We start from the raw sequence: 277,726 nt of genomic DNA on the forward strand, positions 1-277,726 counted from the left end.
GAGGCAATATTCAATTTTAGTGGCAGGTTACTCCAATTGTATTGGAGATGTCATGGGAATATCTTAGTTCACTACATTCACTGGATGTGTGATACCCATAATGTGCGGTATGATAACTATACTGCTAGTGATCGCACTAATAGTAATCACAGGAGGATCGCCAATGCTTTCCTCAAAAGATGCTTCCCTGATTTTATTACTCCCACTATCCTCAATGAACTTGGCATTTCTCGTTTTGAAGAAGGAACATAAAATTTATACCCTCTTGACTTCTTAGAGTATCCTATAAAATTACAGCTAATCGTTCTTGAGTTCAGTTTTCTTTCATTAGGCTTGTAAGGCTTGGCTTTGTTGGAGTGTATACTGAAAGCCTAAGCTTTTGTAAACATTTATTTTGAATAAAGAATCATATTTAGTCAAATTGTCTACATTTAGTTGTAGTTGTTCAATTAATTTATATTGTAGATAACATAGTATGTGGTGCTACATACAGAAAATGATGTTATCAGTACCTTATAAATTATAAACAGTAGCTCACGACCAAAATGGAAAGGAACAAACCATTGGAAGGTCGTAGTGAAATTAGGAATTAGTTTATCTTGACTATATAATTACACTAGTACACTTAGAGTGTATTGAGTAGGACCATTTGAGGTTGTTTCTTTTATACTGACTTTATAAAGGAACAAATACCTCAGTTATTATGGAAGTGTGTGCTCTTAATCCTAATATAATAACAAGCACATATATTTGGTATTTATTTCTTTAATTTATCAATGGGTGAGATTTAGTTCAATAAATCAATAAGCTCGATAAGTTGGAAAATGATATTACTTATAGTGTGTGTTGTTAATTATAGAAGGAAATTGTGTCCTAGTAATCTAGGTTGATAATGTCCCCAAGATGAGCTCATAAAGATTGTCATGTTAAACCCTGCAGGTGGACTTAGTCCGACATGACGATGAGGTTGAGTGGTACTATTCTTGGATAAAGATATTAATTAAATGAGTTGTCAGTAACTCACTTAATTAGTGGACATTTGACATCTTAAACACAGGGAGACTAACACACTCATAATAAGAAGGAGCCCAAAAAATGTAATTTGGGATTGGTGCGGTAGTTCAATAATAGTTCTCTAGTGGAATGAATTATTATTGATAAAATTAAGTTGTGTGTTCGGGGCGAACACGGGATGCTTAATTTTATCGGGAGACCAAAACCAATTCCTCCTCTCGGTCCCTATCGTAGTCTCTTATTTATAGAGTACTATACCCACCTATACCCACCTTCATACCCATGATAAAGGGGCCGGCCAAGCTAGCTTGTGGTTCAAGCTAGGGCCGGCCAAGCCTTAATTCATGGGTGGCCGGCCCTAGCTTGAACCCGAGCTTAGGTGGCCGGCCCCCATTAAATTAAAAGAAGTTTTAATTTTAATTTTTATTATGTGGAAGATATAATTTATTAAAGAGAATTAAAATTAAAATATCTCTTTTAAAAGGATCTACAAAAGATTAAAGAAAGAGATTAGATCTCTTTCCTTATTTGTAGATTGGAAAGATATTTTATTTTTTCTCTTTGAAAATTATTCACATGATGAAAAATTAAAATTATAGAAATTTCTTTTATCAACCATGAAGGGATTTTAAAGGGAAATTTTATTTTTTAAAATTTCCAAAGACAAATAAGGAAGTTTTAATTGTTGATTAAAAATTGTCTTATTTGCTCTCCATGAGGTGGCCGGCCATGATTAATTGATTAAGAAATTTTATTTAATTTTTCTTAATTAATTGTTGTCAAGGAAAGTTAAGGAAATTTTATTATAAATAAATTCCCTTATTTGCCAAAGCCAAGGAATATAAAAGAAGGGGTGGGGGTGCCTTCATGGGTTACAACCTCTATTATTCTCTCCCTCTTTTCCTTGGTGCTGTGGCCGGCCAACCTCTCTCCCTCTCTTCCTCTTTGTGGTGGCCGAATCCTTCCTCTTGCTTGGAGCTCTTGTGGTGGCCGGATACTACTTGGAGAAGAAGAAGAAGAAGGAGAGAAAGCTTGCATCCCTTGGAGCTTGGTTGGTAGTTTTTTTCTTCATCCTTGGTGAAGCTCTTTTGTTTTGGCCGAACCTAGCTAGGAGGAGAAGAAGGTGCATTGGTGGTTTCTCATCTCGGAAGATCGTTGCCCACACAACGTCCGAGGTTAGAAGAGGAATACGGTAGAAGATCAAGAGGTCTTTCTAGAAGGTATAACTAGTAATTTTCCTTTCCGCATCATACTAGTTATTTTTGGAAAAAATACCAAATACAAGAGGCTTACGATTCTAGTATTTCGAATTTATTTTCGATGTAGTGTTCTTATGTTTATTTCTTTTCCTTGTGATTTGATTGTTCCTTTCGGTTAACCTAAAATTATTTTAGAAAATTAAATACTAGCTTTCCATAAAAGGTTTTGTCTAGTCGGTGGTGGTTGCTCCCATATCCAAGAAGGTCATGTGCCTCGCCACGTCAGTACTGGGAACCAATTATGGAAACTAATATTTAATGGAATTAATAACTTAAGGTGATTTGGGTCGAACGTGTTAAGTTCCGCAGGAGATCCAAGTCAAAACCAAAAGAACAAATAAATTAAGTTTTGGATCAAACGTGTTAAGTTCCGCAGACGATCCAAAATTTAATTTAAAAGAACACATGGTAGCTAGGAAAAGGTTCAGACCTTTGTACAAAATTTTTGTACAGTGGAACCTCTAGGTTTTTCGAGTAGCAACCAACAGGCTTCAGCTGGACAACCCCAAACATGTAAGTGCCTAATGTTAGGCTTTTTACCCGTCCACATCTCAAATGGGGTTTTAGTTACTATCTTACTAGATACTCTATTGAGTAGGTAAACTGCAATCTTGAGCACTTTATCCCACAAGGATTCTGGTAGAGAAGTGAAAGTCATCATACTTCTTGCCATGCCTTTTAAGGTTCGATTTTGCCGCTCAGCTACACCATTCTGACTGGGTGTACCAGGCATGGTATACTGAGGCACAATTCCATACTCAGCAAGGTAATTCACTAAAGGTCATGGACGTTGTTCACTTTATCCATCATATCGACCGTAATATACACCTCCACGGTTGGATCAGACGACTTTAATTTTCTTACCTAGTTGAAGTTCAACTTCGGCTTTGAAAATTTTGAACATATCCAAAGATTGTGATTTCTCATGAATAAGGTACAGATAGTCAAATCTGGAATAGTCATCTACGAAGTTAATAAAAAATATATATCCATTCTAAAATATCTTAGGGAATGGTCCACAAATATCCCTATGCATTAGCTCCAAAACATCACTACAACGGCTAGCCCCTTATTCCTTTTGTTAGTAGTCTTCCACTTGATATACTCTATGCAAACATCAAAGCCTAACATGTCAAGGGAATCAAGAATTCCATGTGACATTAACCTTTCTAGGCGTTGTTTGGATATGTCCTATACCACAACATGAAAGAATTCTCGTCAGTCAATTTGCATTTCGTACATATAGTATGCATTATTACGTTGCCAACCGTAGAAGTAAAGGTGTTCAATTTATAAAGTTTATCAACCAGGGAACCATTGCCAACCAACACTGAATTAAAGAAAATACTAAAAATTTCATTTCTAAATGAACAAGAATAACTTGATTTGTCCAAACAAGAAATTGAAATTAAATTTCGTCGAAAAGACCGTACAATAAATGTATTTTCTAAATCCAGAAAAACATTGATTCCTAAACAAAGGCTAAAAAACCAATCAACTCGACTTTAACCTTCTTTCCATTTCCTGTATAAATGTATCTTTCACCATCAAGCGGAAGTCAGCTCTAGAGACAACCTTGCATAGTGATATTTATGTGAGTAGTAGCACCGATATCTATCCACCAAGTGTTAGTGGGGTATAATAGCTAAATTGACTTCCGAACTAACAAAGTTGAGAAGTTTACCTTTCTTTACACACTAGTTGGCGTACTTGAGACAGTTTTTCTTCATATGACCTTTCTTCTTGCAAAAGAAACAAGTAGATTCTTTATCCTGCTTGTTGTGCTCCTTATGACCATTGCCTCCAGAATCTGTAATTTATTTTCCTTTTCCTTTGTTATTGATCCTCTTTCGTTTCTTGCTCGCACTTTGAGAACCAGATGCTAAGTGAGCACTCTCAGATGTCTCAATCTTTAGTCTCCCTTCCTCTTGCACACATTGAGCTATGAACTTATTCAATGTTCACTTTTCCTTTTGAGTATTATACGATATCTTAAAAGGAGTGAACCATGCAGGCGGAGACATCAAGACGAAATGCACTAACATACCCTCATACATATCGAGTTTTAGTGCTTTCAGACTTATCGCTATATTAGACATCTTCATAATATACTCCTTTATGTTTCCTTTACCATTGTATCACATGATTACCATTTTGTAAGAAGTGTGGTAGTCTCAACATTTTCATTTGAGGTGAATCGGTCTGTCAATTGGTCTAGGAAACTCCTAACATCTCCTCCCTCTATTATTGAGCCCTTTATTGGCGCCGGTATGGAAAGCTTCATAATACTCAGACACATGCCGTTTGATTTCTCCCACAGCTGAAATTCAGTCCTCTGCTCTATAGTGCTAGCACTGGTCAAAGGTGCGGGACGATCATTCCTTAATGCATAGTCTAAGTCCATGCAGCTTAAGACTATGGTCACATATTCTTTCCATTCAGCAAAATTCGAACTAGTTAGTGTTGGAATGTTATTAATGCTGTGGTTACAGATTGCACTAAAATTATAGAAAGAAATTTATTTAAGCTCATGATTTAATTAAAGCTAAAAACATATAAGTAATATATAAAATTATGCAAATAAAATAAAATTTTAAATGCATATAAATAGGCTCTTTATGAGATATCAAGTATAACATAATGTGTTTTCTTTTGGGTTGACACATTATTTGTTAGCGATACTCTCTAATATAACTTAAATTTTAATTAACCACACAATGTGTCTTCCTTTAGGCTGACCCATTGTGCGCATAATATGATACTTTATATGAGTTATATTTTGATCCATAACTCACAACAACCTTAATTGACTACATAATATGTCTTCCTTTGGGCCGACATATTTTGTACATTATTTGAACAAAATAATATTTTGTTCGATAGTTGTAAGCTATCTTATGCATATATCTGGCACGAAAGTAACATTCATTTGGGTCGATTACTTTAAGCATAGATATACATCTACCAACACAAAATGTACTAAACCTACCAAAAGTGTCTTCCTTTAGGTCGACACGTTAGTTTAACTTAGTAGCACGTTATGTAAATAGATCCAAGAAAATATTAGGAACTTAATTCGAACAGAAACTACTTAATCAACCTTAACAATATAAAATTAAGCTTATTAATCAATTGATGTCTTATAGTAGTCGATTGGTATGATCCAAATTATATACGACTACATAATTATATATAAAACTCTTTAAAATTTCTTTTACGTTCTACAATTATAATTATAATTAAATAGAATTAAATTATTTAATACTATTTAATTTCTTAGTTATTCATGCCTTAAAAAAATTAATACATTTTTTTATAGCTAAAAAAAACTTAGAGGGCGCTTGGTTCGGGTAAGGGAATGGGAATGAGAATGAGAATGAGAATAGGAATGATTGCAAATATTAATGAAATGGGAATGATTCTCATACCCCCCCCCCCCCCCAATATTACTCAGTAATGGTCCATTCCTATATTTAGAGGAATGAATCCGTGGGTCCCACCATCATTTCCCCAAACCAAGTACCAAGTTTCATTTTATTCCCATTCCAAACCCCCCAAACAAGTAGCCCCTTAACGTTTTTTTGAAATAGTATATTATATACATATAGAGTGGTGATATGTCGCGTGCGACTGCGCGGAGCATATCAGACTTTTCTAATTTTTATTTTTTTTTAATTTTAAAAAATCAATATTTCCATGTATATAAATTCTAATCCATGAATATATCTCCTAAACATATTACAATTCTCCATAAATACTTAAATTTATTTTATTTTTAATTTTTCTTTTTACTAAATACTATAACTCAATTGGGAAATCTGAACCCTAGAGGTAAAATCTTTAAAAAAAAAAAACTTACGAATTATAACCCAATTGGGAAACATGAACCCTAGAAATAAAAATTTTAAAAAATATTTTAATTATTTTTTTAATTCAAAATAAAAAAAATAAAAAGAAAAAAAGCGCTGATATCCTGCGCGATGCGCACAGTCGTGCATATATATATATATATATATATATATATATATATATATATATATATATAATGCATTATATTATTTTAACGGAAACAGTATATAAAAAAATTATAAAACACTAATCGATTAAAATGGCATACTCGCGATTTTAAGGCCGGAAATCATTTAAGAAAAAATTCTTAATCAATTTCTATCGATTTTATTCGATGTTTTAGGCTTGGTAATCTATTGGTCGAACAAATCAATCTATTAAACCATTGTTACATAGAAGATCAAGTTTTTTTCTAGATTTTCTATACAAAAAATTTCGACGATCAAATAATTGTATTATATTAGGAAACTTAATATATCATACAAACAATAAATCGATGAAAAAACTTAAACTTTAAAGTATGAAATCGATGAAAGAGAGTCATGACTCTGATATCAATTGATGGTTCTTGTAAAAACCTAAGTCGCATGAATTCTAGATAATCAAAATAAGAATTCGAATAGGAAAACCAAGAACATATGAACATGGATCTTTGTTAATCGAGAACATGGCATAAGCAAGTAAATACTGTAATTACAAAGAACCTGAATGCAGTGGAATTGTCATTGTTCTTCGTGTAGAGTTCGTCGATCCAACAATCCCGCGGAAGAAGAAGAAGGAGAAGAAGGTTTACCTTCCGGAGGATTTAGGGTTGACGGCGCCGAATCCTCTTTGTCAATGGGGAACGAAGTGACGTCTCAAAGATGCCCTAATCCTCTGGGGACCAAACTCATTATATAGTGCACATCTAGTATCAGCCCATAAATAATCAGAGATGTGGGACTATAAGTCCATATATATACTAAATATCTATTATCAGTATATAGATGATAAAAGATGCGAGACTAAAAGTTCTACACATACATAGTTTACATCCAATAACCAAACCCAATAAGCATAATAAGCATAAGTTAGATCACTTTAAAGAGTTTAGATCATATTCATATATGGAACTTACAAATAAACCCATCTAATAAGGATAATTATATCTAACACTAAATTCTCTTGAGAAGTTTGAGTGCTTATTGTGTGTTTTTGCAGCGTCACTTCAATGGAAAATGTTCTTGAGGGCTAATTCACAAGATCTCTCTTCATTCTTGTTCTACTTTTTCCTTATCTCTTTCTCCTCTTTGTTAATGTGTATATTTGGTCAACATTGGCTGATTATGTTTAACCCATTCGTGATTAGCTGCATCTTCTTAACAATTATCGTATGTCAAGAGAGAAATAAAAGTCTACGAAAGAATTATGCAAATACTGATAAGCAAATAGGAGAATCAACCGAGGAAGAAATTCTATCACAATGTAAAGATGTTGAAACAATTATGCTAATCATGATAAGTAACCTATTTGGATGCCACGGACTCTTCATCAATGACATCTTCTAAAGAAACCAACATTAAGGTTATAAGAATGTGTAATATTTAGTAATAAATTCAATAAAATCATGCCAAAACTATATGGATGGCAAAACACAGATGAGTTAGATTCAACATTAGTATTAGACAAGACAAGATTAATTGCCAATTTGGTAAAAGATTTTTTTAGACAAACTTACAATTGGACTAAACCAAACCCCAGACTATTTTCAGAAGTGTTTTGATAGAATTTAGGTATTTTATGTAAGTTGTGGCTGCTTTGAGTGAAGTTTGTTAATTTTTTTCACAAAAATGTGTGATTTTTCATTATTTATACAAACTATTATTGTTTAACTTAATTTTGTCGAATCTTACTTTTTTGAGTATTAGGTTGCTATTGAATGATGATCTTGTCTGAAAGCGGTGAAGACAGCTGATCGAGGATGTGACTTTGTAGTTGAACGTGTGAAGACTTTGCTCCGCCCTACAAAACCAAGAACGTAAGTGCTGGGCAGGGGAAGGAGTCCTCAGCATTGACCCTCCGACGCTCAAGTCAATCACCTGCAATAGTGAAGAACAAAGAAAACTATAACAGCAACAAGTGAGGAATCACAAATAATGCATACCTCTCACATTCATTGACCCCCCTTTATATAGTGGTCCTATAGTGTACGTGCACGTTTCTCAAAATACACACGTTTCTCCATTTTTTCTATGAAAAGATAAGTCAAAAAAGTATCTTTGACATGATTCCTTAACAGGGCGTGCAAATCTCTGACATAACAGTGGAATCTTCCATCGTACGATTTACCTGCTGACCATACCTTATTGTAGTGACACCAACTCTCAGAAGGATACAATGAGTTAAGCAAAGAGTCTCACTGTTTGGTCGAGCGACAGAGCCGCTCAGCTGGGATTCCCAGGCCAAATACTCGAAACTATTCCTCTCTATGGTCACTCGGCTCGGTAGGTTATTCCTCATACGACCAAACAAGCGGTCCGGTCAGACTAACCCTTATAGGGTCGTCACAATTGCAAACATCTATCCTCCTCTCTTTAGTTGTCCTGCTATTGGTGCACTGCCTATCACCCGACCGAGCGAGCGATTTGGTCGGACGAGCCTTTGGGCGGCACCCTATTCCTGGACCCTCCTTTTGCTGAGTGGGCAGCCATGCCCGATTGGCCCGTTGCCACCCGCTTAGTCAACTTTGGTGACTCGATAATTCCATGTCATTGACCATCTTAACTTTAACCTCCATGTCGGCTGGTTTTCCCACCTTTGACTCATCCTTGGCAGGCTTTTTTTACCACCGCATCACAAGTCTTCCTCTCAAGTTTAATCGAAGGAGGCTGTAAGTCTAACTGACAAGACGAGCAATGTTTTCAGCAACTTTTTTACCCAATTGGACATTCTCAGTTCTGGAGCCACCGCTCGGCTCACATCTTCGCTAATCATGAGTTTATGGCTACTGCTCGAGCTTATAGTCACCGCTCGACTTTACTTGGATTTAGAGCCGCTGCTCGATTGTGGTAAATACTGTAGTTGCTTTCTGTCAGAGGTTTAGAGTCGCTGCTTGACTATGGTAAATACTGTAGTTACTTTCTACCATGGGTTTAGAGCCACCGCTCAGCTAGGTAAATACTATAGTTGCTTTCTGCCATAGGTTTAGAGTCACCGCTCGGCTATGATAAATACTGTAGTTGCTTTCTGCCATGGGTTTAGAGTCGCCGCTCAGCTATGAAACGGAATGATTAATCTCCAGTGAGTCACTTTATGACTATGTCTTCGCTTGGCTGTTTCTCCATCCGTATAGTCCGCTCGGGATGCTCATGAGCAACACTTAGCAATTTTTCAACTTCCCACTGCTTCCTTTGGCGAATGAATGTCTTGTAATGGTCGCTGACGTCATCCTGATTTCTTGAAAACTATGCAAATCTCTGACCATCAATGCCGAGCACGCCGCCCATACCCTTTATTAATCCTCATTAATGCTTCTCATTACAGAGCACCACGTGTCTAACTTTCTGTTACCGCACGTTTGATGTGATAGCCACCTTTTCAAATTCAACGGACAAATTGAGGTTTCATTTTCTGAAGCCCTCGATCGGACGACCCATAGAGGCCATCTCCAGGGTTTTTAAACCCTTACTCCTCTTCGTTTTTGATACTCCACAGCGTCTTTGTCCTCGTGCCCTGTCTTCTGTCGATTCTCGCTTCTTTTGCCCCTCACCAGTGATCCTTGTCCTTAGTAAGATCATTTTTCTCTTCCTGTTTCCATCTCAGTTTTTCATCGATTTTCTAGGCATGTTCTTCTCCTCCTCTTCCACCCGTCACCGAACTATGGTACACTTCCACAGAATCTAATTTTAATGGTGACTGTTGGAACATTGCGGCCGGCTAGAAGGGGGGTTGGATAACTTGTAATCACAAAAACAAAATCAACCCTTCTCGAACTCTTAAACTAATACTTGCATAAAGAATAAGCAAAAAGTAAATAGAACATTAAAAGAAGAGGCACAAGTATTTACTTGGTTACAACCGATGTGGTTGTTAGTCCAAGGAAGTTGAAGCACTAAACACTCCTTCAGGTGGAGAAGCCTCTTACAAGATTGAAGCGCAGAAAACAGAAGCTTAACTCTAAATTACAGCACACAAGCGTTGGAAGTGAATTGCTCTAAGTTCGTTGAAAAGCTTCTGAACCAAGGCTATATTTATAGCCTTGGTCGGGGTGCCTGGAAGGGTTCCGGGCGCCCTAGGGGGGGTGAGGGGATAAAATTTTATCCCCCAACATTTAGATCGCGTCAAAGGTGATCCAGTCAAATATTGACTTCCGGGCGCCCGGACCCCTAAGTCAACTCCAGTTGACTTTTGGTCCGGGCCCTCTGCTCAGGCTCTGGTCGTCTCGGTCCGGGTCTTCAACTCCGGATCCGATCGCTTGGGTAATCTCGACCATCCAGAAAAGGGCTCACCCGAACCCAACTTCCGGTCTTCTCAAGTGGGCTTCTACTCCGGCTTCTCGTCCCTAGGAATCACCGCGTGTTTCCTTCTCGTCCGCCGGCGTACTCATCCGCAGTCTTTATCCCTCAGATGCACCGCATGCCGTCCTTCTCGCTAGCTGCGTCTCTTGCTCCTCGAGCAGTCTTCTGCTCCGACTTTCGTCCCTCGGTACCACCGCACGCTTCCTTCTCGTCTGTCGGTGTACTCTTCCGCAGCGCCCCATCCCTCGGACGCACCGCGTGCCGTCCTTCTCGCTAGCTGCGTCTTCCACTCAACTACCTGTGCTCCTAAGCTCCTGCACACTTAGACACAAGGTTAGAAACACACATGACCTAACTTAACTTGTTGATCACACCAAAACAACCTTGGGGTTCCAACAATGACGAGATCACCCAAATGCAAATGACGTATGGTATCTCCGAGGATTACCAAATAGTCATCCCCACTGCGTATACATGCTCACACACATTGTCGGACAACTTCCTTACTTTTTTCAAAGACCAATTTTTAGTCGATCTACAATTCTCGATCCACTCCTTTTTTGAAGTTTATAGATATTTTCATATTCTTTTGCCCCAATTAGTTTTAAACTCCTTCAGGCTTCTGTGCGGGAGTGGTAATGCTGTTTCGCCTGTATGGCATCCTACTCATCCCTCTCATTTTCCATTACTTTTACTATCCCAAGCTCTATGAGGCGGGAACCTTTCTTATACAATCCCGAGTGAGCTCTATATTTTTTGATAAAATGCCCTTCTCCAACAAGCATTGGAAAAATATTACTTTTTTGTTTGCCTTCCTGAGCGACCATCATCCTAAACAGCTGGCAAATGGAGTTGATGAAGACACCTGCATTACGTAAGTATCATTGGGAGCCGACCGACCTCTAGGTGGCCGCTCACCTGGCTTGTTAGAAATATCACATACATAAGCTGCTACCCGAAATCATTTTATATGTTTTTGGGCTAAGTCCCCTATGCTCATGGCTGCCCGGCTCTCTAAGTAAATTTTTTTCCTTTACTTATTACCTTAAAATCTAATTGATTTTTATTTCTTTTTTGAAGTTGAAGTCATGTTGAAGTTCTTGTTGAGCAGCATGCCGACCGAGTCAGCAGGCTATGGTGAGCCGCTACTTCAGTGCTAGAAGAGAAAAAGACTCTGCTTGGAGGGTACCTCCCGCTCAGGAGCCTTAACACTGACGCCTATAGAAGTGTCTACCTCCTGACCCCGGTCTGAGCAGGGTGAGAGTTCATCTTTTTCCATCCTCGAGATGATGGTTATTTTGCCAATGCCTCCTTCATCTGACTGAACTCCATCAGTGCTCGAACTACCGGCCAGCAGGATTCTAGCTCAGCTAATTTCCATCCTATTGGAGTGTATACTAAAAGCCTAGCTTTTGTAAACATTTATTTTTGAAATAAAAGAATCACATTGGTCAAATATCTATATTTATTTGTTAAATATAGTTGTTCAATTAATTTATAAAGTAGATAACATGGTGTGTGGTGTCATACACAGAAGATCATGTTATCAGCTCTTTATAAATTATAAACAGTTGCTCACGACTAAGATGGAAAGGAACAAACCATTGGTATAGTCGTAATGTAATTAGATATTAGTTTATCTTGACTAATAAATTACACTGATACACTCTAAGTGTATTGAGTAGGACCATTTTAGGTAAGTTTTTTTTGTACTGACTTAATAAAAGAACTAGACCTTAGTTATTATGGAAGTGTGTGCTCTTAATCCTAATATAATAACAAGCACATATATTTAATATTTATTTCTTTGACTTATCAAAGGGTGAGGTTGTGCTCGATAAATCAATATGCCCGATAAGTTGGGAAATGATATTACTTATAGTGTGTGTTGTTGATTATAGAAGGAATCTGTGACCTAGTTATCTAGGTTGAGAATGTCCCCAAGAGGAGCTCATAAGGATTGTCATGTTAAACCTTGCAGGTGGACTTAGTCCGACATGACAATGAAGTTGAGTGGTACTACTCTTGGAGCTAGATATTAATTAAGTGAGTTGTCAGTAACTTAATTAGTGGACATTCGTTATCTTAAACACAGGGAGACTAACACACTCATGATAAGAAGGAGCCCATAATGTAATTTAGGATTGATGCGGTAGTGCGATAATAACTCTCTAGTGGAATGAGTTATTATCGATGAACTTGAGTTGTGTGTTCGGGGCAAACACGGGATACTCAAGCTCATCGGAAGGCTAAAACCAATTTCTCCTCTAGGTCCCTGTCGTAGCCTCAAGTCCATCCAAATATAAGCCCATCTTGGTGTCCAAGAAGGGGGCTGGTCCAATGCTTGGTGACTAAGCAAGGGTCGGCCACATCCTCTTCTATGGGGGCCGACCCTATTGTGTGGTGACCAAACAAGTAGGGGTCGGCCACATTAATCAAACAAGGAGGGTTGTTTTGAATTTTTAAAATCTTCTCTTTGTAGAAAACTATAAATTTTAAAAGAGAGATTTTAATTTTAAAAACTTTTCTTATTTGAATTATGCCACATGGTTTAACAAAGAGTTTAAAAAGTTTTAAAACTTTCCTTTTTAACCATCCTCATGGTTTTAGAAAAAAGGAAGAGAAATTTTAAAAATTAAAAATTTTCTATTCATGTTAAAAAAAGAAAACTTTTGAAGAGAAGTTTTAAATTTTAAAACATGGTTTTAATTTTTAAAACTTTCCTTTTTAACATCCACTTTAAGAAAGAGAGTTTGTAAAATTTTATAAGAGGATTTCTTTTTGTAAAATTTTATAAAAAAAATTATTTCTTTCTATAAGTGGTCAGCTACCTTTGCTTGGTGCCCAAGCAAGGGGTCGGCCAAGATTAAATCAATCCAACCATTGATTTGGTGATTGATTCAATCAAGAGGAAAGAAAAGGAAAAATAAAAGGGAAAAGGAAAAACTAGAGGAAGATTTTAATTTTTGTAAAAATTCTTCCCTTATTTGCCTTGGGCAAGTAATATAAAAGAAGGGGTGAGGAGGCTTCATGAGATACAACTCTTATTCTCTTGCTTGGAGATTTTCTTGGTGTGGCCGACCCTCTCTCTTCTCCCTTTCCCTTTGCTCTCTTCTCCTTGGTGGTGGTGGTGGCCGGATTTTAGAGGAAGAGGAAGAAAGTTTTTGGGTGGTGTTCATCTTGGAGGATCGTCGCCCACACAACGTCCAAGGCGAGGCAAGGAATACGGCAGAAGATCTTGAGGTCATTAGCATACAAAGAGAAGGTATAATTAGCAATTATTTTCTGCATCATGCTAGTTATTTCTTTTTGTAAGAATTCCAAACACAAGAGGCATTAGATCTAGTTTTTCGAATTTATTTTTTGAGTTTGTGTTTTCTTTGTTTTTCGAATTTGTGATTCGATTGTTCTTTTTGGTTAGCCTAGAGTTTTTTAAGGAAATTAAATATTAGCTTTCCTTAAAAGGCTTTGTCTAAGCGGTGGTGGTTGCTCCCATATCCAAGAAGGCCATGTGCCTCGCCATGCAGTCCTGGAAGCCAATTTTTGGAAATTAATATTTAATGGAATTAATAACATAGGTGGATTTGAATCAATAGTGTTAAGTTCCACTCGCGATTCAAATCTAAACCATTAAGAACAGATAAGTTAAATTTGGAATCAATGATGTTAAGTTCCATCTGCGATTCATAATTTAACTTCTAAAGAACATAATAGGTTATTTAAGGAAAGATTCGACACTTGTACAAAATTTTTGTACAGTGGAACCGGTACGATTTTTCTAGTACTAACCAACAATTAGTATCAGAGCTAGGGTTTGCCTCTGTGTGTTTTGGTTTTCAAATTAATTATGCACATGTCATACATAATTTAGGTAGGATAATAGTAGGATGTGCTAACTTTGTGGTTGCAGGCTCCAACTATTATGACATTTAGATATTGTGTGTGATTGAACCCTTGGACATGTCAAGGGCATTATTTTGTGTGCATGATTGTATGTATTAAATACAGTAGGAGCTGTATTATTTTTAGAATTTTATTTTTGTTCGATCTAGAATACATGTACATTCCTTTATGGAATATAGGATTGATATATGTAAAATTCTATATTTGTCGTGGATCGTATCTTTGTGAGGCGTGGTGCTTTTGGAGGACCAGAGACGCAGCGAAATAAGAAGCAAGATAGATGCGACAACTCAACCCGATGGCGGTGGCTTAAGATGGCAGCAGCTAGGGTTGGAGCATACTGAAAACAATGATGGAAAAATCCATAATAGTTGTAAAATTAATTTCCAAATTTATTGCTTTTATTTACTGTGATGTTTATGTGCATGTGATGTATGCTAGCATAGGTTAAAATCCTCAATTTTAAATAACTAAGTGGGAGAGGAATTTTAATAAATTCCACGGTCTCCATTACTAGTTTGTAAGTATGCAACAAGCTTGCGTGTTGGCTCTGAGTGTCTCCCTCCACAACGGATGGGTTTGTTGCGGATCACTAGATCAAACTTCCTTTATGGATGGTTATAGGAAATTATTTAGGAGCGTGTGATCTTCTCCAATTGAAGGGGCACAATCCTATTTAATGGACTAAGTATCAAGTAATGGTATACACTTAGACACATTCAATAGTATCCTCCCCAACGGAGTCACTGCTATTGTTTTGTGCGACCAAAAGAAAACCAACTATTAATTTTATTTGTCATAAAGTTAGGATGACAAGATAATAAAATTAATGGGTTACTCTCTCCTCTTACAAATGTTGAATTTGTATACGTCCACACTAACGTGACATGCAATATTTACGGTGTTTTGAGGTGTTGGTAAATTTAAATAGTATTGTTTGAGGAATCAATATTATTCTAAATTTAGAGTCTTGACCAAAATTTATTTTGTGATTCTTAGGATGACTTTCAACCCACTGGCCATTATACTGAAAGAGAACAAACTTATTGGTCCCAACTATATAGATTGGAAAAGGAACCTAGACATTATTCTTATTGCCAAGAGCTATAAGTTTGTACTGACTGAGACTTGCCCTGATGCACCTGACAGTGACTCTACCCCAGAGGAGATTGAGTATCATAGGAAATAGGTAAAAACATATGAGATGGTGCGGTGTTACATTTTGGCTTCAATGTCAAATGTATTGCAACATCAGTATCAAGATTTACCAACAGCTTATGATATAATGAACAATCTCAAAGAACTCTTTGGGCACCAGAGTCGGACTGCTAGGCAAGAGGCTATGTGAAAGTTAATGACAGCCATCATGTCTGAGGGGACATCCGTAAGGGATCATATCCTCAAAATGATGGCTTATCTGAATAAAATACAAGTCTTTGGAGGAGAAATCGATGGGGAAACCCATGTCGATATAATTCTCCAAACGCTACCCAGAAGTTTTGAGTAGTTCCGCCTGAACTATAACATGAACAAAAGAGAGTATACGTTGGCGGAACTTCTGATAGAATTACAGGCAGCAGAAGGTATATTTCGTCATAGTTCTCAGATTCACTGTGCTGAAAATGGCTCTACTTCTAAGTCGAAAGGCAAGAAGAAGAAGAAACAGGTCTTTTCAGCAAAAAGAGTGAATAAACCTCAGGGTACAGGACAAAAAGATGGAATGAAGAAGCCGAAGGGCAAGTGCTTCATCTGCAAGCAGTCAGGACATTGGAAGGCGGACTGTCCTCGTAGGAATCAGAATAATAAAGGTATATCTCATACTCTAGTAGTTGAAACATGTTTAGCGGTGTTATCTACCAGCACCTGGTGTGTAGATACGAGAGCCACTGATCATGTCTGCAATTCTTTACAGGGGTTTCAGGAAACCCGATGACTATTTGAAGGAGAGATAACCGTCTACATGGGCAATGCTACTAAGGTGGCGGCTGTTGCAGTGGGAGACGTCTACTTATCTTTTGATAGGAATAGAAGTTTGATTTTAAGAAATTGTCTTTATGTACCCAGTTTTAGAAAGAATTTAATTTCAGTTTCTAAACTGTATTTGGATGGATATTCTGTTTCTTTTAGTAACAATGTCGTTATAAAGAGAAATAAGGTGATTATATGTTCTGGTGCATTGATTGACAATTTATATACTTTAAATCTAATTTCTCCCATAAAGCAAAATATGGAAATTAATAACACATCTTCTAACTCTAATAAAAGAAAAAAATCTTCGGAAATGAACCAAACGTATCTTTGGCATCTAAGGCTTGGTCATATTAACTTAAGTAGGATTCAAAGGCTTGTAGCCGATGGACTCTTGGGTTCATTAGAGTTGGAAAACTTTCCAACATGTGAATCCTGCTTGGAAGGTAAAACGACCAAGAGATCTTTTAAGGCCAAGGGGTATAGAGCCAAAGATGCGTTAGAACTAGTTCATTGTGATTTATGTGGTCCTATGTCTATCTAGGCAAGAGGTGGTTATGAGTACTTCGTCTCCTTTATAGACGATTATTCAAGATACGGATACATTTACCTGATGCCGCAAGTCTGAATGCTTTGACAAGTTCAAAGAATATAGGGCTGATGTGAAGAAACGTCTTGGTAAAAGTATCGAGACACTGCGGTCTGACCGTGTCGGCGAATACCTCTTTGGAGAGTTTAGGAATTACTTATCAGAAGTCGAGATTCAATCCCAATTATCTGCACCTAGTATACCCCAACAGAATGGTGTGGCAGAACGAAGGAATAGGACTCTTATAGAAATGGTTAGATCGATGATGAGTTATTCAGAATTATCAAATTCGTTTTGGGGATATGCTCTGGAAATAGCAGTGTACATTCTGAATATGGTACCTTCTAAAACAGTTCCTTCTACTCCCATGGAATTATGGAATGGGCGTAAGCCTAGTCTGAATCATATCCGGATATGGGGTAGTCCAGCACATGTGCTAAAGGGAGATACTGACAAGTTGAAATCACGTATAGAAGTTTGTCTGTTTATAGGATATCCTAAGGGAACGAAAGGTGGTTTGTTTTATAATCCTAAAAATCAGAAGATCATTGTTAGCACCAATGCTCGATTTTTAGAAGAAGATTATGTAATGAACCATAAGCCCATGAGTGAAATAGTTCTAGAAAAAATAAGAGATGGCACGTCTACTTTAGTACCAACAGTACAAGATGAAGTTCTATAAGAAACTGCAACACGTGTCACACATGATACACAACTAGAGACAGTGCCTCATCGCAGTGGGAGGGTTGTTAGGCAACCTGAGAGATTCATGTTTTTGGGAGAGTCTTTGGACTTGATCCCGGGTAAACATGAACCTAATCACCGAACATATGACGAAGCACTTCAAGATATAGATGTAGTATCTTGGCAAAAGGCAATGAATTCTGAAATAGAATCTATGTATTCTAATAAGGTCTGGGAGCTTGTAGAACCATCAAATGGTGTAAAAGTCGTTGGATGCAAATGGATCTACAGAAAGAAAAGAGGGACAGACGGGAAGGTAGAAACCTTCAAAGCATGGCTTATTGCGAAAAGGTATACTCAGAAAGACGGGAATCGATTATGAGGAGACTTTTTCACCGGTAGCTTTGCTAAAGTCTATCCGGATACTCTTATCCATTGCTGCTCATATGGATTATGAGATTTGGCAAATGAATGTCAAGACAGCTTTCCTTAACGGAAGTCTTGAAGAAAACATCTATATGAAGCAACCAGAGGGATTCATTAAAAAAGGTAAAGAGCATCTAGTGTGCAAGCTCAATCGATCCATTTATGGACTGAAGCAAGTTTCAAGATCTTGGAACATCCAGTTTAATGAAGTAATCCAGACATATGGATTTATTCAGTGTCCGGATGAGTCTTGTGTATACAAGAAGTGTAACGAAAACGTGGTAGTATTTCTTGTACTATACGTAGATGATATTTTGTTAATTGACAACAATGTCAAGGTATTATCGGATGTAAGGGTATGGTTGTCCAAACAATTTGATATGAAAGACTTAGGAGAATGTGCACACATTCTTGGGATCAAAGTCATAAGGGATCGCAAGAAAAGAATATTGTGCCTATCTCAAGCTTCATATATAGATACGATCCTTGCTCGTTTTAGTATACAGAACTCCAAGAAAGGATTTTTACCTTTTAGGTATGGAGTAGCCTTATCTAAAGAGATGTCTCCGAAGACATCAAAGGAGATAGAGGACATGAAGGCAGTTCCTTATGCTTCGGCTGTAGGAAGCCTTATGTATGCAATGCTGTGTACGAGACCTGATATCTGTTTTGCCGTGAGCATGGTTAGCAGATATCAGAGTAACCCTGGACAAGGACATTGGACTACTGTAAAGAATATATTAAAGTACCTGAGAAGGACTAGAGATTATATGCTAGTTTACCAAGCAGACGATTTGCTCCCTGTGGGTTACACGGATTCAGACTTCCAATCAAATAGGGACAATAGTAAGTCTACGTCAGGCTATGTGTTTACTCTAGGAGGTGGAGCCATTGCATGGAGTGTTAAGCAGAAATGCGTCTCGGACTCAACCATGGAAGCTGAGTATGTGGCAGCCTCTGAGGCAGCCAAAGAAGCTGTGTGGCTCAGGAACTTTCTAATGGACTTAGATGTGATTCCTGGTTTGCCCAAAATCATCACAATTTATTGTGATAATAGCGGTGCAGTTGCAAACTCGAAGGAACCACGAGCCCATAAGGCGAGTAAACATATAGAGCGCAAGTACCACCTGATACGAGACATCGTCAAGCGAGGAGAAGTTGTCGTCACCAAGATTACATCAGCAGATAGCCTGGCCGATCCTTTCACTAAGGCCCTTCCGGCGAAAGCTTTTGATCGGCATGTGGAGGGGATGAGAATTAGATGTATGGCAGCAGATATGACAGCTTAGTCTTTTAGTATAAGTGGGAGATTGTTGGAGTGTATACTAAAAGCCTAACTTTTGCAAACATTTATTTTTGAAATAAAAGAATCACATTGGTCAAATATCTATATTTATTTGTTAAATATAGTTGTTCAATTAATTTATAAAGTAGATAACATGGTGTGTGGTGTCATACACAGAAGATCATGTTATCAGCTCTTTATAAATTATAAACAGTTGCTCACGACTAAGATGGAAAGGAACAAACCATTGGTATAGTCGTAATGTAATTAGATATTAGTTTATCTTGACTAATAAATTACACTGATACACTCTAAGTGTATTGAGTAGGACCATTTTAGGTAAGTTTTTTTGGTACTGACTTAATAAAAGAACTAGACCTTAGTTATTATGGAAGTGTGTGCTCTTAATCCCAATATAATAACAAGCACATATATTTAATATTTATTTCTTTGACTTATCAAAGGGTGAGGTTGTGCTCGATAAATCAATATGCCCGATAAGTTGGGAAATGATATTACTTATAGTGTGTGTTGTTGATTATAGAAGGAATCTGTGACCTAGTTATCTAGGTTGAGAATGTCCCCAAGAGGAGCTCATAAGGATTGTCATGTTAAACCTTGCAGGTGGACTTAGTCCGACATGACAATGAAGTTGAGTGGTACTACTCTTGGAGCTAGATATTAATTAAGTGAGTTGTCAGTAACTTAATTAGTGGACATTCGTTATCTTAAACACAGGGAGACTAACACACTCATGATAAGAAGGAGCCCATAATGTAATTTAGGATTGATGCGGTAGTGCGATAATAACTCTCTAGTGGAATGAGTTATTATCGATGAACTTGAGTTGTGTGTTCGGGGCAAACACGGGATACTCAAGCTCATCGGAAGGCTAAAACCAATTTCTCCTCTAGGTCCCTGTCGTAGCCTCATTAAAGCCTCAAGTCCATCCAAATATAAGTCCATCTTGGTGTCCAAGAAGGGGCTCGGTCCAATGCTTGGTGACCAAGCAAGGGTCGGCCACATCCTCTTCTATGGGGGTCGACCCTATTGTTTGGTGACCAAACAAGTAGGGGTCGGCCACATTAATCAAACAAGGAGGGTTGTTTTGAATTTTTAAAATCTTCTCTTTGTAGAAAACTATAAATTTTAAAAGAGAGATTTTAATTTTAAAAACTTTCCTTATTTGAATTAGGCCACATGGTTTAATAGAGAGTTTTAAAAGTTTTAAAACTTTCCTTTTTTTTAACCATCCTCATGGTTTTAGAAAAAAGTAAGAGAAATTTTAAAAATTAAAAATTTTCTATTCATGTTAAAAAAGGAAACTTTTGAAGAGAAGTTTTAAATTTTAAAACATGGTTTTAATTTTTAAAACTTTCCTTTTTAACATCCACTTTAGGAAAGAGAGTTTGTAAAATTTTATAAGAGGATTTCTTCTTGTAAAATTTTATAAAAAAAAATTATTTCTTCCTATAAGTGGTCGGCCACCTTTTCTTGGTGCCCAAGCAAGGGGTCGGCCAAGATTAAATCAATCCAACCATTGATTTGGTGATTGATTCAATCAACAGGAAAGAAAAGGAAAAATAAAAGGGAAAAGGAAAAACTAGAGGAAGATTTTAATTTTTATAAAAATTCTTCCCTTATTTGCCTTGGGCAAGTAATATAAAAGAAGGGGTGAGGAGGCTTCATGAGATACAACTCTTATTCTCTTGCTTGGAGATTTTCTTGGTGTGGCCGACCCTCTCTCTTCTCCCTTTCCCTTTGCTCTCTTCTCCTTGGTGGTTGTGGTGGCCAGATTTTAGAGGAAGAGGAAGAAAGTTTTTGGATAGTGTTCATCTTGGAGGATCATCACTCACACGACGTCCAAGGCGAGGCGAGGAATACGGCAGAAGATCTCGAGGTCATTAGCATATAAAGAGAAAGTATAATTAGCAATTGTTTTCCGCATCATGCTAGTTATTTTTTTTGTAAGAATTTCAAACACAAGAGGCATTAGATCTAGTTTTTCGAATTTATTTTTCGAGTTTGTGTTTTCTTTGTTTTTCGAATTTGTGATTCGATTAATTCTTTTTGGTTAACCTAGAGTTATTTAAGGAAATTAAATATTAGCTTTCCTTAAAAGGCTTTGTCTAGGCGGTGGCGGTTGCTCCCATATCCAAGAAGGTCATGTGCCTCGCCATGCAGTCCTGGAAGCCAATTTTGGAAATTAATATTTAATGGAATTAATAACATAGGTGGATTTGAATCAATAGTGTTAAGTTCCGCTTGCGATTCAAATCTAAACCATTAAGAACAGATAAGTTAAATTTGGAATCAATGATGTTCAGTTCCGTCTGCGATTCCTAATTTAACTTCTAAAGAACACAATAGGTTATTTAAGGAAAGGTTCGACACTTGTACAAAATTTTTATACAGTGGAACCGGTACGATTTTCCTAGTACTAACCAACACATCCTCCCACCACCGGCTGATCTGGCGGCCTTAATTTCCATGATCTGCTCCTCAAAGTCCAAATCCAAGGGTCAGGCGACTTCGGAACCCTCTGATCTAATTGGTCGTAAGAACATATCGACTCTTATCCACCTGCCCACTAATGTCTTGCGCTCTCTAGGCGATGATATGCTCTGATCGCCCGAGCACATGATATGAATCTAAAGTCCTCTGGCCCAGACTTAGGCGAATGCTAAAAGTAGGGTGATGACCATTCTGCCCGGGGAGCTGGTTGACAGCGTCACTCAAAAATCCACTACGGTAAGTTACATTCCTCAAAAGTTTTTATTTTTCTTTACTATGCCGTTCTGATTCTTTCTTCTTACAGTTCTGCGTGGAGAGTTTGACGATGTGTTAGAAGTTGGCCTTCCTCGAGCACAAAAATAGACAATTGCAGGCCTTGATCGAATCAACCAGTGTATCCCGAGCTACTGTTGAAGCGCTCACTACCGAGGTCGCTCGACTGAAGGGGGATTTAGAAAAGTCTTCCACACAGCTGGTGGGCTCTGAGCGAGCACTCTCGACAGAGAAGAATAAGAGTCATGAGCAGGCCTAGCAGTTCAAGTGGCTCAACAAGTAAGCCTAAGATTTTGACTCCAAGGTCAAATCTGCAAACATTCAGAAACTTCACACCATAGAGGACCCGGAGAAGAAAAACCTTGAGGCTTGGGCTTTAGACAAGAAGCTTAAGGAGACTGAGATAGCTTTGGCCCAAGAACAATCTAGCCGGGAACAACAAAAATCGTCGATCAAGATGCCGAGTTAGAGGCGTCTAAGGCCCTGTTGGTAAGTTTCAAGAGGATGAGCCAGCTCGGCTAAAGGACTTCTAGGTTAAATATCTCCGCTCACGACCAAGCTGCATCCCGTTGTAGAAAATAAGAACGGACGCTTGGCTCGTTCGGGTCGACTATCTCCCACACTTAGCATTTTCATGCGAAGATTCCTCTCCTCTTGAAGGACACTTGCATTTTTATTCGAAAATTTCAATGACTGCCACTAGATTTTATAGCCGTCGCTCGACTTTTGATTTTTCTTTGAACTTAGAATTTAGAATTTATAGCTGCTGCTCGGCTGTTGAACCGGGATTTATAGTCACTACTCGACTATTTATTATTTACTACTCAGGGTTTATAGCTACCACTCGATTGTTTATAGTTTACAATTTACAGTTCAAGGGTTTATAATCGTCGCTCGACTATTAATTCGCTATCGTGCTTGAGTTTATAGCTGTCATTCGGCTGTTTATAGTTTACTCTTAGCTTGTACTTGGGTTTATAGTCGTCGCTCGGTTGTATGATTATCAATGTTCAAGGGATTATAACCACCGCTCAGCTTATAAAACTTTCTCCTTGAATCCAGGGTTTATAGTCACTGTTCGATTATCGATATTTACTATTTAAGGATTTATAGTTGTTGCTCGACTGTTGATATTTTCTAACTCAGGAGTTTATAGCCGCTACTCGATTGTTGCTTTCTCGTTGGTCCTGAGTTTATAGTCACCGCTCGATTGTTGATATTTTCTAATTCAAGAGTTTATAGTCGTCGCTCGGCTGTTCACAATTGAAAAGTAAGAGTTTATAGTCGCTGCTTGGCTGTTGCTCCTTCATTGGTCCTAGGTTTATATTCACCACTCGTCTATTAATGTTTTCTAACTCAAGGATTTATAGTCGTTGCTTGATTGTCGACAAACGAAAAGCAAGAGTTTATAGCCGCTGCTCTGTTGTGGCTTCCTCATTGGTCCTGGGTTCATAGTCGCCTCTAGACTGTTGATGTTTTCTAACTCATGGATTTATAGCCACCTCTCATCTATTTACAAATGAAAAGCAAGAGTTTATAGCCGACACTCGGTAAGGCTGGAGATGGTTAGCACTCCAAGGTTGCTCTAGATTTCGCCCACTCTCATCTTGTAAATACTAGAATCTTGAGCTGAGCTTCCGAATAACCTTGTATGAGCCTCCCCATGGTGCCTCTAATTTGGAGACATCACTGACCAACTTCACTTTCTTTCACACTAGATCGCCAACCTGGAACGATCTGGGGATCACCCTCTAGCAATCATTCCCATGTCGCCCGAGTGGTATTTCTTCAATTTTTCTCTTCCCATGTATATGGACGATCCCATTTGGTGGAAACTCGGGAGGGACTTGCATCATTCTTTCGATGGGGCCGATGTTGGCATTGTACGATCGCCGGCTCGCTTCTTCCCGCTGGCCTCCCACACAGCGGTGAAGATGGTGTCGATCAGGAGAGGGTGATCGACGATGGAACCTCTGAGGCGTTAGTCGGCTTGTCCCCACCTTCAAGTCATAACAATCTCTTATATTATGTGTCGCCGAACAATGATATGAGCAGAATAGCTACGCCTATGGTTGGGACTTCGAAGCCCGTGGCCGCTCTGCTTCGACATGCTGAATGACATGCGTTCGATTTTCCTGGTACTACTAGGTAACTCCTGCCCGCGGCCCTTTTGGCAGTTGGTTGTTGTTGGTCAGCCGACGTTCAGGGGTGGCGGTAGGCTCAGTTGTCACTTCCTTCCTTTATGTTGCTTGGGCATCCTTCACGTTGATGTATTCATTGGAGAATTCGAGCAGTTGGTCTAAGTTTTTTGGCAGCTTCAGATGAGTGAGTAAAAAAATTCACCCTCTATAAGTCCTTGTGAGAAGGTACTTACCAATAGGATGTCCGTCACCATTTAGTTAAACCTTTTGATGTAGGCCCTCAACACTTCCTTGGATGTTTTATTGTGAACAAGTTAACGTCTATCTTCTGGTATTGGCGACTGCTAGCAAAATATTGTAGGAATGCTGCTCGGAAGTCTTTGAAGCTATGGATTGATCCAATCGGCGGGTGTCTAAACCAACTCTGTATTGATCCAGAGAGGGTGGTGAGGAAAATTCGACACTTGACCCCGTCGGTGTATTGATGGAGTGTGACCATGTTGTCGAACTTTATCAGATTGTCCTTTGGGTCGATTGCCCCATTGTACTCCCCTATCGTCAATGGGGCGTAACGTCATGGTAGTTGGTCATCCAGGATCCACTGAGAGAACTGACTATTTATCCGTTCAAGGGTCATCGAGTCTAGGTGGTTTACCCTTCCATTCGTCCCAGTTAGGCACGTCATCCGAGGAGGATCCTTGTGCTTTATCCGCTCAGCCTTATTCCTTTGAAGGAGTGTGGAACAACAATCGGTAAAAGGGGATCAACACATTTGGTGTATCTCCAAATGTGTCGGTCAGCTTATTGTTTGGCCTGCAAGCAGCGGTGTTTTCTGTTCAGCTTTTATGGCACGCTTGTTGGCCTATTGCTGACGTCGCGGGTTCATTTGCTTGTCGATCGGCTATTATCTACTACTGTTGCTCCAATATCTTGGTCGCTCATGCATATATCAGCATGTCCAATTCTTCTTGCATCAACGTCATGGTCGTAAGTTGTCCAACGTCCTTTATCTTCACATCTCGGATACAGGTTAAGTTCCCACATATGGCGCCAAATATGATCCTGTCTGAAAGTGGTGAAGACAGCTGGCTAAGGATGTGACTCTACAGTTGAACGTGTGAGGACTCCGCTCTACCATGCAAAACCAAGAACGTTAGTGCCAGGTCGGGAAAGGGGTCCCTGACATTGGCCCTCCGACACTCAAGTCAGTCATCGACAACAATGAAGAACAAAGAGAACTGTAGCAACAACAAGAGAAGAATCACAAATCACGCATACCTCTCCCGGTGCATGGATCCCTCTTTATATAGTGGCCCTGTAGTGTACGTGCACGCTTCTTAAAACGCATGCATGTGCCCCCATTTTTCCTATGAAAAGATAAGTTAGAAAATTATCTTTGACACCATTCCTTAACAGAGCGTGCAAATCCCTAATATGATAATAGAAGCTTCTGTCGTACGATTTGTCTGCTGACCTATTGTTAGCGGCACCAATTTCTAGAAGGATACGGTGAGCTAAGCAAGGGGTCTGACTGTTTAGCCGAGTGGGGGAGTCGCTCGGCCGGGATTCCCCGTCCGATTGCTCGAGGTTGTTCTAGTGTGTTCTTCTCCATGCTTGCTTGGCTCTGTTGGTTATTCCTTGTATGACCGGACAGGCGGTCCTGTCGGACTAGCCCTTATAGGGTCGTCATAGTTGCAAACATCTGTCCTCCTCTCTTTAGTTGTCCTACTATTAGGGTATTGCCTATCGCCCGACCGGCAACCCATCTGGTCGGACGAGCCTCCGGGCGGCACCCTGTTCTTGGGCCCTCCTTTTGCCGAGTAGGTGGCCATGCCTGATCGGCCCATTGCCACCTGCTTGGCCAACTTTGTTAACCCGATGATTCCATACCTTTGATCGCCTTAACTTTGACCTCCACGTCGGCTGCTTTTCCGACCTTTGAATTGCCCTTGGCGAAGTCCTTTTACCACCGCATCAAATGACATCATCAAGTAACAGAAGCATCGACCATATCAAATTTGAAACTATATAATGCAGGAACTACGGACTAAGAGCATTCGTGCTAGTCTCTAAATCGATCACGAACCCAATAAGGCTATATTATGGATGTAAGTAGTATGGATGGTTAAAGTGGATGAGATCTGATACTGGACTAAATAAAAACACAGTGATATACATTTTAGGATATTGCCAAGAGTGGAGTCAAGTGTAGGAAGTAAACATATTGCTTATCCGGAACATAATAAGAGAAATTGGAATGTACCGCTCATGGTTTGAATATTAATAGTGATAGTGAGCTTAATTCTTTTTGTTGTATACTTATTTTAGTTGTTAGTTTGTATGGTTAAGTAGTGCTAGTATTGTAATATGATAAAGAAATATAATTATGGATGATGTTGACATTTATTTTTTTTTATAGATGGATAAAAGTTTCATATCATTATTTTAATTAATACATTCAATCCTCGATATTATTTCAATTTTTGATTTTTGTTATCTTCGTTATTATAATTGTTGGATGGATTTAATTTTGTGGCATCCCTCTCGCGAGTAATTTTTGGATGAAAATTTATTCTATCTTTAGCAAGAGAGATTATGTTGGTAGTTAACTTTGTATGCCAACAAATGATGTCTAACATTTTTCAATGATGAGATTTGTTTCATATATGCATATGTAACAATCTCTAATAGTTGTTTTAGATGATGTCTTCTAAAGAAAGATTGAACAGAATGTCAATGCAGAAATATTAATGGAAATACTAATGGATATTACTTATCTTTCAACTATTGTTATCATATTATCTATGTAAGTATTTTATCATGTCTACTTTGCAATATAGTAAGCCAATATTGAAATGTTCGATATTAAACAGTTAACTACTAGAACTCAAAACTACAGTTCGCACCAACTACTATGATGAATTATTTATTTTAATGACCTTTTTATATTACATAAATTCACTTTTGGAAATGTTTTAATGAATAACTATATTTACTGCAATATCTGATTACCATTACTTTATATCATAAATACATCATCAAGGTTTGTTGTTTGTAAATTAAAATCTAAACATTTGAGCTGACGGATGTGAGCTTATGGTGACCTTTATGCCTACTTTTTTTTAAGTTTCAAGCAAAATAATGATAGGTAATAGCTATCGTATAATCATACCAATTATCTAAATGAATGTCTCTTAAGGGAAGATTTTAATGCAAACAAACCAAATCTAATAAAATTAAAAATAATTCCATCTTATACAAGTTTCATAGAAGACTCATTAAATAAATATTGAGATTAGAAAGTTCATAGAATGTCTCTTAGACAGACGTACAAAAGTTGTATAAAAATAGAGCATCATAATAACAGCATAAAATATGGTAACTACAAAAGTTTCCTTAATAATATTCTCATTCATCTTGAATCAATGGCATATTATAAGAGGTCGTGGGTTTTTGAACGCGTACTTTAGATGGCATCGAAGAGAGCTAAGATGAAGAAGTTCTTGGGTTAGCAGTCAATGAAGTATGTGTTTGAGTTTTGAGGAGCTTGCTTCATTACATATCTGTCTGCATTCCATTTTAGCTTGCTTCATTATCTATATTGACATCAATCACTCTTTGTGGTGTTCTTTAGTTGATGTGCATTCCATTGTAGCAACATCTACACAATTGATGTCTCTGGAGAGAGAAAAAAAAAGAGAAATAGTGTTAACAAGTATACTAATAAAATAAATCAGATCTTATGAGAAATGGTTAACAATATTAGAATGAACCTGAGACAGTTGTGTTGACAAATTGATGGAAAATGAGTTTCGGTCATACTCAAATCTTCAACACTGCTATAATTTATAGGCTAAAATAATAAAATATAGTTTTAGATAGTGATAACATAATTATTTTAGCTTAACATACTAAAATAGTCCTTAACTTGATTGATCATCCATTGACATTTTACATTGAGATAGCTTGATATACTTTCATAATGCTCTTTTATAGCCTGTTATACAAAAAAATATATATATATAATTGAATGGTTTAATTCTATATGTTTTCTCAATTGTAACCACAAAAAACAAATTCAAATATGCAACACTTTAGTAAGAATGAGGATGAAACTTTAATAATTGTTAAAGTTTAGTTGATTTCCCTCGCTGCTTTCTTTTTCCTTGAAATCTTATCTAAGCCACCTTTCAACCTCTTACTTGAAACCTTTTTCTTCTTAATTTTAATTCCTTTGACTCCAAGAGATTTTCATTCACCAATTTCAAACTCTCTTTCAATCGAGTGCTGAACAGTTGGTTCATTAATTTATTACCTCTCAACCACCATCTTAAACATATTCAACAAACTATTTTTAACAACCTTATAAGTGTCTTCCCTCTCCACTAACTTGGTAACCAATTGAACATACAACCCACTTAATTCTTTATATCGCATATTGTTAAGTATTTTTGGATCCAAACTAACTTTGTTCGCAATTGAATCAATAACTCCAAAGTATCCACCTTTTAAATATATACTCACTTGGGATATTCATGATATTTTTTATCGTAAATATTTTCAAAATCCCAGCAAATTTATATTTTCTACAACTACACTCATTTTTTTGACCCGATGAATCAAGTATAACTATATGATGGTAACTCTTTTTATGAGAAGTAATTTTATATTTTGTATATGATCACAAATTTCTACACTAGAATCATGAGATTTGTACCACTCTTGTTCAAAACACTTATATGCTTCAGGAGTATAAATAACTTACATGCTTTAAAATTTCAATTTGACACAATGAACATGGAATACTTATATTTAATCTTAAATCAACTTTTAATACCTCATATCGATGATCATCAAGCAGTCTTTGGAAGTTATTGAAAAAGTCTAAAAACTTGTGTTGATAAGTAACAAACCTTTTCACAATACTATTTATGCTCTCACTTCTTTGGGTTGTAGTTTTATCCACACAAAACATTTATCGTCTATATACTAAAGCCTAATTTTCTTTTATATGAAACAAACGTTTCAATCAATCATTGTCTTCAAGTGCATACTTAGTCAACATCATGTTCCAAGCTGTAATAAAATCTTCCTCTTCATCAATTTGAACTGAGAAAAAACTCCACTTAAATGTATTGCAACATTTTGATAAATGTGCTAAATACATAAACACTGATGTTTTCATGTTATTTAGAAGCTAAAGTCTTTGTCATTACTGTATCTTAATCTGTAAGAATAGTTGTTGGTTTTTCTCTCACGCATAGCTTTGGTAAATGTATCAACACAACCACTCAAACATCAAAGAGGTTTCATCATATAATAAAGCTGCACAAAAAATTATGGATTACTTATGATGATTAATACCTACAAACAATGCAATTGGATGCCTTTTATTGTTCTTTCGATGGGCTGTGTCAAAGCAAATAACATCTACAAAATTTCCATAATTAGCTCTCATCTTGGCATCACACCAAAAATATTAGTTATCAAATCATCTTCATCAACTTGAATAGCATAAAAAAATTAGGATCATTGAACTACATTTTCTGCAAATATTCCAATACACTTCCTATATCCCCAACTCTTATATTTCTTGTTATTTTGGATCACAAGTAGTTTTTGTAATCTTCAGGAATAAAACTTAAATTCTCCCTCCCACCTACTTGTCTCACCATAAGTGAAGGCGCTGGAATTCCATTCTGTTTAAATTTTCCTGTACAAAAATTGTACAAGTACAGAACTTTTCCTAGCAACCCGCATGTTCGATCAGACATGTGTTTGATCAATCAAGCAAATTCTTGATAGATCAAAACACACCTTGATCAAAGTACAAAATCGTTGGCCTCTTGTGTTGGTATTCCAAAAAATGATACAAAGAAAACTAACTAATTACGTAGCGGAATTAAAAACTAGTTGTACATTTTCTTTATAACTATAGACCTCTTGATCTTCTGCCGCATTCCTCTCCTCTTCTTGGACGTAGTGTGGGCAATGATTTACTAAGACAATACCACCCTCCTTCTCTTCTCAATTTCCAAACCGCTGGCTACAAAAGGAGGCTCTAGGATGGAGTACCTTCTAATCTTCTTCCTCTTCTTCAAGCCGTCGACCACCAATGGATATCTAGGAAGGGGCGCTAGCCCTAGCTAGGAGAGGAAGGGGGCACCGGCCCTAAGCAAGGGGCGGCCCTTGCAAGGTGAGGAGGGGCGCCGGCCACAAGGAGAGAAGAGGATTGTAGAGAATTAGAAAATTAGGTTTTATGAGCCACCACCTACTCCTTTTTATAGGCTTGTCGTCGGTTACAAAAACAGAAAAATAACAAAATTCTGTTTAGAAAAAATCTCTCTTTTTATAACTGAATTCTGTTTAGAAAAAATCTCTCTTTCTATAACCAAGTTAAATCAAACCAAGTTAAGTTAAACTAAACCAAATTAAGTTAAATCAAACCAAGTTAAGTTAAACTAAACTAAGTTAAATCAAACCCAGTTATGGATGGGTGGACGCGAGACTTTATATAGAGGCTACAACAGGGACCTAGAGGAGGAATTGATTTAGACCTCCTGATGGGCTTGGACTTCCTGTGTTCGGCCCGAACGCCCAACCCAAGTCCATCAATAATAACTCATACCACTAAAGGGTTATTATTGAACTACCGCACCAATCCTATATTACAATATGGACTCCTTCTTATCATGAGTGTGTTAATCTCTCCGTGTTTAAGATATCGTATGCCCGTTAATTAAATGAGTTGCTGATAACTCAATTAATTAACATTTGATTCCAAGAGTAGTACCACTCAACTTTATTATCATGTCGAACTAAGTCCACCTGTAGGGTTTATATGATAATCCTTATGAGCTCCTCAAGGGGACATTATCAACCTAAATAATTAGGACACAGTTTCCTTCTATAATCAACAACACACCATATAAACAATACTATTTTCCAACTCATCGGGCCTATCGATTTAACGAATAAATCTCACCCATTGATAAGTTAAAGAAATAAATACTAAGTATACGTGCTTGTTATTATATATGGATTAAGAGGATGCATATCAATAATAACAGAGGTTTTGTTCTTTTATGTAGTCAGTACAAATCGAACAACCTCAAATGGTCTTACTCAATATACACATAGTGTACTAGTGTAATTTTATAGTCAAGACAAAATAATACCAAATTACACTACAACCGTTCCAATGGTTTGTCTCAATCCATCTTAGTTGTGAGTTAGTATTTATAATTTATAAGGAACCGATAACATGATCTTCTATGTGGTATCATACACCATGTTATCTACAATATAAATTAAATGGACAACTGCATTGACATATATTTAAATATAAAATGCAATCATTTGACCAAAGTGATTCTCATTTCAAAATATTTTAAGACAGATATTCATACAAAAGTTAGGCTTATAGTATACATCCCAACAATCTCTCACTTATACTAAAAGACTATGTTGCCATAAATGTTGTCATACATCTGATTCTCATCCCCTCAACATGCCTATCAAAAGCTCTCGCTGGAAGGGCCTTAGTGAAAGGATCTGCCAGGTTATCTACTGATGTAATTTTGACGACAACAACCTCTCCTCGTTTTACGATGTCTCGTAACAGGTGCTACTTGCGCTCATTGTGTTTACTTGCCTTATGGGCTCGTGGTTCCTTTAAGTTTGCTACTGCACCACTGTTGTCACAATAAATTGTGATAACTTTGGGTAAACCAGGAATCACATCTAAGTCTATCAAGAAGTTTCTGAGCCACACAGCTTCTTTAGCTGCCTCAGAGGTTGCCACATACTCAGCTTCCATGATGGAGTCTGAAATGCATTTCTGCTTAACACTTCTCCATGCTATGGCTCCACCTCCCAAAGTAAACACATACCCCGAGTTGATTTACTACTATCCCTATCTGATTGAAAGTCTGAATCCATGTAACCCACAGGGAGCAAATCATCTGCCTGGTAAACTAGCATATAATCTCTAGTCCTTTTCAGGTACTTTAATATATGCTTTACGGTAGTCTAATGTCCCAGTCCTAGGTTACTTTGATATCTGCTAACCATACCCACGGTAAAACAGATATCCGGTCTCGTACATAGCATTGCATACATTAGGCTTCCTACAACCGAAGTATAAGCAACTGCTTTCATCTCCTCTATCTTCTTTGATATCTTAGAACACATCTCTTTAGATAAAGGTACCCCATGCCGAAAAGGAAGAAAACCTTTCTTGGAGTTTTGTATGCTAAAACGAGCTAGGATAGTATCGATGTATGAAGCTTGGGATAAGCACACCATCCTTTTCTTGTGATCCCTTATTACTTTGATCCCAAGAATATGTTCACATTCTCCCAAGTCCTTCATATCAAATTGCTTGGACAACCATACTCTTATGTCTGACAACACTTTGACATTATTGTCAATGAGTAAAATGTCATTTACGTATAACAACAACAACAACCAAGCCTTTTCCCACTAGGTGGGGTCGACTTTATGAATCCTTTTACGCCATTGAGCTCTATCTCCTATTATATCATCATCTATATTTAAATAAAATTTATCTTGTTTTATTGTTGCTAACCAAGTCTTTTTTGGTCTTCCTCTTCCTCGTTTGATATGTATGTTTATCATAGTTTCACATCGCCTAACTAGAGCATTTATTGGTCGTCTAAGTACAAGTTCGTACCATCTTAAACGTGTCTCTTGGAGTTTGTCCTCAATAGATGCAACTCTGACCTTCTCTCTAATGCTTTTATTCCTTATTTTGTCCATCTTCGTATATCCACACATCCACCTTAACATCCTCATCTCTGCAACTCTCATCTTATGCTAATGTGCTCGAGTCATAGCCCAACATTCAGCTCCATATAACATAGCAGGTCTAACAGCGATTTTATAGAACTTACCTTTAAGTTTAAGAGGTATTTTACGGTCACATAAAACACCTGACGCTCCCCTCCATTTCACCCATCCTACTTATATTCTTTGTAAGACGCCTCTCTCAATCCCTCAATCATTTTGTAAAAATGATCATAAATATTTAAATCTCTCGGTTCCGGGCAACTCGTCCTCTCCTATCTTAACAATTGTTTCATTACTTCTAATATTGCTAAACTTAAATTCCATATATTCTGTCTTTAATCTACTAAGCTTAAAACCTTTCCCTTCTAGTGTTTCCCTCCAAGATTCTAGCTTAGCATTTACTCCTTCACGTTGTTGGTTAGTCCTAGAAAAATGTATCGGTTCCACTGTACAAAATTTTTTTGTACAAGTGTCAAACATTTCCTTAAATAACCTATTGTGTTCTTTAGAAGTTAAATTAGGAATCGCAGACGGAACTTAACATCATTGATTCCAAATTTAACTTATCTGTTCTTAATGGTTTAGATTTGAATCGCAAGCGGAACTTAACACTATTGATTCAAATCCACCTATGTTATTAATTCCATTAAATATTAATTTCCAAAATTGGATTCCATGACTGCATGGCGAGGCACATGGCCTTCTTGGATATGGGAGCAACCACCGCCGCCTAGACAAAGCCTTTTAAGGAAAGCTAATATTTAATTTCCTTAAATAACTCTAGGTTAACCAAAAAGAACAATCGAATCACAAATTCGAAAAATAAAAGAAAAGAAACACAACTTCGAAACAAATCCGAAAGCTCTAGAATCATATGTCTCTTGTGTTTGGTATTTCCAAAAATAACTATATAAAGAAAACTAGTATGATGCGGAAAACAATTATTAGTTATACCTTTCTTTGTAAGCAAATAACCTCTTGATCTTCTACCGTATTCATCTTCTTATCCCGGATGTTGTGTGGGCAATGATCTATCGAGATGAGAATCCACCTAAGCCACCTTCTTCTCCAAGCAAGATTCCGCCACCACAATTCTCCAAGAGAAGTAGAGGTCCGGCCACCACCACCAAGCTCCAAGGGATGTAAGAAACAAAACCTCCTTTCTCTCCTTCTTCTCCTAGCTAGAACCGGCCACCATCAAGAGCTCTAAGAGGGGATAAAACCGGCCACTAAAGAAGAAGAGAAGAGGATAGGGAGAACCTCTAGGATCGGCCACACCAATGAGAAAAAGAGAGGAAGAAAATAATAGAGTTAGCACTCATGAAGGCACCTCTACCCTCTCTTTTATAATCCTTGGCCTTGACAAATAAGGAAATTTAAATAAAAACTTCCTTAATTCTTTTGTCATGAAAAGGAAAATTTATTTTAATTAAAAAATAATTTTCTTCTCATTATTATAATGGTCGGCCACAACCAAATCTCCAAGCAAATAAAATTTTAAACACAAATTAAAACTTCCTTATTTGCTTCCGGAAATTTCATAAAAAATTTCTCCAATAATTTTTCCCTTCGTGGTGGATCATAAAAAGGAAATTTTATAAATTAAAATCATTCTTTTAAACATGTGAATAATTTCCAAAAAGGAAAGTTATCTTTTAAAAATTAAAATCTCTTTTAATCTACAAATAAGGAAAGATATCAAATATTTTCTTAATCTTTTGTAGAAGTTTTATAAAAGAAATATTTAATTTTTAAACTATCTTTTAAATCATGAACATGGTTAAAAAAGGAAAGTTTTCTCAAAATTAAAATCTACCTTTCAATCTACAAATAAGGAAAGATTTCAAATCTTTTCTTAATCTTTTGTAGAAAGCTATAAAAGGAAAGATTTAAATTTCAAACTCTCTTTTAAAACCATGATATCCACATAAGAAATAATTTTAATAATAAAAAAACTCTTTTTAATATGATGTGGCCGACCACCTAAGCTTGGGCTCCAAGCAATTGGCCGGCAACCTTAAGGCTCAACCTTTAGGCTTGGTCGGCCCTAAGCTTGAACTTCAAGTTTAGCTTGGCCGACCCCTATAGGTTGGGTAAGAAGGTGGGTATAGATGGGTATAATTCTCTATATACAAGAGGCTACGATAGGGACCGAGAGGAGGAATTGGTTTTGGTCTCCTGATGAAATTAAGCTTCCCGTGTTCGCCCCGAACACACAACTTAACTTCATCAATAATAATTTATACCACTAAAGAATTATTATTGAACTACCGCACCAATCCCAAATTATATTTTGGGCTCCTTATTATGAGTGTGTTAATCTCCCTATGTTTAAGATGTCGAATGTCCACTGATTAAATGAGTTACTGACAACTCACTTAATTAATATCTTAGTTCCAAGAGTAGTACCACTCAACCTTATCGTCATGTCGGACTAAGTCCACCTGCAGGGTTTAACATGGCAATCCTTATAAGCTCCTCTTGGGGACATTATCAACCTAGATCACTAGGACACAGTTTCCTTCTATAATCAACAACACACACTATAAGTGATATCATTTCCCAACTTATCGGGCTTATTGATTTATCGAACTAAATCTCACCCATTGATAAATTAAAGAAATAAATATCAAATATATGTGCTTGTTATTATATTAGGATTAAGAGCACACACTTCCATAATAACTGAGGTCTTTGTTCCTTTATAAAGTCAGTATAAAAAGAAACGACCTCTAATGGTCCTACTCAATACACTCTAAGTGTACTTGTGTAATTATATAGTTAAGATAAACTAATACCTAATTACACTACGACCTTCTAATGGTTTGTTCCTTTCCATCTTGGTCGTGAGCTACTGTTTATAATTTATAAGGTGCTGATAACATGATCCTCTGTGTGTGACACCACACACCATGTTATCTACAATATAATTTAATTGAACAACTACATTTATCATAAATGTAGACATTTGACCAATGTGATTCTTTTATTTCTATATAAATGTTTATACAAAAGCTAGGCTTTTAGTATACACTCTAACAATCTCCCACTTATACTAAAAGACTAAATTGCCATATCTGCTGCCATACATCTGATTCTCAACCCTTCAACATGCTCATCAAAAGCTCTTGCCTTAAGGGCCTTAGTGAAAGGATCTTCTAGGTTATCACTTGATGCAATCTAAGCAGCAACAACTTCTTCTCGTTATACGATTTCTCGTATTAGGTAGTACTTGCGCTCTATTGTATTTACTTGCCTTATGGACTTATAGTTTCTTCAAGTTTGATACTGCACCAAATTATTTTGGGCAAACCAGAAATCATATCTAAGTCTATCTTGAAGTATCTGAGTCATGCCGCTTTTATGGCTACCTTAGAGGTTGCCATATACTCAGCTTTTATGGTGGAGTCTGAAAAAGCACCTATGCTTATCACTCTTCCATAGTTATGACTTCACCTCCTAAAGTAAATACAAAAGCCCGAGGTTGACTTACTATTGTCCCTATCCGATTAGAAATCAAAATTCGTACAACCCACAGGGACCAAATTATTCGCCTTGTAAGCTAGCATATAATCTCTAGTGCCTCTAAGGTACTTCAATATATGCTTTACTGCAGTCCAATGTCCTTGTCCAAGGTTACTTTGATATCTGCTGACTATGCCCTTGGTAAAATAGATTTCTGATCTCGTGCATAGCATACATTAGGCTTCCGACAATCGAAGCATAAGGAACTGCCTTCATTTCCTCTATCTCCTTTGATGTCTACCGAGACATCTCTTTAGATAAAGTTACACCATACTAAAAAAGTAAGAAACCTTTCTTGGAGTTTTGCATACTTAAAACGAGCAAGGACTGTTTCGATATATGAAGCTTGGGATAAGCATAATATTCTTTTCTTGCGATCCTTGATCGCGAGAATATGTGTGCATTCTCCCAAGTCCTTCATATCGAATTACTTGGACAACCATACCCTTACTTCTAACAACACTTTGATATTGTTTCCAACTAGCAAAAATGTTATCTACGTATAGTACAAGAAATACCACCACATTTCCATCACACTTCTTGTATACCCAAAACTCATTCAGTTATAAAATAAATCCATAGGTCTGGATTACTTTATTAAACCGGATGTACCAAAACCTTGAAGCTTTACTTCAGTCCATAGACTGATTGAGCTTACACACAAGACGCTCTTTGCTCTTTGCAATGAACCCTTCTGGTTGCTATATATGGATGTTTTCTTCAAAACTTCCATTAAGGAAAGCTGTCTTGACATCCACTTACTAAATCTCATAGCTAAAAGAATCCGGATAGACTTAAGCATGACTACCGGTGAAAAGTTTCCTTTTTCAACAAGCCTTACTTTGAACGTTTCTACCTTCCTGTCTATCTATCTTTTCCTATTGTAGACTTATTTTCACCCAATGGCTTTTACACCATTTGGTGATTTTATAAGCTCCCAAACTCTATTAGAATACATATATTCTAATTCTGTATTTATTGCTCTTTGCAAAGATGCTGCATCTTTATCTTGGAGTGCTTCGTCATATGTCCGGGGATCAGGTTCATATCCACCAGGGATCAAGTCCAAAGACTCTCCCAAAACATAAATCTTTTAGGTTGCCTAACAACCTGTTGGATCGAGACCGCGCTAGAGGGGGGGGTGAATAGCGCTCGTGGCTATTTCGTTCGATTCGTAAAACACTCGAGTAAAGACGCAACGGAATAAAGACAAATAACACAAAGACACAGGTCAATTTTACTTCGTTCGGAGCCTAAGGCGACTCCTACTCGAAGGCCCGCGATCCTTGATCGCTTCCGATGGGCAACAACTATAAGTTCGAAAGTATACAAAAGATGATTTACAAGTAATGCAATAAGTAATCTTATACCGACAATGGAAAATACTAAATTGAAGCTTCGGGTTGTCGGTGTCGAGTTGCAGCACTTCGGGATGAGTTCGTTAGCAGCTAAATGCAGAGGGAAGACTTGAATCTTGTCATTTTGAGCTGCTGGTCGAATCCTCTTTATAAACAGTGTTCAAGGCACCTTAAACAAGCTCCAAGGCGCCTTAAATGAAAATTTTATCCCGATCTGCTCCCTGGGATAATCCTTTGACTGCCGCGACCTGAAGGCGCCTTAAACCCTTTCAAGACGCCTCCAAGCTGTCTAAGGCGCCTTCAACCCATCCAAGGCGCCTTAAGCCTGCTCTTTGCGCCAGCTCAGGATTTTGAACCCGAGGTGCCTCCAAGTCCCATGGAGGCGCCTCGGACACTGTTCATCCTGTTGGTGCAATTTCCAGTAGGTCAAGGTTAACCTAGTTGACCAAGCGTAAACCTTGGTCATGGTTTCGATGTTTGACAATACAGAAAGACATGTAGACATGGACAATGCAGGTGCAGTTGTCCATGCGGAGAGATACTGATCAGGGTCTGATCAGGTTGGATGAAGAAGAGTCAAGTAGGTCAAGGTTGACCGGATACTTGACTGGGAAGTCCTAACTGGGATGTTAGGCAGTTCGGAAAGTCTTGGTGAGTGAAACCAGGCAGTTCAGAAAGTCCTGGTGAGTGAAACCAGGCAGTCTGGAAATCCTGGTGAGTGAAGCCAGGTGAAAATCCTAGTGAGTGAAGCTAGGTGAAAGTGAAAGTCCTGGTGAGTGAAGCCAGGCAGTTGGAAAGTCCTGGTGAGTGAAACCGGGCAGATTGGAAATCCTGGTGAGTGAAGCCAGGTGAAAACCCTAGTGAGTGAAGCTAGGTGAAAGTCCTGGTGAGTGAAGCCGGGCAAGGGAAAATCCAGATGGATCAAGGGTGATCGGACATCTGGTGTTGAGAAGGTCGAGTAGGTCAAGGGAGTGACCGGATACTTGACACGAAGAGAAAAGTCCAAGTGGGTCAAAGGGATTGACCGGACACTTGGTGGGGAGTCTTAGCAGGTCAAGGGATTGACCGGATGCTAAGCATGATGTACCAACAGGTCAAGGTTGACCGGATGTTGGTGTGGGAAACTTGAGACTTGGTTTTGGGAAAAATCAAGCTCTGGATCGATCTGGGGACCGATCCAGTGATACGGCTGATCGGTCTGGTGACCGATCAGTAACCACACAGTGAGCTTCTGTGTGTTATCTGATCGGACTGAAGACCGATCAGGAAACAATGATCAGAAGGCAAGAAGCTCTGGAGAAAAGGAAGGGGATCGGTCCCTGGACCGATCAGAGAAAGATCTGATCGGTCCCCAGGACCGATCAGGATGAATCTGTACCGATCAGAAGCATGCCTGATCGGTCCAGACCTTAAGGTCCAGGCTAAGCTCTGATCGGTCCCCATGACCGATCAGGAGATCTGTGGACCGATCAGGATGGAGCCTGATCGGTCCAGAACTATCCGTTGTGAGTGACAACGGCTATCTCCGTCTTCTTCGATGTCCTCTTTGCAGTGCAGGTTAAAAGGAGATCGAGGGCTTCTAGGCACTACTTCTTCTTCTTCTGGTTCGAAGCTACTGCTTCTTCTTCTTCACTGCTGTGATCTGAGCTTTGCTGAGCTCGCTTCTACTTGAAGCTTCGTGTGAGCTTCCCGGCTGGTCAGCTGCTGCTGTTCTTCCGTGAAGTTGCTGCTTCGTCAACGGAAACCAGTCGAAGGCAAGCAAGGTGTTTTACATTCATATTGCTTGTATTTCTTGCTGTATTTCTATCTTGTTGTTGCAAGTTATTGTGGCGAGGTTTCTCCATCCAGAAGGAGTTGTTATTAGCCGGTTTTTCGGGGTCTCATCCATCGACGGATTGATAGGCTTCGTCCACCTTACGGACACGCCGAGGAGTAGGAGTTTATCTCCGAACCTCGTTACATCATCGTGTTAGGTTTGATTTTCTTCTCCTTCCTAGTTTCGTTTCTTGTTTTTATTTCCGCTGCGCTAACCCTAGTTTGTAGAAAGAAACGCGAAGAATTTGGGGCGGCTATTCACACCCCCCCCTCTCTAGCCGCGTACATCGATCCTAACACATCCGAGGTAAATCTTCGTTATTTTGTACCTGCAAGATATGTTAGTCCCAAACAACATCCTGCAACACAAGGTTAGCACAAAATAACAATATGGATAATAAAGAATGTGTAAGACAGTCTCTGGACTGTCCGGGTCTGACTTCGGATTTCCGACCGGAAACCCTAGGTCTACCCGACGCTTACTGCTCCCTCTACGGGGAACGCGTCCTCACCTACTCCACTCAGGAGATTTACCTGCTGCCAGTGCGATCCTCCAGATCGCCTGGACTTTTGCTCAGCACTCGACGCTTCCGGACTTTCTGCTGGACATCCGCTTCCCGGTCAGTCCAGTCTTTCACCTGGTTCACGACACCAGGACTTTCCACCTAGGGTTACCACCCCCTAGGACTTTTACCTAAAGTCATCGACCTGCCAAGACTTTCCCATAGGGTTACCGCCCCCTATGACCTAGGGTTACCATCCCCTAGGGTTTATCCCTTTGCCTAACCGCAGTTAGGACTTTTCTGAAATCCTCAAGTAGACTTGTTAGAATACAAAACACCTTAACTTTGAATTCTTTGTCATTATCAAAATACGAGTTCGATCGTCGGATGCTTCCCGCACCAACAATCTCCCCCTTTTTGATTATGGCAACTCAAATTCAAAGTTAAGTAAACAAACGAATAGATAACCATTTAACACAGGAAAATTTGCTAATTTATAGGTGAACATATTAACCAAATCAAATTTGCTAAACTATATGCTCCCCCTTAGCTATTGCTCCCCCTTAACTGATGTTCCCCTTTTTCTTATTGAATTTTGCTACTCTCCCCCTTTGTCATATATCAAAAATAATAGACTTTTGAATAACTTAGATACTTAATATTCATTTCTTATTTATAGTTAAGTGAAAAGATGTATCTTTTTGATAGATTTTAAAGGTTAGGAGAAAAGTAATCTTTGAGGGTAAATAAAAAGAACTCTGCAGGTATTTACAATGTTAGATTTCAAAGTTAGCTAGGTTCAGCAAGGATTTGATCATTAAGTTTTTAGCTTAGATCTTTAGAAGTAGTAAACTTTAAGTTTGAACAACTTTTAAAGTTGGTTTAGGTTATTCATTAAAATTCAGTTGGTCCTTAAGTCCAAGCATGAGTTATAATCAGTAGATTAATTTACTAGGTATCAGAGCCCTAAAGATTAAAACATGCTTTAAGCAGAAAACTGAGTGTCCTTTTACCAACTGTCTAACCTTTAGCTCCTTGCTGACTGCCTATAGGGCAACAACTTTCACATGGTTAGTCAAGTCAAGTTGATTTGGTCCAGTTAGATTTGACTAGAGCAGGAAGACTCAACTTGATTAATGTACATTGCGTATTTAACGCCCAGACTCATATTGATGCACAGATATAAGCATTCTTGGGTCCAGGCTGTACCCTATGCATCTCACGCCGTTCTATATCTTTCAAACATAATCAAGGTAAACCTAGGGGAAAACTTAAGCTAATTCCAGAATTTTGAAAAATCTAGGAAATTGGGAATTTTGAAAATTATTTTTCCTAGTATCTGAAAAACGATAAGTAAATCCAGAATTTTGAAAAATCTAGGAAATTGGGAATTTTGAAAATTAGTTTTCCTAGAATTTAAAAAAAAAACAAGACAACAAAATGAGACACCTACTCTACCCAACACATTCCTATTTGCCTTCTAAGTGCACTGAACTCAAGTTCAGGTAAGGGTTTTGTAAAGATGTCAGCTAGGTTTGATTTGGACTCAACGTGGTTGAGTGCAATTTCACCTTTAGCTACATGATCCCTTACAAAGTGGTGTTTTACCTCTATGTGTTTAGTTCTGGAGTGGTGAATAGGATTCTTGGTGAGATTTATTGAGCTGATATTATCAATAAAGATTTGTGTATTTTTATACTCTAGTTGATAGTCTTTTAACGTATGCATCATCCACAACAGTTGAGATGCACATTCTCCTAGAGCTATGTATTCAGCTTCTGTGGTGGATAAAGCAACACAATGTTGCTTTCTGCTTGACCAACTTATTAGGCACTGACCTAGAATCTGGCAGCTACCACTTGTACTTTTTCTATCTAACTTGCACCCGGCATAGTCTGAATCAGAATAGCCATAAAGGTCAAAGGTGCAAGTTCTTGGATACCAAAGTCCTACATTTAGAGTTCCTTTAATATACATAAGTATTCTTTTAACGTATGATAGGTGTAACTCTTTTGCACAGGATTGGTATCTTGCGCACATACCTACTGCAAACAATATGTCGGGTCGACTTGCAGTTAGGTAAAGTAAGCTACCTATGGCACTCCTATAGTATTTTGGGTCAACTGGTTTTCCTTCAAGGTCAGAGTCAATGTTTATGTTGGTTGCCATTGGAGTATTTATAATTTTGAACTTTAAATTTTTAAAATAATTTTGAAATTTAGATTTTTAAAATTATTTTGAAATTTAGATTTTTTAAATAATTTTGAAATTTAAATTTTTAAAATAATTTTGAAATTTAAGTTTTTAAAACAGTTTTGAAATTTAGATTTTTAAAACAATTTTGAAATTTAGATTTTTAAAATAATTTTGAAATTTAAATTTTTAAAATAATTTTGAAATTTAAGTTTTTAAAATAATTTTGAAATTTAAATCTTTTTTTTTTTAAATAATTTTGAAATTTAGATTTTAAAACAATTTTGAAATTTAAGTTTTTAAAACATTTTTGAAATTTAAGTTTTTTTTTAAAACAATTTTGAAATTTAAGTTCTTAAAACAATTTTGAAATTTAAGTTTTTAAAACATTTTTGAAATTTAAGTTTTTAAAACATTTTTGAAATTTAAGTTTTTTTTTAAAACAATTTTGAAACTTAAGTTTTTAAAACATTTTTGAAATTTAAGTTTTTTAAATGTTTAATAATTTCTTAGTCATCTCACCCGATCTAGATTGTCAATTAGGGAATCCTATAATTGTTGTGAGATGAATTATTATTGAATTTAAGGGTCTGGTTTAACTTTGTGTTAGATTCAGGTTTAGCTTTGAGTTCAACAAGTAAGCATTCTTTGGATAAACTTCTGGGCTATGGTGAGTCACACGGAGCTCATTAGAGTAACCATGCCTTCGAGGTTTTCCAAATAGTCCTACCCATTGAACTTAATACTAATCCTTGGTCTAACTAGTTAGGATCCATTTAAGGGTAGCTTCGGTCAGTTCCACTTGGCCAAATGCACCAGGTCGAAGCCATATTTTCCTAGACATGCGATGCCCAAGTTTCCCTAACGTACTATCATCCAAAAACTTCACCGGTACTGTGGTTCAAGTTAAACTCAGTTCTTTTTAAACTAGCCTTAATTACCCTGCAGTGTAATCTACTCTTGTTTTACCCATTTCGGGTAAATTAGGTTCGGTTACCTGTCGGGTAGTTCAGTTGGAGGTGCCATCTAGTTTGGATCCACCATCTATTTTTGAATTTTGAGTTTAATTTTAATTAATTTTTTTTTGAATTTTGAATTTAAAATTTAATTTAAAATTTAATTTCGAATTTTTAATTTAGAATTTAAAATTTAATTTCGAATTTTTAATTTTGATTTTGAGAATTTAAAATTTAATTTCGAATTTTGAATTTAGAATTTAGAATTTAAAATTTAATTTCAAATTTTTAAAATTTTAAGATCGTTTTCCTTTTAGATTTCCCTAGATCATAGCCTCGATCTGGTCTATCGAGGTAGTGTATTTGATCCTTCGGAACCCAGTATTGGCCAAGTCCAACTTGATTGATCAATTTAGACTTGGGACCCATGCTTGGACTAATTTACTACCTTGTTTGTTTATTAAGGATAAATAAGATCTATATTTCTTTTTACTTTTATATCCCAACCCAGTTTTGTTGTAGACGGCTCTTTGTGTTCCAAGAATTAGGTCCAAGTTCTTGGATCCCAGAGAAAACTGTTCTAAAGTATTTTTTAAATCTTTTACCTGATTTTTCAAACTAGAGTTTTCTTCCTCAAGTTTTTGAACTTGAGTAGAATTTCCAGTTTGAACTTGATCAGGTAAAGAATTAGTGTTTGTCACTTCTTTAAGGACGGCTACTTCCTTTAGAAGTGATTTAATCCTAAGGTTTGATTTAGCTAGTTTGCGAAGTAAGTAATTAACTAAATTATTAAGCCTTGGAATGCTTACAGTGGAGTCTGGCCCTTCTGAAACGGATGCGGATCCGTGGCTTTGCTCGGACTCGGCTTCTGACTCGCTCTCGATGATCTGGTCCCGGGCCATCAGTGCGAGTAGACTTGTTTGATCAAGTTCATCGTCGTCGTCCTCTGAAGAAGATTCGTCCCAGGTTGCTTTTAGGGCCTTCTTTCTTCTTTGCTTTTTAGCCTCCTTTTGGTTGGGATAGTTGGCTTTGATATGCCCCTTCTGGTTGCACCCGTAAGAAGTGACTTCGAACTTTACCTTTGAGTTCGGTTGGGCCTCCCTGGACTGAACTGCCTTCTTCAGATCTTTCTTGTTGAAGCCCTTCTTCTTTTTGTAGAGCTTCTTCACAAGATTCACAAGTTCGCTGGTCAGTTCATCCTCTGAATCTTCTGGGTCGGGTTCATCTTCTGATTCCGATTCAATTTTTCGTCGTACTCTTGATTCCCGTGTTCGACTCATACCTGCAACCAAAGCAATACCCTTCTCGGATGGCTGTGCATGAGTTTGTTCATGAAGTTCAAATTCAGAAAATAACTCGTCTAACTTTAAAGAAGATAAGTCTTTGGAGACCTTGTAGGCATCTACCATTGATGCCCATAATGTACTCCTTGGAAACGAATTTAATGCGTACCTTATGACGTCCCGGTTTTCGACTCTCTGTCCAATTGCATGAAGAGAGTTAAAAATGTCCTGGATGCGTGCGTGAAGCTGGCTCGCCGTCTCACCTTCCTGTATTTTTAAATTATACAATTTATTAAATAATAAATCTCTTTTACTTACTTTTGTGTCCATGGTGCCCTCGTGGAGTTCGATCAGCTTTTCCCAGAGTTCCTTCGCGGTTGAAAAGGGACCGACTCTGTTGAGCTCCTCCTTGGTAAGACCGCATTGGTTGGTGCAGGTAGCTTTGGCGTCGGCTTCCACCTTTTTGATGAAGGCTGGCTCCCAGTTCTCACAGGATGTAGGCTTACCGTCTGTATCAGTTGGTAGTTGAAGTCCTGTCTTGACTATCATCCAGGTGTCGAACTGGATCTTTAGATATATCTCCATTCGCCCCTTCCAATATCCGAAGTCTTCTTCGGAAAATAGTGGGGGACGAACAGTGCTATATCCTTCTTGTTGAGTCATTTTAGACCTAAATAAGCAAAAACAAAAAAGATCTATTCCAAGACTGTGTCTTGGATTAGTAGTGCGGGAGGAAGAAGAAAAAAATAACGAGCTCAAGTGGTATTGACCAACTTTGAGCAACACTGATTAAAAAAAAATTAGAACTTTAGCTAATTAGTTAATTTCTAATTGACTCCGAAACAAAATACCACGAAAAATAAACTGTTTTGAATGGTGGTTGCACCAATTCAAAACAACCCCGCTCTGATACCAATTGTTGGATCGAGACCGCGCTAGAGGGGGGGTGAATAGCGCTCGCGGCTATTTCGTTCGATTCGTAAAACACTCGAGTAAAGACGCAGCGGAATAAAAACAAACAACACAAAGACACAGGTCAATTTTACTTCGTTCGGAGCCTAAGGCGACTCCTACTCGAAGGCCCGCGATCCTTGATCGCTTCCGGTGGGCAACAACTATAAGTTCGAAAGTATACAAAAGATGATTTACAAGTAATGCAATAAGTAATCTTATACCGACAATGGAAAATACTAAATTGAAGCTTCGGGTTGTCGGTGTCGAGTTGCAGCACTTCGGGATGAGTTCGTTAGCAGCTAAATGCAGAGGGAAGACTTGAATCTTGTCATTTTGAGCTGCTGGTCGAATCCTCTTTATAAACAGTGTTCAAGGCGCCTTAAACAAGCTCCAAGGCGCCTTAAATGAGAATTTTATCCCGATCTGCTCGCTGGGATAATCCTTTAACTGCCGCGACCTGAAGGCGCCTTAAACCCTTGCAAGGCGCCTCCAAGCTGTCTAAGGCGCCTTCAACCCATCCAAGGCGCCTTAAGCCTGCTCTTTGCGCCAGCTCAGGATTTTGAACCCGAGGCACCTCCAAGTCCCATGGAGGCGCCTCGGACACTGTTCATCCGAGGTAAATCTTCGTTATTTTGTACCTGCAAGATATGTTAGTCCCAAACAACATCCTGCAACACAAGGTTAGCACAAATTAACAATATGGATAATAAAGAATGTGTAAGACAGTCTCTGGACTATCCGGGTTTGACTTCGGATTTCTGACCGGAAACCCTAGGTCGACCCGACGCCTACTGCTCCCTCTACGGGGAGCGCGTCCTCACCTACTCCACTCAGGAGATTTACCTGCTGCCAGTGCGATCCTCCAGATCGCCTGGACTTTTGCTCAGCACTCGACGCTTCCGGACTTTCTGCTGGACATCCGCTTCCCGGCCAGTCCAGTCTTTCACCTGGTTCGCGACACCAGGACTTTCCACATAGGGTTACCACCCCCTAGGACTTTTGCCTGAAGCCATCGACCTGCCAAGACTTTCCCATAGGGTTACCGCCCCCTATGACCTAGGGTTACCATCCCCTAGGGTTTATCCCTTTGCCTAACCGCAGCTAGGACTTTCCTGAAATCCTCAAGTAGACTTGTTAGAATACAAAACACCTTAACTTTGAATTCTTTGCCATTATCAAAATACGAGTTCGATCGTCGGATGCTTCCCGCACCAACACAACCCTCCCACTAGACGAGACACTTTCTACAATTGTGTATCATTTGTGATACGTGTTGTAGTTTCTTGTGATATTTCATCTTGTACAGTTGGTACTAGATTAGACGTGTCTTTTAATTTCCTTAAGAATAATTTTTACTCATGGGCTTGTAGTTCATAGTCCTTATCTAAAATCGGTCATTGGTACCAACAATGACCTTCCGATTTTAAAGACTATAAACCTCTTTTCGTTTTTCTAGGATAACTCACAAACAAGTGAACTCGTGTCTAACTTATCAGTGTCTCTCATATGCTAGTCCACCCAAATCCGACTATGCTTAGACTAGGCTTACACCCATTCTGCAATTCTATGGGAGTAGAGAGTTCTGACTTAGAAGGTACTATGTTCACTTCCGTTTCCAGTGTATATCCTTAAAACAAATTTGGTAATTTACTGAATAACTCATCATCGATCTAATTATTCCATAAGAGCATTACACATTCTTTCTACTACACCATTATGTTGGGGTGTATCAAGTACAGTAAGTTGGGATTGAATCTCTGACTTCTGATAAGTGACTCTTAAACTCTCCTAAGAGGTATTTGTTACTACGATTTCACCGTAGTGTCTTGATACTTTTACATTGACATTACTCCACATCAGCCTAGTATTCTCTGAACTAATCAAACACTTTAGACTTGTGGTGTGTCAAGTAAATGTATCCTTATTTTGAATAGTCATCTATAAAAGAGACGAAATATTCGAAAACAGCATCTTGCCTAGATAGTCAAATGTCTACACAAATCAGAATGAACCAATTCTAACACATCTTTAGCTTTATACCCCTTATACTTAAAAGCTTCTTGGTTATTTTTCCTTCCAAGTAAGACTCGCAGGTTGGAAAGATTTCCACTACCAATGAACCCAAGAGTTCATTGGTTATTATCCTTTGAATCCTACTCAAGTTAATATAACCTAGCCTTAGACTGCCAAAGATGTGATTGGTTCATTTCCGAAGGTTGCTTTCTCTTATTAAATTTAGAAGATGTGTTATTAATTTCCATTTATTGCATTGTGGGAGTTATTGGATTTATAAATTGTCAACCAACGTACCAGAACAAATATCTTCCTATTTTCTTGATAACAAGTTTGTTATCAAAATAGCTAGAATATATATTCTTCGATAGTTTAGAAACCAAAATCAAATTCTTTCTAAACTTGGTACGTAAAGATAATTTCTTAAAATCCATATTTTATTCCTATCAGAGGATAAGCATCTCCTACTGCAACAGCTACCACTTTTGCAGCACTGCTCATGTAAACGGTGACTTCCCCTTCATATAGTTATCGGGTTTCCTGGAACCTCTGCAATGAATTACAAACATGATCAGTGGCTCCCGTATCTACATACCAGGTACCGGTAGATAACACCACTAATCATGTATTAACTAATGAATGAAATACACCTATTTTGTTCTTAGTTCTAAGAGGACAGTATACCTTAATGTCCAAGTCCTATTTCCAATCATTACGATTGGGACTACTAAGTCTATTTTATAGTATAACAACTAGGGATTGACAAACATTTTAAATCCTAAGAATCACAAAAATATTTGGTCAAGACCAAATCCCCATGAATTTTGTATGCCACGATAGTGTAGACGTATACAAAATCAAAGAGGAGATTTTATCCATTAATTTTATTATCTCGTCATCTTTACTTTATGACGAATAAAATTAATAGTTGATCTGTCTTTGATCAAATATTTGGTCAAAACTTTGAATTTTAAAATAATATTGATTCCTCAAAACAATATCATTTAAATTCACCAACAACTCAAACACCGTGAATTTTGCATACCACAATAGTGTGGACGTATACAAAATTGAACATTTGTAAGAGGAGGGTTTTACCCATTAATTATCTTGTCAATAAAACTTTATGACAAATAAAATTACCTCAAACACCGTGAATTTTGTATGCCACGATAGTGTAGACGTATACAAAACCAAACATTTATAAGAGGAGTTTTTCCCATTAATTTTATTTTCTTGTCATCCTGACAAATAAAATTACCTCATACACCGAGAATTTTGTATGCCACGATAGTGTGGACATATACAAAAACTCGACATTTGTAAGAGGGGGTTTTAATTTTATTATCTTGTCAACTTATCTTTTTGATAAATTAATAGTTGGTTTTCCTTTGGTCACACAAATAATAGCAGTGACTCCGATGGGGAGGATACTATTAGACGTGCCTAAGTGTATACCATTACTTGACACTAAATCTATTAATAAGATTATGCCCCTTCCGATGGGGAAGATCACATGCTCTTAATTAATTTCCTATAGTCATCCTAAATGGAAGTTTGATCTGGTGATCCGCAAACAAACTCATCCGATATGGAGGAAAGCACTCAGAGCCAACGCGCAAGTTTGTTTGCATCACTTACAAACCAGTAATGGAGACCGTGGAATTTATTAAAATAAATCCCTCCCCCACTTAGTTATTTAAAGTGAGGAATTTTAAGTTATCCTAGCATACATCACATGCATACACACACATCACAGTAAATAAAGCAATAAATATGGAAATTATTTTCTAACTATTATGGTCTTTTCCTGTTACTGCCCTCCATGTGCTCCAACCCTAGCTGCTGCCATCTTTAGCCACCGCCATCGGGTCAAGTTGTCGCATCAATCTTGCTTCTTATTCTGCTACGCCTCTGATGCTCCAAAAGTACCACGTCTTGCAAGAATCCGATCCGCGACAAAAATAGAATTTTACATATATCGATCCTATATTCCACGAGGGAATGTACATGTAATCTAGATCGAAAATAAAATTCTAAAATCCTAGGGCTAATACAGCTCCTGCTGTATTAGTTACATACAATCATGCACACATAAAATAATGCCCTTGACATGTCCAAGGGTCCAATCACACACAACATCTATAAGCCATAATAGTTAGAGCCTACAACCACAAAGTTAGCACATCCTACTATTATCCTGCCTAAATTATGTATGACATGTGCATAACCTAATTTAAAAACCAAACACACAGAGGCAAACCCTAGCTCTGATACCAATTGTTGGTTAGTCCTAGGAAAACGTATCGGTTCCACTGTACAAAAATTTTTTGTACAAGTGTCGAACCTTTCCTTAAATAATCTATTGTGTTCTTTAGAAGTTAAATTAGGAATTATAGACGGAACTTAACATCATTGATTCCAAATTTAACTTATCTGTTCTTAATGGTTTAGATTTGAATCGCAAGCGAAACTTAACACTATTGATTCAAATCCACCTATTTTATTAATTCCATTAAATATTAATTTCTAAAATTGGCTTCCAGGACTGCATGGCGAGGCACATGACCTTCTTGGATATGGGAGCAACCACCACCGCCTAGACAAAGCCTTTTAAGAAAAGCTAATATTTAATTTCCTTAAATAACTCTAGGTTAACCAAAAAGAACAATCGAATCACAAATTCAAAAAATAAAAGAAAAGAAACACAACTTCGAAACAAATCCGAAAACTCTAGAATCATATGCCTCTTGTGTTTGGTATTTCCAAAAATAACTATACAAAGAAAACTAGTATGATGAGGAAAACAATTATTAGTTATACCTTTCTTTGTAAGCAAATAACCTCTTGATCTTCTACCGTATTTCTCTTCTTATCTCGGACGTTGTGTGGGCAACGATCTACCGAGATGAGAATCCACCTAAGCCACCTTCTTCTCCAAGCAAGATTCCGCCACCACAATTCTCCAAGAGAAGTAGAGGTCCGGCCACCACCACCAAGCTCCAAGGGATGTAAGAAACAAAACCTCCTTTCTCTCCTTCTTCTCCTAGCTAGAACCGGCCACCATCAAGAGCTCCAAGAGGGGATAAAACTGACCACTAAAGAAGAAGAGAAGAGGATAGGGAGAACCTCTAGGGTCGGCCACACCAATGAGAAAAAGAGAGGAAGAAAATAATAGAGTTAGCACCCATGAAGGCACCTCTACCCTCTCTTTTATAATCCTTGGTCTTGGCAAATAAGGAAATTTAAATAAAAACTTCCTTAATTCTTTTTCCATGAAAAGGAAAATTTATTTTAATTAAAAAATAATTTTCTTCTCATTATTATAATGGCCGGCCACAACCAAATCTCCAAGCAAATAAAATTTTAAACACAAATTAAAACTTCCTTATTTGCTTCCGGAATTTCATAAAAAATTTCTCCAATAATTTTTCCCTTCATGGTGGATTATAAAAAAGAAATTTTATAAATTAAAATCATTCTTTTAAACATGTGAATAATTTCCAAAAAGGAAAGTTATCTTTTAAAAATTAAAATCTCTTTTAATCTATAAATAAGGAAAGATATCAAATCTTTTCTTAATCTTTTGTAGAAGTTTTATAAAATAAATATTTAATTTTTAAACTCTCTTTTAAATCATGAACATGGTTAAAAAAGGAAAGTTTTCTCAAAATTAAAATCTACCTTTCAATCTACAAATAAGGAAAGATTTCAAATCTTTTCTTAATCTTTTGTAGAAAGCTATAAAAGGAAAGATTTAAATTTCAAACTCTCTTTTAAAACCATGATATCCACATAAGAAATAATTTTAATAATTAAAAAACCCTTTTTAATATGATGTGGCTGACCACCTAAGCTTGGGCTCCAAGCAATTGGTCGGCCACCTTTAGGCTTGGCCGGCCCTAAGCTTGAACTTCAAGCTTAGCTTGGCCGGCCCCTATAGGTTGGGTAAGAAGGTGGGTATAGATGTGTATAATTCTCTATATACAAGATGCTACAATAGGGACCGAGAGGAGGAATTAGTTTTGGTCTCCCGATGAAATTAAGCTTTCTGTGTTCGCCCCGAACACACAACTTAACTTCATCAATAATAATTCATACCACTAAAAAATTATTATTGAACTATCGCACCAATCCCAAATTATATTTTGGGCTCCTTCTTATTATGAGTGTGTTAATCTCCCTGTGTTTAAGATGTCGAATGTCCACTAATTAAATGAGTTACTGACAACTCACTTAATTAATATCTTAGTTCCAAGAGTAGTACCACTCAACCTTATCGTCATGTCGGACTAAGTCCACCTGCAGGGTTTAACATGACAATCCTTATAAGCTCCTCTTGGGGACATTATCAACCTAGATCACTAGGACACAGTTTCCTTCTATAATCAACAACACACACTATAAGTGATATCATTTCCCAACTTATCGGACTTATTGATTTATCGAACTAAATCTCACCCATTGATAAATTAAAGAAATAAATATCAAATATATGTGCTTGTTATTATATTAGGATTAAGAGCACACACTTCCATAATAACTGAGGTCTTTGTTCCTTTATAAAGTCAGTATAAAAAGAAACGACCTCTAATGGTCCTACTCAATACACTCTAAGTGTACTTGTGTAATTATATAGTTAAGATAAACTAATACCTAATTACACTACGACCTTCCAATGGTTTGTTCCTTTCCATCTTGGTCGTGAGCTACTGTTTATAATTTATAAGGTGCTGATAACATGATCCTCTATGTGTGACACCACACACTATGTTATCTACAATATAAATTAATTGAACAACTACATTTATCATAAATATAGACATTTGACCAATGTGATTCTTTTATTTCTATATAAATGTTTATACAAAAGCTAGACTTTTAGTATACACTCTAACACACGTGTCTCATCTACCAAAATAATATCATCTGCAAACAACATGCACCACGGTATTGTGTCTTGAATGTGCGCAGTGAGTTCGTCCATAATTAGTGTAAAAAGATAGGGACTTAGGGCTGATCCTTGATGTAACCCTATCTTTATTGGAAATGCTTCAGTTACTCCGCCTGAAGTCTTTACTATGGTCGTTACATCCTCATACATATCCTTAATTAGTTCAATATATGTTACGGTAACACCTCTCTTTTCTAAAATTCTCCATATAATTTCTCCATACGTAAAATGTCATTTACGTATAGTACAAGAAATACCACCACGTTTCTGTCACATTTCTTGTATACATAAGACTCATCCGGGAACTGAATAAATCCATAAGACTGGATCACTTCATCAAACCGGATGTTCCAAGATCTTGAAGCTTGCTTCAGTCCATAAATGGACCGATTGTGCTTACATACAAGATGCTCTTTGCCCTTCGCAATGAATCCCTCTGGTTGCTTCATATAGATGTTTTCTTTAAGACTTTCGTTAAAGAAAGCTGTCTTGACATCCATTTGCCAAACCTCATAATCCATATGAGCAGCAATAGATAAAAGAATCCGGATAGACTTAAGCATGACTACTGGCGAAAAGATTTCCTCATAATCGATTCCCTCTTTCTGAATATACCCCTTCACAACAAGCCTCGCTTTAAAGGTTTTCACCTTCCTGTCTATTCCTCTTTTCCTTTTGTAGACTCATTTATATCCAATGACTTTTACATCATTTGGTGGTTCTACAAGCTCCCAAACTTGATTAGAATACATAGATTCTATTTCAGAGTTCATTGCACTTTGCCAAGATGCTGCATCTTTATCTTGGAGTGATTCATCATATATCCAGGGATCAGCTTCATGTTCACCAGGGATCAAGTCTGAAAACTCTCCCAAAAACATAAATCTATCAGGTTGCCTAACAACCCTCCCACTAAGACAAGACACTACATGTAATTGTGCATCATTTGTCACATGTGTTGTAGTTACTTGTGGTATCTCATCTTGTACCGTTGGTACTAAAGTAGAAGTGTCTTCTCTTATTTCCTTAAGAACAATTTTATCGTTGGGAGTTTCAAGGCATATTGGTTGATTTATATTGATTCACATGCATTGATGATGTGAACAAATGCATAGGGAGAGACTCTCTCTCATGCATGAGTGTGCAGGGGGGTGCAAATCTAGGGTCCATATTATACAGAACCAAATTGACTCATGTATGAGCATAATCTATGTGCATCGAATGTCAGACCAGTCGGAGCAAAATTTGCCCAAATGGACCAACCAATATTTTGCTACATAAACTTTTTGCTCCGTATTTAAGGGTGTAATGAATACTGTTCCTGTCGGGAAGCTGAGAAGACGAACCTGCCGGCGTGACATGTCTGGAAGGTTGACTGCATCCCCATGACCCGGCTGATGAGTTGTCTCCTGTGTTGACCAAGTCGTTCGATATCTTCTGGTCAACAACACCTGCAACCAATGATCGGGTTGCCCCGATCCTTGGTATCTCGATGCTCGAGGTGGGTCCCGCGAACATATAAGCATCCACACAATAACAGGACAATAAATGCACGAATAAGAAGTACGAGAACGTACCCTAGCCTTGGGGGACGCCCTCGGATGGATGGGTGAACTGATCGCAGTGTTGATTGAGTCGCCGCGACAAAGGTCCACCAGATGAGTAGCTGGCTCTGGCGGCTCGAGCCCAAACGTGATATGGACCCGCAAGACGACGCGCGATCCAACTGAGCATTTGGACGGCGGTCGGAATACAACAATGGCATAAAGGTCGGACACTCTATTGGCTCACAGGCCAAAATACAATAGCGGCTCGAAGGTCGGACACCATATCGGCTCGCAGGCCGGAATAGACAAATAGTACGATACCTGAGCACTCGAACGGCAACTGCCCGGAGGGCGATGGAGGAGGTTGTCCGGAGGCGTCGGCAGCGGCCCTCGCAGCCACTATAGGCTGCGGTGGTTGCAGGAAGGAGCGGCGGCAGTCGCTGTGGACTGCAACGAGCGCCGGAGGGAGCGGTGGCAGGCGCTGTGAGCTGCAGCAAGCTCCAGAGGGAGTGATGGCATGCGCCAGAAGAGGCGATGGTGATCGCTAGCAACGGAGACCCGCTGGAGACGGAGACCCACCGGCGGCGACGCCGCAGGAGGCTGCCACGATGCACACTCGGGGAAGCGACTCCGACAGTGGTAGTGGCCGCCGGAGGTGGCTGCGGCAACGGCTGGAGGCGACGGGATGCTCCTCGGCGGTGTTTGAGCCGGAGGGAGGAGAAGGATACGGCTGTGCCATGCATCGGGTGAGGGAGGAGGACGCGGCGCGCCTACCCAACAGTGACGATGAGCCTCAGCTGATGGCGCCGGCCTGGATTGAAGAGGAAGAGAAGGGTGAGAAGAGCAGGGATACTCTCTGCTAGCCGGAGGTGATCGGCACCGGAGAGGATGGGGAGAAGCCTACGCTGGTGGCGGCGGCAGAACCCTCAAAACCAATCCCCTCTACTTGGCAGCGGCTCCAGCCCGAAAATCCTTCCTCCTGATGATAGTGAACAGTCTCCCCCTCTATAACCAAAAACCCTATAAATGCCAAATGACAATAATGCCCCTCCCTTCTTCACTAATTATTCCTATGTCCTAATGTTACATCCGGATCACGAGTCTCCCCTTCAAGTCTAGTCAAAGGAGGCGCGAGTCCGACTGACTGGACAGTCTATCACAAGGGCTGAATCAACCTCCATAATCAAGTCAACTCACAGAACTCATCGTACATGCCATGCGAACGGTTGCTATAACATGTCGAATGAGATGGCAACGATGCCGACCGAATCAAGTCGTCAACCGGCCCAATGCCGGGCGAGCGATAGAACGTCAAGCGAGCGACGAGTAAAATGATAGTAGACCGAGCGACACGCGAGATGCTGAGTGGTCCGGGCGAACGGGTAAGCGGTGCTGAATGGGTGACTAAGAAGATGTCCACCAATGGATTGTAAAATGCTAACCGAACCATCTAGCGAATGTCGAGCGTTCGATTGAGAAGTTCAAGTGTCTGGCCGAACGGACGACTAAGCGATACCGGTCGGATGACTATGAGAGTGTTGTATGAGCGACCTAGAGAATGTCGACCGGGTGATCATAAAATGTCGATCGGATTGCCGTAAAATGTGACCAAGAGACCGAAGCTGGTCCAAGACCAGTGAAGACCACTCGACCCCGAACGAGGGAGATAGATGTCACTCAACCCCGAATGAGGGAGATAGAATATCCGAATCTAGTCCGAGACCAATGACGCACGCTCGACCCCGAACGAGGGAGATAAAATATCTGGAGCTGGTCCGAGACTAGTGACGCATGCTCGACCCCGAACGGGGGAGATAAAATATCTGGAGCTGGTCCTAGACCAATGACGAACGCTCGACCCCGAACGGGGGAGATAAAATATCTGGAGCTAGTCCTAGACCAGTGACGAACGCTCGACCCCGAACGGGAGAGATAAAATATCTGAAGCTGGTCCGAGACCAGTGACGAACGCTCGACCCCGAATGGAGGAGATCAAATATCTGGAGCTGGTCCTAGACCAGTGACGAACGCTCGACCCCGAACAGGGGAGATAGAAGATCTGATAAGCTGGTCTGAGACCAGTGACGACCGCTCGACCTTGAACGGGGGAGATAGAAGATCCGATAAGTTGGTCCGAGACCAGTGAAGACACTCAACCCCGAACGGGGGAGATAAAATATCTAAAACTGGTATGATATCAATGATAATCACTCGACCCCGAATGGGGGAGATAAAATCTGATAAGCCAGTCACTCAACCCCGAACGGGGGAGATACACACTCTGATAAGCTCGACCCTGAACCGGGGAGAAAGGACATCCGAGGAATTAGTCTATGAAGTGGTCTTCAAGCCGGGGCTTTTATAGTCGTCGGTCCGACTCTGGGGTTTAACGTCACCGCTCGACGATCTTCGGGCAGGGGGGTTTATAATCGTCGGTCCGACTCTGGGATTTAACGTCGCCGCTTGATAGTCTTTGGGCCGGGGGGTTTATAGTCGACAGTCTGACTCTGGGATTTAACGTCGCCGCTCGACGGTCTTCGGGCCGAGGGGTTTATAGTCGCCGGTCCGACTTTGGGATTTAACGTCGCCGCTCGACGATCTTCAATCCGAGGTTTTTATAGTCGTCAGTTTGACTCTAGATTTTAACGTCGCTGCTCGACAGTCTTTGACAATGAGCTCGCAGCTCAGAATAATATACGTCCGGCCGATCGGCACGAGGTCCTCGACATCGAGCCAGTGGCTCAGATAATATACACCCGGCCGATCGGCACGGGGTCTTCGATATCGAGCCAGTGGCTCAGATAATATACACCCGGCCGATCGACACGGGGTCTTCGACATCGAGCCGGTGGCTCGGCTAATATACGCCCGGCCGATCGGCACAGGGTCTTCGACATCTAGCCGGTGGCACGACTAATATACGCCCGGCAGATCAGTACGAGGTCTTCGACATCAAGCCGGTGGATCGGCTAATATACGCCCGGTCGATCGGCACGGGGTCTTCGACATCGAGCTGGTGGCTCAGGTAATATACGCCCGGCCGATCGACACAGGGTCTTCGACATCGAGCATATGGCTCGGATAATGTACGCCCGGTCGATCGGTACAGGGTCTTCGACATCGAGCCTGTGGATCGGCTAATATACGCCCAGCCGATCGGCACGGGGTCTTCGACATCGAGCCTGTGGCTCGGATAATGTACGCCCGGCCGATCGCCACGAGGTCTTCGACATCGAGCCTATGGCTCGGATAATGTACGGCCAACAGATCGGCACGAGGTCTTCGACATCGAGCCCGTGGCTCGGATATAATACGCACCCGGTCAATCGGCTCAGGGGCCTTTGGCATCGAGCCGGTGGCTCGGATATGATGGAAACCCGACCGATCGGGACGGGAGTCCTCGCTCGAGAAACTATGATAAATTTTATGACCGAAAGAGAATATAACTGAAAAATTGACCTGCCGACCAACAGGGGATCTGACTCAATTTCTCGATTCTTGAATACCCATGGAGTGAGGAGGATACGATATACTCGTCGAAACTCATCAAGGCCATGAGGATGGCGGAACTTCCCGGGTCGTCCGTCTTCACGTTCCAGACCAGGTGTGATCCCACAGAAGGTGCCAATTTGTTCCTGTCAGGAGGCTGAGAAGACGGACCTGCCGGCGTGACGTGTCTAGAAGGTTGACTGCATCCCCATGACCCGGCTGATGAGCTGTCTCCTGTGTTGACCAAGTCGTCCGATATCCTCTGGTCAACAACACCTGCAACCAGTGATCGGGTTGCCCCGATCCCTGGTACCTCGATGCTCGAGGTGGGTCCCGTGAACATATAAGCATCCACATAATAATAGGATAATAAATGCACGAATAAGAAGTACGAGAACGTACCCTGGCCCCGAGGGGGGGGGAGCGCCCTTGAATGGATGGGTGAACTGATCGTAGTGCTGATTGAGTCATCGCGACAAAGGTCCACCAGATGAGTAGCTGGCTCTGGCAGCTCGAGCCTAAATATGATATGGACCCGCAAGACGATGCGCGATCCAACTGAGCACTCGGACGGCGGTCGGAATACAACAGTGGCATGAAGGTCAGACACTCTATTGGCTCACAGGCCAAAATACAATAGCGGCTCGAAGGTCGGACACCATATCGGCACGCAGGCCGGAATAGACAAATAATACGATACCTGAGCACTCGAACGGCAACTGCCCGGAGGGCGATGGAGGAGGTTGTCCGGAGGCGTCGGCAGCGACCCTCGCAGCCACTATAGGCTGCGGTGGGTGCCGGAAGGAGCGGCGACAGTCGCTGTGGACTGCAGCGAGCGCCAGAGGGAGCGGTGGCAGGCGCTGTGAGCTGCGGCAAGCTCCAGAGGGAGTGGTGGTAGGCGCCGGAAGAGGCGATGGCGATCGCTAGCAACGGAGGCTCGCTGGAGACGGAGACCCGCTGGCGGCGACGCCGCAGGAGGCTGCCACGATGTACACTCGGGGAAGCGGCTCCGACAGTGGTAGTGGCCGCCAGAGGTGACTGCGGCAATGGCTGGAGGCGACAGGATGCTCCTCGGCGGTGTTTGCGCCGGAGGGAGGAGAAGGATACGGTTGTGCCATGCATCGGGTGAGGGAGGAGGACACGGCGCGCCTACCCAACAGCAGCGACGAGCCTCAGCTGACGGCGCCGGCCTGGATTGAAGAGGAAGAGAAGGGCGAGAAGAGCAGGGATACTCTCTGCTAGCCGGCGGTGATCGGCACCGGAGAGGATGGGGAGAAGCCTGCGCTGGTGGCGGCGGCAGAACCCTCAAAACCAGTCCCCTCTACTTGGCGGTAGCTCCAGCCCGAAAAAACCTTCCTCCTTATGATCGTGAACAGTCTCCCCCTCTATAACCAAAACCCCTATAAATGCCAAATGACAACAATGCCCCTCCCTTCTTCACTAATTATTCCTATGTCCTAATGTTACATCCGGATCAAATACATTAAATTAAAGATTAATGCAGCCGAGTGAAATGTTGGTATTTCACATCTAGCAAATAATGATCATTAAACGATCATTAACGTCACTCATTGGTCTGAGCTCCTATATAAGGAGGCTGCGACCACAAGCAAAAGGTTACACACTCAAAAAGTTAAGGCTCTCCACCTACGTTCCCCTTCTCTTCTGTCATGCATCTCTTGCTCGGCAGAGTGCTCATGATAGCAGTCGGGTACCTCTCAGTTCGTCGTAACCATCAATACTTGGTGGGAATCATGGTTCACCATTGTATCCTAGGAAACAAACGACCTAAAGAAACCTCGAAGCAGAACCGAAGGTGGGGCGGATCTATTTCAAGGAAACCATGACCCTCGCAAGCCTCGGTCCATCCACCTGCTCGAATTCTGTGTTCGCTCAACCACTAACTCAGTCGGCCTTTACGTCCGATCGACTGCATGCCCGTCCGGTCGCTCGACCGCTCGCTAAGTTTGCTCAGTCACTTGCTTAGTTCGCTTGGCTGGTAGCTCAGTTTGCTCGGTCCCTCGCTCAGTTTGCTCGACCGTTCGCTCAGTTTTCTCAGTTGCTAGCTCAGTTTGCTAGGTTGTTTGCTCAATCCGCTCGACTGGACACTCATTCGTTCGGTCGTTTACTCACTCGGCCTCATTGTCCACTCGGCCACAAGCTCGTCCGGTTGCACACTCGCTCGGCCACTTACTCGCCCAGCTGCTTGCTCGGTCTGCTCGGTCGGTCTCTTACCTAGCCGCTCCCTCAGTTTACTCGGTCGGTCACTCGCTCAGTCGCTCGCTCAATCCACTCGACTACTCGACTACTCGACCCTCTGCCTGGTCTGACATTTGGCCGATCTGCTCGCTCGGTCGCTATGGCCACTCGGCACTGTGTAGTCTGCCTTCAGCACTTGGCAGCAAACCAACCCCTATTAGCAACCTGAGATTATCTGCTTAGGTTATCTCAACAGATAAGTTAAATTTAATTTGGTGTATTTAAATTCAGCTAATTCTCAAAATCTTCGGCAATAGATTATTTTGTTGAACAATCTTGAAACAGACTTCGATTCTATTGAGATGACCACAGAACAGAAGTTGAGGTGCAACAGACTCAACACATGAAAACCCCCCTCCACTTCAATTGAAACTATGTCAATCAATCACGAGGAAAACCCAGAGAAATTCAGTGGGCTGAACTTTAAGAGGTGGCAGCAGAAGATGCTCTTCTACTTGACCATGCTCAATCTGGCTCGGTTCGTGACTGAGGACGCTCCCTAGTGTGCTAAGGATGTTGATGTACAGACCATCAGTGCAGTGGAGGCATGGACTCATTCTGAGTTCCCTTACCGAAAATACATCCTCAGCTGCCTTATCGACTAGTTGTACGCTGCGTATAGCATAAAGAGAACGGCTAAGGAGCTATGGGAGTCCCTGAATAAGAAATACAAGATAGAAGATGCAGGGGCCAGGAAGTTCATCATGGGCTGATTCCTGGACTATAAGATGGTTGACTCCAAGACGGTGATCTGCCAAGTCCAGGAGCTTCAGGTGATCTTGCAAAAGATTCACTAAGAAGAGATCGTTTTGAGTGAAACCTTATAGGGGATGCTATCATTGAGAAGCTACCTTTAGGCTGGAAGGACTTCAAGAACTACCTAAAGCACAAGAAGAATGAGATAAATGTGGAGGAACTCATTGTTAGACTTTGCATCGAAGAAGACAACAAGAGTTCAGAGAGAAAGCTATTCTCTCAGGCTACTGTGAAAGCCAACATGGTCAAGCACGGTTAAAACTCGAAATGAAAAAACACCAAGTCTTCTAAGATGGGATCCAAAGGAGGCATCAGCAAGAAGAAGTTCTTTGGGAAGTGCTTCAACTAAGACCAAGTCTGTCACAAATCTTCGGAGTGCAAAAAGTCGAAGAATAAGTAAGAGGCCAACTTGAACGAGGGACCATAAATGGATGACCTTTGTGTTGTGGTCTCTGAATTGAACCTGGTGGGTTCAAATCCGCGACAATGGTGGATCAATACTAGAGCCACCAGATATGTCTGCTACAATAAGGATCTGCTCCAAAACTTCAAAGAAGTTAAAGGAGATAAATTGTTCATGGGGAACTCAGAAACCTTGGACATCATAGGCCAAGAAAAAGTTGTGTTGAAGATGACCACGAGCAAGGACCTTACTCTGAACAATGTGTTGTATGTTTCGGAGATTCGTAAGAATCTAGTGTCCAGATCTCTGTTAAGCAAACATGACTTTCGCATTATTTTTGAGTTAGACAGAGTTGTACTGTCAAAGAATGGAATTTTATAGGAAGGGGTTATGTATTTGATATGCTATTCAAGCTCAACGTAATGGTCATTAGGCCTAAGATAAATAAAAATAAAAGCTCTTTCACTTATATGCTTGAGTCTTCATGTTTGTGGCATAGTAGACTAGGACATGTTAACTACGATGTATTGCATAGATTAATAAACATGCAAAGGATACCTACATTCAACCTTGACTTAAACACACAAGTGTGATATTTGTGTTGAAGTAAAAATGATAAGGTCATCCTTTCAACATATTGAAAGAAGCAACAAAACGCTCGGGCTAATTTACACCGACGTGTGCATCCCCAAAGGTATACCAACACGTGGTGGGAATAAATACTGTTGGTGCGGTTAGCACTAACAGTCTAACTCAAGTTTTGTTGAATGACAAATTAGGTTAAGTTAGGTTTGTCGTTATCTAATACTCTGACCGAGTGTGCAGGCGAAGTCCAGACAGGTCGACGGGCTGACCGGATATCTGGCACAAAGTCCAAGCGGGTCGACGGGCTAACCGGACGCTTGGCACGAAGTCCAAATGGGTCGACAGGCTGACCGGACATTTGGCACGAAGTCCAAGCGGGTCGACAGGATGACCGGACACTTGGCACGAAGTCCAACTAGGTCGATGGGCTAACCGGATAGCTGGCGAGAAGTCCAGACGGGTCGAAGGGCTGATCGGGCGTCTGGCAAGTAAGTAAAGGTAAGTCACTGGAGGGGAGTGACTGTGAGGACGCGTTCCCGGGAAGGGAACATTAGGCGTCAATCCGGCTTAGATCCATTTCGGATATCTAAGTCGAAATCGTGACTAGATTTCGGTCTCGGAAAGACGGAATCTAAGTCATACTCTTTATGTTGAACTTATAAACTGTGCTAACACTTTGTTTTGCAGGATACATATTATATATTTGCCTCGAACTAACCTTGTCATGTAGGAGAAGGACTTTTTGGAGAAAGGAGGTTCGGGCACCCGGAGGCAAACTTTATCTAAGACGCGACATCGACACGTGGAGCTCGCTGGTTGGGGCTGCTACGTCACACCAGGGCACCCGGAAGGGATCCGGGGCGCCCCGAGCCTCCTACATAAGGAGGGTCAAAGGCGGAGCTCAAAACAACAACTCTGAATTGACGATCTGCTCTCCTGCGCTCCTACGACATTGCGACGCCACTCCGACAAAGCTCTGATTTCTTTCTTATTGCTCTATTGTCGGTATTTTATTTCTATCAATTCTTGTACTTAACTCTTTTGTAATTATTATTCGAATTGAGAGTGATTGCCCAACGAAAGTACTCAACAAGTACGGGCCTTGGAGTAAGAGTCGACATAGGCTCCGAACCAAGTAAAAAGGTTCTGTGTTAGCATTGTTTTACTTTTCCGCTGCGCTTACTCTCGACGAATTTTTGTAATCGATATTCAGCTCCCCTCTATCGAACGATCACGATCCAACAAATACTTCATCACTTTTGTAGTTGATAACATAAAATACTACTATGTATATCTTCTCAAAAGTAAGGATGAAGGTATAAAGAAATTTACACTATATAAGAATGAGGTTAAAAACTAGCTTAATATAAAGATTAAGGTGGTTCGAAGTGATTGAGGCAGTGAATATGTATCATCGTTCACAGAGTTGTGTGCTGAACATGGGATCAGACACGAAATTACATCTCCTTATACTCCTCAGTAAAATGGAGTTACTGAGTGAAAGAATCGAATTATAAAGAAGATGATGAATGCTCTTCTATTGAGCTCTGGACTGTCAGAATTTATGTGGGGAATGCTGTGTTAACAGCTAATTACCTTTTAAATAAGGTGCTCCGAAAGAAAATAGATAAGAGCCCTTATAAGTTATGGAATGGAAGACAACCGTTGTATAAATATTTACGAATGTAGGGATGTCTTGCCAAAGTGTTGGTGTCTGATTCAAAAAGAATTAAGATAGGACCAAAGACTGTTGATTGCATATTTATTGAATATGCACAGAACAACAGTGCGTATCGATATTCTATGTATGAGTCATAAATACCAGAGATACACAAGAACTCAATAATATAATCGAAAAATGTCTCATTCTTCAAGCATGCGTTTCCATATAAGACCTGAGAGGATACTAGCTCCTCAAAGCGGGCATATAAAACACAAAGTGAAGATGATGATGAGAAACTAGTGGACGTTGAGCTTAGACGGAGCAAACAAGCTCGGGTAGAAAAATCCTATGGATTAGATTTTATCACTTTCATATTAGAAAGTGAGCCCCGAAGTTCCTCAGAAGTTGTAGGCTCTTTGAATGAACCTCACTAGAGAGAGGCAATTACATCTGAGACAGACTCTATCTTGTAAAATTATACTTGGGAATTTGTGGATCTTCCTTCTAGAAATAAACCACTAGGTTGCAAGTGGATCTTCAAGAAAAAAATGAAGTCAAATGGCATAATTGATAAGTATAAGACCAGATTAGTAATCAAAGGATACTAACAAAAAGAAGACCTCGATTACTGATAACTATCATTTTGTCATGACATTTTGATTCATATAGGCAAACTTTTTAATCTTCTCATGTGTTAATTTCATGTTTACTTCATATTTCATGAGTTAGAATCATTTTTGGACTTAGTTGCAAATTATCTCATGATTATGATGTTTGATGCTAATATTTGAATATGATCTTTGTAAGCATCAAAGGGCAAGGACTCGAGTCTGATCGATCCAAATTGGGCTCAATTCAGAAATTAATTGGAGAGATCAAGCTTTAAAGAAATCTAGGCCAATCATCCATCAAACATATGTTCCATCCATGTCAAAAAGAGGGTAGATCAGGACCATAGATCAAGATCTGAAGCCTTTAAACCAGATATGAACTGATCCGACCATTGATCAAGATGCGGGAGAATCATAGCCATCCATTCAGATCTGGGATCAAGTTTAAAAGGATGAGAAGCTACAGTGCTCATGTCAATTTCTCTGGCATCAAAACAGAGAGGTGGGGCGCGATCCTCTCCGGCGCTCCCGATCCACTTCCACCGTCGACGAGCAATGGAGGTCAAGGGTGTTTCCCTTCCTTCGGTCATCATCTTATCTATTGTCGATGATGCCACTTCATCCCTCTGATCTAGATCTAGAAGTTAATTCTGTCGTGATTCTTGAGCGAAGAAGAAGAAGCTGAGAAGTGGAGTGATCTGGAGGTTTGATCCTGATTCCCTCCACTTCTAGCTGGCGATCTTCCTGTGAAGCTCCGACCACAACCAAATGGTGAGAGGTAATTCTTTCTGTTTCCTCTTATGATTCTGGATCTTTGTTTCATTTTACTATGTCTGCATAGTTCTAAGTTGATTGGTTCTTCACCGATTGCAAGATCTTGACATCTTTGTCAAGATCAATGAGTGATTGGGATTACCCCAGCTCACTAGCATTCATTTCTTCTTCCTTGTTTTTGATTTCTGTATTGTTGTTTTCTCTGTTTCTAGTTTTCTTTTAAGTATGTTGGCTGCTTAGTTTTATAGATATGCATTGTTAGATATAGATTGTGTTTTAGATCTAGTTTCTTGTTCTTTTTAATTCAACTGAATGCTTGTTAGCTCCATTGATGGAGATTTGAATCTGGTTCTATTTTGATGCTATCTGATTGCTTAGATCTGAATTGCTAGGGTAGACGAAGTTGTCAATCTATTTCTTATCTGCTCATCTTCACCGATCTTAGTGGATTTCCTACCATCTGATAAACAATTGGTTTGATCCATTGAATATCCAATCCTTTGAGTTTGTTTTGTTCTTCTTTAGTCCCAATCTGTTTGAATCTATTAATGATATAATCCATAGCATAGAGTGACAATATGTTGTGGATTCATTGTTGATGATTAGTTAGAGTTTCCTTCTTATGCATTAGGTTTAGTTTCATACTTGTCTTGCTATTTCATTCCTTAGGTTAAGAACTCAACAAATCCAAAACCCCAATTTCTTATCAAAAATTCAAAAGCAATGACAAATCAATCCTAAGATACCATCATTGTTACATTCATTGGGAGACGACCCGAGTCATCTCTATGCTACATTAGTGTAGAATGAATTCAGTTACTTAATTCTTTTGATACCCATTTCACGACAAAAATTAGGGTTTATCAATTACTTTGATACATATTCTCCAGTATCGAGAATAACTTCCATTAGAGTATTATTGGCTATTGTCGTTCTATGGAATCTCGAAATACATTAAATGGATGTAAAGATAACCTTTTTAAATGGGGATTTAGAAGAGAAAATCTACATGGAGTAACTGGAAGAGTTTTCTTTGCCAGGATAGAAAAATAAGATTTGTAGATTGGTGAAGTCATTATATGGCTTGAAACAAGCACCAAAGCAATGACATGAAAAATTTGATAATGTCATGAAGGAATGTGAATACAAGATTAATGAATGTGATAAATGTGTCTATATGAAAGTCATAGAGAATGACTATGTCATCTTATGCCTATATGTAAATGACATATTTATCATTGGGAGTAATGATAAGATAATTAAATCCACTAAAGATATGTCGAACTCCAGATTTGACATAAAAGACATGGGTCTAACTAATATGATTCTAGGAATCAAAATTCTTAGAACAACAGAAGGACTTGTTCTTAGTCAGTCCCATTATTGAATAAAATTCTTGAGAAATTCACCAAGGGTGATACTGTATTAGTATGAATGTCGATAGATACAAGTCAACATCTATCGACAAATTGAAATGAAAGAGTCTCTCAAATAGAGTACTCTCAAGTGATTGGAAGTCTGATGTACCTGATGAGTTATACACAACCAGACTTAGCTTACGCAGTAAGTAAATTGAGTAGATATAGGAGTAATCCCGGTGTTGAGCACTAGAAAGGGATAATAAGAGAACTGAGGTACTTGAGGTATACTCATGAATATAGACGACATTATATCAAATATCTTATTGTGATCGAATGATACAACAATGCGAGTTGGATATCTAACATAAAAGACTCTAAATCTACGAGTGGATATGTATGCACTCTTGGAGGTACAGTCATATCCAGGAAATCTTCTAAGCAAACAGTAATAACCAGATCCACAATAGAATCTGAGTTTGTGGCTATTGATAAATGTGGTGAAGAGGGTAAATGGCTACGATAATTCTTATAAGATATTCTGAGATGGTCAAAACATGTACCGATAATTTACATACATTGCGATAGTCAATCAGCAATCTATCAGGCACGGAGTCATTTGTATAATGGTAAGTTTAGACATATATGTTGTAGGCATAATACCATTAGGTAACTACTCTCAACAGGAGTTATCTCTGTTGACTATGTGAAGTCCAAGAATAACCTTGTAGATTCGTTAATCAAGGGGTTAAACAGAGAGTTAATTGCAAGCTCATCGTGAGAGATGAGTTTGATGCCAATGAGAAATGTTGGTGCAAAGGAAACCCAACCTATACTAACTTGAGATCCCAAGAACTAGGTTCAAAGAGACAACCTAATTATACCGACAAAATTGCTCACTGTGGGGGAATGACCAAATCAATCAATGAAGGATGGAGATTAAGCACACGACTTTTAATTATCCAAGAAGAGTAACGTGGAATACTCTTAAGAGATCACCTATGCGAGAAAGAAGTGGGACCGCTTCGAAGAGAATTGGAGGCACAATTCTTAGAACTTCTCACAGAACCATGCATGTTCATAACCAAGAACGAACACACTCATAAGAACTGAGTTGTATTAGGTAGAGTCTTGGGTGAAATATGTCAATTCTTACACAGACGACAAAATAGTTCAAGGACATTGTGTCTACTGTCAGCCAGTAAATAAACAGATCTTTACAAGGAAAGGTTCAAAGGGTAAAACATATTTGTCCTATACTTTATTCAACTGTTGAATACAATCACATACTCTATCTCCATTCATGTGGGGGATTTTTGGACATATGTAAATGGAGAAGAGGTGAAAAAGATATGAAGCTCCATTGTGTATGGGACTTTAGTCCCACATTGGAAGTTTCAAGGCATATTGATTGGTTTATATTAATTCACATACATTGATGATGTGAACAAATACATGGGAAGAGACTCTCTCTCTCACGCGTGGATAAGCAAGTGGGTGCAAATCCAGGGCCTGAATTGCACTGAACCAAGTTGACTTGTGTGCGAACATGACCTTCATGCGCCGAATGTTGGACCGGTCGAGGCAAAATTTGCTCAACTAGAACAACCAACATTTTGTTGCTTATTTAAGGGTGTAATAGATGCATTAAATTAAAGATTAATACAGTCGAGCGAAACATTGGCGTTTCACAGCTGGTGAATAATAATGTCTTTGAGCTCCTATATAAGGAGGTTGCGGCCACAGGGAAAAGGTTACACATTCAAAAAGTTAGCTCTCCACTAACATTCTCCTTCTCTTTTATCGTGCATCTCTTGCTCGGCGGAGTGCCCGTGATAGCAGTCGGGTACCTCTCAATTCGCCATGACTATCAGTGTTTGGTGGGAATCATGATTCACCATTATATTCTGGGCAACAGACGACCAGAGGAAAATTCGAAGCACAGTCGGAGGTGGGCAAATCTATTTTAAGGAAATTGTGACTCTCGCAGGCCTCGGTCTATCAGCTTGCTCAAATTCTGCGTTCGCTCGACCGCTAACTTGGTCGGCATTTTCGTTCAGTCGACTGCATGCGCGTCCGATCACTTGGTCGCTCGCTCAGTTTGCTCAGCTGCTCGCTCAGTTCGCTCGGCCGCTCATTCAGTTCGCTCAACCGCTCGCTCAGTTCGTTCAGCCGCTCGCTCGGTTGCTCACCCAGTTCCCTTGGCCGCTTGCCCAGTTTGCCTGGCAACTCACTCAGTCCGCTCGGCTGGACACTTATTCGTTCGGTCGTTTGCTCACTCGACCTCTTTGTCTGCACGACCGCAAGCCCGTTCGATCGCATGCTCGCTCAGTCGTTTGCTCAAGCGACCTCTTTGTCCGCTCGACCGCAAGCCCATCCGACCGCACGCTCGCTCGGTCGCTCACTGGCCCGGCTGCTTGCTCAGTCTGTTGTTCAGTCACTCACCTAGCCACTCACTCGGTTTGCTCGGTCGGTCACTCGCTCAGCCGCTCGCTCGATCCACTCAACTGCTTGGCCCTCTGCTCGGTCAAACATTTGGTCAATCTGCCCACTTTGCACTGTGCAGTCTGCCTTAGTCTGCCTTCAGCACTTAGCAGAAAACCAACCTCTGCTGGCGGTCTGAGATTATCTACTCATGTCATCTCAACAAATAAGTTGAATTTAATTTGGTGTATTTAAATTCATCTAATTCCTAAAATCTCAGACAACATATTGTTTTGTCTAACAGTATGTAGTCTTGACAATGTAAGTCCAAGTATGACTTGGCAAGGTTAAAGTCCCGGAGTAAGTAGCTCTTAGCAATAGAAGACCCGATAACAAAGGACAAGGCCGAAGGAAGCTTTTGAAGACAAGTCATGAAGGATGGGGAAGCATTCAGGAGACACAAGGCTGATGGAGGAGGTTAGAAGACAAAGTCGAGGATGTGCGGGTGAGAACAAGTGCATAAAAGATTGTACTCGAAGTAAAACCCTAGGTTTAGAGTTTACCAGTCGATTGGTGACTTTACCAGTCAACTAATGGGAGCAAACAGAATTACAGAATGTTTTTGTAGTTGAGAAGTGGACCAGTCGATTGGTATCGAGTCGTTGGGGTGTAACGATCGATTTTCCATAGAGGCCAGTTGACTGATGATTTTACCAATCGACCAGTAGCGAGAAAATAGCTTGAATGTTTTCTCCCAAGCTCTATATAATGAAGTTTGGGATGACTAACTTGGGTGATGACAATAGACTTGGTTAAACACTATTAGAGTCTCCAAAACTCTCAATATGATCCTTGTGTGTGATCAAGAGATCGTGGCAAGATTTCTCCATCGAGAAGGAGAATCGAGCTAGCTGGAATTCTGAGGATTAATCCACCAACGAGTTAAAGGATCGTTAACCTTTTGGACAGCTGTAGAATTGTAGCCTTAATCTCTAAAACACGTTAAATTAACGTGTTAGATTTACTTTCTTATTTTAGTTTAACTTTTCGTATTTATATTTTCACTATGTATATGCTAACGAATGTAGGAAGCAAACGAATGATTTAAATTGAATTGTCTATTCACCCTTCTCTAACCGATATCTAAGATCCCAACAGACCCAATTAAAAAAAAATAAAAAATATAGATTCAATAATCTAATTGATTAACATTAAGATTGTTAATAGATTATGAATTTTACGGCGGATGGTCACAGAATCGGCTCGGGGTATAAAAGAAAAAACTGATTTCAATTTGGCATCTTACTCAAATTCTTCTCTCCTCTCTATGGAGGACTATCCTAGTAGAAATTCCTCCCGCAATAAGTAAGGAAAACTGACTATTGTGATAGATTTAGAGTAGTCCTTTTTATAGATGATGATAACCGCATTCTTTAGTTTATTTTCGACTATTGCAATGCTTTCAAACGGAAAAAAAAAACATAAATAAACTTAATTTGGAAACACGAACTCTCAGTCAGTCATTACTCTTCTTCTCGGGTAGTGATCATGTACTGTTCTGGTCTCCCCCTCAAGTCTTTGAGCCGACTGCATGACCAAACTTTGATTGATTCATAGATGACTACCCCACGCGCTAAACCATGTTCCAATGTTACCAGCGGCGCGTTAAAAGGAGCTGCTTCATGTCGGAAAATATTGTAGACCCAGTGTTGAAGGTTCTCCAGGCTTTGGGTTATAATATCAAAGTTATTTTTTTTTAGATTTTACCTCTAGGATTCAGAAAATGTGAAACCGCCACATCAGCGGCCCCCCTAGAGCCGGTCCCACGGATATGGATTCAGGCTTTGGGTTATAGTATCAAAGCTATTTAAGGTTCAGGCTTTGGGTTATAGTATCAAAGATATTTTTTTTTTAGATTTTACCTCTAAGATTCAGGCTTTAGGTTATAGTATCAAAGCTATTTTTTTTTTAGATTTTATCTCTAGGGTTCAAATTTTGGGTTATAGTATCAAAACTATTTTTTTTTTAGATTTTACCTCTAGAGTTCAGGTTTCCCAATTAGGTTATAGTGTTTGATTTTTTAAAAAAAATAAATTAAATTAATTTAAGTATTTATTGAGTATTGTAATATGTTGAGGGGATATATTAATGTATTAGAAATTTATATAAGGAAATATTAATTTTTTTAATTAATTTTCTTAATTTAAAATATTAAAAAATTAAAAAAAATAAAACTATTAATTGATCTTCTGTGCGACGCGCACAGTCGCGCACTGTGCATGTCGTGCAGGAGATCAATACTATATATATATATATATATATATATATATATATATATATATATATATATATATATTTATGTTGCTAATTTTAATATATTTTTTTGAATGATAATAATTGGATAGGAAAAAAATTATAATTATAGAAGATATCTGATCATTTAATAGATATGAGGTATACCCATTGAAAATTCTATATCCGAAAAATATGAAGATAAAAAATATAAAATCTGACTTGAACCCGATCCATTATCATTCCTAAACCAAATGCAGACATCGGCTAGCCATCCTCGCCTATCCCCTCTTTTGAAAGTTATAACAAAGAATCACAAGCGACGATTTTTACATATATATATATATATATATATATATATATATATATATATATATATATATATATATATATATATAAAAATAATCTACTTGTCTCTTCCCTTTTCCCATCTGTTCGTTTTTCAATGCACCAGCTCAAAATTTTGAGCATGTTCGGTGTGCGAGCTAGCTACCAAGTACTTTCGTAAGGATTTTTAAATTTATAATCGTGTTTAAAAAAATTAAATTCATCATGAGGTTTGGTGTTAAATATATCGTCTGTTTTGTTTATCAGCATGGCAGTGTAATAGTTATTTGCCACCGTCGAGTAAATAAATCTGTGACGGAATGTAAAAGTCGATGAACACACGCACGCGATAGTTACTTTGCTGCTATTGACTGATTTCCATACGGTTCTTGTTGTAGACAGGAGTGTTGTTGTATTTTTTGATTGAGGTGTCAGGTTTGAGTATTTTTCTGCATAGGCTTTTATCAATTAAATGGTACTGTTCATCCAAAAATCTTTTCGGGGGTTCGACGATGGTGTCGGTCACTATAAAAAGTTTACCTATAGAATTTTCGTCCCCTCAGGACGGTGCGATGGTTAAAACATGGGATGTTGTCACATAAGATCTTGGGATCGAAACTCGTCGTGATCGAGCATAACCTCCCTCATGTCTTGGTCATTTACACTAATGGCTAGTAGCCATCCGTGATTTACTTTCTCTGTTTAGTCTAGGGATGGATTATTGGAGATGTTGGAGGTGAATGAATCACCTTTTTGTCACATTGTTATAGACGAATATTCCGAAGCGAAGTATTTTGTTTTGGCAATTCAAATCAATCTATAATTTCTAAAAATTTGAGAAGAGAAATGTTTTTATTTTATCACCTACCTATCAAATAAAAAAAAAACATTAGCGAGTTATCAATATAACCCAACAAGCTGAGTAAAATGAGTGGGATACTTGTGTTGAACAAACCAAAAAAAATTGACAAATTAGGTAGTTTGGCAAATTATATATAATAAATTGGGCTAATCCAAGTGTTGAATAGACTGGATAAGCAAGTCCAGTCATCTAATCAAATTGAATTAAGCTGAACAAATCATATTGATATAGGTCATTCGAGTTGACAAGACAAGTGCTACGCGGGCCCAATGGACTAAGCGAGTCATTTGGTAAAAGTTGACTACCAAGTCAATCAAACTAGACAAAATGGATAATTAATGCGTTGAATCAGTCAGAGTAATGAATTAATTGAGTTAGACAAGTCGAATTGAAATTTAACTAAATCAGCTAAAATTACATTATATATCTTTTTTGAAAAAAATAAACGTGTAAAATATTGAGTAAGAGAAGTGTCCCATCTAAAGAGACATTCTTCAGTCATCTTTCATTCGCATGAGTTACTCATGGACTCCACAACCGTTCGTGTTTGACTCATGGACTTCGTACTCACTCAGCTCACTAGCTCAGTTTTCGCTCTCGTTTGTGTTAAACTCATGGGCTTTGCTCCTGTTCGTTACTTAGCTCAACACGGGGCTAGCTCAGCACTTTGTTCGTAGCGCAACTCGACACTCCATTCGCTGGTTAACGCGGCACTCCGTTTGCCGCTCAACTTGGCACTCCATTGGTTGCTCAACTCAGCACTCCATTGGTTGCTCAACATGGCACTCCATTCATCGCTCAGCGTGACACTTCGTTCGCCGCTCAATGCAGCACTCCGTTCATTGCTCAACACGACATTCCGTTTGTCGCTCAGCGCGACACTTCTTTCGCCGCTCAATGCGACACTCTGTTCGCCGCTCAGTGCGACACTCCGTTTGCCGCTCAGTGCGACACTCCGTTCGTCGCTCAACTCGACACTCCGTTTGACGTTCAGCTCGGCACTTCGTTCACCGCTCAACTTGGCCCTATGTTCGTCCCTCAACACGACACTCTGTGTGCTACTTAGCACGGCATTTCATTCGCCACTCAGCTCGGCACTCCGTTCACCGCTTTGCTCAGCACTCCATTCATCATTCAGCTTGGCAGTCCATTCGTCATTTAGCCCGGCACTCTATTTGTCACTTTGCGAGGCATACTCGCCGCTCTACTCAACACATATAGCACTTCCCTCACTTGTTGGTCATCGCTCAGTCAACACTTTGTTCGCTGCTCAGCTCGGCACTCCATTCGCTGCTCAACGTAGTACTCTTTTCACCGCTCAGCGCGGCACTCCGTTCGCCGCTCAGTGCGGCACTCCGTTCGTCGCTCAGTGCGGCACTCCGTTCGCCGATCAGCACGGCACTCCGTTCCCCGCTCAGCTCGGCACTCCGTTCGTCGCTCAGCGCAACACTCCGTTTGCTGCTCAGCCCGACACTCCGTTCGCCGCTCAGTGCGGTACTCTATTCGCCGCTCAGCTCGGCACTCCGTTCACCGCTCAGCACGACACTCCGTTCGCCGCTCAACATGACACTTCGTTCGTCGCTCAACTCGGCACTCTGTTCATCCCTCAGTGCGACACTCTGTATGCCGCTTAGCGCAACATTTCATTCAGCACTCAGCTCGACACTTCGTTCGCCGCTTTGCTCAGCACTCCATTTGTCATTCAGCTCGGCACTCCATTCGTCGTTCAACTCGGCACTCCATTTGTCGCTTTTCCCGACATACTCGCGGCTCTGCTTAACACATATTCGCTTTGCCCGGCATAATCGCCGCTCTGCTCAACACATATTCGCTTTGCCTGGCATACTTGCTTTACTACTTGATTGACACTCATCTCGCTCACCGCTTCGTCGGTACTCGCCTCGCTTGCCCCTCGACACTTGCCTCACTTGTTGCTTATTAGTCGGCCGACACTTGCCTCACTCGTCACATGCCTGAAGCTATTCTCGCCACTTGCACAACCCTGTTCTCGCCTCCCGTGACCAGGCCACCGCTAGTGGGCACTCACTGCTTCCATCATCGCTCATCGGATGCCTCACCGCCGCCGCCGCCTCCTTGCACACGTGCAACCGCCCCCATTGCCGGACAGGCCTTCGAATGCCGATGGCAGTGCTGCCTCCATCATCCTACGACACACGATGTTGCTCCATTATGCAGATGCCGCCTCTTATACCCTGTCTCCAACCGATCGACAACACCACCTCTCCCTCTCTTCTTTCCAATATCTATAATCGCCCGTCAACAGCCTTCTCTCCGCCATCCACAGCCACCGACGCCACTCCACAACCCCTAGCGAGCAACCCCCCGGCCATCGACGCTACTCAATAGCCCCCAACGACCAACCCTGGCCATCGCTGCTACTCCACAATCCCTGGCGAGTAGCCCCAGGCATCAACGTCGCTGCCAGTGTCATTGTCGACGCCCCCGCGGCCAGATCTTGTAGGACCCTTGGTGGTCTGCTAGAGAGGGGTGAATAGCCCTGCAAAGAAAAACAAACCTTCCTCGAACTTTACAGCTTAATGATAATCAACACTTGTATAAACAAAATAAAAGACCGAAAAAGAAAAGGCACGAAAGGGTTATTTGGTTACAACTGAGGAGATTGTTAATCCAATGAAGTTAGAGTTCACTAAATAATCTTCTTCAGGTGAAGAATCCTGTTAGAGTAGTTGAAGCACTCAATTACAGAATCAAACTCAAGAAGAATCAATTACAAGTATTCTTCTAATCTTCTGGGACTAGGGTTATATTTATAGCCTTGGTCGAGGCGCCTAGAAGGGTTCCAGCCGCCTCTAAGGACAAAAATTTATCCCCGTCATAACACAACGTGCCACATCGAAGTTTGGATAAAATTTGGTTTTGGACGCCCAGAGTCCAGGCGCCCCGGACAAGTCCAGGTGCCTCGGACAAGTCCAGGTGCCCCTTACTACTTCAGGGCGCCTCGGACTGAAAAGTCAGCATTTTGTTGACTTTCAATCCTGGTCTTCCACTCCGATTTCGCTTGCATTGTTCTGGATCTTTCACTCCGGCTCCGCTCACTTGGGTGATCTCGACCATTCGGAATAGAACTCACTCAAACCCAACTTTCGGCCTTCCAGCAATCTTCCGCTTCGGCTTCTCGTCTCTCAGAAACGTCGCGTGCCTCCTTCTCGTCTGCCCGCATACTCTTCCGCAACACCTCGTCCCTCAGACGCACCGAGCCCATTAGCTCTCTTCCCTGCCATCTTTCTCGCTAGCTGCATCCTTCGTTCGACTTCCTATGCTCCTAAGTTCCTGCACACTTAGACACAGGGATTAAATACCAACATGACCTAACATGATTGGGTTGATCACATCAAAACTACCTTGGGGTACTTACAATCTTCCCCTTTTTGATGTGAGCAAACCCAAGTTAAGTTAGGTAAACCACAAAAAAATAACAATTATAATTTTTGCAAGTACAAAAAAATAAAAGTTTGTATTAACTACGCTCCTCCTACACTTAATCTTTGCTACTCCACCTAGAGCCGTCAATTTGGGTTGGCCCGTCGGGTTGGCCCGCCCCGCCAAACAATTTAAGCGGATTGGGTTAGAATTTTATCAACCCAAGCCCGCCACGGCCAACCCGCCTAGGCCCACGACCCGCGCAGGTCGGCCCGCGATGGGCTTGGGTTGGCCCGCGGGTTGAGAAACACATGTAAGCTAAGTTTTTTTCCCAATTTATTATCTTTCTTTTTATAATTTTAAAATAAAAATAATATTTTTTATCCCACATAACTACTCGTTTATGTTCATTTATATGTAAAATACATGTTTATGGATACATTTGGTTAATGAAATATTTCTGAAGTAAAACGTAGAAAATATAAAATATTTTTTAATTTTTTTTTAAAAAAAATGATAGGCCCGCGGGTTGGTCCGCCAAACTCGCAACCCGCCTTAGATTGGGTTGGATTGGAAATTTCCCAACCCGCCAAATTGACGGGTCAGCCCGCCCCGCCCCGCCAAATGGTCGGCCCGCCACGGGCCGACCCGCCCGCCATGGGTTGGCCCGTTTGACCGTTCTAACTCCACCCCTTTGATTACATTAAAAATAGGATACTTTTCAAATGACTATGGAAAAGCAAAATTTAAAGTCTAAGGGGAAATAAATGAAAGGTTAAGTTTCAAAAACTTTGGTTTTATAAACATTTTTTTTAAAAAAAAATCCTTTAATTGTTAAAAAATTTAACAAGGGTTGATCAAAAAAAATTTTACAAAAAGTTGCATTTTAGGCAAAATTTTAAAAATACATTTTGATAACTAGTTCATAGAAAATTTTATAACGGAAAAAAAATTAAAAAAATTGTTTAGATTAAATTTTTCACAAAAAAAAATAACTTAAATAAATTTTAATTATCAGATTTTTTCTAATAGAAATTTTGACAAGCAATTTAAAGCATTAGTTAAATGTTTCACATTAAGTCAATTAAATATTTATTTCAATAATTAACTTTCAGGCTGTGCGGAGGCGCTAAGCCTTCTTGGTTATTGGAATAACAATCACTTTCTAGACAAAGTCATTTAAAGAAATTGAATATTTAATTTTCTATCTGAAGACCCTTAGTTCAAAAATAATCAATCTAAATATGATTTTGGAATCCAAAATAGATTCCTTCCTACAAGATTAATAAAAAAATTTTTTAGAAATATATGTCTATGATATTTTCCTAGTTTGACTCTTATGATATTTGAGATACTAGTTAAGTTCTAAAAATTTTCTAAAATTAGAAGGAATAAAAGTTGAGCATACACGACTTTTCAAATTTCTATTTCCTTTTTCAATTTTTCATTTCATGTTTTAAATTTGTCGATTTTTTCTAATCGACAAGAACTAGCTAAGGTTGATTTTAACTCTTTATTTTCTTTTTTCTAACTTACAACAATTTTTCAATAACATTTTTAAAAATGAAAATAACTTGTCAAGAGGAAGAGATCGTACCTGACTTACCTGTCGATCCCGTAATCTGAAACTCCCCCTGAAGTACTGCTTACTTCCAATGTCGCTCCCCCTTTATCGATGCTCATTTCGAACAAGCTTGCTTCGTCTTCATCTTCTTGGTGACTTGCCTCTAACACAAATCTGGCGAGGGCTTCTATCTCCAATTTAGATGATGTGTCATCCCGCATTGCCTTTAAATTATACTTGGGTCAGGCTGGCTTCTTATTCTTTTCCTTGTCCTTGCCCTTGTCCTTTAATTTTGGGCAGTTATTTTTAGCATGCCCTTCTTCATTGCAGTGGTAGCATCTTACTTTCGTTTTTCTTTTCGTACCCTGCACTTTATTAAATTTTTAGTTTTAAATAATTTTTAAATTTTCTTACCATGAGTGTCATTTCGTCGTCATCGAGACAAGATTTAGAATCTCGTTCGTCCATCTTTGCTTTTAAAGCAATGTTATGCTTTGGCTCCTTCTTCAGATCTGCACATCTCGTTTCATGGATTTCAAAAGTTGAAAATATTTCTTCTAAAGTACTTGATTCTAGATCTTTAGATATATAATAAGTATCTACTAATGATGCCCATTATGTAGTCCTAGGAAATGTGTTAAGTGTGTACCTTAGTGAATCTCGGTTGCTTACCTTTTCTCTGAGATTCGTCAGTCCGGTGATGAGCTTCTTGATTTTTGAGTGGAGGTGTGTGACAGCATCACCTTCTTCTAACCGAAGGTTGCTGATCTGGTTCCGGAGCAGGTCCCTTCTCGCAAGTTTTGCCTCCGAGGTCCTTTCGTGTAGTTCCAGTAATTTCTCCCAGAGCTCTTTGGCTAACTCGTAGGCTTGGATACAGTTGACTTCTTGAGGTGTAAAACACCAAGCAAATGAAATTCTGCTTTGCCATTTGCCACAAAATTGGCTTGCTCATTCTTCGTCAACTGATATTCTTCTTTGTCTTTCGAAGCTACAAAATTATATTTTATAATGATTAAAAATTTAAAATATGTTTTAAAAAATACCTCCATCTTTTTCTTCTAGCTCACGAATTCCCCCTCGAACTCAGTAGGCAAATGCTCGATTCGACCATCTCGTGTGCTTCGTTTGGCGGTTAGTCCTCCTAAAGTGACCTCGTTCTGATACCAATTATAGGACCCTTAGTGGCCGGCTAGAGGGGGGTGAATGACCCTACAAAGAAAAATGAACTTTCCTCGAACTTTACAACTTAATGACAATCAACACTTGCATAAACAAAATAAAAGACTGAAAAAGAAGAGGCACGAAAGAATTACTTGGTTACAACTGGAGAGGTTATTAATCCAAGGAAGTTAGAGCTCACTAAATAATCTTCTTCTGGCGGAGGAGCCTCTAATGGCGGTTGAAGCACGCAATTACAAAATCAATCACAAGTGTTGTTCTGACTTTCTGGGACCACGGGGGGCGCCTGTAAGGGTTCCAGGCGCCTCTAGGGGGATAAAATTTTATCCCCCTCGCAACCCAATGAGCCACGTCGAACTTTAGCTAAAATTCGGTTCTGAGCACCCGGAGTTTGGGCTCCCCAGACTAACTCAGGGCACCCCAGACTGAAAAGTCAGTATTTTGTTAACTTTCAGTCTGGGTCTTCCACTCCGGTTCCACTCACATTGGTTCGGGTCTTCCTCTCTGACTCCACTCACTAGGATAATCTCGGCCATTCGGAATAGGGCTCACCCGAATCTAACTTTCGACGTTCGAGCAATCTTCCTCTCCGGTTTCTCATCCCTCAGAAACATCGCTCGCCTCCTTCTCGTCCGCCTGTGTACTCTTCCGTAGCACCTCGTCCCTCAGAGGCACCGAGTCGTCGGCTCTCTTGCGTGTCGTCCTTCTCGCTAGTTGCTTCTTTCACTCGGCTTTCTATGCTCCTAAGTTCTTGCACACTTAGAGACAGGAGTTAAATATCAATAGGACATAACCTGACTTGGTTGATTACATCAAAACTACCTTGGGGTACCTACAGATCCGACCGACCGACACCCCCATCGATGAATCCAACTTACAGTGCCCTTGCCTTCAGATTTGATGCCAATCCATGTTTAGCATAGCCCGATGTTTGTTCTGACGATCTAGCATTCCGCTCAGCCCCTCTGATCTAGCCAATCTTTGGCCTTTGAGCCGCTGTTATGTTTCTGGCCTTTACGCTACTATTGTATTCTGGCCTATGAGCCGCCATTATGTTTTGGCCTACGTTTCTTATTTCCGCCTGTGTGCCGACGTTGAATTTTGGCATGCGTGCCACTGTTGTATTCCGGTTCCATGTTATCCTCCGGCTTTGTACCACCCTCTGGCTCTATGCCATCGCCTCCGACTTTGTGTTGTCCTCTAACTCCATGCCACCCTCAGGCTTTGTGTCATTGCCTTTGGCTCTGTGCCGCTTCCAGTCCCCTCTTACGGACCTAAATACTTTATATTCAATCAATTCATTATAGTACTATTTATTTTTTTCATTTCTATCATTGGAGGCTGACTTGAGCATCGGAATGTCAGACTGGGGTAGCCCCCGGTCTGTTTCTAACAACCTTGCAGGTATTATTGACCGAAGACTTTTTGACACATTCGGTCTTCTCTTTTTTGTAGGTCCTAACATAGAAGATAGCTCATCATCCCTCCTCCCTCTCGATCATGATGACTTGGTCCACATTATAACCACATCATCTGTAGAATCGTACCTGTGTTTGACGGAGCCTGAAGCGAATAATAAAAAATGACCCTTTTGCTGTGGTAAATAATGATAAAGTTTGGTTTGCAAATAACATATATACTAAATACATAAATAAACCAAAAATAATACATTATATTAATAAATATTTAAAATAATTATATAAACACTACTCGTCTAAACATTTTAAAGGTAAAAAATATTTATCCAATTTATATAATCCAGTTGTCAGACTATTTCTATCTCGATCGATAACATTGCTAACCTATTTAATGTATCTTGTGGCACTTAGATCAATGTGATGGCTGCAGGCCGTGGCAAAGCGACAAGCAGTAGCCACCATGCAATTAGGTCACAAGTTGCACAAGTGACTAGCGTAGCTAGCGACAACCACCACGCCATGCAATTAGGTCACACGAGCAAAGACCAATCACCATCTTGCGTCGCATGAGACAACTATCGTGAGAATCGGCGCGATTAGATCGCACAAATGGCCACTGTTGCACCGTTAGGATACAATTGGTGTTGCATGTTGCAAGATGAAGAAGATTCAAATTACATCTTGTTGAGTGGTTCCGTGCCTTGGTAGATATAACGTTAGAGAATAAATCACTTGCAAAGAAGAGTAATAGTTGAGAAGAAATTATATGTCAAAAAGAGTCATGCATCGGTATATGTCTTATAGTCATGAGAATAGGATTTAGCAGTCGTTTATGGTCCATGGTTTTTTTTTTAAGGTATAATTAAAAAAAAAAAAATCGCCCTTAATCTGGCCGTGTCCCAAGTCCATTGTCTCTGTGGCCACGTGAAAATTACGGCTTTGATCATCAGCCATCCATCTTTTCAATTTCCGAATGGGATCAATGAACCTTCAAAACGGCAGCGATCATGCGCCAGTGACGCTTTAAAAGGAGCTTCGTGGTGGAAATATGGCGGAGCTTTGAAGGTGATCCCCTTCGCAGATGGGGAAGGTTTGCTGCAACGAACCAGATGGATACAACTTCAACTTTCTGGGACTCCTCGCGGCACTTGTCATCGCCTTGGTGCTGATGCTCATCTGCAGCTCCCCTCCGCCTCGCCGGCGCGGCGTCATCGTCTTTCGCCGCTTCTGAAAGGTAACAAAGAATCACAGGCGACGTACGATCTTTACCTGTCTGCTAGCTCCCTTTTCTCATCTGTAATTAGTACTTTTTTTCTGTATTTTCAATGTACCAGCTCACAAAATTTGAACGTATTCGGTGTGCGAGCTACTATGTCGTACTTTGTAAGGGTTTTTAAATTTATAGTCGTGTTTAAAACGATTGAATAAGCATGGCGGTGTAATAGTTACTCGCCACCAGTCGAGTATCATGACGATTCAATTCGACGAACATCATCTTTAAGAAGAAGATATTCGTAAAAGGGCACCTAATTTGTATTGCATACAATGGATATATGCTGGAATTCTAGGAATTTGAACACAGATTTATTTCGTTTTGAATAGTTATTATATTGTTTTTCTTAACGGAGTGGGATAGAATCACCTTTAATTTGGTGGGTTGGAGGGGACGATCAATCAATTTCAATTCGGTCTAGGTCTTGTTCATCATTACTAGTTGAGATTATATTTGTGGTTGACTGAAGAAGGGTCAAGGAAAAAATTAAAAAAAAAAAAAAAAAAAATCCTTTGGATGAGCGTTTCCATAATTTGAGTTTAAAAATTGATCGTTCCGTAAGAAATTTAGTATGCGACTAGGAGGAAGGACCAAGAGTCAAAATTGGAGTTGGAATGATCGTTTATTTTCCTTATAATTTCATTCATGTATTAGAAAATGTTTGACGATCTGTCAGTTTAAGAATGAGTTAGAATTGAAATTATACTAAATTAAATTTAATTTATCTATCGAGACGATCTGAATAGATGATATCAAGTTATCAATGGAGGTTGATTTCTATCAAGTGCTAAATAAAGATTGGCCGAGTGTAGAGTATAAAGCTCGAGTGATAGTGTGACTGAGCAGCCGAGCGACCGAGTGATAGAACAACCAAACAACCGAGCAAAAGAGCGGACGAGCGGTAGAGCAACAGAGTGGACGAGAGGCAGAATAGCCAAGCGGCAGAACGATAGAGCAGTAGAGCGACAGAGCAGCCGAGCCGCAAGGGTTTCCAAGGCCTGCGATGGGTGCAATTTCCTTGAAATAGATTCGTCCTCCTTCAATTGTGCTTTCAGGTTATGATAAATGTTTATTTCCCAAGATACAACGATAAAACCACGGACACAATCAAACACTGATCGTTCGTCGTGAATTGAGAAAGTATCCAATTGCTATCATGGGCAAACCATTTAGCAAAAATGCACTGCAGATAAAAAGTTTTGGGGAACGAAGGTAGATGGAGATTATTTCGCTTCTACATTTTTTATATAGGAGTACCATCCCTTATCAAGATTGAATACCGAGTAATGACCATCAATAATCGACCATTATTATCCGAGAAATTAAGAAATCAAGATCAACAATGGTTAATATTTTTTTATCAACAAGTATCATTTTCCATTCACATGTATCCCACCGAAAGAATATTATGAAATGAAATATTTTATTTTAACTATTCAAATCTATCTGTAATTTCGAAAATTTCAAAAGGAAAATATTTTTATTAGTAAGTTCTCAATTTATAACATAACAAGCTGAGTAGCTAGATTGAGTGGGATAATTGTCCAAACTAATAAAACTTGTCAAATTGGATAGGTTGGCAGATTATACATAGCTAGTAAATTGGGCTAATTCAATGGGTTAGGGAGACTGAATATAAGTTAGTTCGGTCATTTAAGCAAATCGAATTAAGCTGAACAAGTCAAATAGGCCATTCGAGTCGGACAAAACAAGTGCTAGGTGGGCCGAATTGACTAAGCGAGTCAGTTGGGAAAAATTGACCAGTTAAGTCAATTCAAGTCGACAAACTTGATAATTAATGGGTTGAATCAGTCAAACCGATTGAATTAATTGAGCAAGACAAGTCCAATGAATTGAAAGAGTTGAAATTTAATTAAACCAGTCAAAATTACATTATATGTATTGTCTAACAGAAATATAGTCGCAGGCAATGATAATCAATGTTGTATATATTTTGTTGGTTTTAGGGCATCTAATGTAAGATTTTTAAGAGGGTTAGAATAATTTTAAAAAATATATATTTAAAAGAGAGGTGGTTTGAAGTTTTTTAATTTAAGAGCAGCGGTGAACAAATAAATCTATTTCTTTTCTTTAGAAGTTAGAGTCCGTAATTAATGATTTCAAAGCAACTTTTAAAAATAAATTATTTTTGAATAAAATTCTTAGTATTGATAAAATTGTATTCTTTCTTTCTTTTATATAAATATAAAATTTCAATAAAATGATTAGCAAATTATTATTTTGAAAATAAATGCACTAAAAATATATAAATGCCTATAATTAAATTAAAATTTTGATCCGGCGGTAAGAACAGGGGACCAGGTCAACGCCACGTGGAAGTCAAAGAGCCGGACGGTTCATCGAAGAAGGTCGGACCAACTAGGCCGACCGGAGAAAGTGGTCTGACCGACCGGGCGGCCGGTCGGTGTTTAGCCGATGGCAAAAGGCACCCCTATGGAAGTTGGGGTTCCGGCGCTCATTGAGCAAGATCGTAGGGCCGAGCGGACGGCACGCTCGGCTGAAGGCATGAAGCATACTGCTAACAGTCGCCACAAAACACATTACCGATAATTTCCCAAGTGGACCATCATATACGACCGGTCGGACGGAAGGCGGACGTGGACCGGTCGGATGCCCGGCATATGTTCGGGGAAAAAGACAAGGGACATCTTCTGACAGCTGGAATGCTTCGTGATATGGTCATACTCCAAATCACGCGACAGGGGGGTTCCGCTGTCCCATCGAGGACATGCCTGGATTGTAGCAGTATGGCGTCAGATAAGCCTTCTGACAGACACATACCGAGGTATGGGTTGCGGACACGTATGCGTCTCGAAGAACGTGCAGGAGCTCTTTCACCGCCCTATATAAAGAGCCTCATACTTCGACGGAGGTACGCGATAGACAACCTTAGAGCCACTTTTTTCACCACCTGCTTGCCTGACTTGAGCGCCGGAGGGTCGCCGCCGGGAATCCCTTCCCGGCTCGACTTCTGTGCAGGTTCGCCGGAGCTTCATGAGACTAGCCGGAGATCTACATCGGCGACCCGGAGAGCGCCACGTGCCCAGCGTCCGTTGATTCAGCATTCGGACAGGATCAAATTTATAAGTTAATTAAATATTAAATAAAAATCATAAATTTAATTAAAATAAAAAATCATAAGTTAATTAATATATTAATTATAAATAAATTAAATTAAAGATCATAATAAATTAAAATATTAAATAAAAATTATATAAAGATATTAAATAAAAAATAAAAAATAAAAAATATATAATTTATAACGTATGGCCCACAAAACAATTGTAAGGAGATTTTTTAATGATGGAGATAATAATAATTTTTATATTTCTAATATGATATTGACATAACATATAGGAGATTATGAAAAAATTTATTTAAAATTTTAATCATGAAATGTCCTTGTTTAAAGTCGATGCCAAGGAATTTATATAATTTTAGATAGATTTAAAAAAGGCAAAAATTATATGAGAGCCTCTCATTTTTTGAATTCATCAAAATAGAATCCTATTTTGATTTTTTTTTATCCAAAGAGCATCTTATCCTTCTATAAAATAACACAAATAAACTCTAACATATGCATGTATCTAAGACAAGCAATACTATCTTTTTCCCACCTAAATCTCGTTATGTTGTAGCAGCTACGTGTAAGGAATTATAACGCTAAACACGTAGAAAATGCAACGAAAAAATAATAAATAAATATATATAATTTACAACGTATGGCCTACAAAACAATTGTAAGGAGATTTTTTAATGATGGAGATAATAATAATTTTTATATTTCTAATATGATATTGACATAACATATAGGAGATTATGAAAAAATTTATTTAAAATTTTAATCATTGGATGTCCTTGTTTAAAGTCGATGCCAAGGAATTTATATAATTTTAGATAGATTTAAAAAAGGCAAAAATTATATGAGAGCCTCTCATTTTTTGAATTCATCAAAATAGAATCCTATTTTGATATCCTTCTATAAAATAACACAAATAAGCTCTAACATATGCATGTATCTAAGACAAGCAATACTATCTTTTTCCCACCTAAATCTCGTTATGTTGTAGCAACTACGTGTAAGGAATTATAATGCTAAACACGTAGAAAATGCAACGGAAAAATAAGTTTCTTTCTAGAAGATCCATGCGAAGGAAAATCATATACTAAGTATTTGTTAAGAGGAGTTAGCTTTGTTGCGTAAACATGAACTCCTGACTACACAGATCTAAGCACGATCAAATGTTCGTGCCTCTTTCGATATCCACATGAACAATCCTTCTATTCATCTCATAAACTTACGAAATGGAGAAAAAAAACAATTAAAGGTTGTGCTAGCAACCTCTTTTAAAGTTTTGGCTAAGAGTGGAAGAAGGAAGGAAAGGAGCAAGAACACAAAAGTCTCTTGATGAAAATGAATCAAAACTCCTTTTGTTCTTATTCATGAAATTATTTTAATGTCAATTGTCTTAATTGATATTAATATTTGTCTTCATCCATTACATCCAATACATGAACAATTCAAATTGGTTACTCTTCATCCAATGCATGATCAATTCTAAATTGAACACTCTTCTTCCTTCATGACTTCAAATTTATCAAATCACTCAATGAGTCTGACTCATTAATCATCAATCTAAATTGACTCAATGAGTCTAATTTGAATTGAACTTAATCCAATAGTGAGACTAACTCAATGAGTCCAATTTAAATTAGACTTAATCCAATGATCCATCATATGAACCTATCTCGAAATCAACTTGTTCTTTGTGTGTGACCCAATAGGTTCTGGTAACGTTGGCAATATCTCTAAAACTATTTTAGATATATAAACAATGAGTGACATCTAGCAAGGCATCATTGCTACCTAAGTGGTGAGAATCTCGAGATCTGACTTAACCTTTCTTTATCCATTATCTTGTATGACTCAATCCTTCTATCCTTGATATTTAGATCGATCAATGAGGCATAAATCGTGTTATCCTCTTATTAATCTTTGTGTTTCTTGATCTTTAACTAGACACACTCAATCAAATAAGCTCAATATCGTATATTGACTCATTTGAGCATGATTATGCATTCTTGTGTCCTACTAATCAAGGGGTCGACAAATATTTTTTCCGTCATATGGAAGGGATAGATACCATCTACATCATTCACATCCCTCCGTATAACTTATTGTATACTAGTGATAAACTTTATAGTCCACCTTATTAGAAGTGACGTTTGTCGATACCAAAGTACATAACTCCTTGTGTAGGGAATCGTAGTGACTTCAGGTCTAAGGACTATTCATAGTAATAGTCACTATGAGAATGTTTATGAAACTTATATAATGATCCATAAAACATCTCATGGCAGGTCAATTCAGTACATATTCTCTAATATATACTCATGTGTCAACCTAATATCGCACATCAATGATTTATGAGATTAAGTCATCCGTTGACCTATATGTTAGTCTCAACGCATTAATATTGTTCCTTGTATATTAATGCTTGACTAGGAATAATTAAGTGTAACATTCTATATATTCACAATATCCTACTATCAATTCAACTAATTGATATATTGTAGACTAGAACCTTTTACTCTAGGATATTATTATACTTATTCATTTGGCACTGAACTGAAGTAAATATAATAACCAACTTTATCTTTTATTAATAAGTGAAATATGATACAAAAAAATATCTTTGTCAATTATCTCATAATTGGTACTAGGGCTAATACTAACACTAGGCCATCATAGTTGTTACAATGTTGTAGTTGTAGTACTTATGAAATTGTATTCACTACAACTACATTGTTGTAATAGCTATGACCCTGTAGCTGTTACAACTATAATTTACATACGAGAGGAATCATGAATTATTTTTTTAATCGGCAGAAAGTGATAATTCCATGGATAAATTGCTTACTCATAAACCCTAAAGTCTAAACTTATAAACCCTAAAATAAACTAGTGATGAACTTTTATTGTGTGTATGCTACATGCTCCAAGTGATTCAACAATTAATTAAATAATTATGATATATCACATTCACCACTCTCAATTGTAATAGCTACCACCATAGTTGCTACATCACAGTTTGTTACTCGGTTGTAACAGTGACAATTTTATAACTGCTACAATGTGACCATATTTAAGCGAGAAAATAGGCGGGGTGCGTGTGCAACGCATGAAAGGACAACTATGTTATTTTATTGGCGATGAGATGCCTTTTCAATTAAAAAAATTAAAATGGAACAGCCATTTAACATTCCAAAGAAAAAACATAGGAGACTCTCCTTATTTTTGCTCTTTAAAAATGTTCAATTTAAAAAATTGCCCCAAATAATAGGTTTTAAAGTGAGCAAATTACCCTAAATTTCCCATGTAAAGTTTCAATTTTGTCATCAATCTCTATGTCAGAGAATATTTATTTCAACTCTCTAATTCACACCAATTCACCTAATTACCTGTACACATATTTTGAGGGATTGTTACAAAATATAGGTGCAAAAAATCTAAAAGAATGTATCATTCGTCCAAAAGGAGGTATAATTCCTCCTAAATTCAGCATCATTTAAACTCAAATCTAATATACTATCTGATCCGGTGATAAGGAGGGGCCTCGGTCAGTAGTGTGGTCAATGACATGGTGGAGGTCAAAGTCAAGCTGGTCAACGTCCTGATATTATCGTCTGATCGGGCCACCCCCTTTTCCGATTGGGAGGAAGAACTGTCGAGCCTACATGAAGCAGACGTTGTGAATTGAGAAAGTATCCAATTGCTATCATGGGCAAACCATTTAGCGAAAATGCATCACGGATAAAAAATTTTGGGGAACGAAGATGGATGGAGATTATTTCGCTTCTACATTTTTTTTATATAGGAGCACCATCCCTTGTCAAGATTGAATGCTGAGTAATGACCCTCAATAATCGACCATTATTATCCGAGAAATTAGGAAATCATGATCAACAATGGTTAATATTTTTTTTATCAACAAGTATCATTTTCCATTCACATGTATCCCACCGAAAGAACATTATGAAATGAAATATTTTATTTTAACTATTCAAATCTATATGTAATTTCGAAAATTTCAAAAGGAAAATATTTTTATTAGTAAGTTCTCAATTTTTAACTTAACAAGCTGAGTAGCTAGATTGAGTGGGATAATTGTCCAAACTAATAAAACTTGTCAAGTTGGGTAGGTTGGCAGATTATACATAGCTACTAAATTGGGCTAATTCAATGGGTTAGGGAGACCTGTTCAAATTTTTTGTCCTCCAATTTTTCTGTCCCCGTGTCCCCTGTTGATCGGACGGGCCAGATTACATTTCAATGTATCATGATATCCTTAAGATGTATACAGTATCCTCGTGATGTGTAAGATATTCTTAAGATGTAATTTGATCCGTCCGATCGATAAGGAGACACGGAGATAAAAAAATTTGAGGACAGAGAATTTGAACTCTAGGAAGACTGAATATAAGTTAGTTCGGTCATTTAAGCAAATCGAATTAAGCTGAACAAGCCAAATATGCCATTCGAATCGGACAAAACAAGTGCCAGGTGGGCCGAATTGACTAAGCGAGTCAGTTGGGAAAAATTGACCAGTTAAGTCAATTCAAGTCGACAAACTTGATAATTAATGGGTTGAATCAGTCAAACCGATTGAATTAATTGAGCAAGACAAGTCCAATGAATTGAAAGAGTTGAAATTTAATTAAACCAGTCAAAATTACATTATATGTATTGTCTAACAGAAATATAGTCCCAGGCTATGATAATCAATGTTGTATATATGTTGTTGGTTTTAGGGCATCTCTAATGTAAGATTTCTATGAGGGTTATAATAATTTTAAAAATATATATATTTAAATCATTGTAGAGAGGTGGTTTGAAGTTTTTTAATTTAAGAGCACCGGTGAACAAATAAATCTATGTTTTTTTCTTTAGAAGTTAGAGTCCGTAATTAATGATTTCAAAGCAACTTTAAAAATAAATTATTAGTATTGATAAAATTGTATTCTGCCTTTCTTTTATATAAATATAAAATTTCAATAAAATGGTTAGCAAATTATTATTTTGAAAATAAATGCACTAAAAATATATAAATGCCTATAATTAAATTAAAGATCATAATTAATTAAAATATTAAATAAAATTTTTATAAAGATATTAAATAAAAAATTATATATATATATATATATATATATATATATATATATATATATATATATATATATATATATATATATATATATATATATATATATATATATATATATATAATATGGCCCACAAAACAATTGTAAGGAGATTTTTGATTATGGAGACGATAGTAATTTTTGTACTTTTATATGATATTGATATAACACATTGGAGATTATGAAAAAATTCATTTAAAATTTTAACCATTGGACATGTCCTTATATTATTTAGAGTTGATGCCAAGGAATTTATATAATTTTAGATAGATTTAAAAAGGGCAAAAATTATAGGAGAGCCTCTCTTTTTTTGAATCATCAAGATAGAATCCTATCTTGATTTTTTTTTTTTTTTTATCAAAAGAGCACCTTATCCTTCTATAAAATAACACAACTACCCTCTATCATACGCATGTATCTAATACAAGCAATATTGCCTTTTTTCCACCTAAATCTCATCATGTTGTAGCAGCTATGTGTAAGGAATTATAGCGCTAAACACATAGAAAGCGCAGCGGAAAAATAAGTTCCTTTCCAGAATATTCATACAAAGAAAAACCATATACTAAGTGTCTGTTAAGAGGAGTTAGTTTTGTTGCGTAAACATGAACTCTCGATTACACAGATCTCAACACGATCAAGTGTTCGCGTCTCTTTCAGTATTCACACGAACAAGCCTTCCATCCATCTCATAAACTCACGAAATGGAGAAAAAAAACAACCAAAGGTTATGCTAGCAACCTCTTTTAAAGTTTCGGCTAAGAGTAGAAGAAGGAAGAAAAGGAGCAAGAACACAACAGTTTCTTGATAAAAATGAATCAAACCCCCTTTTATACTCCTTCATGAAATTACTTTAATGTCAATTGCCTTAATTGACATTAATATTTATTTTCATCCAATGCATCCAATACATGAGCAATTCAAAATTGACCACTCTTCATCCAATGCATGATCAATTCTAAATTGAACACTCCTCTTCCTTCATGAATTCAAATTTATCAAATCACTCAATGAGTCTGACTCATTAATCATCAATTTAAATTAACTCAATGAGTCTAATTTGAATTGAACTTAATCTAATAGTGAGGCTGACTCAATGAGTCCAATTTAAATTAGACTTAATCCAAAGATCCATCGTATGAACCTATCTCCAAATCAACTTGTTATTTGTATATGACCCAATAGGTTCTCGTAACGTTGGCAATGTCTCTAAGATTATTTTAGATACATAAACAATGAGTGACATCTAGCAAGGCATCATTATTATCTAAGTGGTGAGAATGTCAAGATTCGACTTAACCTTTCCTTGTCCATTATCTTGTATGACTCCATCCTTCTATCCTTGATATCTAGATCGATCAATGAGGCATAAACCGGATCATCCTCTTATCAATCTTTATGTTTCTTGATCTCTAAGTAAACATACTCAATCAAATAAACTCAATATCGTATATTGACTCATTTGAACATGGTCATGCATTCTTGTGTTCTACTAATCAAGGGGGTTGCAGATATTGCTTCCGCCATATGGAAGGGATAGATATCATTTACATTACTCACATCCTTCCGCATAACTTATTGTATACCCAGTGATCGACTTTATAGTCCACCTTGTTATAAGTGACGTTTGTCGATACTAAAGTACACAACTCCTTATGTAAGGAACCATAGTGACTTCAGGTCTAAGGATTATTCATACTAATAGTTACTATGAGAATATTTATGAAACTCATATAATGATCCATAAAACATCTCATGGCGGGTTAATCCAGTACATATCCTCTAATATAAACTCATGTGTCAACCTAATATCACATATCCATGACTTGTGAGATTAAGTCATCCGTTTACCTATATGCTAATCTCAACGCATTAATATTGTCCTTATATATTAATGTTTGACTAGAAATAATTAAGTATAGCATTCTATATATCCACAATATTCTACTATCAATTCAACCAATTGATATATTGTATACTAGAACTTTCTACTCTAGGATATTATTATACTTATTCATTCAACACTGAACTGAAGTAAATATAATAACCAACTTTACCTTTTATTAATAAGTGAAATATGATACAAAAAAGTGTCATTGTCAATTATCTCATAATTGATACTAGGACTAATAATAACACTACGCGATCATAGTTGCTACAACATTGTAGTTATAGCAGTTATGAAATTGTAGTCACTATAATTACATTGTTGTAATAGCTATGACTATGTAGCTGTTACAGCTATAATTTACACACAAGAGGAATCATGAATTCTTTTTTTAATCGGCAGAAAGTGATAATTCCATGGATAAATTGCTTACTCATAAACCCTAAAATAAACTAGTGATGAACTTTTATTATGTGTATGCTACATGCTCCAAGTGATTCAACAATTAATTAAATAATTATGATATATCACATTCACCGTTCTCAATTGTAACAGCTATCAAACTATAGTTGCTACATCACAGTTTGTTACTCAGTTGTAATAGCGATAATTTTATAACTGCTACAATGTGACCAGATTTAAGCGAGAAAATAGGCGGGGGTGTGCGTGTAACACTTCAAAGGACATCTATGTTATTTTATCGATGATGGGATGCCTTTTCAATAAAAAAAAATAAAATGGAACACCCATTTAACATTCCAAAGAAAAAACATAGAAGACTCCCCTTATTTTTGCTCCTTAAAAAAGTTCAATTTAAAAAATTGCCCCAAAAACATAGGTTTTAAAGTGAACAAATTACCCTAAATTTCCCATGTAAAGTTTCAATTTTGTCGTCAATCTCTATATCAAAGAATATTTATTTCAACTTCCTAATTCACATCAATTCACCTAATTCACTATTTACGCACATATTTTGAGGAATTGTTACAAAATAAAGATACAAAAAATCTAAAAGGATGTATCATTCGTCCAAAAAGAGGTATAATTCCTCCTAAATTCAGCATCATTTAAACTCAAATCTAGTATACTACCTATACACAATTTCTAGGTACACGGTAAAATATAGGTACAAGAAATTTATAATGATATATAATTCTTTATAAATTCAATATTATTTCTATGTACATAATTTTTTAGATACATGATAAAATTAGGTAAAAAAAGTCTGAGAACCTCATTTAAATTAAATCTAACATACTTTTGATCTAATTAAACACTATATATATGATCCTGTCCGTGCACTGAGTCGATAGAAACTGGGGACGTGGCGCTCTTTACTGCTCCCAGGTGATCTTCACGGCGACGTAAGCCTCCGATGAACCTGCAACCAAGTCGGGCCGGGAAGGGGTTCCCGACGACGATCCTCCGACGCTCAAGTCAGACGACGGCGAGAAGAGACGCAAGTAAAACAGAGACTGTGGCTACAGTAGAATAGGAGAGAAATCATACCTCCGTCAAAGTCCGGGGCCTTTATATAGGACCTCGGAGAGACGCATGTACGCTTCCCGAGGCATGCACACTCCTCAAATCATACCTTGGAATGACTATGTCAGAAAGCATGTCTGACACCATACCTCAATTATCCGAGAATATCTCTATCATGGCAGCCGAAACTTCCTCCGTACGATCCTTGGTACGGCCCGGTCGCCGACCATGCTGCTTGTCGGCGGCAGACGTCTCGAGAATGATATCACTAGCTACCCTTTTTGTCCTCTTCTAAGCCCTTTGTTTTTAACCGGGCCGGTCGAGCTGATCGCTCGGCCTCCCAGACGCCCGGGTATACACGTGCTTCGGACCGGGTGAGCCAGCCGATCGGTCATATACTCGGATGGGGGCACCAGCTAGTTGTTCTATCGTTCGGCCTAGTAGCCCAGCTACTCGGCATAGCGGTTCCTCTATAAAGGAGCTGGTGAACGTCGGAAGCTCGACCCGAGGTCGAGCTGTCTTCGTGCCGGTCCGGGGTCTATCCAGGCCGGTCGGCCCAGAGATTCCTCCCTGCACGGCCGAACCTTTCACTTCCTCCCTGCTTGGCCGGACCTTTGACTCTTTCGTACCATTGTCCCCTTCCTCTGTGGGCCCCCGCTCCTTACCACCGGATCACATGCCTTCCCTTCAAGTCTAGTCGAAGGAGGCAGCAAGTCCGACTGACTGGACTGTTGGCTTGGTGGCGTGTCTGCCACTCATCCACCGAGATTAATGTCCATCCGTTCGAGGACTATGCAAGTAGGTAATGCCGATCGGCGCGTCACTAGTTGGTACTTGGAAAGTTTTATCTGCCTGCCGTTGTCCCGTCGCTCCGACAGCGGTTGCACTGATTATCCCTAGAAAACTCCTCGGCATTTGTGTAAATCACCGCCATTAAAGCTGAGCACGCGGCCATGCCCGCATGATGGTGCTCATTAAATGCGACCCGTGGGCGAGTGTCACGTGGTCGCGCATTCGTCACCGTTCACTCGAGTCGTCAGGTCTGATGTGACTTTTGGCTTTTCAAATTCGACGGTCAGATCCCCTCCTCGGATCCTATGACCTAGATCGGACGGCTCCGGTCGATCGAGCCTAACGTTTATAAGGATATCTCCCCTTCCCCTGCTGCTTCGTGATATCGCGTGCGCATCCGAAGGCTTCCACTTCCTCTCGTTCAGCGTTCTGGCGAACTCATTGCTTTGATTCCCGATGATCCGTCGCCTCCTTTTTTGGTCCTATCTCTCGTAAGGCCCCTTCGCCCTTTTCCTTTCAGTTCTTTTGTGTTTTTCTTCACCCTTCTCGCTGTATTCGTGCCCCTTTGGACACTGTTCCGGCCATTCTGCTCGTCAAACTTAAGACTTCCTCTGTGTTGGTCCTTGTTCTGATAATGGCTAGTTCTTCTCGCCCATCCGACCTAGCCCCCAACCTCTGGTATACCACCACAGAGAGCCGGTTCGATGAGCGGGATGCGTTGAGCCTCACCCGAACCTTTGAACTTCCATCTGACCACGAACTAATATTAGCCACACCCTCCGATCGGCCACACGACCCTCCGACCGGCAGTATTTGCTTTTTTCGAGACCAGTTCGTGGCCGGTCTACGCTTTCCTATTCATTCATTCATCCTTGAGGTGTGCAACTATTTCCGCCTCCCACTCGGCCAACTCGTCCCTAACTCCTTTAGGTTGCTGTGCCGGGTGGTTGTCCTCTTTAGGTTGCACGACATCCCCTTAGTCCCTAAGACTTTCCACTACTTCTACTATCTCAAACAGTCCGAGTAGGGTACTTTTCTCTTCCAATCGCGGATCGGTCTTGTTTTCTTCGACAAGATGCCGACCTCGAGCAAACATTGGAAGGAAAACTATTTCTATCTTCGTTTTCCCGAGCAGCCGTCCTTCCACACTAAATGGCAAACCACTGTGCCGAGCCCGCCGGACCTCGGTAAATATAAGAGTCAGCCAGATTACCTTCATGCAGCCAATTTGCTAGCCAGGCAAAGATTTAACATCAACAAGCTGCTCCACGAGGGGGTGCTATATATATTTGGACTGAGCCCGAACAGAACGAAGCTTCCGAGCAACATGGGTAAGCATTTTCCTTATCCCCCTTCCTTTTGGTCTAACTGATTTATTCTTCTTTTATTCAGCCGATATCATGTGGCGTGCCAAGGTTGCTGATCGGATGAAGCTGAAAGCTGCCGAGGTGGAGGTGGCGGCCGCGAAGGAGATGGCCGATCTAGGCATCGAACCGGTCGGCTCACACGAGGGTGAAAGTGAAGAAGCTTCACCTGCGGTTGGAGAGTCGGCCATTCGGATCCCTGCAACTGCACCGGTCGGTGATGCTATCTCGTCTGCCGGACAACCAGCATCGGAAGAAGCGGGGCACTCAACCGAGGACTCCCCACTGATAATACGCAAATGGCGCCGGACGGATCTCCACACCCAATCAGCTACATTTGTAGAACCGGTGACTGAGCTGGTCGGCACCCCTTCTGTAGCCATCACCCCGGCCCCTGCTCCAGTCGAGTTCATTTCTTCGGATCGAACTCCTTCCCAGCTTGATCTGCCTGTGGCTTCCCTTGGGGCGCCGCCCGTCAGTTCCCAGCCACGAGCTCATCTTCGGCCTAGGCGTTCTGGTATAATCTCCGCCCCGCTTGGTGAGTCATCCGGGCGCGCAACCTCAACTCAATCTGATCCGAGCGGTCGTCGAGTGGTTAAGGTCATCCTCCACCTCCCTACAGAAGAATTTCTTCTGGCGGCTGATCGGTCGGTTGCCCCGGAGCATCAGATCACCATCCGTGGGCCGCTCGCCAAGATATGGGAGGATGCGAGGGCTAGCGTCGCATTGATGACTCCTGGCCAGCTCAGAGTCAGTCATTTGCAGCAAGCTACCGGGGTATGCCTCTTAACACAATACATGACTATTTACCTTGGTTCTTGATATTATTCCATCTGAGTGCAGAACTGGGTAGAGAACATCGCGGTCAGCAACCGCCTGGCCGCGCTGGAGGAAGAGTTGAAGAAGATCTAAATTTCTAGAGGGGCGCCGGCTCAGGGGCCTTCATACGCCACACTTCGGTCTGAGCTGACCAAAGCAGAGAAACTGCTTGCGGCCGAACGGCACAAGTCTTCTGGCTTGGAAACCAGTGTAGCTGGGCTCGAAGCCCAAGTTAAGTCTCACGACTAGGAGATCAATCTGGCCACCAACAGAAAGAATAGGGACATCACCGATCTAGAAGCAAAGAATGTGCATGCCCGAGCGTTGGAGCAGCGCGTTAAGGAGTTGGCCGACCTGCTATCTGCCAAGCAGGAGGGTCGATCGGTCGTCGAAGCTAAACTTCAAGGAGACAAGAAAGATCTCCAAGACGCTCTTGACGCTTCCCGAGCTGTGCTAAAGGAATATCAAGACGGTGAATCAGACTGCTTTGAGGTGATGAAACAAAACTATCTCCGCTCGGACAAATTTGGCGAGAAGTTTAGCGATCGGCTAGTTCTAGCCTTTGAGGAAGCCATCCGGGCGACGACGGATTATCTGAAGGCTAAGGGCCAACTTCCAGAGACGGTCTCCATCCCTCCTAAAGACTTCGCCGGTCTGCTAGAAACCATCCCCGAGCCCATTTTTGAAGCCTTGGAGTGAGGAGCGTTTTCAGCTGTCTTTGTTTTTGTGTTTTGAAGTGTATCTGTATGCTCGTCGTTCTGCGAGTTACAATTATCCGCTTTAATCTGACTTTCCACTTACTTGACTGTGTTATTTTTGTACGATGTGTTAATATAAAATTTCGTCTCTGCTAATGTTACTTCTTCGCACGCATTTTTCCCAAGTGGTATTCAGTAGTCCTTGGGCCGAGGGGTTTATAGTCGTCGGTCGACTATGGGATTTAACGTCGTCACTCGACGGTCTTCAAGCCGGGGTTTTTATAGTCGCCGGTCCGACTTTGGGTTTTAACGTCGCCGCTCGACAGTCTTCACACCGGGGTTTTTATAGTGGCATGTCCGACTCGGTGATTTAATATCGCCGCTCGACGGTCTTCACGCCGGGGTTTTTATAGTCGTCGGTCCGACTCAGGGATTGAACGTCGCCGCTCGACGGTGTTCGCGTCGGGGTTTTTATAGTCGCCAGTTCGACTCAGGGATTTAAAGTCGCCGCTCGACAGTTTTCGCGCCGGGGTTTTTATAGTCTCGGTCCAACTCTGGGATTTAACGTCGTCGCTCGACGGTTTTCGCGCCGGGGTTTTTATAGTCGCCCGTCTGACTCTGGGATTTAACGTCGCCGCTCGACGGTCTTCGCGCTGGATTTTTATAGTCGTCGGTTCGACTCAGGGATTTAACGTCGTCGCTCGATGGTCTTCGCGCCGGGATTTTTATAGTCGCCGGTTCGACTCAGGGATTTAACGTCGCCGCTCGACGGTCTTTGCGTCGGGGTTTTTATAGTCATCGGTTCGACTCAGGGATTTAACGTCGTCATTCGACGGTCTTCGGACCGGAGGGTTTATAGTCATCGGTCCAACTCAGGGATTTAACGTCGTCATTCGACGGTCTTCGGACCGGAGGGTTTATAGTCGTCGGTCCAACTCAGGGATTTAACGTCGCCGCTCGACGGTCTTCACGCCGGGGTTTTTATAGTCCCCGGTCCGACTCTGGGATTTAACGTCGCCGCTCGACGATCTTCGGGCCGGAGGGTTTATAGTCGCCGGTCCGACTCGAGGATTTAACGTCGCCGCTCGACGGTTTTCGGGCCGGATGGTTTATAGTCGCAAGTCTGACTCGGGGATTTAACATCGCCGCTCGACGGTCTTCACGCCGGGATTTTTATAGTCGCCGGTCCGACTCGGGGATTTAACGTCGTCGCTCGACGGTCTTCACGCCGGGGTTTTTATAGTCGCCGGTCTGACTCTGGGATTTAACGTCGCCGTTCGACGGTCTTCGGCCTGGAGGGTTTATAGCCGTCGGTCCGACTCAGGGATTTAACGTCGCCGCTCGACGGTCTTCGGGCCGGAGGGTTTATAATCGCCGGTCCGACTCAGGGATTTAACGTCGTCGCTCGACGGTCTTCATGCCGGGGTTTTTATAGTCCCCGGTCCGACTCGGGGATTTAACGTCATCACTCGACGGTCTTCGGGCCGGAGGGTTTAGAGTCGCCGGTCCGACTCAGGGATTTAACGTCGTCGCTCGACGGTCTTCACGCCGGGATTTTTATAGTCGCCGGTCCGACTCTAGGATTTAACGTCACCGCTCGACGGTTTTCGGGTCGGAGGGTTTATAGTCGCCAGTCCGACTCTGGGTTTTAACGTCGCCGTTCGACGATCTTCACATCGGGGTTTTTATAGTCGCCGGTCCGACTCTGAGTTTTAACATCGTCGCTCGACGATCTTCACGCCGGGGTTTTTATAGTCGCCGGTCTGACTCGGGGATTTAACGTCGCCGCTCGACGGTCTTCGCGCCGGGGTTTTTATAGTCGTCGGTTCGACTCAGGGATTTAGCGTCGCCGCTCAACGGTCTTCGGGTCGGAGGGTTTATAGTCGCTGGCCCAACTCTGGGTTTTAACGTCGCCTCTCGACGGTCTTTACGACGGGATTTTTATAGTCGCCGGTCCGATTCTGGGATTTAACGTTGCCGCTCGACGGTCTTCACACCGGGATTTTTATAGTCGCCGGTCCGACTCAGGGATTTAACGTCGCCGCTCGACGGTCTTCGGGCCGGAGGGTTTATAGTCACCGGTTCGACTCTGGGTTTTAACGTCGCCGCTCGACGGTCTTCACGCCGGGGTTTTTATAGTCGCCGGTCCGACTCTGGGATTTAACGTCTCCGCTTGACGGTCTTCGGGCCGGAGGGTTTATAGTCACCGGTCCGACTCTGGGTTTTAACGTCGTCGTTCGACGGTCTTCACGTCAGGATTTTATAGTCGCCGGTCCGACTCAGGGATTTAACGTCGCCGCTCGACGGTCTTCAGGTTGGAGGGTTTATAGTCGTCGGTCCGACTCAGGGATTTAACGTCGCCGCTCGACGATCTTCACGCCGGGGTTTTTATAGTCGTCGGTCCGACTCTGGGATTTAACGTCGCCGCTCGATGGTCTTCGGGCCGGAGGTTTTATAGTTGTCGGTCCGACTCAGGGATTTAACGTCGCCGCTCGACGGTCTTCATTCGGCAAAAATTGTTCCTTTGACTTTACTCCTGTGGTCAAAAGATACAATAGAATTGAACATTATGAGTTACAATGACACATCTTTCACCCAGCTCGGTATGGCTGGAGGTGATTTGCGCTCTACGGTCGCTCTAGCTTCCCTCCATCTTCATCTTCGAGGTAATAGGCGCCCGAACGGAGCTTTTCTACAATCTTGAACGGCCTGGCCCAAGGAGCTCCCAGCTTGGTCACGTCGCCTACCGGCTTGACTTTCTTCCAAACGAGATCGCTGACCTGAAAAGATCTGGGAATTACCCTTCTGTTGTAGTTTTGCTTCATCCTCTGCCGATACACCATCAACCGAACGGCGGCTTTGGCTCGCATCTCGTCCACCAAGTCCAGCTCCAAATGCCTTCGTTCAGCATTATTTTCGTCGTAGACTTTGATCCGGTCGGATTCTACCCCGACTTCTACCGGGACGATGACTTCCCCACCGTACACCAGGTGAAAGGGAGTCACTCCTGTTCTCTCCTTGGGCGTCGTTCGGAGCACCCATAATACCCCGGACAGCTCGTCGACCCAACTGCCACCTTCATGGTCGAGCCGAGCCCGGAGAATTCGTAAGATCTCCCGATTGGTGACTTCGGCTTGCCCGTTACTTTGGAGATATGCTACAGAGGTGAAGGCTTGTTGAATGTCATACCCCTCGTACCATTCCTTGAGCTGCTGACCCGCGAACTGCCTTCCGTTATCGGAGATGAGCCGTCGCGGGATGTCGAACTGACAAATGATATGCTGCCATATAAATTTCTTGACCATTTCCTCGGTTATTTTAGCTAACGGCTCAGCTTCAATCCACCTGAAAAAATAGTCCACTGCTACTAGCAAGAACTTTCGCTGTCCGGTTGTCATTGGAAATGGTCCCACAATGTCCATGCCTCATTGATCGAACGGGCAGGACACTGTGGAAGTTTTTAATTCTTCCGCGGGGCGGTGTGAGAAACTGTGGTACCGTTGGTAGGATAAGCATGTGGCGACTGTCCGAGCGGCGTCCTTCTGTAAAGTCGGCCAAAAATAGCCGGTCAAAAGAATCTTCCTTTCCAACGAACGACCGCCCGGATGCCCGCCGCATGAGCGTTGATGTACTTCTTGCAAAATGTAGTCCACATCCTCCGGGCCGACGCATTTAAGCAGAGGCCTGGAGAACGCCTTTTTGTAGAGCTGGTCACCAATGAGGACGAACCGACCAGCTCTTCTTCTGAGTAGGTGTGCCTCCGACCGATCGGAAGGCGTTGTTCCGGACTTCAGAAACTCTGTTACAGTCGTTCATCAGTCACTTGGGAATGTGAGTCTCTCCATTCGGTCAATGTGGGCGACCAGGGACACTTGCTCGACTGGTTGCTCAATGACGATAGGTGTTATTAAACTGGCCAGATTGGCCAGTTCATCTGCAGCTTGATTGGCCGAGCGGGGGATCTTCTGTACCACCACCTCTCGGAAACCGGCCCTTAGTTTGACGAAGGCTTCCGCATAAAGCTTTAGCCTAATGTTGCTTATCTCAAACGCTCCCGCAAGTTGCTGAGCGGCCAACTGTGAGTCTGAATGAATTAACACATTGCTAGCTCCCACATGCTGAGCAACCTGCAGACCTGTTATAAGCGCCTCATACTCAGCTTTATTGTTGGTTGCTTTGTAGTCCAGCCATACGGATAGGTGCATCCATTCTCTGTGGGGGGAGACCAGCAGCACGCCTACTCCACTTCCTTGCCAAGTGGACGATCCATCTACATACACCTTCAAGGTAGCTTCGGGCTCGGGATTTTGTACCTCGGTGATGAAGTCTGTCAACGCCCGCACTTTGATTGCCGTTCGGGGCTGATATTGTATGTCAAACTCGCTAACCTCTGTCTTCCATTTGATCAGCCGCTCGGACGCCTCAGGGTTCAGTATAACTCGGCTTAAGGGGCTATTCATCATGACGATGATCGTATGCCCCAAGAAATATGGCCGGAGCCTTCAAGCGGCCAAAACAAGTGCGAAGGCAAGCTTCTCAAGACCAGTGTAGTGAGACTCAGCATCCTTTAAGATATGGCTAAGGAAATACACCGGCTATTCTTCGCCATTCTACCTGACTAGCGCTGAACCAACTGCATGCTCAGTTGAAGACAGATAAATGCGGAGAGGCTCGCCGACAGATGACTTAGCTAATACAGGTAATGAGTTTAGGTAGGCCTTCAATTCTTCGAATGCTCGGTCACATTCCTCATCCCATTGGAATTTGGTCGCCCGACGTAGGATTTTGAAAAAGGGCATGCTCCGATCGACCATCCGGGAGATGAACCGGGATATCGCTGTTATGCGACCCGTAAGACGCTGGACTTCCTTTAAGTTTCTAGGCAACGACATATCCTGTAGCGCTTTGACCTTGTTAGGGTTGGCCTCAATGCCTCGCTCGGTGACTTTGTAGCCTAGGAAACGACCACCTTTTGCTCCGAACAGACATTTCTGCGGGTTCAACTTGATCCCGTACGCCCGTAGTGTCTGGAAAGTTTCCTCCATATCTGCATAGAGGTCCGCCGCTCGGAATGATTTAATGAGTATATCATCAACGTATACCTCTAGATTTCGTCCGATCTATTTCCGGAACACCCTGTTCATGAGTCGTTGGTAAGTAGCCCCTGCGTTCTTCAACCCAAACGGCATGACGTTGTAGCAATAAGTGTCGTCCGCCGTGATGAAACTAACCTTCTCTTGATCCTCCCGGGCGAACGACACTTGATGGTAACACTGATATGCATCCAGCATGCATATCAGTTCACACCCGGTGGTCGAATCCACCATTTGGTCAATCCGGGGCAATGGGCAAAAATCCTTCGGACACGCCCTGTTCAGGTTGCGGAAGTCGATGCAGACTCTCCATTTGTTGTCGGGCTTGGAGACTAGCACCACATTTGCGAGCCAGCTTGGGAACTGCACCTCGAGTACGTGGTCGGCCTCTAGAAGCTTCCCGACTTCCGCCCATATGATGACGTTCTGCTCGGCACTATAGTCCCGCTTCCTCTGCTTGACGGGACGAGCGTCCGGCCGGACATGTAACTCGTGCTTCGCGACGCTCGGTGAGATTCCTGGCAGCTCATGTGTCGACCAAGCGAAGACATCGTGGTTTTGCTAGTGACACCTGGTCAGCTCCTCCTTCTGGCTTGCCTCCAGGTCGGAGGCTATGAACGTTGTGGCCTCCGGTCGAGCCGGATGAATCTGTACCTCCTCCTTTTCTTCATAAACAAAAGTAGGCAGCTTCTCGATTAAAGTATATACCTCGATACGGGGGGCCTTCCGAGCGGATCTCGCCTCTGCTCGCACCATCTCTACATAGCAACGGCGCGCTGCCAACTGATCGCCTTTAACTTCTCCCACTCGGTCTTCCACGAGGAATTTAATCTTCTGGTGGAAAGTTGAGACGACCGCCCGAAATTCGTTGAGAGTCGGTCGGCCCAAAATGACGTTGTATACAGAGGGAGCGTTTACAACGATGAAGTTAGCAGTCCGCGTCCTTCTGAGTGGCTCTTCCCCGAGCGAGATGACCAACTTAATCTGACCGACTGGCTGAACCTCGTTCCCCGTGAATCTGAACAAGGGAGTGGTCATCGGTAGTAGCTCCGCCTATCGATTTGGAGCTGGTTGAACGCCTTCTTGAAAATTATGTTGATCGAACTCCCTGTATCAATAAAGATGCGGTGAATAATGTAGTTTGCTATTACCGCTCGGATGATGAGGGCATCATCGTGCGACACTTCGAATCCCTCGAGGTCGTCAGGTCCAAAGTTGATCGCCGGCCCGCTCGCCTTCTCTTGGCTGCATCCCACAGCATGTATTTCCAATCGTCGGGCGTACGACTTGCTGGCTCGGTTGGAGTCCCCACTTGTTGGCCCACCGGCGATGATATTGATTTCCCCCCGAGCGGAATTACTTCTATTTTCTTCCTCCCGAGAAGATGATCTGGCTTGCTCGTGGGAGACTCGAGGGTTGGCCCCTAGCTGGTGATGTTGCTGCTGATGATGGTGCCGCTCCGGTGAACGCCGAACTATTCGCCGCTTGGCGTGTTGATGCTGAGTTCGCCTATCCGGTGAAGGAGACCGGCGATGATTTCTCCTCGGCTTAGGCTGGCTGACCGGGGGGAGACTTTAGCAATCTCGAGTATTATGGGTGGTTGATTGATGGATTTTGCAAAACATGGGCGTCCATACCTTGCCCTTTTGCCGGGGTCGCTCGACCGCAATGTGCTGAACGACGGGCAATCTGAAATCTTGAGGCGGCCTCATCCCCTCGGCACGTGGCCCTTTTGGCGGTTGCGGGTTGATATGTGTTCTCCGTTCGGTTTGGGACGGGGGGTCGCCTGGCGCTTCCTTCTTTCAGGTCGCTTGTGCTTCCTCCGCGTTAATGTACTCACTCGCCTTTTTCAGCATGTGGTCGTAGTCGCGAGGCGGCTTCCTGATGAGCGAGCGGAAGAAGTCCCCATCGACTAAGCCTTGTGTAAAAGCATGCATCATTGTCTCAGACGAGACTGTGGGGATGCCCATAGCCGCTTGGTTGAATCGCTGGATGTAGGCTCGGAGGGTTTCTTTCGGGCCTTGCTTCATGGAAAAGAGGCTGACGCTAGTCTTCTGACAGCGTCGGCTGCTGGCAAAGTGATGGAGGAACGCCGTTCGGAAATCTCTGAATCTCTTAATTGATCCATCCAGCAACCTCCGGAACCAACGTTGGGCTGAGCCGGATAATGTAGTGAGGAAGACTCTGCATTTAACTCCGTCGGTGTATTGATGAAGAGTAGCAGTGTTATCAAATTTACCGAGATGGTCGTCTGGATCAGTTACACCATTATACTCCCCGATCGATATTGGAGCGTAATGCTTCGGGAGCGGGTCTTGTAAAATCGCTTCAGAGAACTGGTGATTGACCCGCTCCGGAGATGACTCTGTACGCGGTGCTTTCCCCTTTCTGACGTCCCGCACGGGCGCTTCATCGGACGATCCCTGGTTGGCTAGGGCCAGCTCCGACGGGGTCTGGAACAGTGCCCGATGAAATGGAATAGGGGCGGCCGGCGCATCTCCTGGCGTGCCGGTCTGCCCTTTGTTCTGAGCCCACGTAGAATACTATTCCGGTCGGTCCTCCATGGCCACTCGGCCTCTAGAGACCGAAGCGGCCTGTTGCGCTATCCTTTCTGCTTAGGCCTTCTGCTGTTGCTCAACCATTTTTTGCGGCTCGCGCTTGAATGAGTGCTTCGAGCTCCTCAGGAGAGAGCGTTACCATGAGTTGGCGTCCAGCTTCTTCCATCTTCTCGGCTCGGATTCAGGTGCGTTCCCACAGACGGCGCCAATTTGATCCTATCCGTGCACTGAGTCGATGGAAACTGGGGACGTGGCGCTCTTTGCTGCTCCCAGGTGATCTTCACGACGACGTAAGCCTCCGATGAACCTGCAACCAAGTCGGACCGGGAAGGGGTTCCCGGCGACGACCCTCCAACGCTCAAGTCAGACGACGGCGAGAAGAGACGCAAGTAAAACAGAGACTGTGGCTACAGTAGAATAGGAGAGAAATTATACCTCCGTCGAAGTCCGGGAGCCTTTATATAGGACCCCGGAGAGACGCGTACACGCTTCCCGAGGCGTGCACGCTCCTCAAATCATACCTTGGAATGACTATGTCAGAAAGCATGTCTGACACCATACCTCAATTATCTGAGCATATCTCTATCATGGCAGCGGAAACTTCCTCCGTACGATCCTTGGTACGGCCCGACCGCCGACCATGCCGCTGCTTGTCGCCTGTCGGCGGCAGACGTCTCGAGAATGATATCACTAGCTGCCCCTTTTGTCCTCTTCTAAACCCTTTGTTTTTAACCGGGTCGATCGGGCTGATCACTCGGCCTCCCGGACGCCCGGGTATATACACGTGCTTCGAACCGGGTGAGCCGGTCGATCGGTCATATACTCGGATGGGGGCACCATCTAGTTGTTCTACCGTTTGGCCTAGTAGCCCAGCTACTCGGCATAGCGGTTCCTCTATAAAGGAGCTGGTGAGCGTCGGAAGCTCGACCCAAGGTCGAGCTGTCTTCGTGCCGGTCCAGGGTCTACCCAGGCCGGTCGGCCGAGAGATTCCTCCCTGCTCGGTCAAACCTTACACTTCCTCCCTGCTTGGTCGGACCTTTGATTCTTTCGTATCATTGTCCCCTTCCTCTGTAGGCCCCCATTCTTTGTCACTGGATCCATATATATATATAATTTAATTAGATATAATTATATAACATGGTGCAAAGATAATAAATTAAATGAATTGATGTGGGTTAAGAGTTGAAATAAATATTTTTTTATATAGGGACGGTAAAGTTGAAATTTTGCCTGGGAATTTAGTACGATTTACCGTTTTAAAGTTCTCAGACTAATAATAGAATTAAGGGAGAGGTGTAAAAGAAATAGATTTTTGTTTGGGTAAAAAAATTAACGTCGGAGTGCAATAAACGCAATGTTATTTTGGCAAATAACATGGAGGCGTGTTTGTTTTTTTATTTGAGCAATTTCGAGGAACCGAGAAAATGGCGAATTCGTGCGTACGTTCCACGCGTCGAGCCGTCCCGTGCCGTCCGCTCTTGGTCAAATAGGTGCATTATCCTCTGCTTCATCGTTCCCAAATCCCTAATCCACTTCCTCTCTACCCGAAGTCCGAACTCCAAACCCTAATTAACCTCTTCTTACATGGCGTACCGGCCGCTCGAAATCACTCTGATCTCCGCCAAGGGCCTCAAGGATGTCAACCTTATCACCAAGATGGCCGTTTACGCCATCGTCTCCCTCTCCTCCGACTCCCGCGCGCGGCTGCGCACTCCGCCGGACCGCGAGGGCGGCCGCAACCCCACCTGGAACTCCACTCTCCGCTTCACCGTCCCCGCTGACGCCGATCTCGCCCGCACGCACTTCTTCCGCATCCTCCTGCGCACCGAGCGCGCCCTCGGCGACCGCGACGTCGGCGAGGTCCGCGTCCCTCTCTCGGAGCTGCTCTCGGGCGCTGGCGACGGCCCGCGGCCAGTCCAGTTCCTCAGCTACCAGGTCCGGAAGACGACCTCTGGAAAACCCAAGGGCGTCCTCAACTTCTCCTATAAGCTCGGCGAGCGCATCGGGGCGCCGGCGGCCCCCGCACCGCCGACCGGATATCCACCGCAGACCACCACCTATCCGAATCCTCCTCAGCCCGCACCGAAGGCTGATGAGCCCGTGATGGCGTACCCTGTAGGGACGAGCTACGGAGCGTATCCGCCCCCGTATCCACCGCCCGTGGGGTACCAGCAGCCGCATCCGTACGGGCAGCAGCGGCCGTACGGGCAGCAGCGGCCGTACGGGCAACCGCCGGCGGGGTACGGGTATGGGACGGCGCAGCCTCAACCGCCGAGGAAGAACAGGATGGGGTTGGGATTGGGGGCGGGGTTGCTGGGAGGCGCACTCGGAGGGCTTCTGATCGGAGACATGGTCTCCGATGCTGCGGCCTACGACACCGGCTACGACGCGGGATTTGACGACGGCGGTAGCTTTGATTTCTAGAACTGTCTGCTGCGATGTTTCTTTCTACGCTTTATTAGCAGACGCGTCCAGCGGCTGCAGTTGAAATATCTGTGAAAATTATAATTATGTTGTTTCTATATTGTAAATTTTATTATGCATGCAGTATGCTTTAGTGGTAATTATTAAAATCTTTCCTTTTTATATGAAATAAATATTTTATTAGGAAGAAATAAAATAAAAAATTTAGTTCTAGATAAAGGTACTCTAATAACAAAATAAATTTTTTAAAGTGAATTTTGTTGTTAATTAAAATTTGGAAGTTCTTAAAAGAGCTAGTAAATGTTAGAGGGGTCTTGCAGCCTTGATAAAAAATAAATACATTGCTCAAAAACTATTTCCAAGATCTGATCTTAATTAATGTGAGAACAAGAAGAAAACAATTATTTAAAGCATTTGTGCGGCAAGTTTTCCTTCCATGATTAAAGGCAATAAGTTCTGTTTTGAACATAAATATATAATATCTTTAAAATTTAGATTAAATTATTAATTTTATTAAATTTTAAAAAAAATATTTTTAATTATACATTACATTATCTATTTTAAAATTTTTATTATCTTGTATTTTTTTTATTGCTTTCTTCCCTCACTTTATATAATATCTATTTTTTATTATTCAATTTGTTTTCTTTATTTTTTCTCTCTTTAAAATTAAATAATATTTTAATATTTCTCAAATGAATTTCATTCCTGGATAGAAGTATTAATGTTATCAAATATTTTTTATTTAAAATATAAGATTTAAGATAAATTTTATGGTATGGGAAGTTGACGCGGATGCAGTAGATATTTTTAAACTGTGTATCTCTATATTAATAAATGCCAATTTTTATTAAAGGATGCGTTATTAGGGCCGGCCCTGAGGCATGTCACCGGGGGTGATGGCCAAGGGCTCCCAATTTTAGGGGGCCCCAAATTTGACATACATATATAATATATATTATATATAATTAGATTGTTTTAATAAAAACCCTTCAAAAAAAATTTATTGGATTAATAGAAAAAAAGAAGGAAGGTAAATGATCAATTTTTTCTCTTTCTAAGATTTTATTATTTGTACAACTCTTTCTTTATTAATTTATTTACAGAATCATAAATTTTTAAAGAGTAAAGTATGAATCATGAACGCTAATTTTCTCCTTTCTTCTCCTTTGAATCTCTTTAAATTAAATTAGAAAAAGTTATTCTCTAATTGAAATTTTAGTTTCATCAATATTATCATTCATCAATATATAAACTTACAATGTAAGTTTCTTATTGTCAATATTCAATATTGATTTTTAATATTATATTGGAGCCAATGTTTTATGATTTTTCTTATAGATGTGAAAGAGTTAAAATAAATCATCCCAATTTTAATCATCATAGAATATATTATATCGATTGCTTTAAGTATAAACCAAGTTTTATTGTTCTTCAACTATTATTTTCACTACTTGTGTTTATTTCATTGTTAGCTTTGTTGCTGGTTTTATGTGTTTTATTTTTACACTTGAAATTAGTAGTACAAATATGTTTTCAAAGAAATATCAACCTTGGAGTCAGAAAATAAACAAAAAAAAAAAAGAGTGGAATAGATTATTAAAACTCACAAATGTATTCTTTGTAAGTTTTTTAAAGCTAGCTCTTCAATTGAAGATTCAATTGATGAATTACAAGAAAAAAGTCATGAAGAACTAAATGATCATACAACAAAATGAGCAGCAATTGAGTAATTAAGAAGAACTAAATGATAATACAATCAATGAACGAGAAGAATTGAGAGAAAATGATGATCATAATCATGCAACGAATGAGCAGGAAGAATTGAGAGAAGATGATAATGATTTGCATATAAATAACTTGACAATTTTATATATAAAAAATGAGGCGCTAAAAAAATTTGATTTTGAAAATCTTATTGATGATTTTACTTCTCAAAATACTAGAAGATATAGATTTTTTTCAATGATTATTTCATATTTATTTTTTTTGTATTCATAGGTATTACACTTTTTGAAGAAATTTAAGAAATATATTTTGTACGATGTTGTACTTTTTAAAAAATCTTGAGAAATATATTTTGTATAGAATTTATCATATTTTAAATGAAATATATTAATTTTCAAGTTTTCTTATTAAACTTATTCAGATTGTATGTTAGTATTTTTTTTTCCTATAGAGGTCCCTTTTTTCTTTTCGCCCAAGGGCCCCGAAAAGTCAGGGCCGGCCCTGGCGTTATATTTTTATATTTATTAAAGAAGGTATTTCCTTTAATACTTTTTTATTTAAAATAAAAGTACATATATAAAAAATTCATCCGCAGTAGGATCCGTTTTACAGTGAGTCTATCAGGTGCCTTGGTGGCTCAATCTCACCCTCAACCGCTCGATTTGATCATGCGATGTCCCTAGCCATTTGACTAGGGCGGCCATGGGGTCTGACTACGTGTCCAAACTATCGCATGGCCAAATTGAATGATGAAGTTGTTACACTCGTCCCCAAAAAGGATGACGGATTGTAAGGTGATTTTTTTTTAATGTATATATATATCATTCTTGTTCGAAAATAACGAAGATAGTTGATTGAAGATATGACTCAGTAGTTGATCTCATGACAAATTTGTTTTGCTTTAATGTCAATGTCGGATTAGAGGAGGAGTTTCAGTGTTGACCCATAGTAATAACAGGAGCTCAAGTATAAATAACGCATATCTCTATCGGTGCATGGACTTCCTTTTATATAGTGCTCTAGTAACAAACGTACATACTTCTCAATGCGCATATAAGTTTTACCAATTGTCATATGAAAAGATATGTTATAAAAGTATCTCTGACACTATTCTTTTATAGGGTGTGGAAATCCCTGATATGATAGTAGAAGATTCCGTCGTACAATTGTCTATAGTTCATGCCTCCTGTCAGCGACACTGACTCCTAGAAGGATATGATGAGCTACGCTAGGAATCACATTGTTTAGCCGAGCGGAGGAGCCGAGTGCCAGTATTTCCCGCTTGATCGCTCAAGACTGCTCTTCTCTATGGTCGCTCGACTCAGTAGGTCATTCCTCGCCAGGTCAGACAAGCGGTCTAGTTGGACTAGCTTTCATTTGGTCACAGTTGTGAGCATCTGATGACCTCTCTATAGTCGTCCCGATCAAATGATCGATCTGCTTAGATGAGTCTTCCGGTCGATCGGACCCTTCAGGCCTAGTTCAAATTTTCTGTCTCTAGATCCCGTGTCCTCGTGTCCCCATATCCCCATGTCGATCGGACGTCTGTGGTAACCTCATGATGTGCACCACATCCTTAAAATGTGATATGACTCATCCGATCAATGAGTAGGATAGAGAAGATACGAGATTCGGGGAGAAAAGATTTGAATTACTTCAGGCCTGTTATGCTCGTTGCCACTCGTTCAGCCAACTTTAGTGAATCAACAATTTTTGACTTTTGACTTTCTTAATTTTGATCTCCACATTAACTATTATTCCTATCTTTACCTCATATCTAATGGATTCTCTTTACCACCACATCAATATATATTATAGGACATAATAATTTTTTTAACTAACATTAAACTTATCAAAAAAAAAATTGATTTATTTACTTCTCACCGTGTTGTTTAGAGGACGAAGAGGGATCGATTCCAAGTCAAGGGCCTGTCAATATTCTCATTTATTTGCTGCCCATTGTGTCTTTTCTATATATATATTTTTTAATAATCCATGTATTCAATGAACCGGCGACTGATTCAATTCACAGAAATTTTTATCGGTTATCATAAATCCGGAAAATATCAAATGACTTGACAATTGCAATGGAAGGGGAGCCTATTGATTAGGGAGGTGAATTTGGATAGATTGGACTTGGATCGATTGAAAAAACATGTATAAAAAATCTCAATTCGAATTTCAATTTGATCTGCACTTAATACAATTCAAAATTTTTAAATTCAAATCCGTTTAATCCGACTCGAATAACTTAAATAATCCAATTATATTTTTTAACTATTTTTTTATAATTTTTAATTTTTAATTTCCTCGAGACGATCTAATGACTAACACATAAGGTACAACCATCATAAGATCTGGAGTTCAAATTTTAACATAACCAAAATAAATACCTTCTTTATATATCAGTCATTATTTCAAAGATTAATAATCATTCATGATTTATCTGATAAATAGGATAAATCATTATTATATATATATATATCTTTCTATTATATTAAAAATCTCCCCCTTTACTAACTAATTTTGGTGAGCCTAAAATGAATTTACATTAATATATTTTTTTTATTCACACTAAAAATAATTCCAAGGTTTATTAGTAATTCAACAAGCGAAACAATTAGTGATCTAGAGTTTGAGACTCAATCGCGGCATATTATTATAAATTGTTCTCATCATTAATTTTCTCTGGTTGTTTTATATAAAAAAAATATAGTTATCTTTAGTCCCACATATTAGAATTAACAACACTATAATTAAAAAAACTTATATAAATATTTAAGGTCGACAATATTAAAAAATATACTTTTCTTATTTTGTTTTACTAAGATAAATATAATATTAAATTAAATTAATTTTTTTCATAAGAAAGTGTAAGGGTAATTCTACTTTAGTATTTTAATACTAAAATACTTTAATTAATATAATTTCATTATAAACTATCAATGTGACAATGTATTAGTGTGTGTGTATATATATATATATATATATATATATATATATATATATATATATATATATATATATATCCTGTTCGGGTGCTGAGTCGACATACGCTGGGACGTGGCGCTCTCGTTGATGGCGTATGAACCTCCGACTGGCGTGAGCTTCTGGTGAGAACCTGCAAGCACAAAATCGAGCGGGGAAGGGGTTCCCGACGACATCCCTTCGACGCTCAAGTCAGCTCCGGCGAGAAGAGATCGAGGCAGGGTAACAAGAATGAAGACTGTAGCTACAGTAGATGAGAATGCATACCTCCGTCGAAAGTTGGGGGCCCTTATATAGGGCTCCCCGGCCCCCGGGGGCGCGTGCACACTTTCCGAGGCATGCACGCTCCTCAAAACATATCCAAAAATAGTCGTGTAAAAAAAGTGCGTCTGACGTCATACCTCAATTATCCGATCATATCCCTGACGTGACAGTAGAAGCTTCCACCGTACGATTCTCTGTCTGGTCCGGTCGCCGCCCATGCCGTCTGTCGGTGGGTGTTGTCTCGAGGAAGATATAGCCAGATGTTATTTTTATCGGTATCGAGCCGAGTGGAAGGGACGCTCGGCCCATCAGTCACCCGGTCGTTCGATGGGCATCACGGCTGAGTCGATCGGGTCATCCGCTCGACCGAGGACGACTGGCGCGGTCCTCTGAACAAAAGGAGTCCTGCTTAGCTTGTGAGCGTTGGAAGCTCGGCATAACGGTCGAGCTGTCAAAGCGCAGGCTCGGGCGCTGTCCAAGCCGATTGCTCAGGTAGGTTGACTTTGACTACGATCGCCACAGGGTCGTTGACCATTATCCAGGCGGACTCCCCCTTTCTTACCACCGGATCAGAGATATATATATATATATATATATATCCTGTCCGGGTGCTGAGTCGACAGACGCTGGGACGTGGCGCTCTCGTTAACGGCGTATGAACCTCCGACTGGCGTGAGCTTCCGGTGAGAACCTGCAAGCACAAAATCGAGCAGGGAAGGGGTTCCCGGCGACAGCCTGAACCTGCAAGCACAAAATCTGAACCATAGAGGTAAAATCTAAAAAAAAAATAGCTTTGATACTATAATCCAAAGCCTGAACCTTAGAAATAAAAATTTTAAAAATATTTTAATTACTTTTTTAATTCAAAAATAAAAAAAAAATTAAAACCAGTGATATCCTCTGCGCGCGCACAGTCGCGCACTGTGCGAGCGCGCATGATATCAATTCTTTAGATATATATATATAAATACAGAAGAGATATCCTGCGCGACTTAAGTTGCGCGACTGTGCGCGGCTGCCTCGTTGGCACATCGCGACGTGGACGCGCTGACTGCCCGCTTGCTTACTGCCTGCGCGCTTGGCTGAGTTGCCTTTTGCGTTTTGCGTTTTTTCCTTTTGCTTTTTTCATCCGCAGCACCGCAACGCAAAAACTAGGGCACCCAAATCCCCAAATCTTCCAGATCTCTCTGACATCTCTCTCAGCCTTGGCGAGGAAGTTGGATCTGCGCAGTGGTTCCGCCGAAGCTCCAGATCCTTCTTCACCGCCATCTCTCTCGACTAACCTTCGACGAGGAGCTGTCTTTGCCCCTCGCCGTCGCGACCCTGGACAGAAGAGCCGTGGTTCCGCCGAAGCTTCCAGATTCTTCTTCACCACCATCCGTTCGACGAGAAGCTGTCTCGCCGCCATCTCTCTGCGCTGTTGTTCCGCCGAAGCCACTGACCTCACGCCACGAAACTTTTGATCTCGCTGCCGACCTATCGCCGCATCTCTGTAAGAATTCTTCTTGCACGTTCCTGTAGGGCTACTGTCCATCTAGTGTCATCTGTAGTATTCATAGTTTTTGTTCAAACAATTTATGACAGTCTTTACTTGGAGTTACTACTAGCAAATAAGTTAGATTGGTCAGATTCTAAGGTGAATATGGTGATCTTCTGTGTTACTTGATTGAGCAGTGCAGTGCTGCATTTTTGGACCCATTTGGTAGAGCAGTGCAGTGTTGCATTTTGCTACATTCTGTGTTCGACTATCTATATTCTTTATTTGGAACAACTGCTCAATCTAATAACCCCCCTTTGTAAGAATGTTTGCTCCCTCCTCTACTTCATTTTTGAAATTAACAAATGTTGGAACATTGCGATATTACAACTGTGCTACTTGATAGAGCAGTGCAGTGCTACATTTTCGATTCTCATGTTTGCCTTTTGCTAGTTGCTGCATGAGCTTCTTCGGTTAAATGTTCAGGACAAAGTAATCTATAAAAAATCATATTTGTTATGTCATTGCGATTTCTATTTCCATGAGTCTTTAGTGTTGGTGCGGGAAGCATCTAACGATCGAACCTAAGTTTTGATAATGACAAAGGATTCAAAGTTAAGGTGTGTTGTGATCTAACATGTTGAATGAGTATTTCAAGAAAAGTCCTAACTGCGGTTAGGCAGGTGAAAAACCCTAGGAGTGGTAACCCTAGGTCCTAGGGGGTGGTAACCCTAGGTGGAGAAAAGTCCTAGCTGCGGTTAGGCAAAGGGAAAAACCCTAGGGGGTGGTAACCCTAGGTCATAGGGGGTGGTAACTCTATGCGGAAAGTCTTGGCAGGTCGATGGCTTCAGGCAAAAGTCCTAGGGGGTGGTAACCCTAGGTGGAAAGCCCTGGTGTCGCGAACCAGGTGAAAGTCTGAACTGGCCGGTGAAGCGGATGTTCAGCAGAAAGTCCGGAAGCATCGAGTGCCGAGCAAAAGTCCAGTCGATCTGGATCGTACTGGCAACAGGTAAATCTCCTGAGTGGAGTAGGTGAGGGCGCGTTCCCCGTAGAGGGAACAGTAGGCGTCGGGTCGACCTAGGGTTTCCGGTAGGAAACCTGAAGTCAGACTCGGACAGTCAAGAGACTGTTAAATATTTCAATAGTTATATCATTGTTTTGTGCTAACTTTGTGCTGCAGGGTATTTTTGGGATTAACATATCTTGCAGGGACCAAAGTACAAAAGACCTCTGAGTAGATGGCGCCTCCATGGAGCTTGAGGCGCCTCGGGTGCAGAAAGGCCAGCGCAGCAGACTGGAGGCGCCTTGAATGGAGTTCAAGGCGCCTTGGACCGGAGGTTGAAGGCGCCTTGGATAGGCTGAAGGCGCCTTAAACCAGATAGAGTTCGACTAGGTCAGTGCTGATCCACGCGGGTGACTCGGCTCGTTCAAGGCGCCTTGGTGAACAGTATAAGGCACCTTGAACCCCCTTTATAAGGGGTCTCGACCAGCAGCTTCAAATATCTTCTTCCAAGTGATTCAAGTGCTACGTGCTGCTCTAAACGACGTTCCGAAGTGCTGCTACTTGTGCCCGACGACCAGGAGCTCCGAATCTTCATTTCTTTGTCGTTGGTATAATTATTTACTGTCGTTTATTGTACTTCAACTTGTAATCTTTTATCGAGCTTATAGTTGTTGCCCACCGGAAGCGATCAAGGATCGCGGGCCTTCGAGTAGGAGTCGCCTTAGGCTCCGAACGAAGTAAACGACCGTGTCTCTGTGTTTGTGTTTATTTACATTTTCCGCTGCGTATTTTACTCCGATAGTTTTACGAATCGAACGAAATAGCCGCGAGTGCTATTCACCCCCCCTCTAGCACGTCTCGATCCAACATTTAGTGGATGCATTCTTTTTGTCCGTTCCACATGATAATAATGTGTTAGATTACTGGCAACATTTTTTTTATGTATATTTGATTTAGAATCTTTTTTCTGGCTATATGATGATGATATGCAGAGTGTCATTTTAGTTGAATCTGAAATTTCCTAGCATTGGATGAAACTACGGTGAAGATCAGTTATACATTTCTCAAGTTGTAGATGACCGAAAGCCAAAATATGGGATGGAATTCTCATCAATAGATGAAGCATTTGCATTCTATAACTAATATGCACGTGAATCTGGATTTAGTGTCAGGATAAATAGTAGCAATAAAAATAAAATGACAAATGAAGTCGTGTGGAAAACATTTGTATGCTTTAAAGAAGGACATACGGATGATCAACGGACAAGGGAAAGAGCACGTGGCGAAGTTATAACTGGTTGTAAGTCAAAGATTTCACTTGTCAAGAAACAAACTGGCCATTCATGGGTTGTCACTAAGTTTATAGAAGGTCATAACCATCCACTCTCGACACCTTCAAAGGTGCATTTGTTGCGCTCACATCGCAATGTTTCAGAAGCAAAAAAAGCATTGACTCAACGATTTTCAGAGGCTAATATGCCAACTTGTCAACAAATGCGATTACTAGAGATAGAGTATGGAGGGCCCGAGCAAGTAGGTTGCACAGAAAGAGATATTAGAAACTTTGAAAAAGAGTTAAGGGATCAACAAAAGGGTATCGATGCCGAAACACTAATTGAGCTATTTGCATCTGAGAAAGAGAAAAATTCAGCTTTTTTCTTTGAATATGAAACTGATTCAGATAACAGACTCAGTAGGTGTTTTTGGGCTGATCATGTTTCAAGAACTGCATACAGTGTATTTGGTGATGTAGTTGTATTTGATATAACATATAACACCAACAAATATGGGTTGATTTTTGCACCATTTGTAGGAGTTAATCATCATCACCAAATAATTATTTTTGGTTGTGGCTTTTTAAGTGATGAGAAAACTGAATCTTTTGTTTGGTTGTTCAACAAGTTTATAGAAGTCATGCCTAAAGGTGCACCAAATGTGATCATCACTAATCAGGATCCTGCTATGACAAAAGTTATTGCCCAAGTTTTCTCTCAAATAGTTCATCGATATTGTTTATGGCATATACTGAACAAATTTCCAGAAAAACGGCATCCTTTTGTTGGTTGCTACTCGGAAAGCCTAGAGGTTCCACTGTACAAAAATTTTGTACAAAGGTCTGAACCTTTTCCTAGCTACCATGTGTTCTTTTAAATTAAATTTTGGATCGCCTGCTGAACTTAACACGTTTGATCCAAAACTTAATCTATTTGTTCTTTTAGGTTTTGACTTGGATCTCCTGCGAAACTTATCACGTTCGACCCAAATCACCTTAAGTTATTAATTCCATTAAATATTAATTTCCATAATTGGTTCCCAGTACTGACGTGGCGAGGCACATGGCCTTCTTGGATATGGGAGCAACCACCACCGACTAGACAAAACCTTTTATAGAAATCTAATATTTAATTTCCTAAAATAACTTTAGGTTAACCGAAAAGAACAATCAAATCACAAGGAAAAATAAAACAAAAAAAAACACAACTCCGAAAAACATATTCGAAATACTAGAACGTAAGCCTCTTGTATTTGGTATTATTTCCATAAATAACTAGTATGATGCGGAAAAGGAAAAACTACTAGTTATACCTTCTAAAAAAACCTCTTGATCTTCTACCGTATTCCTCTTCTAACCTCGGACGTTGTGTGGGTAACGATCTTCCGAGATGAGAAACCACCAACCACCTTCTTCTCCTCCAAGCTAGGTTCGGCCACAATAAGGAAGCTTCACCAAGGAAGAAGATCAAAACACCAACCAAGCTCCAAGAGATGCTAGCTTTCTCTCCTTCTTCTTCTTCTTCTCCAAGTAGTATCCGGCCACCACAAGAGCTCCAAGGGGAGAGAGAGGTTCGGCCACCACAAGAGGAAGAGAGGGAGAGGATGATGATGGCCGACCAAGGAACAAAAGAGGGAGAGAAATAATAAAGGTTGTCACTCATGAAGGCACCCCCACCCCTTCTTTATATTCCTTGGCCTAGGCAAATTAGGAAATTTAATTACAATAAAATTTCCTTAATTTCCTTGACATGATTTAATTGAGAAAAATAAAATAAAATTTCCAATTAAAACAATATTGGCCGGCCACATCAAAAGAAATAAATTAGACAAGTTTTAATCAACAAATTAAAACTTCCTAATTTGTTTCCGAAAATTTTAAAAATAAAATTTTTCTTCAAAAATCTCTTCATGGTTGATAAAAAGAAATTTCTATAATTTTAATTTAACAACATGTGAATAATTTTTAAAGAGAAAATAAAATATCTCACCAATCTACAAATAAGGAAAGAGATCTAATCTTTTTCTTTAATCTTTTGTAGATCTTTTACAAGAGAGATATTTTAATTTTAATTCTCTTTAATAAATTATATTTTCCACATAATAAAAATTAAAATTAAAATCCTTTTTAATTTAATATGGTCGACCCCTCTAGCTTGGGTTCAAGCTAGGGCCGGCCACACCAATTTATGCTTAGGCCGGCCCTAGCTTGGCCGACCCCTATTTGGTGGGTATAGAAAGTGGGTATAGGTGGGTATAGAACTCTATAAATAAGAGGCTACGATAGGGACCGAGAGGAGGAATTGGTTTTGGTCTCCCGATAAAATTAAGCATCCCGTGTTCGCCCCGAACACACAACTTAATTTTATCAATAATAATTCATTCCACTAGAGAACTATTATTGAACTACCGCACCAATCCCAAATTACATTTTTGGGCTCCTTCTTATTATGAGTGTGTTAGTCTCCCTGTGTTTAAGATATCGAATGTCCACTAATTAAGTGAGTTACTGACAACTCATTTAATTAATATCTTAGTCCAAGAGTAGTACCACTCAACCTTATCATCATGTCGGACTAAGTCCACCTGCAGGATTTAACATGACAATCCTTATGAGCTCCTCTTGAGGACATTATCAACCTAGTATCTCTAGGACACAGTTTCCTTCTATAATCAACAACACACACTATAAGTGATACCATTTCCCAACTTATCGGGTTTATTGATTCATCGAACTAAATCTCACCCATTGATAAATTAAAGAAATAAATATCAAATATATGTGCTTGTTATTATATTAGGATTAAGAGCACACACTTCCATAATAACCGAGATCTTTGTTTCTTTATAAAGTCAGTATAAAATAAACGACCTTAAATGGTCCTACTCATTACACTCTAAGTGTACTAGTGTAATTATACAGTCAAGATAAACTGATACCTAATTACACTACGACCTTCTAATGATTTGTTCCTTTTTATTTTGGTCATGAGCTACTGTTTATAATTTATAAGGTACTGATAACATCATCTTCTGCATGTGGCACCACATACTATGTTATCTACAGTATAAATTAATTGAACAACTACAACTAAATGTAGACAATTTGACCAAATGTGATTCTTTATTCATAATGAATGTTTACAAAGCTTAGACTTTCAGTATACACTCCAACACCTTTGACTTTTCGTGACTACTATCAAAGTATAAACAATGTAATTAGAAATTCTACAACACCTGATGAATTTGAGAATTCATGGGAAGAGGTTATCAAGTGTGCTAACTTGGAGAATAATGATTGGTTGTCTTTGATATATGAATTGCGACACAAGTAGGTGCCAGCTTATTTTAGTCATGTATTTTGTGCTAGAATGTTTAGTAGTCAGAGGTCTGAAGGCTCACATGCATTTTTCAAGAGATATGTCTCAAATAAAAATTCATTGATGGACTTTATCACCCGTTTCAATAGGGCACTGAGACATCAAAGACACAATGAGTTAGTTGCAGATCATATTGATTTGAATGAGCACCCCAGGGTTAAGACAAACTGGCCAATGGAAACTCAAATGGTTAAGTTATACACATAAAAAAAAATGGATGGAGTTTCAAAGTGAAATGAATGAGAGTCATGGTTATTATGTGTAACAAGTATCTATGGAAGTTGACTCAGTAGTTTACCATGTGATGAAGTTTCAAAATTGTTCTTCCTCCAAACCAAGGGTGCTTACGCATGATAAACAAAGGGACAACATATTCTGTAGCTGTAGGAAATTTGAGTTTGATGACATTCCATGCAGGCATATGTTAGTTTTTTTCCGTATCAACCAAGTATTTCATTTGCCTGATAAGTATATACTCAAACGATGGACAAGAGATGTAAAGGTTGGAGCAATATATGCTTTGAGGGTACAAAATTTCATTGATGATCCAGCTAGGGTTTTGATGTCAAGGCACTCAAGGTTATCCTATAAAGCTTCACTATTAATTGATGATGCATCTTTGACTGATGAGGGAACAAACTTCTTGGATGAACAATTGGATTGTATCTACAGTAAAATTCAAGAGATGATCATTAGCAGAACATGTGACAATAGAGGTCAAAGGAAGAAATCAATGGATGAGTCCCCTAATATTATGGATCCTTCTTTAGTAAGAACAAAAGAATGCGGGAAGAGATTGAAATCATCAAAGGAGAAGTCAACCTCAAAGTCTCGGTTATGTCATGGATGTGGGCATCGAGGTGTATCACATGATAAGCGCAATTGTCCAAATTTACAACAAGGGTATGTGTCAATTAATTCTCTATTTGTATGTTACTTTTATTTGCAAAGTAATTACCTTTATTAAATTGTATAAATATGACAATGTGCTGATTGACAGATCAACTTTGGATAATCATCATAACAACGATGACAACCCATACGAAGAAGAATTGGCATCAATAGCAGGCAAGGACTGTCAAAGTTTAATTTAAATTTACTGGTTGATTGATTAAAGACAATTATTACAAATAATAATTGTCTTTATTATTGTATGTTCTAACAATATGCGCTAGCAAATTCTAAAGGTTGGTCAATATAGGAAAATTTGTATTGAAGGTTTCTTTTTTTACTTTTGTTAATTATGTCTACTTAGTTCCATAGATGCTTGTACAGTTTATTTTTAATTTGTTAGCTATTACACTTATGTTAGCTTTAGTTGTGCTTATAGATGCTCATGGAGTAGTTGCAAAGAGAAGCACCTAAATCTAAAGCTGTTCTAAAGGTGGAGAAGATGATGTATGCTGCATCATGGAGTAGTTGCAAAGACCAACACCTAAATCTAAAGTAGTTGCTTCTTTATGTAACTTTGTTTTTATCAAACATTCATATGTAGCTACTTCTTGTGGACATCTATGCAATGATGTTACTGAGGCCCATCTATGCAATGATACTGTCAAGGTCAATCTCTTAAGCATGTTTTTGCGTGTGACATAGAGAACTTTACTTCCCTCAGTATTGATATGTTATCATGTTTGTAATTGTCTGCAATTCCTCGGCCTAGACATAGAGAAGAATTTATGGTGTACAATGGAAAATTTTGACTTGTGCTGGAATGTTTTTCATATATCTACAACATTGATGTCTATTTCTTTTTTTAGATTGTTAGCATCTTACACGGATTTTGTTTTAACACTTGGCATTTGTTTTGGTTTAATGATTTCCTATTGAGAATTTGTATCATCGAGATCTACAACAGGATTTGGGTTCCTGAATCCAAATAATAAAAGAACACTGTAGTCAACGATCCTTTTTTCTATTGTTTTATTTTTTTTTGATATACTCATCAAACTTCTTAGTGATCTTTCTTCTTATTTGATTTATATAATCTGCTAATTTGAAAAAAAAAATCCGAAAAGTTGTCTTAGATAATTTTTATGAAGTTCTGCTTACGTATAATTGTATCTGCCAAGAAGCCAGCAAGATTATATTTGCATGCTCAAATATAATGAAGTATCGCAAAAAAATAAATAGGTGAATGGATCAGAGTGATGGAAATTCCCATAATGAAGGTTTGGTGAAACTAATGTTTGACATGGGCCACAAGTGATGAAAAGAGCAAATGTGTATCATAGTAGGTGGCATAACCCATTTGTGTACTTGTGCCAACAATTATGTACCATGAATTTTAAACTAGTAATTAAAAAATAATAATTTCATTTTTTTGAGTTTTTAGATGTGTCATTCATGAAAAAACATATAACAGAAAATAATTAAAGGTTTGGGACCAAAGGCGAACAATGTCAGAGACCTCAAATCAAATCGCCTAATCCAGGCTCTTGGAATAAAAGAGAGCAAAACTCCTCTTTTTGAATAAGATTTTGGAGCACATCGCATGTTAGTGCAGTTGTAATATGTTTTTGAAGCACATCCCATGAAGTAAATCGGCAACTTAATCACATTACTTATAACAACGTAGATAAAGCAATTTAGATTACATCATCGTTTTAATTTCGATACAAGACTTAAAACAATTCAAACTAAAATCAGTGTTTGAACTCCAAGTCATATAACGACTTCAAACAACATGCCTAATCATCATCATTATCATCACTGATCATAAGAGAATCTAACTGATGCTCTATCTCTTTTAATGCATCTTTCAACTTAATAATTTTTTCAATTTTTGAAAGTTTTCTCTCCAAATCTGAACTTGACCTTGAACTTGAAGTTGCACATGATATTTTATTTGGATTAGATGCAAAGGAAGTTGATGCAGATCTTTTTTCGAAGTATTCATCAAAAGCATTTTGTGCCTCCTCTCTAGTTTTGAAAGATTTGTGTATGGCGCCCTTAAAGCCATTAACATGATTAAAAGCTTCTACCCACGTTTCATAAATTCTCGGTTCACGTCCAACAAATACAACATATGTTTTCCCCTGCATTTTAAAGAAAACATTCAGAATCTTATATAAAGAAAATATTAAAACTTAAATCAAATCATTTACCATAGATTGTATATAGAGTCCAAGTTTTGCAAGTTTCCTGTAAATTGTAGAACCAAAAGAATATAAGTTATCAATAGTTTCTTATACAAAATGCAGCAACTAGCAAGAGGCAAACATGAGAATCCAAAATGCAGCACTGCACTGCTCTATCAAGTAGCACAATTGTAATATCGCAATGTTCCAACATTTGTTAATTTCAAAAATGAAGTAGAGGAGGGAGCAAACATTCTTACAAAGGGGGGTTATTAGATTGAGCAGTTGTTCCAAATAAAGAATATAGATAGTCGAACATAGAATGTAGCAAAATGCAGCACTGCACTGCTCTACCAAATGGGACCAAAAATGCAGCACTGCACTGCTCAATCAAGTAACACAGAAGATCACCATATTCACCTTAGAATCTGACCAATCTAACTTATTTGCTAGTAGTAACTCCAAGTAAATAATGCCATAAATTGTTTGAACAAAAACTATGAAAACTACATATGACATTAGATGGACAGTAGCCCTACAGGAACGTGCAAGAGGAATTCTTACAGAGATGCGGCGATAGGTCGGCAGCGAGATCAAAAGTTTCGTGGCGTGAGGTTAGTGGCTTCGGCGGAACAACAGCGCAGAGAGATGGCGGCGAGACAGCTTCTCGTCGAACAAATGGCAGTGAAGAAGAATCTGGAAGCTTCGGCAGAACCACAGCTCTTTTGTCCAGCGTCGCTACGGCGAGGGGCAAGGACAGCTCCTCGTCGAAGGTTAGTCGAGAGAGATGGCGATGAAGAAGGATCTGGAGCTTCGGCGGAACCACTGCGCAGATCCAACTTCCTCGCCAAGGCTGAGAGAGATGGCAGAGAGATCTGGAAGATTTGGGGATTTGGGTGCCCTAGTTTTTGCGCTGCGGCGCTGTGGATGAAAAAAGCAAAAGGAAAAAACGCAAAAGGCAACTCAGCCAAGCGCGCAGGCAATAAGCAAGCGGGCAGTCAGCGCGTCCACGTCGCGATGTGCCAACGAGGTAGTCGCGCACAGTCGCGCAACTTAAGTCGCGCAGGATATCTCTTCTGTGTATATATATATATATATATATATATATATATATTGCACATAGAACTTATTAAATTTTAAAATAAAATTTAATTTAATATAATAAAATCTACTAAAATATAACTTCAGATCAACCCGATCAATCAGAACCCCCCATCTAAAAATCTCAAATCTAAACATTTTCAATCCGAACCTTAAAACCGTCAGTCTGATTTCTTCAGATTACATCGGATCCATTTTAACAAGCCTACTATTGACCGGTTTACACACGGTTCTTTTTATACGAATAAAGTGGAATTTGGAGTTGGAATGTTCATTGAACGAATATTCTAAGGTGAAATATTTTATTCTGACCATTCAAATCAGTGTAAATTTTTTATAATTTCTAAAATTTGAGAAGAAAAATCTCATCACCTATCAAATAAAATTTTTATTAGCAAGTTATCAATTTAACCCAACAAGGCGAGTAAATTGAATGGGATAGTTGTGTTAAACAAACTAATAAAACTTGTCAAATTGGACTAGTTCAGTCATTTAAGCAAATTGAATTAAGCTAAACGATTCATATAGGTCATTCGGGTTGACAAGAAAGGGCAGATGGCCCGAATTGACTAAGCGAGTAAGTCGGTCAAAATTGACTAGTTAAGTCAATCAAATTAGACAAAATAGATAATTAATGGGTTGAACAGTCAAACCAATTGAATTAATTGAGTTAGACAGGTCCAACGAATCGAACGAGTTCAAATTTAACCAAACCAGCTGAAATTACATGAACATCGTAAAATTTGATTCGACTCTACAATCCTATGATATGTAAAAGAAAACCTAATTTTTATTGCATAAAATCGATGCTGGAATTCATGAAGTCTAGGATAGTAATTTAAGTTTAGAAAGTAATCATTCTGTCAGAAATCTAGGACATGACTAGGTGGAAGAAATAAGAGTCAATTTCGATTTAAGCCGAGTTAAATTTTATATTATTTTTAAAAATTCGATAATTGATTGAGTGACTTTTAAATTAAATTGTTGAAATAGTTATTTAAGTTTATTTTGATTTATTTATAAATTTGAGTTTATTTAAATATGATTTGAATTTTATTATTTAATATTTATATATTAAAATTATTTAATTGATTAGTAATTAAATAATTAATTTTGAATTTTAATTTATTTACTTATAAAGTTTGATAATAATTTTATTAATAAATATACTCCATATATATATATATATATATTAATGAATTGAATAATTTTTTTTTATTTTGTTAAACTTCATTTTTTTTTAATACAGATATTCGTACCCAATGGATTTTCAATGGGGGAGGGAGTGATTTTTGGAAATTTTAAACTAATAGATTTATGTTCACAATATAAAAGTCTAAATTTTGTATTTAAGAATTGAAAATAAGTTTAAATTTTAAAAATTTGACTTCAATTCTTAGGACGGTTTAAATCATCATGTATAATTTTAATTATATAATTAACTAATAATTACATAATCAAAATTATAAGAAATAAAATATAACTAAATATTATAGTTCAACATAATAATGTAATAAAAATTTATTTATTTAAATATTTTAATATATAATTTAGTTTAATATTTTATTATATTATTCTTCGTTACAAAATCAAATATTATTATTATTCTTTTAAAAATTTATGTTTTCCCTCTTTTTAAATATTACATATTTTTTTTATTTTTTTTTTTCACTTTTTATGCATTACATTGTTTGCGTAGTTTACATTTTTTTTTTCTTTTTGAATCTTACTTGTTTTTTAACTTTACGTTTTTTTTTTTGCTTTTTTTTTTTTTCCTTTACATATTCGGTTTTTATTAAACTTTATATACCTGCGCGCAGGAGTTGCATTTTTTTTTTTAATATTTTAAATTTTAAAAATCAATTAAAAAAATTAACATTTCCTTATATATATTTCTAATACATTAATATATCCCCTCAACATATTACAATACTCAATAAATACTTAAAATAATTTTATTTTATTTTTTTAAAAAAACTAAACACTATAACCTAATTGGAAAGTCTGAACCCTAGAGGTAAAATCTAAAAAAAAAATAGTTTTGATACTATAACCCAAAGCCTGAACTCTAGAGGTAAAATCTAAAAAAAAATAGCTTTGATACTATAACCCAACGTCTGAACCCTAAATAGCTTTGATACTATAACCCAAAGTCTAAACCCTAGAGGTAAAATTAAAAAAAAATAGTTTTGATACTATAACCCAAAACCTGAACCCTAGAAATAAAATTTTTAAAAAATATTTTAATTATTTTTTTTTTTAATTAAAACCTGTGATATCCTCTGCGCATGCACAGTTGTGCAGGCGCGCAGGATATCAATTATATATATATATATATATATATATATATATATATATATATATATATATATATATATATATATATATATATATATTAGTGGCGGATCCAAGAATTCAACCATGGAGGGACGATTTTTACACGGAATAAGGGGTGTATCCTCTATCTTCACCGGTGTAACCCTATAATACTAGGGGTTTCACTGTCGACAAGGAGGGGCGACCGCCGATGTCGCCCCCCTCTCGATCCGCCCCTATATATATATATATATAAATACAAATTTATTTTTAAAATAAAATATCATATATTTTTATTTTTTATTTAGTTTTTTTAGGAGAGGGTCGTTTTAGATAGAACCTAGGGTCAGCAAGCCGGTGTGCCAAATCAAAAGCTAGAAATCAACCCCTCTCCTGATTGACCTTGTCGATTAGATGACTTTTTAATGAGCCTCATTCTCGGTTCGAACTGAATTTGCTCGGGGCTTTGCTCCGTTCTCTCCGAAGCTCATTTTTTGTCATTAATAATGCACGAGGGTCTATTAGCGAATCATATCTGTGTATAGATACTTAAACATACGCAATACACTTCTCTATACCAATATGATTGATGGGATGCAACATAAGCATACAGATGGGATAGATTGATTGATCACAGGATAATGTCTCATTAATGTGGAGATTATAAGATGCAAAAGGCGAAATTGCTCGCCCCCCCCCTCCTCCGTCGCACCCGACCCCAGGGCATCACGAGGGAGGTAAATCACGAGCAGACAAGTAGTGGGTGGAGTGAGGTGCATAGGGTCCAGAGATTTACGTCCCGACAGTCCTGCAGTTCGACCCCGGACATTATAAAGGGGGTTCTTCTTCGTTGACACAGGTACACACTGTTAGATATTGGGGCCTAAATGGACCAATACGATTTTGAGGAGGAAAAATTGGAAGCCATCAATTGTTGAAAGTCGTAATTGACTTCAAAATTGAAATCTACATTTCGCGTAGATAGATTTAGACTATTAATTTGCTCAAAACCGATTAAGGGTGAATGAGAAATTAATGTTCAAAGTCGGCCCAAAATAACGTTGGTTATTCATTAAGGAAATGCAAGGGAGAATAGTCCCACATCGAAAATTTCCGATGTGCATTCCTTACTTATTAATGATGTTGAGTTATTGGAGTTAACTCAGAAAAGTACCAGGTACTCTCTGCTCAGGGGCGAGCAGGTGCTCGCACCTGTGAGCCCGCCACCCGCCACGTGCGCAATGGGCGCAATGGGCGCAATGTAGGCGCACTTTGCACTTCGCATCGTCGCGAGGAGCTTAAATTTATGCTCCAGGTGACATTGCAGTGCCTACATGGCACTCGGGTGACGTGTCAGGCTAGTACCTGACATGGCAGTGCCTATGTGGCATCCTCGTGGGCAAAGGGAGATGACTGGACAGTTGGTTGGGCGAACGGATGGCAGCCGTTGATCAACGTTGATCAAAGAAGTATGGTGGATCGCTTGTGATGCGATCTAGAGCGTTGGATCACAATGAGTCACGATCTGACGGCTTGGGATGAGACATAATCTGAAGCATCGGATCAATGGATCCAGATCCGATGGCTGATAGATCTGAGGGTCACAACTCTTAGATCTGATGGATGAGATTAAAGGGGCTATGTGAAGGGTTATAACTCTTCAGATCGGACGACCCAGATTAATCCACCCAAAGGTCACACCCCTCCCTAAAGCTTCTTCCTTCTGTATAAATAGAACCCTCCAGATTGGAATCAAATCACTCAACTTAATCTTCTCTTCCTCAAGTATTCACTCACTCATCTTGTGCATTCAAGAGTCCAAGAAGCCTACGAGAAGGTTCGCTGGTCTCGGAAGTCGGAGTGCTACGATTCCGAGACGATTGTCGTCGTTGTATCTTGGGAACGAATTGCAACAATCCGTTAAGCACCGTAGCGGAGCAATATCGTTTACGGAGATAGTGTCGAACACTAGCCTCGACGATCAGTTTGCATACTCCGGAATTTACCGGAACCAACAGTCGTAAACGATATTCCGTACAAACTGATATGGATACCAACGACGTTCCAACCGCCATTCCGACCGCTGTTCCGACGGCCGTTCCGACATCCATTCCGCACGGAGAAAAGCCGGAGAAATTCACCGGAGCCGACTTCAAAAGATGGCAGTAGAAGATGCTGTTCTACTTAACAACGCTAAACCTTGTACGGTTTTTGCGTGAAGACCCGCCAGTCGCTACGGACGGTAGCAAGGCTGCTTGCGATACGTGGACGCACGGAGATTTTCTGTGTCGCAACTACATTCTCAACGCCTTGGACAACACGTTGTATAACGTGTATTGTTCATTGGAGACAGCGAAATCTTTGTGGGAATCGCTTGAGAAGAAATACTGTTGATACAGTCTGACCTGGATGTTGTTTTGCTGTTGACACTGATTTAAGTTTGTATCAGATATTTAACTCAGATTAATTACTAATCTAGGTTGACTTGGTTGACCTGATTCGGGAAAAAGTCCAAGTATGGAGACTTGGCACTGGAGAAGTCCAAGTAGCACGAGTGGAAAGTCCTAACTGGGATGTTAGGCAGTTGGAAAGTCCTGGTGAGTGAAACCAGGTGAAAACCCTAGTGAGTGAAGCTAGGTGCAAGTCCTGGTGAGTGAAGCCAGGCAAGGAAAAATCCAGATGGATCAAGGGTGATCGGACATCTGGTGTTGAAAAGTCCAAGAAGGAAGCTTGGCATGCGAAGTCAGAGAGGGCTCGGTAGCTCGTTCTCTAGGACCAGATGAAGTCGGAGAGAGCTAGGGAGCTCGTTTCTCCGGACTAGGTCAGAGAGGGCTCGACCCGGACTGAGTCAAGAAGCTGGATCGGTCGGCAGACCGATCCATTGAAACCTTGGACACCTGATCGGTGCGGACCGATCCGGTGGCTCTTATACGATCGGTGCCGACCGATCGGTGTCGATGGCTCTTGAGCGTTCTTGATCGGTTTGCAAACCGATCGAAATCGATTAGTAGCCCATTGTGATTTTACTTGATCGGTCTGCGGACCAATCAGAAATCAATCGATAGCCTACTGATTTCATTGATCGATGCGGAGACCGATCAGAGGTTTCTGGATCGGCGACATCGATCGGTGCGGGGACCGATCAGTTATCTGATCGGTCGCGACCGATCAAAGCTGCGCACCGCCGGAAAGCGGCGCTGATCGGTGCGGGACCGATCAGATAGTTCTGATCGGTCCGGACCGATCAGCGATGATCGAGCGTGGTTGATGCGACCACGATATTATTCGCTTTGCATGCACTTTTTCTGATTGCCGTATTTGTATTCACCTATCTGTTTTTAACCATTCGCTGTGAGTCTTTCTAGCTTGCAGGTTGCAGGTCACATTCTCATGTCTGGATTCAAATTAAGCTTCATTAAGAGAAGGAGACAAGTACCCTTTTCACTGTAATTTGCTGCAACAAATACATTTGGGGCATCAACGTTCACTGGCGAAATCCGATTACGATTGGGCTGCTCAGTTTGACTTCTTCCCATTGGTTGGTATCCAGAGACGCCAGTGATTTCCATTGGCATGTGTTCAGAGAATCAGAAGAGGAGGAGAGGTGATTGGCTACGCCTGGCTGGCAGCAGCGATTCTGCAGACGGCGGTGATTCGAGCCAGTGAAGCAGAGAGACATAAGAAGGAAGAAGAGGAGTTCAGAAAGGAAGGATTCTGAATTCTCTGTCTTTTGTGATCAAGTCTTCGAGAGAGCAAGTTGGTGAAGCTGTGAGCTCCTTGCTGAGAAGGTTGATTGTGCGCTCTCTGCTCTGTTCTCTTCTCCGCGTGGCTGTAAGCTCATCTTAATATCTTTCTCAGCCACTGTAAGTCTTGTGCTTAAATCTATAATCATCTGAGACTTTGTTGAGAGGTTGCTCCACCGAGAAGGAGACATCTTTAGCCGGATCTTGTCCGGGGTGTGATCTACCGAAAGATCAAGGAGTCGTCCTCCTTACGGACACGCCGAGGAGTAGGGGCAAGTTATCCCCGAACCTCATATATCCTTGTGTCTGCTGTGTGTTTGTTTTCTTTCGTTTTAGTTTTTCTACTTCCGCTGTGCTGTGCTAACAAAGTTCTTGAAGAAATTTCTGTTTAGTGTTTTCCAAAGAGGCTATTCACCCCCCTCTAGTCATCTAAGATCCCAACAAATACAAGACCGAAAATGCCGGACTGAAGAAATTCATCGTCGGCCGGTTTCTGGATTTCAAGATGGTGGACTCAAAGAGCGTCTCATCTCAAGTCCAAGATATGCAATTAATACTGCATGATCTGGACGCCGAAGGAATGAAGCTGAACGAGTCATTCGCAGTTGCTGCGGTAATTGAGAAGCTCCCTCCGTCATGGAAGGATTTCAAGAATTACCTAAAGCACAAGCAAAAGGAGATAGGGCTGCAAGACCTGATCCTGAGGCTATGAATAGAGGAGGATAATCGAAAGTTATCCGACTGCAGAGGAACCAAGCGGACTATAGACGATATGTCCAACCTGGTCGAGCCGAACGCTAAAAAGCCGAAACAATTCAAGAAGAAGGCACTGGCGAAGAAGTTCAAGGGATCCTGCTACATCTTGGAAAGGCAGGAACTGTCCCAGGAGAAGCCAAGAAGGGACGAAGTTTGCAACCTGCGAACCACGTCAACCTCTCTTGAGGACTTGGATCTCACTGCGGTTGTATTTGAAGCCAACTTGGTGGATACCAACCCGAAGCAGTGGTTCATTGATACTGGAGCAACTCGTCATATCTGTTCCGATAAGGCGATGTTCTCCAAGTATACTCCGATAAATGGCAGGAAGCTTTATATGGGTAATTCCACGACGTCGCCAATTGTTGGACTCGAAAAGGTTGTTCTGAAGATGACGTCCGGAAAGGAGCTAACACTCATTGATGTACTCCATGTTCCCGACATCAGTAAGAACCTAGTTTCTGGAGCGGCATTGGTCAAGGCCGGATTTAGGCTAGTGTTCCAGTCAGACAACTTTGTACTTACGAAGAATGGTGTCTTCGTAGGAAAGGGGTACCTAGAAAAGGGTCTATTCAAAATGGTTGTAATGCCTGTACTCCGAAATTTTGATGGTAATAAAATAAATGCTTCCAGCTATGTTGTTGAGTGTTTTAATTTATGGCATGATCGACTCGGACATGTGCATAATAATACTCTTAAACGTCTCGTCAAATTAAATTTATTACCAAACGTCAATGTTGACGGAACACACAAATGTGAAGTGTGCGTGGAAGCAAAAATGACGAAACTACCTTTTCATTCGGTGGAAAGGTCAACGACTCCTCTAGAGTTAATACATAGTGATCTATGCGACTTGAAATTTGTGCAAACTAGAGGAGGTAAAAAGTATTTTATTACTTTTATCGATGACTGCACAAAGTTCTGTTATGTCTTTCTTTTAAGAAGTAAAGACGAATCCCTAGAGGCATTTAGAACTTATAAAACAGAAGTTGAAAATCAACTCGACAAACGAATTAAAATAATTCGTAGCGATAGAGGTGGAGAATATGGTGCACCGTTTAATGAATTTTGTTCAGAATCTGGCATTATTCATCAAACAACGGCACCTTACTCACCTCAATCGAACGGTGTTGCCGAACGTAAAAATCGGACACTAAAAGAGATGATGAATGCCTTGTTGATAAATTCAGGCTTACCTCAAAACTTGTGGGGGGAAGCAATATTATCGGCAAATCACATTCTCAACAAAATCCCTCATAAGAAAAGTGATAAAACTCCTTATGAACTATGGAAAGGCCGCTAGCCATCGTACAAATACCTGAAAGTGTGGGGGTGCTTGGCAAAGGTCGAAGTACCTAAACCAAAGCAAGTAAAGATCGGACCTAAAACGTTCGATGCGGTATTTGTCGGATATGCCCATAATAGTAGTGCATATCGTTTCCTAGTTCACAAATCAGACATTCCTGATATTCATGTGGGAACAACCATAGAATCTCGGAATGCAATATTCTTTGAAAACATATTCCCAAATAAAAAGGGAAATGTTGAAAATGATAACAACGGAAGTTCAAACGAGAATGTCGTTACCGAACTTAGCTGTTATAAAAGAACTATTAACGATCAAAACAAAGAGCCACGTCGTAGCAAACGGGCTAGAGTTGAGAAATCGTTCGGGCCAGATTACATGACTTTTATGTCAGAAATGGAACCAAGAACATTAAGTGAGGCTCTCTCTAGTCCCGATGCTCCAATGTGGAAAGAAGCTGTCAATAGTGAGATTGAGTCTATCATGAATAATCATACTTGGGAATTAGTAGACCTTCCTTCTGGTAATAAACCATTAGGTTGTAAGTGGATACTAAAACGTAAGTATAAAGCTGATGGATCAATTGACAAGTATAAGGCCAGACTTGTAGCCAAAGGGTACAAGCAAGAGGAAGGCCTTAATTACTTCGACACCTACTCACCAGTGACAAGGATTACGTCCATACGAGTGCTAATAGCCATTGCAGCACTGTATGACCTTGAAATACATCAAATGGATGTTAAGACTGCGTTCTTAAATGGTGAGTTGGAAGAAGAAATTTATATGGAGCAACCCGAAGGGTTCATAGCTCCAAGAAATGAGAAAAAGGTGTGTCGACTTGTTAAGTCGTTATACGGACTTAAGCAAGCGCCTAAACAATGGCACGAAAAATTTGACAAAGTAATGCTGTCAAACGAATTCAGAATAAATGAATGTGACAAATGCATTTATGTCAAAAACACACCCAAAGGCTATATAATCGTCTGTCTGTACGTAGACGACATGCTAATAATGGGTAGTAATCATGATGTAATCATGACTACAAAGAAAATGTTGACCAAAAATTTCGATATGAAAGATATGGGTCAAGCAGATGTTATATTGGGAATTAAAATTCTCAGGACATCAGAGGGGATAGTTCTAACACAATCCCATTATGTAGAATCAGTATTGAAAAGATTCAATGCGTACGATCTTTCTACTGTAAAAACACCTATGGATCTAAGTCAACACTTAGCGAAAAACCATGGTGAGACCATATCGCAGTTGGAATACTCTCGGATAATAGGCAGTTTGATGTATCTTACAAACTGCACACGTCCGGATATTGCCTGTACGGTCAACAAGCTGAATCGTTTCACCAGTAATCCAAACGACGCCCATTGGAAGGCATTGATGCGAGTTCTTAGATATTTGAAATATACTATGAACTATGGATTACATTATGGAAAATATCCCGCTGTGTTGGAGGGATATTGTGATGCTAATTGGATATCAGATACAAAAGACTCCAAATCCACTAGTGGATATGTATTCACGATCGGTGGGGGAGCAGTATCTTGGAAATCCACTAAGCAGACGTGCATTGCTCGGTCAACTATGGAATCCGAGTTTATAGCACTAGACAAAGCAGCTGAGGAAGCTGAATGGCTGCGGAACTTCTTGGAAGATATTCCGAGCTGGGAAAAACCTGTACCTGCCGTACTGATCCACTGTGATAGTCAATCGGCGATTGGAATGGCACAGAGTAGTATGTATAATGGGAAGTCAAGACATATACGTCGTAGACATAATACCATTAGGCAGTTGATCTCGAATGGAGTGATTGCAATCGACTATGTTAAGTCCAAAGATAATTTGGCAGATCCTCTTACGAAAGGGTTGAGTCGAGATCAAGTATACTGCTCATCAAGAGGAATGGGATTAAAAATTTACAAAAAACGACTGAAGGGAAAACCCAACCTTGTTGACTGGAGATCCCAAGATCTTGGTTCAATGGGACAACAAAGTTTCAGAAGTTGTGGTTCAGCACAGGAGATAGTTTATCTCTATCCCAATCCTAGGATGAATTTGTGCTGTCCTACCTCATGTAGTGAGGTTAAGCTTATGCTTTTAGTGACTTCTATACCTTATAAGGTGGAGTATGGTAGGATACTCTTGATAGAAGTGTTACCTATGTGAGTGTGAAGACAGGCCGCTTCAATGAAACACTCATGAATCCAAGATGGTGTCCATGGCCAAAACGGAACCAACCATGAGAACCTAAAGTAGGTGAGATTTGTCTCTGTGTGGGTGTTATTGTCTTAGTATACACAAACAGCTGAGCAGTTCAAGACATCACGTTCACTGCGCAGCCTAGTATACTCGATAGCATTCCATTACGGAAGGTTCAAAGCCACAAGCTACCTCTCCCGATGCAGTGACTTATCGATTGGACTCTTGTAAAGTGTCAGCATGCATACACGCATTACATTAATTTCCATTCATGTGGGGGATTGTTAGATATTGGGGCCTAAATGGACCAATACGATTTTGAGGAGGAAAAATCGGAAGCCATCAATTGTTGAAAGTCGTAATTGACTTCAAAATTGAAATCTACATTTCGCGTAGATAGATTTAGACTATTAATTTGCTTAAAACCGATTAAGGGTGAATGAGAAATTAATGTTCAAAGTCGGCCCAAAATAACGTTGGTTATTCATTAAGGAAATGCAAGGGAGAATAGTCCCACATCGGAAATTTCCGATGTGCATTCCTTACTTATTAATGATGTTGAGTTATTGGAGTTAACTCAGAAAAGTACCAGGTACTCTCTGCTCAGGGGCGAGCAGGTGCTCGCACCTGTGAGCCCGCCACGTGCGCACGTGCGCAATGGGCGCTTTGTAGGCGCACTTTGCATCGTCGCGAGGAGCATTGAGGAGCATAAATTTATGCTCCAGGTGACATTGCAGTGCCTACATGGCACTCGGGTGACGTGTCAGGCTAGTACCTGACATGGCAGTGCCTATGTGGCATCCTCGTGGGCAAAGGGAGATGACTGGACAGTTGGTTGGGCGAACGGATGGCAGCCGTTGATCAAAGAAGTATGGTGGATCGCTTGTGATGCGATCTAGAGCGTTGGATCACAATGAGTCACGATCTGACGGCTTGGGATGAGACATGATCTGAAGCATCGGATCAATGGATCCAGATCCGATGGCTGATAGATCTGAGGGTCACAACTCTTAGATCTGATGGATGAGATTAAAGGGGCTATGTGAAGGGTTATAACTCTTCAGTCCGGACGGCCCAGATTAATCCACCCAAAGGTCACACCCCTCCCTAAAGCCTCTTCCTTTTGTATAAATAGAACCCTCCAGATTGGAATCAAATCACTCAACTTAATCTTCTCTTCCTCAAGTATTCACTCACTCATCTTGTGCATTCAAGAGTCCAAGAAGCCTACGAGAAGGTTCGCTGGTCTCGGAAGTCGGAGTGCTACGATTCCGAGACGATTGTCGTCGTTGTATCTTGGGAACGAATTGCAACAATCCGTTAAGCACCGTAGCGGAGCAATATCGTTTACGGAGATAGTGTCGAACACTAGCCTCGACGATCAGTTTGCATACTCCGAAATTTACCGGAACCAACACACACACATATACACATCTTCTACTTTATGTTTTTTTCCCACCCTCACATTTTGTTAACTTGATCGTTGGAGTGAGCCAAGGACCCTTGCCCTGCTTATTGCCAGTTTATTTCCCTCTATGTTGCTTCTTTGCAAGGGATCATCGACACTTCATGACGAGGCATTCCTTGAAGTTCTTTAAGCAAGTCAACACCAACGTCTTATGATCGACGGATCACCCTCCATCGCTTCCATACAAGATCAGAGCTAGTAAATGTAGGTCAAAGCTAAGATTTGTGATATTCAAGTTTGTTTGATAATATAACCAAACTAAGTTAAGTCGTACTTAACATAAAATAAGGTGTTGAAATGATTGTTTAAGTTTGATTTGATTTAAGATTTATGAGTTTGAACTTAGTTCATACTTAGTTTGAGTTTGGTTCATTTAGATATTATTGAATTCTTAATTCAAATTTGTTTGATTATTTAAAATTTTTATATTTTAAATTTGTTTGATTAATTATTGAACTTAATAATATAAAATTATTTTCTAATTTGATTTATTTATTTATTTGGCACGTTGATAAATTTTTTATCAAAGAATATCAAATATTATTCATTTGTTATAAATATTATTTATGAATATTAACAAGTTGAACACGTATTAAAATTTATTTATTTAATTTAATAAATTATTTAAATCTGTTTATTTAAATAAATCTATACCAAATTTATTTGTGAACATTTTGATCATTCATTGGGCTACGTAAATGGTAGAGGGGCCTTTAAAAAGCATCCTTAATAAAGTTGTAAACTATAAATACATTATAAAAAAATATTTCCAAAATCTGATCGTAATTAATGTAAGAACGAAGAAAAAAAATATTCATAGCATGCTGATTAAAAGCAATAAGTTCTGAACACAAATATCCTAGATATTTTGAAAAAGTTTATCTTTAAATTAATAAATGCCAATTTTTAATATTATGAATGAAATATATATTTTAGATAAGACGTATATGGATATTAATTAATATTTAAGTTCTGACCAATAAGATTTATTCTAATATTTAAAGGATGTTTAAATTTTTAAATAAAATTGTAACAAAGAAGAAACAACGATTTGATAAGATCGATTAATATCTTTTTATTGGAAATTGTCTAATTGATTTTTATAAACTAGTATAACAAATCAAGATTCATATTTGAAAGCGCTGATTCAAAAATAACTACTTAACTCGATTGATAAAATAGTTTTTCTCTAAATATATATTTTTAATCCTATGTAATACGTAGGATCATAATTATTTCTAAAAAGAAATCTTTTATTATAAAAAAATTCGATTTGAATCATTCAAATCATCAGAATCATTATTTCCATCCTTAATTATTAGATTTACTTTTATAAACTTCTATAAAAATAGTTTCACGGGGAATCCGTGTAAAAAATAAAAAAATAATAAATTTATTAAAAATTGACAGGTTCGGTTGCTTAAACCCTAAAGTTGACAGGTTCAGGCGGTAAGTGTGCGGCGGAAACCCTAATAAGTATATTTGGCTATCTATCTATCCTTTTTATCTATAAATATATCCATCAATAATTGAATGTCATTGTGTTGATTTGCCTACTTGTATCTTTAAGATTTATTTTTACCAGGTATACGATCAATATTTCTCGATTCTTCTTCTTCTTCGAAGTGGAGATTGCCGTGACGACTACGGATATTCAAGCTCAACAGACCGGATCACAGATCTCTCTTCGTGGGATTTGTATGTCGACCACCCCGCTGACCTGAGCAATCTCCATTAGATGTATCTTTTTGTCGTATATGATTTCTGATTTTTTTTCTTTCGATTTTGGGTTACCGGTCTCTTCCCTCGATGTCGTATTCTTCACTTCATTGATCAACCGGTGCCTTTTTTTTTCTTCATCATTGCCAAAAAAGTTTTTATATTCTTCAGTTCATTGATCAGCCGGTGCCTTTTTTTTTTCACAAATATATATTCTTCATCATTGCCAAAAAAGTTTATACAGTGTTTAGTTGATCTTTTCCTTTAATCTGTATCTATGAAATTGGAGAATGATGGGATGAGGATAAGAGAGCTCCCTCTTCTGAAATACACATTGAGGATGCTCGCTGGCAGAATCGAACCATTAACAAATATGCCACCACTGAGCCTTTGTTCTTCTTGTATTGTTTTCTTTCTTGTTTTTTTTGTCAAAATTTTTATATGTTTTACAAGTCCATTATAAGGACGAAGTAAAATCTCGAATTATTCAACCTTTGATCTGAGTATCTATGATCCAAATGATGCTTTCTCTTTATTTCTGAATCGTAATCTGTTTGTAAATTCAATTCAATTTTTAAACTACGGTCTTGTTTGCCAATTTTTAATTGCAATTTTGTTATTTGATGAAAGCATACATTTTTTCTTAGGACACTTTACTACACAGCCTAGTTTTAGGTTGTGGATGAGAATAATACTCTCATGCTGATGAATGTGCCTCTCTATTTATTGTTTGTTAGTCATTTTACTAAAATTTTTTGATTTTTTTCTTACTAATTAGCTTATGATGATTGCTATTTGTGTTGGAATTACCGACTGATGTGGTTAAAACCATCATGAAGCATATCATCTGGCTTTCTGAAGCTTTTATTTTTCCATCTTTTTGTATTGATATTTTTTTTTCATTAAAGCAAATTGTTGTTTTGTTGAATTTATAATTCTATCTGCATTGAATTTCTTTATGTTTGAAATCCTGATGAGGATGACGAAGCCTCTTGATAGGAAGTACCGTATGACACTTTAAACAACATTTGTGCCAACCAGTTTCTTGCACTTTTCTCTTCATTTGCTCCACTCAAGTTCTGAAAGAATTGAGCTGTAGTGTATGTTAAATGATTAGTGTAAATTTACTGGAACTGGTCATGATTGTGTGTGTGAGAGATCTTAAACGGGTCTTTGAGGGTTCCACGGCTTTAATGTTGTTTGACTATTATCCTCTAGACCTGTTGCACGTGTTCAGTAGCTTATGCAGCGATTGATGCTGCTATTGTCAGGCCAATCAAAGTCCTTTATTGGCTTTTCGTTTGCTGATAGGAATCTGTCAAAAAGTTTTAATTTATCCATGGTGCCGTCATATGCTCCATATTACCTGAAGCATAGATTTCATGTTTAATATTTTAGTTGTTTAGATACTACTGCATATTTCAGTTTCACTATATCATTCTTGTTTTTTTTATTGTTACTAAATTGTGTTTATTTTGGTTTAAGTTATGCAAGTGATGAGAAACATAGACAGGGACATCTGCACTCTTCAAGAGGTTGATGACTAGTTCTATGGTAAATGGGAATCTCTCTGATGCAATATTTTTTTTTTTTTAAATTTGACTTCGTAATTTTCATAATTAATTTATTCTTAGATAACAATGCTTTTCTTGTCACTGCCATTTAAGTCCTTATGTCATGCTCTGAGACTTTTCTTTGCACAGAAATTTGTATTTTGATATTTTTGTTTTGGTATGTTAATTCATTTTCTATTATTCTGACTCCTATGATGATTAAATAAAAATTTTAGTTCTTCCTAGGTGGCAAACCATGCGGAATAAACATGGAGACCTGAACTGAGGAGTATTTTTAAATTTTAATTTCCTCTTTAATTTGTGACAGATTATTTCTCTGGTTTACTATGTGGGATGGTTCGTTCTAAAGGTTTGTAATTGGAGGATTTTTTTGTCTTTATTTGATGGTGTCAATGATTCATGGAATGCCATTGTGTTGTTTTACCTATTTGTTATTTAGATCTATTAGATTTATTTTGACCAGGTAGACAATCAATACTTTTTGATTCTTCTCCAAATTGGAAATTGCCATGACGGCTATGGAAATTCAAGCACAACAGACTGGATAAGAGATCTCTCAACAAGGGATTTGCATTTCGACCACCCTGCTTGCGTGAGCAATCTCCATTAGAATCTTTTAGTCATATTTAATTTCTGATTTTTTGTTTTCTGATATTGGGTTACTGATCTCTTCACTCATATCATATTCTTCACTTCATTGATCAAAAGGTGCCTATTTTTATATCTCTAGATCCCTGTGTGTTTGTTTGCAATATGTCATCTTGTGGAGAATCGCTTATCATCATTGCCAAAAAAGTTTATACAATGTCTCGTTGATCATTTCCTTTAATCTGTATCTATGTCATTGGACAGTAATGGGATGAGGATAACAGAGCTCCCTCTTCTGAAGTACACATTGAAAATGCTCGCTGGCAGAATTGAACCATTAACAGTTACTCCAACGCTGACTCTTTATTCTCCATGTAATTTTCTCTTTCTTTCCTTTCTTTTTTAAAATTTTTTATGTTTGCCACCGTAAATATCTTGAATTTTTTATGTTTGCTGCCGCTTTAATTCTGAATAGTATATTCTATTTGTAATTTATATTTTTAAATTTTGGTTCTGTTTTCCATTTTATTAATATTTGCAAATTTGTCATGATGAAAGCATGAATATTATCTCAGGACACCTTCCTACACAGCCTAGTTTTAGCCTGTGGATGAGAATATTACGTTCATGCTGATGAATGGCTCTATGTATTGTTTATTTTTTTTCTTCATATTAGCTTATGCCGATGGCTATCTGTTTATTAGTCACCTGGCTTTCTGAACTTGTATTTCTATCTTCTCTTTGATTTGTTATTTTTTTTTTTAAAACTCTATCTGCATTTCTTAACTCAATCTTCATTGAAATTCATTATGTTTGAAATCCCAATGAGGATGATAAGACCTTGATAGGAAGTGCCGTATGACACTTTAAACAGCAGCTGTGCCAACCAGTTACCTGCAGTTTTCTCTGCATTTGCTCCACTCAAATTCTGTAAGAACTGAGCTGTAGCGTATGTCAAATGATTTAGTGTAGATCAACTGGAACTGGTCATAGTTGTTTGCGTGATTTTAAATGGGTCTCTGAGGGTTCCACGAGTTAAAGTTTTTCAACTATTATTCTCTAGATTTGATGTCATGCCTTCAATAGCTTTTTCATTGATTGATGGTGCTATTGTCAGGCCAATAAAAAGTTCTTTATTGGCTTTTCGTTGGCTGATTGGAATCGTTGGAAAAGTTTTTATCTATTCATCGTGCTGTTTACGTCAATTACATTTGCTCCATTTTACTTAAGTTATGCAAGTGATGAGAAACATAGACAGGGACATCTGCACTCTTCCAAGAGGTTGATGACTAGTTCTATGGTAAATGGGAATCTCTCTGATGCAATATTTTTTATAATTGTATTTTGATACTTTTTTTTGATGACTAGTTCTTCCTAGGTGGCAAACAATGCGGAATAAACACAGATACCTCAACTGAGGTGTATTTTTAAATTTTAATTTCCGCTCTAATTTCTTACAGATTATTTCTCTGGTTTACTAAGTTGAATGGTTCTTTCTAAAGGTTTGGAATTATAAGTATTTTTTTGTCTTTATTTGATGTTGTCTATGATTCATGCGATGCCATTGTGTTGTTTTGCCTATTGGTTCTTTAGATCTGTTAGATTTATTTTGTCCAGGTACAATCAATATTTCTTAATTCGTCTTCAAAGTGGAGATTGCCATGACGGCTATGGAAATTCAAGCAAACTCTCATTGAGGATTTGTATGTCACTACGTCCTGCTGACCTGAGCAATCTCCATTAGAAGTATCTTTTTGTCATATTTAATTTCTTATTTTTTGTTTACATCTCTTCACTTATATCATATTCGTCACTTCATTGATCAAAAGGTACCATTTTTATTTCTCTTGATCCCTTGTCATCATTGCCAAAAAAGAGTATATATTGTATTGTTGATCTTTTCTTTTAATTTGTATCTATGTCATTGGACAGTGATGGGATGAGGATAACAAAGATCCCTCTTCTGTAGTACACATTGAGAATGAACCATTAACAATTACACCAGCACTGGCCCTTTATTCTCCATGTAATTCTCTCTTTCTTGCCTTTTTTTTGGTTCAAAATTTGTATGTTAGCCACATCCATGTAATTTTCAATCATGCTTAAATTCTGAATCATATTCCATTTGTAATTTCTTTTTTTAAATTACGGTTTTATTTTCTATTTTATTAATATTTGCAAATTTTCATATGATGAAAGCATGAATATTATCTTAGGACACCTTCCGACACTGCCTTGTTGTAGGCTGTGGATGAGAATAATACGTTCATGGTGATGGATGCCTCTATTTATTGTTTATTAGTCATTTACTTAGTGCCGTATGACACTTTAAACAGCAGCTGTACCAGCCAGTCACTTGCATTTTTCTCTGCATTTACTTGTGTGTGATTTTAAACGGGTCTCTGAGGGTTCGGCGGCTTTAATGTTTTTCGACTATTATTCTCTAGACCTGATGCTACGTCTTTGGTAGCTTATGCATTGTTTTAACTGTTTTGGCTTTTCCTTTGCTGCTATAGGAATCTGTGGACAAGTTTTAAATAATCCACGGAGCCGTTTATGGCGATTACAATTGCTTCATTTGATCGAAAGCATAGATTTTATGTTTTGCAGTGCTAAGTTAAAGTGCTTGCATGTTTCAGTTTCACTTGTTTTTTTTTTTTGTTATGAAAGAGATGATAAACATCAACAGGGACATTGAAGAGGTTGATGGCTAGTTCTAAGTTAAATGGGAATATCTTTGATGCAATGTTTTAATCTTTTTTTTTTAATCCCAGAGTTAATTCTTGTGACTAATTTGCCTGTGATGCATAAATATGCACGTATTTTCAGATATTAGATGATGATTCTTTTGTTGTCACTGACTCCGGTGGCGATTCACCGAAAACTTTCATTCTTCCTAAGTGGCATACGCTGCGGAATAAATATATAGAGCTAAACTGAGGAGTGATTTTTTAAATTTAATTTTCACTTTGATTTGTTATAGTTTCGACTGGTTTACTATGTTGGACGATTCGTTCGAAAGGTTTGGATTTTTTTTTCTTTGTTTGATGGTGCCAATGATTCTTATAAATATACTTTGAGGAATCCCTATGAAAAGTTCTTAATCTGAGGCACTATTAAACTAGTTTTATTGTATATTAAAGTTGTTAATGTCAAATCCTATTTTATATAATTACTTGTAATTGATATTTCATTTAGGATTCTTTCTAGTGCCTTAATAACAAGATGTTTTCCCTAATAAACTTTTTTTCGTAAGAATTCTAATATAAAATATTTTAATTAATCTTGTAATGTGCTGGAACAGATAATTAAAACCAACAGAAAATATGAATTTTCAAATTTTGTTTTTCATTGAAATTTTTTTATTATTTTTTCATACTATCTAAGAGATTTTGATAACTTGCTCTCTTGATCTTAATTATACAAGCTTTTGAAAGATTATTTATCATTGGTATCAATAGTGGAAAGAATTCCTTGATGCCAGACGGAGATTTGGATGAATTCAAAGCTCAGTGGTCAGCGGATGAGGGCTCAAAGGAGCGGACATGCGCCGTCAGTCAAGTCGTGGACTGGAGGGTTGCCTATGGAAAGCCCACGAATCGCTTTATCCCAAGTTAGTAGGCAAAGGCCACAGTTAGGTCGTGGATGGAGGAATCAGATCCGAGGTAGGAGTCTTGATGCTGTTGAGACAGGCTATGGCCGAGTTCCAGGAAAAGCAAAAGTGTTATTGAGTGAAGGGTGAAGGGCGCACTCACCTTTCTGAACCAGGGACTCAAATCCAACTAACTGCATCTGCCGGACAACTTTGATAGTGCAAAGGGCAAGACGCCAGATCTTTCATGCTCATTGCTCTCGCTTTCTGGAAAAGAAAAGGAAGAGCTAGAGCTCGAAGAAGAATCCGCGAGTGATAACGACACCTTTCCACCTGAACTCATACCGTTGATCTCATCTCTAAGCCCGATGACTCTCTTGCCTATTATATCTCACTCATCGTTGTAGTCCAGAAAGGCGATGGAATATTCCGCTCGCTATCTCGGCGGTTCCTCTTCCCATCGTAGCTAGAGTGATAGAACCACGGCTAATGCTCCAGTTGGACCAGTCGACTTCCCAGTCCAAGATTAACCAATCCGGGTGTTCTGGCTAAGCATCTTGCAAATAGAAAAGAAATAGATTAAGAACTGAACAATTGAACTGAAAGCGAGAGATTGATAATTGATAGATAGATTATATATTAGAAAGACATAAGTCAGGAATGATATGCACTTAACTGAGTTTCAGATCCAGAGCAGCTCTTTATCGGCCCACTACCTGCCTCTACTTGAAGACCACTCCACTCTAGGGATGAGAGGAAGCGCGTAATTCCCATTAGTTCACATTTCTCAACTCTCTCTCATATAATATAAGTAGAGCCTAAATTCCCATTCATGAAAGAGGGCGTGCTATTTGAAAGAAGAGGAGAACTATAGAAGCAGACTTGTAAGTCAGGGAATTCACAAGACTAAGACTTATTTATAAGTAGATTTCTCTTTCGCAGCTGATATGCGACAGCGGATCAGCGGCATCAACTATCAACTAATAACAGCGGATACGCGACATAGCTAGATTCTGGAAGAGCAGATGTACTTAGGATTGCTTTTCTGTCAGACCAGTACGGGTTGGCTGGCTGGCTGGAAGGACTCTTTTGCTTGAAAAGTCTTTCATTCCTGGTAAACAAACAACCTAAAGCCTTAATTCGGTAGGGAATCAATCTGGTATCATCCACTCAGCTAGACTGAATTCATTTGTTAAAGTGCCCTTCTTTTGAACTTGATCCCCGAGCCGAACCCGAACAAAGGAGTGATTGGATAGAAATACCTTAATTTAATTCAATCTTTCTTTGGGGTTGTCATATAATTGTGGTTTCAAATAATGCTTTTTTAACCTTATAAAGAGTTTCTATGAAAAAAATAGAAAAACATTACATACAAGTGGAATAAAGTGAGGGAAAAATATTATATAGAAGTGGAATAAAATAATGTTATCATGTATTAAAATAAAAAACCTATACCATTATCATAAATTACAATAAAAAATTATCAACAATAAACATTATTAGAAATAAGGGAAAATTTTTAAAATAGACATAAATAGTAAAGTTATTACAAAAATAGGTAAAAATAAATTTTTTTACAAATCTAGGTGAGATGAATTCATATCTGGGATTTAAATCCCGGTAATTATTATTTTTTATTTATTTTCTTATATTCCGGGATTTAAATCCTGGTACCTTATAATTACCGGGATTTAAATCCCGGATATGATTTTTTTTTAAATTTTTTTTACAAATTATTTTATTTTTCATTTGCTTCAGTTTTATTTTTTTTATTGATTTTCTATTGAGCCGCATGTGCTATGGTCCCATTAATTATTATTACAAAACTAAAGTTTTCTCCACGCGGTTCCATGCAGTGGAAATTTCGCTTACATGCAAAGCAGAAATCACGTTGACATGCAAACATGTCATGGGAATCCTGTTGATATATAATGGGCAGGAATCCCGCTAACATGTCGGATTCATTAATTGAGCAACAATCATTAATTAACATGCATAGCGACATCAATTCTCTATATAAATGTGTAATGAATTAATTGTGAGAAGCAAGACTGTGAAGGGAAAGCTTTCAAAGCAATTGAGGCTGCGAACAAGCTAGGAAGAGCAAAATTGTGATAAAATAGGGATTTTTTTTTTTTATCTCAACAACATTTCTACAAGTAGATTAAAGATTTATTTATCTTCCGGTATCAGTTGCTTAAATTTCAAATAAATAAATTAAACAATTCAAATAGATATGATCAAGTTTCTTTCAAGTTAGTTTTATTTTTTTTAAAAATAATTATAATTATTGATTTTGTGACAGCAAAAATCAAAATTTTTTCTTATTTTAATTAGAAAAATTACTCTGTATTATTCCTCTGACATGATTACAATCTAAACATTCAACTTACTTTTGCCGTTTGAAAGTAGAATTAACAGTGATTAAAAAAAATTAATTAGTAAGTAAATTTTTTAATTTTATTATTATGCAGCTAGTAAGTGAAATGAATTTATTAGTATTTAATATTAATTAAGAAAATTTTAGTATGTAATTTTAAACTTGAGATTTTCCATGAGAGATTTTTTAATTTAGTAATATTAAATATTATATTTGAGGTATGTGAAAATATATAGTGTTTGTATCCTATGTAGTTTTTATATTAGATTTGTATTATAACTCGTTAGTAATTTAGTTGTATAGGTTTTTGCTTTTTTTTTTTAAGTATTATTAAGCATAATGTAATTAGTACATTTAGTTTAATATTAAATAAAATTTTGATGTGTTTAAAATAACCTTATCTAGACAATAAATTTGAATTTTAAACTAATGAAAACTATTAATTTAAGAGATGTGAAAATAAAAAATAATTTATTTCATTTGTTTAATTAAAAAAATGTGTTATGAGATTTTGTTTGTTGAGAATTTCTTTATGTTTACAAATTATAGTTTATTTAAAATTTGGTGTATCATTACTTATTTATTGTAGAATGATTTCAAGAATAAAGGTCCTTGTTAGCTATGGAGGTAGGATCGTTGAGGGTGAGTACGGTGCAGATTATGAAGGAGGGTCGCATCAGGTAGTGTTTTTACAAGAGAGCTTTGAGTATAGTGACCTTGTTGAGTCCATAAGCTAGAAATTGGAGCTCCGATCAGATGATGTTATATCCGATATAATATATAGATTGTCTTGTATGTCAAATGGAGAAATTCATTATTATTGTATGGAGATCAAAGATGGTGATGATATACGTGCCCTTGTTGATAGTATTGCTGTTGTTGAAAGTACAAGTTATCCTCAGCTATATGTGAAAACTAGAAAATATCGAGTTAAGGGTAGGAGAAGTGTATGTACTCGGGAGGCAGAGCTGGGTGGTAGACGAAGTTTTTGTGATTGTAGTTTGGGTCTTTTGCATGAACCTGTTATGCAAAGTGGTAGGCATAGTGTATATGCTCCTACTTCAGAGCTAATTGGCGATCCATTTATACTGCCTAGTCATCACAGTGTATGTGCTCCAAGTTCTCAACCGTTTGGTGATTCAACTCTACAATGTGACCAACGAAGTGTGTATGTTCCGAATCAGGCATTGTCTGAAGCTCCATTCGAACCAAGTCTCGGCGCAAGTATTTATGATGAGACTGGTCCATCACATGAAGTTATGTAGTCTTTTCGTGTATTGAGCCATTCAGATGTCCCACTACCTGAGAGCATTGACATACCGATAGCAACAAATGACTGTCAGTCCAACCCTTCAGAAGAGGAAGATAGTGATGGGCTACTCGGTCAAGACGATTGTTAGGAAGAGGTAATGATCGAAGTGCCCGAAGCATTTCAGTTTACTATAGGAGCCAACTACCCTGCTTCAGATCAGATCAGTGGGTAACGCAGTTGGAATGATAGTTGGTACAGAATTTGATACAACATTGGAGTTTCAAGAGAAGGAAGATGTAATTAATGCAGTTAAACAATATTCCTTGAATTGCAGTCGAGAATATGAAGTTGATGAGTCAAGTTCGCGTGTTTGGTCAGTCGTATGTAGGAACACTAAATATGGGTGTAGTTGGCAGTTACGTGCAGCAAGGCTAAAGAAACTTGGTAAAGGATGGGACATAACACGATATAAAGGTCCACACACATGTGTTGCGAGGGCTATATCACTTGATCACAGGCAATTGGACTTAAATTTTATATTCAACTGCATATTGGAAGGGGTGAAGAAAGATCCATTCAAGTCAGTTGGAAGTATTATCGTTGAAATTCACAATTGGTTGCATTTCAAACCCTCCTATAGGAAAGCATGGGAGGCTAAACAGAAGGCTATTGTCAGAATTTGGGGTGATTGGGATGAATCATACCAACGTCTACCACATTTCTTTGCAGCTCTGCAACAGACAAATCCTGGAAGTGTTGTATGGTGGGCATTCGATGATCACACTCATGTCAGGCATCGTGCAGTTGAATTCAACAAAAAAATTTTGCGTCGACAATTTTGGTCATTCAAACCGGCTATCGACAGTATCGAGTTCACAAAGCCAGTGATCCAAATTGATGGAACTTTCCTTTATGGTAAGTATAAACATTCACTCCTAATTGCAACAACCATTGATGGAGATAACTCTGTAATTCCACTGGCTTATGCGCTAGTAGAGTCCGAGAATGTGGACAGTTGGGGATGGTTCATGGCACTCCTTCGAACGCATGTAGTAAGGTGTGATGGTATATGTATCATTTCCGATAAACATATTGGAATTATGCAGACAATGAATAACCAATATCTCGGTTGGGATGAAACTCATGCAAAACATCTCTATTGCCTCCGTCATGTGGCCAACAATTTTAACACACGCTTAAAAAATGTTGGACTAAAGAATTTACTCATAAAGGCGGGTACAGTTACCAAACCTCGCAATGCTATTAATACATATGCATACATGTTTTATATACAACATCTAACCGATGTCACATTATAAGAAGGACGTATCAAGTAAAAAAGTGTGAATGAGTTTTGGAGTGGGTAAAAGAGAGGAATGATGAGGCATGGAACTTGATTACATCGCTCCCAATAGAAAAATGATCAATGTCCCATGATGGGGGTCACATATATGGGCATGCGAATACAAATGTAGATGAGTGTGTCAATTCAGTTTTGAAAGATGCACGTCGTTTACCTGTTGCTGCCCTTATCGATCACACATTTTATAACATGATCAAGTACTTTGATAACAAAAGAAATGTATACTCTGATCAGATGGCCAATGACAAAGTGTACACTTCACAGTGCCTCAAATTGCTTGATAGACGTTTGAAAGTTGCGTACACCCATCAGGTAATCTCTTTCAATCGTGAAGATGGAGTTTTTGAAGTGAAAACTGGATACTCCCGTGAAATGCGAAAAGGAGGTAATAAGCTGTTGGAACCCCAAGGTGTTTTGATGTGATCAAACAAGCTAAGTTAGGTCCTGCGTTTGTTTAACCCTTGTGTCTAAATGTGCAGGAGCTTAGGAACACAGGAAGTCGAGCGGAAGACGCGGCTAACGAGAAGGACGGCACGGGGAGAGAGCCGATGGGCTCGGTGCGTCTGAGGGACGAGGTGACCGCGGAAGAGTACACCGGCGAACGAGAAGAACGTGCACGACGTTCGAGGGACGAGAAACCCGGAAGGAAGGCTGCTCGAGGAGAAGGCCGGAACATGGGTTTGGGTGAGCCCTATTCCGGAAGGCCGAGATCACCCAAGCAAACGGAGCCGGAGCGAACAGACCCGGACCGAGATGAGCTGGATCGAGACGAGCTGAACCGGAGTCGAAAAGTCAACTTATGTTGACCTTAGGGCTCCGGGCGCCCGGAACCATTCTGGGCGCCCGGAACCGACCGGGGCGCCCGGAACCCTTCCGGGCGCCCGGAATCGACTTTTCAACAGGATCGAGTTTTGACTCGATCCGACCGTTGGGGGATAAAATTTATCCCCCCAGGGCGCCCGGAACCCTTCCAGGCGCCCGGACCAAGACTATAAATATAGCCTTGGTCCAGAAGCTTAAAGACAACTACTTGTAATCCAGTGCTTTCATTTGTGTTATTTCTTTCTGTGCTTTCATTTGTGTTATTTCTTTCTGTGCTTTCAACGCTGTAAGAGGCTACTCCGCCCAGAGGAGAATCAATTAGTGCGTCTTCTTTGCCTTGGATTAGCAATCCTCTGATTGCAAACCAAGTAATTCCTCTGTGTCTACTTTCTGTTTTAATTAGTCTCTGCCCTTTTTAATTACAAGTTCTTTTAAGTTAGTTGAATATCCGAGAAGGGTTTCTAGTTTTATTTTGTAGGGCAATTCACCCCTCCCCTCTTGCCGGCCTCCAAAGGGACCTACATAAGCAAATGGTACATCTTCACCTTCAACATTGCAGTTGTGGAAAATTTCAGGGGACGAAGATACCTTGTTCTCATGCAATAGCAACATGTATGACAACTGGAAGAGATTATTTTATCTATATAGATGCTGTGTATTTATTGTCAATTACGATCAAATGCTATAGAAGTAGTTTTCATTCCTTGGGTAATGAGACCTATTGGCCAATAATGAAAGGTGATGATGGTCGATGCATAATACCTGACCCAGACATGAAGAGAAAAAAGGGTAAGCCAGCGGGAAGAAGGAGATGTTGGTTCAACGGAGACCGGCAAGAGGGAGGTGAATTGTTGAAAACAAAAATGAAACTATCCTCCTCGGATTTCAACTCAGAATAAATGCAGTAGTAAAATAATAAAGACAGAAAATAAAAGCAGAAACAGAAGTTTAACCTAGTTACAACCAAGAGGGTTGTTAATCCAGGGCAGTGAAAAGCGCACTAAGAAATTCTCCTTCTTTGAAGGCGGAGAAGCCTTTTACACTCTAATTGCTCAGAACTACTGCTAGGAATTGCTTACAGAACAAGGTTCAAGGCGCCTTCAGCTCGGTCAGCGGATAAAACTTTATCCGCAGCATAAACGGTCAAATTTGACCTGTTGAAGGCGCCTTCATGATGGAGGCGCCTCCAAGCCTGCTGGAGGTGTCTCCAAGCTGGCAGCACAGTTTCCAGCTTGGTTTTTCCAGCTTCTGACGCTCCGTTCTATTGGGTGATTATGGCCAACCGGAATAGGGTTCACCCGAACCCAATTCCCGGCCATTTCTTCGAACAGCCTTCCATCCCGGCTTCACGTCCCTTGAACGCCGCACACACTCTTCACGCCCACTGGAGTATTCTTCCGCAGCTCTCTCGTCCTTCGGACGCACCAAGCCCGTCGGCTCCCTTCCCGTGCCGTCTTTCTCGCTAGCTGCGTCTTCTGCTCGACTTCCTGTGTTCCTAAGCTCCTGCACACTCAGACATAGGGATCAAACACCGCAGGACCTAACCAACTTGGTTGATCACATCAAAACTACCACAGGGTCCAACAATCTCCCCCTTTTTGATGTACATCAACCCAAGTTCAAGTTAGGGTTAAAATAGACATAAATAGTAATTTTAAAGGAAATTACTAAACTAACATTTGTAAGCATAGTTTTGCAATAAATAAAAGTGCAATACACTTTAAAAAAAAATAGGTAAAATTTTAATTTTCCTAACTCCCCCTAAACTTGTACCTTTCTCTCCCCCGTTGATCACAGCAAAAATGGGGTCCTAATTAGAGGGAACTTAAAAAAACAATTCTAAGTTAAAAGACTTTTTGAATTTAAAAAAAATTCCAAGTAAATGAACTTTTAGTATTTTCCAGAAGGATATTTCCAAAAATGAATTTATAACCAAAATTTTCAAATATGTTTGATTAAACTTTCAAAGCATTATTTAATTCTAATTTTTAAATGTTTTTCCAGAAAGTTAATTAAACCTTTCATTTCAATATTTCAGCTTCCAGGTCGTGGCGAGGCACTCGGCCTTCTTGGTTATTGGAGCAACAACCACTTCCTTGACAAAGCTTTATAAAGAAATTTACTGTTTAATTTTTTTTCTCTAAAAGCGCTAAGTCTAATATTTCAACTAAAATCAAATATTATGATTTTTAAATTTCAATTTTAACTTCTCATAAGTTCTTAATTCACAGTTTTTTAGAATTATGGCAAAAAATATTGAGCATGCAAAAACTTGTACATTTTCTATTGTTAGTTTGTCAAAATCTTTTAATTGACAAATTGTGTCTTTTAACTCCATATTCTTTAATAGTTTTTCAGTTTTTAATTTAAAATATTCTTTCGATGAGATAATTTGTAATTCACGAAAACCTTTCGGTAATGTTTCAATTGAAACAATTAATTTGCCAAGAGGTGGAGACCATACATGACTTACCTTGTCGGCGGTTGATTCTCCCCCTGTTGAGTTGTTTTCATCTTCTGATGTTTCTCTCCCTTTATCGATGCTCATTTGTGATGAGCATTCTAGGTCTTCAAGTTGGAGTTTGGTTACTAGTTCTGTCTCAGCACTTACCTCAGTTTCGGACTTTTCTGATGTCGGATCAGTGTCCATTGAGGAGTCAGATTCAACTTCAATTTGTTCTTCGTGGAGTTTTAAGAACTTTTCCCAAAGTTCTTTTGCGCTATCGTACTCTCCAACTTTGTCGAGATCTTCATTTGGTATTGTGATTAGAAGATGAAATTCAGCCCGCGCATTTGCCATAAACTTTTCACGTTGCTTCTCGTTCCAGAGGTATTTCTCGAGCTCTTCTCCGTTTGCTTTCTTTGGTGCTTCATAACCAGATTTCATTATTAAATAAATAGAAAAATCAGAGTTAAGGTATACCTCCATCTTTTGCTTCCATGAAGCAAACTCCCCCTCGAATGCAGGTGGGTAGTGACTGTCTCCGACCATTATTTTGATCGTTGTGCGTCAGTTGGCAGTTAGTCCTTCTGAGCGGTTTGGTTCTGATACCACTTGTTGGTTCAGCGGAGACCAGCAAGAGGGGGGTGAATTGCTGAAAACAAAAATGAAACTACCCTCCTTGGATTTCAACTCAGAATAAATGCAGTAGTAAAATAATAAAGACAGAAAATAAAAGCAGAAACAGAAGTTTAACCTGGTTACAACCAAGAGGGTTGTTAATCCAGGGCAGTGAAAAGCGCACTAAGAAAATTCTCCTTCTCTGAAGGCGGAGAAGCCTTTTACACTCTAATTGCTCAGAACTATTGCTAGGAATTACTTACAGATTGATTGCTTGAGTTGTTGTTAAATTCCTAGCTCTAGGGGCCTTTATATAGCTCCTGGAAAGTCTATCCCGAGGGTCCAAGGCGCCTCCAACAAGGTTCAAAGCGCCTCCAGCTCGGTAACGGATAAAACTTTATCCGCAGCATAAACAGTCAAATTTGACCTGTTGAACGCACCTTCAACAGGGTTGAAGGCGCCTTCATGATGGAGGCGCCTCCAAGCCTGCTGGAGGTGCCTCCAAGCTGGCAACACAGTTTCCAGCTTGGTTTTTCCAGCTTTCGACGCTCCGTTCTTTTGGGTGATTGCGGCAAACCGGAATATGGCTCACCCGAACTCAATTCCCGGCCTTTTCCTCGAGCAGCCTTCCGTCCCGGCTTCACGTCTCTCGAACGCTGCACATGCTCTTCACGCCCACCGGAGTACTCTTCCGCAGCTCTCTCGTCCTTCGGACGCACCGAACCCGTCGGCTCCCTTCCCGTGCCGTCCTTCTCGCTAGCTGCGTCTTCCGCTCGACTTCCTGTGTTCCTAAGCTCCTGCACACTCAGACATAGGGATCAAACACCGCAGGACCTAACCAACTTGGTTGATCATATCAAAACTACCACGGGGTCCAACAGGAGAAATGAGATGGACGTTGGACTATCCACAAGCGGAGTGCAACATTGTCGACGGTATGAGCAACCTGGACATAATAGAAAAACTTGTCCACATGTTTAATTCTTTTTGTTCGCGTGTAACTTCAAATATTTTGTAACTTTCTAAGACATGTGTTTTTTAATTAACTTTATAAGACATTATTGATATTATGTATGACGTACTTATATTGACAAAGATTATGTGTGTAATATGATATAAAATTTGATATACATATATTCATTTGTATCTGTGTATAAATATGGACCGCAGGCCTGGACATGCCGATTACCTTAGACATCCAGGTCCAGTTGATGGCGAGTTATTACATCTGCAGACGTCACATAGATCTGAAACAGTATGAGATAATGTAGTAATAAAATAAATTATGTCGTTAATTTCTTTGCCATTGTATTTGTGCACATATGTTATGGTCATGATAAAATTAATTTGTTGTACAATGTTTCTTCAGGTTAGAGCAAGTCGCGGTGAGTCATATGACGCCAGTTACCTTGAACCTTTACTTGTGAAGCGAACCAGTCTACATCAAAATGAGTATAATATTCAAAATGATCATTTTATTTATTGGATGAGTGTAGCAGAATTCTTAGGGGTTTTCCAGGTTGGATATCATCGTATTGATGGAGCACTTATTACTGCTCTTCTTGAGAGATGGAGGCCGGAAACACATTCATTTCACATGTCCGAAGGAGAGATGACAGTAACTTTACAAGATGTTGCAGTTCTGTTGGGTCTACCTATTCATGGGTCAGCGATATCTAGCAGAGTGAATGTTGACATATATGACTATTGTTTAAGGTTCCTTGATCAAGTTCTACACCCCTCTAATATGAAGCCGAGACGTCTTTCAATTGGGTGGCTGGCTAAAACCTTTGATCTAACAAAACTTCCCACCAATGCAACCGACGAAACTATACAGTGTTATGTTCGTGCCACTATATTGTGATGATAGGTGGTGATCTGATGGGCTCTAAAACAGAGGGTTATGTGCACGACATGTTCTTTCAATTTGTTGAGGATTTACATCGTATGCAAGAGTATAGTTGGGGTAGCGCATGCCTTGCATACTTATACCACAATTTGTGTAATGTTGTTGACCCATATATTAGTCAGATATCGGGTCCTTTATTACTTCTGTAGCTATGGGCATGGGAGCGATTCACTCAATGTCGTCCTATTATTAGGGGTGGGATAGAACACACACCCATGCTTCCTCTCTGGACTAGGTGCAATAGTTATTTGTTCATATTATTTCAGATTAAAGTATTATATGCTCATTCACTTGATAAAATTATGAAAAAGAAGCGCGACAATCATCGCGATTCACTTTGCAGGGATGGAGATATGAATTCGACGTTCAAACACACCACCAAGTAAGATATTTGTTATTTTAACTTTTTTTCGTTTACAATGTTAGCTATATTAATATAAAGACTAATTGTTATGACCTTATGTAGATCTCTTGGGAGCCATATGCTCAATTTATTCACCAGTTAGATCCGATTTGTCTATCCAGGCAGGACATTTGGACGGCTCAAGTACCCTTGATATGCTTCAATGTTGTCGAATGGTATTATCCAGATAGGGTACGACGACAATTCGGCTGGCTCCAATTTATTCTTGTTCCTCCTTTTCGTCATTGCGGTTATCATTCAATCAGTCAAAAGGAAAGTACGAGGTTGATTGGAGAGTTGAATGGGCAAAAGAGATTAACATCTGGAATAACCACCAATAATTTGTGGTTCACAATAATATTAGTTTATTGATCCAACACTATCATAGTCAATATGAAGATTGGTACAGGCGTGTAACGCGAAGATTTATGATAATCGAGGGGGTCACTCATGTAGGAAGTGTAAGATATCACCAAATTCTCTAATTGTTTCACAAATTAATATTCAATTGCACTTTAACAACCATTATATTTATTTTTTCTTTTTTCTGCTAGATTGATACTCACGAGAGAGCATGGATCTCATCATGCTTAGATAATGCTCCGATCGCACAACAACATAATTGGATGGCTGGGGCTATTCTTGGAGCTTTTGGAGAGCAGCGAAGATACATGGACTACCCAAGTGAATATATCATTCAGGACGATATGCATATTCCTGATTATGGGTTCACTCCTACCGGTAATGCACCATCAGGTAGAGGTCCGAGAACTCGTCAACCAAGGCAAAGGTATGTCGATCCTCCTTGTATGAGCTGTGATACTATTTTTGAACCGCTAGTCTGAAGAGATCTATCAATGCAAGCTGGCTCATCTTCATTCACACAAGCCCGAACAAGTTTTGGTGGTTATCCCACATCAGGTGGGTTTGACCACTACTTCGATCCCCAATTATCTTCAGAGCCATTTCTGGGACCATCATTGTTGCCAACCGATAGAGATTTTGGTCACCCGACCACTTTAGAATTTTCAATGTTTGAATCAGGCTCTCATTTTCGGGGTAGTTTGGGACCTGATTATTTTACTCTTTCTACAAATATTTTTGCTCTATTTCAAATGGAATGCATGTCCACAATGTCTAACCTCCCATCAGTAGATATATCTAGTATGCGTTTCCATTTATCTGAAGTTAATGATGATGATCCACAAGAGGACAATCATGGGGATGACGAAGAGGCTGGAAATGATGCACATAACGATGCTATAGTCCAACAATCACATGAGCGGAATACGGGTGGTAGAATTCTTTTTCTCAGACGATTCCTTCCACATCGAAATCGTCGACGTTCGAGATGTGGTACCGATTGAATATAATTTGTAGCATATTTGATAAATGTTTTTATATTTAGACGTGACAAACTTTCTACCAATAATATAAATGTCGATTTTCCTTATATTAAATGTGATAATCTTAAATAAATTTGCTAAATCTGTCTTTTATTTTCAGTTTATTGAAATTATTTGCTAATATAATTTATATTATATTTAATAAATATAAATATAATTTATTATTATTATTATTATTTAAACATATGTTAATAAAAATAATTTAGCTTTGTAAAAGAAATTATAAAAATTATTACGAATTTGAATTTTTTTTAAAAAATAAAACTTAAGCAAATGAAAAATGAAACAATTTATAAAAAAAGTTAAAAAAAATTCATATCCGGGATTTAAATCCCGGTAATTAGAATCTACCGGGATTTAAATCCCGGAATATAAGGAAATAAATAAAAAATAATAATTACTGGGATTTAAATCCCGGATATGAATTCATCTCACCTAAATTTGTAAAAAGTTTTATTTTTACCTATTTTTGTAATAGCTTCACTATTTATGCTTATTTTAAAAATTTTCCCTAGAAATAACCCATAACTATTACAATTATGACCAACTAAAATATTAAATTGACTTTCATATGCTAATAATTACTAATAAGTTTATATAATCCTATACTTTGAATATCTATTCAAATCTTGTAAATTGCAATTACTCAAAACATCATAATTCAAAATTAAAAAGAAAACATCTTCTTCTTTGGAAGAACAAGTATCTTCTCCTAGGAGTAGATAGCCATAAGCATCAATGCTGTAATTTTTTTTCTCTCCAGGTGGACTAATCCGCCTACTCGACTTCTTGTATTTAAAGTGAGTTGTATATCTACTCCAATGATATTAATGAAGATCTAGGTAAAATATGAACTTTTTCGAGAATAAAAAAAACGATCTACTTTCATTTAGTATTTCGAAATAAATTCTTTTGATCCTCTATACTCAATCAAATCCTCTTTTTTGATAATTGAATTGACCTCTACGGTTCCATATTTAGTAATTCTCGAATTATTTCTTTTGTATCGTGGATCACCCAAAAAAGGAAGAATACTATTTCTACGTAAAATACCTTGTTTTGGTATTTCAATTGAAATACCAAAACAGGGTATTAGTTCATTCTCTCGTTTTTGATGATATTGTAATGGGATGATGATCCCTCAATAAATGGTGAACTATCAAAGTATATTTTAGAACTCACATGTGCATTATCCCTTTATTTTTCCTCTTGAATAATTTTAACATTTTTTTTAACGGCAGTGCAAGCTCCTTGACCATTCGCTCTAAGCAAATAACTCAAATAACTTCTCATAATGATGTATAGGGATATATCTCTACTTCTTAATTGATAGATTAATCACAAACATAATATTTATATAAACTGACAAAATATAAAATGAAATATCTACCATCAATATTTACATCAATAAGTTACTTCCAAACTTCTTTCTCAACCTCAAATCTCCTACTCTTAGCATGCCATTGAACTCACGGCAAATGACAACCATTTCTTTGTATGTAGTAGATGTGAAAGTTCTACCTACTCGGTTGTCATTAACTTATTGATTTAACATATCATTTATAAAAATTTTATCCATTTCATTAGTACACTTAATCATATCCTTTTTGACTTGTTCGATCGTAGAACTCATTTTTACTTAATACCTACATCAAATTCACATTTGACCATGAAAAAAAAATCAAATCTTATTCATAGTTATAAACAAGTAACATTCAACTGTATAATATTGGATTAACAAACATAATCAATGCATAAAAATAATATTTAATCATAGAACATCCAGTATTAAGATTTACCAATAGCATGTTCAAAACATTACGTTGTTCAAATTAAGCATTATTAATTAGTATGCTACATCAAACCGTTCAATGTCATTGATCTTGTCCGAAAGTCGATGAGATGGATGCTGGGCATGTGGCGCTCCCGCTAACCTCCTGTGGACTTTACTCCCGCCTACAACACAAGCAGCGTCAGTGCCGAGCCAGGAAAAGGGTCCCTGGCGATGACCCTCCGACCCTCAAGTCAGTCTCCGGCGAAGAAGAAGAAGCAGTAAGCAAAGCAATAAGAACTGTAGCGCAACAGTAAGATATCACATATCTTCACTGAAGCTTGGACCCCTCTTTATATAGAGTTTCGTTAGTGTGCGCGTATGCTTCCCAAGGCAGACACATCTCAAAGCTTCCCTAAAAAGACGTAACAGTAAAGTGTGTTGGGGTTGCAAGGTTGCAAACATAGTCCCACATTGAAACACACATGGGAAAGATCATTGGTTTATAAGAGAAAGATATCTCCATTAGCATGAGTCATTTTGGGTAGAGCCCGAGAGCAAAACCATAAGGGCTTAGGCCTAAAGTGGATAATATCATGCAATTATGGAGTTATCTAAATTCTTTTCGATCCTACAAAGTGTCCCTGACACAGTACCTTAACGGGCCGAGCATATCTCTGAAGTGACAGTGGAAGTTTCCGTCGTACGATCCTTTGTCTGACCATGCCGCCTATTAGCGGCACTAGCTCCCAAAAGGATATCAAAAGATAGTCTGTTGTGTTTGTTGCTTGCCCGAGCAGGATAGTCGCTCGAATGGAATTCTGTTGTCCACATGTTGTCTGCTGTCGGGCAGAGCAGGATAACCGCTCGGCCATAAGTCCAGTGTCCAAGTGTTGTCTGTTGCCAGGTCGAGCGAGAAAGCCGCTCGGCCAGAAGTTCACTGCCGCATTCTCTGTTGTTGGACCGAGCGGGATAGTTGCTCGGTCGGAAGTCCATTGTCCGCGCGCTCAGCTGGTGTCGATTCTGTAGTCAGGTCGAGCAGAGGAGCCGCTCGGCCAAAGTCGAACTCTGTCGATGCCATGCCTCGCTGTCTAGCCGAGCGGGGTAGCCGCTCGGCTTGGCTTCGTCACATCGTTCTCACTTGAGCATTGGGTGTTTAAATGCTCCCCGTGTTGAGGTCGACGACGGGTCGGGGCTCTTTCCCCGGTCAGAGCATGATTCGCCCGACCGACCAACTGATTCACTATGCGGGTTGACCGCCTTGGCTTTGACCTCCTTTGACCTCCACTGTGGCAGCAGGGTAAGACCCCTCATCATTATCGCATCAGTCATCTTTAGTTATTATTGTAATCTGACCACATAATATTAGCTATGTTATCTCTGATCATATTCCCTTGACTCCAGTCATCATCTTGTCTCCCATTGCAACTCACTTCATTGTTATAATTTGCACTCAATCCATTATCCACTTTACTAATCAACCTCTTATCTAAATCCACCCCCATTAAGAAACTACGAAGAATACAACATGCTAAGATAACGTCTGTACGAATGTTAATTTCATAGTAAGGTTTTGTTCTGCTAGCAATAATGGGAAATCTCTTCTTTAGAATCCCAAAAGCTCTCTCAATTGCATTGCGAAGAGATACATTGAAAAACTCTTTTGCATTTGTAGGGCCACATCTTGAGTATTCCTTTAAGTGATAACGAATTCCTCGATAAGGGACAATTATACCCCTCTTAAGCATAAATCCGGAGTCAACTAAATAGTATTTACCTACAACCAGCAAAGGATATAGGTTAATCATATTTACTTCCAAACATTGTCCACAAATAAACATTAATTGTAAACTAAATATCATGAGGAATTAATAATTTATCACATCTAGATAGAGTATTTTTGTCGATTCGAGAATCAGATGCAGTTCCTTTCCACCCAAATAAGATATATGTGAACTTCAGGTTGAAGGAGCATGCTGCCAATACATTCGTAGTTGGCCAATCCTTTCTTCCTCGATATCTAGGTGCGTCTACATCAGATATCTTAACACATATATGAGTTTCATCTAATGTACCAACATAATCCTACAATTAGGAGACAATGAGCATATTTAGCTATAAAGTACCTTACAAACCTTCTAAAATTCCAAATGATCAAAATGAATATTGTCTTGAAGTAAGGGTAGAATCTACTGTTCCTCTGTATAAACAGAGGGATTTCAAAACCATCTGGTTGCTTTATAAATTCAGTAATAATGACTTTTTAAGACTTCATGAAAATGATTATTAATAGTCCTTGTACTTCAACGAAAGAAAAACTCAACTCTCGATACTTAACATCATGACCAAGCAAATATAAAACTTAGCAACCTTCTCTTTAACACTTGAATTCTTATTGGTTTTTACACTTGTGTTGTGCTTTAATAGTTCACACAAGTGAACAAAGCCATCCACACTTACCCTAAGAATGCTACGACATGCCTCATTAGATGTCATAAGTGTAGGACCGTTGCGGCCGGCTAGAAGGGGGGGTTGAATAGCTTGAAAAAAAAACAACAAAGACCCTTCTCGAACTTTCAACAGAACACTTGCATAAAGTAAATTATCAGTAAATAAAAAGAAGAAAGAAGAGGCTCACAACTTGACTTGGTTACAACCAAGGAGGTTGTTAATCCAAGGAATGAACGTGCACTCAAATATCTCCTTCAGACGGAGAAACCTCTTACAGCAGTGAAAGCATAAAAGACAGAAGCTAAACTAGAAAAGAAGCTCACAAGTGTTTGGAATGTAAATTTCTGAGTTAATTCAAAGCTTCTGGACCAAGGCTATATTTATAGCCTTGGTCGGGGCACCTGGAAGGGTTCCGGACACCCTGGGGGGGGATAAATTTTATCCCCCAACGTTTAGATCGAGTCAAAGCTCGATCCGGTCAAAAACTGACTCCCGGGAGCCCGGAAGGGTTTCGGGCGCCCCGGACAGTTCCGAGCGCCTCGGATGCTGAGTCAACTCTGGTTGACTTTCGTCCGGGTCCTCTGCTCCGGATCCGCTTGATTGGGTGATCTCTGGTATCCAGAATAGGGCTCACCCGAACTCAAGTTCCGGTCTTCTCGAGCGGGCTTCCCTCTGGCTTCTCGTCCCTCGGAATCGCTGCGTGTTTCCTTCTCGTCCGCCGGCGTACTCATCCGCAGTCTTCGTCCCTTGGACGCACCTCGTGCCGTCCTTTTCGCTAGCTGCGTCTCTTGCTCCCTGAGCAATCTTCCGCTCTGGCTTTCGTCCCTCGGAACCACCGCACGCTTCCTTCTCGTCCACCGGTGTACTCTTCCGCAGCACCTCGTCCCTCGGACTGCCGTCCTTCACGCTAGCTGCGTCTTCCACTCGACTACCTGTGCTCCTAAGTTCCTGCACACTTAGACACAAGGTTAGAAATATACATGACATAACTTAAATAGTTGATCACACCAAAACAATCTTGGGGTTCCAACAATCTCCCCCTTTTTGGTGTGATCAACCCAAGTTAAGCTAGGGTTAAAATAGATATTAAATAAAATTAAGTAAATTAACTTAATTTGTAATTTAAGTACAAAAATAAAATAAGTTAATATTTTGGTCTACCTCCCCCTAGACTTATACTAATCCTTCTCCCCCTTTGATCACAAAAAAAAATGGGGTTCCAAGAAAAAAAATCTAAGGGTTGAAGACTTAGAAAATTTTTTTTTCTAAGTTAACAAAAAAAGAATATTTTTGAGAAAAAAGTTTTAAGTCTTTACAAAAATTATTTTTAAAAAAATCCTAACTTAAGGTTTTATGAGTAAGAATTTTAGGTAAAAGTATTTTTCTAAGCATAAAAATATTTTGAAAAAAATGTTTGAAAAAACTTTGAAAGCATTAAGTAATTCTAATTTTAATGCTTTGACAGAAAGTTAATTAAACATTTATTTTAATATTTTGGCTTCCAGGTCGAGGCGAGGCATTATGCCTTCTTAGTTATTGGAACAACAACCACTTCATTAGACAAAACCTCATAGAGAAATTTATTGTTTAATTTTCTCACTAAAAAGCGCTAATTTTAATTTTAAAATTTAGACTAAGCAAAATTTCGGAACCCAATAAAGGTTCCAGCCTACTGGATTGGTTAAAAATTTCTTAGGGACATATTTTCTAGAGATATTCTAATTTATCCCGGGTGATATCTATAATACCAATTTAAATTTTTAAATTTTCTAGAATTAGATGAGCATGCATTGTTTTTCAAATTATCTACTTGAATTTTCAGATCTTTATTTTCTAATTTCAATTTCTCATTTTCTAATTTTGATTTATCTAATTCTTCTAACGGGCAAGATCTAGCTAAAATTATTTTTAAATTTTTTATTTCTTTTTCTAATTTACAGCAGTCTTTGGTTAATAACTTAACAAACTTAAAAAGTTTGTCAAGAGGAAGAGAACGTACCTGACTTACCTTGTCGAGTTCGTTGTCCGTGTCTCCCCCTGAATTGCAGCTTTCTTCTTCGACGAAGCTCCCCCTTCATCGGTGCTCTCGATGCTCATCTCGGAAGAGCTTGAATCGCAGTCGTCGTCTTGATGACTTGCCATCAGTGCGAGTCCGGAGAATGCCTCGACTTCCGATTCGGATGACGTATCGCCCCACGTCGCCTTTAGGTCCTTTCGCTTTTGGATAGGCTTCTTACCTTTCTGCTTGTCTTTGTTCTTTAACTTGGGGCAATTGTCCTTGACGTGCCCTTCTTCGTTGCAGTGGTAACAGCGGATTGTCCTTTTCTTCTTCCCCTACGGATGGTTAGTAGATTTGGATTTACAAAGTTTCTTAAATCTTCTTACCATCATTACCATTTCCTCGTCGTCGAGAGAAGATTCCGACTTGGGTTCGTCTCTCGAGGCTTTGAGGGCGACGTTGTTCTTGGGCTCTTTCATACCTGCACATCTTGATTCGTGCACTTCAAAAGTCGAGAAAAATTCTTCTAATGAATTTTTTTCTAAATCTTTTGAAATGTAAAAGACATCTACTAGTGATGCCCATTTCGAATTTCTTGGAAACGAATTTAACACGTACTTGAGCGAATCTCGGTTACTTACCTTTTCTCCGAGATTCGTGAGTCCAGTGATTATTTCTTTTATTCTGGAGTGCAGATGTGCGAATGTCTCGTCTTCCCCAAGTCGCAGGCTGGTGAGCTGATTGCGAAGCAGATCTCGTCTAGCGAGCTTGGCTTCGCACGTACCTTCGTGCAGCTCGAGGAACTTCTCCCAAAGTTCCTTTGCCGAGTCGTAGCGCCCGATCCTGTTGACTTCTTGAGGTGGAAGAACGCTTAGCAAATGGTATTCTGCTTTGCCGTTCGCCACGAATTCAGCCTGCTCCTTTTTTGTCCATTGACATTTTTCCTTACCTTCTGGAGCTACATAGCCAGATTCCATTGTTAAGGTTAATTCAAAGTCTGTAGTAAAAAAAATACCTGCATCAGATTCTTCCAGGAGGCGAAATCCCCTTTGTATTATTTCGGCGGGTGGATGCTTGGTCCGACCATCTCGTTGCTTCATTCGGTGGTTAGTCCTCCTGAAACGCCTCGACTCTGATACCACTTGTAGGACCGTTGCGGCCGGCTAGAAGAGGGGTTGAATAGCCTGAAAAAAAAACAACAAAGACCCTTCTCGAACTTTCAACAGAACACTTGCATAAAGTAAATTAGCAGTAAATAAAAAGCAGAAAGAAGAGGCTTACAACTTGACTTGGTTACAACCAAGGATGTTGTTAATCTAAGGAATGAACGTGCACTAAAATATCTCCTTCAGGCGGAGAAATCTCTTGCAGCAGTGAAAGCATAAAAGACAGAAGCTAAACTAGAAAAGAAGCGCACAAGTGTTTGGAATGTAAATTTCTGAGTTAATTCAAAGCTTCTAGACCAAGGCTATATTTATAGCCTTAGTCGGGGCGCCTGGAAGGGTTTCGGACGCCCTTAGGGGGGGGGGATAAATTTTATCCCCTAACGTTCAGATTGAGTTAAAGCTCGATCCGGTCAAAAACTGACTCCCGGGCGCCCGGAAGGGTTCCGGGCGCCCCGGGCTTGTTCGGGCGCCCCGGACTGGTCCGGGTGCCCCAGGCTGGTCCGTGCGCCCTGGACAGTTCCGGGCGCCCCTGATGCTGAGTCAGCTCTGGTTGACTTTCGTCCGGGTCCTCTGCTCCGGATCCGCTTGATGGGGTGATCTATGGTATCCGGAATAGGGCTCACCCGAACCCAAGTTCCGGTCTTCTCGAGCGGGCTTCGCTCCGACTTCTCATCCCTCGGAATCGCTGCGTGTTTCCTTCTCGTGCGCTGGCGCACTCATCCGCAGTCTTCGCCCCTCGGACGCACCTCGTGCCATCCTTCTCGCTAGCTGCGTCTCTTGCTCCCCGAGCAATCTTCGCTCCGGCTTTCGTCCCTCGGAACCACCGCACGCTTCCTTCTCGTCCACCGGTGTACTCTTCCGCAACACCTCGTCCCTCGGACTGCCGTCCTTCACGCTAGCTGCGTCTTCCACTCGACTACCTGTGCTCCTAAGTTCCTGCACACTTAGACACAAGGTTAAAAACACACAGGACCTAACTTAACTTGTTGATCACACCAAAACAACCTTGGGGTTCCAACAATAAGGTCGTGGAACAAAATATGTCGTGCATCATCTTTTTGCTCATTATTCTCCATTAGACCTTTATCTACATACTTATGCATATCCTTCAACATCATCCCAAGAATAACTACATAATATCTATTTATGAAAACTTCGTCATCTGAACTCTCATCCAGGCTATTATTATTCTCCTCAACAATCATTAACATTTGGATAATTTCCTTCACCTTTATCCCACTTCATCTTATCCAATCTGTTGAAAGATAAATAATAAAAATAGACTATTATAATAAATAAAATAATGTTGCTATCAAAAACTAATATTTCATTTAATCAGAGTTATATTTCATCTAAAAGATAGAAATCAGTAAAATGAAGATAGAAATTAGTGAGAGAAAGAAATTAAAATGAAGATAGAAATTAAAATGAAGATCGAAAAAAAGAATTATATTTCATCTAATCAGAGTTATAGAAATAAGGATAATTATATTTCATCTAATTAGTTATACTTCATCTAATCAAAGTTGTATAATCAGTATTTTTTCACTGTTGAAAATTAAAATGAAGATAAAAATCAATAAGATCCAAACTTATTGTAATCACAGAGAAGGAAAGCTCAACATGAAGCAGTTGGTAAACAATCATAGAAGAAGAGCAGTAACTTACAATAGTTGTGAATCAATCGTGAAAGCAACAATGTTGGAACAACTATAGCAGTCTTGGAAGAGAAAAAATTGGTGGAGGAGTCGACGGGTGAGAAGGAAGAAGAAGAGTCCACATGTGAGAAAAAGAAGAAACCTGTGGTTTAGCAGAGACGTCGTTGGGTGTGAAGGTAGAAATCACCGATTTAGCAGAGGTGTTGTTGGGTGCGGAGATAGAAATCACCGATTTGACCGAAGAATTTATGTGATTTCATTTATTAATTTTCCTTCCTTTGTCTTTCCGTCCGACTTGGATGAGATAAATTTTCCTCGAAAATATATCGATCGAAGGAATATAATTTCCACCGGCTTTAAATTTTTTTCAAGTAGATAATAAAAGAATTTTTACAACGAAAACTTTTCTGTTTACTTACCTCTGAGTAAACATAGGCTTAAAGTTTTTTTTTAAAGCTTTTTAGGTGAAATTTGTTGTTAAATAAATATAATGCCCTAAACGCTAAACCACATCAGCACTTACTTATTGCCAATGATTTTAAATTATAAGCTGTTTTCATTAATAAATTTGAGTTTTTAAACATCATTATTAAAGGATTACATCAAACGAAAATCGTATTTATTTTAATGTGAAATTTTGTGATAAAATGATAAATGATGAATACTCTATATAATAAAAGTGGAATTCGTCCCAACAATCTCGCATGATCGGCCCCACCAGATGAGATCCTCTGTCTCGAAAATGTCGTGTCTTCGTGTCCCAGCGTCGATCGGATGATTATGACATTTTCATGATGTACACGGGGATCCTTGAGATGATCGACGTTGGAATACGGGGACACGATATTTTCGAGACAGAGGATCTCATCTCCAACCCCACGATGGTCAGGAATTCTCCCAAAATTGAACTCTTATCTTATCATAATCAACTCAATCTTACCCGGAGCAATGATGAATGCTCTATTGGTGACAAAAGACGAATACGTTTGCTCCTAGCGCCCCCGCCAACCCATTCCAGGGCTAACACGAAGGAAGTAAATCACGGACGATTATTAATCTTTAGAATAATGACTAATAAATAAAAGAAATAATTATCTTAATTTTTATCGAGATTCGAACCAGAGACCCCATCGCTCTATTGCCCTTTAGCCAAATGACCTCCCACCACACAAATTCTACTCCGATAAATTAACCCCGACTCTCGGCCACCGCCCGCAAGAAAGGACACCGGCATTCTCTATCCAAATGCGACTTTCTATCGCTCGATCATGTCGGTCGTCTCCTCCCCGCTCCGCCACCACTGTTACTACCACCCACGCCGTCCTCTGTTCCAAAAGTATGCCCTGGACCATCGGCTCCTCATCCTCCCCTTCCCTTCCTCTCCCCTCCGCGACCTCGCTGTGCGGATCTCGTTCTCCTCATCTATCTCTTCTTCTGACGGCCCTTCTTCTCCGAGCAATCCTCCTATGGTCGAGCAGCCTGGTGGAAAGATGGTGGTGGAGCTGGTGGGTGCCTTCAACGACTTGACCGGTAGGATGGGCGGAGCTCTCTCCACCACTTCATCTTCTTGGTTGCTCTTCAAGGCCCTAAAGTTGTCCATTCCCTTGCTCCAGTCTCTTCCAATAGCGTCTGATGGTCGCCCGCCGTTGTCCCGCGCTCTTTCTGTTGCTTGCCTCCTCGCTGATCTTCAGGTGCGTCAGTGATGAAATACTCAATTGGAGATGTTAAAAGAATAGAAAGATACTAAAGAGGGTAAATTTAACGAACGATTTATAAAGAGAGTCAAATAATCTGTTGTTTTCGAAAATTAAAAGATGCTTCTGGTATCGTTAGCAGTTATCATGGAATTCTGTGTTGATCACGTCGCTAAACTTTACCTATCTACGTTACCAATCAGTGCCTAGTGAGGCATTTCTTCTCATCGAATTTGGCATACAATTTGGTTAAAAGCTTAAATTAGTGAAAAAAATTTGCTGTTTGTCATTGCAATGCTATGTTTTTTTTTTAAAAAAAAAATTTGGAAACCTGTTATTTATTCTGGTGTTCTAAATCAACTAATAACTGTTGTTGGACTGCAGATGGACGCAGAAGTTATTTCTGCTGGCATGCTTAGAGAAGCTTTAGAGGCAGGTGCTATTACACTATATGAAGTGAAAAGTCAAATAAGCACCAGCATTTCCCATCTTTTGCATGAGACCATGCGCTTAAGCCGTATTCCTTCTAAATTTGAGATTTCAGATGATGAAAGTGCCAATGCTTTGAGGAGATACTGTTTATCCTTCTATGACATCCGGGCAGTGGTTCTAGAGCTTGTTGGCAAACTTGATATGATGAGGCATCTTGATCATCTTCCAAGATATCTCCAGCAGATAAAGTCTTTGGAGGTTTTGAAGATTTATGCTCCTCTTGCCCATGCAGTGGGAATCGGTGCATTGTCCACTGAGCTTGAGGATCTCTCCTTCCGATATTTGTTTCCCTACTCTTACCTATACTTGGATACTTGGCTGAGAAGTTACGAGACAGATGTTGGGCCCTTGTTAGATGCATACAAGGAACAGCTACTTGAAGTACTTGAAGTTGATACTGAGTTACAATTGATGGTCAATGGCATCTCAGTTAATGGTAGATACAAAAGCCGTTTCAGCACCATGAAGAAACTATTGAGAGACGGACGCAGACTGGAAGAAGTGAATGATCTTTTGGGTTTGCGGGTAATCTTGAATCCTCGACCAGGGGATGACATGCTTGAGAGGGGTGAAGGAGCTTGTTACAGGACACATGAAATAATCCAATCTCTGTGGAAAGAAGTACCCAGCAGGACCAAGAATTATATAGCTAGGCCCAAGAAGAATGGATACAGAAGCTTACATGTGGCTGTTGATGTTAGTGAAAAAGGAAGGGTCCGACCGCTGCTAGAGATACAGATTCGGACAAAACAGATGGATTCTTTGGCTTCTGGAGGAGCTGCTTCTCATTCATTATACAAAGCAGGTGTTACAGATCCCGATGAGGTGAGATAGTAAAGCCAACTAGTAATTCCTGAGAGTTAACAATTGATGAAAAATTGAATGAAAAGCATGTCTTCTACAATTGTTAGATTAACTTGTGTATTTCCTAGACAGCTGTGACAATAATTTTCTAGACAAGATACAACAATAACAGAGCTGTAGAAAGTTGTCAGATCCAATTGTCTTCTTGTTTCTCATTTAAAGCCATGATGTTTGTTGACCTGTTCTGGTGTGCTTTTTGTATACTTTGTCAACTAAACTCACCAGATTCACCTCTAGACATGAAAGCCCTTTTTAGTTAATTAGCGACTTTGAGGTGTCATGATGTTAGATAATATGGAACATGTAGTTGAGACATAGGATTGTTTCCAAATAATTATAAGCATGGAGTTGCAATCCAACATTTTTGGCTGCCATCTTTTTTCTCCTTTTTTGCAAGTGAACAACAACCTTATTTAATCTTTAGCTAGGGATTTGAGGACAGTGTAATGTACCATCATCATCTTTCTAGCCACACATGGTGCACAATCACTCCGAAATATAAATGGCCTTCATATTAGTTATATGAATATAGTTACCCAAAGCTTCCTAGTTAACCCAGAATATATATGGATTCAATTTTTTATTTTTTTTTGAAAAATGCCACTTAATGTGTTTCTCAGTGTTGCTACGAGAATTATCTGGTTCCATGTCTCTGCATTTTAGCATAATCAGAATCATCACCGAATCACACTATTATCCTATTCTCTTTGGTGTAGATTATCCATTCTCATTTCCCCCCCAAATTCTTTATCTTTTTATCAATATAATTTGGACACCTTATCCTGTGTTGATGATTCTAATTATGTCCAGGCAAAACGGCTAAAGGCAATTATGATGACTGCAGCTGAACTTGCAGCTCTTCGTCTCAAAGATCTACCATCCACAAATCATAAAGGACTTGAGATTGACCACAGAAACCGAATCTTTCACCTTCTTGATAAAAATGGTGACGGTAGAATCAGCATTGAGGAGCTTACGGAAGTGATGGAAGAACTTGGAGCAGGAAGTAAAGATGCTCAGGAACTCATGCAACTTCTTGATTCAAATTGTGATGGTTCCCTGAGCTCTGAAGAATTCAATTTGTTTCAAAGACAGGTGAGCTTTTCCAAATATAGGTTACATACACTTTTGGGCAATTGGTTTTCTCTAACACTCATTGCTCATGGGCCAGGCTGAGTTCTTGCTAAATTAGGGCCTAAGTTAAGTACCTTTTTCCAACCCAAACTCAGAATTATTCAAACATTCTGAGAGAGAATACGATCCTACTACTTTTTGGTTGGATTGACTATCAAAGTTGGTTCCAACTAAATCCCCTCAAACAATATCTCAATGTGGCAGTTCAAATCAATTAAATTAAGAAATATCAGATAAGAAAACAAATGCAACTACATTGAGTCTTATCAGATCTGATTGGGTTGGTGAAATTTAGGTCTGAATATCTAAATTTTGGGTTGTTTAGATTGGAGGAAAGAATTGGATCCCCGCCCAAGACAAAAAAAAGTTCAATGTTCTCCTTTTTTCATGTGTTTTCAAGCTTTTGGATTTCAGAACTTGCCAACAAAAGATTTGGAACAAACAAAAGTCCATTTGAAACTGAGAGGCAGTGCCAATGGCTTGAAGTGCAAATAATATCAATGATGATATGGAAAATTTTAGCATTCAATCCATGGTGCAACTTCAATGTTGTCCTATTATATTTGATGTAATCTATGAGACACTCATAATTTGCTTCAGACTGAGTTTGCTTGTGGAAAGATAGGAGGGGAGGGGGAGAGTGAGGAAAATGCTTACAAATATCACTTTTCCTCTCCCTCCTTTTTTTCCCAGCCAAGGAAACCCAACAAAAAAATCATATTTCTGTAGTGCATTTAGAGATATTGTAATTATGCACCAAATAGATAATACCCTTGTATAATTTTATAAATAATTTCATCTAATCCTCATTCCTCAAATATACTTTATCCTAAAAATTAATTTTATATGGTGTGTTACGAAATTAATATCTTAATGAACTTATGAACCACCTGCAATTAACATAGGTTGAATTTATGAGGAATATGGAGGAAAAAGACGATCAGTACAGAGCCATTTTGGGAAAGAAGCTTCAAATGAGTGACAGTACTGGCTTAATGCAAGTGTACCGCAAGGAACTGGGGAGCAAGTTAGCACTGAGCTGAAGCTAATTTGAATTTAACTAAGTGATCAAACTCCCCATATGAATGTAAGTAATTTGACAATTGTTGTTCTACAAGTTCATAGAAATAGTTGAATATTTCAGACTTTTTTGCATCCTCTGATATAAGAATGTACTGTTGTTTTTTCCCCCCTGAAATGTACCCAGTTAGTGAAATGTTTTGTATAATTTGGAAAAAATAACTTTCATTCTAACCAATGCGTTCATTGAGAACACTTATACCTACAAATTAGTATCAAGTTGTAATATACGTAGGCTTCCAATTCACTTTCAACACTTGGAAGACAAAAATCGTCTTCAAAGATACTCTGGATACGAGTGTTCCTGTTGGAATTGCAATAACTGAAGTCTTCCAAGTCAGGTTGGCTAGCTAGCATTCTAGCTACCATACTATATCATTGCCATTTGTCTAGATTGGGAAAGAAGATTTCTTATTTGGATGTGCAAATTCTGTCGTAAACATATTGCTTAAGCCATTGCTCTAAAAACATTAAATATTCGTATAAGTTCTTTTACCAGTTGAAAACATTAAGGGGTGAAAAAAATAGCCTGAAGAAACAGAAATAATATAAAGAAAGGGGTAAATGATTGTAGGTACTCATGTTCGATCACCATTCTCGTCTGTCTTTTTTTTTAAAAAAATTTAATGATGGTGCAATTCACTTGCAGAATAATTATGCTGGGATAGATCACAAGAAAGCCTTATTTGCCTTGTCTTGTTACACAAAATGCAGAGACATGGTACAACAAAAGGCCCTAAGTTTCTGAACTGAAATATATATATATATATATAACCCAAACATTCTTTTATTCTCTCTCAAAGATTGTAAAGCTTTTATTACCACTTGCCAAAAGCGAAGTTTTAGGTAAATCATATCAAAAGAGAAAAAAAACAAGTAAAGTCAAAAAAGCATCTAGATAAGAGGATCTCCATGTTGCCTAGCCTATTGCTACAAGGGCATCAAAGTTTTGAAACCTTTTCATCAGTATGGGCTTCTATTCTAATTTGTTATATGCTTTTTTAGTTCGAATATCTATGTGATGAACTTGAAATGGAATTCTATGGATCTGAACCTCCATTTTTACTACAAGTTACTTGTGGACCAATATGACTCTCTGCAGAGATTGGCTGAGGTCTTACAGAGACAGCAGAAGAGTGTGATCCATCATGATAGTGAGCTTCAGAAATCAAAAGCAATGCAAGAGCAACCATGATGGCTGATAGAACCGCCATAGTGGTTGATGTCAAGTGAGCATTATCCTTCAATGGTTTGCAATTCTCAACAAGAATCTTGGAGAATGCATCCCTAACCAACTGACAATTTGCGAGTCTTTCCATGCGGGGAAATCCATCGAGTATATTCTGCATTGAGCTTGCGTAGACCTGCACTCTTGTGTACGCGATGGATGATAAAAAGTTACCATGGCTGCAAGTTCCACTATCATCTGAGCATCTATGTTCCTTCAAGACCTTTGCAACAGTAAAAATCATGTAGCTTTGATCAGTAATGAGCCACATTTTAAGAACACTTGGGGATTACTCTAGAGAAAAAAAATTACCTGAGGAACATCTCCTATTTTGATTGTGTTGGAAGAACAATTTCCTGGCTGGTAAGAATACTCCGGTGGTCCAGAAAAAGGGTTACAGACTAGAGACAGTGATTTCACTGCTGATATGTTTGCACTTACCTGCACATTTTGCAAGTGTAGTTATTAAGGATTCGATAAATCATATTTGCCATAGTTACTAATTGCCGATTAATTGTTATCCAATTTGCATTGTTTCGATACCCAAATGTTTTAGTTGCTTAATTTAATTTGCCTTACATTAAAGACTCCTGCGAAGAAGGAACATTCACAAAAGACAGCCTTTGGAACCATTTTACTAGTGCTGAAAGCAATTATGAAGGTAACAACATGTTAATCATTCATACCTGGTCAATTGTATCGTGGATTCTTTGCCGGATATCATGTAGAAAAATATTAGCTGAGAGTTGCTCACTGCATTGTAGGATTGAGCTTAAGGTGCTATTTTGAGGATTTTGTTGATACTCCTCAAAAGCTGCACAGGTATCACCAGAGAACCTGTAAATTTTGCGAATTAACTTGGTGGTAAGTGTGAAAACGGAAAAATATTCATCGAAGCAACATTTCATACTCGAATAGGAAGAAGTATAACCCAAAGAATATCCACAAAATAAATGCAAGTAGCCAGCAAATGATGATAACCATGTCAAGGTAGAAAGTTAGATACATTGTATTTATATTAAAAACAAGAATTGGATGAATTAGGAGCTTTGTTTGATCTAACTCTTAACAGAGTTGACAACTAGGTATCTTTACGTACTTACAGGTAAAATGTCTGGTGAAGTCTTAGTCTTAGTCTTAGAGATCTCAAGACTGCAACAAGGAAAGAACAAAAAACTTACATACTAAATTAATGTGGTGAAGCTGTAATAGCAGATTGTTAATGCACAAATTTGCTTTACCAAGCACTGTAAGAATAACTACAAGATTCAGCACAATGATGAAGATAGTCACCATTCTCCTGCAACAATGCACCATTTCAGATCAGATAACAGTTTGGTTCACATTGTAAACATTTCAATTTCTTCTTTGTGTAGTGTTTCAGTTCTTACAATATGTTGATTGCCCTGTTAACCATCCCCATGCTCTTCTCAGCTTTTCGCGGCATGTTCACAGCTTCATCATTAAGATTTTGCAATGTGGAATTCAGATAGCTGGATCCTCCAAGACTGCCATATTGCGGCGTAACACTTTCCATGTCATCGACAGCTTTGATCACATCAAATATGGTTTGTGAAGCCTCTTCTGATGTTTCTACAATGATGTTCTTGATTGATTGCACCCTCGAATGAAATTTAGAGCATCCATCAAGTACTATTCCAGATGCTACTCTGCATATTAACATTTTTCAGTATTTTTACTTTTAGGCAAACTTTCTTGTATCATAACAACAGGCTTACATGGCTAGGCATGTATATAGGATCCCAAGTAATGTTACCCAGACAAGATGTCTCTCAGAGCGAGGAAGTATCTTTTGTTTCCTTTCCTTTTTGAGCAAACAAGTCCTCCGTGCCACCGCGAGAATGCAAGCATACACAAAGCCACTGAGAAGCCATATTGTGCCAATTATGTACCCATATCTCCCTGTATAAATTGTAGACTGCAAAAGGAAAATGATCATATTTCTTACTATATGTTCAAGTTTATAAAGTGACTTGTATGATCATATTACTGACTAATTGTCCAAAATATTCCCTGTTTGTTGAATGCTAAAGCTAAATCATTAAAGATTTTCGATTTGAAAGCCATATTTAGTGCATGAACGTGATTATTAATACTTAGGGGACAGAGAGTTTACACTCCAGTAATGCTTGCTTGTGATGTTATAGCCACCCTTATACTTTTTGAAGCTATCCAAAGGATCAATTCTTAGTGTCCTCATCGACAATCCTTTTTCAACTTCCGTATAGTTACCGTCTTCTTCGACGAAAGCTCTTTCTTTTGAGAATTGATGAGAGAAAAGGTCGATTAATGACCAGTGATATAAAATCTGAAAAGATTCAAATTCAAATGAAAACTAAAAGATTGTTTAGCTCACCTGCTTCAATGACAGAAAACCCATCTGCTTCCTTCGTGCCGATAGAAATGGCCGTAGCTGCTGCTCCACATCTTAAGATTGAAGCCAAGGAAAACACAAGCATTGCAAACTGGCACATCTTTAGAAATACTGAATACTTTAAATGAGATAAACAGTTACGAAAAAGATTATATAAAAAAAAATCTTGATGTACAAACCAACAGATAAAACAACAATACAACATGGCTCAGCACCTTTGAATCTGTCTCCCTGCAGAATTCTCATCTCCAAGAGCTCTCCTGAAGCTCGAATGCCCAAGAGCTGAGACCTTGTGCCGGTCTTTATGGAGCAGCAAGAGTCCTGCCTTTCTTGTGGACTGGGGCAATGCATCAACTCATCGTAGCTCACACGATCGAACGAACCTTATGAACTAAGAAACTCGCAAAAAGTCCAAACTAGTGAAAAGGAGGAGATTGGAGTGACTGCAAAGTTTTTCCCATTTCTTTTTCTATGTATAATAGATGTTATTCTTTGCTTCTCTGCAGTGTGTGAATTCTGATGCAAAAAGAAGACCCTTTTCTTTCGGCTAGGCGTCCCTTCTTGACCACTTCACTAGTAATGAGCTTCTTTTTTTTATTTACAACCGGAAAAAGAATCCGGTACGTGTTTCACGTATAATCAATAGCTTTGTCATACAAGTTGCAGATTTGATGGAAAAATACCAGGTCACTTTGGAGAAGAAGACTTTGAGCAGATTGGAGGAAAGATAGTGTTGAAGTCAAAAAGTGTATGACTTTTAACTTTTGGGGTCAACCTTTCTCACTACGATGACTTGTACCTGAACACTATGTTAATTTATTTTAGTATTGTGTTTGTTTGAAGACAGATAATTAAGAAAGAAAAGGAGAGAAGATGAAACAAAATCTTTATTTTTCTCTTATTTACTTGAAAGAACATAAAAAAGTGGGGAAAAAAAACTTTTGTTTTATTTCTGTGCGATATCTCTGCTTTAAAGGAGCAAAACTTGACGGATGTAAAGTTTATTAAGATTAAAAGTTAGATTATCAAAGGTAAAGATTATATGTCGGCATGTATAAGAACAAGAAAACGCGAAGCTTTTACAAAAGAGCATTTTGACCTTCATTGGAACCCGTTGATTACTTTAGAGTTTAGAGAGAATATTAATAGGAACCTTATCATCTCTACTATCAAAATGCTTATGATATCTTAATATATATTCCCTACTACTAATTTGGTAAAATATTTTGTAGAAGAGATCCTATCAGATTGCTTTATAGGTTATTTATGCAAATCAAGCAGAAATTATATGTTCAATTTTAGGTAGATGTATTCATGTCTTGTTGGTGCATCATATCCAAACTTACAAAATTTTTACGTTAATTATTCTGGACTATGAACTCAGAACTATCACATAGATTACAAGTTGATTGCCACAAGGCAAAAAAGTGATGATGACATACATGATGAGCTATATCAAATGAGTGGATAAATCTAAAGCTGAGCTTCCTGAACTACAACAACAGCAACAGTTTGGCCAGAAAATCTAAAAGACAGTTTAAGAGCTTTTCACAGCTGAATAAGCTCACATAAACTTGTGCCTTGGGTTCTTACACTTGGGGTTCCGTCGTATTACCATAAGAGTTTAAAGACCAAAGTGGTAAGTTTTACCTAAAGTTGATAGCTTCAATAACACGAGGAACAGCAGTCAAAAGTGGTAAGTTTTACATAAACTTGTGCCTTGGGTTCTTACACTTGGGGTTCCGTCGTATTACCATCAGAGTTTAAAGACCAAAGTGGTAAGTTTTACCTAAAGTTGATAGCTTCAATAACACGAGGAACAGCAGTCAAAACTGATCAGATGACAATCAGATACAAAATTCAATCCATGTCCATATCATTCTTCTTTTCGTTGCTTCTGCTGGACCAAATTTTGATAGTGCGATCATGCGATACAGTTGCTATCTGTTGCCCATCTGAGTAACAAGAAAAATCAACGATTGTTATATAATATGACAAAAAAGTAGGCATGGAAAAACAAAGTTGTCGATTTGGAAAAGTGATATTTATGATATATCAGCAAGAGTAACAAAAAAAGAAGAAACTGATGAACTACTATGCCCATATAGATGGGCAGAGAGATCTCTATTTATACTAAGGGCACCTGAGTAATCTGGCAGAACTAAAATTTATTGACGGGTGCATGCATCTAAACTTTGTATACTCCTTGGACTCAAATTTGTCAATTTCATGTTTGAAGACAAACATCCGAGTAATCTTGTCAACTGATGGAGGTACTTTATGGCAATGTTTCATGTAACAAAACGTAATGACTTGTATCATGCTGCTGTATTTGCAAAGAAGGCATAAATATATAGATTCTGTAGTAAGCAATTGATAAATATTATTGACAGTAATCACCTAGGATGATGTAGAGTAACATAATGGATGGTTAACAATTTAACTTATGCAAAGATGCACAGCAGAGCAAAACAGACTGAGTTACAATAAAAAAAAAATTGGCATCAGCAAAATACTACACTAACACTCTTTATAGTTGGCACCTAGCACCTATACTAGCAAACTAAGACTAGGATGCATTTAAAATAAATAAAAAAACTTTCACTGCAGTAGAGGTACCTGGAACTGAGTTACAAAAAACAAAATTCTCTACACATCAAAGGTGAAAGTATAGCAACAAGTGAAACTAAGCCATGCGAATGATTTGATTATATGCTGCATTTTTGAAGATCAGATAGAACCAGTTATACATACACTAGGCTAATTGTTTGTTGTAAATATAAGAATTATATAGGCAAAAAATTATTTCTAGACTTCATCTACAGTTATGTCAATTTATAATGCAACAATATGCCTACATAAGAATTGGTTTAAGTAGTACATTCAATATACTAAACATCAAACCTTGTCATAAGACATTGTCACTTACCACTGGTGATATCCAAACTCGTAACCTTGGCTTCATGACCAGATAAAGTTTTAATAGGCTTGAAATCTTGAGCTGACCAAACCTAATACCAAACAAGAATTTCAAATTAGACATGCAAAGAAGTGAAACAGAGTTTGCACACATTATTTATGCATACCATTGCTTTGGTATCATATGAAGCAGTAGCCAGAAAGTACCCATCCTGTTGTTCGAATTTTACTTGTGAAATAAGATGCGAATGAGCTGGTATAGTATATACACACTTTCTTTTTCTCAGGTCCCATATGCGGCAAGTGTTATCCTCACTACCAGTGGCTAAGCGATAACCATTTGGAGAAAAGCTAAGTCCAAGGACCTACAAAAATAAACCAACATATTAGACAATTCTGAAGTTTTCAAAACTACAAATGAAGATGTCATGAATCTAAACCCAGTATTGAACCATTAAAGATGAGAGGCGAACCAAAAGAAACATATTTTTACTTACCGACTTAACATGGCCTTCAAATGCAAGAATGCTTCTCCCAGTACGAAGATCCCATACACGAGCAAGTGCATCAAGGCCACAAGATGCTGCTAAAGATCCATCAGGATGGAAACAAACCCCATACACACTTCGACTATGACCCTCTTGAAGTAGTAATTCTGTCCCAGTATTGACATCCCAGAGTCTCCATGTCTTGTCAAAACTAGCAGTACCAATGTACTTACCCGATGGATGGAATGCAACACGTCCAAGACGATCTAGGTGTCCATTAAATGACTTTAAAAGAGACCCATCACTCTTCCATAGTTTTGCAGTCTTATCAGCGGATGCAGTTGCTACCAGATTATCTTCCGTGGGAGAGAATGTCACGTCAGTTAAACGCTCAGTGTGACCCTTTAAAGTTGAAACCTTTGTTACTTGAGGCATACTCCATATTTTGGCAACTCCACTAAATGAGCTGAGCAAAGGGAAATGAAGCAGTAAGTAAAACTCACAATCAATAGCCAATCTAGGTAAACATTAATGCTGAAATTTGAGACACATGGTATGCTTGCCAGCATAGTTTGCAAAATCGCGATCCGGATCATAGAATCGTACGATTCTACGATCCAAAAACCTAAAATCGATCCAGGATCGTGCAAAATCGCTTTTTGCAATAGGATCGCAACAGGATCAGTAGGATCGAAACAGAATCGGTAAGATCGGAGCAGGATCGGTGGAAGCTTTGAAAGGTCATAACTTTTGACTCGGATTGAACTACGAGACCTATAATATATCAAATCAAAGCTCGTTCGGAGATCTTTAATAAATTTCAAAGTTTATCCTTAACCGCCCTATTTCAAACTCAAAAAATATCATTTAAATCCTTTTCGGATGTCTAGAAGATTTTATTTTATTATTATTATTTTTTTTCATCTTATTACGGTTTTAAATTATTTAAATATATGTTTAATTATTTTTGAGTTAGTTTTTTATCAATAATATTCTATAATTTATTTTCCCCAAAATAATGAGTTTTTGGATGTCTATTGTCTAGTATTGTGTGGCATCAACCAGTCTTTAAAAGATTATTTCTGGCGTTCATATTTGAATCAAAGGATTCAATAGCTTTTGTTATATACGTTAGGTGCTTTGTTAGCCTTTAAATTGAATTATCTTATAAACCAAAGAAATATTTTTGACATTAAATGTGTTATTATTATTGTGTTAATAGAAATTTTATATTCTTTCATTTTATGATATGAAAATATAAATATTATTACTATGCGAGAATGATAGTTAAATTACAAGTTAATTTAAATTTGTACATGTAGTAATGTAATTTGAGGTATTGAGTATAAATGATTGCATATATATACAAAATTAGTTATTTATTTATATGTAAATAAATTTTTTAAGTATTTTTTCTAATTATTAATCATGTATGATAAGATTTTAAAGGTTTTTGGTAGGATCGTACGATTCTACGATTTGATCCTGACTGATCCGATCCTGACCATAAATCGATTCTACGTAGGATCGCGATTCTACAAACTATGCTTGCCAGCCAAGACCTATATGACAAACATATAATCAATCTACAAACTCGATGAATGTTTGTGGAAATGCTGCTACAACGGCCAATATCATTTAATAACAAACGCTTGTGATAGTCAATCATGGGCTACTTGATAGGAAGAACTTCAGTTCAGGCTGAATTGTAAAGTTGAGAATTCTGGCTTAAGTTGGCCGGACAGAAGGAAGGAAGACCTAACTACCTTAGTGTGTTAGCATACGATGAAGAAACTGACAGAATGAAACAAGATAACAGCGGAAATTGTTGGAGCCAACCTTTTCCTGACTGTTAGGTAGGGCTCCACAGGAAGATCTATAGTCCATCCATTCTCATTTCCCCAGAAAGGATGAATGAAATAAAGGTAATCTCCTTTCAGCTACTCAACACAGGGAAAGGAGTAAATATAATTACTAGTTGAATCATCACAAAAATGGATTGCAAACACAACGGATTGCCTTCTGACTTTTGAACTAATACGTCCGGCAGAGAAACCCAATGCAATCAATTTCTTTTCTTTTCCAAGATATGTATTTTCTAAAGATAAATCCCTAAACCAGCTAAGTAAGAAGGTTGTACCTTGTGGCGAGCATCGTGCAATCATGAGAGAAGGAACACCCAGAGAGTGGACGGTCATCCCCGATCTCACTACATTCAAGGATGAAGCCACCTGCTTGATCCACTGCATACTCAGCCTCAACCTCTTCGTCCTCGTCAGGGTCGTCCCTCCTCCTCCTCGCCCTCGCGATTCTTGCCTTCGCCCTGGCGACTGAGAACTTGGCAATATCTACCCTGGCTTCAAGAAGCTCATTCGGTCCCTCCGTGTAAAAGGGGTACTGCTGTGGACCCTCGTCCTCAGCAGGGGCACCGGCAGCCGCTGCCGCAGCCTGCTCATCTTCGTGGACCTTCAGGAGGCGATCGAGTTGACCCTCCAAGTCGAGCCGGACCATGATGGAACGGAGTCGATCCCGGCGCTCCATTTCGCGCTCACCGAAGAGAGTGATGGGCTCCCCGAGTCGGCGGAGACGGGCGCGGACAGCGGCGTCATTGGTGGGGACGGCCATGGCATAAGCGCGGCGTTTCATGAGGAGCTCCTGGACGAGCTTTTCCTGCCGCTCCCTGGCGAGGCGGCTCTCCTCAGAGACCTCGTAGTCGTCGGCCGAGGGCCGGGAGAGCGAGCCCTCACGGTCGGAGTCGGATCCGACAGATGGGGCCCGGGTGGCGCGAGGGACAGGGATGGGCGCGATGGCAGGCGGCGGGGGTAGGGCGGCGATGGCGACGACGGTTGGGACGTGCAGCGGGGCGACATGGTCCGGCGGTAGGGAAGGAAGGGTTGGGGTTAGGGTTCGGGACGAATCCTCTTCCATGGCTGCTCCTTGTCTGGCTAATTAATTAAGCTAAGCGAACCGACTCAGCGGTGGCGAGCGAGGAAGCGCACCCCAATCGCCTCGAGACGACGCTATAAATAGGCACGGAACGAACGCTTACTGTAGGGAGGGAGGAGCCCCATCTCACCCGTTAGATCAAAACGGAACTAATTCTGTCCTTTATTAACAGCCAGGATCAGATTTATCTGGATCGGAAGGCTGTAAATAGCATCTTAATAAAGTATACCTTCTTATTCAAATATTTATAAAAATTTCTGCTAATAATATTGTCAATAAAATATGGAACTAACAAAAACTTTAAATTTTTAATTGATTAACATAAAAAATTTTAAATAAATCATAACTAAATCTCGAATTCTTGATTTTGAGAACACGAATCCTCTGATCCATATAATACGGATCAAAAGATGGATCACTCTCTCTTATTGATGAAGAATGATGACTCTTATTTATTTTACACATGAAACCATCACTCTCTACCAGTAGTAGAGAATGATTTATTCTTTGATCCACATTTTATGGTCCAGAAGATTCTAAGCTACGATCTTGATTAATTAATGGAGAATGGTCTATCCTCTAATCCACATTTTATGATCTAGAGGATCAATCTTGATTAATTAATAAGAAATTTTTTTAGTAATGCGCACAATTAAATCTCGAACACAACTTTAAATAACTAATTAATTAATAAAAAAAATCTCGAACCCTACATTCCTGAATAATAAATGTATGAAAATTATTAATAAATTTTGAAATTATTTTTTATATAAATGTGATAATTTTTTCCTAGTTTAAATTGAACGAATCAAATTATATATTATTAATAACAAAATGTATTTTATATGATTGTTGATCTAAAACACAAATTAATTTACAAAACAAGATCTAGTGAATAATTAATTAATTAACTAACGAAATTAATGTTAGGTCTTGAAGGAGCTCATGCTTATAGTCACTTTACGACTATCGACACTGTCAGAGATTATCGTCAGGAGGATGTAAATTGATATTAGATATCATCGAGACTAGTATTCAACACTATCTCCATAAAATGATATTGCTCCGCTACATGTGCTTACGGATAATAACAATTCATTTCCCAAGGAGACTAGTATTCAACACTATTTCCGTAAAATGATATTGCTCCGCTATATGTGCTTACGGATAGCAGCAATTCGTTTCCCAAGATATAACGACGTTATCTCGAAATAGCAGCACTTCAAATTTTGAGACCGACGAACTTTCTCTCGAGTAAATTGATTTGCTTTTCTTTTATACTATTTTTTTGTGTATTTTTTTATAGAAAAGAAGAGGTGAGGTACCTTTTGGTGAGGATTCATCTGAGCCGTTTAATTTAAAAGGTTGTATCTTTTCAGCTAACCCTTGATCTGAGCCTTCAGATCGTCTTTTAATCTCAGCCGTCGATTAACTCATTCAATCTGACACTTCAGATCAGGTCTTGTGCACGTACGTGTGCACCTGCTCGCCCATGGGAAGAAAGCACCTGTGCTTTTTGTGTTAACTCCATTAACACGATAGTACTTATAAGGAAGCAATCACTCTTGAAATTTTCAGATGTGGGACTACTCCCCCATCTACTTTCTTAACGCAATTTTGGGCTTAACTTTAAATAATTAAGTTCTCATTCGCCCGTAATCAGTTTTAAGGAAATTAATAGTCTAGATTCATCTACGCGAAATGTAAATTTCGATTTAGAAGTCAAATCTGACTTTCAACGATTGATGGCACCTCGATTTTTTCTTACAAAATCGTATTGGCCGTTTTAAGATCCAATATCCAACAATCTCTCACATGAATGGAAATTAATGGATGTATGCATGCTGACACTTTACAAGAGTCCAATCGATAAGTCAATGCATCAAGAGAGGTAACTTGTGGCTTTAAGCTTTCCGTAGTGGAATGCTATCAAACATACTAGGCTGCACAGTGAACGTGATGTCTTGAATTGCTCAGCTGTTTGTGTATACTCAGACAATAACACTCACACAGAGACTTATCTCACTTACTTTTGATTCTCATGGTTGGTTCCGTTTTGGCATGGACACCATCTTGGATTCATAAGTGTTTCATCGAAGCAGTCTGTCTTCACACTCACAAAGGTGACACTTCTATCAAGAGTTTCATACCATACTCCACCTTATAAAGGTATAGAAGTCATTAAAAGCATACGCTTAACCTCACTAGATATGGTAGGATAGCACAAGTTCATCCTAAGATTGGGATAGAGATAATATATCTCATGTGTTGTAACACAACTTCTGTAACTTCGTTGTCCCATTGAATCAAGATCTTGAGATCTCCAGTCAATAAAGTTGGGTTACCGCTACAGTCGTTTTAGTTGTAGATTTTTAATCTCATTCATCTCGTTGAGTAGTATACTTGATCTCGACTTAGCTCTTTCGTAAGAGGGTCTGCTACATTATCTTTTGACTTGACATAGTTGATTGCAATCACTCCGTTCGAGATCAACTGACTAATGGTATTGTGTTTACGACGTATATGTCGTGACTTATCATTATACATATTACTCTGTGTACTTCCAATTGCCGATTGACTATCACAGTGTATAAGTATGACGAGCACAGGTTTCATCCAACTCAGAATATCTTCCAAAAAAATTCCTCAGTCATTCAGCTTCTTCTGTTGCTTTGTCTATTATTATAAACTCGGATTCCATAGTTGACCGCAATGCATGTCTGTTTTGTGGATTTCCAAGATACCGCTCCTCCATTGATTGTGAATACATACCTACTAGTGGATTTAGAATCTTTTGTATCTGATATACAATTAGCATCACAATATCCTTCTAAGACAGCGGGATACGCTCCGTAATGTAATCTGTAATTCATAGTATATTTCAAATAGCTAAGAACTCGTATCAGTGCTTTCCAATAGATGTCGTTTGGATTACTCGTAAAACGACTCAGCTTGTTTATCACACAACCAATATCTGAACGTGTGTAGTTTGCGAGATACATCAAGCTGCCTATTAACCGAGAATATTCCAATTGCGATATGAGCTTACCATGATTTTTCGCTAAGTGTTGACTTAGATCCAAAGATGTTTTTACTGTAGAGAAATCGTACGCATTAAACCTTTTCAACACTGACTCTACATAATGGAATTGTGTCAAAACTATCTCATCGGATGCCCTGAGAATTTTAATTCCCAATATAATATTTGATATACCCATATCTTTCATATCAAAATTCTTGGTTAACATTTTCTTTATACTCATGTTTACCTTATGATTACTGCCCATTTAAGCATGTCGTCTACATATAGATAAACGATTACATGACCTTCAGTTGTGTGTTTGACATAAATACATTTGTCACATTCATTTATTTTGAATTCGTTTGACAACATTATTTTGTCAAATTTTTCGTGTCATTGTTTAGCCGCTTGTTTAAGTCCGTACAATGACTTAACAAGTCGACACACCTTTTTCTCTTTTTCTGGAGTTATAAACCTCTTGGGTTGCTCCATATAGATTTCTTCTTCGAACTCACCATTTAAGAACACAGTCTTAACATCCATTTGGTGTATTTCAAGGTCTGCGATGACTATTAGCACTCGTATGGACATAATCCTTGTCACTAGTGAGTAGGTATTGAAGTAATTAAGATCTTCCTTTTGCTTGTATCCTTTGGCTACAAGTCTGATCTTATACTTGTCAATCGATCCATCAACTTTATACTTGCGTTTTAGTATCCACTTATAACTTAATGGTTTAGTACCAAAAGGAAGGTCCACTAATTTTCAAGTATGGTTATTCATGATGGACTTGATTTTATTATTGACATATTCTTTCTACAATGGGATGTCGGGACTAGATAGAGCTTCACTTAATGTTCTTGAGTCCATTTCTGACATAAAAGTCATAAAGTTAGACCCGAACGATTTCTCAACTCTAGCACGTTTGCTCCGATGTGACTCTTCGCTTTGATTGTCAATAGTCCTTTTATGACAACTAAGTTCAGAAATATCATTTTCGTTAGAACTTCCGTTGTTATCATTTTGAATGTTTCTCTTCTTATTCGGAAATATGTTTTCAAAGAATATCGCATTCCAAGATTCTATGGTTGTTCCCACATGAATATCAAGAATGTCTGATTACGATATGCACTACTATTATAGGCATATATTACAAATATCGCATCGAATGTTTTAGGTCCGATCTTTACTTGCTTTGGCTGGGTACTTCAACCTTTGTTAAGTACTCCCACATTTTCAGGTATTTGTACGATGGTTCGCGACCCTTCCATAGTTCATATGATGCTTTATCGTTTTTCTTGTGAGGGATTTTGTTGAGAATATGATTTACCGATAATATAGTTTCCCCCCACAAGTTCTGGGGTAAGCCTAAATTTATTAACAATGCATTCATCATTTCCTTTAGTGTCCAATTTTTACGTTTAGCAACACCATTCGATTAAGGCGAGTAAGGTGCCGTTTTTTGATGGATAATGTCAGATTCTGAACAAAACTCATCAAACGGTGCACAATATTCTCTACCTCTATCGTTACGAATTATTTTAATTTGTTTATCAAGTTGATTCTCAATTTTTTGTTTTATAAGTTCTGAAAGCTTCTAAAGCTTCGTCGTTACTTCTTAAAAAAAAGACATAACAGAACCTCGTGCAGTCATCGATAAAAGTAATAAAATTTTTTTTACCTCCTCTAGTTTGTACGAATTTTAAGTCACATATATCACTATGTATTAACTCTAGAGGAGTCATTGACCTTTCCACTGAATAAAAAGATAGTCTCGTCATTTTTGCTTCCACGCACGCTTCACATTTGTGTGTTTTCGTCCACATTGACATTTGGTAATAAATTTAACTTGTTATTGACATGCCTAAGTCAATCATGTCATAAATTAAAACACTCAACAACGTAGCTAGAAGCTTTTATTCAAGTGTTGATCCAAAAACTAGGTTTTTCTTTATGTTGGAAACATGGAGCACATCAATAAGCGTTAGCTCTTTCCCATACGTCATTTTGATTCACAACATTTTTCTGAGCATGTATGGGCAACAGGCTCCCACTCGCCCATGGGAAGAGAGCACCTGTGCTTTTTGTGTTAACTTCATTAACACAGTAGTACTTATAAGAAAGCAATCACTCTTGGAATTTTTAAATGTGGGACTATTCCCCATCTACTTCCTTAACGCTATTTTGAACTTAACTTTAAACAATTAATTTTTTATTTATCCATAATCGATTTTGAACAAATTAATAATCTAGATTCATTTACGCGAAACATAAATTTTGATTTAGAAATCAATTCTAACTTTCATCGATTGATGGTACCTCAATTTTTTCTTGTAAAATCGTATTAGTCATTTTAAGACCCAATATTCAACAATTAATTAATTACTTATTTAACTATAATTGGGCATCGTCTTGCTTGAGTATGTTCTCGAAGTTATCGTTGGATTTGTCGATGGGATGACTGTGCACTCCCTCGTTCGTCGTCACCACTAAGCAAGTGCAGAGGCCCATCTCCATGACCTAGGAAATTCTGTGAATTATAAATTTATGTCAATAATCACTGATTGGAACTATCTATGAAATACTAGGGTTCTAGCTGATGCCAAGTTCAAAAGCCATTTGGTCTGGAATGAGAATGATCACATGGAAATGAGATTGAAGACGACTGTTGCAAGCCAGTGCATGAAAGGACAGAAGAACATTTGAGGAAAAATATGTGTACAACTCATAGATCACTTTCAGCAAAGCTTCCATGTGCAACGTGCCAGGCTCACAAACAACGAAGAACTTTGTTCCCGCGATTCATTTTATAATAAATCAGTTAGATGCATATGTTCTCCAGCAAATGAGGAAATGTCATATTGATGCATCATGGTGTCAAAAGCAAACAAGAGTTTAAAATAGTCTACTACTGACACATAAAACTCTTCCTTGCAGAGACTTCATGTTAATCAACTCGAGTATCCCATCACTTCTCAAGTTAGAGACTATGTTTCAGATATCAAGTTTCAGTAAAACTACCTTCCAATAAAAGAGAAATTTAGTTACCTTTGTTATCCCGTGTAGACCTAACTTAACTGATACCATGGGAGGTGCATTCATAATATTTCAGATGTTTTAATTTAGGTCTGTGACAAGCTTGCTGAACCTACTACCCTTTTATTTAAAACACTATTGGGTTGCTGCAACAATAATTCAAGAAAATAGTGGAATGAAAAAATAAGGTCAATGAACTTGCACAAGATCTTTATGTAATCTCCATCATGCTATACTCTCCTAGCACCCATTGCATAGATTGCCACTGATCTACAACGTATATGGACAACTTATGCTGTGTGGTGAATCATAATCCACTAACCCCAAACTCCCTTCCATTACATTCTTCAAGTCTTCGGAGTTTTCAACATATTCAAATCAAATCACTGTATGTTGCATCTGAATAGTTCTCATTTTTCACTATTGCTTCTTGTAATTGAACTTAACATGTTGGTGTCAACTTCTTGACCAAGAATTTGACAATTTTACTATATGCACATATACCACAATTTCCAACACATTCCATAATATTGTGGACATTGTACTCTGTAATAGTGTCTAAATAAAGTAATCTGGAGCCAAAAGTCAGTTGTTCATGTATGAGAAATTGAAAAAGCTATCACTGCAAATATGAAGAGGTTAAGAGTTAAGGTACATCTATTCTTACCACAACACTGCCTATCAATTTCCAACACATTCCATAATATTGTGGACATTGTACTCTGTAATAGTGTCTAAATAAAGTAATCTGGAGCCAAAAGTCAGTTGTTCATGTATGAGAAATTGAAAAAGCTATCACTGCAAATATGAAGAGGTTAAGAGTTAAGATACATCTATTCTTACCACAACAGTGCCTATAATGCTCAAATCAATGACAATTTAGCTGTGACTCAAAGCACAATGGGATAATATAATGATTATCCACGAGTTATATTTGGTCTATATGGCATTTATCTGCCACTCTGCTCTATGTAAAAAATATGTAGCTAGTCAGATAGATACAAATACTTTAAGTAAACGTTAATTAGGTTGCAAAGAGTTTTCTTGGATCTTGCTCCGTCCCTCCTGACTTGAACTTATCCAATTCAAATTATCCTACTATAGGATCCATACATGCCAAACATCATCTTAAGATGTTTTTTCCCATTTCACCATCTCTTGAAATTACTCAAAATATAGTCAGAATTTAGAGAAAACAGAGAATCAGGGGGAAGTTATTTAAGGTAGTTAGGAAACATCTGAAATAGAAAAAAACACATACTGAATCGAGAAAGTGAATTAATCATGATCAGTTGTTTGAGAAAAGGTTGGGCAAGATCTGAGAAAACGTTGTTGTGAAGCACCATAGACTTACAAGCACAAAGTTGATCTACTATTTGATCCACATCAGCAAAAGTAAAAGAACATATCCATGTAGCAAACACTATATAGTTAGGGCATTATCTCATGCTAATGTAGTTTCTAAAGACAAAACTGTCATGGAAACACAATTTTTGGTTTATGTGCTATAATTATTAGATGAGAAATTATATCATTTTTAAGGGGTACCTAAGATAATCATCTGTTCATTCAGGGCACGTGCGACAATCATCTATCCATTCACATATCAAACTATCTAGATGATTCTCTTTGATATTTCCTTGACACAGCATGATAAAAAGACTCAAGATGCCATCATCATTATCCCATAAGAACAGATTTAAGGAATGTTTTTGCGCCCAACTTCTGATCTTGTGGTTAATCTGTGGCCAACTTCTGATCTTGTGGTTTGTTCTCTACTCAATCACCACGATTGTTTTATCATAGAACCTCAATAATAGGCGGACTTTCCCTATAGTGTTTGAACATATAAATTATGTCATTACCAACAAACACATTGAAGTTTCAATAGAACAACATTTATACCAATACTAAGATGCATGTACAAATTCCATAAGGACAGCACAAACAGCGTACACCGTCACAAAAGTTTTCTAGAGATGAAGGTCAAATGCAACAAGAGATGAACAAAAAATTAAAAAGGCTGGCATATTTAGAAGGCAAATTTGACAGATATGGCGAGTGATAGTACCAGTGAGGGACTGAGAGCAGTGTAGGTCAAATGTGTCGGCTTGCAGAAGGTCAATGCCGGCGCAACCGGTGGTGGGCGAAAGCTGCAGCGAGATGGCGTGCATCGAGTGCCACAAGCTCGCCAGCCGGAGGCTATCATTCGTGTCCATACGCCCCGCCGATCCGTAATCCTATCGACAGAAGCGAACCAACAAATAGTTCATTTTCAAGAGGAACGAACGTATCCTTTAAGTCAAAGAGAAGGGCGGATCCTCGTGGATCTAGGGCTCCCACCCATAGACCTTGTAGAAGATGAGACCGCCAGATTTGTTGATATGAAGAGGCTATGGATCGCCGCCATGGGGTTTGTATTGGATACAAGTTCTACGAATAGAGGAGGGAACGAGAGCGGCGAAGCTCGTCGGCGACGATGGTGACGAAACGACGATCCAGAGACTAGACATCGTCATGGACGCAACGTGTTTGTTAATGGCGTAAGGAAGCGGGTTTGCCTCTAGGTCGGATCAAAACACAGGCAGCCTGGCCATTTTGGCGGTCCGTTTATGGATCGGATACTCCGATTCAGGTGCTTTCAGGTTGGAGAAAATATTGAGAATAATTAGGAATATGGGACACATTAACCCTGACAGATGCTGTAACATGTCTGGGTTCCACAATACTACCAATACGAAACCAGGTAGCTAATAGGGTTTAACACACGAGGATGTGTAAATTCTCTGTCTAGAAATTGTGCTATAAATTACATTCGGCTACTCGGGTTCTGTCTCTTTCGTCGTTAGGGTTTCGGTGCGGCTGCTCCAGTGCCAGTGCTGTTGAGATGGCGATCTCCTTCACAGATCTGCACACCGAAACGGGTCTCAGAACTCTCGAGGAATTCCTCTCTGGGAAAACATTTATCTCTGGGTGAATTCCCAATCACTAATTCAGTTCTATGATTATTTTCTTTGGCACCTATAGTAATCGCGTTCTCCATTTGTAGATACAGGAACGAAAAAAGAATTGATTTTTTTTTTTACTTCTGTGTTGCTGTTAATTCAGGGATGAAATCAGCAAAGATGATGTTAAAGTGTTTGCTGCCGTCGCGAAGCCTGGAGATGTGTTTCCCAATGTCAGCCGCTGGTATTCTAGCGTTTCTGGAGTTCTTTCACCAAGGTTTGTTTGATCGGAGCCTTCGTGCCTGGGATTGTGATCAGTTGTTGACTTGAACTTTTTCGTTTCCTCATTTTCATTTTCTTTCCACTATAAATTTGAAGTTTGAGATGTTATTATTATTATTTTTTCAACATGTAAGTTTTGGTTTATCAAATTTGTCTTGATTTTGCACTATGTATGTTTTGTTAAAGATCTGTTTGTTATAGTTCAATTTGATTGAGATTTGTACGAGGTATGTACTCATCTAGTTTATTTGAGTTTCAGTCAACTATTTTTCATTTTAAATTTCTTTTTGTCTATGTTAGTCCCTATGCCTTGCTTTTGTAAACATTTTTTTTTGTTTTAAAGTAATGCTTTAATTGGTAACTGGTCTTGCCCCAATTCAGGAAGCCATAAAATAGTTAATCTGTATTTACTGTATTGATCTCCGTTATTGCCTTATAATTTCACAAATATTGTATTTTGTATAATTAGTTAAACTTGTCTATCTGAATGGTTTGTATATTTAATAGACTTACAAGTTCTAAATTAGAATGGGAAAATGCTTGATCTTGTCTATAAGCTCGAGGGGATAAATGAGATTCATAAAGACCATCTATAGATTTGAGGGTAATTTTTGGCATGAGTAGCATTTGTAATAAAGTTATGATCAATGAAGTCAACGAAGGTGGCAACCTCAGTCTATCATCGACTTACTGGATATTAGGCAACTTTAGCTGTATCATACAGAAGAATTGTGCTCTCTCTATCTTTGTTGAATGTTCAGTTTATCTAGTTTTTTCTATTATTTTCACCTTATGCTCCTTTTAGCAGTGTTCTAATGACCATCATGTATTTGTTTCCAGATTTCCGGGTGAAGCTCTTGGAGTTAAAATTGGAAGTCAAGCTGCAGTCTCAGCTGCTGCACCTTCTGCTGATGTCTCAAAGGTATGCTACTTCTAGTCCCGTCTTCAAGCAGGGCAACTACCCTAGATCATTATGGAATTTACTTATTTCAACCATTTTCTTGCTTCATTTAGCACTAGCAATTAATTTAACAAACTGAGCTAGCTAGTAGTGCTTTTTTAATCTAATTAGAGTGACTGGTCCAAAATAAGTTTAGGTACTATGTTTTCCAGGTTTTCTTATTAAGACACACAAAAAATTTGTTCATTATTAATATTTTTAGTATCGACATATCTTCATCAGCTGGGGTACCTTCTTTAAAGATTGTTTTGCTGTACAAGTGTATTTGACAAAGTCAATTTTTTTTTATAGCAGTAGTTTTTTATCTGTCATGTATGGATTGCAATGCTCTATGGGCATGTTCTTAACAATTGTTCCCTATTCTTTCAATTATCTTATAATTTTCTTTCTCTCATATTCTTTGTAAGCTCTGTTGATATGTTGATTCATTAGACCTTCCTGAACAAAAATTCTTGCAAAAATCCATCTAGTGCAAGTAAATTGTGTTGATCAATTTTCTATATCTGCTGCCTTTGGAACTGGTTATCCCAGTTCACTATTAAAAATTACATTGGAAACATGTTGTTGGAGCATATTGTTTCAAGTTATTTGGAGCTATACATTTCTTCTATCACCTTCATGAATATGATCGTATTTTTGTATTTAGTTGATCTTCTGTATTTCAGGAGGCTGCAGACGGCGATGATGATGATCTAGATCTCTTTGGCGATGAGACAGAGGAAGACAAGAAAGCAGCAGAGGAGCGTGAGGTGGCTGTTAAAGCCTCTTCCAAGAAGAAAGAAAGTAAGCCTTTCCTTCACCTTTCGGATTCTTACATTTTCCATTCCGATTCCTTCTTTAGTGTTTCTTATTAAATGTTCACTGAAATCTCAAGCTACTTTGTTTCATTTTTAGGTGGAAAGTCATCCGTTCTCTTGGATGTGAAGCCGTGGGATGATGAGACGGATATGAAGAAGTTGGAGGAAGCTGTTCGAAGTGTAGAGATGCCGGGCCTCTTATGGGGAGCATGTAAGCATCATTGCTCTTTGTTTTTTTTGGTTGATTATAATCCTTATCAAATACTACTTCCACATCACCCCCTCCCCCTCCCCCTCCCCCTCCCTCCCTATTGATCCTATGGCTTTGCTTACAGCTAAGCTTGTTGCTGTGGGATATGGCATCAAGAAGCTGCAAATCATGATGACTATTGTTGATGATCTTGTCTCAGTTGACAGTCTCATTGAAGAGACTCTGACTCAGGAGCCCCGCAATGAGTATATCCAAAGTTGTGATATCGTTGCTTTCAACAAGATTTAATATAATCTGCGAGGGCCAGAACTCTTGTTCTTGCATTTATGTTTTATATTTTAGGTATTTAACGTTTGCCATTTTAAAGATTTCACTGTCTTCAACTTCAGTTTCTCATCTCATGTGATGCGATCGGAGGGAATTTGTGTCTTGCATTTCAGTGTGTTTGAGGCATTTAATGTAGGATAATTTATAAGATACTTAAATTGATAGTAATTGTCTTTTTTGGTAATGTGGTTGATGCGAGGTTCTTGTGTTTCAGATCTTTCATGAGGTAGTATGTTTTCCTGGAGATGCAAATTGTAATGATTCATTTGATTATTTTTTTTTTTTTTGCCCTTTTGTTCAAGTAGATCAAATTAGGTTAGGAAGACGATAAGGATGGACTAGCGAGGTCAAGAGTCTAGCTGTTCCTTCATTTTCATCCCTGTATTTTTTTAATATTTTAAATTTGGTTCCATGGTTCGAATTCCAACTGATAGCATATTGTAGGGTATTTTTCTATAGAGGTGTGAAAATTAGGCGGCGATTTTGCTACTCAATTATTGGTCTAATTCTCATAAACTTCTGTCAATAAATCTACTTAAAAGTAACAAGTGCACGCACGTAATGAGCGGACTCACATGGAAACCCCTTTCTTTTAGCCCAAAACAATTCGATCCGCAACCACCACATGCTATCTATCTATCTATCTAGCTGCTTATTTCATCCACTTCAGACTGCTTATTTCAGCCACTTCAGATCATGAAGCAACGTGGGATAATAAAATAGATACCCAACAACACGAGCATAACCTACTAATGGTGGCAAAAGGCTCCGTCAATCCGTCCTAGGAGTCAATACGGAAGAGATAAATTACGGATAACTACTAATCTTTGAAATAATGACTAACACATAAGGAAGATATTTATCTCGACTTTATAAAAATTTAAATTCAAGATCTCATGATGATAATTTTTTATGTACTAACCACTATATCATATCGAAAAGATCGAGCATAACCCACTAAGAACCCAGAGAGGATGTTGCCCACCACCATGTTCTGTTTTGTTTCCAACTTTGAGATATAAATAACTCCATTTATTTTCGGAAGCTATTCCAATCTGCAATCGTGCCATGTGGGTGGGTTGGTGGGTGGGTGTTAGAAGAATCAAGGCTTCTACGTTTCTTTAATTTATGCGCACAGGCACGGCACATGGTGGAAGGGCCTGTCCTCGTGGCCCACCGGTGCCGCATTGAAGGGCTTGACCTCATCCATCGGCGATCGCCCTTTCAAAATTTTGAAAATTGAATTTTTTTTTCTCAGTTACTTCGAAATAAATAAACGGGCAATGCACTCAAAGCTCTTGTTCTTCTACCCTTCTCTCTCTCTCTCTCTCTCTCTCTCTCGTCCTTCTTTAGGTCTGGAGGAGTCCACACCCGACGTCGGCTCCTGTTCTTGATCTGCGTATTTGGGTTTGGATCGTTTGCTGTGAGGAATGGGTGGGATGTAATGGGAGCTGAGGAAATCTGGAAGTTGGGATGGGGAAGGTGGGAAAGAACCAGTCGGAATCGGCGTTTCCGCCAGCGTCGACAGCGGAGGATGATGCGGGAGACGGATGTACCAGGCTCCGTCGGACCGTACGGCTCCGTTGCGTCGTCGCGTTGGTTCTCGGCATCGCGATGCTGCTCTCCGTAATCTTCTGGCTGCCTCCGTTTGTGAGGCATTACGGCGGTCACAAGGGTCATAGTGGAGATCCGACCTTCACAGGTGAGACCGAAAGAATTTGTTTCACCAATTTTGTGATCCGATTACTGGATATTCGTTATGGTTCTTCTTAGCTTTTGGATGATTAGCTGGCGTCTTGCTTGTGAAGGTAGTAAGATTTTTTTTTTTTTGCTAATTCATTATCTGCAGATCCTGCAAGCTATATGTATGTGCTGAAAGACAATTTGGTCGTGGATGTGTGTGTTCTTAGATTACTTCTTTTGGCAGCTAAAGCTTAAATATCTTGTTATTATCTTCTCTAGTCTAAATTTGCCTATTCAAAAAAGAATCAAAAGTTGATAAGAAATGAATCAAGAATCATAAAGTAGACTGTTCGATTGACTGCCTGGTTCGATGGCATTTGCTGGCTTATTGGTGTCTCTCTAATTTTGCTATTTATTTAAAAGGCGCACTAGTTTTTAAAAACTACGTTATTCCCATTTCCCTTATCCTTTTCTCTGTTTGATAAATGTCAAACAGCCGTTGAACTGCATTTTCTAACCAAACAAAACCTTTATTGATTAGAAACCCGATTTTTATTATTCTTTGTTAAATTATGCATCGTATACAAATTTTAGTGGTCAGATTCCTCAACATTCACTGGCCATAGTATGTATGTTTCCTCAGATTAATGCCATTAATTTATCAAATAAAATGACTGGATACTACTCTGCTTTATATGAACTGATTAAATAAATTCTTCCAGCTGATATTATTGCAAGCTTCAAACTCCAAAAGTCGCTCTCCATGCTAAATACCAATCTTCCAAGGCTTCAACTCGACATTTTTGAAGAAATTGGTGTTCCAAATTCTTGGGTACCTTTCATGTTTCTCTTATTTCAATTTTCTATAAGACGAACTGTTCTGATATCTTGCTTTACTTTGATTAGGTATCTATTATTTCTTTGGAACCAATTAGCGATACAAATTGGACGACTGTGGTTTTTGGAGTTTTGCCCTACCCCAGTACTGCTATGATATCCTCAACTGCGCTAAGCATTCTCAGGTCCTCGTTTATGTCATTAGTTGTACGTCAGTCAACTTTTCACTTAACCACATCCTTGTTCGGGAACTCATCATCCTTTGAGGTGCTAAAGTTTCCTGAAGGAATTACAATTATCCCTCCACAAAATATTTTCCTTCTGCAAAAAGTACATACATTTTTCACTTTCAAGTTGAATTTCCCCATCAATCAAGTAGAGGATAAAATTGGAGAATTGAGAGACCAGATGAAGGTTGGGCTTCTTCTCACTTCCAATGAGGTTTGCCTCCTTGTTCCTTTTCTTAACCTTTTCAAGTTCATTTAATATGTTTTCTTTGGTAAATAAAGAATACAAATTAATGTGGCAATATTATGATATATTTAGTATTCATCCAAGCGTCATGAAATGCACCATCTACTAGTTTCAGTGTTGTGTTTTTGGATATGAGTAGCTAGGTAGGTGGCTAGGGGCTCGCTTAATGCCTCTCATGATTCCCACCTATCCAAGTACAAAATGTGGGGCTTATGGCTTTATATTAACAATGCTTTATTCCGATTCGTCAACAATGCTTTATATTAGTCCTTTTCACTTGAGGAATCCGTTGACCATATTTTAGAAACAGGAATTGAAGCTAGTTCATGTTTTCTTTCTAATGTTCACAATTGAGGCGTTTTCTTGGGTTCCTTCAAAGGTTTAAATTTCATTTCTTCTTCACTAACTTTCTCTTTTTTCTGGCTACAAACAGAATCTATACATTAAATTGACAAATTTGGAAGGGTCAACTGTTGCTCCACCAACAAGAGTTCAGATATCTATTATGCTTGCAGTGGGGAATCATCAGCCTTCTCTGAGAAGGTTAAAGCAGTTGGCTAAGAACATCCGGGATTCTTCTGAAGGGAACCTTGGTTTGAACCACACTGTATTTGGTAAAGTAAAGCAGGTCCGTCTGTCTTCTTTTATTCGATATTCTCTCACCAAGAGAGGCAGTGAAATACCAAGTCCAGCTCCACAACCAAATATAAACCATATTCACCGGTTCCATCACCATTGGCAACATCATGTTCATCATCGTCACACAGATGTAGCTCCTGTCCTTGCTCCTTCACATAACAATCATGAAAGTCAAGCTTCTAGTTCTTTCCAATATGGATTTCCAAGCAAATCAAAAACTAGAGATCATTTAACTCCAGCTAGTCTGCCTTTGGCTCCTCAGACTAAATCTGCTGCACATGAAGCAGCCTCAAAACATGTTTCTGCACATGCAGGAGCACCAGCAAGCTCTGCTTTACCTTCGAGTGCGCAATTACTTGCTCCACATGGTAATCAAGATCCTCTACTTCCATCTCCTTGTGTTCTTCCTGTATCACCTTCACCTGCTGTTCCTTTTCACAATGCACCCACAGGCAGAGGTGGAGAGAATACTGATTTGTGTGATCGTGCACTATCTACTTTACTAGATACTTGTGAGTGGTTCACCAATTAAGTTAGAATGGCATTTTCAGTATAATCCAATGAAATTGCAAGTTTTTTCTTGAACAGAAAAATCAGATCATTTGGAAATGTAATTGACATCTGAGGGCTTATAGAAGCATCAATTTAGTGTCATATTATACCTGTTAAAACCTAAGAGAGAGCCCAATCTAACATAAAATGTAATGCATTCATTTAGGTGGGGAACTTGACTAAAAGGGTAGAGTTTCTACCTCTCATCTTCCTATTTACCTCTTTTTAACATGCCTTTAGCAGGCACTCTCAGAACCAAAATCATTAGTGGGGACTAATTCTGATACTATGTTAAAGTAAAACAGGAATCTCAATCTTACTAGCTCCAAATCCCAATGTAATTAGGAGGAGAACCTCTGTGAATACACAATCTTAATAGATTGTCTGTGTCAATCATAAATTGTATATAGTGTGTGTGTGTGCACGCACGCGCGCGTCCATAAAAATCGTACGGGAAGTTCCTCGAGTTATAATTAATATGTTTTCAATGTTGCTGGAAATCTATGTTAGATCCATATAACCATTGTCTCAAATGCTAGCAACTAACTATTTTTTGGTAGGGGACGTTCTTTTGTACACTTTGTAACCATCTTAGCTGCATTAGACTCGCGTTTCCTTTTACAATATTTAGTCTTATTGATTCTAAATCTATTCATAATTTAAGTTTTCTCAAACTTGAAATTTTACTGGCATTGCTTATGCATGTGCAGCTGCTGCTTCTACCAGTTATTCTCCAACGTGGGTTCTTGCACTGCTCATAGCTTTGGTGAGTTTGTAGGAAGCAGGGAGGTCCTTTTATTTATTTTTTTAGTTTTTCCTTTTTGGTTATAGATTAAACGTATCGTCCAAAGCGGGACAAACTGAGCCCTGTTGTATGATACGAGAACTGGAGTTCGAATCCAAATAGTGCACTTTGTTGAGTGTGGTTAAAATACCACCTGTATATATTAATTGAAGGTAATCAGCAATTAAATTTCTAGTCAAGCCACAAAAGTGGCAGGCCATGGTTACGAACTGCTTATGCTGGGTGCCGAACTCCTGGAAAAGAATTAGAAAAAATAAGGGCAGAACTTTGCCATAAGATATGGAAAAAAATATTATATGTTCTTACCCTTTTAATGCGTTAGTTGGTGTCACTTTGATTATCTTATTTAGATATTATCTCTTTTTTATTTGAGTATGCAGTGGCATACGACTTGCGTCAGGATACACTTACATTTGGATCATTAATTGATATGGATCATTAATTGAAGATTGGTGCCAATATTAATCGTTGAATACAATAAATCTGGTGAAGTTGTGTTTTGAGGTTTTGACAATCCATACGTAGGCACAACTCAAATTGGCAGCTTATCGTTTTGAAAGTTTCCATTATTTGTCCTATGTTGATTCTTACACACTTACCAGTAGTACCAGTCTAAACTATTTTGTTTAATACATTAATAACATTCCTTTACCATAGGGAAAATTTTGTTTTACTAGTCTTACTTTTAGATTATATTCGTGGCAGTAGTTTAACAAGTGTGTCATATAGATTCATTTGTCTAATTGATTAATCCTAGACATGATTAGTTTAGTTTTACGAAAATTTTTTATCGATTGTCAGAGTTAATTCGGGAAGCGTAGATAGATCATAATTGACGACTCATGAGTGATTCGAGCGCCTCATTGTATGAGAGCTCATCCTATCTCTTATCATTGTACTGTATCACGAGGGACATGTCAGATCCATTTGTCAAAGTGAGGCATCATGGTTTACATAATATTAAATATTTTAATAGAATGAGAATAAATTCCTAAACCCTGATTTATTTAGAATACAATGACCAAAGCCTTCAAGTTTACTTTGTTTACAAAGTAATTATTGATATTTTGTTGTTGGTTATATGATAGGTAATTTAATTACACTGACATAATTCATCAAATTTAATAAATAGGAGGGGTTAAACTTTGTAGAGTAACGCCCAGATTCTCGCTGCAACTCATTCTAGCGCCATAAACGGATGTATAGATTGCGAAATGGCCTCAGGTTACATTTCTATCGTATAACTCAGATAAGGGAATTGTAGAGATTTTAATGATGGTTACAGTGAGATACATTCTATGATTGAAATATCAATCAGTCCAAAACTAAAATAGCTTCTAAGTGAACCAATTAGAGCAAAAACAATTACATCCAAGTCATTTATTCCACTCCTGGAGTTTGTCTTTTCCTTTGCAAGGACGCCCCCAATGCAAGAATGGGAATGCTCCAAAGACCCTATAACTTGTTGGATCATGGATCATGGATCATGGATCATGGATCCATGATCCATGGATCAAGATACCAACTATGACCGTGAATTATCCAGGGCGCTGCAAGACGAAAGTGAAAATAGCACTCAGGCTTCACGGTAATGGCACCAGGACCTCACCGGCAAGTGGAATGGATGCAAACAGGCTGGGGAAAGTAACTGAGACTTACGTCAATTGGTCTTCCTAGTCAGGTCCTGATTATCAGAAGAAAAGTTGCATCAGCCACCCCAAACAAGCTTGAAGATATTCCGGCGGGCTGAAGAGCTCACGGATTTACTGTTGTTCTTCAGCAACTCCTCCCGACCGCGATGGTCTCCCTCCTAAACAATGAGACGGTGAAGTATTTGAATGCTTTCGTCTTTAAGAAAACAAAAATATAGACTGACCAAACAAATCTATCCTGAACTTAATTTAATAAAACTAATGAAAAACAAGACAGCTGCTCATATTTTACAGAAGTCTGCAAACAAGGTGCGTCTGCATTATCAATCATGGGAAGAATTCTTGTCAGCGACGGATCCAAACAGAAATATGGCAGAGTACTTACCAGCTGAAAGTATGCCTGTGCCAGGGAAAAAACAGTTGGATATCAGCCCACAACAGCAAGAGCAATATCTTCTGTTACCTGAGGAACCTGAAATACCACAGAGCAACTTGAAATGGAAATGGCACCAAGTGTGCATATAATTTTAAAAAAGAAGAAGAAGAAGAAGAATATATCACCTGCATGAGTTGAAGAGCAAAAACATCATTAACAGTCATCTTGTCAAGATCTTGACATTTATTGACAAATTCCTCATATGAGAGGCAAACCCTAGAGTACCTGACCTTGCCAATGCAGAACTGCTCACTGTAGTAGTCCATTATAGATTTTGTGAGAGAGCCATATTTTCTCACGGTATCAGCAAAACCACTCGTCCTTTGTACATCAAACCCTTCCAGTATTTCTGTTGTGAAACATCTGAAAATACATGTTTTTCTTCAGCTGTTAGATTCTTGTCACAAGTGGGAAAAGTAGAAATCTATGGGAACATACAAAAATACTATGGTGCAGAATGCTATATACAAGGTGTTGTCCGAAACAACCCTGGGTCAGTGTCATTGAGACACCACCTAATAAGGCAATTAGTCATCAAACCTTCACAATTGCACTATTCGTAGAAAAACTGCATTTGTGTTTTTGTTTTATATAAAAAGTGATCTTTGCAACCACGCAAGTATATAGACTGGAAGACAAAATTGAGCACTCTTTTTGTGGTCAAAATGTGCAGTAATACTCAGTATGCTACTGCATAATCAATGTGCAAGCTAAGTAGATTACAGAAAAAATAAAATCAATGTAGCAAAGCATGATAATGTAAGCATTCACGTTGGAAAAACCAAGATGGCAGTATCTTAGGTTACTCACATTTCATAGAATACAGGGAGTTCCCCATATGAATAAAGGCATCATAAGTTTCACTTGATCGTTAATCCTTAGATGTACAAAAATACACTTAAGCTTCTTTTTGACTCGATCTTCAGTAATGATGAACTTGCTTCCTTTTGCACTTGTATTGGTCTGCAACAAGTCTATTTTCCAAGTGAACACATGAATATTGTTGATGCAATAAATATTTTCTTGTCTTTTTTTATTAGATGATATATATAATCTGCTATACACAAGTCCAACAACCTAGCTGGTGCACTCATAATCCTGTCATTATATAAAACTAAAGCAAATTAGGTTGAGGTTTAATGAACTTACTATGAGAACATGATCAATCAAATCTAATATCTCTTTTATTTAGTATTAAATAAAATGAATCACCAAAATGAGAATGAAAGAGATCTTTTAAACAAAAAGCAAGACAATTGTAAATAATCATTCCTTTATTATCTTGGAATTAATGGCATCACACAACTCTTACTAAATGTGGAGATTGAGAAGCAAAACTTCAAAAGCTAATAAGCTAAAGAAGCGCGAGATTCACTTCATGATAGAGACTAATGCATCACAATTTAGTTATATGAAAGAGCCAGGAATATGATACATGGAACCAAAGATAAACTATTCTTCTCTAGATGCTAGTGAAATTTGCATATGATTTTTCAAAGTGTTATGAGGTAGATTGAAAATACTTTTACAGATTATTTTATTATATTCTTCAAGAATCATCAATTTATACTTTTATGAACACGATAAATAATAACTTAGAAAGACAACATCACGGTATAAAATCTCATCACATGTTGGGATTTTAGTACATGTCGAGGAGCTGGTGATGGTGTTGCTAGTGTGCTGATACATGGCATCAATCAGCAAATATTAGGAGGAACTGAGAAAGAAGCTTAGCTATTCCAATGTTAGATTTGGTGTCTCAACATGTCCCATATTCCAGTTTGATCAATGTAAAGATAAGTTGGTCGCGCCAACCAGCATGAGATGCTATTTCAAATCAGGGACAACTTATGCATTTGCATATACACCTTAATACTACAAACTAATCTATAAGTCACAATTAGTACCCAAAGATAATATTAAAAATAAAAATGACACATTATTCCAATTTAGGCTTCTATTTAATTAGTAATAGACAACATTAATTGAACTGGTATAGCAGATGTTGTGCACAAAAAATGCAAATGGAAAATAACATAAAATGGAAGTAGCAGTAAACATACGCAGTTTTGATGCTTTCAGCAGCCTCCAAGCTATTTACGTCACCCTCCACCAAATATATTAGTTTTTGGAGTCCACATCTCTACATAGAATAAATGAACATTGTCTATGCCATAAAGGAAGTTTTATCAAGTTTATTAAAGTCCAATCTCTAGAAAAATGCTAATATAAGAAATAGAATGAACATAGTATAATGACAAATTATTTTGAAAAAAAATAAACATACATGACACAATATAACTAACCTTTTAACATAAATCAAACCAATAAAACAAGCAGGATGATGATCCTATTTTTAGTCTTGCTTTAATTCTAGAGCATAATTGTATTGATTCTACTTTTTGCTGTTCCTAGCAAACCTACTCTAGCTGGCCTATTCTTATGAGACTGAATTATTGTAGTGACTATAAAGAGATCCCATCTGATTGTTATAGTCGATCAATAATACATTAGTTTTTAGAGATTATCTCATAACTCACAAGAACACCAATTCAGGCTTGGACCCCCATGAAATTATTGATTAAGGCACACAGATCTACTGACACAGTGTCAAGTCTTACAACATCACAGAATGAGGCACACAAATCTTATTGGAATATTTCAGAATTTTAGAAATTTTCGAAATTTTCGAGCTCGTATGACGAGTTTAAGGAGATCAATTATTGGGCCAAGAGAAAGCCTGTTTGGGATACCCAAAAGTGGAAGTTGATTGAGGAATTCAACCTTAGGTTTAATTAAAAATAACTAAGTTTAATTTCCAAACAAATTTGTTTTATTTTTTTTATTTCCTCTCTTCTCCCGATCCCGTGTCCTAGCCTTCCTCTGCGCCGAACTCCCCTTCTCCCCTTCCTGCGATGCCGAGCCCACCAACATCGTCTCCTCCTCTCCTCCTCGCTGCCGCCGAACCCTTCCCCTCTGCCCCAGCTTCGACGCTGCCTCCTTTTCCCTTCTCCTTCCCCGATTTCCTCCTCGCCGCCCGATCTCGTCCCCTCCTCTGCGTCACCGGCACAGATCCGAACCCGATCGCCTCTCCCTCACTCAGCGTGGAGCTTCGACCCCCTTCTCATCTTCCTCTCGTCCGCTCGAGCGTCGTTGATTCCTCCCATGTGACGCCGACAACCCTTCTCCCCTTCCTGCGATGCCGAGCCCACCAACATCGTCTCCTCCTCTCCTCCGCGCTGCCGCCGAACCCTTCCCCTCTGCCCTAGCTTCGACGTCGCCTCCTTTTCCCCTCTCCTTCCCCGATTTCCTCCTCGCCGCCCGATCTCATCCCCTCCTCTACGTCACCGGCGCGGATCCGAACCCGATCGCCTCTCCCTCACTCGGCGTGGAGCGCCGACCCCCTTCTCATCTTCCTCTCGTCCGCTCGAGCACCGCCGATTCCTCCCATGCGACGCCGACAACCCTTCCTTTCCTCTTCCCCAAATCGACGCTGATCCTCTTCCTTGCTGTTGATTGAGGTCGCGGTTGAAGGTAAGATTTGGTTGGAATTTGGTTGTTGCTTGATTTGTTATCTCCACTTCTTGATCTCGACTTGATCCGACCAGTGGGAAAGATTCCAGGGAGATTGTGCTCTGTGGGGTGTTTTTGGTTCCGACATCAATTCCATCCAGCAGCTCACCTTGTTCCAGCAACAACAGCAGCTGTGAATTGAGATAAAGGTGTAGGAATTTGATACAAATTGGTTAAGTATGATTTAGGTTTTATGGTAATTAGGTGAAGCGTGAATTGTTACTAGAATTGATTTAGGTTTAGATTTAAATCTAATTAACTGGTGGATTGATTAGGGTTAAGGCAACTAACCCTAGTTAACCATTGGATTAAATATAGTTAGAGTTAATGTCTATGATCGATTAGGATTTTCCCTAATTAGGTTTGGGTATTTTATTTAGCTGTTTAATTCATATGAATTTAGCTAAATAGAATATATGTATTGATTGATGCAGGACTCTGATTCGAGTCGAGCGTCTCAACGACGGATTGGTTGATACGATCTTTTTTTTGAGACGGGTACTTCTGACTTATCTCTTAATATAGTCATGTTAGATATGCATAATAGTTTATTTCTAACGGTAATGATTATGGTTGCATCTGCTTGATATGGCCACTATCTAGTTCTTGTTGTCTGCCTATATTCCTATCTGTTATGCATTCCTACTTATATTTTCTTTGATTGCCGCCATGTGTATCCCTGTTCATAGAAATAGTGACTTACATTGCCTACTGTGTAGTAGTCTTGTTGTTCGTCATATCTGATTTGTGTACCTAGGTTGTTGATACCTAGACCATCGTATGATTTATTTCCTTTTAGTGCATTTTATATGGAGGGTATACGGTCTGTATCTACATGTTTAGTGGCATGCACCATCTTGCATGATTGCATGCTAGCGATGGTCAGCTCCATTATTGTTGAGCGCATCGCCAGTTACATGGTCTGCATAAACAACCACTCATGAGTTAGTGGTACATCAATCAGGATGTGTGCAACTTGCTCTGTCAAGGCTTCGCTGGTCCGCTCCTAGGTCCCCTTACTATGATACAGGGAGATGAGAGCATTGAGCTCCCCCACTCTGTTGGGGTAGGAGGATAGGTGTATTCCGATAACATCCTGTCCACTCAGTCACTCAGGAGCAGTGATGGCAGAGTGCACAGTTGTCATAGCTCTACCCACTCAGTCTCACCATCGCGTGTGAGATGGTTGACTGGCGTCAGAGATGACACATGTCAGTTTTGCACCATATGCATAAATTACATTTATTGTTTGTGATTGCTGCATTTTGGATGTTGCATTTATTTGGGTTGCATATGTTTGACATGCATACAGGTGACATTTTGTATCTGGTCTAACGACCCTTATATTCAGATAAGAAGTCCTAGTGAGTATAGTTTTCTTCAACCTTTTTAGTTTGCATTTCCTACTTTTGTTCAGAAAACCATGATGATTACTGCTAGTCATATCTTATTATGCATATCTATCAGGTATCCGCTGAGTTATTGAACTCACCTCGTTGATTATTCTTATTTCAGGTTGAAGTCGTCGGGAGGTTCAAGGATTTTCGCTTTGGTCTTTTGGTTTTTGTTTATTTGTTTAGAACTATGTTTCAGACTTGTTCTGGTTTTGGTACTCTGGATTTTGTGTGGCTTGTCTTTGAGTAATGTACTGGTTGGGTTTTGTTTGCTTGGTGCATTGTATTTGGTATGTTTTGCTACGCGCCTGCCGGAAGGGCAGAAGAGGTAAGTTTAGATGATATTTTCGTTTTCTTTTGCATTGTGTGGATAGTCGGAGGCTGTTTTATTAAAACTGCGTGGATGGTTTTATTTTTGTTTGATATATATACCAATCGTGTTGGCTAATGAGTGTGATCCCTGAGGGCTATGTATATAAGTCTCAGATTGTTACCCGTATAGGGGAGATGCTGTCGAAATTTCTTCTGACAGAGACTACCTGGGACGTGACAATTTATAAAGCATGAGCACTAAATATCTTTGTACTGAAAGGGTTGTCAACCTTGTGACTGTTCATGCATGATGTCAACCTGGTGACTTTTCATGCATGATCTTAATGTAAGTTGTCAAGGACTAAGTAATAAAGAGATCTCCCAATCTGTAACTACTAGCATAGGTCACACAATGGATCCACTGTAAAACATAAATGTTTAAGTTACCCTATAATAATTAATCTTCTTGCTGTTAACTAAAATTTAGGAACAAGAGAAAAAAGTAATGCAGTTGATAACAAATAAGTTTTAGAATACAAGGAAATATATAAAAGTACATATTCATTTGTTGTGCACTTATAAATATAATATAAAAATCAAGAACCCGTTTCAGTTCTAGAAACCATCATGTAAGATTTCCATATCAACAGAATAATAATCCGCTTATCACGTTACAGGCAAAACACATGTGATCTTATTTTCCCATGTTGATGATTATCCTTGACCAGTTGATTATTCCTCTCTTGACTCAGTCAACAATGCCTCATCAACATTGCAAACAAATAGTTTTTCCTTGATCCCATGACTTGTTTGCAAGGGGCAATCCAGTAAAGGCGAGATGGTTTGCAGATCAGCATGTAGAGGTCTGAATTTTCCACCTCAAGTTTCATTTAGATCAATTGAACAATTTCTCAAGAAACAACCAAAAGCAAGCTTTCCATTATTATTTATTTGAAATAATATGAATAGTTATATCAAGAGAAATAAATTTCTGATGGTCCTTAAGTAATATTTTTAACCTCACTAACCACAAGTTGAAATGATATAATAGCGTCGATATATATATATATATATATAAAGCATAATCCATTCATCCTAAAACATACAAGCAAGTACCTGTTAATCTATTATACCACTGGCAGAAAATAAAAGAAACAATTGAACTCAACAATTAATACATCAAAGATAAGACTGACCTTACCCTCCATGATAATGGTTTTTCTCACTTGCAGAGTTCACATCCTGAACAATACCACTTATGACCTCTTCAGCTATGCCACTTGAGGTACCATTTGGAGAGCCAATCTCACGTGTTTCTTCAACCTTCTTATCTGCAACTAATTGTCTTCTTTAGCAGCAAATGGGAAGGGTAGCATAGAAGATATAATCCGTTTAGATTAGTTTAAATTGTCCAAATGTTAAAATTCTATAAAAGTTGGTAGAAAATACCCCCATCACTTAAAATCTCAGCCCAAGACTGATCTTTTCACTAATTATGGTCCAGCACAATGATGAGGACCAATCGCATCAACAATGGTGCAGAAAGAGGAAGAAGAGAAGATAGGCATTGCCACAATCACTATTCATAGAAAGATGAGATAAAGGATCGAGATCCTCAACTAATAGGCTAATTGGTTTGGTCTAATAAGTTAATGGTATCGAAGGTGTTCTTGATTATTGATTAAGACAGATAGTAGTGATTGAGACAATTACTATTTATCTACTCCAAGAGTTTTGCACTCGAGCTTGAAGCAGAAGTGTGAGTGCATGGCCTAATGAAGCAATCATGCAACCAATGATGCAAGCTGAACCATCCGCCTCATGGTCAAGGGTAGAGGTGATTTCCTCATCAGTCTCATTTAGTGAAAGTTAAAATAAAAAGGAAATAGATGATTGCCTAGGGTTAGGCATCATGATGTACAAAACAAACCCTAACAATAGAGTAAGAACTTAAATGGGGTAACCATTAAACTTTGACCAAGATGTTGACCATTCAATAATTGTAATAAGGTGATAATGATAACAATGTTACCCAAACACAAGTAGGAGTATCTACTACAGGCATGAGACCCATGTGTTAGCCATGAAATTTTTCAAAGCGAGGATGTGGGTAGCTGTGAGAAGTAGTTTAATTTTTTTTACAATACAGGAACACAAGAATTTGTTAACATATTCTGACTTCTGTATTATTTACATAGCATATTTAGTAAATTCTTAAGAGCTAAAACATTAAATTAATATACCCTAACTTAATAAACCTGCATCATTTAATATAATAATCAAACCCTAATTTATATATCATCCCTAAAACCCACCTAATCCTACTCCACCACAGCACCACAAAATCCTCTATCCTCACAGCACAAGCAGGCCCCTCTCCTCACTCAACACTGTCATTTCACATTCTTCATCAAGACAAACAGAGGACTCTACTCAGAACTATTTCCTCTTTCTCTTTTGCTAATGTTCCTCCCACTCTTCCTATTTATTTACCTTCTGCTCCTCTGCACTTCATTTGCTTGATTTGTGTGAAGAACGAGATCACACTGTCTTCAAGCCCCCAAGGACAGGAGGGAGTTCACCAAATTCCAGTATCCCAAATGATAACCTTGGTTTAAGTATTATAGACCTCAATAGTGTGTTATCTTGTGATTCTTATCCATGCTTCCACACCAATCTAAATCAGCAAAAAGCTTATGAATGAATAGAGGGAATGAGAACTCATTGATTTTAGGGAAGCAATTGAACTAAGTAATTAAAACTATAGATTGAATGATTATGCAGAGAAACAGAAGACTAAAATATTGAAGGTAACTGTTAGACTGATGTGAAAATTAAGGTTTCATATCCACGGTATTCCTATTCCCCTCTACCTATTGATACTATTCATTAATATATAATTACAATTTCAACTTATAATACATGATATAGACAACTAGACCACAAGTATTTGTGCTTATCTATAGGGCTTCAGAAACATATTTTTACGACGGAATTAAAATCTATTTCAAATTTTATTAAATTAGAGGCAAATTTGTTGCAGAATTATTAATCCGCTTCACTTTAATAAAATATAATATTTGAAAAAAAAAATTGAGACAAAATTTGAAACAAATTTGAGACAAAATTACAAATAAATGTGTATAAACAAAAATAAATACAGATTACAAACGTAATTTAAAACTGTAAATAAAATTAAAATGTATTTCAGATTTAGATAAATTAGAGATGAATTGGCTATAAAATTACTAATCTGTTTCACTTTAAAAAAAAACATAATATTTAGAAAAAAAATTTGATACGGAATTTGAAACAAATTTACAAATAAATTTTTATAAAAAAAAATAAATGCAAATTACAAACAGAATTTGAAACTATATAATTTCTACCACAAAATTCATTTAAAATTTAATGAAAAATTGAGACAAACAATAAACAGTTTCAAATTTATAAAAACATTGATAAAAAAAATTAAAACGGAATTAAAATATGTTTCAAATTTAGATAAATTAAAGACGGATTTGCTACAGAATTACTAATCTGTTTCAATTTAATAAAATATAATATTTAGAAAAAAATGAGAGAATTCTAAACGAATTTGAGACGAAGTTATAAATAAATGTTTAAACAAACATAAATATAGATTACAAATAGAATTTGAAACCGTATAATTTTGGTCACAAAATTTGTTTCAATTTTAATGAAAAATTGAGATAGAAAATAATTCTTTTCAAATTTATATAAATAATGATAAATTTTTTTAAAACAGAAAAGAAATCTATTTCGGATTTACATAAATTAGAGAAACATTTGCTATGGAATTACTAATCCATTTCACTTTAATAAAATATAATATTGAAAAATTTTGAGACTAAATTTAAAATAAATTAGAAACAATTTTACAAATAAATTTTTATTAACAAAAATAAATACATATTAAAAATGAAATCTAAAACAAAATTATATTTGTCAAAAAAAATCTATTTAAAAAATAAAAGGGAAAAATTCTATTTTAAATTTTAAAAAATTAAAAAAAAAAAATTGATGCTGATCTAAAGCAATCTGTCCTAAGTTTTTTATCCTTTCTTCTTTATCTCGACACTTCATTCTCTACCTCCCGATCGCACATCTCAAGTCCACACCCAAACCTCCCTCCTTCCTCCTCCATCCATAGTCCACTAAGGTCGACGGGCCACCACCCTCATCACAGTCGGCCTCCCCAACATCCTATCTCACCTTACCCTCTCTCGATTGGGAGAAGCTCCTACCGTCGACAACCCTTCTTCATCTCCTCTACCTCTCCCAATTGGGAGAGGAGCCATCTCGTCCTCCCCAATCCTCATCCCGACGCTGCCACCACATCCTTCCTCACCAGCGGCCACCACTCCATCTTCTTCCTCTCCCGATTGGGAGAGGAAGCGTCACCTTGGGAACTCTTGAATCCGAGGCTCTTCCATTCATCCATTCTCATCCACAACCCTCTATTCAATTGGGAGAGATTTTGACAGCCCACCTTCATCCGTCGGCGAGTTTATATAAGACAGCTTCGGGATTCCAATCTCTTCTGCACCATACACCTTTCCGAATATGGAGGGGGCAACATGATTCATTTATGGCACTCGTCACACGCCATCCATTCCAATCGAGGGAGAAACTTCATCCACAACCATCGTCCATCCGCAACATTCTTTCAATGTGTTAGTTGATTTTTTTTTTGTGTTGGATTGTTTACTTTGATTATTGAATTGTAATGACATTAGCTTCCCATGTTAAGATTGCATGCACTTCTGTTTAACTTGATTAATGCTCACATGGTGTTTGATGAAATGTTTCTTCCATTAGTTGGACTCTGGTTGATGCATTTAAGTTGTTTACTTTCTTGCAATGGTTATTTCGTTCGAATATTTAAATTTGTGTTCTTTATTTGGATGCAATTATGTTAGATTAGATTAGGTTTGGTTGCATGTTAGTTTCGTTAGACGCTTACTTTATGTTATTTCTAATTCTCCGCAATTGTACTTAATTAGGTTAGTTTTCATTACTTACATTGCCTTTCATTTTATAGTCTTAGCAACTCAACCAAAAACTCCATTGCGTTTCATTCTTAGTCTTCGCGATTAGTAACAAATCCATGATGTTGGCTAGGAATTCTAAATTCTACAATGTTAATAATGAATTATGTGTTGTTATAGATCTATGATATATAGTTTCAGTTAGCTAAAATTACGTGAGTTTATAAGTTTAAGATGTTTCAATTTGTTTCAGATTCCAATATAGTGATTTTAGTTTTAGTTACTTCTGACAAATATGTTTCATATTGTATGAGTATCAGCAATTTGAGTTTTGTCGGCTAGGAATTCTAAAGTTTTCGATGTTGATTCTTTAGATCTGTGTTATATAGTTTCAGTTTGCTGAAACTATATGAGTTTATAAGTTTCTGATGCTGACAAGTGCTATTAGCTTCAGTTTGTTTCAGATTCTATAGTGATTTCAATTATTTCCGACAAATACTTTTCAGATTGTATGAGTATCAGCAATTTGAGTTTTGTTGGTTAGGAATTTTAAAGTCTTTAATGTTGATTCTGAATTTTATGTTCTTATTGATTTGTGTTGTTAGTTTCAGTTTGCTGAAACTATGAGTTCATAAGTTTCTAATGCTGAAGAGTCAAACATCATTTTGCCTTTTAACTCATCTCAATTCTCACCTTTGATTTAACTGCACCAGGAGTTTTAGGTTTTACTGTGACGGAAGAAGAGACTACATCTTCAATGTTAATTTTGTTACTATGGTCAAGTTGCAGGCAAGTAGAGGTATGCATTATACAGGTGCATGACGAACCTACCGTGCATATATATTTTTGCTTTAAAGAAAATTTCTTGCTGCATGATGAACCTGCCACACATATATAGGTCACATTAAGTATGACAAGGGGTGAATGCATTATTGGTTATTAAATTCTCTGTAGGTTGCATTTATTTTTTGTATTTATGACAAGAGGTATCCATTTATTTTTTTATTTATGTGATGCAGGATGTAAGTAGAGGGAAGGATATCAGTATCAACAAAGGAAGATCAAGGGGGAGAGGACGCGGAGATGATAATTTGCTATAATATAAGAGAAGTATATATATTTAATTCTTATTAATGGTATACAAATTGAAGAAATCATCGAGTTACATAATATTTACTTTGATGATGAATGTATGCAACATGATACTATGTCTGAATTTGACAACATACCAAATGAAATATAAGTGTGTGAATTTTATCTCAATATTGTATTTATTAAATGACATACATTATATGTATTTATTTGTTATAGGATGAGGTGGGAAGACAAACTTCAGAAATTATTGAAAGCTAAAAAAAATTGGAACTCGTTATCACAAAAAAATAAGCTTATCGAGGAAGTAAGGCAAAAGAGAAGAAAATCTGAAGGAGATGGTTCGATTCAAAAGGTGCATATACAAATCATTTGTATGATGATCTAATCCCTGTGAACTCGTGATAGATGAAATAAAAGTTAAAGGATTTGTGTTAGAATTTAAAAATTTATCAATTACTTGCTAAATTTAGTTGAATAATGTGAATATTTATGTATCTTTAATTGTATGATATTTTTAGATTATAAACTGTTGTTTAATATTTATAGTTTATTTGAAATGTGTGATTTTTCTTATAAAGTAATATGCCGATGAAAAATATAGAAATAAAATATAATAAAATTTTAGTGATAAATTTTAATATAAATTTATATACGGATTTATAAATAAAATTGTAAACAAATTTATAAATAAATTAAAATTATATTTGAGATTTAAAATAAAATTAGATATGGAATTTATAAATAAAATTGTAAACGAATTTACAAACACAATAACATTATATTTATTATGTAATTTGAAACAGATTAATGACAGATTCAAAATAAAATTAAAAATAAAATCTGTATTTGAAATTAATTCCATTGATTAAATAAAAATCAAATGTATAAACGGTTTTTCGATCCGTTTTTGAAATTAGAAAAGGAAAATTACCATCTCAAAATTAGTCACGGGGCTTTCACTAATGGATTTTTGAGACGGAATATTTCATCTCTTATTTGAGACGGAAAAATGACTTTCAGAAACGGAATTTTTCGTCTCTAAAGCCTTATTTTCTTGTAGTAATTAGGTATCCTCCACTCTTCCTAAGTTGGCGTAAAGGTATAATGAAATCCCAGCTTGCTACAAATATACGCAATCCTAATAGGAGAGTTGGTTAATAAATTGACTGCAAATGATTTGAAATGACAAATTATAACAATTTCATTAGGTTGCACCAATGTAGGACTAAAAAAATCAATTTTAGTCCAGCTCATCCTCACCAGCTATCAAATTATGATGCAAAGGAATGAAATCTTCACATACTATCAGAAAAATAAATATGATAATATAACAGTAAAAAAAATCCTGAAATGTATCATGCACCCTACTATAGATTCTTATGAGGGAAGTAAAAAAACAAAGTCAACTACATACTTTGATCAACGGAATGACAACCATGTAGAATGTCATCAATTGAAATACTTCCTATATCTTTTCTCACGAGTGATGGACTGGCTTTTTGCAGCATCACCTCAGATATGGTAGTGGTTACAGCAATGCATCTGCAAGTTATGTGAGGATTCTTAGTATCGAAGAATGGCACTTCAGAACCATAATGGCAGAAAGGTCATCAATGTGATCATGGATTTAAGAACGGCTACTATGAATTTATTGGTCTAGGCCTTTAGTTAACCCTAGTTTAATTAAGTATTTGAAATTCCAATTAATTGGGTTTAGTTTGAGTTTAAAGAACCTCAAATAAGTTTCATACAGTCTGAGTTCGTCTCGCTTGATACAGGACAAACCCAATCTTCGTACCTTCCAGTGGGTCACACAAATGGCAAAGATGAACCTATAATTTTTGCTCTTACATATTGGCTTTTTGGTTTTGGTGCATTAGCGAAATAATGCATATTGCTTGTGTTATCAACTTGGAACGAAATTTTAAACTATGAATATAATGCACCATAAAAATTCAACTAGAATATAAAAAATGTTTAAAATATTAAAACAAAAATAAAAAATGATAAACATATATTATCAGCATGAAAAAACTAACTGAAATGCACATGTTATAGATTTATTGAGCAAAAATGACAAATTTGTTATCATTTGCATGTTGTTTATATTGGAGGACATTTTATCTCAGGTCAGACTTTGACAAAATCGCATTGGTTTCTGAGAGCCAGTTCCAATTTTGGATCCACCAGTTCGGTCTGGTTTTTTTCCTTGATGCAAATTTCAATCCATAAGAAGACTCCAGCTACTAGAGTGTCCTGGATCTAAATATTCTGATCCAATCATTGATCTGAGTCAATAATTGATCCACCAGTTCGGTCTGGTTTTTTTCCTTGATGCAAATTTCAATCCATAAGATGACTCCAGCTACTAGAGTGTCCTGGATCTAAATATTCTGATCCAATCATTGATCTGAGTCAATAATTATACCCAACGTTTACAATTTCGACCCGTGCTGAGGTTGCGGTCCTGGACCGGAACGACATGATTTCAATACCGTATCGTACCGTGTCAATATAGTTTCAGTAATTTTAAATATAAAATATTTACATAAATATTTAAAAAATAAACAATATAACAAATAATCTTAAAAAAAAGGAAAAAATATGGCAATAGATAAATAAATAAATAAATAATTTATTATAATTTTTAAATTAAAATAAATAAAATATAAAATTAATTAGATAATTTTATTAGGATTTAATAAAGCCTCTTTAGATTATCTCCATCATAGCTAGGAGTTGATTAAAATAATTAAGCTAAGTTTAATTTTAAAAAATCTAAAATCTGACACCACTCGTAAGATCGCGCAACTTCGAGATTGCGTGACTCCTCCGGCGTGATCGCGGTGGTCGTGCGAACCCTTGCGGCCGTAGGGTCGCTCGACGTCTCCGCAACGACAACAGAAGAGTTATGCGACCCCTCCGCTGCTGTTGTGGAGTCGAGCGACCACTCTGCTGTGGCCACAAGGTCGCGCAACACGTCACAGCTGTAGTGGATCTGGTGCCGAGGTCGTGTCGGTGCCGAGGTCATGTCGGTACCGGTCGCCGGGTGGAACAAAATGTTTTGCCAGTTTCGACCGTCTCAGCACAGCACTTTAAATCATGTTTATACCTATGCAAAAAAAGGCTAGATTCCTAGGAGCTTTTAAGAAAAACAAAGGTGATTAGTGAAAAACAAAAAGAGGACGCAAAGGTAAAAAAAGAAATTGTACTTACAGAAGATATAAGTGGACTAATAAGAGGTCGTTCTTGAAGTTGCAAACATATTTTATTGAGTGATCTCCCCTTTATCTTTCTATTTCAAGTTGAAGTGCAAGATTCTTCATTTATCATCATTTTTTCTTTTTACTTTTTTTTCATCTTATGATACATTATATACATGACAAGGATGAGATTAGATGTTTATCTCTTCCAATATCTTTTATCAAAGCCATGTCAAATTTTATTCTCTCGTGACATCTCTCTCTCAATGTTTGATGAGAAATTATCTCCTTACAGTGTTTCTCCCATCTCAGAGTAGATTGTCAGCACCCTAATCTTATCTTTCCTTTGCAACACATTAGCCAATTTCTTTTTGGAATGCAATGGATTAGTTATTGTATATCTCCAACATTCTCTCCTTTTCACAAATAGATGTCAGAACATTGTTCAATCTCTTATAGGAGATTTATTCCTCCTCTTCAAAGAACATTATTCAAATGATAGCTCTAGTTTAGAGTCAGTTAAAGAAAAAGATTGTATCAACTATTTTTACGATCAGATTCAGTTAAAGACTTTTTTGAAGAAGTTTAGCCAAGAATGTTACATTGTCAAATTTTCTCAATTGTTACATCAGTTTTACGTCTTCATCCACTTTGTCAAATGTCTTTCTAATGCTTTTTTATATTTGGAACATCTTCCATTTTATGAAATAAGCTAGACATCAACAAATGTCTATGCTCGAACTTGAGGTAGAGTTAGAGTTAATAGTTATACAATGGATACTTAAGTTAAAGTATGATTAAAACCCATACTCCTAATGTTTATAAATTTGAATTGGATGACTAATTATCCAAAAATCTTAGATTGTCGAGAATGGTGTCAGTCTATGCATTTGTGTCCTTAGCTGATTGCAGGAGTCTATAACATCAGCATTTACACACACATACTAAACTTGGTTATGGAACTACAAAATGTGATTCTCCCGTTAACTACCAATCATTAATGTATAATTTACTGACTTAATAACAGAAATGTAATAAATCATATAACTACATTTTTTGAAAAATAAAAATAAAGGAGACTTTTTTAATTTGAGGAATGTGGTAAGGCAAAATTTAGACAACCTAGACACGTATATTGTCCGATAAAGGGGAGACGCTGTTCATAATGGTGAGCACAAGGACCACTTTCTTGTAGATGTTAATTACAAGGACAAAAAGATGTACAAGGTCCCTTTATTTGTGTAACGACTAATAAACTTGTGGTTTCATTGACCAACATGATTTCTAGGAGCTTTCTTCCTCTTCTTCTTATAGGACATGCAAAATATAAGATACAAACTGAATTTGCATAAGGAACTTCAAAATTTTAACTGAACAACTTTCATCGTTTTTGTTAGGAAGAAACTGATGCACTAACCAATTGCAATTTATAATGGTTAGCAAGAAAGATAGTAGTAAATCAAATTGTACCTCATTTTTGCAGCTTTTGCAGCTTCAACTCCAGCTAGAGCACTTTCAATTGCTATACACTGAATAACTTTCTCAGTTATAAAACAATAGCATGCTTGTAGGAAATATAAACTTCATGAAACAGTGAAATATTGCAAAAATTCCATGCTTCTCAGATATTTACTGAATTTTGAAATCACATTGAAAGAATTAGGACAAAAGCAAGTAATAATTTAGGGAGAAAATAATATTTAAACAGATTGCAGAAAATTTTTAGATACACCATATACCTGGGACTGAGGTATGTCTAAGCTTTTAGAAGCTGCTAAAAATATATCTGGGGCTGGTTTTGGTTTTTTAAATGCATCAGCAGATATAATCACATCAAACCTGATATGCATAAAACAGCAAAATCTCTAAGAATCCAGCAATTGTTGGAAAGAAGATTAGATGAGAATGGTTTATGTACCTGAGGTTTATTTGAACTAAGACGAGAAAATAGAATACCATAGCTAAATATTGTCAAATTAATTGCATCTGAGATGTTGATACTACATGAAATATTCAGGTACACAGTGCATAGCCTTACTTGGGAAGAGCTAATTTTATATAATATTAAAAGTCAGGTTTTATTCTTTCAAAATGAAATTTATTGTTTCAAGGTCTATTGTCTTAACTAATGGTACATTTCTATTTTTTTTCTTTCAGTCCATTGCTTCAGTGTTTGATTTATTACAATTTATTAATCATATTATGGTGTTAAATAGGATATATTTAAAAAATTTAGTAAGGTTGAATTTTTTTTCAACATTCATCTTTTAACATGAACCTTCTAACCCACAATTTGATACAATTCAGAATTACCAAAATCACCAAAACAATTCATGATTGGAACCTCAATTCGATAACCTTGCCAATGACATGTTACAGCATATGTCCTTATATGTAGAAACATATTAACCCATCCTTGTTAGCATATAAAAGATGCCATGAAGGGAAATAAAACTGAACTTCAGAAATTACAAATGATCAGTGAGAGTAAATCCTGACTAACAGAGAAACAGGCAAATTGGCAGCAGCAAGATTAGCATCCACCTTGGTCCTATCGGCACTAGATGTGATGGCAACCTTTAGCCCCCTTCTTTTACACTAAAATGGTGGCATCAACCCATTACTTATTTTACTTGTTTAGAAGATAATAGGAAAAAAAGTACTAGTTTAAGGGGAATATACCTCAATGATAAACTCAAGGGCTCCAGGATATCCAATTCCCAAGTTTGGCTTTGCATACTAAAATGACGCAAACAAAATTTGATTTTGGATGCATAAACACTAAGGAACATAACAATCAATCTTCTCAAAGCAATAATAATATGTTTTACCTTATTAACATAAATTTCAAGAAACTGCTTCTTTGCTTCTTGTGGATCAAAATCTTTCACTCCCTTCATTGAGGCAACACCTCCAAGAAAATTAGCCTCGCCTACATGACTCAATGTATATACTTATCGTTACACAAGTACCATTTGTAAATATACATAAACTCATGAAGCAGATTCCCAATTTTTCCATTCAACCCAGAATCATCATCGATTATAGGGCATTGATCCACACTTGCCTATCAATCTCTTTATTGATTGGAAAGTGCCAATAATTCTGGAACCAGTCACTTAAAAGGGTTCTGGCTCAATTAGTATCAATACTTTTGGGCATACTTGCATGGTGGGTATGGTGAGCAATGAACAAATGCCTATGAATCAAATAATGTTGCCCTGACTCTTTGGTAAATTTATGCTTAATAAGTTTTCTTCTTAATCCTTTAGTATTATTTCTTGGCGCCAAGACTCTGGAAGATGCAAGAGCGTCACCATCAAAGTGAGAGACAACGGTATGTGGATGATTATGGCTCTACAAATAATGATAGAATACGGCAGAGCCAGAAACAGCGGTCGGATCTAAGCCAAAAAAAGTTTTATTTAGAACTCAGAAGTTACATTTAAGTTTGAATACACTACTCATTAATCAGCAACAGTTATCTTCCATATGTCCTAACTGCTTCGATATTGCCCTACTTTTTTCAAATAGGGTTTACGTTGAGAAAACCTAAGCCAAGCGCCATTACCAACCAAGAACCTATTTGAGTACTACTCACAAGAAAGATAAGAGGGAAAGGAGAAAAGAAGAGCACCAGTCCCTGTGAATGGGATGAAATCGTCAGCTGTGACAGAAACACCCATATCGGCGAAGAGGTCGACGGCCGCCATCCTCGAAAGCTCTACGCTGTTACACAGAACTCCGTCCATATCGAAGAGGACGGCCGAGACCTTATCCCATGGCGCGCTCTCCTCTCCTCCCCTAACCTCCTCTGCTTCCACCTGCTGTTGCTCCGGCGGTGTAGCGCTAGTAGTGGCGCCGCTGAGCCGGCGGAGGGCGATAAGAGATACGGCGATGGAATGGGCATGGCCGGGGCGAAGGCAGAGGAGCGCAGGCGACGGGAGAGTAGGGCGGCATTGGGAGGTTCGATGGGGGAACCGGAAATAAAGAGGCGATCGAGACGAAATAGCCGTTGAGCCCTGCGCCATGTTTCTGCAAGGATTGGGCACCCAGCGCATTGATTAAATGGGTGCGCTCTGACTGAGTCTGCCACTCAACTGGATTAGGAAATAGTGGTTTTGCTTTCTCACCGAGAAATTGTGGCTCAGCGCCAAGGCCCAATTAATCGAGTAAGGAAACGGACACGGAGAGCATCAATTTTCCACGTGTCCATTCCATTTCTACGCACTTCGCAGACCGTGACGTCAGCAAAAAAACACGAGGAGCCACCAGATCCGCTGTGGATTGGAAGATGGATATAATTATGATCAGATTCTGATCATAATTCGATGATAATTAATTATAATTCTTCTCTAAATTCATCATTTCTAAATTACAGTTTAAGTCAACACAGATAGTCAGAAGTTAGTCTGAAGACCATCAACAATGGATAAATGGCTAAGGGACAGGTCTTAAGTTATTCATCCGATCTGAATTATAATTTGAAAGGATAATAAATTTAGAAAAATTATAATTAATTATGATCAAATTATCATTTAATTTATGACTGTGATCAAATTATAATTACAAGTTGCCCAGTCCACTTCGTTTTTTTTAATTAGGGACTCGACGAAGAAGGGAGGAAAATGACGAGGAAGGAGGGAAAAGAAAACAGCGAGTCAGCAATGGACTCTTTACTATTTAAGATTATGAAAAGTGAGGAAAACAGGATTAACATGCCGTCCCGTTCACGCTTATTCACGTGTCACACGAATTTTATATTAAATTTGTGTGTGAATTTATTTTTTCTAATTTTTAAGGCTAAGAAATAAGGAAAAATGGTACAAAAGTCGTAATAAATTTTTTTTTTTTCCTTTTACTCCTATGTAAAAAAAAAAAAAATCTCATTTTTGTATATATGTAAATTTTTCTTATATACAACTCTATATTAATTTATGAGTAATAATATGTACAAGCAAAAAATCTCACGAAAAATTTTAAAAATAGATATATAAATTAATAGTCTATTATTTTCATTTTTTATAGATATGTATCTATTTTTTAGTATTTCCCTGAGATTCTATCGTGTGTATATCATTTTTCTTAATTTATTTAATTATTTTTAATTTTAATAGATATAAAAATATAAAAAAAAAATATTTCCTCCTAAATTCAATATCATTTTTAAAAAATTAATATATTTTCTATAAATTGAGCACGATTCTTTTTCTGTCTAACTAATTGATTAGGAGACGACTGGTGGAGGAGACAACTGGTGGGAGGTGATGGCGACGGTCACGGTGAACTAAAGGTATATTCGACATTTAAATTTTAGTTAAACGACGACCTCGTAATGTAATCGGATTACATAGTATATTAGTATTTATTTTGTAATCCAGACTACAAAATTTTCCTATTTTTTATAATCCAGATTACATTATATACAAAATAAACAACCTTATAATGTATAAAATAAATTATACCCTATTAAATATAGCCTCAAAAGTAAATTTTAAGTTGTGGTCAGAAATGTTTCTCTACTTTACTCCCCAAATAATTTTAATTACATCTTTCATTTATCAATGTGTTTTAACTGGTTTGGATATTTACTCAGAGGGGTTCGTAATTTGAAAAAATCTGTAAAATTTTAAGGGTATAGTATGGAAAAAATATATATACACCTTCTTTTATATTTTTATTTTATAAACAATCACTCGCCACAAGTAAATTGTAATAGTAAAGGCCTATTTTTTAATGTGTATAAATTATATTTTAAAGGATGAAAATCAAATTAGTCCGATAAAATTAGACATCTAAATTATTTCAAAAATTAAAGATGACTAATTAAAATAATTATTTATGTTGTTTTCTCCCATATCAAATACTATATTTAAATAATTACTCAGCAGGAGCTATGATTTTTTAAAATATTATAAATTGTATTTTATAATTTTGTCAATTATAAAATTAATATTTACTTTCCCAGCACGCGAGTTGCCGAATGCGAAAGATACTTTTCGAACAAAGAGTGGGCAACTAGGGAATGATGAGGTGAAGGTGATGAAGACGTTCATGACATGACATCACAGATAATTAAGGATGGTTTGGTTTAAGTATTTTTTTATTTTTTAAAAAAAAAATTGGTTTGTATTTTTTATAAAAAATAAATAGTATATTTTAAAAAAATAAAAATGAAAAATATACAAACAAAACGTACCCTAAAGATTTTTCACCGTCAGTCAATCCAACCACATATAGGATTGATTATCGGATAGGCTGCCCCTCGAATAGGTAACAAGATGGAGACCATTTCATCATAACTAATTTAAAAGGGCCTGGACGTTTAAGAAAACCCATCAGTGAAAAAACGACAAGTGTATAGGTTAATTGGTAACTTGTGGATTTGTACTCTCCATTACGAGCATGGGCGATTTAATATGCCAACGTGACTAATGTGTGCGATTAACAGCTTGAGGAAGTAGGGTCTGCGTTGAAGAGAACGTCCATTTACTGTCAATATTGCGACCGCTTTGTACTGCTAAAAACTATTATAAATCAAAGTAAAATTGGTTGGTCCAAATGTGTAATTTAGAATTGTAGATAAGAATCAATCGAGTGAAACTTTTGTCGGAATTTAAAATTAGCAAATGGGTAAATTTTTGTCCTTACTTGTAGCTAATTTTAGTGTTCTAAAATGGTAGGCCGGCGGCCATCGTAGCCTAGCACTAATTTATTCAATGTACAATAAAATTAATAAAATAATACAAAATAACTCATATAATTTTATATTCCTAATTATTCTTTAATTCATCTATATATTTTTTCAATATTTTCTCCGATTCAAACTAAAAATCTATAGTACTTTCCTCTTTTGTATCCAATATAAATTTTTTATGAAGTTCTCTTACCTTCTTAATATTTATCTCAATATTTTCATCTCCACCATCCATAATTCATCTTTGTATCATAGTTATAGTAAAAGATAATTATGATCATCTCAAATACTTTTCACAGTCTGTCCCTATGTTATGTAAATAGAGATAATCATAAGGTCAGCTTATACCTAACTGCTAAGTGGAGAAAGTTTTTCCACGAGTGCATGCATCAATCATGATTTGATTTTGTTGCTCCAATATTGTAATAAATTTATCACCCTCTAACTAACTGAGCATCCCATGAAAACATCCTTGTGTCATAGTTGTTTCACTAGTAAGTAGCACATCAACTACTTTTTTTTTTTTTTTTTTATTATCTTGACATTGAATTGAACATAGATTAAATTGTTCAATCTTCTAGTATCTAGTCTATTTCTTTTCTTTATATGGATCTACATTATACAAAAAAACTAATATTAAATATATATTTAGACATTTAGTAATAATTAGTACACTATACACAATAAGTAATTAAATACTTACCCTCTCAAAAGTATTCAAATTTCTCTCATAATCGGAAGAACTTATAGTTAAAGAAAAGATTTTTTTAGTCATCTTTTACAATTTAGGTACATCATTTTCAAAAAGATGTCACCATGGAACTAAATAAAAAATAAATTAAATCAAATAATAACAAAAAGAAAAATAAAAAATTAAACAATAAAAATTATAATATAAAGTAAGTGGTTATTACTTTATTTTAAGTTCTAACCTCAATCATATTTCTCATTATTTTGTCTATCCCACCATAGCCAATACTCTTCCAAATCCCCCCCTACTTTATTGATATACTTCAATAATTTTATATTTACTATCTCACTTTGGCTAATATCATTAGACAATAATGTCTCAACACAAGTGAAAAATTCATTTCTGGCAATTTCTTCTCTTCCTATGCTCTTCATTTGTGGCAACTTGTTCTCTTTCTATGCTCTGGTCATTAAAGGAGCAATAAGCTTACAAGAGGTAGGCCACCAAATATAGTGGACTATCAAATTGATTATGACTTTTATTATTAATAATATCAATAAGTGAGCAATAATGAAGCTCTTGATTTTTTAATGTTATATTAATCTCCTCTCTCACTCTAAGTATTCTCCGTATACAAAATCCATAAATAACTTTTTATATTGGTGCAATCTGCACTAACGGTCTAACTAAGGTTTTGATGAATAATAAACGAGTTAAGTTAGGTGTTTTTATGATCTAATATATTTACAGAGTGTGCATGGATTGACGGGTCTAGGGGATCAAATACCAAGTTAAAACCCAACTAGGTTTGAGGACCCGATAGTTGGTGTTAAACCAAGATAGACAACAAACTAAACTATCAAACTTTAGGACTTTCCTGCAATTTTATTCAATTTTATTAGACAACAAATAATCTTAACTTTGAACCATTTGTCATCATTAAAACTCAGGTTCGATCATCTGATACTTCCCGCACCAACACTTTCATGATTATCTATGGGTGGAACCATCAGGGGTTTTGGACTTAGCCCCTGTCCCATGTGTGGGACGATTTAACCCTAAAGCATATGAGATGATAAAATATCTTCAGAACATTTCATGAGCAGGTGAAACTACCAATTCTGGATAGCAATACCAAGTATAAAACTTGGATTGGCAGTCATCGTCGTCAGATACTTTTTAAGATTAGAGATTTTGTTTGACTATTTTAACTTGTGATCATTTTCCTATTAACGAGTACAATAAACTGAAGAATCGAAAGATTGGACCTTGTGAGAAACTACAAAAGATCAACGACAATGCCTACAGATTGTGTCTTCCTTGTTATCTGAAGACGTTTAATGTCTTTAATGTGAAGTACAATTGACTCCTTATTTAGTGGATGCTGATAAGACTACAATGAACTTAAGGACGAGTTCTTTTCAACACAAAGAGACTAATGTAGGATCAATCCAACATGACCACTTGAACTTTAAACAGTTATAACTTTTGACTCAGGACTCGAAATCAGACTCTGTTTATGGCAAAATATGCAGAATTTGAAAATCTATATTTGTTGTGGGGCACCCATAACCAGCAATTTTCAAGCCCAACATCCACTATTTAGACTTTCATTAGAACCTTCAAAGATTTTACAATTATTTTTAGTAATTTTTTATGGTATTTAAGATATTTTTTTACATCCCTAGTAATTGTGGGTTATAGTTAGTCTAAAATAGTGTTTTGTTTTATTAATTTTAATTTTTATCTAGAGATTTTCTTTTTTGAAAAAATTTGTTTTCTTTTTGTACAAAATTGGAATTGAAATTCTATATTAGAATTTCTTTCCTTTCTTTATCTTAGGGTTTAAAGTTTATATAAACACTTATCTAGTTGTATAAAAATTTATCCCTCAATTAATAATAAAATTTCTTTTTTTAGCAAATAACGAATTTTTCTCCTTATTTTCTTTAGATTCTCTTCTTGTTTTCTCCTCAATTGTTTTTCTTATCAGTCCGCAAGATAACTACTATCACGTCCGACGTCAAATGTCAAAGGCCCTAAAATTAAAAATTAACCTTAACACACATAATTAGTCAATCATACACATATGAAATTTCAAACAAAATACACTTGAGTCATAGCCCCCAAACGTAACACAAATCTTAAATTTGAGCCAAACAATTAACAAATTTGAACCCTAATAAAAATTATCATAAAAATCTAAAATAAATAAATAATATACAATTTCACTCCTTCGATTTAAAAATTTAAATCTACAAGGACAACTCACCACTTGACCCTTGCACTGGAGGGCGCCACCGGGCATAGAGGCGACGATAGCAGAGAGGCAGCGATCCAGCGACAGAGAAACAAATGGAAGAGCCGAACTGTCGAAGAGGTGTCATGGAGTACTGTTTTTGTTTGAAATTGAAATTTCATCCTCTCACATTTTTAAAAATTTTTATTTAAAAAAAAAATTAAAAATAGAAGTAGAATAAATAAACTTAATCGGTCGCTTTTGCCTAGGCGGACGGTTAATGTGGTGACGACTAGAGGGCATCGTCTTTAAAAAAGCGAGACGGCGGACTGACACCCATCACTTAGGCGATTCTAAATGGTACCTTTTAATCATGTGCTGCAATGTTACCGTCGTCTTCCCACTTATACACTAAATATTTCCCGTTGTTACTGTAATAGATATATTTGTATATGGTGTTACTCTATTATGAGATTCATTTTCAATGTGTACTAAATAGGGTCATTGTAGCTGACTAAGCAAACAATTCTGAAAGGACCTCGAGGTGTTGTGCTATCATGCAACGTTGCCATCGTTTTTTTCTCTTTACTTTTAAAACATATGATCATTTTTAAATATATATATATAAATAGACTAATGTATAGTTTATGTGAAAAAAATATACATATATAATTGAGTTGTTCAGATTCGCTTTTCAGTGGTAAACGAATTTTTAATGAAATTTTAAATTCGAAAAAAAGGTCAAACGGAGTTTCTTGAATTTTGAAATTTATGGAATCCAAACAAAAAGAAAAAAAAACACATTCCTAAATCTACCTCTCCACAGTGATAGATCCGGACAAAAAAAAAATATACAAAGAAAAGAGTTGGAATTTATCTTTCTTCTCGTTGTACCTCAAATTGTAATATATTGATGGAATTTTTCGAAAACAAAGATGCTGAAGTACACCCTCGCTCTCCCTAGATCCACCATTGCCTCTCCGGTTCCACCATTCTAATCAATACATTCGATCTAAGATATATTTAATTTAATGGTTTTAGTGGATATATTTAAAATAAAGATTGGAGTATAAATTTATATATATATCAGGATTTAACCTTCAGCAAAAATTAAAACAAAAAAATTGCTCTGTTTTTTTTTCTTTGCAGCAATCAAAATTACAAATTTGATAAATACTATTTTTTGTTTTTTCTTCCCGAAAACAGAGGGGCACTACCACAGCTGTTCCTGCGCCCAAATGTCTTCTACGCTCCATAGATTCTCCGTCCACATGCTCTGGTCAAAGTCGGGCAACACCAGGTCATCATACGCCGACTCCAACCAGCCGCTGTCGTCCCCTGCCACCGTAGCAACCCCGGCGTCCTCGCAGCCGTCGGAGACCGGAGGCGGAGACAGCTCCATCCCGAACGAGTCCGACGGACTCGTCGGCTTCCCGGGGCCAAGCCCCGGTTCCTTAGAGGCGCCGGTGGCGGCGCCGGCTCGGATGCGCTCGACGAGGCGGGGCACCCACAGGTAGCGCATCACGTCCCTGAACTTCTTGCTGTCGACGTCGCACTTGAGCTGCTTCGCGTGCTTCAGCACGCGCGTCCGCCAGTAGTTCTTGATCTCGTTGTCAGTCCGCCCGGGCAGGTGCTGCGCGATCTTGGACCACCGGTTCCCCCAGCGGCAGTGGAGCTCGAGGATGAGCAGCTGCTCCTCTGGGGTGATGTTTCCGCGGCGGACGTCGGGGCGGAGATAGTTCAGCCATCGGAGGCGGCAGCTCTTTCCCGTTCGCCTCAGCCCTGTAGTCAGTCAGTTAGCTAGTTCACAACGGATCGATTAGAATCGATCTACTGAGGTAAGGCACGTGTACGGGCAGCGAATTAATTACCTGCGCAACGAGCCAGGGAATTCCACCGGCCTTCGCCGTGAGCAGTGATATAATTCATGAGGACAAGGTCTTCCTCCACCGTCCACGGTCCTCTCCTCAAGTCCATCTCCTCGCTCTGTAGCCCCGTGGAACTGATGCCCTCTTGGAACTCCATAAATGAGTAACTGGGAAGAAACTGGGTGTGGATGGGAGAACGAGTTTGGATTGGGGATATTTTGTAGCAGGGGGGAAGGGGAATGCGCTTCTATATATATATATATATATATGTATATTTGAGACACGGCATTAAGGACAGTCGGTGCCCTTGACGAAAGCCAAGTGGTGGCCTAGCTAGCTAGCTAGCTAACGTGTAAAACATTTGACTGTTTTCCCTCATATTTCCCCGCTCGCAACAACGGACGGTTCATTTGTCTATTCTTAGATAAGAAAATTTGATCTTTTTTTTTAATTAGTCTTTTTATTTAACCAGTAAATAAAATTTCAAAATACTTAAATCATATATCATTATTTTAAAATTATCAAATTACATATTTATTTTTCATTTTACCATCATTACTGAGAAAATAAATCAGTTAAAGCGATTTCATTCTATTTAAAATATTCATAAGAATAATGAATCTAAAAATCTCGAAATTATATGAAATTAATTTTTATATGTTCGTCTAATCCTACTGATTATATAAATACTATCAAATATGAATTTTACTCAATATATTTAGAATATTAATTTTTTGAACATAAAATAATTTTTCGGATATATTTAGGGGTGTCAATTCGAGTGAGTCGGGTCGGGTTGAGTCGGATTGAGTTTTTTTTTTAACCCAACCCAAACCCGAGTTCAACCCAAAACACCTAAACCCGAACCCGAACTTGATCAACCCGAATCCGACCCATATAACCCGAAAATCTGATTCAAAACGATTTTTTTGGGCTATTTTCCCTATAATTCTTCACTTTTATCTCAATACTCTATCATTATCATACAAACATGATATTAATATACATAAAAACATCTAAAATTTTAAAATAAAATTTAATTTAACAAAAAAAAAACCCACAAAACCCTATATTTAAGTCAACCAGGGTCAACCCGAACCCGACCCGAAAATTTTTAACTTTCCAACCCTCTAACCCGAACCCGAAAATGCCCAACCCGAACCTGATTTTTTTCGGGTCGACTCGAGTTGGGTTGTCGGGCCGGGTTCATTTTTGACACCCCTAGATATATTCGTGTTCAAAAAATCACTGTTCTCACTATATTATTTGATAATATTTTTATAATCAGGAGAGCCAGATGAACATATAGAAATTGGGTTCATGTCATTTCAAGGCTGAAACTGGCTAATGGACCTAGAGACCTTGAAATAATATGAAACCAGTTTTCATGTGTTCATCTAGTTCTTCTGATTGTAAAATTATTATCAAATATCAATTTGTCCCAATATATTAAGAGCAATGATTTTTTGAACACGAATGTATCTGAAAAACTAATTTATGTTAAAAAAATGCTACTATCAATGTATTGGATCAAATTGATGTTTGATGGCATTTTTACAATTAGTAGACTCAAACGTATAGGAATTGATTTCATATCATTCCGAGATCTCTGATCCATGAGTCGATTTCAACCGAAACCGACTGATGGATCTAGAAACCTTGAAATAACATGAATGTGTTTGTCTAGTTCTCCTTATTGTAAAAATATTATCAAATATCAATTTATCGCAATATATTGAGAGTCGTTTTTTAACATGAATATATCTGAAAAACTAATTTATGTTCAAAAAATCGCTACTCTCAATATATTAGGTCAAATTAATGTTTGATAACATTTTTATAGTTAGGAGAACTAGAAGAACATACATGAATTGATTTCATATTATTCCTACGTCTTTAAGTCCATCAGTCGATTTTTGCCGAAACTGGCTGATGGACCTAAAGACCTTGAAATGACATGAAACAAGTTTCTATGTATTCGTCTAATTCTCCCGATTATAAAAATACTATAAAATATCAATTTGATGCAATATATTGAGAACAGTGAATTTTTTTTAACTACGGCCGAATAAACCTAAATAAAATCAATGACCTACAAAAATCGTTTGATGGAGAGAGATCGGAATGAAGGGAAAGCAGATCTTACGAGTTATTCTAGTTCTTATGATTATATCAATTATCTCAAACATCAATTTAACAAAAATATATTGAAAGCAATAATTTTTTTAACACGAATTAATTTTTTAAATATATTCATAGTTAAAAAATCACTGCTCTTAATATATTTGATCAAATTGATGTTTGATAGTATTTTTACAATTAGAAAAACTAGACGAATACATAGAAACTGGTTTCATGTCATTTGAGGTCTCTAAGTCCATCAGCTGGTTTCAACTAAAATCGACCGATGGACATAGAGACCTCGAAATGATATGAAACAAGTTACTATGTGTTTGTCTAGTTCTCCTAATTGTAAAAATGCTATCAAACATCAATTTTACTAAATATATTGAGAGCAGTAATTTTTTAAACTTGAATTGTTTTTTTTAATATATTTATATTTAAAAAATCATTACTTTTAATATATTGGGTAAAATTAATGTTTGATGACATTTTTACAATCAGAAGAAATAGATGAATACATAGGAACTGATTTCATATCATTTCGAGATCTTTAGTTCTATCAGTCAATTTTAGCTAAAACTAATTGATGAATTTTTTCAAACACATAAAAATATTCAATTCAACTAGAAAATATTTTAGTCGAATTGATTTGGGGATGAGGGTAAAATGAAAAGTGGGTATATATGATTTGGATATTTTAAAAATTTATTTACTAGATTTGATAAAAAAAAAACTGTTTTTTATTTGATAATTACAAAACATTTACTACTGGTGATGTAATTGTTCATAGAATGTAATCGAACTTGTTCTGTACATTCAGTCCAAACTCAATAACCAACACGCATGCCACACTTGTTAGGACCAAAATCATATCTCAGTCATTTCACCGGCCATCGTAGCACAGCTAATGGAGTCGGCGATTTCTTCCAAGTGGACACGCGACCGCCTGTCTAATCCATCGAATGCGCATCCTCAAAACACTAGACGATAAGAGACTCACTGCGGTAAATAAAGGGGATTACGTGGATCCAATTCCTCAGCTTCTCTTTCTGACCGTTATGACTCACTGCATCGACCACATTCTTCAGTCTCCCTCATTCCGTGCTCAGACCACGATTATCCAAGAATCTGGAACGTAACTGTCAGACCACGTCTATCCACTCAGGTAGCTGTTACAGGCTTCTCCGCCCTTGTCTATATTAATTTTTTTTCCTCTACCATTCTTCCTTCCTCATTTAATCTGCCCCTTCAGGCCACGGATGTCAAACTTAGAGAAGATGATTTCTCACCGACGTCGGTTCTGGGCCAACCGACGCAGATAAATGTACGAGATTTGAGAAATACAGCATATGTACAAACGAATCAGAGTCTTTTGGTTCACATTTCCGACACTGTTGGTGATTTGGTGATTTAAAAAGTAAGTGCGTGGTTTAGTAAATTATCAAAACATCAAATAATTGACAGTGAAGCGCGTGAGCTTTTCCCAGAAGTGGCTACTAATTTACAAGTTTAATTAAGAATGCTTCATGATTAGGAGATAAGGCATACAAAAGGGAGGATGATGCTTGCTTCTTTTTTGTGAGTAATGGTGGCGGAAGATAATGCGTACAAAAGGGATGATGATGCTTAACTAGGATTTGCAAATTATTTTTTTTCAAAATAAAGTTGCATGTGATTTTGCAATGGTAATTGTTGGATAAAAATAATATGTTATCGGAGATTTACGGATATTAGTTGAATTTAAGTTACACTGAATTAAATTTAATTTACAGTCGAAATGACCTGAGCGGATAATCTCAGACTGTCAGCAGAGACTAGTTTCTGTAACGTGCAGAAGATCAGACTAATTCACCGAGCGAGCAGACCAGATCGACAAGGCAAGTTTGCAGAGCGGCAGTCCAGATCGACAAGACAGGTCTGCAGAGCGACAGACCAGATCGACGGACCAAAGCGGCAGGGCAGGTCTACAAAGCGGTAGACCAGATCAACAGGACAGGTCTGCAGAGCTGTAGACCAGAGCGACATATCAGAGTGGCAGGGTAGGTCTGCAGGACGGTAGACCAAAGCGACAGACCAGAGTGACATGACAGTAGACCAGAGCGACAGACCAGAGCGACAGGGCAAGTCTGCATGACAATAGACCAGAGTGACAAACCAGAGCGGCAGGGCAGGTCAGTAGACCAGAGCGGCAGGACAGGTTTGTAGGGCAGTAGACCAGAGCGACAGGGCAGATCTGTAGGGCAGTAGACCAGAGCGAGTAGACTGGTCGACCGGGCGGACAAAAAGATCGCGAGAGTCGCAGTTTCCTTGAAACAGATTCGCTCACCTCCGGCTGTGCTTTGAGGCTTACAAGGGTCGTCTGTTTCCCAAGATACAACAATCGATCGTGAATCCGACCAAGCACTGACGACCACGGTGAACTGAGTCGCACCCGATTGCTATCACAGGCACTCCGCCGAGCAGGAGTTGCACGACAGAGGAGGAGGGAAAAAAAAAATGAAAAGCCTTTGCTTGCTTTTTTTATATCCTATTTCTACCTATGATCGGAGCCTCATTATATAGGAGCTCGGATAAATGGTCAGAGTTAATGATCTACGTGACAAAATATTGATTGTTTCACTTGAGCAAATTTTATCCCGACCGATCCAACATTCGTGTGCGCAAGTCACACTCACACACGAGTCAACTTAATTCAGTATAATCCGAACCTCTTTGCACATCCACGCGTGAAAGAGAGTATCTTCCTATATATTTGTACATATTCTTAATGTTTATGAATCAATATAAACTAATAAAAATATCTTAAAATTTTTAATGTGAAACTAAAATCCTAATTCTCCATTCCCTTATTCAACAAAAACGTCAATACAACAATAGTGGATGCTTGAAAGCCAACGAAAACGTTGTGTATTAGCGTATATTGGACATATTACTCAGCAATGGTGCAAAACGCTGTATGAATTACTAATGCGGGCTACCTACCAATCTCATCGACACTACATATGCGTTTATGTGGTCAACCCAAGCCACTTGCAAGTTGTTTAAGTGCCCGTATCAAGGGCATGTTCATACTTAAGTTTGGTTTCAAAGTTATGTACTTGTGTCGAAATAGGAAGCTACATGGATGCTTCTCGGAGTACGGGTCGCAGTGAGCTCGCGTAGTATGGTCAATCCATCGTGTCTGGATTGTCAACTGCATGAGTGCAAGTTGTGATCCCATGGAGTGCGTGGAAGCCTCATGCGCTAGAACCGTGGTCCCACTCGACTGTGGCTTTTCGATGAAAAACAACACGTGGAAAGATTTGCTTCGGATTGTGCCGCGGCACGCAATGGATTCTCTGCGTTTTCAAACCTAGGCCAGGGGTTACTTTTTGGCCGTCAATCCGAGTCGTGGCCATTGAATTGATTAAAAAACTGATGATTAAAATAGTGTTTATGGATCCAATCAACAGTTAGAGGCATGTTTTAGAAGGTATTTCGTCTTTGGAATAATTGACGCCGACTAGCCGAGTGACAAAGCTATCAAAGTCATTGAGTGGAGCAGCAATACAGCTTAGAAAAATAAAATGGTGCTCCGAGCCTCTTAAACCAAGGACCATATCATAAAATGTATCCATGTGTACGATAATAATAAAATTCTTCTTCAATAAAATGACTTATTTATAGTAATAAAATTATGCTATTTGTTTATCAGTACATAATTAAGGAGAAGAGTTTGACAGATGAAATTTTAAATTCATGAATATTATAGAGATAAAACGAGAAAGTGATAACCTTCTGTCAAAAATCGAACGGCTTTTTATCGAATAAAAGTTTTCAAAATATTTAAATCATGTATTTTAGTTTCAAAATGACTAAATCATGTGTTAAATTTCAATTTTACCTTTATTCATTTTTCCAGTCGATTATTACCATTGTAGCAGTTAAATCGATTAATTTTATAATTTAAAAATAAATAATTCATATTTAAAAAATTATTACTCTTAATATAATAGATTAAATTGATATTTAAGAATACTTATATAATAAAAAAATTAGATGAATACATAAAAACTGATTCATAGCTCTCTAGATTTATTAACTCCTAAAAAATTCAAAATGACATATAGAAATCGGTTGATAAATCTAGAAAGCTCGGAATAACATGAAATCAGTTCGTATGTATTCACCTAATTCTCTTAATTATATAAATTTACTCAAACATCAATTTGATTCACTATATTAAGAGTGATGATTTTTTAAATATGAATTAATTATTTTTTCGACTTAACTTTAGCAGAGAACAATAATAGGTGTAAAAATAAAATTGGGTATATGCCTTAGTATTTTTAAAATTAAAATACGTGATTTAGATATTTTAAAAATGTTTTTATGTGATTCGATAAAAAAATTAAAAATACAAACACAAATATATATTCTCTGATAAATGAAGGACGTCTTAATTTTGGTTTAATGGCTAAAAATATGTGGGATGATGAGGCATGCAACGTGTGGATTGCTGGCAATTGCCTTTTCCTTATTTGAGCAGTTGTACTACAGTTTATTGATGGAGAAGCCTCAATCTGACATATATGCGCTTGCTTGTTGAACTTTCTGTCAAACTATGGTGAAGTCCTAAACTAAAAAGAAGAGAAAAAGGGGCACATGATTCTTGCTTAAGGTCAATGGAGTGTGAGATGGAACAAGAATTTAAGAAGAAATTAACGAGTGTCAGCTTCTTTTGTTGACACAGAGCAAAAAGAATAAACAAAAAGGTCAGAAGGAAAGAAGAAAAAGAGAGAAAATTATTGCAGCGAGGAGATAGTGGAGGAGAAGCTATTACCTTTTATTTGTAAATCATGTCCTTTTCATTTTCTTTTTGGAAACGGAACCTTTTTCTAGTAATGTCAACATTTTATAACAGAATTTAAGCTCAAACAGAGCAAATTATTTGCGCTGTTTAAGATCAATATTTTATAACAAAATTTGAGATCAAAATGGAACCTTTTTTCTAGTAAGACATTCGCTTGGTTTATGGTTCAGAATAGTTCCATTTGAAAGAAAGTCAAGAAGTATCTGACGAGTATCACAAGAGCATTACGCTCTGTAAAAGCTCAAGTTAACTTCCTTAGGTGATATAGGCAACATAGCAATCTGACCAGAAAATCCAGAAAGATATCATGATTATACTACCATAGTACTTGCAATAATAAATTAGTAACATGGTATGAGAGTAAAGATCTCAGGACCTCACTTCATATTCTCCAGATCGAGTGAGGGCTCGAAAACCTTTATAAGGTTCACTTGGTGTATTTTTAACATCTAGTCTGTGTATTTGCAAGCCTGAGGAAGCAACCCCCATGATCCTAAATCCAACTCGAAACACTGGGAACACATGCAATTTCTCCAGATCTGCCTCAAGAACTAAATTGCCCGACAGAGACGGGGATTTGCCTTTGGGCACTTGCCCGATTGACCAGCAGCAAGTCTGTAAGAATGAAAGAAAAACACCATGATGTGAGCAAAGATAAGAAAATGCCCAGACAAGGGAACTCGTGGGAAGATTTTGAAATGTGGCATCAGTGCTAGTGCATCCACGGGAAAATTTTTGAAAAAGAAAATCTGAAAAGTTCATATAACCGAACATCATGATAAAATTACTAATGGTACCAATTTCATCCAGTGTTCCAACTATTCTGACTAAACTGATCATTCTTTTTGGGCACCGATCACGTACTCACCTTGTCTGCTAGAATGTTCACCGTGCCATGATTTGGGGTGAAGTTTGCTGATGAGACACAAAGTGGCAGCTGAAATTGCACTGTTATCGAATCAATTGTTTTCCCAGGATCATTGTGTATTCCAACCAAAACACTAATACGGGAATGCCCTGCATTGGATGTCAAATGTGGCTTCACATAGATTGGCGTGCTCTTGAGTTTTTTAACTCTGACCAAAGATATACAAAGCACCAGAATTGTTATACAAACTCATGTTGAAGCATACACAAGGACGAAAGTTTATTTAATGCATCTACAAAACAAAATAAGAACCTGTAACTCATCAGCCTAAATTCCCCATCAGGAGGCACAAAAGAAAGGATTTGATCAGCTTCCCAAGGGCGAAATCGAACACATGGATGGAATCTTACATCATTTAAGATTGAAGGGTTTGAAAATGACAAAGTCAAATCAGGAAGACCAGGGAGATGAGAATTTACTTGAACTTCACCATATATCTCACATTTTACTAGAATCCCATCCCTGAAGATGCAAATCAAACAATCAAAATATGCTCCATTATCATATGCCAAATGAAAGAGTTCAAAATTTTATCTTTGAATTCCAAATATGGAATATCATTCACAACATTTTTGAGATTTATCAAAACCTAAAATTATGCGATAACAGTGATTCTGTAAACGTCGCTACAAGAACATGCAAATATATTAAGGTGCCATGGATATGGTGAGTTGCTGAGCATGCTAAGTAAAACACAAACAAATGGCACAATGTCCTATCAGTACAAACACCAGTGCCTAGTAAAAGAGAAGGAAAAAAAGGTTATGGGAAAGATAAAGATCACAAGTTAGAGAAAAAATCATAGGCAACAATTTGTGAATCTCTAAGGATTAAAAAGAACATCTTCATCATCCAAAAAAACAAAAAAAAAAGAAAGAAGGAAAGTACATAAGTAAATGGATTGAGAAAGTAAAAGACTATAAGTCTATAACTCAGTTTGAAGTTGCTATCGAGTGTGTCTCATATCCTAAACAAGCTCCAGTTAAATATCTAGATTCCAGAACAATTCACCTGACAAAATAAGGCAGCAACAATAAGCTATGCTGGCCCTCAAATATACAAATATACTTTTATGATCTACTTAAGCAGCTCAACATGAACAAAACAGTCCTTGACCTATGAGTTGCACAAAACTATAGTAGTAAGATTCACGTCACCACCCGATTATAAAGAAAAGGAAAAGAGATGTAAGTAACTTAAGAAAGAAAAAAGGCAAGTAAAGACTTAATTTACATGGATTCTGCATAACAAAGGTTTATGAATAAATAAAAGTCTTGATGTGAGAAATTAGCAATTGCTAGCAACGTATTGACAAAATGACAAGCCCAAAACATTGATATGAAGAAGAATACTACAGAGAGGGATTCTGCACCAGAACCTGTTAAAGATTGCATCCATCTCCTCAACAAGGTTCACATAAACTTCATTGCTAGAATGCTTTGTGTTAATTTTTCTCCATGGGATAGAAGATGCTGTGGCATCAGGAAGTTTAGTGCTGACATTGGAATTTTTACCAGTCACAACGCTTAACATTTTGCTAACAATATTTGGTGGGGCTAGCATTTCCCTCAAGATATTTGGTTCTGTTGTAAGAGGAACACCATTATCCATCATTTCATCCAGAAGCTGAAATAATAGCAAATACCTCATTATTTTATTTAAAAAATAATTGTTATTTACCAAGAAGAAACCCAACTAGAGACGAAAATTTGTTCAATAAGTCTGAAATAGCTATAGGTCACAGAAACCAATCAATACCAAAGTGCAAAATTTCTGTTGCATTATTTGAGATTGATGCACTTGATTAAATTTCAGATCTTCAAAAACCTTACAAATATACAATTGCTAGCTTTGTGATATGTAGAAACAAAATAAACCACCCTAAGAAATTAGGGGAACCAACTTGAAAGCTGATTGACTTTTGAAAAAGTTGTTAAGAAATTCTAGCCTGGCCTGGAAATTGTATTGAGATGAAACAAATCTAGATATCTAGTAGTCTCTTAATTGGTATTAAATTTAACAATCGGAAGATTGAAGATACTCTTTTTCACTTATGTAAGTTAATCTCAAATTCAGTACATCCACACCTACTTAACTTGAGAACACATGACACCTGAATCTATTTAAAGATATATTTTCTAGAATTTGTTAGTGTGCCACTGTGTTGACATTCGAAGTCTCCCAAGTTCTTGTTCATTCTAGAGTTACCTCCCAAAAGTTCCCCACCTAGATCATGCCACAATCAATATGACAAGTGATTCCATACCCATCCATCAACTGAATCACGCAAGAAACTAGACTGTTAACTCCCACAAGCTTTCTACCAATGAATACATGAACCTAATGAGCTTATCACCCATGCTCAAAGAAAAAAGAACCATTCAGGAGAGTACAAGTATATATGCATTCAATTTTCTTTAATGCTTGGAGCGCTTGAATTCCTAGATAAATAGGTCAGTTTAAGTTGCAAGCATGTAAGCCTTCCCTAGTCTGAGTATAGCCGAATTTCAGCCTTCTAATGATAATCAAGTGAAGGATTAAAGTCAAGGACAAAAAAGCTTAAAGTATCAATTGGCACAATTGACTTTGTAACACAAATGTTACCTCAAAAAAAAAACAACTTTGGAAAGTAAGCTTAATGAGCCAAACAAGTTCTCTTGATGATATATCATTTCTTAAGCTAGCAAATAATTTGAGAATTCAGAGAAATATTCAGGATAAAAAAATTCAACTATAAGCTACAGAAATACCTCAAAGAACATTCAAAAATATACATTAATTCAGGTTCCATGATTTTCAGAGAGTCTACAAAAGTATATATCCATTGGAACACAAAAACATTTGGTTGAGTGGTTAGTTTCAACCAAAACTCAAAATAATGTTCGAGTTGTTGTTTCAGTCAATAGCCGGAATAGTATAATTTTAGTATCATTCTATCATGTTGTGTCTATACTTGGCATACTTTGGTACACTTCAATGTGTGCCAAGATCAACTCGTGAGCTATAATCCTATAATATTCTCTATTCAACTTTGTTTATGTCCAAAAATAAATGTAGAAGTAGAAAGTTATTGAATAAAAAATTTGAAAGGACCAAGTTAGAATAGTAACATCCATCTCGACTAATAATTATGGCCAAAATAACTGTCGTGTATTGGATAAGAGCTTTGGTTCTACTAGTATGCTAGTGAGATCATCAATATAATTTTCCAAGACTCAAATTAAATACTTCTTTTGGATATCTAGAATTAGAACTAGTTCTTTTATATAGCTAAAAATATATATCAGGGTTTAACAACACGACTAAAATTGGAAAATACAGGTGAAATATATGAATCATCTTGATTCCTTTAACTTTGATGCCATTCTTCTTTTCTATTGCTAGTGCTTTAATAGGTGCATACCTCTTCCCTCCTTTTTTAGAGTATCTCATCTCCTCCCCGTTACCTACAAGTGAAATTGAAGCATAAGTTAAAGGAAAGAAGATGCTTCTGTCGCAATCCAAGACAAACCCACTCTTAGTCGGTGTCACCAAAACTATGTTGGCATGGGTGCCAAAATGACATTTATCCTACCTAAATAGGTCAATGTCTATAATGATACATTTTGAGCATTCTGAATCATGCCCACCAACACTTGAAAACAAATGGTCAAACTTTAACTTGCTCAATAAAGTAAGCAATTTTGATGCTAAATCATCAATCAGTCAACTGCCATTAGCACAAAGTATTCCATGTTTATGTTACAACAAAAGAGTTTTTTTTGCATGAACTACAATGAAAATATGGGATTGAAAACCATAGTTATTTATAAAAGGAACTAGGCAACATACCTCATATACAATTACAAAATTATCCTTGATCACATCCTCATTTAATCCTCCTAGATAATCAGTCAAAACATCTGCCACTCTACAAAGGAACTGCAAAAGTGAAATAAAGAAAGGTTACCAAACAACTGTTCTCAAATATAAAACATTACTTAGTACACAATATGAAGCACTGTGAACAAAATTAGACAGAAATATTTAATGATGAATTTACTACATGAATCAGACTCAGTGATCTAGGAATGGTTATAACAAATAACTTTTCAGAATAAAAAAGTTTATATAGAAGATTTTGGTGCTTGTGATTGAAATACAATTCATAATTCTTTTTTCCTACAGATGTTCTACAACTATCAGATTTGCAGATGGAACTTGGAAGCTTATTTTACTTGATAAAATCTCAAGGAACAATTTGGGCACCTAAAATTAACATGCAGCTGGGCTACAATGCACATCTCACAGATTTAATCATCTCATACTCAATAGAAAAACACCAAAGTGAACTCTTAATGTTGCCAAGATCCATCCCATGCTTTTAAGATTAACACCCCGCGATGAAACAAGGTCATGTTGTCAAAGAGGAAGTTTGAGCCTCAAAATTTCATACACAACCTTCATAAGCTACCTGCAGTCTTGAAAATGTCTTTTGATAGAATTGTCTTCCATGAGAATAACATAGTTAAGTGTGCTAGGAGTGGAGCAATTCTGAGATTGGATGACCTCCACGGGAATTCCTTACCTTGAAGTCCTACTCCACTGGAGGACAAAACCATGAGGCTTATAGTAATGAATGTTGGTCAAAGCGGATAAACTTTAATGTTACCAAGTACATGGTGTATTACAAATGCGCGATTAGGAGGAGGACAATCTCTTTTCAGAAATATCTCTCTTAAGGTAAGAGCAATGCCTTAACTCATTTTAGCCACCAGTCCAACCTAACTTAATCGACACAACTGAAGGAAGATTGACAACTGACAGTATAGCAGAATGAACAACAACTTTCCTTTGAGGAAATACTTAGCCTCTCCAAATATTAAATCCTGCTCATAGTTCAAAGCGGGGAAACAACCTATGAAATTCGTGAGAATTTGAATTCCTGCTCATAGATCCATATAGTCAGAAGAGGTGATTAAACACGCACCTCGATACCCATTAGTGGAGGCATTTCGACCTGAGTACACGCCAAAAAGATGATCCCATCTCGAAAGACTTGAAAGAGGTAATGCGTTGGAGATGCAATCACAGGCAAAATCTAATTCATCACGGGACAAACATGTGGATTAAGCAATAAGGAAATCATAATAAAAAACAACCGTCTGGATTGCGGTAACCAAAGTGCTTAATCCAATCATAATTAAACTTATGCAGAGTTAACCAATTTTTAACTGATGTTTATAACGATTCAGATTTTTCTTTACCATGGAGGGATCACCGCCTTGGGAGAGGACGTAATCCCAGAACCAAGAGCAAATGGAGCGATCCACGTGGTGCCCGGTCATCTGCTTCTCGAGCATGACCTCCCTGCAGCAATCCAACAGCGCGAAATTAGTTTGCAATTCAACGCCAAGATGAAATCGGAACAATAGACAAGCAGCCACCATGTGGAAACATGGTTAGGCCATCCTGATCAGAGGTGAATAGCAGAGATAAGGGGAAGATTACCCGGCGTCCGAAAGGAAGAATATACACTGAAGCATCTTCAAGCTATCAATCCTGATCCCCAAAACTCGATATGAAACAGTCAAGATCGCCGTCGCTTTGCAGCGGCCACGCCGGGGGAAATCGATGGTCAGAAAGCGGCTGATTCACATCGAAGGCGAAAAAAGGTCGAAACTAATGGGCCGTTCAACGGACCGGCCGAGGTAGATAGACCTGGTAGAATGTTCAAATAATTTTTATAATAATATATATATTTTTAACTTTTGAATATTTATATAATAATTTTAAATTTTAAATTTAATATGGACGAATATCTATAATATAGATGACCGTCTATTTATTTATGCATATCTCATTAAAATCTTCCTATGCCAACCAAGCCGACTTCATCTAGTACAGCAATAATTGCAGGCACCATAGCTGGAAAGCAACCCAAACAAAGTAGCCTCCACGTACGACCGCGCGATCCGACGTCCTCATCTCATCAATCGTTCCTTTGATCTCTTCGCCAATCCCTCGGTACCCCTCTCTCTCTCTCTCTTCCAGAGGAAGCCGCTTTCCACGTCGTCTCCATCCCTCCGTCCGGGGAAGCTCAATTTGTACAGACAATCAAGTTCATTCCTTTTGTGTTCTTGCGGTCAAAGGTGAGAACTTTAATTCAGTGGTTCAGTGGTTGATTGTCTGTGCTCAAAATTGGGGAAGTTGATTCTATGTTATGCTCTAAACTCGTGTTCTGTGATACCCTAATTCTTCGTGGCCTTTGATGATTGCTTTCATATGTTGTCCTTCTGTATTCTGAATTTATAAATTATCATAACTTTTTTTCTTCGAATGGAAAGGCTATTTTGCTAACTTCTTTTGTCAGTTTTTTCTATTAGATTCTTTTTGTGCAAGTGCAACCAACCTCTTCTTTTCTTAGTTGGTTGGTTTTATTGGTAAGTAAATAGTTGATAACCTCGATTTCTTATATTATACTAGCAATAACATATGAAAGCATGAGCGGTTGATTTTTTTGTTCCCTCTTTCTTTCCATACCTGTTTTCCTCATAGTATATACCGGTGAAGAAAACATACATCTTTCAAAACTAGGGATTTAACTGAGGGCTTTTGCTAGCAAATCTACCTCTGTTGATAGAGTTTTTCTTGTTTTGGGTACTTCGGATTTTTTTCTTCTTCTTAGTTATCACTTGTCATAACTCCTATGGTTGCAAATTTTTGCTCTGTTTCTGCATTTCCTTGTATAAAGTAGTGCTCCGTTATTGTCAAGAGATGACTAGGTTGTTTGTCTATCTGTTTATTGTTCATAAAATTATGTGATTGGTTCTTTAGGGCATATTCAATTTATCTTTTCACAACTTGTTTAAATATACTTCTCAAGTTAACTTCAAATTTCTCTTGATTTCATTTGCTTTCTCTCTGCGTTGTTATTAGTTTGTATTAGCTAGTAAATTTCTTCGTAGAAGAGTGTTGGGATATTGTTTCTAGATATGAAATTTGTAGAAGGAATATGTTGAATCAAAGTGAAATGTTGCTTGGTTCACATTATCTATAGTCTGATCTTGTAGGTAGTCTCGATCACTTCAAACAAATATTTGCATATACTGGCAGAAGAATAAAGACTTCATCAATCAACCTCAGCCAAGAGATTACTGGAAATGGGTTCTGAAGGGCCTTCAGTAGTAGTTGTTCACGTCACTGGATTTAAGAAATTTCATGGTGTGTCTGAGAACCCCACCGAAACAATTGTCAGAAACCTGAAAGGGTTCATGCAAAAGAAAGAATTGCCTGAAGGTCTTATTCTTGGTAGCTGTAATGTTCTTGAAACAGCAGGAGAGGGCGCACTTCCTCAACTTCTGGAATTTTTCCAGCATGCTGTCTCTGAGAAAGTTAATGAAAGTTTGAACGGGAAGCAAACCATCTTGGTAATTGGAATCACCTTTGTCTTTTTAGAAATCTAAGGCAGAATAAATTTCACATTTCTCTGCTACTTCTTAAACTGAAGTTCTTGCATTATTTTTATTCCAAAATGAGATTTTGATTTTTTTTAATAACTTTATGTCTGATTAAGGAACATAATATACATGTGATATGTTTTTTTAGATTCAAAATTTTTACCAAATAGCAGTGACAAAGTTATTCATCTCTGTTATGTTTGTTACCTATTACCTATTGTTACTACCAAAATTATCAAAAAAATCGACTCTGTCCATTTGTGTTGGAATTGTCCAAAAATATGACGCATGGTCACCTTTAGCACTAGGTCAGTTATGAAGCATGGCCATTTTTGGCATTAGATCAATTTTACATTTTTTTAGTTTGAAAAACAATTTTGGTTAGTGGGATAGCTACTTACAGATTGCTAGTTCTCTGTCCTTGGATCGTACAATTGCACATTGTAAATCAGCATATATTTTAAAATCAAAGACATTATCTGGACAAGAAAATCAAGATTTAGAGGATAGTCGAGATCTAAATTTTACCCCTTTATGATTTCTCTGTCCATCTATATCTATTTATTTGATAATTGATGTGCTTTATTACCTTATTTATAACCCAACACCTAATCTGCTTGATATATAAAGAAACCAGTGGTTGTTCACTATGTATGTAATTTTCTTTATTATAAAGCAAATCAGCCAAGTTATGGAACTTAGATGTTGGCTACTGCATGACAAAGTTGAACCTGGATGCAAAAGGAGACTCCTCTTTTCTTTTTCAGATTACTCTCTTTCTACAAGTTAATATGCATATGGTATGTAATTGTGTATTGTGACGCATAACAACTCAAACATAGAATTTTGCTTCTAAATTACATGGTTAAGCTGGATGAAATTGGAATTCATTTGTCTTGTTCGGACTGTCTCTCACTGTCTCAATATGTAATCTATTCATTTTTATGATTTGGTATCTATTTCTATATGCCGAACCCACCTAGTAGGATAAGACTTTGGTTGTTGTTGTGGTATCTATTTTTGTATGCATTATCGTTTGTATCAGCTTCATCTTGGAGTTAATAGCGGTGCTATGGGGTTTGCTATTGAGAATCAAGCAGTAAATGAAGCTACTTTTTGCTGCCAAGATGAGAAGGGATGGAAGCCTCAGGTTAATGTACCATTCTTCTTTGTATGCTTTCTATTATGTTTTGAGGACTCTTCCATAAATAGAAAGTATGTCCTTTATCATTAATTTTGCAGAGAGTCCCAGTTGTATCTTCTGATGGTAGCATTTCAACTGTTCGAGAGGTATACAATGACTTTCGCTCTTAGAACGATTACTTTTGAGTAGCTATTTAAGTAGTGAATATTCGTAATTTATATTTCCTTTTCCCTAAAGAAACATTATTAAGTCACTTTGTTTTAGATTAATATTTATGAAAATTTCAAGCCCTGACATAAATATTCATTTATTTGTATTATTTTATCCAATAGTCAGAAATCATGAGTGCTGCTAGGGTACTAATGCATTCAATTTGAAATATTTTTCAGTTGATACCAGACGAAATGGCTTTATACAACTGTGCATGAGTGATAAGTCAAATTAAACCATCAGTCATTTGATTGTTTAAAACCATCATCAATGTAATAGTTTCTCTTTGTGAATGTACCTACATCAATATATTTGATCTTCATAGGCACATGTTTCAACTAGTTGGGGATAAACCAAGTTGATATTGAATTAGTGTTTCAACAATTTCATGATTGATTGGATGGATAATGCACTTCTGAATGAATTGAAGTGGGAAAATTTATTTGCATTATTCCCTCAAGTAGTCCCCTCTACCTATGTATATTAGCTTATTGTAACTTTTAGATATACTATCTTTTCTTTTTGCCTCTTTACAAAGAAGTTTATGACACTGCTCCTCCAACTAGTTTAACAATATTTTAAAACGCTAGATTATTACAAATGTATTGGATTCTCTGATTTATTAAGGACTTGGTCAGCAAATGTTACAAACTATTTTTTTTGAACTAACGAATGTGTTGACATCTTGGGATTGCACCTCCCCCTAGTCCATGTTTATATGTTTTCATGCTTCTGTAAAATATCAAATTGGCAATGATCTGCATGACATCTTTATTGTCACAATATATCTCTGTTGACTTAGTAGGAAGATTGCACATTTCTGTTATCTGTGTTTGATCTGTATAAGCTCCCATGTATCTAGTGTTTCTGCCTCTGTACTTGACCTTGCCACTGAACATTAGAATTTGTTTTTAGCTCTTCTATGATATCAAACTGCCTCTTGGTAGAATGCAAAATCCAGACGTATATCACCATTTTATAAGAAAATGTCTATTCTATATTTGCTCAGTTTACATATTAAAGATGACTACAATCACTGTAATAGATCCTTTCCTAGAGCATTCTTGACTTATGATAGAATCCTTAGAGCTGCCTCCCAATGACCATGACAATAAGGTAGCTTGACTTTTCAACTAATCTTCAGTTCTTTACTAATTCATATTACCCTTGCATTAGTTGGAAATTTTATTCATGTGTGTGTTAAGTGACTTAGCTCATATCATGCCAACTTTCTTCAAAGCATCAAGTACATATTCTTGATGCTATACTAAAAAAATTTCAGATTGCCTAAATCCTTGGTTCAAAGTGTCAGTGAATGTATTCTTTCACCCTTGTGATACTCCAGAATTATCACTGATAACAATGATATCATCCCTATAAGCAATGAGAACGACATTTGTTCCAGGTTGTTCTATGTATATCTCTTTATCCAGGTCATGCAATTATACCAACTCTGATACATTTGCAATATGATTACTCGACATCCTTCGCCATAGAGATCATATGACCTAATTTTCAATCTGTGCCACATGTTATCGTGTTAATTTTTCAAGTTGTATAAGGTACGTGCAAATTTTTCTAATAGTGGGTAGGATATTGTCATACTTTTTTGTAAGAGTAGGTCTGGTGGAGCATAAAACTGATAAGGTTGGGTTATACAGAAAAGCAAGGAGAGGGAAATAATGCTTACAACTTAAAATTGAGATGTTAGAAAACTTGAGAAATGAAAATATTAAGCTAAAGGTTAAACATGGAAGAATGGAGCTTCTAGGAAGATAAAATAGTAATCATACAAGTAATAGTCTACTGTAGAGTTAGTAGAAGATAGAAGATTAAGGAGGTGTTTGGTTAAATGACTAGAATGACTATGGGTATGAGTTTGATAATAAGGTGGAATGGGAATGGAAATTGAAATGAAATCCATCTAGTTATATAGGTTTGGCTGATTCCCATAAATCTAGAAATCATTTCCAAATTGTCATTCCCAAACTCACAATCTAAACACTATTTTTTACTATCATTCCATTCCCTCATTCCCAAATCCATCAACCAAACACCCTCTAAATAAGCTAAAGAGGTAAAGGCAACTTCAAAGAAGAGCTACAGATGCTCTAGTTGGAAGAGTTGAATCATTTAAGATTGAATATGGCTAAAGGACAATATAATATTGAATATGGCTAAAGGACAATATAATATTAAGGGGACTGAAATTTAAATGGCCACAGTATAATTTCAGCTATGAGCACTAGACTTGGTTGAATGGCAAGAAAAACTCATGTAATCAACAAGTAGTTCTAGCACTCAACTTTCTATTATCCTCTTCCCTTGCCTGCACAATATAGCGCACCCAACTTATTCCTTATATTTGGTTATAGTCCATTATGTACAGTTTATAGTTCTCATAGTCGGACTTCTCAAGAAAACAGAGGTGTCAGCTAGCTTACTGGAAGGCCTATGTAAACTATCTATATGGTCTTGGGCTGCCTTCCTGCCTCACCATGATGCCTATCCCTCCAGTATATACACAAAAGATAAGAACTGCAAAAAAGCTCTACTTTTATTTTACTCAGGCTTATATAGAAATTAGCATGTTTATTCAATAAATGACTTACTTAGGTAAGTGCGACCTGCATACTTTATCTGAATATCAAATTTCGAACTCAACTTTTTTTAATGTGAAAATGTAATGTGTTTCTGGAGTAATTTTTCAAGACATTTTTTAATCAGTATGTTTGAATATAAAGCATTATCTGATCCTTCGTAACTGCTTTTTTTTCTAATCCTACTTGGAAACCAAATACCAACTCATACTTTGATTTTCCTTAACCAAAGAATGGAGCAAACTTTATCTGTTAACCAACATCATGATAGTGATGGACATTCATGATTAACTTAAAATTTCCATTTCCTTCACTTGTTCTCGTCTTTTTCTTTTTAATCATGATTAATTTTTACTAGGGAATAAAATTAACTTTTAATGTCTTCCCTTTTGTTTGTTCACAGACTTCTCTTCCTGTCAATGAAATTGTTAAGGCATTGTCAAACATGGGATACGATGTTATGCCTTCTTATGATGCTGGCCGATTCGTGTGCAATTTTGTGTACTATCATTCTCTCAGGTTTGCAGAACAAAATAGAATGAAGTCACTGTTTGTCCATGTTCCTCTCTTCTTGTCAATAGATGAGGAAACCCAGATGGAGTTTGTTGCTTCCCTCTTGAAAGTGCTTGCCTCCCTGAACTAGTGTCACCACTATTTGAACTTTTTGGCATGTCAAACTGATTTGAAAGTAATCTCAAATGGCAGTGCCAAATAAATAAAAATAGACCCAAAAGGAGGTTAAGGGATTTGATTTGCTGGGGTTGTTTGTCTGTGCATACCAAAAATTCAAAGATGAAATCCATAAGCGCTTGATAGGTATATAAGGTTATGGTTGTATGTTCATATGGTATGATCTTGCTGTTAAGACATGCACCATACATTCCCTGCAATAAATCTTAAAAGAGTTTGTTCAAGCAGTTGAAAAATCTTTCGATTTGATCCCAAGTGGTTATATTTTTAGTCTCTTTCAAACTAATAGAAGGAAATGTAATGTGGGCTTGCAATGAGATTCTTATTTGTTTGAAGTTAGGGCAAAGTAGACTCCAGTCAGAATGCTATTAAGCAATTATGGAACATTCAAATAGACGTAGGAGGTATAACACTTCGCAGAATTAGAATGTGAAGATGGAGCCACCGGATAGGGTACCATAGTTAGGTCCTCTGGTGGTAGATTAGGTATTTAAAATTTGAAACTCAGCTACGACATATTATGGAAGATTGGCCGGCGGGAAATTTCTGTGAGATTGAGTTGGCTAATACCTGGTGCAATCTTATTGCAAACAATTATAACAGTTTGTTTGGTTAGAAGAATTAATGCAAACGTGGCTAAATAAGGTGCAATCTTAATTTAACCAAAAGCACCTGACCTTTATACCACCACTTTTTTAATTCGACGTATCAGCAGTTGATAGACTTTATATGATAACTACGTGACCAAATCAATGTTGATCAATTTCTAACAACAAACAATTGTGGAATTGGGACTGAAACAACTCACCTCAATTACAATTATACACGACACAAATACAATTTTGGAACTACAATATCTAACATAGTAAATTAAAAAAAAAATAGAGTACAATGTAATCCCAAGTCCAGCTGCATGCATCCATGTTGTTCAAATGACCTTCATCAGTAAGAAGTTGCAAATCCATCAGGTCACAGTTTTCATTCCATACAAATAGGCAAGTCTTCAATGGCTGTATCTGAGTCTCAGATGATGCTCTTGCTGAATCGTTAGTGTTGAATAAAAGTGAATGGAGAAGAGGTGGAAGCAAAAAGAGATTTCATTGTGAATTGGATTTTAGTTCCACATTGGAAACTTCATGGTATGATGGTTGGTTTATATTGGTTCACATGTATTGAGGATGTAAACAAATGCATGGGGAGAGAGTCTCTCTCACGCATGGGTAGGCCCGGATTGTATTTAACCATGTTAACTCGTGTGTGGGCATGACTTGTAACGGATGCATTAAGCAATCATAGGCAGAGAATACAACAACACAAGCTTCTCTCCACCTTCATTCCATCCTCTGTCATCTGGAATCATGGTCAACCGTTGTATCCAAGGAAACTAACGACCCGAGTAAACCTTGAAGTACTGCCGGAGGTGGGGCCTATTTAGATCGATCTGTCCGCGCTCGGCTTGTTTGCCTGACGCGAGGAGAGAGAGGGTTGAAGTGGAGGATGCCACGAAGGCTGCCAACCGGGTCGCGATGCTTTGTCGCGATAAAATGTCGTTGCCCATATCATTCCTCTATATTAGATGTCATGACTACAACAATTTCAACCCGTCATATATTTATAGAAATAATTTTAAACTAGCTAAACCAAGACCACACAATTAATTTAGGTATCTATTATATGCATCACTTACCTTCTTCCGGGCCTTTGCAATTGATTTCTTCACAATTTGTTCAATCTTTGATTGTTTCCTCTTTATGGGTGGACGACCTCGAGATCTTACTTTTAATGGAAAGTGTATCGTTTTTATACCGAATGTAGATACTTTTTTCAATTGTTCAACCCTTGAATGCACAAGATCACCTACAATCAGTTTTTTCTTCATGTCTTTCAAGATTTCCACCAAAGCAGAAAAATTGTCGTCATTTTTTGCACCAAGTTATTGAACCTCTTGTATCAATGGAGTGAGAATATTATACCGATATCTTTCTCCACCACAACCATAATCATCATAGATGTTACTGATACTTTGATACCCACGCTTAATATCTTTACATCATCGATCAATAATGTAATTCTTAGGAACCTCAATCACCTTCATTCTTATCAATATTTGATCACATGCCTACATAAAATTTCCCGAAACTCAAATAGACGACACACACTTCAATTGGCAATCTAACTCTGTATAATGAACCCTAAAGGAAACTTCTCTTACAGATTCTCCATTTTTTTCCCAACATAATTTCTATTACTTCAAATATCAAAGTTATCCCTTCTTCTTTCAACAAAGAGGCATTGCAAAACATCAACCCTCTTATTTCATATTGGAACAACTTAAATAAGTTGTTAGTGTAGGCATTTTGAAATTGTCTTTCAATAGGATGATCAAGAATAACTGGCATGATAGAATTAAAAGAAACAAAATCCAAATGTTTTTCATTCTTAATTTTTTTTTCTTCAAAGCACTATCATACTGCTCAACAAATTGCCTCAAGGATATTTTATAATGGGCGTAGTCATCAAAAAATGCATTCATACTTTCACTTCTTTGAGATGTAGACATACCTGCCCAAAACTGATCTTTAACATATACAGGTATCCATATATTCCGTTCTTTATACAAAGATTTCAACCAATCATTGTTCTCTAAATTAAACTCCTTAATCATTTTCAACCAATTCTTATCACACTCATCAATTGTAAGCGAGTTATAAACAATGTTCTTCAATTGTTTCTTTATCATTTTGTATTGAGCATGGCCACCTAATTTTGCTGAAAGTTTCTTCATGATATGCCAAAGACACAGACGATGATGAGAATTCGGAAATACCTCTTCAATTGTAATTGTCATGGCACGACATTGGTCTGTAATTATAGCCTTTGGAGCACGTCCAAGCATACATGTCAACCAAGATTTGAACAACCATATGAAAGTTGTTGAGTCTTCGCTTTATAATAATCCACATCCCAACAAAATTGATTGACCATGGTAATTCACCCCAACAAATGGAGCAAATGACATGTCATAACTATTAGTCAAATAGGTTGTATCAAAAGTCACGACATCAGAAAAGTAATCATATGCAACTCTACATCTTGCATCTGTCCAAAAACTATTTTTTATTCGAGATTCACAATCTAAATCAAGCACATAAAAAAAGTTTGAGTCCCTACTTTGCATGCGACAAAAATAATTACTCAAAGCTTCGGCATCTCTATTCCCTAACCTCAACCTTCTAGCTTCTGAAACATAATTTCTACACTTTCTCTCATCAAATGCCAAATTCTCATAGCCTCCAGCCTCAACTACAAAAGATTGAAAACTTTTGCTTAAGGTTATTCCAACTTGATCATTTAATACCAATTTTCTCTTTGTAGCTGAATCCAATACTTTATTACATCTAAAATGTCGTGACTTTCCAGGACTTAAGATATGATTATGATCAAGGCATACACTAGTTATCACAAAGTTCTAATCATTTCGGATAGCAACATTAATCTTAGCTTTGCAATTCGTCTTAGTAGAAGGTCGAGGGTATAAAATATTTTTTGCTTGAGATACTTTCCTACCATTTTTGGCACACCCAATAGAGAAATATTTTTGCATTCCATCATCTCCATTTCTACCACCTAATTTGCAAATACCGAAACCAACATTCTGAGCATAGGAATTATAAAAGATACGAACTTCTTCTTCAGATGAAAATGTCATTCCAATTTCAGGAAGCTTGACTTCATTTACACTATATATATATGGGTCTTGATCAACATGGTCATTCTTATCCTTTATCTCATTTGAATCAATTTTTTCTTCTTTCATTATACTTTCTTCACCTACATTTATTAAAAATCGACCAAAAGAACAAGTGAATTTTCCATGCCTATACGAACAAATAGGGGAATGGCACGAGATTAAACATGACATAAGCTATAATTTAGAATATCATGCTAGATGTTGAGCCAAGCTCTATGAAAAAACATGAACTGGAAGCAGAAATCATAGCTCAATATATATATTGGTCTACTAGTGTATAGGAGGTTTGCAAATATTTGTATTTTCTAAAATGGATTGGGTTAGATATAGATTGATTGGTTAGATACTAAAATGGAAGTCTAGTACTAACCACATCCTCTAATTTGAGTTCAAATCTAACTACTTAGAAAGTCTGCAGCCATTAAGATTCCAAACAACTTAGAAAACAATAGTATACAGATTGATTGGTTAGATAGACATAAGATTGGATACAAAAGACAAGTTCTTCAAGAAACATTTTAATCCCACCTAAAACTCGAACATTAAAGAAGAAGAAGAAGAAGAAGAAATTGATTACCTTAAAGAGTACTTAAACTCAAAGTCACTTCTCCTTGCTACTATAACTTGATGTGCTTCTTCGATTCCTTGGAAGGGAGAGGGAAGAAGAAGAAGGAGGCAGTTAGGGTTGGGTTAGCGCAAATGAACCAAAAACGTGAATGAAGCAAAAAAAAAAAAACTCACTGCTGATGGACAGCTTCGCTCCTTTGTTCAAGAACGCGAGGGGGAGAACGACTTGTTGCTTCGCTCCTTGTTCGAGAACGCGATGGGGGAGAACTGGCTTGCTTCTTCACTCCTCTCTTTGATAACCCGGGGAGAAAGGGTTGCTGCTTCGCTCCTCTCTTCGAGAATGCGAGTCGTCCGCTTGCTCGACTTGCAGGGAAGACGATGTGCCACGGAAGTTAGGGCTTCGCGCCTCTCTTCGAGGACGCGAGGGTGGAGAACGGAAGGGTGAACGCGAGGCTGGAGACTCTGCGGTCGAAGGAGGGAGTTAGGGCACGAAGGGGATGCGGCCGAAGGAGAACGCGAGGCTGGAGATGTTGGTGCGGTTGGCACTAACGGTGTAACTCAAGTTTTGATGAATGACAAAAATAGGTTAAGTTAGTTTCATTGTTATCTAACACTCTGATCGAGTGTGCAGGAGAAGCTCAGACAGGTCAACGGGTTGACCTGATGTCTGGCACGAAGCCCAGCTAGGTCGACGGGCTGACCGGATAGTTGGCACGAAGTCTAAACGGGTCAACGGGCTGACCGGATGTTTGGCACAAAGTCCAGCTAGATCGACGAGCTGACCAGATAGCTGGCACGAAGTCCAGACAGGTCGAAGGGCTGATCGGGCGTCTGGCAGGTAAGTGAAGGTAAGTCACTGGAGGGGAGTGACTGTGAGGACGCATTCCCGGGAAGGGAACTTAGGCGCCGATCCGACTTAGAACCATTTCGGAACTCTAAGTCGAGATCTTGACTAGATTCCAGTCTCAGAGAGATGGAATCTAATTAATATTTTGTTTAAATTTAAACTGTACTAATACTCTGTGTTGCAGGATATATATATTTGCCTCCGGACTAACGTTTTCTTGCAGGAAGGAATCTGTTGGAAAATAAGGGTCCGGGCGCCCAGAGGTCCGGGAGCCTGGGAGGGATCCGGGCTCCCGGGAGGTGAAATTTTATCCCAACGTCGCCTCACCAAGTGGAGCTCACTGATTGGCTCGCCTACGTCACATCTAGGTGCCCTGAAGGTTCCGGGTACCCCGAACCTCCTATATAAGGAGGGTCAAGGCTGGAGTCATAAACACAACTCACGATTCGCTCTTTGGTGCTCCTGCGACGCTGCAAAAACAGTCTAACAAACGCTCTGCTCTTTTCATTCTTTCTTTTTCTTGTCAGTATTGTTTTTCTTCTTTGCTTTTCATGTAATTTAAGTTGTATACACTTATTTCGAATTGCTAGTGAATTGCCCATCAAAAGCACCCTTGCGTGCGGGTTTTGGAGTAGGAGTCGACACAAGCTCCGAACCAAGTAAAAAATTACTTGTGTCATTTCTTTTTGCTTTACTCTTTCCACTGCGAATTCTCGATAATATTTTTTAATCGATATTCACCCCCCCTTCTATCGAACGCTTAGGATCCAACAAGTGGTATCAGAGTGGGTACCACTCTGATTAGTGCAACCACCAATCAGACAGGGGGTGAAACTAGTTTTTTTTCCTTTTTTTTCCTTTCTTTCTTTGGTTTTCAGATTTTCGTAATTTTCCAAACTGGTACTATTATATTTTTGGAAACTTTTTTCGTCGCAATCAATCTGAATTGGTGCAACACTAATTCAGTTTTTAAATTATTTCTGTTTTATCCCGCACTACTAATCCAAGAACTAGTCTTGGGACTTTTTTGTCTTTTTCTTTACTTGTGTGCAGTATGTCCCAAATTGAAGGCTCAGCACAGTACGTCCTCCCCTGTTCAACGGGGATGATTTTCCATACTGGAAGAAGCGGATGGAAGTCTACCTGAAGACGGACTTCGACCAATGGTTCAGCGTCACAAGAGGCTACAAGACGTCGGTCGACAACTCCGGAATCCCACTGGACCCAGAACAGTGGACTCCGGATATGAAGAAGAAAGATTCAACGGAATTCAAAGCACTCAACACACTCCAGTGCAGACTGACGAAGGAAGAATTGAATCGGGTAGGACTGCACTAGAACGCAAAGGAATTGTGGGACAAACTGATCGAACTACATGAAGGGACAAGCGACGTCAAGGTAACGAAGCGCGATCTATTATTAAATAGATTATTTAATATTAAAATACAGGAAGGAGAAACGGCGAGTCAGCTTCACGCGAGGATTAAAAATATCCTCAACGGACTCCACGCGATAGGACACCAAATGGAAACCCGAGATCTAATCAGATACGCGTTAAACGCTTTTCCACGCAACACTTTGTGGGCATCTATCGTGGATGCTTACAAAATTTAGAAAATTTTATCCAAATTAAAATTAGATGAATTATTTTGTGAGTTAGAGTTACATGAGCATACTAACACTGGATTCGAGAAAGGTGTTGCCTTATTTGCAGGTTCCTCCAAGGAGAGATCTAAAAACAAGTCTGAACCCGAAGAAGAGTCTGATCAGGAGACTAAAGATAAAGAGTACCTGGTGAACCTGGTAAGGAAAATGTTCACCAGGAGAAAGAAGAGCTTCAGCAAGAAGGACCTGCAGAAGATCAACTCCCCCGAACCAAAGAACGTAACGTGCTTCAGGTGCAACAAGAAGGGACACTACAAGAACGAGTGTCCGAAACTGAAGAGCGACAAGACAAAGGCATCCAAGAAGAAGACTCTCAAAGCAACTTGGGACGACTCCTCCTCGGACGAATCGGAAGCCGAAGATCAGAAGCACCAGAGCCACCTCGCGTTGATGGCCCTCGAAAAAGAATCGGACGAAGAATCGGAAGACGGGTCCGAACCCGAATCGAGCCACGAGTCCGTACTCGTTTCCGAAGGTCCCGACGAGGTAAATCTTAATTTAAATAGAAAATTCTTTAAATTATTTCGTGCTTGAATAAGAAATTGACAATACTAGAAAATGAAAATAAAACGCTCCTTGAGGAGAATCAAAACCTCAAGGAACAAATCAAAAATTCAAATCCAACTCAAGATCTAACACTTGAGGAGGAGAATTTATCACTAAAAATAGCAATTAAGAAATTAAAATAAATGTTAAAAAAATTTACAACTAGATCTAAGAATTTAGATCTAATATTAAATAATCAAAAAAATAATTTACAGCAAAACTGGACTTGACTACAAGTCAAGTTCGAATAAAACATTTAAATTGTTAATAACTCAACACAAACAATCAGGTAAAACTTGGGTTCCGAAAGCGTGCTTAACCACGCAAGTAGGACTTAACCAATACTATATACCCAAAGAAAAAATATATTATGTAAAATCAAATAAATCAACTCAAAAACCAAAATACAAACCTAGACCAACAAATTTAAAATCTAAATATTTTAAACCCTACCATGACTTAGAATATCACCAAGTCAATTATAACTATAAAAAGAACAAACATAAACCAAAAACTAAAAATAAAAAATAAAGGCCAATAATTCAAGGGGAGGCTCCAGAATAGCTGGCACCTCCAAAACTAACCTACCCGACAAGGTAACCCAAACTAACCTACCCGGCAGGGTAATTAGGACTAATTAAAAAAGATCAAGTTTAACTTGACCTATGATACTGGTGAAGTTTTGGATGATAGTACGTTAGAGAAACTTAGTATATGCATGTCTAGGAAGATATGGCTTCAACCTAATGCATTTGGCTAAGTGGAACTGACCGAAGCTACTCTTTATGGATCCTAACCAGTTAGACCAAGGTTTTGTATTAAGTTTAGTGGATAAGATTATTTGGAAAACCTCGAAGACATGGTTACTCTAATGATGTCCAAGTGACTCACCATATCCCAGAAGTTTATCCAAAAAATACCTATTTGTTGAACCCAAAACTAAACCGGAATCTAACACAAAGTTAAACCAAACCCTAAAACTGAACCAAATTTATCTTACAAAATTATAGAATTCCCTGATTGAAAACGTAGATCGGGTGAAATGACTAAGGACTAAAATTAAAATTAAATTAAATTAAACTTAAATTAAATTAAATTAACATTAAATTAAAATTAAATTAAATTAAATTAAATTAAAATTAAATCAAATTAAATTAAAATCCTTTTAAAAATACTTTAAAAATTATTTTAAAAAAATCTTTTAAAAATTAGTTTTAAAAATTCTTTTAAAAACTTTTAAAAATACTTTAAAAATTCTTTTAAAAAATTCTTTTAAAAAATTTTTAAAAAAAATTATTTTAAAAATTATTTTAAAAGTTCTTTTAAAAATACTTTTTAAATTATTTTAAAAACTTTTAAAAACACTTTTAAAAATTTTTAAAAAAAAATTCTTTAAAAATTATTTTAAAAATTCTTTAACAATGAACAATGCTCCACCTCCACCGAGTCGTTGTGGGAGTGTAATGGCCTGCAGTCTAAATTTACCTATTTAGTCTTTTTCGAGTTTTCAGGTTAGGGAGATTATACTTGTGGTAGATAATTAATTTTACATTTCCTAGTACAAAAAATGGAAAGGGCCTACAAAACTTCATAAATTTCTTCATACTTCTTTCGTGAATTTTGTCATTAAGTTAAATCTCTATTGTCAGCAATTATTTAGTTTATTAATAAGCAAATTAGATTTGAAGGACCTAAAGATTGTCAATGGTTTTCCGTTCTAGTTCCCTTGAATTGAAAATTTTGCGATTACAGTTTTATACAGCAATACAAGAAAGCTAAAAAGAATGTGATATTTTCAAGAGCATTGCACCAGATTTTCACACGGCTCTTGAAAATGCACGAACCCAAAGAAGGAAACAGGTTACAAACACAAACTCAGACAGTAAACATGAAATGGAATACACAAACAAATCAAGCCCAATTGGCTTCTCGCCTAAGCATGTACAAAATGGTTGAAGATATTGCATCCCGAAAGAATTGATGGGAAAACATTCACACTCACAGCAAGAATGATCCAATATTCTGCTCTAATCAATCACAATACAACATTACAAGAGAGAACCGTGTCAGGAAATCTGCCAAGCAAATGGCAGATTACCTCTATAAAAATAAACAATCTAGGAACCATATTTATGACAACAAGAGCATAACGAGAACATCATATACAAGATATAAAAGAATTATCACACGGCATTCATGACACTTAAGTTTCTCCGTCTTCGTCATTCTTTAGACATGGTAACCCAAACATCTCCTGATCACAAAAGATACTGACGGAAATTAAGCAGACAGTAATTTCCTTCCTGTTGGAGCTGGAGGCGCTAATCCAGGTATATCAGGAATGCTCTTGTTGTTCGGACGCACAATCTATCAGTAACCAAAAAAAAAGGTAAAAGATTGTTAAGGCCACTGCTATCCGATAAGTAAATCTAGGTAACCATAGAAACTTTGTTCATGCCAAGCCCCTTCCATTAACGATACTGAAACCCCTAAAAATCACAATGCAAACAACAACAGCAACAACCAAATCTTTTCCCACTAGGTGGGGTCGGCTGTATGAATCCTTTTGCGCCATTGAGCTCTATCTCCTATTATATCATCATCTATATTTAAATAAATTTTATCTTGTTTTATTGTTGCTAACCTAAGTATTTTTTGGTCTTCCTCTTCCTCGTTTGATATGTATGTTTATCATAGTTTCACATCGTCTAACTGGAGCATTTATTGGTCGTCTAAGTACATGTCCGTACCATCTTAAATGTGTTTCTCGGAGTTTTTCCTCAATAGATGTAACTCCGATTTTCTCTCTAATACTCTCATTTCTTATTTTGTCCATCCTCGTATGTCCACACATCCACCTTAACATCCTCATCTCTGCAACTCTCATCTTCTGCTCATGTGCTCAAGTCATAGTCCAACATTCAGCTCCATATAACATAGCATGTCTAATTGCGATTTTATAGAATTTACCTCTAAGTTTAAGAGGTACTTTACGGTCACATAAAACACTCGATGCTCCCCTCCATTTCACACATCCTGCTTGTATTCTATGTAAGACATCTCTCTCAATCCCTCCATCGTCCTTTCCTATCTTAACAATTGTTTTATTACTTCTAATATTGCTAAACTTAAATTCCATATATTCTGTCTTTAATCTACTAAGCTTCAAACTTTTCCCTTCTAGTGTTTCCCTCCAAGATTCTAGTTTAGCATTTACTCCTTCACATGTCTCATCTATCAAAATAATATCATCTGCAAATAACATGCACCACGGTACTGTCTTGAATGTGTGCAGTGAGTTCGTCCATAATTAGTGTAAAAGATAGGGACTTAGAGTTGATCCTTGATGTAACTCTATCTTTATTGGAAATGTTTTAGTTACTCCGCCTGAAATCTTTACTCTGATCGTTACATCCTCATACATATCCTTAATTAGTTCAATATATGTTACGCTAACACCTCTCTTTACTAAAATTCTCCATATAATTTCTCTTGGGACTTTATCATAAGCTTTTTCTAAGTCAATGAATACCATGTGTAGATCTTGTTTTTGCTCCCGATATTTTTCAATTCATGGTTTAAGAAGATATATAACTTCTATTATCAACCTTTCAGACATGAACCCAAATTAATTTTCTGTCACCGTGGTCTCCTTTCTTAATCTTTTTTCTATTACTTTTTCCCAAAATTTCATAGTATGACTCATTAGTTTAATACCCCTATAGTTTGCATAATTTTGTACGTCTCCTTTCTTCTTATATAAGGGAACTAGAGTACTTATCCTCCATTGATCAGACATTTTTTTTTCATTTTCAATATCATGTTAAATAACTTTATAAACTATTCAATACCTTGTTTCCCTAAACACTTCTATACCTCTATCGGAATATCATCTGGTCCAACGACTTTTCCATTGTGTATCTCATTTAAAGTTTGTTTTACTTTTGAAGTTTGAATTCTATGATAAAAATTAAAATTTCTATGCTCATTTGACCTACTTAAATTACCTAAGTTAAGTTTGTCACCTAAACCTTCATTAAAAAGTTAATGAAAATACCTCTTCCACCGCTCTTTTATTTCTCCATCGTTTACTAATACTTTATTACATTCATCTTTAATACATTTTATTTGGCTAAGATCTCTTGTTTTCCTTTCTCTCACTTTAGTTATTCTATAAATGTCTCTTTCCCCTTCTTTTGTATCCAATTTTTTATATAACCGTTCAAAAGTTTTATTTTTTGCTTCACTCACTACTTTCTTAGCTTCTTTCTTGGCTATTGTATATTTTTTAAAATTTTTCTCGTTCTTACAAATATATAATTCCTTATAAACTATTTGTTTTTCCTTCACTTTCTCTTATACTTTCTCATTCCACCACCAAGATTCTTTACTTAGTGGTACATGTCCCTTTGACTCACCGAGTACACTCTTAGCTACTATTTTCAACATTGATATCATCTTATCCCATGTTGTATTAAAGTCATCATATATTTCACCTAATGATTGTACATCTACCTTCTCCTTAAATAGATTTTGCTTCCCATTCTTTAACTTCCACCACTTAATTCTAGGAATTGTATATATTTTCTTTCTATTGATATTATGTTTGAGGCGTATATCAAACACTACTACCCTATGTTGGGTAGTTAAACTTTCTCCAGGGATGACTTTGCAATCTTTACAAATCTTTCTATCCTTCTTCCTAACCATAAGAAAGTCAATTTGCGATTTATTATTCCCACTTTTGAATGTGACTAAGTATTATTCTCTTTTCTTAAAAAAACGTATTAGCTAATATAAGGTCATATGCTATCGCAAAATCTAATATAGTTTTCCCTTCCTCATTCCTCGTTCCAAACCCATAACTCTCATGTACTCTCTCATATTCCTCATTTTTCACTCCGACATGCCCATTTAGATCACCTCTTATTAAAATCATTTCATTTGGTGGAATATTTTGTAATATTTCATCTAAGTCCTCCCAAAACCTTGATTTGGTAGCTCCATCTAATCCTACTTGTGGTGCATATACGCTAATTATGTTCATAGTTTCTTTCGCCACTATTATCTTAAGGGCTATAATTCTATCTCCTTTTCTAACTACTCCTACAACTTCATCTTTTAACAAACTATCGACAATAATACCTACTCCATTTCTTGCTTTACTCTTTCCAGTATACCATAACTTAAAACTCGAGTTCTCTATCATCTTTGTCTTCTCGCATGTTCATTCTGTCTCTTGTACACACAAAATACTAATTCTTCTCCTAATCATCATATCTACTACCTCCATTGATTTACCAGTAAGAGTTTCTATGTTCCATGTTCCAAATCTTAGATTATTAGTTTTCCTATCATGTTTGTTCTTATCCAACCTATGGCGTGAGAACTCTTGCCTATTTAACACTACACCCAAGTTCTTATGGAGATGTAGCGGTCCTTGCTGAGACGTTACAGTCAAACCCTGTAACACGAACTCTTGCATATTTAGCACTACATCTGAATTCTGGAGATATAGCGGTCATATTTATTCTTAGCCAACCACAATGCAAACAGCAATATTAAAATGTTCGGAGTTTTTTTTAGAATAATTTATGTCTGATTTTGGTGCTATTAAAACTTTGAACTGCACAATTGACATATGTTTCAGTAGAGCATATATGAAGTCCTCCCATGCCTGGATGGAAATGTAGAGAATTATGTAGGGCTTGACAGCCATAGTCAAAGTGTCGATCTTAACTGAATATGTTGTAAGGCTGGATCATAACCACAAGTGATTTGAGAGGTGAGGTATATCCACTACCCAAGTGCCACAATATGCATGCACACTAGAAGATCAGCCAAAAATCACGCATCACATAGATATTATTAGTAATAAGCTTGCATAGTATTCAATAGAAGGATAAAATTTATGTAGCCAACCATAAAATATTTGAGACTGACATGGCTTGATGATGACAAAGTTAATATGGTGAGTGTTAACTTGAACTAGTTAGCAGATGTACAATGCTTCTGTTTAATTAAAAAAATACACTAAAGGACAGCCCGATGTACGAAGCTCCCATCAATACAGAATCCCAGGAAAGGATCTATATATACACAAACTTGCATTGCAAGAGGTTATTTTCGCGACTTGAACTCGTGATCTGTCATACGACAACAACTTTATCGTTGCGCCAAGGCCCCCTTCAATTGAAAAAAAATGCACTGATCTAATTCAATTGTTAATCACAATTTTCTATTAAATTTCATAACTACATTAATATACTTAAAAGAGAAATGATCCCGTCCCAAAATAAATGAAAATATGGTCCAGAAGATGCTTGAGAATGCTAAAAGAAAAAGTGAGAAGTACCTTCACGATGATCACTGCAATTACACCACAAACTATAAGAAATAGGAAGAGCATGATGCACTTATCTGTAGCAACCTGAAAATAAAAGAATTTACAATCAAGATAGACAAGATGAATTACGTTGAAATATTGTTAAGAAAATTTAGAATTGGCAAGCAGAAAACAAATGAAAGTCTAGAGAAGGGGAAATCTAGAAAAAAACAGAAACTTAAAAACAAACCTGCCTACCAATCTCTTTTACCAACTGAGAAGCCTTCTTGATTGAGAATTGGATAGTGTCCAGCTCATTAGCAATTCGACCCATTTGCTCTGTCTACAAAATCACAGGATTAAATGCACAGCGTACAAGTTAAAAAGAGAGATTTCTACATGCTCCAACTTTTAAATCCTGTGCTCCCAAGTCCTAAGAGTTAAAGACCCCACTCTCGCTTGTGCTTAAAGTCACATCATGTAATCACCTTCATGATTCCCATATGTAAAACCCTAGGCTAAATTAATCATTTGTAGAACATGTATTTATAGGTGGAGACAAGTTCATTAACTAAGGCATAATTACTAGCCTTTTAAAACTTATGGTCGTATAGAAGGCCCATGCTATCTTGCATTCAAAAGCAGCTTCAAAGAAACTATTTTCTAGATATCTTCAATGCTATACTGCAAATTTGATTCAAAACTAAATTTTAATCAATTTGGTCCAGAAAAAGGAGTCAAGAAAGAATAACGGAGTAGAGAAATGTTAGAAACAAATAAAATAACAAATCTCATTTCACATCAAGCACACAAAATTAATGAGGGAAGGTGAGACAGAAGCTAATAGAATCTCAACTTGAGATCTGAAAAGAAGATAAAATTTTAAAGGTTGTGAAAATAGATTCATCACTTATTTCTCTTCAAATATGTATTTTTTTTAATTACCATTCTCACCTCGTTTTTCAATCCAACCCTTTTTTTTTGGTTTAGCACTCCTTTTTTGTCCTTTTTAATTCTTTCGGCCAAGATTATAAAATTCGCTAGACGCTAGTCAAGCGCCAGACCAACACCTAGCGCCTAGGAAGGACTAGGTGCCACTAGACGGAGTTCACGATATCAACATAAATTACATAATAAATCACATTCTATAACTTCAACACGATAACATCAAATTTTAAATGAATTTGAAATTACACAACTAATAAAATATCACAAATTTATTCTACTTCTACTCTATAATTTTCGACAGCTTGTTCTTTATTGGACAAACTCAATATCATCATTGTGATCCTCCTCTTCTTCTTCGGATGCAAAATCATCTTCGTGAAGTTCTCACTCTAGAGCTTCTTCGAGGGTGTAGATTTTCATCTGCTCCAATTGCTTCATCAAACATTGACCTAGTTCAACTTCATCATTTTCCCCACCATGCATCCACAATCCAACCTTGTGCATTTGAAGCATCTTTTGCAAGAAGGACATTGACATTCTTTCTTTCTCACTTTTTTTGTTTGTTCAATAATCTAGCATTAAATTGGATAAATACTAGATTGTTCAACCGGTTGACATTCAACCTATTTCTTTTCTTTTAGGGCTTATAAAACTTAAGCCCAACACAAAAAAAGGTTACATTTTTCAATTTTTTTTAATTGAGCTTTAAATTTAAAAGCCTAAACTAAAAAAAATGAAAACTTGCACTATTTTCGCGACGTCTAGATGATTAGACCGATTAGTCAGCGCCTACGGCCACCTAATCCTGCTTAGGCGTCAAGGGCGCCTAGGCTGGCCGACTAGCATGTTTTCGATGCGGTTGGCTGGTGCCTAGTGCCTAGGCCGATTTTTAGAACACTGCTTTAGCACATCTACTCTTTGTCCTTTCTTCTTAAAAACAAATGACCTTTTTTTTAGAAAAAAAAAATGAGATGATGAGAAGGTGCCGATGGGGTGCACCAAAGCTGGATGGAAAAGGTGGCAATGACTATCGATCTATGGATCTTCAAGTACATGAATGGGGTGCACATTGGGAAGGAGTAAAGTACCGAGCAAACCCCCCCCCATTTGAGAGGGTATTGATGAGCATTAGGCTTGACAGACTAATTGCTGCCTTCACAACTGAGAGTCGCCAAGGGGCTACACAAATGGTTCGGTGAAAGCCAACCCACACAATAAGGAACCATGAGGGGCGATCTAGGGAGTCAGAGAGTCATTGTTGCTGGCGTGAAGGCGCAGTCTAGGTGTTGGGTGTTGCAAATTTCAATGAGAAGCACGGATTGCAACAAGGGGTGAGAAACTGGTTCATGTCAGTCATGGTCGAGTGCATAACAAACCACTAAAGAAAAAGAGCTATAGATGAGAGGCACAAAATATATTCTTAAACTAAACCAAAAAGAAATCCCTATCATCCAAATGATACCTTCAACAAAATATTTTCTTTAAAAAAGCAAGGACTAGAGCCAACAATTTATACATGCTAAATTCATACAGAGATAAATGAGTAGGGGACTTCTGTAGGAATGTTAATCTTAGGTAAATTACCTGGCCCTTAAGATTAGCAGCAGTTTGAGTACCTACTTCGATGGTTTGCTCTACAACCTGTGAGAACATCCCATATATCAAAAATGATTCCAAAAGATAAGAAAAGTTATGTGAAGTTTAGGGTTTCACCATCTTTGATCGTTCAATAGCTTGATCAGTCTCATCCATCTGCTGCCTTCCAGCATATATGAGCTCTTGATTAGACATCTCTGCAAGAACCAATATATCACATAGTAATAGGAAAAAGTATCAAAGACTGAAATAGGAAACCATAATATTTGAGAAAACCATTCAAGTAATATAGTGTATCAACCCCAATTTTGTAGTCCATTTAAAAAACAACAATATAGATACAAATATAGTTCTTTCTCGCCTGAACCATGCAAGTGCCAAGATGTGAAATGCAGTTGAAACACTTGCCCAACCCAAGACACCACTGGAGGCTCACCACAGGATAACAGTAGGCCATGATCTGTTCAGAAAAGGGTTGATCAAAGCTCAACATCCAAGCTTGGTGGCCAGAAGCAGAAGGTATCCATCCAACTAAACAGTAAGATGGATGGAGAATTTTTAAAAATCTATCTTTCCACTCATCCATGCAACCTTTTTTGGTCTAAATACACAAAACCTAAGAGTCACCTTTGTTTCTATAAATAAGAAAAGATACATGATTTGTATCAAGTTAGTGAATGGGCAAATGATTCTCCATAATCCTCTCTTCAGTGCCGGTCTAGTCTGGTCGAACGCGAGAGGTTCTTTCAGTAATAAATAAATGATTCCTGCATCCATCCCATCGAGTTCAGCAATGGACTTGGTTCTGTAGCCAGGGAAGTAGCATCACATTAGAACCCCTTCAATTTATTTTTGCCAACAATTCAGCGACAGATAGGACAGCCACATGGGGTGGGGTAATAATTTGAAGACAATACTGGATCAGAAATAATTCGAAGATACTAAAAACAAAACTCTAGAAATACTATGTTGATGTGCCCCTGATGCTTGAGAGGAAGAAACTGATTACCTGATGCCATCTTAATGTTGTCCTCAGCTACAGGGTCACTGGTTCCAGCACCCATATCAAAGAGTTCAACTCTTTTATTACCGAGGCTACTTTGGTACCTAATATTCATTAGCAATAGATTTAGATGAAGAAACAATGGGAACCATTTTTCATTCAAGAGATGTTTTACTGATTACTATGTAATAATATTTTGGGCAGGGCATTTCTGAAATTGGATATGCAAAAAAGTAAAAGACGTGTTTCACAAAAAAGCTTTGACAGTAATGGCTGAGTTTTATTTTATCTGAGGATTTTAGATGAGTAGAAAAGAGAAATCAAATGGGTTAGAGAAGTCAGTAGCTAAACCATACATATATAAGTCTCTCACAAAGTAACAAAGTATTATAAGGAATGAGAGACTATCTATGTAATGATCCAAATAATCAAGCCTGTTCCTACATAGGATCAGATGAGGATCATGCATTAAGATTGTAGAATCGGATCAAAAGCTCTTAACGTTCTACTAATAAAATCTAATATTGTTCCATGCAAAAAAAAATGAAAAATTGATACTAGTATCTTATTGTTGGAGTTCATCTCAATTTCAACACACAATAAAAACCAATTAACAGTTAAAAGACACTGTACCTTGAATTTACAGTTAAGAAATCTAACAAATGATTCCTTATCTACATAAAGATTCTTAATAATGTACTTAAATGCCAGTTTAAATAAATTGGGATTAAATATTCATAATAACCTAAATATATCAATGATCTCTGTTCATTATCGATTAGCAAAATAATATACTTATGGAGCATCATGATCCCTCTCCTCATGAACATTTCCCCAAATCCCTGATGAATAGGGATGACCTTCTCTCGTAACCAGAGGCAGCCACCATCTTCAACGTCTACATCGAGCACCAGGCAAGAAGCAGACCTCATTGACTCATCCTCCTCATCCTCACATGTTAGGATATTGCTGACTGTCCATGTCAACAAAACCCATCGTCCCACCCCTCCATCACAGTCTCTTTCTTCTGCTTCACATTTGTTGTTCTGTGTAACCTAGTTTCCTCTTGCTTCCTTTGTCTACAAGCAGAGTCACGACCCTTTCTTCTTTCTTTTCACTTGCGGGATGTGGGTTCTCTCATCCCTCATGCCGCAAATGGAGATATGAGAACTTCGGCATAACCAGCAACCCTCGCATGAGCCACAACCTTTCAATTGTTTCAGGTATGACCAAGATTGAATTCTACAATTTGCAAGCTTTCAGCTCTGCCTTCAAACTTTCCTGTTCCCTCAACTTTCAGCAGTAATTTGTGTTCCATCAACAATGAACAACATTTGTCTCATTAACTCACCGCCTCGTTGCCTGCCTTTCATTTTGGTAATATGATCTTTTGAGAGGAGGAGCTTACCAATACACCCTATATTGCCTACAAAGACATAAAAGGTGTTCATGGTTTTATCTTGGTTTTCAGAACTTACACAGACCAGGTGGCAGGTGCTTTTTAGATCTTTGCCCTATGAGTACCTCAGGCAAATTCTGCACTATTTTGGATCTCTACTCAAATCAAGTGAATCTCAAGGAAAAGAATCCAACCACCACAAGACAATGGGAGAAGGATGATTGTACCCTCTGTATCAATTACAGACCCCTCCCTTGCTGGGGATTGAAGAAAAAAATCAAGAAAAGAATGGTGACTCTTACTATATTGAGAAGGAAAAAAGTAATGAACAGTACAGTGAAAACTATATATAAGACTAGAAAAAACTAGAAATTATGTAATTTTAAAACATATGTTTTTTCCTCAAGGCTACAATGTTGAGAGAACATTGAAGACCGGAAATTATGAAATTTAGGAGGAAAGTAACATTAACGAGGACAGCATTGCAAGCATACGTTTTCCTCAAGGCCACATATGAGTTGAGTTCCTTGATCTGGAATAACCAAGTTCGATTAGTTATAATTAGCAAAAAGAACATAAAAGGGAAAATAAAAAACAAGAAATAGATTACCCACCATGGTCTGCTTCTTCTCATTGAGTTTTTTATTAACCTCTGGAGGATTTTGATTCTCTTGATTCTTAAGTTCTTGATCATATTCTTTAATTAACCTGTAAAAATTAATATTTTAAATTCAGGAAAGTTCCTACTGGTGATAAAAACAGAATATGTATGCAAGAATCTAGGTCAATAAGCATAAGTCATGAACATAACAAGTTATAGGACACTAACATTTAAACCATATATATATATATATATATATATATATATATATATATATATATAAGATTTTAACATGCTGCCCACCTTCTCTTGCACACCCGTGCACACCTAGTGTAATTTTTTTTTAAAGCTTAGGGTTTAAGGTTTAGGCCTTAGAGTTTAAGGTTTAGGATATAGTATTTAGGGTTTAGGAAATGAAAAACAAAATACATTAGGTGTGCACAGGATATGCAGCATAAGTGGGCAGCATATCATCTCTCTCTCTCTCTCTCTCTCTCTCTCTCTCTCTCTCTATATATATATATATATATATATATATCAAGTCTATGAGATCTTAAAGTAGAAGAAAGGTCAAGTCACTTACCGCTTGCATTCCCTCATCTTCCCTGTAAGCTCCTCCAACTGTTTAGACTGTCTGTTAGAATCTTTAATATTATCCAATTTCTGGAATCCGTTCCTGCAAAACATAAAATCAAGAAGAAAGTAAATTGTTGGTGTGGTGAGATTAAAGAAGCTATAAAGAAAACAGAGCACGTAAAAATGTAGGTTTATATGATATTCCTATTGAAGTTTGGAAGAGTTTAGGAAATCAAACTTTAATTTGGTAAATAAAGTTATCAAATAAAAATTTGACAATTAAGAAAATTCCTGAAGAATGAAGGGGGAAAAGGTACTTATCTCTAAGATTAAAAGTAATGTGCAATGTTATTCTAGTTAGAGAGGTATCAAGAAGATGAGTCATACTATGAATCCTTAGGAAAGAACTACTGAGAGGAGAATAAGGGATGAGACAATCATTTCTAAAAATCAATTAGGTTTCACATTTGAAAGATCAACTACAGATGTAATTTATTTGATAAGACAACCAATGGAAAATAATAGAGAAAAGAGCATGAATTTGCACATAATTTATATTGATTTAGAAAAACTTCATGATAGAGTCCTTAGACAACTATCTGGTGGGTTTAGAAAAAGAAAGAAATATCTTGTAATTATATTGATATGATAAAAAAATTTATTAAAATGTTGTTATTATTGTTAGAGCTGCCCTCAAGTGTGACAAATGATTTTCCTATTGTTGTAAGTTTACATCAAAGAATCAATTCTAAGTTTTTACCTTTCATATTAGTTTTAGATGATTTGCAAAATCATGTTTAATGCAAACTTCTTTGGAGTACACCATTCGCAGAAAATGAAAATGTAATTAGATTAAATTAAAGCTTAATTTTGGAGAAAATCTTTAAAAATTAAAGGCTTTAAGATAAATTGAGCAAAATCTTAATATATGAAATGTCAGTACCAAGAATTTTTTTTTATGAGACAGTTAAGATGGGATAAAGGCTTGGTTGTTGTTGTTGTAGTATAGTTAAGATGGAAAGACATCAAATTGAGATAGTTAAGATGGAAAGACATGAAATCCTTATGAGCAAGAATTTTAGGAATCTTGAATATGTTATTCATTAAGAATAGGATATTATTGAATACATTATTCAGTAACTCTAAAAAGTATATATATAGTAATGTCATCATGTCAACGATCCCAAATGGTCAAGACAAAGACAGCTTGATGGATTCAGTATAATCCTGCCATTCATGTAAGGAAATAATTTACATGGAAAAATGAATCAAAATCTCAAAGCAATACCAGTAAAAATGTGGGGCAAGCAAAGGAAAATATTTGTACCCTTAAGAAGAAGATAAAATTACAATAACAACAAGAATAATCAAGCCTTATCCCACTAGGTGGGGTCGGCTATATGGATTCTTCTACGCTGGACTATATTCCTCACTATATCATTAATTATATTTAAATAAATTTTATTTTATTTTATTGTTACTAACCAACTCTTTTTTGTTCTTCCTCTTCCTCATTTGATATGGACATTTGTCATAATTTTACATCGACTAACGAGAACATTTATTGGTTGTCTAAGTATATGTATGTACCATCTTAAACATGTCTCTCGAAGTTTTCCCTCAATAGGCGAAACCCAACTTTCTTTCTAATATTTTCATTTCTTATCTTGTCCATACTTGTATATCCGCAGATCCATCTTAACATCCTCATCTCTGCAACTATCCGCTCGTGTCATAACCTAACATTCAGTGTCATATAACATAGCATGTCTAACCGTCGTTTTGAAAAACTTATTTTTAAGTCTTTGATGAAAATACTTATTCCATTGCTCTTTTACATCATTTACTAGTATCTTATTGCATTTATCTTTAACATATATTATTTGGATAATATCTCGTCTTCCTCATCTAGCTTTAGCTATTTTGTAAATGTCTCTTTCCCCTTCTTTTGTATCCAATTTTCGATATAAACATTCAAAAGTTTCATTTTTAGCTTCATTCACTTTCTTGACCTCTGTATATTTTTTTTTAAGTTTTTCTCATTCCTAAAAGTATATAATTCCTTATAGGCTGTTCGTTTTTCCTTTACTTTCTCATGTACTTTATCATTTCACCACCAAGATTCTTTATTTGATAATGCACATCTTTTGACTCACCGGGTATACTATTGGCTACTATTTTCAATTTTGATACAATGTTATCCCATGTCGTATTCGAGTCGTCATATATTTCTCCTAATACTTGTAATCCTACCATGTTCTTAAATATATCTTACTTCCCATGCTTTTACTTCCACCATTTAATTCTATGAGTCATGCATGTTTTCCTTTTATTGATACTATACTTGAAGCGTATATCCAACACTACTAACCTATGTTGGGTAGTAAAATTTTCTCCAAGAATGACCTTGCAATTTTTACAAATCTTTCTATCATTTTTCCTAACCATAAGAAGTCAATTTGTGATTTATTTTTCTCACTTTTGAACGTGACCAAATGTTTTCTTTTCTTAAAAAATGTATTAGCTAGTATAAAGTCATATACTGATGCAAAATCCAATATAATTTTTCCTTCTTTATTTTTTGTTCCAAACCCATAACCCTCGTGTACCCTATCATATTCCTCATTTTTTACTCCTACATATCGATTTAGATCTCCTCCTATTAAAATCATTTCCGTTGATGGAATATTTTATAATACCTTATCTATTTCGTCCTAAAATCTAGATTTGATGTGTTCATCTAATCCTATTTGAGGTGCATATATGTTAATTACATTAATCATTTCTTTCACTGCTATTATCTTGAGAGCTATAATCTTATCCCCCTTTCTAACTACTCGTACTATTTTGTCCTTTACCAAACTATCGACAATAATACATACTCCATTTCTTGTTTGCTCCTTCTGTATCATAACTTGAAACTTGAATTCTCTATCATCTTTGTCTTCTCTCCTACCCATTTTTTCTCTTGTATAAATAAAATATTAATTCTTCTCCTAATCATCGTATCGACTACATCCATTGTTTTACTAATGAGCGCTCCTATGTTCCATGTTCTAAATCTTAGACCATTATTTTTCCTATAATATTTGTTCTTATCCAACCTATATTGTAAGAACTCTTGCATATTTAATACTACATCCAAACTCTCATAGAGATGTAGTGATGTTTGCCAATACGTTAACCCTATAACGCTTAGCACTACATCCGAGTTCTCATGAAGATGTAGCGGTTCTTGTCAAGATGTTACAGTCGGACCTTGCAACGCGTTCCTTCCGGGGAACATCCTAGCATTAGTACAATAGTTTTGATCGATTTATTCATTGAACATTTGCTTGAAAGTTCTAGCAACCTAACTGTGCAACCTTACCCTTTCTTAATCAGGCTTGAAGATAAAATTACAGATGAAAAAAATATCATACAAACATATATATTAAAGTTGATTGGCTAATTAACTTATCCTAAAATCTTGAACACTTAGAATTACATTTATTTTGAAGCGTTAAGGAGACAATTTCTGGTTTAACAACACACTATCACAATAAGAAAAATACCGAATAGAAGAGCATGTGATGATTCCTTTTCAGTGAAAACTTTGATCTAATTCCTACAAAGAGTGCGACAAATAGATTAATTGTGGAATGCATATTCCAAAGTTATGCATGAACTTATATATTCTTGCAATTTGTTTACTTTATACATTGATCCACTGCCACTATATTATTTTACTCTTTTGATATTTTTTTAAAAAAATTATCTCAAATAAATTTTCTGCAATTGCACCAACAATAAGTCTTCTCCAAACAAATTTTACTAGTTTAGTTACATTTCATTAGATATTTTACATGTATGTAACATGGTTCACATAATTTCAACCAACTTCTACTAGACTGTGAACATATTTTAACAAAATTGAATTTAGATTATTAGTCATCTGAAATAGCATTATGCTTTTCTTTGTTATGTTACCATAGTGTGTCAGATATTTGAGATTTCAGAGTTCCAACATACTTGAAGTTTGAATTATGGTGTCCATTGACTCCATTCATAATTTTTGCTATTAATGTAGTGTAATCTTTCTCGAGATTGGAACTTTATCCTAATTTTCCCATATATTATCTATGCCAATTTATGGTCAAGCAAGCAAAACAAAACATAATAAACAAAACCAGCATGCCCATAGTGATCTCAGAATCCCCTTGTCTTGCGCTTTTGGCCTGCACGTATGAAATTAGAGTTTGCAGTTGGTAAGGGCAAAGAATCCAAAACAGATCATCATCTGTCCAGATAAAACTAATTCCTCAATGTGCCTTATATATTAACTAAGTTAGAGAGAAACAGAGATCCATCTGATTACTCCAAAGAAAGAAGCAAATCTCCATATGATAATTGACATGTCATGTGCAGTTGAAAGACGGAACAACAAGAACAATGTCGAATCAACATATCACGCGGAAGAACTCCTCGGTAAATCAAATCTTACTGAAGTGCTCGGAAGATGTCCTGGATCTTGCCATCGATCTCTTCAAGCTCCGGGCTAATCGGTAGATCGCTCGACATTGCTCTCCACGAGTAATCAAAAGCTGAAACTCTTCAAGATTCCACCTCCTTAAACCTGACTTGAGAGATCTCTTCCCCAGATCCAAGCCGCCTCGCCACCTCCAACAAGGGGCGAGAAGGGTTTCAGTTCCAATCAATAGACGAGCAATGCCAATCACCGAAAGGGAGACGAGGAGGAAGAGAAGAGGGTTGCTAGGGCTCGCTCACTTGGTAGTTCCCTTCGGACTCCCATTCGTGGCACGAAGCGTTTAGCCACGGAACTTTTTCCACTTTGTTGCGACCCTAACGTGCAGTGTTCGTATAATTGCATCGAGACGACGAGGAAAAGAAAATGAACGAGTAATATTAAATAGCTGATCATGTGGCGGAGGAGTAGTGCGTGCGGTCGACCACAGGTGGCTGAGGCGGATGTGAGCTGTTTCGTTCTGTTGGGACCGCCCAACAGAATTTAGGGGGCGTTTGGTTCTTTCCTAGGAATAGGAATCGGAATGGAAATCATTGTATTATGGAATGAGAATAAGTATGAGTATGGATATCACTCTTAAAAACAATGTTTGGTTAGTTGTATATCTTCTATCGGAATAAATCAAAGTTTCCTTTTTTACCCTTAAAGAAAAATAAAAGAAAAAAATAGATGTGAGAGAAAGATGAACGTGAGAGAAAAATATGATGAAAGAGAATGATGAGAGAAAAAGTATTATGAGAGAGAAAGTGTGATAAGAAAGAATGAAGAGAGAGAAAGTGTGATGAGAGAAAATGAAAAAAGAAAGTGTGATTGAAGAGAGCATGATGAGAGAAAATATGACATTCTAACTAAATGACATTATAGCATATCCAGATATTTCGAAATAAGCAATAGAGATCATAGTTAGATTTTTGCAGTTTCAAAAATCCATTAATGGATCTAAATATATTTGATTAGATTCATTTCATGTCCTATGGATTTTTTAGACCACAAGATTTGGATCTCTTCGAAGGTGTTACAATGTTATGTTAACTTTCAACTATAATATGGTCTTGATCTCTAGAAAATCAGGATCACATTGTGCCTAATCTGAATCAAACCAAGGCTAGAGGATATGAATCAGTACTACCACAGATTTAGTCTAATTCAGATCATGGACAATGTGAGCCTAATTTCTCAGAGACCAAGATCACATTCTAATTGAAGTTAGCATAATATTATTGTACCTTCGGAGAGACTGAAATAAATAATGTAGAATACCATTTGACTCCTTATAATCTCATAAACTAGATTTAAAATGAATTGAATCCACTAATAAATTTAAATAAATCTGGTTGGATATATTTCAAATCCTATAAATTTCTAAAATTGTAAGGAGTATTCATCACTTATTTCACAATTCATAATGATGTTATGTTTAAAAACATTAAGAGATATGATAAACACAGCTTAATGTCATACAAGATATACAGGAGCATAAAAATGATGAAATCAAGTACATCCGAATCACAAAAGTTACTTTCAAGTTAAATTTTCTAAAATGTAGCTAGCATGTATTAAATATCGGTATCTGAAAAACTAATGTTGGTGATGAGAGGGGTAGAATGAGAAAGTTACTCCAACAAGGAGTCCTTTTATTGATTGTCAAAGTATGATTTGTGATTTGATTTATTGTTTTTAAATCTGCATGTGATGCATTTATGGAATAACTAAACTTAAAGACCTCAAACATGAAATTCATACCAACATTATATTACCTTATTCAAAATTTATATATTTTCATAATATCATTTTCGAGCTTTAATACCACCGGACCATTCAGCTAGTTAGTATTATTCCTGTCCTAAGATTATAATAACATAATAGGATATTTAAATTATTATTTAGATATTTACAGTTCAATTTTAGTTTGTAAAAAAAATTCTTCTAAATGAGATGTACAACCAAAAGATATTAGGCAAAAAGGTTGTTAGTTGTGTGTATTTTTCGATTTACCCTGATAGCTAGTGAAAAAATTATGATCATTCTGATCATCTTAGGGCTAGTCAATAAGGCTAAATAAATTTATCATTTTTTTACTTAGTATTATTCTTGTCCTCACGGGATACCCAAATAGTTAGAGGGTGACCAACTTACTATAATAGAATAATGGATCAATTCCCGACGAACATATACTCCCATGAAACAAAAAACACTTCCCGCCCTTTAACGAACTTGGCGGTTGACTATAAGCTAATCTCATGATTTACCTTCTTCTATATAACCTGGGGACAAGCTGTGAGGGGTGTCTAAGATGAATGTAATTAACTTTTGTTATAATACTTAATATTATTCTTTTTAAAAAAATTATCATTAATTATTATTTTTTAGTCGATATCAGCTATTCAACTTAAGCTAAGTAATTTTGAAGGTGATCGTTTCGGTCCCATGAAAGTTTTTCATCGACCATCAGGTTAAATCGGAAAGTGCTCGCATCAGATGACAATAGTCCAGCATTTTTAAGTCAATCGTTTGTTATTAATTCGTCAAAGTTAAGATTTAATTTTTAAATACATGAGAAATTAAGAAGGCATCGTTCACCTTTATAGTGATGGCTTATTATTATTCAGATATCTAGCTATTCAGACTGACTAATCCTAGAGATGATCGGTCTGATCCTACAGAAATTTTTCACTGACTATTAAGATAAATTGAAAACTTGTTGGACCAGTTAGGGTTGACAAGAGGGGGTTGAGTTAATATGTCAAAAAGTAAAACAAACACCTTTCTCGTCCGTTCAACTCAGATTAGCAGCAATAGTATAATTAAAATAAACAACAAGAAAATAAAGAAAAAAGGCATAAGGTTTACTTGGTTACAACTTAGGTAGTTGTTAATCCAAGGACCAAGAAAACTCTAAAACTCTCCTTTGGTGAAGGTAGAGAAGTCTCTTACACTCGTTAATTGCTCAGACTATTGCTAGGAAAAGAATACAAGAGTTGTTATTTATTTCCTAGGTCCAGGGTCTTTTATAGTCCCTGAAAATCTTATCCGTGGTCGAAAGACGCCTTCCAGAGGGGTGGAAGGCGCCTCCAGCGAGGTGCCAAAGGATAAAGCTTTATCCCTTGGCAACAGTAAAATTAACTTGGTCGAAAGTGCCTTCTATAGGGCTGGAAGGCGCCTTCGTACTATTCATCGAAGGCGCCTTCCACAGTGAAGGTGTGAAGGTGCTTTCAATTCACTTTGAAGGTACCTCCAACAGCAATTCCAATCTCCTTTTACTCTTATGTTGCTCCGATCGCTTGGGTGATCACGGTCATTTGAAAATAAGGCTCACCCGAACCCATTTTCCGGCCTTCTCCTCGAGCAGGCTTCTGTTTCAGCTTCTCATCCCTCGGAGTGTCACGCATGTCTTTCTCATCCACCGGTCTACTCTTCCGCAGCATCTCATCCCTCGGATGCACCGAGCCCATCGGTCAGGCCCGGCTGAAGGCATAGGCCTATGCCTAGGGCCTCAATATAATTGGGGCCCATTAATATTAGATTTTTTAAAAAATATATTTAATAATTGCAATTTAATTTTAATTAAAAGTGGACGTTTCATTTCAAGGCTGCTTCGGCGCTTCGATTTCTGTGCAGGCGGGCACAATAATATTTAATGTACCACCGCTGCATCTATTTTTTTGCTGTGCACATTGCAAAGCCGCTTCGATTTCCATGCAGCATGCACTGTACAGCCTGCAGCCACCTAACTTCGGCCTTCTTATATAATTCTATAATCTATATAAAACCACTACAGAACGTTTTTAGGACTCGTACTCTCAAGTCTCATCCTGCTCATATTTTCATCATTTAAGTTTCATCCTCTGTAATCTGTATTTTCTGTCTCTTATCATCTCGACGGTGATTCGATACTAAATACAACAAAACACCCTTCGCATTCCTTAATCGTCAAGTAATATTTTTTTTTAATTTTTTCTTCATTCTTGAAATGTTCTTTATTGTTCTGTATGAATAATAAATTATTGATGTCTTGATGATGAAATATGGTTGGAAAAATAAATTATTAACAGTTGTATGAAAAAAAAATTCTCATTTTTCTTCTCTTGCAAACAAATTACTATTTATGCACTTATCTCATTTATTATATATTTGTTAAGTATAATTTATTATAAAATATAAACGGCTTAAATTAACCGATTCAAATCAAATTTAATATTTTATATTTTTTATTATATTTGTGCAGGTATTAAAACTACACGCCGTAAATCAGATTTTATTGTTCATTTAATTCTAAGTAATTTTATTTTTAGAAAATAATATAGATTTATATTTTATTTTCTAATATTATTTTAATATAAATATGTCTATGAAAAAATATGATTATGGATATATGAAACGTATGAAAAAAAAGAAAAATAGAAGAATTTATTCAATCTCAAAAAGGCGCACTATTTATTATTAATAATCAAAATCAAAACTCAGAAAGTAATATAATTGAAAATTTAAATGAAAAACTAATTGAATTTTCACCGGAAGATAATACTTTAGGACAAAAAGAAATCTATCAAGAACTTTCTAATGATCACACAACAAATTCATCAAATATTAATATTAATATTAATGAAGAAAATAATTATAATTTAGAAGAAGAAAAAGATGACTTAATAAATCATGAAAATAATTTTTTTAATAATATTGATGAAACTATTATTCAAAAAATATATCATCCAGCACAATGGAAAAATATAAATACAAATTTAATAGATTTATTAGTTGAAAAGGGTCCAATTAGAGAAATTAATATTTATTTTCCAAATGATGAAAATTCTAGACATTTTTCTATGATTCATTACATTCGAAAATTACCCAATGGAGAAAAACATGATAGAAAATGGTTAATATATTCAAAAGAATTAGATAAAGTATTTTGTTTTTGTTATAAATTATTTAGTCAAAAATCAATTACAATTCAATTAGCAAACGAAGGGTGTTGTGATTGGAAAAATCTTAGTGTCAAGCTTAAAAGTCATGAAACAAGCAGTGAACATATTATAAATATGAATATTTGGTTTGATATTGAAATGAGATTGCTTAAAAATAAAACCATTGATCAAAATTTACATGAAAAAATAAATAAGGAAAAAAGAACATTGGAAAAATGTATTAATAAGAATTATTGCTATAGTTAAAAATCTTGCAAAAAATAATTTGGCATTCCGTGGCACAAATGAGAAAATTTATCAAGATAACAATGGAAATTTTTTAGGTTTAATTGAAATGATAGCAGAATTTGATCCTATAATACAAGAACACCTTAAACGTATTCAAAATGGTAAAATTCATAATCATTATCTTGGTCATAATATACAAAATGAGTTAATAAATATATTAGGAAAAGAAGTAAATAATATTATAATTAAAAAAATAAAAGAAGCAAAATACTTTTCAGTTATACTTGATTGTACTCCTGATATAAGTCATCAAGAACAAATGTCTCTTATATTAAGATGTGTAGATATTTCAACAAGTCCAATCAAAATAGAAGAATATTTTATAGAATTTTTAAAAGTAGATGATACATCAGGAAAAGGTCTTTTTGATACGCTTATTAATATAATAAAGTGATGATCCTAGTGATGATCCTAGTCCACAGATAAAAGAAGCTTTATATAAACTTGCAGAAACTAGTGATGATCCTAAAACAAAAAGTGAAGCAAATTCTTTAGCAACATATGAGTTTGAAAATTTTGAATTTCTATTAGGTATGGTTATTTGGTATGATATATTATTTGCAGCTAACACTGTTAGTAAATTTTTACAATATAAAGATATGAACATTGCTATTGCATTAGATCAGTTAAAAGGTCTTGTTTCTTTTTTTAATGATTATAGAGAAAATGGATTTATATCTGCTATGATTTCTACTAAAGAGATTGCAAATGAAATGAATATAGAAACAAAATTTCGTGAAAAACGTGTAATTAGAATAAATAAACAATTTGATGAAAATAAAATTAATGAAGTGAAGCTTTCACCTGAAGAATTTTTTAAAATTAATTACTTTAATTATATTATTGACCATGCCATTTCTTCACTTCAAAGTAAATTTGAACAATTTAAAATATATGAAGATAATTTTAATTTTTTATATGATGTAGAAAAGTTGAAATTGCTTGATGATGAGTTTTTAAAAATAAAGTGTTTAAATCTTGAAAACTTTTTAAAACATGACATGTTATCTGATATTGATGGTTTAGATTTATTTTTAGAATTAAAAGTTTTAAGAGAAATAATAAATCCAGAATTAAAAACCGCACTTGAGGTATTGAACCTTATAAAAAAATTAAATTTTTTTCCAAATGCATGGATAGCTTATAGAATATTATTAACTATACCTGTTAGTGTAGCTTCGGCAGAAAGAAGTTTTTCAAAATTAAAATTAATAAAGTCTTATTTACGTTCAACAATGTCTCAAGAAAGATTAAATAATCTAGTAATTTTATCAATTGAAAAATAAAATATTATCAAAACTTGAATATAAAAATTTAATTACTAATTTTGCATCTCAAAAAGTTAGAAAACTAAATTTTACATAAAAAAATTATTTTAAATTAATAGTTTATTTTTTTAAAAAAAAATTAAACCCACCATTGTCGGTCCCAAGTCCGAATGAAAAAGGGTGAGAGAATTTTTTTTTAAAAAAACAAATTAAAGGACTAAATATTTTTTTTTGGCCTAGGGCCTCATAGAACCTTGAGACGGCCCTGCCATCGGTTCCCTTCCCGTGTCATCCTTCTCGCTAGCTGCGTCTTCCGCTCGACTTCTTGTGTTAATTTCTAAACTCCTGCACATTTAGACATAAGGGTTAAACATAACAGGACCTAACTTAACCTAATCGGTTACATCAAAACTACCACGGAGTTCAAACAATCTCTCCCTTGTTGATGTGCATCAATCCAGGTTCAAGTTAGGGTAAAAACAATACAATAAAAGTGTTGTAAAGAAATTGTAATAATAACATTTTAGGAGAATTAAGTATAATGTTACAAAATTCAAAATTTTAAAATTTCCCCCTAAAATCTCCAACTTGTACCTATTCCTCCCCCTTTGATCACATCAAAAAATAGGGAAAATAACATAAGAAGTTAGAATATTTTGAAATTGATTTTAAGGGGTACTTAATAAAATAGTAAACAGAATGGTTACAAATTTTCATAAAGTCATACTTTGTATTTAAAAAAATTAATAAAAAAATATTTTATAAAAAAAAAATCTAACTTGTTAATATATTATAACAGTTAGTCAATTAAATATTTATTTCAATAATAGACTTTCAGGCTGTGGCAAGGCACTAGGGCTTCTTGGATATTGGAGCAATAACCACTTTCTTAGACAAAGCCTTTTAAAGAAATTAATATTTAATTTCCTTTCTTACATTCAATCCTTTTAAAAAGAATTTTACTTTAAGTATATTTTTGAAACACATTATAAGTTCCTACCTACTGGGTTAATTAAAAATTAGGGCGTACATAATTTTTAGGAATATTCTTAATTTGCCCCTAGTGATATCTAATATACCAGTTTAGTCTACTATACTTTCTAAAATTTGGTTTATGACAATTATTCAAATTCAAGTATGCATGATCATTCTTCGAACTTTTGACTTGAGTTTTCAATTTATCATTTTCTAATTTCAAATTATCATACATTTTTAAGGACATAAATTTGCTAAATTTAATTTTAACTTAGCATTTTTTTTTAATTTGCACAAATTTTTAGAAAGTATTTTGATAAAATTAAAAGACTACTCAGGAGATAGTGTGCGTACCTCACTCATCTTATGATCTAACGCTCCCCCTTCGTCGCAACTTTCCTCAGAGGCTCCTCCCCCTTTGTCGATGCTCATTTCTGAGCTGCTTTCATCTTCTTGATGGCTTACCATTAGGACTAGTCCGGAGTGTTGGTGCAATATCCGTCAGGTCAAGGCTGACCTGGTTGACCAAGCTTGAGTCTTGGTTTGGGTTTCGATGTTTGACAATGCAGTTGTGCATTTGGGGAGATTGCCCGGTGCAATTCCCCTCTGATCAGGGTCTGATCAGGTTGATTGAAGAAGAGTCAAGTAGGTCAAGGTTGACCAGATACTTGACTGAGAAGTCCTAACTGGAATGTTAGGCAAAAGGAAAATTCTGGTGAGTGAAGCCAGGTGAAAGACCTAGTGAGTGAAGCTAGGCAGATAGAAAATCCTAGTGAGTGAAGCTAGGTGAAAGACTTGGTGAGTGAAACTAGGCAGAAGAGAAGTTCTAGTGAGTGAAGCTAGGCAGAAGGGAAGTCCTGGTGAGTGAAGCCAGGCATGGGGAAATCTAGATGGGTCAAGATTGACCAGACATCTGGTGAAAGTCCAAGTAGGTCAAAGGAATTGACCGGATACTTGGCACGATGAGGAAAAGTCCAAGTAGGTCAAGGGAGTGACCGGATACTTGGCAAGATGAAGAAAAGTCCAAGTGAGTCAAAGGGATTGACCGGACACTTGGTGAGGGAGTCCTAGCAGGTCAAGGGTGACCGGATTCTAGGCATGATGTTCCAACAGGTCAAGGATTGACCGGATGTTGGTTTGGGGGCTTTGGGATTTGGTTTTGGGCAAAAACCAACAGCTGGATCGATCAACCGATCGATTGGCTGGAGCTCAATCAATCGGTCGATCGATTGGGGTGTCCCCGCGAGAAGCTTTCGTCCCAATCGATCAGTGGATCGATTGGGAGGCAGCCGCGAGCGCACAGAAGCCTTTTGGATCGATCAGTGGATCGATCCAGAGGTCCCAATCGATCAGTGGATCGATTGGGAGCTGTGACTTCGCGGGATTAAGCCCTGGATCGATCAGCCGATCGATCCAGGCAAATTCCAAGAGCACAGAGGCACTTTGGATCGATCAGTGGATCGATCCAAAGCCTCCCCGATCGATCGGGAGCATTCCAATCGATCGGGATCCGACCGTTGACGTCGTATTTAGCTGCAGGCGAGCGTTTCCTTCAGCAGAACTTCACCGATTCATCTCCGATCCTTACAACATCTCCACAACAACTCTTTAAGGTTCAGATCGCCAGTTCTTGAAGGATCTTGGAGAGACATCCAAGTCAAGAGGCGAGAACACAACAAGAAGAAAAGCTAGTGTTAGGGTTTTCATTGCTTATCTTGTAAGATATTTCTTGTATCTGTTTTCCCTTTGCTTTCTTCTTGTATAGAGAGATTGTAGGGCTTCTCCGCCTTTGGTAGTTACCATAAAGGAGGGTTATTCATAATGGAGGGTGCGTGCGTGTGTGGATCCTTGGACTAGTTACCTCTTGTGAGGTGGATACCAAGTAAAATTCATTTGTTAGCGTTGTATGCTTTTGTTTCTTGTATTTCCGCTGCATATCTCTGAAGAAACGAGCAACGCCGACGACGAGCACGCGAATAGCTATTCACCCCCCCTCTAGCTACTTTTCGGTCCCAACACGGAGAAGACATCGATCTCAGACTCAAAGGATGATGATTCGTCTCATGTGACCTTCGAGTTCTTGTACTTTGGTTTGTTGCCCTTGTCTTTCTCCTTGTCTCTGTTCTTCAATTTTGGACAGTCATCCTTGATGTGCCCTTCTTCATTACAGTTGTAACATCGGACCTTCCTTTTGTTCTGATAATGCTTTTTTGATTGCGATTTAAATTTATTAGTTTTAATAAATTTATTAAACTTTCTTACCAGTAGCGCCGCTTCATCTTTGTCGATCGACGCTTCGGAGTCGGGATCTTTTATCTTGGCTTTCAAGGCAATATCGTTGTTCGACTTTTCTATTTCTTTATAACCTGCACATCAAGTTTTGTGAAGTTCAAAGGTAGAAAACAAATTCCCTAGTGTACTTACCTCGAAGTCCTTAGAGAT

The 277,726-nt window shown here is 37.8% G+C and overlaps 12 protein-coding genes, 1 long non-coding RNA gene, 12 other non-coding genes and 1 pseudogene across 43 annotated transcripts; 18 read left to right on the forward strand and 8 right to left on the reverse strand.

The window, feature by feature from the left end:
* The first annotated feature begins 105,328 nt into the window (after positions 1–105,328).
* On the forward strand, positions 105,329–106,436 carry LOC122019293 (protein SRC2-like). The gene has a single exon (XM_042576778.1). The coding sequence runs from the start codon at positions 105,457–105,459 to the stop codon at positions 106,294–106,296; it is 840 nt and encodes a 279-aa protein (XP_042432712.1). The 5' UTR covers positions 105,329–105,456; the 3' UTR covers positions 106,297–106,436.
* Positions 106,437–136,022: 29,586 nt separating this feature from the next.
* Positions 136,023–136,122, forward strand: LOC122039377. Its single transcript, XR_006128206.1, has one exon. It is a non-coding gene; the product is annotated as a small nucleolar RNA Z107/R87 (small nucleolar RNA).
* A 277-nt stretch (positions 136,123–136,399) lies between these two features.
* LOC122039122 lies at positions 136,400–136,501 on the forward strand. The gene has a single exon (XR_006128017.1). It is a non-coding gene; the product is annotated as a small nucleolar RNA R30/Z108 (small nucleolar RNA).
* Positions 136,502–136,886: 385 nt separating this feature from the next.
* LOC122039379 lies at positions 136,887–136,978 on the forward strand. Its single transcript, XR_006128208.1, has one exon. It is a non-coding gene; the product is annotated as a small nucleolar RNA snoR77Y (small nucleolar RNA).
* A 100-nt stretch (positions 136,979–137,078) lies between these two features.
* Positions 137,079–137,293, forward strand: LOC122039364. The gene has a single exon (XR_006128195.1). It is a non-coding gene; the product is annotated as a small nucleolar RNA Z112 (small nucleolar RNA).
* A 304-nt stretch (positions 137,294–137,597) lies between these two features.
* LOC122039373 lies at positions 137,598–137,691 on the forward strand. The gene has a single exon (XR_006128203.1). It is a non-coding gene; the product is annotated as a small nucleolar RNA R44/J54/Z268 family (small nucleolar RNA).
* A 178-nt stretch (positions 137,692–137,869) lies between these two features.
* On the forward strand, positions 137,870–137,956 carry LOC122039356. The gene has a single exon (XR_006128188.1). It is a non-coding gene; the product is annotated as a small nucleolar RNA Z159/U59 (small nucleolar RNA).
* A 1,135-nt stretch (positions 137,957–139,091) lies between these two features.
* Positions 139,092–139,301, forward strand: LOC122039362. The gene has a single exon (XR_006128194.1). It is a non-coding gene; the product is annotated as a small nucleolar RNA Z112 (small nucleolar RNA).
* A 34-nt stretch (positions 139,302–139,335) lies between these two features.
* On the forward strand, positions 139,336–139,486 carry LOC122039390. Its single transcript, XR_006128218.1, has one exon. It is a non-coding gene; the product is annotated as a small nucleolar RNA snoR2/U65 (small nucleolar RNA).
* An 18-nt stretch (positions 139,487–139,504) lies between these two features.
* On the forward strand, positions 139,505–139,599 carry LOC122039372. Its single transcript, XR_006128202.1, has one exon. It is a non-coding gene; the product is annotated as a small nucleolar RNA R44/J54/Z268 family (small nucleolar RNA).
* Positions 139,600–140,553: 954 nt separating this feature from the next.
* LOC122039365 lies at positions 140,554–140,684 on the forward strand. The gene has a single exon (XR_006128196.1). It is a non-coding gene; the product is annotated as a small nucleolar RNA Z112 (small nucleolar RNA).
* Positions 140,685–141,132: 448 nt separating this feature from the next.
* LOC122039357 lies at positions 141,133–141,219 on the forward strand. The gene has a single exon (XR_006128189.1). It is a non-coding gene; the product is annotated as a small nucleolar RNA Z159/U59 (small nucleolar RNA).
* A 101-nt stretch (positions 141,220–141,320) lies between these two features.
* On the forward strand, positions 141,321–141,390 carry LOC122039366. The gene has a single exon (XR_006128197.1). It is a non-coding gene; the product is annotated as a small nucleolar RNA Z267 (small nucleolar RNA).
* A 4,349-nt stretch (positions 141,391–145,739) lies between these two features.
* Positions 145,740–146,614, forward strand: LOC121996623. The gene is made up of 2 exons (XM_042550645.1): positions 145,740–146,562; positions 146,604–146,614. The coding sequence occupies exons 1-2, from the start codon at positions 145,740–145,742 to the stop codon at positions 146,612–146,614; spliced, it is 834 nt and encodes a 277-aa protein (XP_042406579.1).
* An 18,086-nt stretch (positions 146,615–164,700) lies between these two features.
* On the forward strand, positions 164,701–171,651 carry LOC122019298 (probable GTP diphosphokinase CRSH1, chloroplastic). Of its 2 annotated transcripts, none has more exons than XM_042576789.1 (5): positions 164,701–165,197; positions 165,585–166,517; positions 167,367–167,651; positions 168,596–168,777; positions 171,433–171,651. In XM_042576789.1, exons 1-4 carry the CDS (start codon positions 164,775–164,777, stop codon positions 168,731–168,733), a joined length of 1,779 nt encoding a protein of 592 aa, XP_042432723.1. In that variant the 5' UTR covers positions 164,701–164,774; the 3' UTR covers positions 168,734–168,777; positions 171,433–171,651. The 2 variants fall into 2 exon arrangements, with proteins under 2 accessions (XP_042432723.1, XP_042432717.1); XM_042576783.1 differs by lacking the exon at positions 171,433–171,651 and adding an exon at positions 169,873–170,377.
* Positions 169,811–173,047, reverse strand: LOC122019315. 4 transcript variants are annotated; one of them, XM_042576809.1, is made up of 10 exons: positions 172,609–173,047; positions 172,376–172,446; positions 172,136–172,275; positions 171,738–171,937; positions 171,390–171,668; positions 171,240–171,298; positions 171,102–171,150; positions 170,685–170,835; positions 170,311–170,439; positions 169,811–170,221 (listed from the first exon to the last, which is right to left on the reverse strand). In XM_042576809.1, exons 3-10 carry the CDS (start codon positions 172,217–172,219, stop codon positions 169,811–169,813), a joined length of 1,362 nt encoding a protein of 453 aa, XP_042432743.1. In that variant the 5' UTR covers positions 172,220–172,275; positions 172,376–172,446; positions 172,609–173,047. The 4 variants fall into 4 exon arrangements, with proteins under 4 accessions (XP_042432743.1, XP_042432731.1, XP_042432738.1 ...); XM_042576797.1 differs by having other exon boundaries at positions 172,376–172,504; positions 172,609–172,861; XM_042576804.1 differs by having other exon boundaries at positions 172,376–172,493; positions 172,609–172,740.
* Positions 173,048–173,768: 721 nt separating this feature from the next.
* Positions 173,769–178,810, reverse strand: LOC122019344 (U4/U6 small nuclear ribonucleoprotein PRP4-like protein). Its single transcript, XM_042576823.1, has 5 exons — positions 177,941–178,810; positions 175,810–176,266; positions 175,480–175,677; positions 175,323–175,404; positions 173,769–174,348 (listed from the first exon to the last, which is right to left on the reverse strand). Exons 1-5 carry the CDS (start codon positions 178,726–178,728, stop codon positions 174,254–174,256), a joined length of 1,620 nt encoding a protein of 539 aa, XP_042432757.1. The 5' UTR covers positions 178,729–178,810; the 3' UTR covers positions 173,769–174,253.
* A 7,369-nt stretch (positions 178,811–186,179) lies between these two features.
* LOC122019366 lies at positions 186,180–187,343 on the reverse strand (annotated as a pseudogene).
* A 269-nt stretch (positions 187,344–187,612) lies between these two features.
* On the forward strand, positions 187,613–190,511 carry LOC122019355 (elongation factor 1-beta-like). Its single transcript, XM_042576831.1, has 6 exons — positions 187,613–187,777; positions 187,913–188,026; positions 188,872–188,953; positions 189,658–189,775; positions 189,887–190,000; positions 190,125–190,511. The coding sequence occupies exons 1-6, from the start codon at positions 187,692–187,694 to the stop codon at positions 190,286–190,288; spliced, it is 678 nt and encodes a 225-aa protein (XP_042432765.1). The 5' UTR covers positions 187,613–187,691; the 3' UTR covers positions 190,289–190,511.
* A 1,122-nt stretch (positions 190,512–191,633) lies between these two features.
* On the forward strand, positions 191,634–195,593 carry LOC122019375. 2 transcript variants are annotated; one of them, XM_042576851.1, is made up of 5 exons: positions 191,634–192,029; positions 192,733–192,842; positions 192,917–193,288; positions 193,755–194,472; positions 195,223–195,593. In XM_042576851.1, the coding sequence occupies exons 1-5, from the start codon at positions 191,801–191,803 to the stop codon at positions 195,288–195,290; spliced, it is 1,497 nt and encodes a 498-aa protein (XP_042432785.1). In that variant the 5' UTR covers positions 191,634–191,800; the 3' UTR covers positions 195,291–195,593. The 2 variants fall into 2 exon arrangements, with proteins under 2 accessions (XP_042432785.1, XP_042432791.1); XM_042576857.1 differs by having other exon boundaries at positions 193,755–194,328.
* A 1,075-nt stretch (positions 195,594–196,668) lies between these two features.
* Positions 196,669–200,017, reverse strand: LOC122000082. 2 transcript variants are annotated; one of them, XR_006116939.1, is made up of 6 exons: positions 199,472–200,017; positions 198,216–198,368; positions 197,531–197,768; positions 197,355–197,441; positions 196,977–197,127; positions 196,669–196,867 (listed from the first exon to the last, which is right to left on the reverse strand). It is a non-coding gene; the product is annotated as an uncharacterized LOC122000082 (long non-coding RNA). The 2 variants fall into 2 exon arrangements; XR_006116934.1 differs by lacking the exons at positions 196,669–196,867; positions 196,977–197,127; positions 197,355–197,441; positions 197,531–197,768 and having other exon boundaries at positions 198,323–198,503.
* Positions 200,018–203,863: 3,846 nt separating this feature from the next.
* Positions 203,864–216,072, reverse strand: LOC122019392 (protein SUPPRESSOR OF QUENCHING 1, chloroplastic-like). 2 transcript variants are annotated; one of them, XM_042576866.1, is made up of 8 exons: positions 215,635–216,072; positions 214,829–214,929; positions 214,680–214,736; positions 214,501–214,595; positions 213,737–213,836; positions 213,468–213,526; positions 210,209–210,336; positions 203,864–204,024 (listed from the first exon to the last, which is right to left on the reverse strand). In XM_042576866.1, exons 1-8 carry the CDS (start codon positions 216,056–216,058, stop codon positions 203,885–203,887), a joined length of 1,104 nt encoding a protein of 367 aa, XP_042432800.1. In that variant the 5' UTR covers positions 216,059–216,072; the 3' UTR covers positions 203,864–203,884. The 2 variants fall into 2 exon arrangements, with proteins under 2 accessions (XP_042432800.1, XP_042432805.1); XM_042576871.1 differs by having other exon boundaries at positions 203,864–204,018; positions 215,635–216,067.
* A 6,662-nt stretch (positions 216,073–222,734) lies between these two features.
* Positions 222,735–223,724, reverse strand: LOC122019408 (transcription factor MYB2-like). The gene is made up of 2 exons (XM_042576881.1): positions 223,496–223,724; positions 222,735–223,406 (listed from the first exon to the last, which is right to left on the reverse strand). The coding sequence occupies exons 1-2, from the start codon at positions 223,647–223,649 to the stop codon at positions 222,838–222,840; spliced, it is 723 nt and encodes a 240-aa protein (XP_042432815.1). The 5' UTR covers positions 223,650–223,724; the 3' UTR covers positions 222,735–222,837.
* A 6,955-nt stretch (positions 223,725–230,679) lies between these two features.
* On the reverse strand, positions 230,680–237,082 carry LOC122019419 (AP-3 complex subunit mu-like). 5 transcript variants are annotated; one of them, XM_042576890.1, is made up of 8 exons: positions 236,887–237,080; positions 236,643–236,745; positions 236,366–236,476; positions 235,228–235,317; positions 232,775–233,022; positions 231,649–231,858; positions 231,337–231,544; positions 230,680–231,083 (listed from the first exon to the last, which is right to left on the reverse strand). In XM_042576890.1, exons 1-8 carry the CDS (start codon positions 236,919–236,921, stop codon positions 230,838–230,840), a joined length of 1,251 nt encoding a protein of 416 aa, XP_042432824.1. In that variant the 5' UTR covers positions 236,922–237,080; the 3' UTR covers positions 230,680–230,837. The 5 variants fall into 5 exon arrangements, 4 of the variants coding, with proteins under 4 accessions (XP_042432824.1, XP_042432830.1, XP_042432833.1 ...); XM_042576896.1 differs by having other exon boundaries at positions 236,823–236,900; XR_006121982.1 differs by having other exon boundaries at positions 230,922–231,083; positions 231,266–231,544.
* Positions 237,083–237,260: 178 nt separating this feature from the next.
* On the forward strand, positions 237,261–243,540 carry LOC122019450 (pyrrolidone-carboxylate peptidase-like). Of its 4 annotated transcripts, none has more exons than XM_042576922.1 (5): positions 237,261–237,527; positions 238,436–238,805; positions 239,881–239,991; positions 240,078–240,125; positions 243,193–243,540. In XM_042576922.1, the coding sequence occupies exons 2-5, from the start codon at positions 238,539–238,541 to the stop codon at positions 243,430–243,432; spliced, it is 666 nt and encodes a 221-aa protein (XP_042432856.1). In that variant the 5' UTR covers positions 237,261–237,527; positions 238,436–238,538; the 3' UTR covers positions 243,433–243,540. The 4 variants fall into 4 exon arrangements, with proteins under 4 accessions (XP_042432856.1, XP_042432849.1, XP_042432866.1 ...); XM_042576915.1 differs by having other exon boundaries at positions 237,262–237,527; positions 238,449–238,805; XM_042576932.1 differs by having other exon boundaries at positions 237,269–237,527; positions 239,881–239,985.
* A 9,310-nt stretch (positions 243,541–252,850) lies between these two features.
* LOC122019475 (novel plant SNARE 13-like) lies at positions 252,851–268,182 on the reverse strand. Of its 5 annotated transcripts, XM_042576946.1 has the most exons (12): positions 268,071–268,182; positions 267,787–267,962; positions 263,311–263,403; positions 262,741–262,834; positions 262,621–262,658; positions 260,734–260,831; positions 260,086–260,184; positions 259,842–259,921; positions 259,713–259,769; positions 257,431–257,523; positions 257,211–257,285; positions 252,851–253,222 (listed from the first exon to the last, which is right to left on the reverse strand). In XM_042576946.1, the coding sequence occupies exons 2-12, from the start codon at positions 267,861–267,863 to the stop codon at positions 253,136–253,138; spliced, it is 891 nt and encodes a 296-aa protein (XP_042432880.1). In that variant the 5' UTR covers positions 267,864–267,962; positions 268,071–268,182; the 3' UTR covers positions 252,851–253,135. The 5 variants fall into 5 exon arrangements, 4 of the variants coding, with proteins under 4 accessions (XP_042432880.1, XP_042432885.1, XP_042432873.1 ...); XR_006121983.1 differs by having other exon boundaries at positions 257,439–257,523; positions 267,787–268,179; XM_042576951.1 differs by having other exon boundaries at positions 260,161–260,184; positions 267,787–268,179.
* Positions 268,183–277,726: the final 9,544 nt, after the last annotated feature.

This window comes from Zingiber officinale, chromosome 1A (assembly GCF_018446385.1).
Source record: "Zingiber officinale cultivar Zhangliang chromosome 1A, Zo_v1.1, whole genome shotgun sequence".
NCBI classification, from domain to species: domain Eukaryota; kingdom Viridiplantae; phylum Streptophyta; class Magnoliopsida; order Zingiberales; family Zingiberaceae; genus Zingiber; species Zingiber officinale.

What these genes read in the sequence shown, in the direction of transcription:
- LOC122019293 (XM_042576778.1), top strand. Translation starts at nt 105,457, where the DNA reads ATGGCGTACCGGCCGCTCGAAATCACTCTGATCTCCGCCAAGGGCCTC.
- LOC121996623 (XM_042550645.1), top strand. Translation starts at nt 145,740, where the DNA reads ATGATAGTTGGTACAGAATTTGATACAACATTGGAGTTTCAAGAGAAG.
- LOC122019298 (XM_042576789.1), top strand. Translation starts at nt 164,775, where the DNA reads ATGTCGGTCGTCTCCTCCCCGCTCCGCCACCACTGTTACTACCACCCA. An exon ending in GTGTTACAGATCCCGATGAG is followed by an intron (nt 166,518 to 167,366) that starts GTGAGATAGTAA and finishes AATTATGTCCAG; the next exon opens with GCAAAACGGCTAAAGGCAAT. An exon ending in TCAATTTGTTTCAAAGACAG is followed by an intron (nt 167,652 to 168,595) that starts GTGAGCTTTTCC and finishes CAATTAACATAG; the next exon opens with GTTGAATTTATGAGGAATAT.
- LOC122019315 (XM_042576797.1), bottom strand. Translation starts at nt 172,744, where the DNA reads ATGCATTGCCCCAGTCCACAAGAAAGGCAGGACTCTTGCTGCTCCATA. An exon ending in GTTTTCTGTCATTGAAGCAG is followed by an intron (nt 172,276 to 172,375) that starts GTGAGCTAAACA and finishes AATTCTCAAAAG; the next exon opens with AAAGAGCTTTCGTCGAAGAA. An exon ending in AGTTATTCTTACAGTGCTTG is followed by an intron (nt 171,151 to 171,239) that starts GTAAAGCAAATT and finishes TCCTTGTTGCAG; the next exon opens with TCTTGAGATCTCTAAGACTA.
- LOC122019344 (XM_042576823.1), bottom strand. Translation starts at nt 178,728, where the DNA reads ATGGAAGAGGATTCGTCCCGAACCCTAACCCCAACCCTTCCTTCCCTA. An exon ending in TTGAAGGCCATGTTAAGTCG is followed by an intron (nt 175,678 to 175,809) that starts GTAAGTAAAAAT and finishes TTATTTTTGTAG; the next exon opens with GTCCTTGGACTTAGCTTTTC. An exon ending in GAGTTTGGATATCACCAGTG is followed by an intron (nt 174,349 to 175,322) that starts GTAAGTGACAAT and finishes CTTGTTACTCAG; the next exon opens with ATGGGCAACAGATAGCAACT.
- LOC122019355 (XM_042576831.1), top strand. Translation starts at nt 187,692, where the DNA reads ATGGCGATCTCCTTCACAGATCTGCACACCGAAACGGGTCTCAGAACT. An exon ending in TCTGGAGTTCTTTCACCAAG is followed by an intron (nt 188,027 to 188,871) that starts GTTTGTTTGATC and finishes ATTTGTTTCCAG; the next exon opens with ATTTCCGGGTGAAGCTCTTG. An exon ending in CTTCTGCTGATGTCTCAAAG is followed by an intron (nt 188,954 to 189,657) that starts GTATGCTACTTC and finishes TCTGTATTTCAG; the next exon opens with GAGGCTGCAGACGGCGATGA.
- LOC122019375 (XM_042576851.1), top strand. Translation starts at nt 191,801, where the DNA reads ATGGGGAAGGTGGGAAAGAACCAGTCGGAATCGGCGTTTCCGCCAGCG. An exon ending in TTGGTGTTCCAAATTCTTGG is followed by an intron (nt 192,843 to 192,916) that starts GTACCTTTCATG and finishes TACTTTGATTAG; the next exon opens with GTATCTATTATTTCTTTGGA. An exon ending in ATCTACTTTACTAGATACTT is followed by an intron (nt 194,473 to 195,222) that starts GTGAGTGGTTCA and finishes ATGCATGTGCAG; the next exon opens with CTGCTGCTTCTACCAGTTAT.
- LOC122019392 (XM_042576866.1), bottom strand. Translation starts at nt 216,058, where the DNA reads ATGCGCTGGGTGCCCAATCCTTGCAGAAACATGGCGCAGGGCTCAACG. An exon ending in CCCTTGAGTTTATCATTGAG is followed by an intron (nt 214,596 to 214,679) that starts GTATATTCCCCT and finishes CCACCATTTTAG; the next exon opens with TGTAAAAGAAGGGGGCTAAA. An exon ending in GCAAAAGCTGCAAAAATGAG is followed by an intron (nt 210,337 to 213,467) that starts GTACAATTTGAT and finishes CATAACTTGCAG; the next exon opens with ATGCATTGCTGTAACCACTA.
- LOC122019408 (XM_042576881.1), bottom strand. Translation starts at nt 223,649, where the DNA reads ATGGAGTTCCAAGAGGGCATCAGTTCCACGGGGCTACAGAGCGAGGAG. An exon ending in TTCCCTGGCTCGTTGCGCAG is followed by an intron (nt 223,407 to 223,495) that starts GTAATTAATTCG and finishes GACTGACTACAG; the next exon opens with GGCTGAGGCGAACGGGAAAG.
- LOC122019419 (XM_042576890.1), bottom strand. Translation starts at nt 236,921, where the DNA reads ATGCTTCAGTGTATATTCTTCCTTTCGGACGCCGG. An exon ending in ATTTTGTAATTGTATATGAG is followed by an intron (nt 233,023 to 235,227) that starts GTATGTTGCCTA and finishes CTATTATTTCAG; the next exon opens with CTTCTGGATGAAATGATGGA. An exon ending in TTTAGGCTGATGAGTTACAG is followed by an intron (nt 231,545 to 231,648) that starts GTTCTTATTTTG and finishes ATCTTTGGTCAG; the next exon opens with AGTTAAAAAACTCAAGAGCA.
- LOC122019450 (XM_042576922.1), top strand. Translation starts at nt 238,539, where the DNA reads ATGGGTTCTGAAGGGCCTTCAGTAGTAGTTGTTCACGTCACTGGATTT. An exon ending in GATGGAAGCCTCAGGTTAAT is followed by an intron (nt 239,992 to 240,077) that starts GTACCATTCTTC and finishes TTAATTTTGCAG; the next exon opens with AGAGTCCCAGTTGTATCTTC. An exon ending in GCATTTCAACTGTTCGAGAG is followed by an intron (nt 240,126 to 243,192) that starts GTATACAATGAC and finishes GTTTGTTCACAG; the next exon opens with ACTTCTCTTCCTGTCAATGA.
- LOC122019475 (XM_042576946.1), bottom strand. Translation starts at nt 267,863, where the DNA reads ATGTCGAGCGATCTACCGATTAGCCCGGAGCTTGAAGAGATCGATGGC. An exon ending in ATGAGAAGAAGCAGACCATG is followed by an intron (nt 262,659 to 262,740) that starts GTGGGTAATCTA and finishes TGGTTATTCCAG; the next exon opens with ATCAAGGAACTCAACTCATA. An exon ending in TTGCAGTGATCATCGTGAAG is followed by an intron (nt 253,223 to 257,210) that starts GTACTTCTCACT and finishes GGTTACTGATAG; the next exon opens with ATTGTGCGTCCGAACAACAA.